This window comes from Globicephala melas, chromosome 20, assembly GCF_963455315.2.
Source record: "Globicephala melas chromosome 20, mGloMel1.2, whole genome shotgun sequence".
Classification (NCBI taxonomy): Eukaryota; Metazoa; Chordata; class Mammalia; order Artiodactyla; family Delphinidae; genus Globicephala; species Globicephala melas.
In genome coordinates, this window is record NC_083333.1 from 755,828 (window position 1) to 1,039,591 (window position 283,764).

At 45.6% G+C, this 283,764-nt stretch overlaps 10 protein-coding genes, 2 long non-coding RNA genes, 2 other non-coding genes and 10 pseudogenes across 16 annotated transcripts in view; 8 read left to right on the forward strand and 16 right to left on the reverse strand.

The window, feature by feature from the left end:
* Positions 1-3,163: 3,163 nt before the first annotated feature.
* On the reverse strand, positions 3,164-9,145 carry LOC115850534 (fibroblast growth factor 11-like). Its single transcript, XM_060291155.1, has 6 exons — positions 9,043-9,145; positions 8,047-8,212; positions 7,739-7,842; positions 6,918-7,116; positions 4,978-6,014; positions 3,164-3,306 (listed from the first exon to the last, which is right to left on the reverse strand). Exons 2-5 carry the CDS (start codon positions 8,171-8,173, stop codon positions 5,995-5,997), a joined length of 450 nt encoding a protein of 149 aa, XP_060147138.1. The 5' UTR covers positions 8,174-8,212; positions 9,043-9,145; the 3' UTR covers positions 3,164-3,306; positions 4,978-5,994.
* Positions 9,038-11,795, reverse strand: LOC138842475 (collagen alpha-1(I) chain-like; annotated as a pseudogene).
* Positions 11,795-14,139, reverse strand: LOC132594301 (transmembrane protein 102-like; annotated as a pseudogene).
* Positions 14,140-18,189: 4,050 nt separating this feature from the next.
* LOC132594181 (spermatid maturation protein 1-like) lies at positions 18,190-22,750 on the reverse strand (annotated as a pseudogene).
* LOC132594183 (neuroligin-2-like) lies at positions 22,148-26,605 on the reverse strand (the record flags this gene model as incomplete). Its single annotated transcript, XM_060290742.1, is given in 9 exon segments — positions 22,148-23,222; positions 23,224-23,396; positions 23,399-23,435; positions 23,438-23,656; positions 23,658-23,970; positions 24,771-25,367; positions 25,733-25,925; positions 26,048-26,233; positions 26,407-26,605. Coding segments are annotated over 9 exon segments (2,073 nt in total), but the record flags the coding sequence as incomplete, so codon positions are not given.
* Positions 26,606-35,306: 8,701 nt separating this feature from the next.
* On the forward strand, positions 35,307-38,085 carry LOC132594307 (uncharacterized). Its single transcript, XR_009560488.1, has 2 exons — positions 35,307-35,766; positions 37,559-38,085. It is a non-coding gene; the product is annotated as an uncharacterized lncRNA (long non-coding RNA).
* On the forward strand, positions 37,346-37,438 carry LOC132594358 (Z30 small nucleolar RNA). The gene has a single exon (XR_009560511.1). It is a non-coding gene; the product is annotated as a Z30 small nucleolar RNA (small nucleolar RNA).
* Positions 38,086-38,611: 526 nt separating the features above from the next.
* On the reverse strand, positions 38,612-42,310 carry LOC132594304 (peroxisome assembly protein 12-like; annotated as a pseudogene).
* A 59-nt stretch (positions 42,311-42,369) lies between these two features.
* On the forward strand, positions 42,370-101,795 carry LOC132594184 (AP-2 complex subunit beta-like). The gene is made up of 15 exons (XM_070044497.1): positions 42,370-42,442; positions 54,212-54,271; positions 58,411-58,516; positions 61,659-61,794; positions 73,611-73,801; positions 74,567-74,775; positions 75,616-75,631; positions 76,068-76,289; positions 76,805-76,922; positions 77,055-77,150; positions 85,879-86,044; positions 87,574-87,672; positions 89,561-89,768; positions 97,421-97,565; positions 100,626-101,795. Exons 2-11 carry the CDS (start codon positions 54,235-54,237, stop codon positions 85,882-85,884), a joined length of 1,137 nt encoding a protein of 378 aa, XP_069900598.1. The 5' UTR covers positions 42,370-42,442; positions 54,212-54,234; the 3' UTR covers positions 85,885-86,044; positions 87,574-87,672; positions 89,561-89,768; positions 97,421-97,565; positions 100,626-101,795.
* Positions 101,796-104,901: 3,106 nt separating this feature from the next.
* On the reverse strand, positions 104,902-119,597 carry LOC132594185 (glutathione-specific gamma-glutamylcyclotransferase 1-like; annotated as a pseudogene).
* A 4,356-nt stretch (positions 119,598-123,953) lies between these two features.
* On the reverse strand, positions 123,954-125,724 carry LOC115850972 (transmembrane protein 102-like). Its single transcript, XM_060290401.1, has 2 exons — positions 125,509-125,724; positions 123,954-125,407 (listed from the first exon to the last, which is right to left on the reverse strand). Exons 1-2 carry the CDS (start codon positions 125,720-125,722, stop codon positions 124,065-124,067), a joined length of 1,557 nt encoding a protein of 518 aa, XP_060146384.1. The 5' UTR covers positions 125,723-125,724; the 3' UTR covers positions 123,954-124,064.
* Positions 125,725-128,026: 2,302 nt separating this feature from the next.
* LOC115850590 (uncharacterized protein SPEM2-like) lies at positions 128,027-133,691 on the reverse strand. The gene is made up of 6 exons (XM_070044562.1): positions 133,596-133,691; positions 133,376-133,433; positions 132,356-133,245; positions 130,903-130,960; positions 130,474-130,783; positions 128,027-129,340 (listed from the first exon to the last, which is right to left on the reverse strand). The coding sequence occupies exons 3-6, from the start codon at positions 133,151-133,153 to the stop codon at positions 128,920-128,922; spliced, it is 1,587 nt and encodes a 528-aa protein (XP_069900663.1). The 5' UTR covers positions 133,154-133,245; positions 133,376-133,433; positions 133,596-133,691; the 3' UTR covers positions 128,027-128,919.
* Positions 133,692-135,036: 1,345 nt separating this feature from the next.
* LOC115850578 (acetylcholine receptor subunit beta) lies at positions 135,037-142,975 on the reverse strand. Its single transcript, XM_060290744.2, is given in 12 exon segments — positions 135,037-135,179; positions 135,484-135,631; positions 135,986-136,169; positions 136,515-136,596; positions 136,660-136,883; positions 139,778-139,987; positions 140,451-140,598; positions 140,964-141,072; positions 141,177-141,286; positions 141,827-141,871; positions 142,483-142,622; positions 142,708-142,975. Coding segments are annotated over 12 exon segments (1,638 nt in total). The 5' UTR covers positions 142,805-142,975; the 3' UTR covers positions 135,037-135,038.
* Positions 142,967-146,139, reverse strand: LOC132594300 (fibroblast growth factor 11-like). The gene is made up of 4 exons (XM_060291154.2): positions 146,013-146,139; positions 145,705-145,808; positions 144,884-145,082; positions 142,967-144,616 (listed from the first exon to the last, which is right to left on the reverse strand). The coding sequence occupies exons 1-4, from the start codon at positions 146,137-146,139 to the stop codon at positions 144,438-144,440; spliced, it is 609 nt and encodes a 202-aa protein (XP_060147137.1). The 3' UTR covers positions 142,967-144,437.
* Positions 146,140-150,107: 3,968 nt separating this feature from the next.
* LOC132594302 (transmembrane protein 102-like) lies at positions 150,108-151,902 on the reverse strand (annotated as a pseudogene).
* A 4,253-nt stretch (positions 151,903-156,155) lies between these two features.
* On the reverse strand, positions 156,156-160,730 carry LOC132594187 (spermatid maturation protein 1-like; annotated as a pseudogene).
* On the reverse strand, positions 160,562-164,658 carry LOC132593284 (neuroligin-2-like; annotated as a pseudogene).
* Positions 164,659-172,621: 7,963 nt separating this feature from the next.
* LOC132594306 (uncharacterized) lies at positions 172,622-175,169 on the forward strand. Of its 2 annotated transcripts, XR_009560487.1 has the most exons (3): positions 172,622-172,884; positions 172,993-173,084; positions 174,870-175,169. It is a non-coding gene; the product is annotated as an uncharacterized lncRNA (long non-coding RNA). The 2 variants fall into 2 exon arrangements; XR_009560486.1 differs by having other exon boundaries at positions 172,622-173,084.
* On the forward strand, positions 174,657-174,749 carry LOC132594359 (Z30 small nucleolar RNA). Its single transcript, XR_009560512.1, has one exon. It is a non-coding gene; the product is annotated as a Z30 small nucleolar RNA (small nucleolar RNA).
* A 739-nt stretch (positions 175,170-175,908) lies between the features above and the next one.
* On the reverse strand, positions 175,909-179,603 carry LOC132594303 (peroxisome assembly protein 12-like; annotated as a pseudogene).
* A 73-nt stretch (positions 179,604-179,676) lies between these two features.
* LOC115850676 (AP-2 complex subunit beta-like) lies at positions 179,677-255,879 on the forward strand. The gene is given in 15 exon segments (XM_060290040.2): positions 179,677-179,740; positions 190,734-190,793; positions 194,930-195,035; positions 198,182-198,317; positions 210,071-210,261; positions 212,525-212,746; positions 213,264-213,381; positions 213,514-213,609; positions 220,177-220,255; positions 220,258-220,282; positions 222,343-222,508; positions 224,051-224,149; positions 231,985-232,244; positions 255,224-255,384; positions 255,748-255,879. Coding segments are annotated over 14 exon segments (1,725 nt in total). The 5' UTR covers positions 179,677-179,740; positions 190,734-190,756; the 3' UTR covers positions 255,777-255,879.
* On the forward strand, positions 255,750-264,847 carry CCL1 (C-C motif chemokine ligand 1). 2 transcript variants are annotated; one of them, XM_060290041.2, is made up of 4 exons: positions 255,750-255,881; positions 259,745-259,901; positions 261,061-261,175; positions 262,277-264,847. In XM_060290041.2, exons 2-4 carry the CDS (start codon positions 259,826-259,828, stop codon positions 262,365-262,367), a joined length of 282 nt encoding a protein of 93 aa, XP_060146024.1. In that variant the 5' UTR covers positions 255,750-255,881; positions 259,745-259,825; the 3' UTR covers positions 262,368-264,847. The 2 variants fall into 2 exon arrangements, with proteins under 2 accessions (XP_060146024.1, XP_030707972.1); XM_030852112.3 differs by lacking the exon at positions 255,750-255,881 and adding an exon at positions 259,422-259,612.
* Positions 264,848-265,402: 555 nt separating this feature from the next.
* On the reverse strand, positions 265,403-271,346 carry LOC138842476 (C-C motif chemokine 13-like; annotated as a pseudogene).
* An 11,900-nt stretch (positions 271,347-283,246) lies between these two features.
* Positions 283,247-283,764, forward strand: part of LOC132594188 (endogenous retrovirus group K member 8 Gag polyprotein-like) — a 1,824-nt gene continuing 1,306 nt past the window's right edge. Inside the window, exon 1 of the mRNA XM_060290745.1 lies at positions 283,247-283,764. This exon is cut by the window's right edge and continues 1,306 nt beyond it. Within this exon, the coding sequence (XP_060146728.1) occupies positions 283,247-283,764 (518 nt within the window).

Here is a 283,764-nt window from a genome sequence, read left to right on the forward strand (position 1 = left end):
AGGCAGAGCCATGACTCAAACCCATGTCTGGTGGACTCCAGATCCCAGGTTCTTAAACACACTGTCCTGTGCGATATTTGGTCCTGAAGCAGAGGGAAAGACAGACAAGAGTCCTTCTTGCTGGGAGAATTTGAATACCCCATCACACACTCAACTTTGGGGGAAAATGTGGCTCCTGGGCACCCACTTAGAAGTCAAAAGTTGCCCTGGGATTTCCCAGAGACCAAAGAAGGCCACCATGTGTGGGAGGGAGGAAGTGTGAATTTCCAGGGGCCGGAGGGGTTCTCAGTGCTTGGAGTCCAGTGGTGCTGGGCTGTCCAGTGGTACTTTCCTGTAATCTAAGATCCTTCCTTCGTAGAGGGGTGGTTCTCATCTCCTCGGAGGTCTGGGTTACTTGAACTGGGCTGTTCATTCCCTAGCAGACCTTCACAGAGGGCCCTGTGTGTACTCACACTCTACCACCAAGGCTCTCTGGGTAGTAAAAGAGGCAGAAGTGGCAACAAGTATTGGCATGGCTGGTGACAAGGGCTATGGTGGAAGCAGGCAAAGAAGGAAGGCTTTGAGGAAGGCTCTGAAGAAGGGCAAGGACCCACTCTCCCCAAGGTCTCGTGTAGAGTGATGGAAGGTCAGAGAGTGCTGGGTTCAAATCCAGGCTCTGACGCTTCTGACCTAGGGGATCTCCAGCAGATTTTCTCTGAGCTTCAGTTTTGCCATCATGAAATGGGGATAATCCTGTCTACGTCACTGGAGTGTAGTGCCTGGTAAATAAGGCGGTTTTTTTTTTTTTTTTGATTGATTGATTTTGGGCTGCGTTGGGTCTTCATTGCTGCATGCGAGCGGGGTCTACACTTCGTTGTGTTGCGTGGGCTTCTTATTGCGGTGGCTTCTCTCGTTGCAGAGCATGGGCTCTAGGCGCATGGGCTTCAGTAGTTGCAGCACGTGGGCTCAGCAGTTTTGGCTCGCGGGCTCTAGAGCATAGGCTCAGTAGTTGTGGTGCACGGGCTTAGTTGCTCCGCAGCATGTGGGATCTTCCCGGACCAGGGCTCGAACCCATGTCCCCTACATTGGCAGGCGGATTCTTAACCACTGTGCCACCAGGGGAGTCCAATAAGGCGGGTTTTAAAGCCCTGAGAGGTATCAGATGCTACTTTCTGTTTCCGTTCCCACCTTGTCCTGTCATCAAAAAATACTTGCAGGAACAATCTTCCCAGCAGCCATGGTTGCTGTCAAAGTCAATGGCTTGATCCTCAAGTTAGACAGTAACTCTGAGCTCTACTCTTTTGGCCTGATCACAGAGGGTTTTAGATAAGAGATTGAGGTGAATTGAGGGTCACTCCCATACCTCTTCTTAAAAACAAAGCAAAAGAAAACAAAACAAGCAAACAAAAAAAACCACAAAACTAAAAATGGTGTTACAATGTCAATTGATGGGGAATTGGGAACTTTAACTCACAAAGATGCTACTTAACCCTCAAAACTGGGAGGCTTTACAGGCTGCGTTAAGAACCCAGATTCGAGACCCAGACTATCTAGGTTTGCTTCTTGGCTCCATGATGTTCAAGCTGAATGAACTTGGACACTTTTCTTATAATGCCCAGTATCCTTGCATCGGGCCTTATCTTTCTCAGCTGAGAATGGGGATCCTAAGAGTACTTACTACTAGGGTCTTCCTCCTGGAGAACATGTGAGGCCAAAATAAGATAGCATGTGTCAGGAGCTAAGCACAGAACCTGGAGTATAGGAAGCTCTCAGAAAACATTAGCCGGTCTGTTACTGCTTGGAAACTGCGGTTTAGCCTTAGAGAGTCGCAGTGCTGGCCGGGACTCTGGGGTTATCTAGAGGCATGGTTTTCACCTGGGGGTCTCCATGGTGTGTGGACGTGCCACAGGAGCCCCTCGTCAGATTCCAGAGAGGAGTAGGCAGGCCCACCTATCCTCTGCCTCTGCCCCTGCCCCCTGCCATAGCTTGGGGTTCCCCATAAAAGTTGTTTGGATAAAAGTGTGTGTGTGTGTTGACAGGGTTGGGGGTGGGTGGTTCTATTGGTTTTTTTTAGAAGTTTGAAATCTACAGATTTGTGTCAGTGATTTCCAGCTCCCTCTACCCCATGAGGACCTTTGACTATCTTTTCATCATAAACCCCATGGTTTGAAGAGTGTGGTCTACCTCCAAACTACATGTATTTAGCAATGACATGTAAGATTTTTAGCTCTGGTTAAGGTATTTTGGGAAGACCTTTGGCAACACTTACAATTAGGAATCGTCATTGTCTATTTCAGAGTCTGAGAAGAGACTGGGGCCCTAGGCCTGGGACTTGGGTCCCCTCTACTCCTTTTCCTACAGGGGACCATGTCTTCTGAGCACCTTCTATGAGCATCGTCTTATTTAACTTTCACAAGCATCCTTTGCTCCGATCTTCATTTTAGACTCAGAGAACAGAGCACGGAGGCATGGGCGGGGGTTGTTGGTGGTGGTATGTATCACTGCCCAGTATCACTCATTTGATAAATGGTTTTCAAAGTCCCAGCCCACTGAAGCTTTATTTATTTTCTGCATGAAAACTAGAGGCTTGTAGGAGCTGTCCACTTTTTTCCAAATCGTCCCAACTCTTCTAAACATTTCACTGTTATTTGGAATTCATTAATTGGTTCCCTATGTTAGCAGAGCTATGCGGGAAGGTACAGATGAGAGAACTGTGTTAAGCCACAAGTGGTCTGTGTTTGATTTCATTACTTGCATCTTCTCCACGATTCCACGCTACAATTTATTCACACATACACATGAGCATACTCCAAGGAATACATGCTCAGAAACAAGGTCCGCAGCAGAACCCCAGACATATACAGTCCACAACACGTCTGTTCTTTGAGGCATAAACATGGAAGCGGATGCACACACAGAGACGGTCAAGATACTCGGACTCTTATATGTATCCAGATACAAAGAACCATAGCTACACAGCATGCACACACATACACGTACACCCTAACTGAAATGAGTTCTCTCTGAAGCCCGTTTGACCAGATGTCTTTGGAAGAAGGGATATAGGATTTACAGAAATGAAAATTGCAACGATAACAGGGTAAACTTACATGCTCACTAAACTGGCAAAAAAAAAAAAAAAAAGTTGGAGAGGAGTTGAATAATGACACCCAATGCTGAGGACTACTTTTTATAAAACAAATGTCTTTATACATTGCCACTAACAAAGAAATGGTCGCTTTTTTTTGGAAACATCTTTCTTATCGCTCCAGTAGTCAGATGTGTTTATACTCTCTTTTGCTGTAATTCCACTTCTAGGAAGTTAATCTAAAGAAAAACATCAACAAGAAGAAAATTTGACTTATAGAAAAGTAGCCACAACACTGTTACTTAGGAAATAGTGGTAGCCAGATAAATAACTACAATTAAATCCCGTTATCTCAGTTTGAGGCAATCTTTTCCAGCCACATCACAATGACAATTATGAAGACTAGGGAACATCACAGAAAATATTTATGATAAAGTCAGTGAAAAAGAAGAGCACAAAACTGGGAGTTCACTGTGGATGGGATGAGATGAAAATTTGTCTACAAAGAGCTAAACAATGGAAAGTGAGAAACGAACAGTTCTTTGAGAGAGATATGACTATTATTGATTTGGTTTTTTGTTTGTTTACTTTAATGTTGTTATAATAAAGATTTCTGTTCCCAAAGCTATCTGTAATATAAAAAACCCAATGTAAGCCAGCCTGACAACTGCAGTAAAGATTTAACCCACTCGCGGATAATGGACCCTTAGCAACTCCTATGTTCAAGGGGCTGTATACACAGATATGTGCATCTCTAAGAATGCCATGTGTACATTGGACTTGGTCAGCCTCCCAGCCTCAACCTACAAGAGTCTTAAATGACAAGCTAAGAATTGTCCATGGTGCTTCACAGGCCTAAGGCTCACCTCTGTTATTCTTCCAATCCCTAAACTTGAATATTTTCAGGTGATCTATTTAATACAAATATCTGACCTTGCAGCTCTTGATCCTTGGAGATAAGACTCCAGTTGGTGAAAAAAGTTATTCGGTAGGGCCAGAGACCAAGTAAGGTCTAGGCTTTCCATGAACTAGCTCTGTGACCTTTGACCAAACTTGTTAGCATTCACTGAAAATTGACCGCTTTGGGTGCTGTGGTGGATGCCCTACACCAGAGGTCCTCAACCTTCAGGAGCGCCAGAATCACCTGGAGGGGGTTTCTTGCTGATACAGAGGTTACTGGGCCTCACACCCTGTGATAAGACTCAGTAGGACTGGAGTGGGGCCCAGGAATTTGCATTCTAACAAGCTGCCAAGTGATGTTGAAGCTGCTGACCCAGTGTGGAGGGCCACTTGCTCTACATAGATTTTGCTCAAAATAACCTTGCAAATGAAGTGCCTTAAATATTACTCCCATGAACTAAGAGGATAGAGAACTTGAGTGACTTGGAAAGTCATTTAATCTTCTTGGTAATAAGATTACCTCCTGCTCTTTCAAGAACTGAAGTATGGAATTGATGAGACAATCCAGATACTAGTCATTTGCTCTGATGTGAATACCAACACACACACAGACACACACACACACACACACACACACATCTTCCCCTCTATTATGGAGACCCACTGCCAGCCTGCCTTCTTTTTCAATATGAACTATCTCCAGGGGTCAGTTTCCTGTTTGTTTTTTGCTTTGTTTTTCAGTCAATGAGAATGAAATGAATTAGATGGTCAACTTAGAAACATGCATGGTTTCTGCTGTCACCAGGGATCCTCAGCAAAGTGACAGCATGCACTGCTAGTGACTCCGCAGATGACCCAGGCTTTGTGGTCTCAGGCTTATCAGTGTACCCACTGGGCTGCCTGGGTGAGCTGGGTGCTGGGGACATGCAGAAGAGCTACTGCTTTGCAGCTGTGTGCCAGCAGTCCATCTCTGTGCATCTCAGCTGTAGTATGAGGAAAATAACACTGACCTTCATCAGGTAGTGGTGAGGGTTCAATGAGCTGCACGTGTAAAGAGCACAGACTGGTACCCAACAGAGATTTTCCTGTAACTTGATGAAATGGCTCCAAACTTGGCATAAAAGAGTAAGAGGGTGAAAACAGCCAGAACACTCCTGGATGAAACACAAAAAAACAAACAAAAAAAGAGAGGGGAGCCTTTCTTAACCAGATACCATGGCTCATTATGGTCAATGCAGTGATAAAGTAGGTGACCAATAAAAAGAAAGTCCATAAACAGAACCACGTATGTAGGATGCTATGGTACGTGATATGGCTTGTATGTCACATCAATTCAAAAATTAGGCCTGGAAAAACGGCAGTCCATATGGAAGAGAAGATTAAATTGGATCCTTACGTTACACCATATGCAAAAATCAACTGCAGATGGTTAAATGTTAAAAATACGCCCCTGGGGCTTCCCTGGTGGCACAGTGGTTGAGAGTCAGCCTGCTAATGCAGGGGACACGGGTTCGAGCCCTGGTCTGGGAGGATCCCACGTGCCGCGGAGCAACTAGGCCCGTGAGCCACAACTACTGAGCCTGCGCGTCTGGAGCCTGTGCTCCGCAACAAGAGAGGCCGCGACAGTGAGAGGCCCGCGCACCGTGGTGAAGATGGCCCCCACTTGCCACAACTAGAGAAAGCCCTCACACAGAAACAAAGACCCAACACAGCCAAAATAAATTAATTAATTAATAAACTCCTACCCCCAACATCTTCTTAAAAAAAAATACGCCCCTGAAAATTTTAATAGAAAACTTTAATAGAAATATCTTTTGAACTTTGGGGAAGGGAAAGATTTCTTAAACAAGATACAAAAATGTTGACTCTAAAAGAAAAGAATGATACATTTTCTGTATTACAATTAAGAGTTTTCTTTCTTAAAAAGACAACTTGAAAATAAGCTACAGGTACTTCCCTGGTGGTTCAGTGGTTAAGACTCCACGCTCCCAGTGCAGGGGGCCTGGGTTCGATCCCTGGTCAGGGAACTAGATCCTGCATGCTGCAACTAAGACCGGCGCAGCCAAATAAAGAAAGAAAGAAAGAAAAAAGAAAATAAGCTACAAATCGTAGACTATATGGCAATCCACATCCTAACAAAGGATTATATAAGAATGTATCAAGAGCTCCTTGACATCTGTGAGAGACTCTATTCTTGTTTAAAATGATTCAGAATATATTGTCCTACATCATTGGCTTTGTGCTTGGCCATGTAACCTCCTTGAGCCAACAGAATGTGAGCAGATAGGACATGTGTCATAGCTTAGCAGAAGCTTTAAAAGCATTGCAAGTTTCTTTTTCCTGGATCCTCTGCCAGGAGAATGACATATCCTAAACAGAGCTGTTCCTTTAGCCTGAGCCCAGGAGTGGGAAGACGTGGGGCAAGGAGCTGACCCACAGGTTGAAGCAGAGATGCAACTGACCTGCAGACTTGAGAGCAAAAAGGAATGTTTCTTGTTAGAAGCCACCGATTTGGGGGATGAGGTGGGGGGGGGGTTGTTATGGTAGTGAAAGCTGACCAATATGGAAACTAGTACCTAGCAGTGGGGTGCTGTGCTACCCAAAGAATAAAATGTGTGGTTTTGGCTTTGGGGCTGAGTGGCAGGCAGGGAAGTAACTACTATAGGGGGCTGGAAAACCAGCAAGCTATGTAATGTAATAGTTAACCATTTGGAAAAACTGTCACATGTGATCATTCGGAAGGGCTCCCTTCCCCTACACTGCTCCTCTGGGAACCCACAGAAGGAGAGCTTCCCAAACCTCCAAAGGCCAAAGCCTTCCTGGCTTGATCTGTCATAGCATGTGTCCTCTTAAAACACTTACAGCCCCTTAGCTGTGTGTCACTAAATGTCCATGTCAAGGTCAATACCGTCCCATGTGGTCCACCTCTTCCCTGGGGGTCCATACTCACCCTCCAGGAGCTTGGGCACAAAGTGGGCGGCTGCCTTGGTCTTCTTGACTCGATTTCCCTTCATGACTCGGCCCTCCTTGTCCAGGCCCAGGTACCAGGCCCGGCCAGAACGACGCTGGTGATAGAGAGCAGAGGCGTACAGGACATAGTAATTCTCAAAGACGCACTCCTTAAAGCGACACTCAGCTGTGAAATGTGGCTGAGGAGACAAAGACCCAGAAAGGCACACACAGACAGAAACACAAAAAGACACATCACTGAACAGAAGGGAGCCCTGGGAAGAACAAGGCAGGATATAATCCATATGTTTGAGACTGGCAGAGCCAACTTCTGAGTCCACACAGGAACTGGGAGAAAGGGAGGATGAGGAAGAGTCTGGTGGCCCCCCGAGGGCCAGGAACTAGACTTCTGGGGGCCTGGGATAAGAAGATAACTTCTCTCTGCTCTACTCCCAACCTCTCACCATCCAGGGCACCTGGAGGGAATTTCTGCTTGGAGGAGTTCCTGAATCCTTCCCCAGCATCCTGAATGACTCTGGGGAAGTGAGTAATAATGAGGTCTAGAGGAAGTTGGAGAAGACACAGGGGTCCTAAAAGGTTGAAAGAGTTGGACATTCAAAGAGCCTGGGGGTATTTAGGAGGCTATTGGAGGAGAAGGGATTGGAGGGAGGCTACAGGAGGTGCTTGGGAGCGGGCAGTGAGGACAGGGTGTCGGCAAGAGCTGGAGGGAGAGGAATCCCTGAGTTGCAAAATATCTGTAGCTGGGAAGGCTGTAGCTAGGGGAGTCCCCTGACTCCAGGCCACTCTGCCCCCTTGTCTCACCGAGCTGTAGAGCAGCCCCTCAGCGTTCATGGCCACGTAGTGACCCAGCTTGGCACTCTGGATGGTGACTACACAGAGCCCCACAGGGATCAGGTTGAAGTGGGCTGGGGGTGGAGAGAAGGGGTAGCGGTACCCCAAGCCTCCAATTCCCATCTGAGCCCCCCCTCAATTATGGTCCTAGTTCTACTTCTTCCTTTGCGGGGTCAAAGAGCCAGACTGAAAACAACAGAACCTGAAGCCACAATAGGACTGTCATCTCCTGTGCCTGTGCTCCCCTTTCCCACCCAGCAGCTGGCTTCCCCTCTCACTGAAAGAGCTGGTGTCCTCTGGGGTGCCCTGGATGCTCCCATCGGGATTCGCCTGGAGGTAGAAACGCTGGCGGCAGAACAGTTTGGTGACGATGCCTTTGAGCTGAGTCTCTGGAGAGAGAGACATTCATCTTGGAACATGACATCTCTGTTCCCAGAAACATTGCTACACTTGGCGGGATCAGAGGAGAGAAAGAAAGGAGGATGGAGGGAAGGAAGAGGGTCCCAGGGCCCCAGCTCCCTGACCCTCTAAGCAAGCTCTCTCCCACCTCTCTTTGACTCCAGAGGAAGCTGGGGTGTGGGTCCCTTCTGCCTCCTCTAACCAGCTTTCAGTTTAATTGATTGAAATTTATTTAAAGGCTTAATTCCTACTCTACAGCTCAACCAGAATGGGGGGAGGGGAGAAGAAGGAAGAGGAAGGGGAGAGATATATGGAAACGCAGAGGACAGAGGGAGACAGGCAGAGCTGCTGAAGGGGCAGTGTGTTTGCGAATGTGGGGGGCATTAAGGTGACCCCAGGGTAGGGGCGCCCCCTCAGGGGTGGGGGTGGGACTGGGCCTGACGCTGACTCAGCACCTTCTGCTGCAGCTGCCGCTCGCTTCGCGCGGGCCTCGCCTTGGCCCAGCGCCGGACTGTCTGACACTGACCCATCTGTCTGTCTGTCTGTCTGCTGGCTCGCGGGGGTCCCAGCCGTCCCTGAGGCTCAGCCTCTCCCCTTCAGCCAGGTAACCCGCCTGGGATGGGGGATATTCGGTACCAAACCAAGGAAATAGGGGAGGGGGCCAGGGAGCTGGTGAGGCAGGCTGACTCATGTGGGGGCTGGGTCCCACACAAAGGGTGGGCTGCTGACCTACCACTGCGGAGGGCCGGCGGCGGGGGGAGGAGGACGCCAGCGGCGGGGTGGGAGGGTCTCCCCCTAGGGGAGCTGAGAGCGGACGGGAGCGAGGCCAGAGGGACTTCCCGCCTGTCGCACCGGGACGGGGACCACAGGCTAACCTTCACAACTCTCTTTGCCTGGCGCTTGCGGCCGAGTTCCCGGTACCCCCTCGTAGGTGGTACGACCGCCAGTCTCCGTGCGGGTATCCAGCCGTGTAGTGTGTCTGACTTCCTCGCGGCACAGGGTCTCCTGAGCCCGTGGGGCCCGATTTCTGAGCCGCGTAGGCGGTCATTGGGGAGTGCCCAGCTTCCTTCTTGAAGTGCACGTCACGGGAGAAGGGCGCACAGAGGGGCGGACTCGCGAGGTAGCTGCAAGGACATCCGGGGGAGAGCTGGGGAGATTGGTACCGAGCCAGGCAAGCTCGGCGAGGAGGAACGGAGCCAAGGCTCGGAGGAGCGGGGGAACCGGGGCGGGGGCGGGCTTCCCAGGCTTCCGGAACCCCCAGGCCCCTCCGCTCGGCATTGAAAGAATCTCTCATTGAGAGAGAGGGCACGTAGTCAGAGGATGGTGGGGGTGGGGACTCCTGTGTTGGGGGGGGGGCGAGCGGGAGCTTCCAGGCTTCGGGGCACCAGGCTTAGCCCCTCAAGCCTTCCCCTTGCCCTCAAAAGCGAGGAGACTCGGGGTTATGGACGCGAGACAACGGAAACTGAGGCATCGTCTGGCCGAGGGTTTGTGGTCCAGGCCCACCTCCTTTCACTTTCGGGCAGTCCCTGTCAGTCGGGCCCCGCTTTTCCGAGTCCCTGGCCTCACCTTCCCAGGCAGAGAGACCGCCGGCCCGGAGACCCCGCCCCAGCCACTCACCCGGTTAGCGGTCCGGTCGCGCGGGCCGCCCCCCCGCACAGTCGCACCTTGGACAGCAGGATGAGGAGCTGCTTCTGGCAAAGGGACTTGGTGCCGTGGGGACACACGCGCCGCTGCACCGACACGGGCCGGCTGCCCCCGGGCCCGTGGACCTCCCGCTTCTGCCGGATCAGGCTGCTGGCCCGTGCCGCCATGGCACCACGGGAGGAGACACCCCCAAACCGGCAGGCTCCTGGAGCGCGCTGGGCCTCCCTGGAGAAGCCCGCTAGCTCACCAGGACATGCTGTTGACTCTCCGGTCCGACTCGCCGCCTCACCCACGGGACCTGAGGATAAGCCCTAGACGACCCCCACCCCAGGCACCAGCTCCCACCCTTGGGCCTCGTGCTAGCTTCGCCAGACCCAGCAGCCTATGTACCTGTCAGTTGACCCCACCCTCGACCTTTGCCCCCCGCAGAAAACTCCCCCTTCTCTGATCTCCAGTGTCCCTGTCCCCCACTAACACTATCCCAAAGCCAAGACCCTCAAATTTTCCAGGATGTGGTTCCAATATCCCCAGGCACCTTTCCACCCTATTTCCGGGCCCTGCACTCCTGCCAAAGCCACTCTTGTAATTTTAAGGGTGTGGGTCCTTAGCTTTGGGGATATTAGCTCACCCCACCCCTGCTGGGGTGCTGCCAGTGTCTAGGAAGAACCCAACCTTGGGGTCTTTTCTTTTGCCACCCTCTAATTGAAGAATCCCCCACTTTTTTTCACTGAAATCCCCAAAAAAGTATGCCTTGAAATATCCAGACTGTCGCCAATCAGCAAGAAGAGGTTCCCAGACCCTGTCTCTGGACGATACCGCTTTTTACCAAGTCACCCCCATTTCTAGTGGCACAGCATTCCAGCTGCTGAGCCCCTTTCCTCACCTTGTTACCATCCACTCCTTTTGAAGTCACCTCCAAATCCGCCCTTCCTAGTGGTTACACCAGGTGGTTGTCTGGAGGGCCCCGTGTCACCTCGGAATAAGGAGCATAGGTTTTTGGCTTTTTCTTTTTTTCTGGCAGCCCCTAATTTCCTCGGGGACAGCTGGTGCTGTTTAGATCCCACGCCCTCCAATCCAACCAGCCCCCCGAGAGAGGAGTGCACCCACGTTGTCACGGGTCCCCAAATGTGAACAGACGCGCTATAAGTCAGAGCGCATCAGAGCTTTCTGCGACAGGGCTTCCTTGTCCTCCCCGGGACTGCCTATAGCGCCCCCTCTTCCTTCCCCGACGCCCCTCAACCTGTCCTCTCTTGTCGATCCGGGGACGGCTGGCGCTGGCTCCGGTTCCAGGCTCCTCCCTCCCTGTACCCCACAAGCGGAGCTTCCCCCCACGCCCAGCTAGACGTCCCGGACCCCAGGAAGGAGTGAGAGTGTCTCCGCAGAGAGCCCTGGTCTGGCGAAGTGAGCACTGGGCCTGGCGGCTGGACCAAGCGGAGCGGCGGCAGCGGCGGCAGCGGTAGCGGCTGTGGGAAGCTGAGGCGGCGGCGCGACAGCGGCTTCCCCTCCCCCGAGAGCCGGTCCGGGGGCGGGGCAGGAGGCGGAGACGCCGGGAAAGAGGGGGAGGTGAAGCTGGGCAGGCGGAACCCCGGGGTTCCTTGGAGGCAGGGAGTGGCGACGGTCTTAGAGACAGGCGGAGCCGAGGCAAGGCCGCATGTCTCCCATGTCTCCGGGTTCAGAGGAGGAGGGACAAGGAGGCGACTTCACTGAATGGAACTCTGGATGGGGGGAGAGGTTGGGCTTAGATAGATGGAATGGCGGATGCCCCGAGAATGGAGAAAGGGACCCTATTGCCCGGGATGGAGGACAGAACTGGATGAGGAAGGTGGGGGGAATAACTGAAGAGTTAGCGGTGGTGGTGAGGTCTAGCCTGGGGTGAAATCCGGCCTCCTTAATGTCTCTGCTTTTGTGTGAGACAAATTGGTCAGTCCCTGGTGTCCATACCTTTCTCCTTTACACGTTTTTTCAGCAAATATATTACCCCCATCCCTATTGACCCCTAAGCGAAAAGACCATAACAACTGGCGGGAGGTGGATGCCAGAGGCTGCACCGGAGTGGGCGGGGTGCTGGCCACAGATTTGGAAAGTGGAGAGGCCAGAATGGAACGACCTGTGCCAGGGATGGGGCGGGAGGAGGGTGGGAGGAAGCGGAGGAACCGGCGAGGAGGCCTTCTAGAACGGGCTCTTCAGGCCCAAAGGGCTCAGCCTGTCTCCCAGGTGAGGGGAGAGCAGCCCCTTCCACATCCCGCTGGCCAACAGAAGCACATTCCAGGTTAGTAGGAACAGCGTCTTTAATGGGCCCCGCCTCCCACGCCGGCTAAGCCGCCCCCCTTGCGTGCAGCCTTGGCCTCTTCCACAGCGGCGCGCAGGGCGCTGGCAGGGTCCCTGCGAAGCAGGGCCAACGCCCCGAGCAGCGAAGCGGCGCCGTCCCCCCACGGAGCTTTTGGCCACTCAGAAAATAGTGGGGCAGCGTCCCGGCCTCGAGCACCCGGCCCAGCTCATCCAGCAGCCCGAGGCAGCAGGCGCCCGCATTCTCGGGTCGCGCCAGACAGGGCGCGGGCAGCCGCTCACACGCCCAGTAGAGCAACGTCCGCAGGAGGTAGGGCGCCGCGACCCTAGTCCTGGCCACCAGACGGCGCAGCAGCGCCTGAGCCGCCGCGTGCGCTTGCAGCAGGGGAACGGATATGCGCGTCTTGAGCGCCAGCTCTTGGGCGGCGAAGCAGAGCTGCCAGCCGGAGGCGTCCGGCCGCTCTGTGCCGCCGCCGCCGCCGCCGCCGGGCACCAGGTAGAAGGAAGACGACTCCGAGGCCAGCGGGCCGGCCCACGAGTGGCTCCGAGGCCCCTGGGGCCAGCCGGCCACGGACACCACGGCGATCAAGTCGAAAAGCAGGAGGCGGCGCGGGGGCCCGGGTGTAGCCAGGAGGATGGTGGTGAGCCCCGCGTGGCGGGCTGCGTGGACCAAGCGCGGGGCACCCGGAACCGGAAACGGGGACTCAGTGACCGCAGCCAGCGAAACAGAGAACCAGGCACCACCTGGGCGGGGCACAATGTGGGCCATGCCTCCGGAGCCTCCAACGTCTGTGGCACTGGGCTAACGTCGGTTGCTTTGGTGACGTCACCATCCGTTTTTTTCCGTGGTGAGGGAAAGCCAACATCGGTTACGTTTGGTGAGGCAATTCTGGCACTGAAACATTACTAGGTGAGTTTTCCAAAGACTCGTGTGCCTCAGGCTCAGTGACGTGTAGCTGGTCCACGGAGATTTGCGGATCCTTGGGAGTTTCTTTGCTTCGAGCTGGGTGGATCGAATCACGTCCTCCTGGGAGTGGGGGTCCTAGGCAATCCTGCCATGCCTCCCGGACCGAGGTTCCGCGTAGCTGCTCTGGGAGGAAGAGCCATGTGTAACACGATCCCACGTCCGGTTGCAGCTCCTGCCCAGTGCCATCTAGCGAAAGCACGGGCACCAGGAGTGTGAAGCTGGCGTCGTAGTGAGGTCCCCGAGCGTAGGGACCTAGAGGCGCAGGCCCCAGATCCAGGGAGCCCTCGCGAATCCCGCAACGAAGCAGCAGGAGCTCTGCCTGAGGAGGAAAGCGAGGGTCCCGGCGGTGAACGAGACCTAAGGAAAGAGAAGGGATCATAAAGTCGTGATCCAGAGCCGGGGCGGGGTGAGGCGGAGCTGAGAGCTGTAAGTTCCCGAAGGCTGGGAGGGTTACTTAGCAAGCAAAGAGAAAACAAAGTCCTTGGCCTGGAGGAGATCTGGTCCTGGCTTGGGACCTTCACTCCAGCTCGCCTGCACACCCAGCTCCTGGATCAGCTGGGTTAGTTCTTTCAGCTGCGCCCCAGAGCAGAAGTCGATGTCCGTGAGCAGCCGGGCTGGGGCTGGGGGCGGTGGGCCCCACCAGGGAGCACTCCCCCAGACCGCGGAAGCCATATGGCTCTGTCGTTTGGGGGCTAGGAAATACACAGACGGGAGGAAGCCCAGACGGGCCGTACCTTTTGCTGCGGAAAACTGGCCCCCGTTCTTGGCTCTTCCAGAGGCCAAGAGGGTTCCCAAGACACGGTCCGCCAATGGGTCTGCAGACGAAGGGCCCTAAATTTAGTCTTGAAAGAGAACAAATAAATACCTCCTCCGTCCTTGCCCTTTTCTCATATGCTGGTCCCCGCCCCCATGGAACGGTTCACCTGATTCAGCAGGTAGAAAGTAGCTGTTTGGCCCCTCCTAAGGTATGCAATAGCCTCCTTCGCTGCCCCTTGTCTACGTCCCCTTACCTCTTTTTCAGAAGAGGCTAGTGGTTTGCAGCTTCCCTCTTAGGGTTAGCTACAAAGGCTGGGAAGAGAATGGATAGGAAGATTCAACAGGTAACTTCTTCCTGCTGCCTGTAAGGCCACGCCCTTAAATTATAACCACGCCCCTTTCTGGAGACTGTCGGGGTGGTGCCGGACCAGCCCGGCCTCCAGTCAGAGTTCAGTCACTCCTTTCGCTCTGCAGAGATCTCGCGGCTATCCTGGGAGTTGTAGTTTGTCTTCAAAGCTACCAGGGCGTTGGGGGCCACGCCCCCACATCCTTTCCTGTTCCGTTGAAGTAGTGCCTGATGGAAGTTGTAGTTTCTATGGAGGTAAGCTATTCTGTGTCTTTATGATAAACTATTCTGTGTCTTTATGATAAACTATTCTGTGTCTTTACAAGGCCAGGTGAAGCGCACAAACACTCCTTGGGGTTAGAACAGAGGCCTAATAGGATGGATCTGAATAGCAAACAGTAATGAGGGACATACACTAGGGAATGCAGAGAAATAGGGGACTCTACATCTCACTTGGGAGTAGAGGAGCCCTGGTCATTTAAATCTAGAAGGGTTCTTGCATGCAATTATAACTTCAGTTTAGAGATCAGACTGCAAGCCTAGAAAGGTTGCACATGACTTGTCCAAGTTCAGAGCTCAGCCAGAGAGCTGTTGGAAATGGGCTCTCCAGCTGGGACGTATCTCCTTGGAATCGGTGGTGGTAACGTTAGACAAGAACACACCGATAGTGTGCATGTAGTGACCCAGGGATGGACATCTGACTCAGGGAAGGGACATATTAGTGTTGCCCACCTCAGACACACAAGTGGTGTCAGGAAAAACACTTTGGAATCTCGCAGTTTATGTGTGTATACAGAAGAGTTATCAGGACTGAAAATCAAGTCCAGAGGAAACTCCAGCTGGGCTAGGGGAGGGCAATGAAAAATTATCAGGGGAAGGAAATGGCTTTCAGCGACCAGTGCTATCATGGACACAGCTTAAGTCCAGGATGAACCTAGGAGTCAGAATAATAGGACAGAAAGATAGGACACCAGAGACACGCGCACAGATTAGATCAATGCATACTGGACCAGGAATTCTAACATTCCTTTTTCCTAGGGGTCTGTCTCCCCAGTGAACTAGGCCTAAGTCCATGGGCAAGAAAATTAAGTGGAGACACCTCGAAATATCTAGAGGCCTATGAAGGAGGGGACCCTCAATATCCAGCGCTCAATTTGGGAAGCCTAGAACACAAGGTTTCCTAGTCACTGACAAAGAGAGGTCTTCTCCCTCAGTAACCAAGAGCCCCAAACACAGCCCAGAACGGGGGAGGCAAGTTTCCGTACATCTGGTCATGAGCCAAGAGACCAGATGAGGAAAACTGAAGCCTGGGCTCTTCTCACAGTCTGGGGAAATCAGGCACTGGGTGTCCATCCCCACATCTTACCTCCTCCCCAGAGGGTGGCTTCTGAACCACCCTAAAAAGAGCTAAGTTCTCTGGGCTCTGGGGGAGCTTTAAGATGCTGGGGGTGGGTGACAGGGAAAGCAAAATCGCTCTAAACTCTAAAGCACTGCTCTCCAATAGCATTTTCCATGATGATGCAAATGTTCTAAACCTGTGCCGTCCAGTGCAGTAGCCACTAGCTCCATGTGCCTACTGAGCCCTTAGAAGGTCATGGCACTGAGGAACAGAATTTTTTTTTTTTTTGGCCAAGCCATGAAGCTTGCGGGGTCTGAGTTCCCCGACCAGGGATTGAACCCCAGCCACAGCAGGCAAAGCGCCAAGTCCCAACAACTGGACCACCAGGGAACAGAATTGGATGCCAGGGAAATTCTGTTCCCTGAGGAAGAGAATTTTTAACATTTTAACTTAATTTTTAACAGAATTAATTTTCCTTAATTTTAACTAATTTACATTCCAACAGGCATTTGGCTAGTGGCTACTGTAATTGACAGTGCAGCTCTAGGGCCTTGGGGATAACGGATTTAGCTAGACAGCGATGGAGGGAAAGCGGGGATACTTTAGGTCCTCATCAGGTCCTGTGGAATTGGGCTGGGGTGGATGTCCTCAACCACCCACAGAACACTTCTCTTGTCTCTTTACTCCTCATGCATATCTGTCCCTCTTTTTCTAAGTTGCTCTGAGCACACTGATATCCCCACTCCTTGATGGTCTCTGGTGAGTTGTTGGATGTCTCTCGGTGAAGGCGCCTGGGAGACAGAGCTTCGCACTTGTCCCTGCCTGCTCTGAACTGTCTCTGGCGGGCGTCAAAGACCACATGTCCTAGCCGGGTGCCTGACCCAGGACAGTAGGGCTTCCAGCTGGTTTTGGGAGGCGTAGACATCTGGCGATAGTTCTGGCAGGCTGGAGGAACTGAAGTACACCCAGTCTTGGCTGCCTGCTCGCCGGGAGGGTGATTGGAGCTCAATCAGTACAGGTACTTCTGAGAAGATCTGCAGGTCATTGTAGGCCACCTGAGCCCTGGGAGAGCAGGAGTTCTGACTGGGTGGGACAGAAGTCCATGGTATGTGCTGCCCAGCATCCTCCTTTCGAGGAACTGCCTCAGATATAAATGACTTTCGGGTCTGATGTGGGCCCAAAACTTGGACAGAGTCAGTTCCAGATGGTTCTTGTGGAGGCCAGGGTTTGGGATAAGGCATGAGTTGTTATGGAGGCCTGATCTCTTGGATAAGCCAGAGTCTTGAGTAAGAGCTGGACCCTTATGGGGGCCAGCATCGCGATTAATTCCCGAGTACTTGTGGAAGTTAGGGTCATGGGTATGTTCTGAGCTCCTGTAATTTCCAGCATCTTGGGTAAGGCCACATCTCCTTTTGACTTCAGTGGCTTGGGTAAAGCCTGGATACTTACGGAGGTCAGAATCTTGAGTAAGGCCTTGGCTCCTGCAGACTCCAGAATCTTGGGTAAGACCTGGATTCTTGTAGTCTCCTGAGTCTCGGGTAAGGCTTGAGCCCTTATGGAGGCGAGGGGTTTCCACAAGGCCTGGGCTCTTCAGATTCCTGGCAAAGGCCTGAGCTCTTGATGACTCCAGAGTCTTAGGCAAGGTGTGGACGCTTCTCTGGCCCAGAATCTTGGGTAAAGTCTGGACTCCTAGAGACTCCTGCATCTTGGGCATTACCTGTACTCTTGTCATATCCAGAATGTTGAGAAGGGTGTGGGCTATTATGGAAGCCAGTTTTTAGGGAGAGCTCTTGACTTTTATAGAATACAGTCTCTTGCTTTCTTTCTAGATTCCTATAGACTCCAGAATCGTGCATAAAGCCTGAGCTCCTCTGAATGTCAGAAGTTTGGAGAAATGGTGTGTTCTTGTGGAGACCAGAGGGCTGGGTGAGATATGGACGTTTAAAGAAACGTCTGTCTCGAGTAGAACCTAAGCTCTTCTGGGTGCTAGAATCTTGGGTAATGACTGGATTCTTCTGAAAGTCAGAGTCATGGGAAAGGCTTGGATTCTTGCAGAGGTAAGGGTCTTGGGTAAGGCCTGGAAGCTTGTGGAGGCCTGGATCTTGAGCAAGGCCTGGGTTCTTGGGGAGACCTGGGTCTCGGGCAAGGCCTGAGTTCTTGTGGAGGCAGTCCTGGGATCATTGCTGGGGTTCATTGCTGGGGTCTGTGAAAGTGGTACCTGGTGAACCTCAAGTCATTTTGTTTGCACAATGAACATCTCAACAGATATAGAGGAATATAGACCTCACCTTCCATACCAGATGGGTTCCTGGAATGTGAGCAGATAGGCCTTTTATGAATCACCCTGCTTCTCTGTTCATTTTCATTTGACTAACGTTATCGATCATTTTAAGCTGATTCCATTAAGTGGGTCTATATTGAGCACCTGCTGTGTGTTTGCAGTCTTGACGGAAAATGCCCGCTAGCTGTTTCTCTTTCTTTCTCTCTTTTTTTTTCTTTTTGGCCATGCAGTGTGGTTTGCAGGATCTTAGTTCCCCGACCAGGGATTGAACTGGGGCCGTCAGCAATGAAAGCGTGTAGTCCTAATCACTGGGCATCCCGGGAATTCCCTGTGGTTGTGTGGGCCCTGGCACCCCCCAAACCACCACAAACCACCTCCTCTCTTCTTTTTATTCTTCTCCCAGTCACCTCTCTGTCAGGGAACGGTATACCTAGGCCTTTCCCGTCCCCTCAGCCATGCTGGATCCAGAGACCGGGGGGTAACAGTGGGAGAGGGCCTCCACCTCCCTGGTCAGCTCCCACAGCTGCCGCCTCACGTCTCTGGCATTATAGGCTATGCGCCCTGGGGAGTGGCGCCGGGGGATGTCTGCGACGTGGGCTGGGCCCAGGATGGGTGGCTGGGCTGGCGAGCACTGCTCCTGTTCTGCTTGGGGCACCCCCCAACCGTTCTTGTGGCTCAGGGCCTGAGGGCTGTGGGGCGGGGGTTCACAGGGTACGCGTAGGCCTGTAGGCCCAGCTCTGACTGCCTCTCTTTTGAGCGGCCTTCCCGCTACAGTTTGCTGGAAGCAGATGGTCTGGGTAGGTGGCTCCACAGCATCCTGGGCCCAGGGAGTCCAGAACCCCTGGGTGGACTGAAAGCCTTCCCAGTCCTTGGGGCAATTCCAGTTGTGGGGGCAGATTGTTGTGTGCTGACGTGGGGGCTTCTCGTCATCGCTGTCAGTTGTCAGGGGCCCAGGCTATGGGGCAGTGGGTGCGGCGTGCTGAAGAGTCTCGACGGCGATAGCGGCGAGTGGGTGGGGGGGACACGATCATTTTCACAGGGTCCATGGTGCACCGAAGGCAGACTGCAGGGGCGCTCTGCTTCGGGGGCTGGGTCTGCTTCCCAGGTGAGCATAACTTAGAAGCTTCTGTGGATCGGGGACAGGTGAGAGGCTGGTGGGGAGCCTGGCTCCTCCAGGAATGGAGAGGCAGGTTGCAGGAAGAAAAGCTGCATAGTTATGGTGTCTGAGCAGGGAGAGCGGGAGGGGAAGGGGTCCACTTAAGGTCAGGTCTAGAACACCTGGTTTCTGCCTTTCCTATTCCCCAACCTCCCCATCCTCCACTTACCTTTCTCACAAATAACACGAAACACTTGGTGTAAGAAGCCATGGAGTCTGCGCCAGAGCTAGGTGGGGGAGGACACAGTTGACTGAGTGGCCGTGGCCATGGGGGTCCCTAGGGCCCCAACCTACTGTGCCCACAGTACTACCGGCCGCCTTCCTGTCCCAGAGGCTCCTGGGGGTAAGTGCGTCACAACGATGTGGGGCTCTCCCTCACAGTGTGCCAAGAGGGAGAGTCCTGGGCCTGTGTTTGACCCTCCAGCCTGGGCCAGGGCTTAGCAGAGGCCAAACCCTTCACCTTGCATGTCTCTCCTGTAGCCAGCCACCTGCACCAGCCCATAGGCCCTCTGGCCTGTTTGGTGTCTGTCCCCATCAGCCCCTGCCTGGTCCTCTACACCAGGCTCTGACCTCTGCACAAACACTGGTCCTGATCTTAACTCCCTGAACAACCCCATTACCAATGACCACCTCACCCCAGCACTCACTCCCCCTTTCTCTCTGACCTCAGAGCTGTTCATTGGAAAGGGCTGTGGGCTCGGACCCCTCCTCCTCCCTCACTGGCAGAGTCACTTCTCCAGGGTTTGTCTCTTCAGAGCCCCACCCCTACCTCCCAACATAACAGCAGGCAAAACCAACAGTTAAACTTTTATATTTACAATATTCCATCCTGGAGTCCCTGCGCCGTGACAAAGTCATGATGCAATCAAAGGCAGGACTGCAAAGCAGCACTGTGCCAGGACGGTGGACTACATCTCTATTGATTTGTTTGGTTGTGTTAAGCTCATCTATGGAAACAGCACAAGGGGGATTTGCGCCCAGGGTTAGGAAAATGAGAAAAATTACTACCCCCCCCCCACTATTGTTATTACAAAATGGAAAGTACCTATTTCAGCCCCAGGAAACTGCGAACGCAATACACAAATGGAAATATAGGGATGTTCCTATGGAAAACACCCCCAATTGAACAACAGTGGCCCTACGAAGGGGCTGTTGATGATTTTGCTTTCATATGGGTCCACTATAAAGAAAGGTTAATACTCTGGCAACAATTGCCAGGTGATAAACAGGAGCATAGGAGGTATTGTAAGTGCTACTAGTGGAGTCAGGTACACAGGAACTGTAGGATATATTGTAAATATTTTTAAGGCACTATTCAAAAAACTTGCCCATGCATTTAAGAAAAAAAGTGTCATGAAGAACCTAGGGGTAAGAGAGGAATAAAGACACAGACCTGCTGGAGAACGGACTTGAGGATATGGGGAGAGGGAAGGGTGAGCTGTGACAAAGCGAGAGAGAGGCACGGACATATATACACTACCAAACGTAAGGTAGATGGCTAGTGGGAAGCAGCCGCATAGCACAGGGAGATCAGCTCGGTGCTTTGTGACCGCCTGGAGGGGTGGGATAGGGAGGGAGACGCAAGAGGGAAGAGATATGGGAACATATGTATATGTATAACTGATTCACTTTGTTATAAAGCAGAAACTAACACACCATTGTAAAGCAATTATACCCCAATAAAGATGTTTAAAAAAAAAAAACTTGCCCATGCAGAAAGAACACGAAGATTGCACTTCTGTATTAAAGACTTTCATAATAGCTTGGCTTAACTATTAGAAAATAACCTGCAACTAATGAGAACTTGGGGAATTATCTTGTTAGTACATCTAGAAACTGGGGACATTTTCAGAAAACTGACAAAAATATTTTGAGGTTAGAACATGTTGAGATGTTTTGATTTTGTACATGATGATGAAACCTGCCTATATATAAATACTTGCTCTGAAAAATAAATTTGTACTTGACGTGCTGACATCTACAAAGGGTGTCAGGTCTTGTTTCCTTCGCCGACGCCGTCCATCCCTCAGGTTTACCTGGACTCGTTGGAGCTGGACTCCGACAATTTACAATATTCTCTTCATCTTTTGCCAGGTTTAAAAATGTGTACAGAGCCGCGAAGGGTTGGGGTGGGGACATGGGATTGTCAAGGAGTTGTTCTGGGGGCAGGGGCTGGGCATTGGAGTCCGTGGCTGAATCATGGGGTCCCCCAGCCCCCCTCCCATGCCCCAGTTTGGGGGGCATCTGTCTACAGGGTTCAGGGCCCAGGTCCCTAGCATTTAGAAGGCAGGGCTGTTTGGAAAGGAGCTAGACCAGGCAGGGGAAGGGGTAGGAAAAGAACTAAGTTTCCATGGGTGGAGGTGGGGGCAGAAGGGACAGTCAGGAGGCAAAGTTCTGGGGAGCCAAGACCAGGGATTTGGGGGTCAGTGGAAGACAGCACTCCACCCCCTATTCAAATTTGGCACCAATGAACCCACAAAATGCCAGCAGACAAGGATTGGCTCCTTCTCCGCTGGTGTCCCTTGAAACACTTCCCGACATTGTTCCTTTCCCCAGAGGCCCAAACCGTTTCTCTTTGGGCAGTCACCTTACACACATCCTTCCAAATCAAATTCTTCCTGCTGGTGTCTGCCCAAGCGCTGTCCCCCACTGCCCCCTCCATCTGTTCCTCAGTACAGCTGACCCCGTTCTCTCCCCCAACCTGTCCGGGGAAGACTTTCTCCCCTGCTCTCCTCCCCTCCCCCCTCCACTGCTCCTTTCCTTCAGCCCTGGAGGCCCAGGGGAGAGGGGGCAGGTCAAAGGAGGGGGTGGGCAGCTGAGGGGAGAAGCTGGCTTGAGACCAGGAAGGGATGTCTTCAGAGGGGGACGGCGAAGGGGGGAGGGAAAACAGGGGCAGAGAGGGAGGGATGAGACATGGCGAGAAGAGGGACGCAGGCGGGACCCCTTTAGCTGCCACCTCCCCCTCTCCTGTATCCTACCTGCCCTGGCCCAGGGCTGAGGAATCCTTGGCAAGTTTTGGGGGGTCTTCGCCCCTCAAACCCACCTCAGCAGTTTGGCACGGATGAGCGACGGTCTGAGGACTGAGGGAAGAAGCGCTGCCCTCAGACCGCGGTGAGGGCTTTGGTCAAACATGCACGGCCTCTGTGGGTGGCAGGTGCCACGCAGCCCCCCACCCCACCCCACCCCCGGAACTCTAGGGGAAGGAAGGGCAGAGCTTAGGGTCTGTTCATCTCCTCAGGGTTTGTCCCTCCCCCTCAGCTTCTGTCAGTTTGAAGTCCTTTCACACCTGCTGTGTGAGAAGTTAAGTGCTGGGCCTGAGGCCCTAAGATGCAGGGAAGTGCTGGAGAGAAAGGGGTCGTCTGCATGGGAAAACGTACATCCACATGCAAGAACATGTTTCCACTCAGAAATGCATCCTGGACCCAGGGGAAGACAAGTTCCCAGGCAGCACAGGGATGCAAGGTCTCCTCTCTTCCCCGTGGCAGGGAATGTGTGTCTGTCATCTGTGGCAGGCGAGGCCTGCCCGGGGGAGACCGTGCTTCACCTCACTTGTGCCACGGGGGATACACATGCTTCGCTGGGGCGGGAGGGCTGGGGGCAGGGCAGGGGGGCTGTGATTTCCTCGCTACTTCCCAGGCACCACCCTGCGTCGTCCGGTGGCCAAGGGTCGCTGTTTGTGAACACACCACTTCCAGGGTCTCCAGGGGGGTGGGAGGAGGGAGGAGGTGGGGGCACAAATCCCCACAGAAATTCTTTGAGGGAGCCAACATGTGTCCAGGGCGGCAAAAAAAACCCTCACCCTGCACATGGTTTCTCACCCCCTCGTGAGAAAGCACACCTCCACGTGGGAAAATACTTCCACGTCTCCACACACCGAAGACGGGTGTCCAGACGACGGAGGGGAAAAAACACCCCCCCACTTGTTCAAAGGCCCACGTCCGGAGAAGAGAACGGGCCACTCCGCGCGGGAGAAGCGCACACATCCCGGCGAGGAAACCCATGTCCACCTAAAGCTCCTCGATGTGTCACAGCTCCACACGACAAAAGCCTGTCCGCCAAGTCCTCCTCCCTGCCTTCTGAGCTGGCCGGGAGGGCCGGGGAGGGGGGCCTCCCCGAGCCGCCCCCTATACCCGAGTGGTGGAGTGGGGATGGGGGAGCGTGTTGTTGTAGCTGGTAGAGGTGGGGGGAGGCGGGGGGAAGGGCCCAAAGGGATGGAGGGAGGGGGGCGGCGGGGGAGGGGGTGGCCCCAGGCCGCTGGGCAGCAGGGTCAGGGCCCCGGGGGGCCAACAGTGGCAAATCGTCCGGCGCCCGGCGCAGGGCCAGGGTGTAGTCGGGCGGGCAGGCGGGGCGCAGGGCCTCCGCAGGTTCCGCCCCGACGCCCCCGCCCCGCTTCAGCTGCAGCGACACCAGCTTCTCCTCGGGTGGCAGCTCACGGCCGGCAGCAGGGAGCAGAGTGCCCCGCCGAGCACGCCGGTGCCCGAGCCGCCGGGGCGGGGTTGGGGGGAAGGCTGAGCCGCCTGCACCGCAGCTCCTGCCGCCGGTCCCGCTTGTAGTAGAGAGCGGCGAAGGCAAGGATGTTGAGGAAGAGGAGGGAGGCGCCCATGGCCACGGTGACGCTGAGCTCCGTGGAGTAGTCTCGGGAGTCCCCGGGGAAGCGGTCGTAGGCCTGGGGGCCCGGCTCGGGCTCGGGCGGCAGGGTGGCCGGAGGCGGGGGTGGGGGGCGGGGGGAGGCGGGGGCGGCGAGTGCCGGGGGCACCAGGGGGCGGGCGCGGCGGCCAGCGCGTGGCGTAGGGAGGGAGGCGCGTGGTGGTGGTGAAGAGCTCCGTGTGCAGGTTGTGCAGGTGCGGCACGAGCTTCAGCCAGAAGGCCACCTTGTTGGCGCGGTAGTTGGCGCGCACGCGCGGCTTCAAGCCGATGTGCAGGTACTGCTTCTCCTTGCTGTTGAACTTGCTCCACACCACCTCCTCGAAGCGGTTGCGCTTGGTGTGGATGAACTTGGTGTTCTGTGGCACCGGCTGGTTGGGGTCGCTGTGGACACAGCGGGGCAGGGAAAGGAGGAGTAAGGGTGAGGCTCCCATGAAAGGCAGGGGTGGGGGCGTGCTATGGGACGAATGGGGAGAGAAATGGACAGAGATGCAGAGAGCTGGGGAGACGGGAAGAGAGACAGAGACGGATACGAAGAGACAGAGAAACTGCCAGAGACGAACGGACAGACAGACAAATAGGGATGGAGCCAGACTGCCAGAGACAGTCTGAGATGAGGGCAGAGGGGCAGAGAGGGCAGAGACAGACCACCAGTGACAGAGGCAGAGTCTGAGAATGAATGAGATAGAGACATATGGAAACAGAGACACAAAAGGACATGAGAGACAGCCAGGGGGAAACCAGCGAGTACAGAGTAACTAGATCAAAGCAAGCAGAGATATCAATAGATTTCAAGAGAGAGAGGCAGAGACAGCAATAGACAGACAGACACAAACCCTCACACACACTCAGATACACAGATGGGAGCACTCAGACAGCGGGCAGAGCTCTGGGAGGAGAAGGAGAGAGCTGGGTGGGCAAGGGAGGGAAGGAGAGACAGACACGGAGCCAAAGGCACCAAGTGAGCCCACCCCCCAGAAAAGACAGGGACCTCTCTGTCCAACTCTTCTGAGTCTTCAACACACACAGAAGAGCTGTCCGGCAGGTGTCTGAGTCGAGAAGGCAAGAGTGCCTTGATGGAGGAATGATGGCCGTGTGAAGGAGAGGGAGAGAAGGGGCTGAGGATGGAGGCGGTGTGTGCCCTGACCTGCAGGGATGCCCGACCCAGCCCCTCTGGCCCTCACCCGGTCTTGGCGAAGTTGGTCCAGTAGGTCATGAACACGGCGCTGAGCATGACATCATTCTTGGAGAAGTTGCAGGGGAAGAGGTCGGTGGCACCCACCGTGGGCACACCAAAGACATATGGTAGCTCATCCCCGTGTGCTGCATCTGCCCACTCGGGCCGGCCCTCAGCCTGGCAGTGGTGGTAGAAGGTGTAAAAGTAGACAGGGGACTGGTAGTCAGCGTGCAACTTGGCGGTGGCCACAGCCGGTGCCACCCACTGGTGGCCGGTAAAGAGCACCAGCAGGGTCTTGCGCCACATCTCACCATTGTCCCTGTCAGCCCAGTCCGTGTACATAAACTTGATGGTCTGCCGCAGCACATCCTTGCCCTCCGGGTAGCCATACAGGTTGTCCACAAAGTTGGAGATGGTGAAGTCGAAGGCTCTGGCGGACACGCCGTCCTCGCTCTCCGCCGAGTCCTCCACGAACTTGAGGCCCTCTCCCTGGTTGACACTGATGAGCATGTCATAGTTGAGGAATTCTCCCTGCTGCATGAGGATCTCAGGGTCATCGGGGACCACGTCACCGTCCACCACGGGCCCAAAGGCGATATGGTAGCTGGGGAGAAGGGGTCAAGGTCGCATCACCTGTTCACCGGCCTCCTCTCAGCTCACAGCCTGCTGAGTCCTGTGCTCAGAAGACCCCTTTCCCCTAGCTAAAACCTTCTGAGCCCTTCAGGGTACTTGACCTCTCGGGAAGTCCTCCCTCAAGCACTTCATGGAGCCTCGTGCACACTGGCTCTGTTTAGGCACCTCTGCCTAGGGAAGGCTTCTGGGAGAAGGCAGGGCCCTGGGAGGGCCTTGAAGTCCATATCTCCTGGCTAAATGGAATGCTTGTGGCCTGCGGGCACCTCTCACCCTCAACCTCCTTGGAACCAGCAAGGAGAATGGAGGCCTGGACCTGGCCCTCTCCCACCCCCATACCGGGCGGGCTGTACGTCCTGGTCCACCAGCTCCCGAGAAGGCTTCCGGCACAGACACTCCACAGCCTCGGCGCTGTCCTCCCGGTCACAGCCCACCTTGGCCGCCAGCAGCCGCATGTACTTGAGCAGCTGATAGTTGACAGACCAGCTAGAAATAGCAGTGCCACTCTGGGCGATGGCCTTCTGGAACAGCCCTGGTGGGACAGGCAGGCTTTAGGCTGGGCTGTATCAGCCCGAGGGAGGAGAAGGGGGACCTGGTGGGGTTGGGGGTGTGAGAAAGGGGACAAGAGGGACAGGCTGAGGAGGTGGCTGGTACCTTCCGAATGGTGGGAGAGGATCAGAAGGTTGACACAGGAGGCCCCTGCCCAAGATCCGAAGATGGTGATGCGCTCAGGGTCGCCGCCAAAGTGGGCAATGTTCTCACTGAGCCAGCACAGGGCCTGGATCTGGTCCACGAGCCCGTAGTTGCCTTTTGCAGTCTGGTCCCCAGTGCTGAGAAAACCTGGGGGTAGAGGAAGAAAGGGGGCTTCCTGGGGGTGTCACAGCACGCTTTCCCTCTTTCTGGGCAGCTCAGTCCAACCCAGAAGCCATTCTGCTTCTGCTGGGTTTAGAGGAACCCTGCCAGCAGGTCCTCCTCCCAGACTCCAGGCCCTAGAGTTGGCTGCCCACCCTCACCAGGCACCCCAAGCCGGTAGTTGAGTGTGGCTACAATGACGTTGCCGTAGGTGGCCAGGACAGAGCCATCCAACATGTTCCCGGTGCCTTCCATGTAGGACCCACCATGCAGAAACAGCATCACCGGGTTCTTCCCGGGGTCCCAGATATCTGCGTGGGGAGGGGGCGGGTAGGTGGGCGGGTAGGTAGGTGGGGGACAAGGACACAGTCAGACCAGAAGCAGCACCGCCCAGCTCCCAGGCCTGCTGAATTCCAGCCCAGAGCTCAGGGGACATGTCACTCCCATCCCTGGGGGGCAAGACCGGATTCTCCTCCCTCCCTCTCCAGCTAACCCTGGCAGAAGATCCCTCCCCACCTCCTGCCGGTGTGCCCTACAGCACTTCTCCCCATGCCTGGCAGACCTTCCAAGAAGCCTAGCAGAGGCAGGGCTGGGGGCTGGCCCTCCTCAGGGCATCTGCTGGACCAAGAGGAACCCCTCGCCACACACACACAGCAAATCTCCTTCCTGCTTCTAGGAAGAGCGAGCTCCCAAGGCTGCCACTGAGCTAGAGATCCTGGGAGGGTCCAGGCGTTTCCTTCGACTCAGGCCGTGGGCCTCAGCTCCACATGGTAGCCTGGTCTGTGGGTGAGGGGGTACCAGGCCCTAGGGTCCCTAGGGGCTTGGTCTCCTCCCCAGTTACCATGGCAACCCCCAGCTTAATTACTGTGGCCAGAGGCGGCAGGGTGGGAAACAGCCTGCCTAATGAAGCCAGGGTGCAGCTCTCCCCCAAACTGGCCTAAGTCCTGAGCTCTGGACCCTTCTCTTGCCATGTCCCCAAAGGATCCCATGATCACTCCCATATGTAGAAGGCCCCTTGAGGGGTAACTACTTCCGGAAGAGGGTGGGAGTCTGAGAGGGCTGGCCAGGGTCCCTGCCCCTGCAGCTCCTCCACGATGCAGCCACAGTGCCTGTGCTGGCGTCACCCCTGGCCTCCAGGCCCTCCTCTTTCTTGACACCTGCAATCTCTGACCAGCCTGGGCACTCAGGCAAATAAGATCCAGGCCTGGGCCTCCACAGCTGGTCCCCAGTGCCTTTGCCCACCTCCCTCATGCCGCTAGGAACTTCCCTCCTGGCAGAAGGTCAACCAACAGGTCCCTGAGACACTCCCCTCCAACCCCTCACAGACAGCTTCCTGCCTCCTGTCTCTTAGGACCTTCTATGACACCTCCTTCCACCTGACTTTGACCAGGAGCTCCTAGGTGGGCAGTGCCCTCTCTGTGTCCTCCCTCAATCCTGTTCTTCCCTTTGTTCCTGAACCTCCAGTGGCCTTCCAACAGTTCAGGCTGGTCTCCTTCCCTCCGAGGTCCTGTCCTAAATGTCCTCACCCCTCCCCGCTCCTCCCCACCCATCACCTCCACTCCCAGCGAGGGGGGACGGGGAGTCAGAAAGGGGAGGAACAGGAAGGGGGGCTGGGGCAACAAGAATTCAAAACCAACAACAAAAAAGAGGATCAAGAAAGAAGAAAGAAAAAAACAACAACCAAAAAACAAGAAGCTCTCCGGGCAGATTCAACAAGAAAAGAAAAAAAACAAGAAACCAAAAAGATCCGCTTCTGGAAAAAAAGAAAAAAGTTCTTTGCACTTTTTCAAAATTTTGTGGTGAAACTTCAAGATATTGGGCCCTGTTTTCAAAAATGTCCAAATTCTTTAATTTGCTTCAAATGTGCGTTTTCTGCATCGGACAGGCTTTGTTTTGGAAACTGTAGCAGGTTTCTGCTGTTTCGATTGTGGCATCCATTTGCCAACTTAAACTTGTTTTTTTTCAAATGTTATTTTGCTCCAAATTAAAATTGTTTTTTCAAATGTTATATTTCCCAAGTTTAAAAACAGTCCAAATGTCTTGGGCCTCCCTGGTGGCGCAGTGGCTGAGAGTCCGCCTGCCGATGCAGGGGACACGGGTTCGTGCCCTGGTCCGGGAAGATCCCACATGCCGCGGAGAGGCTGGGCCCATGAGCCATGGCCACTGAGCCTGCGTGTCTGGAGCCTGTGCTTCACAACGGGAGAGGCCACAACAGTGAGAGGCCCACGTACCGCAAAGAAGAAAAAAGTAAATAAATAAACAAATTTGTTTTAAATACAATTTATTGAACTGTAACTTTATAAAACTTAATTTTTAGTAATGACTGTTTAACAACTGGCTCAAAACATTCCTGAAAAGTTAACAAATGCCTCTTGAGCCAGTAAGAGCCAGTTCCAATACATCACTGTAAGGCAATCATCCCCAGACAATTTTCTTTTCATCTGATGTGGGAAATTGCCTTTTATAAGATACTTCATTTGGGCTTCTCATCACCCAACAAAATTTTCTCATGTATGGAAAGTAGGATACTTGAAGATTCAAAAAACACAGAATTTAGTGTGTATGAGAAGTTCAAAGTCATAGGAAACATGGGAGACCTGTTTAATATACAGGTTCCAAAGAGGTAGAAAGGACAGGGAGGGAGTTTTCTCCATCTTACCTGGATCTGTGTCCATCACCATGTCTACCCATTCCTGAGTTGTCAGTTTGCAAATATCCTTGTCCTTCACCATCCAGGAACAGGGAGCTTCTGAGAAAAGTGCACCACAGAATGGCTTCACTCTGATCACACAAGCATAGCCATATAGCTCTCCCCCAGCTAACACATCCAAGAGTTTGACTGTGAAATCTATCTGGCATTGAGACTGGCAAAAATGGACACAAGGTAATTTGTATATTGTGTTTTCTATTTTCTTTTTCAAAGAATCACGTTCAACCTTTTTTCTTTAGCACATCCCAGAACTTTCTTACTCCTATCATCCACTCCAATAAAAAGATAGCCTCGGGCTTCCCGGGTGGCGCAGTGGTTGAGAGTCCGCCTGCCGATGCAGGGGATGCCCCGGTCCGGGAAGATCCCACATGCCGCAGGGCGGCTAGGCCCGTGAGCCATGGCCGCTGGGCCTGCGCATCCGGAGCCTGTGCTCCGCAACGGGAGGGGCCACAGCAGTGAGAGGCCCGCGTACCGCAAAAAGAAAAAAAAAGAAAAGAAACGAAATAGCTTCCTTATTTTCAGCTATAATTTGTCTCCCTATAACTTCCACCTGCTGGGACTCACAAATAAATCTAATTGCTTTTGAACTAGCAGAACTATACTCTCATGACTCCCAAGGCTCATTGATGTTACTTGGTTGCTGATGACAACCATGATAGATACAAAGTTTTCTGAGAGTCTAGCTCCATATGAACATCTGCTCCACATTTCCCCAAACTTCTCACTCATTCTCCTTTACAAGTTGCTCCTGAGCTATGATTTTACTAAGCTCTTCATGCTCTCAGACATAAACTGAGAGGAATGAGATTTAAAAAAACATTTTTTTTTTTTTACCTGATGCTCTTGCTTTTCCTCTTGTTGCTTCAGTTCCACATCTGGCTTTGGTCTGAATGTTTGCCTTCTGTCACAGCCCCTGTTGCCCTTTGATATCAGCCTGGGAGGAGCAGGAACTCTGCCAGACTCCCCTAGTCTTCATAACATTGACCCCTGAGGAAGGCTGATAAAGACTCAAGAAAAGCCTATGACAGGGCAGATTGGCAGGCCAGGGTCTGACCTCTGGGAGAGAATGAAGTATTAGTGGGGAAATTCAGGGGTTTTCAAGTGAGGGGCCAAAGCTAAAACGTCCCTCCTCTAAAGGGCTGAGTGTTATTTCTATACATCATACAAGCATCTCCTGTCATGGTTAATTTCACTTCAAAGCTCTACATTTATTTTAGATTAAGCTGTCCTGTACATATCTATTATGAACAATATTAACCTATTCTATCACCTTCCAAATCGTTTGTCCTATTCTATTCACTTTTATTCTCTTTTTCCTACTTTTCCTCTTTGTTGGACACAAGACCCAGCCTAGAAAAATACTCTTTGGTGAAGGTCTGGCTACCCCTGGGTGAGAGGATTACAGATGATTTTTCACTGAATTTCTTTTCCCATCCTTTTTTTCTTTAACTTTTCTGTATTTTCTAAATGGTCTACAATGAACATCAATTGTTTGCGTAATTAAAAAAAACAATTAAGTGAAAAAAATAAACAGGTAAGAGACAGTTATCTCTTTTGGGGATGCTGGTTAAACTGGAACAAGTGAATATTGCCAGCAATTATTGATGATGATGATGATGATGAACCTATTAACGTTAACTTACAAGGACAAAGGGTCTTTACATATGTGATTAAGAAAGGATGTTGAGATGAGGAAATTATTCTGGATTATCCATGTGGGCCCTAAATCCAATCACAAGTGTTCTCATAAGAATTCAGTAGAGGGACTTCCCTGGCGGTCCAGTGGTTAAGACTTCGCCTTCCAGTGCAGGGGGTGTGGGTTCGATCCCTGGTCAGGGAGCTAAGACCCCACATGCCTTGTGGCCAAAAAACCAAAAACATAAAACAGAAGCAATATTGTAACAAATTCAATAAAGATTTGAAAAAGTGGTCCACATCAAAAAAAATCTTAAAAAAAAAAAGAATGAGGTAGAGAGAGATTTGATACCTACAAAAGAGGAGGGGGCAATGTGACCACAGAGGCAGAGATCGGAGTGATGTGGCCGCAAGTGAGGGAATGCCGGCAGGCACAGGAAGCTGGAAGAGGCACAAAATGGATTCTCCCCTGGAGCGTCTGAGGGGAGCACAGCCCATGCTGACACCTTGATTTCTGCCCTGGTATGTCAAACTTCTGGCTGTGAGAGAATAAACTGTTATTGTTTTAAACAACCAAAGTTGTGGCAATTTGTTACTGCAGCCACAGGAAACTAACATACTTCTCTCTGCATAAGTCAAACCATCAAACAACTCTTTGTTTCTACTCCAATTTGCTTATGCTGAAATGGCATTCTGAAATAGGTTTCTGAATACCCCCTCGGGTTTTTTTTTTTTTTTAACTGAGGTTACTCTTCCTATGGAGTTCTGCTTTGTTGGCATGACACTTTGTACCTGTCTGGCTCAAAAGTTATTTCCAGGATAGGAGGCAGAATACATACTATGACGAATAAATCAGCACAGCAACATAGTAAACTGCAGAGGTCTGCTCTCAGCTTCAACTTTCACCCTTTTTCACTCATGTCATTTCCAAATTCAGTCTCACTTTTATTTCATTTTAAAATTTATTATTATTATTTCTTGGCCATGCCACGCGGCATTTGGGATCCTAGTTCCCCAACCAGGGATCGAACCCGCGCCCCATGCAGTGGAAGCACAGAGTCTCAACTACTGGACCGCCAGGGAAGTCCCCAGTCTCATTTTTAGTTCTACTACCTACCTTAATTCTCAGCTTCACTCTCACACTGAAATCCTTCTGATATCACTTACTTTTAGAAAGATAAAAAGGACCATCATTTACTGGACATATGCATTTGGGCACAAGGGACCAAGCTGGGAGTGTGGCACATGATACGGAACCTGAGATTACATGGCTAGTTAAGTGGAAGAGATGGCATGCACAGCCAGGTCTGTTTAATACAAATGCCCCTACTCCTTCCACTGACTTTCAAGTTTGGGATTCTGGATTGCTCTGCAGTCTTCAAAATCTGAAATCTACCTAAGTACCTCCTTTTTCCTTCCCAATCAACAGGAAGGACATTTTTGGGGCAGAAGAACTAGGAACTGTATTGTTTTCTCCTTCTTATTCTTTAATGCACTATTAGGGACCAAATCAGGAGAAGGAAGGATAATGTGAAAGATGAGCAAAGAGGGTTTCTCTTCCTTCTTCAGAGTTCCTTAGTTAAGTCCTCTGGCTATGAATAGTACGTTATCAGGCCAGCGAGGAGCTCACATTCTGGCTCTGATACCTCAAAGCAAATGTTCATGATACAAAGCAACTTGAAATCAGTAGCTTGTACAGTGGTTTTTTTCTAGGTCTTGGGAAAATGATCTGGCCACACTGCTGACAGTTGGCGAAGAACTAGAGCTCCCAATTTATTTGTGTTTATTCACCGAGCACTTCAATTTATCAGCCGAGATAGGTATAGCACAGTTTTCCTGGTCAGTAGACACAAACTACCAAATACCAGCGTCCATCTCACTCTCAATTCATTTGTCAAGATGATTCGGCTAGAATAGCAGACTAGATAGCATGGTGACCAAGAGTAACAGTGCTGGTTCTACCACGCCACCACCTGACTCTGGGTAAGTCTCCTTTCATTCATTCTCTCATTCAGTCAGCTGTTTTTTAAAGCACCAAGGGCCTTGAAATCCTAGCTCTAGCACTTTTTGGCTCAGAAAGCTTCGTTAAGATAATCCAAATCTCACATTCCTTCTTTGTAAAGTGGCGATAATAATAGTGCCTTCTCCATATGGTTCTTGGGAGAATGAAGTGCGATGATGTATATAAAAATGTTAGCATGGTGCCTGGCATATAACATCAGCTTTTCATTCGATAATCACTTACTAAGCATTTACTGTGTTCTGAACATGGTACTATGTCCTGGGGCCACCCATCATTTGCACCATTTAGCGACTGCCTTCTTTGGGCCAGATCTGCAACTTTGATGATCTCAAATTGTCCTCGTAACAACTTATAAGACATGCATTATTTTCACTATCTTATAAATGAAGAAACTGAGTTCAGGGAAGTAAAGTTGAAGATTACACACCTAGTACGTAGCAGAGCTGGGATTTTGACTCCTATCTATCTGATTCCAAAACCCATTTACTATCATTCTGCCATGCAGCCTCTACTGTTAGCAAGAAGAATAAGACACATGTCCTGTTCACAATCTAGAGGGGGAACACATATATTAAAGAACTCATTGCAATACAACATATGTGATAACACCAGGTGTTATCGCATTGTTCTCATTCAGTTCTCGTAACAGCTCTGTGAGGTAGGTACTGTCATTATTCCCTTTTCACAGATGGGGAAACTGAGGAACAGAGAGTTTATGGTGCTTGCAAATACTATAGTCCATATACATGATCACTACACTCTAGTGCCATTCTGGAGAGCTAGAAACATATGAACATTGTGCTTGGGGTGTTCTAAGGAGTGACAGTGACTATGCTTGTGCCTGTGCACCTAGAGCCCGTGCTCCACAACAAGAGAAGCCACCGCAATGAGAAGCCCGCGCACCGCAACGAAGAGTAGCCCCCACTCGTCACAACTAGAAAGGCTGCGCACGGCAACGCAGCCAAAAATAATATAAATAGAAAACATAAAAAATGACTAACCTCATTTCCATAAAGACAAGCAAAAAACTTACCTTAAAAAAACAAAAAAGGAGGGCTTCCCTGGTGGCGCAGTGGTTGAGAGTCCACCTGCCGATGCAGGGGACACGGGTTCGTGCCCCGGTCCGGGAAGATCCCACATGCCGCGGAGCGGCTGGGCCCGTGAGCCATGGCCGCTGAGCCTGCGCGTCCGGAGCCTGTGCTCCGCAACGGGAGAGGCCACAGCAGTGAGAGGCCCGTGTGCCGGGAAAAAAATAATAATAATAAAAAAAAAAAATAAAAGAATGCACCAGGTTGAGAAAGGACGTTGGAGAAGGAAGGGGAAAACCAGGCAGAGGAAACAGCACTTGCAAAGGCCCATTCTCTTCACTGTCTAAAGTCTATCCTTAAAGTACAATGGAGGTCCTTCATAGGTCTGGTACAGAGGACATTCCATTTTTCTCCATTTATTTCCTCATATCTTTCTCCCCATCCCTATCTGACACTCATCACATTCCTCCTGCTGTCCTTCATATGCCACCTCTCCATTTCTTACTAGCTCTCACCTGGACCATTGCAATCACTTGGCAATAGCTTCCCCTTCTTTCACTCTGCCTTCCTTCAATCTATTTTTAAAACACAGTTGCATATTGAGTTTTCAGCTGTGATCACCCATCTCCTCAGACTCTGAAATCTTTAAATCTCCCACTTTCTCCAGAGTAGTCTAAACTACACAGCCAGCAAGCCACTATCTTTAACAAAGTCTTGCCCTGTCTTTCAAATCTCTTATCACCCCCTTTCTTTACGTTAACACTGGTCCTGAAACTTTGGTGTGAATCAGAATCTCCCCTGGGGTACTTATTAAAAATATACACGCCTGGGTTCCAACTCCAGATTCAAGCTTAATGATTCTGTAAGTCTGGATTGCGGGAGTTTGTCGTTTGGTTTTGATGCTGGGGGACATCTATGTTGTTAAGTTTCCTCCTGGTATTTCCAACTCACTGAATTTTGGAAAACACTACACCAGTTTCAACTTTACCTAAATTTGGTAAGCTCCCGTATGCTTTCTCATTTAATTCGGGAGTTAAATTATTTTCTCCCAGAATCTCCAAATCCAACGCATCTTTCAAGACCCAGATCAAATGCCACCTCTCCCAGGAAGTCTTTCTTGCTCTCTTTCGCAGTCCTTTGATATTTAGTGGCACCTCTTGCTTATTCAGGAAGCGTCCAAGCCCCTGACAAGCCAATGAGTTTCTCCTGGTCGGGGAGAGAGGGACACATTCATCAAAGTCCACCCCAACCCCTAGCCCTCAGGCGGGAATTCGGCGCAAGCACGATACTGTCGGAACACTGAATCGATAGTTCTTCCTGGAAAGCCAGGGCACACACACCCTCTACGGCCCGCCTCAGATGCCCTTCCCCAGTTGTGAAACGAGGCACCAGCAAAACCACTCCGGATGTCAGTCTCCCCAAGGTCGGAGATCAGGGAATTGGAGGGCGGGCGGGGACTACTCAGGGTCTTGCTTTCAACTTTGAGCATGTAGCCCGCCACGCCAAGAAGAGACTGCAAAGACGCCTGCGCCTTCCGGCCCTCCCTCCCCACCCCAACCCCGGCGTTCGCCTAGCCCTCCGATTGGCTGCTCCTCGCACCAGCCGAGCCTCAGGGCTGCGGCCCACGTGGTCCACTGGCCGTCGCGGGATTGGTTGTCCGGATCGGGCTGCTGCGGCAGCCGGCGGGGTAGCGAGGTGGAGCAGTGTGGGAAGCCCCAAGCCCGTACCTCTGGGACTGAACGGCGGCGGGTGGGCTGAGGTCAGCCTCTGCAGGCCTGGGCAGGCCTCCTGAGAGTTTAGGGCGTAAGAGTTTTGGGGGGTTCCCAAATCGGGCTGTGGACCCTCTGCCTGACGCTTTGGTTTGAGCCCTGGATCCGGACTTGTGTTTCCCCGGAAGGATGGCGTCTCAGTCTTTCCTGAAGTTGGTGGGGTTTGGATGTTATTATTATTATTATCAGCAGCAGTATTATTATTGTTGTTATTATTATCGTTTTGAGGATACACCGTGTATAAGAATCGGTGGTCCTGTGCAGGGTGCCATGCAGAATGCCATGAGTTAGAAGTTGGAGGACGGAGGGCTTAGAGATACTTGAGGGACGTCCTTAACCTATGTGAAATGTTGGAGGTAAGTCGGCTTTATAAACCGTGCTGATGCTTGTATAATCCAGGCGGTTAGGGTTTAGTAGGGAGGGTCGTTCACTGACTGAATTAAACTGTCGCTTATTGAGCCGCCTTCTGTGTCCCAGGCATCATTCTGAGTGTAATGGATGCAAAGGCCAGTAAGAGGAAGCCCTGGTTCTTTAGGAGCTCTGCGTAATGGGGCTGGTGGGAGAGACGGGAGGTGGGGGACGTGAATGGGTGAATAATTGGCGTGTGATGCGTACTGTGGTGGGAAAAAGTGCTGTGGGAGTCAGAGGAGGCGATGACTGAGGGAGTTAGGGACCACTTAACAGAGAAGGTGACGTTTGAACAAGGTTTTAGAACTACAGACTTTCTCCAGATTGAAAGGGGTAGAGAAGGCGCTCCAGACAGAGGAAAGCGTACTGAGGAAGAGAACTAGGAAAGTGTGCCCTCTGTGTGTGGCTGGAGCACACTTGGAGCTCTGCTCACAAGTTTCATGCTTTTAGACAAGGTTATTTAAGTTCTCTTAGCCTGTTTGCTTTTTGTAACGTGTACTTACTTCTGCACAGGTTGATGAGATACAGGTTCAAGTCTCTAAACAGGCACTTTACTAGTTTCCCTCTCTTTGTGGAATTCAGTTGCTGAATGGAGAACACAGGCCATAGCTGTACGTTTTTAACTATGGAGTATCAAGCTATTGACATTTATAAATGGCTGAAGGAGGCATGTTGTGTCTCCAGAATTGTTATTTAGATACAATGCTGAAAAGCTGGAGAGGTTGACATTGTTTGTGATCCTAGTACTTTAGCATAGCATGTCAGCGATAGTAAACTACGAGGTGTCATTTAGAATAAAATGCAGGCAGCTTTCTCATTCAGAAATTGATCATCCATGTTGTGAATTACCCAGGCTTTGCATTGTTTCCTTTATCTTGCCCATGGCCTGGAGAAAAATGAAATTAAACCTTGTATTTAGCTGGTAGTGGAAAAATATAAATCTGGTAATCAGACCTCAGTTTCTCTTTCCAGCATTGCTGTTATTTTGCTATGGACCTTTGTCAAATCCTAGCCTCCCTGGGTCTTGGACTCTTTAGCAGACTCTTGTATAAAATTTTTTATGACTATACTTTTCATCTTTGTTGGCAGCAGAATTGTAAATCAAATTGTATGTTAAATGAACTGGAGTTTACTTTATAAAGGATTTTAGGAGAAAATCTTTTCTAAAGATTTTGCTTTAGAACTAGATTATAAATCCCTTCACAGACATCCCTGAGATTTTATCATGCATGGTGTTTGGACTCACTAAAACAAGAAATGTTTTTCTGAACTGTAAATGCTTCTCCAGTCTACTCTGTATTACAAAAATTTTTAAAAAGCACCTCCAAAACAAAACTTGTTCAAGTTTGCATTTTTGTACAGCAGAGTTGCTTGAGGTGAATAGTAGAAGATCAAATATTGAAAGCCCATGGTTGCAACTTATCTAAAAAGAAGTCTTTTTTTCTCATGGGTAAACCTAAGTTTTCTTGGATGTGAAAATCGGGTGTTGGGCTGCTCTTAGATAATACAAGGAGGTGAAAAGCAATGATGCAATGATGAGTGAAGTATAGTCTGACCTGGCATTGCCATTGCTTCAGTGTTGGCATTGACCAGGGCATGACCCCTTAATCTTCTGAGCTGATTCTGGTTGTGGTTTTTCCACACTGATATGTTCTAGCCTATTTGGATACTGGTTTTATTATGTGTAAGAGTGTTTAATATTCTTTTGAATTACTGATACTTTCCTGTTTTTCTTTGTAGGTTGAGGTGAAAAATATGGCTTTGATGTCTTCATGGAAAACTGCATTATTTCAGTCCTGAATCTGGTTTGGTTCCCTTATTGACTCATTACTATATTAAAAATGTTTATTTAGCAGTGATTGTAAAATGAAAGTAATTAACATGTACATGTTTTTTGGGGGGAGACTAAGGGGAAACACGTGTTCAGCCTAGAAAAACATTTCTCATTGGATGTCCTGTGAAGTCAGTGTGTCTTGGGTTTAACTTTGAAACAATTAAAAAAATTTTAAATTAAAAAAAAGTTTACTTAACTATGGTATTTGTTCTGGTAAAACCTTGTGGTTTAATAAGAATTTTTGCAAATATCCATTATACTCTTCTCATGGTACATAAAAGTGTTAATATTTTAAAATCTATAGAATATTCTATTTCAAAATTTAGTTCTATTATCTTAGTGCTATCAGAAAATGTGCTTTGAATTGCTGAAATGAATTGTATTGGACAACACCTGTCTCAGCAGAGGCACTTAAAAATAATTTTCATCCTTCCTCTTGTAGTAATGATTTTTTTTTTTAACCCGTATGTTTTTAACCTGTATGTTTAACCCTGCCAATCCGGTGGCAACTGAAGTGTTTGTGCAATATTTCACTTGAGAAATAAGGTATTTCACTCAAGATTGAATTCTTGCTGTTGGAGGATTTCTCTCCAATATTGGATTAGCAAAAAAAGCAAAATGTTAATACAGAATGCCTCAAAAAATCAAAGGTAGGGACTTCCCTGGTGGCGCAGTGGTTGAGAGTCCGCCTGCCGATGCAGGGGACACGGGTTCGTGCCCCGGTCCGGGAAAATCCCACATGCCGCGGAGCGGCTGGGCCCGTGAGCCATGGCCGCTGAGCCTGCGCGTCCGGAGCCTGTTATCTGCAACGGGAGAGGCCACAACAGTGAGAGGCCCGCGTACCGCAAAAAAAAACCAAAAAAACAAAAAAACGCAAAGGTGGCCTGAATGAAAAATTTACTCTAAATACCTCGACTAATCTTTCAGTTTCCACATAATCATGACATGGAACAGCTCTTTGCCAAAAAACATTTATTCTTAAAATTTACTTAAGCGTTTTGTAGAAACTTTAGTAATAGCCAGAATAATTCATGTCAGCTTAGCAAACTCTTAACAGCAAGCACAAAGACCTTATGAAAAGATCCTGTCTTTACACAGTCATAGTTAGGGCAGTATTTTACTTCATCTCTTCATTAATAGCTTTGCTTTCACACTGAAGTCTTCAGACTATTCTGTATATACATTCAACCCCTATTTTCCTGTAACCAGTTTCCCAAGGAAGGTATGTGTGGTTCACAAAGGGATCTTTAAAAGGTGATAGACTATAGCAAATGTTACTTAACAAATGAGTCTCAGCATATGGAAGGAGAAAGTGTTTCTAAGAATTTCTATAAAAAGCATGTCCGTGGTGGCGGGGGATGAACTGGGAGACTGGGATTGACATGTATACACTGATGTGTGTAAAAGTGATAATTAATAAGAACCTGCTGTATTAAAAAAATAAATAAAATAAAATTTAAAAAAGCAGGTCCATATTTCATACTGTTTGCAAACCGATAAAACCTATTCCTAATAGGCAGATAAATGCTTTCCTTTCTCAAAAGGCCTGCTTCCCCTTCACTACCCACTCTACGAGGTCTAACTTGGGTTTTTCCTGAGAGCTTCTATACCTCTTGTCCTTTAAGGAAGGGGACAGGAAAAGCTTCTGTGCCGAGTACCCTCTTTGATCCCCTTCTCTATGCTGATCCTCACATCCCCTGCCAGTCCTGATTCTCTCACTCTGACCAGCTCGGTCAACTCTAAGTAGAGGTGTCTAGGGAGCAAGCTAAAAGGTTAAGATCAACGAGTACATCCTTTTAAAGAAATCCATGTGGCTGTTTAAAGTTCATACAATTATTAATTGAGGATGATTAAACAATGCTATTTACTGTGTGGAAAACCAGCCCTCTGGCCTTATAGCGCAGTCATTTCGTTGTGAGACAAGGTGCTAATCCCCTTCAGTTCTCAGGGGAGTACAGTTTAATCAGATGCTGTACTTGTGTTGGATAACCTGTGATGGGACAAGCTCGGTGACTCTTCACGTAATTAAACACACAGCGATAACAAAACACATAGCCAGAGGTGGCGAGAACGGTGTCATTCACCCGGTTTTTACGACACAGTGGGCACACAGTCTTCATTTGGGGCAACAGGGGAGAATCAGAATTGTAGTCTAGATGTACCGGTGGTGGTGGAGTAGGCAAGGCAGTCAATGACTTGATGGTTTCTTGGTTTCCGGATGAATACCACCACTCAAGGAACTGCAGGAAGAATACACCCACCGAAAGGCCAGTAGAGAGGCATGAGGCGGCACCTCCCATGGCTTGCTTCAGAGCTGACTTTATCTTCTCGCCAACGCTGTTTGGAGAACAGAACAGGGAGGCAAAAGGAGAAACTGTTTATTTAGGTACAATCACAGAACAACTAATACACATGCAATTCTTACACTTTTCATTAGAATCGTTGATTCAGCTTGGGGATTGAATAGTTGCTGGACTGGCGTTTTCTCTTGTAAGTGTCTATTTGAAACAATTCCCTCTTTCTGACCTACCGTAGTTTAGGAGTTCTAGGAGCTAAGCTTTGTTTTTAATGACTAGGGCTTTGTTTGCTTTGTGTTTTGAGAAAGAAATTAATGAGCCATTGATTATATAGACCTTTATGGGGGTGGAAGATAGTATATCCAGAAAAAGAAATAACTCACTTAAAAAACAACTCAGCAGTACTGAGGAATATATTTGAACTTGTCAGAGAACACAGACACTAGGAGCAGGATAGCACCACGGTTAAGAGCAGTCTTTAGAATTGTACTGATCTGGCTTGAATCTCAGCTCTGCCGCCTATTAGCTGTGTGGCCTTGGCAAGGTACTCAAATGTTAGAACTTTCCTCAACTGTTAAGTGGTGCTAATGCATTTATTTCATTGAGCTGTGATGAGGATTCAGATAATATACGTAAACACCTAGCAAAGAGCCTGGTACATAGCAAGTGTGTGCAAAAATGTAGCCATTATGATGAGGAAGGTTACCAGGATGGCAATCCTTGTTTTATGGACACAAGAATTTTTCGATGATTTTATGAAATACCCCAAAGTGGACTGAGGTGGGTAAATTTCATAAAATTGGGATAAGATTTTAGGATTTATTAATCAAATATGTTGGGGAAATGTTAAGGCCTTACCTCCCAGCTGGTTGCTGCATCATGCTGGCTCCGGCTGGTTTGTGCTCCAGAGCTTGTATATCCTGAACTGTAAGTCGATCTAGCCGAACCCCAGCCAGACTCAGCAGGGGTGAGTGATGCTCAGGCCTTTCCTAGGATGTATCGAAGCTGCTGTACAAGAAACCAGCCTTCCCAGGCCATGTTAACAAATGGGTAGGCTGCCAAAAAGGCTCTGTAAAATCGTTTCCAGCGGGAAGTAGGGGGTGGATGGAATATTCATCCTCTTCTCTCAGGCTAGAAATCAGCTTCACTTTCAGACTGGGAAGAAGAACCAGGAAAATAACTGACTTCCAAAGCTGCTTCTTTGGGAGACCAGCACTGGCCAATCTCTGAAGCTTGTGTGTGTCTCCCATTACGATCCTCTTTAAGCCATAAAAGTTTTCAGAAAACGAGGCGCTGGTTTTAGACAGATAATGTTGCTGGAGCAGAAGACCTAGCAGGGTGATTTCATCAAACCACTTCCACAAGAAGCCGTAGCGGGCAGGATTTGATTCTGCAAGAACCGAAAGCAAAATAAATAAATGAAATTCATTCCATTACACAGCTACTATGCCTTGTATTTATATTTCCTTTTTTTCCCTCTGAATTTCCACACTTTTCTTTCTGGGTCTACCTTAACCTCCCTGAAGTGCTGGGTATTCAGTACACATAACAAGAGACTCCATAACCATTAAATCATATGAGGTGCATTATATGCTAATTGGTTATTTCAAAACTTAGGCCAACAAATAAATTCAGATTATTGGCTTGGTTTTTACCCGGACGTTCCTAAAACTTTTCAGAGAATTAAATCCTTACCTTGACCACATGCTGAAGAGCAGGTCTCACTGCTGTCATTAAACTGTCCTGTGCTACCACCTCAAAGATGGATGGCTGGCTGGTCATCCACCGCAGAAGCAGTTGTGCTGTGAGCCCCGTGCTCAGCCATAGTTTCGTGTGTGCACTGGGTTTTACTTTGCCCACAAACTCTCTAGTAAGCATGAACTTTCTGGGGGTGCCAGATGGGTGCTATTTTACAGGAACTGGGCAAAAAAGACCTCTTCCGGAGGCAGAGGGGAGGGGTCTCAAGGGAAGGTGAAGAATGAAGTCAACGCGGACACCCACGTTAAGGAAGTAGTGTGTGGGAGAGGTGAGTTGATTAATGCTGCACCTCACAGGGAAAAGCGTGACTATGGGGGGACAGGTACGGCGAAGGAGCGCTGGCCTCTCGAGCGGCAGTCCTGGAGGCGGCCAATCACGGACTCCCAATCCGGAGGGCTCAAAAGCCAGGCGGCTCTGAGGGATCGAAGGTGCCAGTGCAGGCCGGCCCCAACGGCCTGGCTCAGCTGTGGGCTGTGCAATCCCCCCGCCCGAGCCACTCCTTGCGAGCTGACCCCAGGCGAGGAGCGAGGAACCCGCGACGCCGCGTTTAAAAGGGGGTCTCGGCTTTCTGTCAGAAGCCGCAACCGGAAATAGAAGCCGCTTGGAGCCCGCCGGCCGTGGAGAGGCGCTCTAGCCCCGAACGCGGCTCCGCGACCGGAACTAGAGAACTCTATGATCTCAAGGCACTTCCGCTTCCGCCCCCAGCGGACTCGGTTGGAGAGGAGTTTTCCGCTGGTAGGTTTTACTTTTCTTAGCTGGTTTTGCATCGCTGTGTTGTTGGAAAGCCACGGCTCTGATATCTCTCTACAGAGTCTTTTTGGCAAGGTGTTGGGTCGCCGAACTGACGTCTGGCGCCCGGAGCCAGAGCTCGGCCTGTTGCTGAGGCCTTTGTTCCCTGGGGCGATAGAGAGAGGCGAGGGACCCAAGGGAATGTGGAGATGGAAGGCTCACTTTGCTTGCGGCGGGGGTGGTGGCTCACTATTTTTGCCGCCTTCGGGAAGGATTTGAAGCGACAAAGCCGAGATAGAAGGCTTAGCCTTATGGCTGCCAATTATTAACAACAAAAAAAATTTCCTGCTGTTGTTCAGAATTTGGGACGATTATTTTTCATTCAAGCTGGTACCTTAATTGTCTTCTAGGTTAGGTTACGTTCAAGCAGAACTCTGGGCACTTGCTACACTAAATGAAAATGGTTCCTGCCCTCGAACACGGTAGGATGCGTCACATTAGCGATATGAATACAGTGCTAAAACGGAGTGATGCTGTTGAATTCTAACTAGCATGAATTGGGGAGGCTTGGCAGAGAAGGTACTTTTCATTGTATACCAAAGTTAATGTAATTAACCTGACCTTTTGCAAACTGCTTTTACATCGTATGCAATTGCATTGAGTAGCTGCAGGTTTACTGAATTTGGATAATAAAGTTCATCTCCTCTCTCTCCAACCTCTCCCCTCAACCCCTGGGCTAAATAGCTAGAAATAGAAGTTTGCTTACTTTATACCATAGAAGACGTTATGGTATAAAGATAGTTAATTGTTTCACATAATGAGAACGCTGGAACAAGGTTTGGGTTTAGTTGTTTCAATAGGATAAATAAAATCTTGCAAATTAACCTTAATTGTGGTTCCAAAAAGTGTTTCAGGGAATTCCCTGGCGGTCCAGTGGTTAGGACACTGTGCTTCCACTGCAGGATGCATGGCTTGGATCCCTGGCCAGGGGAACTATGATCCTGCATGCAGCGTGGCCAAAAAAAAAAAAAAAAAGTGTTTTATAGTCTGATTGGATACCTGCTGGAGAAAGTCACATTGATGGAAGATTTTATCTTACAGAGTTTTAAGGAGTAGAGATAATGTATCTATATAAAACACCTAGCTTTATGTTCTTGGTCAGTGGTAGCTCTTACAGAGGCTTTTCTTAAGTGAACAGCAAAAAGACAAAGTTGAGAAATAGCATCACCTAAGACGAGTGGGAAGTTAGTTAAACATTGGTATCAGTTAGGGTTCTTTGGTTACAAGCAACAGAAAACAGGCTAATTTAAACTAAAAAATTTATTAGAAGAATATGGAGTAGCTAACAAAATAAGGAAAACCAACTCTGAGGGAACAGGAATTACACAGTCCTACTGGATGTTTCTAGCAAGAATTAGCAAAGGGTCATACAGGCATCGCTGTTGCAGTGAACGAGCTTCAACAAATTTCTGTCACTGTACTTACGATTCAGATCCCTATTGACTGACCTTGGTTCAGATTTCATCTCCACTCGCTGTTTCACTCTTAGCCAGAAGAGTGCAAGACACCTTAATAGTCCTTTGAGAATATTGCAAAAGTAAACTGATGTTGTTATGTGAGAAAAAAGGCAGTCAAAAATAACAATGTCAATTATTACAGCCAATAAATAATAAACACCTCATCACAAATCCCACTCCCAGGTTTATGGTGTAATAAGCAAGACACAGAAATTGATTGCACTTATGTTAAAAGGTGTGAAGAGCCATCAGATAGGTTAATATGGTGAGTTTAGAGGAAGAGACAATAAGAGCTGGGAGAAATGAGGCCGTTCAAACTAGCTTAAACAGAAGCTATATTGGCCTTTGTAACCAAGGGGAAGATCGTTTCTAACCTCACGTTTTATCTCAGCTTCTTTCTGCCAGTTGCTTTCTAATACAGCGATGTAACCTGGTATCTCCTGCATCTTATATCAGGACCAGATGTCCACTGAGAAAGTTTTGTGGATTAGGTGGACCTCAAAAGATGAGTACATTTGGAGAAAGTCACAGTCATGGTGACAGGGTTTTCCAGGCTAAGGGAGCAGCGTGGATTGTATTTGAGGAGGAAATTGTTTGCTTTAAATATAGAGAGGAAAATAGACCAATAATACATAGTCTATACTGTTGACCATAATATAGAGGCTCTTAAATGCTAGTTTTAGTACTTTGCTTGTGGACATTCATTCATTTATTCCTGAATAATTTACTTATTCATTTATTACTGAATACATGCTGTGCGCCAAGCATTATGCTAGGTGCTGGGTAGACAGTAGTAATAAAAACAGACTTGGTATCTGCCCTCATGGAATTTACAGTCTAGTTGGGGAGAGAAATAATAAACAAGTAAAGAGACGAATATATAATTTACAAATGGAATAAGAGGGCTATGATGGGGGTGGCAGTGGGGCCTGGAAGAGAAGAACCTTTTAGACTGGGTAATCAGGGAGTGCCTTTATGAGATTACAATTAAAGTGAGACCTAAATTATAAGCCAGCCAGGCCTGTGTGGAGTTGGGGAAAACGAATATTAGGTAGGAGGAGCGGTAGTTGTGAAGGCCCTAGGATGGGAAAGAGCTTGGCCTATTTGAGAGCTGCAAAAGCTAACAAGAGGTGAAATGAAGAGGAAATGAGGAGTGACTGAAAAGGATAAAATGATATTAAGAGAGGTAGACAGGAGCCTAACCACTCATAGGCCATGGGAAGGAAACTGGATTTTAGTCAAAGTATAATGGGAGGTCATTGAAGGATTTATACACCGGAGTCATGACCAGGTTTATATTTTTAAGATGACCCCTTAGTGGTTATGTGGTTACATTTACTTTGTGAAAATTCATCAAGCTCTATATTTTTGATGTGCACTTTTTGGAATGTTCGTTTATACTTCAAAAAAAAGAGAAACAAAAATCTGGCTGCTGTATGAATAATGGTTGGGAGGAGAGTTGAGGTTTCTAGTAGTTGAGGCAAGAGGCGATGGTGGCTTGGAATAATGAGGTGAATAGAAGGGATTGGATGAATTTGAAATATATTTTGAAGGTAGGATTGACAACTTGGAGATGGAATGAATGTGGCAGTTAAGAGAGAGAGAAATCAAGAATGACCCCCAGATTTCTGGCTAGTAATTTCTGGCAGTGTAATTTGTTCAAATAATTGCAATCATAGCAAATATTTACATAGTCCATACTGTATGCAGGCATAGTTCTAAGTGCTTTACATACACTAATTCATTTCATCCTTGTAATAATATTATGATTGGATATTAGTATTTCTCCCATTTTGTAGATGAGAAAACTAAAGAGCAAAGAAATGAGGAAAACTGGGAGAAGGATAGGTTCTGTACAAATTAGGAAATGAGGAGCTGTTGAAAGTTTTTGAACCGGGGAGAGGTATGAATCAAAGATTTTTCTGGTGGCATCTCTTTACAAAATCCACCTCTGTCTTCTGTGAGTTGTACCTGGAACCACAGTTTTTAAACACCCCCCCCAATACTCTTATGATTTGCTTAATTTGGGTGGGCCATATGTGCAGCCTTAACGATCAGTGCGGTTAGCAATTTGGTGGTGAAGTTTGGGGACTAGGTCAAGGTTAGAGATAGATATTTTGGAGTCATATGGGTAGGAAAAATGATTGAACCCATGGTATTGCTAAAGGGTTAGTGTAAAGAAAATGTATGAATATAGAACTTAAAAATAAACTGCTTGCTACTTTCTCCCTCAGACACCATCCTGTATCTCTTCTCTTTCAGCCATACTTTCTTATGGAGTTATCTGTTTTCATTTCCTTACCTCCCATTTATCTTCAAACTTCTTCAGCATGGCTTTTGCCTTCATTATCTCTGCTGATGGTCTCAGCAGTGACATCGAAGACCTTAGTGCTGCTAAATCCTTGGACACTTTTTGGCCCTTCCTCCTTTTCCCTCTAGCAACTGTTGTTGTTGACCACTCACTCATACATTTATCCATTCAACAAATTTTGGGGAGGGGGCGGCTAGGCCTCAGAGATATATAGTTCCTATACTTTCATAGAACTCTAAAAACGTCCTAAATGATTATGACCACCTGCTTTTCCTTCTACCTCTCTACTTCTCAGTCCCCTTTGCACTTTGGTTTCCCAACTTCTGCCTCAGGCTCTCATTCTTCACATTCCTCTTCTTCTTTTTTTGGTTAAAGACTTTATTATTACTTAGAGCAGTTTTAAGTGGGAAGTTTTCGTTTTGAGGGGAAGGTACAGAGATATCTAGGTCTTGGTTTCTGAAAGGAACTTACTTTTGTGTAAGCACGCCTGTTACATGCTGGGCGCCTTACCTACTTCAAGCTTCACAAGCTGGAGAGAGTTATATCACTGGATTTATTTCACAAGTAAGACTAAGGTTGAGGAGACGTTAAGTAACTTTGCTAATCACATTCAGGACAGGGATTCGATCTCAGATGGATTCAAACTCAGATCTGAGGCCATGTCAACCGTTTTTCCTTGCACCACTCTCCTCCAGTCCCACTGCCCTTGCATGGTCTTGGGCTGGATCACCATCGTCCACATTCCTGAACTGGCCAGGGAAATTAGCTGGGTTTTTTTTTTTTTTTAAGAAAACAGGATGTTTCACTATCCCTATGTGTAAGTTTTTAGAGAACTCCTGTGCGAGGAAACAAATCCAGGGAATGTCAGCTTGTTTAATAGATCCGTTCCGATAGTCAGTGAACTTCCTAGGAGGCCCGGACCTCAGGTCGCTTCCCGACTGCACAAAATTTTTCCGTCTCCAAGGCGACCGAGAGGACCGCCTTTCTGGTTCTCCCTGGATGACGTCACACGGCGAGGCTGTCTGACGTCAGAGTTTCCTGTCCACCATGTTTGTCCCTGGCCAAGTGGGTTTTGCGCAGTGGCTTAGACCTGGAGAAGGAGTCGTGGCGTGCAGGAAACCATTACAGCACCGCTCGGGCCGTGCTCTCTGGCTGCTGCTGCCACCCCTGCCCTTGCCTCCGGTGAGTTCAGGGCGGCTAACTTTGGGGTGTGTCCCTCTTTTGGGGAAGGGGGCCAGGCTTGGTTGGAGACGGGCGGAGGAGAGCAATCTTAGGAGCGTGACCATTGAAGATGGAGTGAGCCGTCAGGTGTGACCGTTGTGAGGAAGAGGGTTGGAGAAAGGGACTCCACCGCTGGAGTGGGGTGAGGGAATCCGCGGGGTGGCAACTGGGAGTTGTGGGGCACTGGGGAAAAGATATGTTCGAAGTGGGGGATTAGGAGGGCCAGAGGCCAGGGGTGTGGCCGGTAGAGACTGGAGGCCGAGGGGAGAACCTTCTTCGCGGTTTGGCGTCGTTCACTGAGAGGCTGGGACGTGTCCAGGTACCAGAAGGGGAAAGGAGTTCCCCCAGAGTTTTGCTCATAGATGGGCAGACCTCACCCGTCTTCTGTAATTTGAGGCTGAGACACCTCTCCTCCCTCACCTCGTAATGGAGGAACATATCCCTAGAATCTTGACCACCTGGGGAAAGAAGAGGAATTCCTGACATTGGAGAAAGGGAAGAGAAACCTCCAGAATTGACCCGATGTGAGAGAGGGGGAAGCAGGTGGGAGTAAATCTTAGCCCGGAGTTTTTTCTTTCTGGTCTTAGAAGGAGCGGTCTGGTTTGAGGAAAGACTGTAGATTAAGACAGAGGTAAAGAAACTGGAACTTCCTGTTATTCCATATTCTTTGAATCCAAAGAATTGATCATGCTCTTTGTTTTCAGAGCACTGAAAACAGTGCCCATTTGCGGGGCAGACTTTTTTTCAACTCACCTGGCTGCTTCATTATGAAGCAGTGTGAATAAAGTGTGAATGCTTCATTAAACTTTGACTTTTAAGAAGTGTTTTTTAAATGCCAAACACTGGTATAATCATGTGGTTTAAAAGAGAAAGTAAAGAAAACTCAGTAAGTTTAGAAAAGGAAGAATGACAAAGGAAGTGGTCTCAGTGAGGAACAATTTAAATTATTAATCACCTCCCTGGTATAATTCTGTTGCTTAGCCTCAGGGTACACTTACAGAGTCATAATAGAAAGCAGCAGATTAAGGAGATGCAGCTGTACAAGAAAACGTGTAACACATTCCAATGATGACTAAGCGTGGTGGTAAGATGAGAACTGTTTGCAGGTATCTTAGTAGTTTTAAACTCCCAAAGAAGCAGAAAGTATAGTGTGTTCTGCAAATAGCCTCACTGAAAATTGGGTGGTAAAGGTAATACAAAGCTAACATTCTGTGACTTAAGAGACTCAAGAAAGCCCAGTTCTTCCATCTTTTCTTTTTCTTCTTTGACACACCCGTATTTTAAAATATTACGAACCAAGCTGAACAGGGAACGAATCAGGCAGGACGCATTTTCCTTTCTTCCTTCTTTTCTCTCCTTCCAGGCGTAAGTTTTCCAGAGTTTATTTCAGTTAAGAATTGGATGTAAAACTTTTGAGCTTTTTTCTTACCGGATAATATTAACAAATTATTTTGTGGCCATTTTTAAATGGAAATTGCAGGTGTGTCTGTTGTAATGAGTTGTCTGCTGTCATTTCTTAGGCAATAAATGATACCTGAAGATGCCATTGTCTTTGCATTATTGAAATATCTGATTAGCACCTCTCACCCTTGTAATGAAAGATTGCTGAGATGACCTTTCTGCTTTATAATTTGGTCAACTGTTCACTTTTTCCCTACTAGCACCAACTGTGTAAAGTCCTACTTTATGCGAAGAGGGGATTTAGTGGCCTCGCCAACTCTAATTTAGCTGCCATTTCCCAGAGAGCCATTTGAAATTAAGACCCTCTTAATTTTCTTCTGGCCTTATTCTCTTTACGGGCACCGGAAGGAGGGAGGAATAGTTGAGAAGGGACTTTTACAACGTATATTTATTAGAAACTAGGTTATGTTAAATCTAGATGTATAATCCTGTACAGGGAGACCTTTTCTGAAATGCAGTGACATCATACTCTGGGCTAGGAAAGTTAGAGTGATTGTGCTTTTGACTGTGGCAGCATTATTATTATTTTTTTAACAATGTCCTGAGGTCATACCTCAGGTCCTCAGAACAGCCGGTGACTTCTCTAGTTTGATCTGCTAAAAAGGTAGTGTGAATTCCAGCTCCATGATGGCTTGGCTTTGCCCTGGGACTCTCCTGAGGAATAAATTCCCCCCCAGCTCCCAGAAGGAACTTGATTTTTGAGGCTCTTCAGCAAATACTTGACTTATTCTTTGAACTCTATCTTGGCTGCTTTTTCTTTGGCTTCTAAAGCAGACAACAGGTTTTTTTTTGTTTGTTTTTGTTTTTTTGCGGTACACGGACCTCTCACTGCTGTGGCCTCTCCCGTTGCAGAGCACAGGCTCCGGATGCGCGGGCTCAGCGGCCATGGCTCACGGGCCCAGCCACTCCGCGGCATGTGGGATCCTCCCGGACCGGGGCACGAACCCGTGTCCCCTGCATCGACAGGCAGACTCTCAACCACTGCGCCACCAGGGAAGTCCCAGACAACAGTTTTCACCACCCTGTGTTTTAGAGAATCTGACCATATTCATCTCTGGTGTGTGATTAAGAGTGTCTCATTCAAAAACAACAACAACAAAAACAAAGAAACAATGTCTCATTTAAAAATATATACAGGGACTTCCTGGTGGTGCAGTGGTTAAGAATCCGCCTGCCAATGCAGGGGACATGGGGTTTGATCCCTGGTCTGGGAAGATTCCACATGCCACGGAGCAACTAAGCCCGTGCGCCACAACTACTGGCCCCACGCGTTGCAGCTGTTGAAGCCCATGCGCTCTGGGACCCATGTGCTGCAACTGCTGAGCCTGCATCCTGCAACTAATGAAGCCCGCGCACAGCAACGCAGAGTAGCCCCTGCTCGCCACAACTGGAGAAAGCCCACGTGCAGCAACGAAGACTCAACGCAGCCAAAAAATGCATACATATGCAATTTTTTGAGGTGAAATTCACATAACATAAAATTAACCATTTTAGAGTGAGCAGTTTGGTGGCATTTGGTACATTCACAGTGTTGTGCAACACCGACTCTTCTCATTTGTTTTTGTTTAGGCTGGTTTACTTTTATTTTGGGGGAGTTTCTGTTGGCTTAAGTCAGGAACTGACATGATAAAATGTTGCTCTGCCAATATGTGTAAGGGATATTTCATTACTGTTGTGTAGGACAGTGCGAGATAAGAGAGTGGTGTGTTTCTCCTTTCTCTTGAAAAGCAGGGGTTCTTAATTTAGGGTCTAAGATCATGTACTTGATTCTCTCCTCTTCCCTGAAATTTTGTGGGCTGGTACATTATTCTCTAGTTAAGAACTTAGTGCTCACAATGTAAAAGGACAGAAATCTATTCCTCGATGATGAAATTTGTTAGGGAAAGTAATGTAATGTGTGGGTCACTAATAAAGGTACGATTTAAGACAAGGTTAATTTAATGTTTAACAGATTGTGCTGAAATTTTCTGTTAAAAATTTAATATATGTGAATGTGTATGAGAGCTTTAGAAAACAGAACGATTTGGGGGCCCTTTTTCAAAGAAACAGAAATTCCAAGCAGCTTTTGTCTTTAAATGTTAAGCAAGTTTTAACTTTTGATGATCCCAAAGGATTAGAGTGGTGTAACAACATCCTGGATAGACCATAATGGCCTTGAGCTGTGGCCCTCCTGTCAGGCTCTAGTACTGTAATCATTTCTGTATACTGGTTTTCCTCTTTGTATATATAAGTTCTTAGATGATAACTTCACATTTATTCCAGGTCTTTTTTTTATTAATTAATTAATTAATTTATGGCTGTGTTGGGTCTTCCTTGTTGTGCGTGGGCTTTCTCTAGTTGCGGTGTGTGTGGGCTTCTCATCGCAGGGGCTTCTCTTGTTGCGGAGCACGGGCTCTAGGCTTGTGGGCTTCAGTAGTTGTGGCATGTGGGCTCAGTAGTTGTGGCTCACAGGCTCAGTAGTTGTGGCACACGGGCTTAATTGCTCTGTGGCATGTGGAATCTTCCTGGACCAAACCCACATCCCCTGCATTGGCAGGCGGATCCTTAACCACTGCACCACCAGGGAAGTCCCTATTCCAGGTCTTTTATGTGAAGGACTCCTTTCTTCAGTTTGCCTACTTCACATTTAGTTTACACTGTGAATGGATTAAGTGATTAAATGGATTAAAAGATTATAATTCTTTGAATTTTAGCTAGAAAAGACATTATGAAAATACTACATAAGACAAGCCTCTGTTACAGGCTCACTTTAAGTTATAACAAATAGTGTCATATCAGAAATTTCTGTATTCTGCAATGATTTGTGTGCGTTCTAGCTCACTTCTTTTAACAAGGTAAATTCAGTGAAATTCTTGTACAACCTAAAAGCACTATTGTATAAGGATCAGTACTATAAACATTAAGTAGCTCCTTGGAAAGATAACAGATGAGTCTAATTTCCCTTAAATAGTCCAAGTAGTACATTTTAGAGAACAAATTTGAGCCAACCTTTTTGCATTATTTTATGATTTTCTGGCTTTTTTCCTTAATTGCATTGATTTGTTGAGTGCTTAGGTCTTTTTTCTCAGATCCATAATTACCATTGTTTGTGGAGGTATTATCGCTCAAGTTTGCCAAATATATTATCACTCATGTTGTTTTGACCAGAAAATAATGAGTAGGTGCCAGGGCATCTGTCCAAAATTTGGTGATAAGTATTATTAATGATGGTGGTCAGTAAGAAGATAATCATTTTTTTAAAAATTTATTTATTTGGTTGTGTCGGGTCTTAGTTGTGGCAGGCGGGCTCCTTAGTTGAGGCTCGTTGGCTCCTTAGTTGTGTCATGCGAACTCTTAGTTGCGGCACGCATGTGGGATCTGGTCGTACCAGGGATCGAGCATGGGCCACCTGCTTTGGGAGCACAGAGTCTTAACCACTGTGCCACCAGGGAAGTCCCAGAAGATACTCATTTTTGAGTGCAGCAGGAATATTATTAAAAGAAAGTTTTAATGTATTTAAAGAAGTCAAGTACATTGGACAAAATCTTAGGGTTTCTCAAATCAGAAAACATTGTCTCATTATTTGGGGAGAAATGTGATCAGTCCATGCTGTTTTCGTTTTACTAATGGAGTCTTATGTCAACTGGATTAATTCTGGAAATTGGAACAGAAAAGTTAAATTGAAGCTGGGATCCATGTTCTTTTAAGTTTTAACACCAGTTCTGATCCTCTTTAGCACTCAGTGTGACTGAACAAATATCTCAGTTTTTTGCATTGTTTTTAACTGTAAACTGATATTTTTTATTTGGGGGAATACTTGGGGGAATTGTAGGTTGTTGGAAATATGAAAACCATAATTTAAAAAAAAATCCATGCATAACACCTCTCTACATGTTTGCCTCTCTAGGTGTTTGTCGTGAAAGAGTATTGTCCTACTAATCTAGACTTCTCTCTTTTTTCTGAAAGAAATTCCTTTTATTGACAGTTGCATGTAATGGTGAAGAGGTTGATAAAATTTTTTTCTCTTTCAGTTTTACTCTGTTTCAGAATATGTGTCTTAGAGTGACTCCATCTTGAGGCAGGGAAGTAAATCAGATTTGCTTTAACGGAAAGTAATGGGGAGATCTTTTGAAACAAACTTTTCCTTATTTTAAATATTGGAGTGACTAACTGAAGACGTATTTGTAAAAAGATGTAGCTTTAGGTCTTGGAGGCTCTGAGGAGATAATTGTGGATAAAATCATAAAACTCTGATAGGTTCAGATTATCACTCTATTCCATTAGGCCTTTGGATTTTGTTCCAATTAGCTTTTGAGGCAAGGATTACATTCTTTTTTTTTTTTTTTTTTTTTTTTTTTTTTTTTTTGCGGTATGCGGGCCTCTCACTGCTGTGGCCTCTCCCACCGCGGAGCACAGGCTCCGGACGCACAGGCCCAGCGGCCATGGCTCACGGGCCCAACCGCTCCGTGGCATGTGGGATCCTCCCGGACCGGGGCACGAACCTGCGTCCCCTGCATCGGCAGGCGGACTCTCAACCACTGTGCCACCAGGGAAGCCCAAGGATTACATTCTTAATTATCCTTGCATCCCTTTGGATCACGAGTGATGGTGGTAAGGATGAAGATACTTTCTGAATGCAGAACTTCTTTTTTTTTTTTTTTAAATTATTTATTTTGGTTGCATTGGGTCTTCGCTGCTGCGTGCAGGCTTTCTCTAGTTACATTGAGTAGGGGCTACTCTTCATTGTGGTGCACGGTCTTCTCATCGCAGTGGCTTCTCTTGTTGCGGAGCACAGGCTCTAGGCACACGGGCTTCAGTAGTTGTGGCACGCAGGCTCAGCAGTTGTGGCACACGGGCTTAGTTGCTCCGTGGCATGTGGGATCTTCCCAGACCAGGGAATCGAACCCATGTCCCCTGCATTGGCAGGCGGATTCTTAACCACTGCGCCACCAAGGAAGTCCCAAAATCATAGGTTCCTTTTTTTTTTTTTTTTTTTTTTGCGGTACGCGGGCCTCTCACTGCTGTGGCCTCTCCCGTTGCGGAGCACAGGCTCCGGACGCGCAGGCTCAGCGGCCATGGCTCACGGGCCCAGCCGCTCCGCGGCATGTGGGATCTTCCCGGACCGGGGCACGAACCCGTGTCCCCTGCATCGGCAGGCGGACTCTCAACCACTGCGCCACCGGGAAGCCCATCAGAACTTCTTGTATATAAATGATCTTAAAATTAGTTGAATGCCTTGCTGGACATAAATAACTTGGTTAAAGGAATTCTCTTCTCTTGCTGTAGGTGCACATTAAAGATCCACAACCATGACTGACTTCAAGTACTTCACAACCAATAAAAAAGGTAAGTATGAGAACCTGATCACAGCCTTTTTTGAAGATTCTTCAAAAGTTGTGGTGTAAGATTGTTCCAAGTAGAATGCTCCTGACCTCTTCAGACATGTATGTCTTGGACCATCTCACTGGGGATATCCTACAGAAAAATGTATTGAGTAAATTATTAAAGTATGGGTTTTTAAAGATACGGCTGTGGTGCACATCATTTTGACTTGAAGGTTTTAGTGAAAGGAAGAGATCCAAGATTGATCCATTGAAGATTGATAGATCTGAGGAGGGTAAAAGGAAGAAGCACATTTATTTTCTCTTTTTTAAAAAAATCGAGTGTAATTGGTTTACAATGTTGTGTTCGTTTCTGGTGCACAGCAAAGTGATTCAGGTGTGTGTGTGTGTGTATGTATATATATATATATTCTTTTTCAGATTCTTTCCCGTCATAGGTTATTACAAGATATTGAATATAGTTCCCTGTGCTATACAGTAGGACCTTGTCGTTTATTTAATGCATACTAGTTTGTATCTGCTAATCCCAAGGTCCTGATTTATCCCTTCCTCCCCTCCTGTTTGGTAACCAGAAGTTTATTTTCTGTGTCTGTGAGTGTTTCTGTTTTGTAAATAAGTCCATTTGTATCATTTTTTAGATTCCACGTGTAAGTGATACCATATATTTGTCTTTCTTTGTCTGACTTACTTCACTTAGTATGGTAATCTCTGGGTCCATCCATGTTCCTGAAAATGGCAGTATTTCATTCTTTTTTATGGCTGAATAATACTCCATAGTATATATAAACCATATCTTCTTTATCCATTCATCTGTGGATGGATGGACACTTAGGTTGCTTCCATGTCCTGACTATTGTAAATAGTGCTGCCGTGAACGTTGGGGTGCACGTATCTTTTCGAATTAAAATTTTCTCTGGATATATACCCACGAGCGGGTTTGTTGGATCATATGGTAACTCTAGTTTTTTAAGGAACCTCCATAGTGTTTTCCATAGTGGTTGCACCAAATTCTTTTAATTGTTTACTTGGAAATAAACATTTTATTACAAGGAGTACTACTAAAGCAATACAGCAATAAAAAGTAAAAATGAAAGTTCCCTCCCTCCCTATTCTTGTTCCTGGTGGGAACTCGGTATGTATCCTCAGTCTTTTCTATGCATGTATTTTTTTTTTTAATGCATGTATTAATACATATGATTTTTAAAATTTTTAACAAAAAATGATTATGCAAAACAATGCATGGAAATTTGATATTTTCTTATCCTTCCACAGATGATGATTTCATATCATCATTTCTGAATTATGGCTGCCAAAAGGCATAATCTCAGTGTAATCATGAGGGAACACCTATGACAGCTGAGGGTGTTCTAGAAAATGACTGGCCTGTACTTTTTTAAAATGTCATTATCATGAAAGACAAAGGCTGACCAGCTGTTTCAGATTAAAGGAGACTAAAGAGACATGACAGTGAGTGTAGTGCATGATCCTGCATTGGATCCTGGCCCAAGCAGGATGGGGGTAAAATTACTATAAAAGACTTTATCAAGATCTTTGAATAAGGTTTATAGATTAGATAATGACAGTATATCACTGTTAAACTTCCTGATTTTCATCATTGTATTATAGCTATGTAACATAATTCCTTGTTCTTAGAAGTTATACACTGACATATTTAGAGCTAAAGAGACATGATGTCTACAGTTTACTTCTTCAATGAATCAGAAAAAAATGTATAAATATATAAAAAGTATGATAAAGCAAATGTGGCATAATGTTAGCAGATGGAGAATTTTGCAACTTTTCTTTAAGATTAAAATGATTTCAAAAGAAAAAGAAAATGGGAGGGCACACATAGTGGCCTGGAGCACCAGAAAATTTTCTAGAAAGCACAAGCATATTTCTGTTGTTTGGAGTTATTTAAGGGTAAACTTCTATTATAATAACAGAAAACACCATAGAGAGTTGCTTAATTACATTAGCTACTAGTCCATGGCTTTCAGCCTTGCCTGCACATTGGAATTGCCCAGTGAAGTAAAAGTCAATAGGTGATGTCCAGTCCTACCCCTGCAGATATCCTGATTTCTTTGGTGTGGGATATGGCCTAGACGTGGGTTTTTTTTAAAAGCTCCCCAGAATTTTCTGATGTGTAGCCGAGATTGAGAACTGTTGCTAGCTGCTAGCAATGCTTGGTAGATTTGATTCAGGGGAAAAGGAGGGGGGAAGATAAGAATTTAATAAAGCTGCAGTATGTATGAGATACCTTGCCTCCGTGCTCCTCCTTGGCTCCACCCAACTTCTTGCTGTTTTTACTGCTTATAGCGTACAAAAGCATTTAGCCCCTTGTCATTCATTTTCAGCTTTTTTTCTTATTCTCTTATCATTCTGAAATGTATTTATTTCTTCTGTTAACATTTTGTGTGCTTTGATGACCAAGATGTTTCTATAATAACACAAAAAGATGTAATTTTAAAACTCACCTGATTTTTCAAACCTTCACTTATAATGGGTCCTGGTAACCTTTTTTTAATTCAGGGATTTTTATAAAGGTTTGAGACTTACAGATGAATCATGGCTGGGTAAATACCACATTTTAAAAAATGCATAGACTGTGTTCCTTTTACTTCCTGTAACACCCACCAGAACTGCCACTGGCGCATATTCTTTAAATTTATGCTGTTGGAGTTGGAATAATTTCAGTTATATCCTGTTTTGATCTTCAGCTCCTGCTGCTATTCACAATTCAGATTTTCTGAAACCGTGCTGCTTGTCCTTTACTGTTTTCAGAAGTAAATGATGGGAACCCTAAGAGCTGGATTTGGCAGCAGAGGACTTGGAGAAGAGGAGAGTGACTCTTTAAAGGGCCCAGCTTTTCTGTCTGTGCTATTTTTGCAGCTGTCAAATAAAAGGGTGATTTTTGTAACAGTTTGTTTGCTTTGTTAGCGATGGATTTTGATGTAACAGGCTTTTTTAGTGCTCAACTTCTGTGCTTCTTGCCAGTTCATCCTTCCCATTTAGAGGCTTCAGCAGATCACCTAGTTTGCTGCCCCCACTATTTCTGTACTGGTGAACGAGGTTAAAGTGAACATCAAGAACAGTCATAAAGGTGGAAGAAAATGAGGCAATTCTGTGGATTGAAAGTTGACGTGACAATAGTCAACTTCTTTTTCGTGGTCTTATAGTATATTTTCTTCTTTCTTTTAAAACCAGTTGAGGGTGGTTAACCTTTTTTCTTATTTCAGCTCCAGCTTTCTGAAGATAGGTGAGCCTGGGCCTTAAAATAGTGGTGACAGTCCTGGCATTTCACGGTGCAGCGCCTGAGCAGTCAGTCATTTAAGATTATATCTTTAGAAATGACTCTGGTTTGTACCATTCTTGAAGCTTCAGGATTATTATTTCTGTTCTTAGATTGATTGAACAGGATAGGGCCTTAAAGCCCATTATCATCTTAAAGTACTAATTAGAGCAGTGATTCTCAACCTTGATTATACATTAGAATCACTTGAGGAAACTTTAAAAAATATGAACGTAGGAGTTCTACTCCTTGACATTCTGATTTATTTGGTCCAGAGTGGAGCCTGAGCATTGGCATTTCTAGATACTTCCCGGGTAATAGTGTGTAGCCAACGTTGAGAAACACTGGATTAAAGAGTCGGGAGAAACAGTTCTAAGGCCAGCTCTGTCACTCGCTCACTTAGTGACCTTTGAGCCTCAGTTGTTTGTGGAGTTGAGAGTAGGTGAATGAGGAGTCTCTTCTGGTTTGAAAACATTGATTTGTGAACCTGTTTCCTGCCTGCATTTATTTTTTTCCCAGGACTTTGAAATTCTGACAGGAGATCATCCCTCAGATGCCGTTCTCTCCCCATCGTAGTAAGATATCATGAGATATCTTTCCTTTTTCCCACTTCTGTGCTTCCTGAGATCTGGCTTACACCTTCCTCTCTGGCGATAACCCCAAAATAGCATCCTTATCAATGGGTTGGTTAATATTCTAGGGATTTGAACTGTACCTATCCTATAATTTTTAAATAATCTTATTTCAGTTGCAGCCCTGCCACTGGTCATCTGTTGTGTTACTTGCTGTATAGTACAGTGTTCTGCTCTAGTTCTCTGATCCTGGGACCTCACCCGTTTGTTGTCTTTTAGGAGAAGTCTTTGAATTAAAGGCTGAACTCAACAGTGAAAAGAAAGAAAAGAAGAAGGAGGCTGTGAAGAAAGTGATTGCTGCTATGACTGTGGGGAAAGATGTGAGGTAAGGGTAATCTCTTCTGCTTTGCTCATTTTAGACTCTTACTCTATGGCTTTTACTGCCTTTTTTTTTTTTTTTTTTTTTTTTTTTTAAGCAGAGGTCTTCTTAGAAGCCCACATGATTTAAATCTATTTATTTATGGCTTTGTTGGGTCTTCGTTTTTGTGCGAGGGCTTTCTCTAGTTGTGGCAAGCGGGGGCCACTCTTCACTGCGGTGCGCGGGCCTCTCCCTCTCGCAGCCTCTCTTGTTGCGGAGCACAGGCTCCAGACGCGCAGGCTCAGTAGTTGAGTAGTTGTGACGCATGGGCCCAGTTGCTCCGCGACATGTGGGATCTTCCCAGACCAGGGCTCGAACCCGTGTCCCCTGCCTTGGCAGGCAGATTCTCAACCACTGCACCACCAGGGAAGCCCTACTGCTTTTTATTTAAAGCTATTACAGTCAGAACGTATAAGAATGAGTTTGTCCCACTGGGAACATCAGGAAGTGTAGTTGCTTTTATATTAACTCTGTGACTTAGTTTTTTTTTTTTGAGTGAAACGAGTTTGATTTCACTTGCGTACAGATCTAGCATAAAACCTCCTGAGAGCTGACACAGTTACAAATCTGTTGCTGAGGTAGTTTTAGAAGATGATAAAAATACACTGAGAAGCAGAAGCCCATGTGTACTTTAATTGGCTCAAGCCAGTGCCCTCAACTTTACAACTCTGCCTTTAATTGCCGAATTCAAGATGAAAATCAGTGGTAACAAAATCCAAAGGGTCTTTTTTGTTTTTCCTCCCTTTTGTCCTGTAATAGGAAGGCCATTTGGAAATAAATAAGGATTGTCTGCAGGCCCCTGAGGATTCCCGAGATCCTTTCCATGAAATCCATGAAGTCAAAGCTATTCTTGTAATAATACTTAGGTGTTATTTACCCTTTTCACTGTGTTGACGTTTGCATGGCTGGTGCCTTAGTGTGAATTAAGGCAGTGGTGCCAAACTGTAAAAGTAGTCATTGTATTCTTCACCATCATGTGCTTGCAGGAAAAAGGGCAGTTTCACTTAGGACTGTCCTGCATGAAGCACTAAAAATTTATTTCAGTAAACCTTGAACCTTGAGTTCAGGTCTTTTTAATATTCTGTGTGATGAAATAGGAATTAGGCATAAGGTACTTCTACTGCATAGCAAAGTGTGACGGTTGACTTGAAAAAAAGCCCTTGCACAATTGTTTGACTTGGGAACACCATTTCTTTGTGAAAGAAAGATTGACAGACAGAACTATAGTTAATCAGACTTCAGTATTTGGGAGACATTTTATAAAAAATGAACAAAGTGAACCTGTCACTTCAAGGGAAAAAATTTGACAGTAGATAAATTTCGACTTTAAAGTAAAAATTAGAGTGTTGGAAAACTTGTATCTCCCATCGTGAGCTTGATAGCTTCCCAATACTTAGAGATTTTTCTGATGAGATTGGTGGTGAAATTAATGACTGTGATTATTTGCTGCTGTATAATGAAATATGCCACCATAGAGAAGATCTGCATAACTCATTGAACCAATATTTTCCAAATGACCAGTGCATACATCACAAAATTATGCATGGGTAAAATATCCATTCAAAATAAGTGATAAATGAATGGATTTTAATGCAACCAAGTACAGAAAGTTTATTGATATGGGTTCAGATTCCATATTGTACCTAACTTTTAAGAAACTACCATTTGTGGACTAAAAACAAAAAGAAAAACAACCATTTGTCTAGCTTTAATGTATCAAAGGAGAACATCCAGTTATATGAAAAAGCTATTAAAATACTCTTCCATTTTCCAATTTATGTACGTGTATGCAAATGGATTTTCTTCTTACACTTCAGCTAAACAACATTCTACAACAGGTTGAATGCAGGAGCATGTGTGAGAATCCAGCTGTTTTTGTTTAAAGTAGACATTAAAGAGATTGGCAAAAATTAAAACAATGTCATCTTAATTTAAAAAAATAAGTAAAATAGGTAGATTTTTACTTTAAAATATTTATGTTAATATGAAATGCATTGATCTTCCTTTTATTAGTTGGGTCAAATGCTGCTGATAAGAAATGGATGAGTGCAAGAATGCCAAGTAAATTGCAGCATCTAGTGGTGGATGTGAGGTGTAGTAACTCAAACATCTGAGAAGGTCCTAAGGCTAATGATGACCTTCCTAATGTCATTAAGAAAAGGGAAGTTTAAATTTAAGTGCATTCTGTGTCAGGCACAGGGACAGATGCTTTTACTTACAATGTTTTTTATAGTCCTCATGTCTTCTGAACTAGAGGTTCTTCTGAATCAGAAGTTATTCCATGTTAGAGATCAAGCAGTGTATACTTGGAGAGGCTAAAGAATAATCCCAAAGTCATACAGCTAGTGGTAATGTAGCCAGGATTCTAATCTAGGGTCTGAGTCCCAATACCTGTTACTGGTCACTTCCTTCATGGGTGTATATATACAATAGAATCTAAATGTGTACATGGCACACACGTTTAGAACTGTTTCATGTTCTGAAAATGGTTAAAATTTTGAACAAAGGTCCTAATTATCTGAGAACTGTTTTAATAAGGAAACTAATCAAATAAGTTCCCACTGGTCAGGGATGGAAGAATATGTGCATTAAAAAGCATAACAGCTGTAGTGCTTTGAACTGCAAAGAATTGATATGAAAAATTATGGTTAATTTTTTTGTGTGACATAGTGATTTTTTTAAAAAGTTTGTAAAGATATACACTAAAATATTATATGAAATGTATGTGCAGGATTTGTTTAGAAATTGTTTAGAGCAACTAGATGGGGTAGGGACTGGGAGAAGGCAAGTGGATTGAGGTTGTGTATGAAACAAGATCGGGTATGTATCAATATTTGTTTGCAGCTGGGTGATGGATACATGGGTTCATTAAACTGCTGTCTCTAATCTGAAAATTTTCATAGTAAAAAGTTTTTTAAAAATCTATTTTTAGACATCTTCTTGGGACCATTATTATAAATTCTTTAGTAATTCATTTCTGTGGTAAGTATTATCACTAGTGGACATTTGTCCTCACATCAAATCACTTTTTAAATTAAGGCTGTTTCTTTGTGTTCTGTCCAACAGCCTGGCACCAACATCTGTTCGCTTTCCCTTCCTCTTTTCTCAGCTGTCTCTTTCCAAATGTAGTGAATTGTATGCAGACTGACAACCTGGGACTAAAGAAGCTCGTGTATCTCTACTTGATGAACTATGCCAAGAGTCAGCCAGACATGGCCATCATGGCTGTCAACAGCTTTGTGAAGGTAACTTTTTCCCAGGGACTCAAGAACAGTCTCTTCTACCTCAGAAAACCTTTTCAGAAGTGTCTCTTGATATGGTTAGTGTCTGCATTGCAAATAAGCAACCTCTGTTCCAAAAGAGGGCCTCTAGAGAAGTATTGGCCATTGAGTAGGAATATTCATGATTTAAGCATTCTGTATGCCAGAGTTTGTCTTCCAGTTCAGACCATATGGTGAGCCTTCTGTCAGCTGGGCTTGGTGCATCCTTGCCAGGTGGGAGAAGAAAGCCAGGTGAAACCTCACTGTTTTATCTTCCAAGGCTGACAAATGTTGGGCATATCATTGTAGTGTCAGTAACCTGGGGTTTTACCTATTTTATCTTTGTAGAAATTATGCTTATGGTTCAGACGTAGTGGAAACTACAGGAGCTGCCTTTTAATTTTGTTTTATTGAATAGGTCTTACAGTAGTTGATTAACTTTTTTGTTATTGTGGAAATTTTCAAACATACTCAGGTTGAGGGAATAGTATAATAAATTCCTAAATATCTACCTTGTAGTTTCAGTAGTTACCAACCTATGGCCAGTTTTGTTTAATTTAACTCTCCATACATGCTTTCCTGACCCCCACCTCCTCTCCTACTGGATGATTTTAAAGCAAATCCCAAACATCTTAAGAATGAAAAACTCATTTAATCAGCTGATCATTAAAGAAAGTCCTTAATATTATTGGATATCCAGTCAGAATTCTCCTGTCATTAGATTTGATGAACACAGTAATAAGGTTGTTCTTATTAGGGTTTTTGTTTTGTTTTGTTTTGTTTACTTCCTTTTCCTCTGCCTGGAATTTAGTCTACATTAAAAGCAAAAATCAGACAGCATTTCTAAAATTAGCTTCTATTAAATTGTTTTGGAAAATAAACATGCTTTCTTCCTCCTCATGGAATTTTTGTTCTTTTTCTGTGTTTAGCTACAATGTACAGGATCATTGTAACATTTCATTCTTTCTGTCTGGTGATTCATAGATGGATGATATCATTGGAAAGAATTTAGTTTACATTTTTTGGAAGTTAGCATGTGTATAGGTTTATAATGTTTAAAGAAATTTTTTAATATAGGGCAATTTAAGGGGTGTTCCTTCTTGGTAAGTGTTCTACTTGTACTGTGTTTGGAGGCGCTTGCTAGGAAAGGAGAATGTATGTTAATCAGGATTTCAGAGGACCCTCTCTGCTGCTTCGCGCAAGGAACTTATGTTGGGCACAAACCAGCTTCTAGATTCTCCTTTGCTTTCTTGGCTGTAGGCCCCAGATATCCAGCCCTCTTTTCTCCCTGCTTAATATTTGTGGAGTGGGACATATCTTTCCAATTCCTGATTTTTTTTGTTTTTGTTGTTTTTGCGGTACGCGGGCCTCTCATCGCTGTGGCCTCTCCCGTTGCGGAGCACAGGCTCCGGACGCGCAGGCTCAGCGGCCATGGCTCACGGGCCCAGCCGCTCCGCGGCATGTGGGATCTTCCCGGACCGGGGCACGAACCCGTGTCCCCTGCCTTGGCAGGCGGACTCTCAACCACTGCGCCACCAGGGAAGCCCAATATTTTTATGTTTCATTAAAAATTTTTTTAAAGTCTTTTTCCTTATAGGCTATTATAAAATATTGAGTATAGTTCTCTGTGCTATACAGTAGGTCCTTGTTGGTTATCTCTCTTATATATAGTAGTGTGTATATGTTAACTTTAGTTAAAACTGACTCTCCGTGAAATACTATTTGAAAGAGAAAAGATAGTTTGATGTAAAAAAATTCTCACTGTTAAGTCCTAGGTTAACCTCCCTGAGTCTGTTTCCTCTTCTGTAGAGTGAGAGGTACCAACTTAGAGAGTCGTTAGGAGTATTAATTGAGCTCTTGCATAAAAAGCATCTGTGAAAGTGCCTGGCTTATGAGAGTTCATGAAGTGATGGCTGCTGCTGCCATGGTTATGAAGTAGACATTAGGCAAAGGTTAACATTATTGCTACAATATTAATTTAAAGGGTTCTGACCCCTTTGATAGCTATACAGGTTCATATGGTAAAATCTTTCTGAGGGAATGAAAGCTAAACTTATTTCCAGACACAGATTTATTAGTCCATTATTTTGAAAGTAAACGTATTCAGAATGAGGAAGCACTTTGGCACGAGAGGAAAATAGCTATGATTTCTTCACAAATAATCAGAGTTTTGAAAATTCTGTCTCACTAAATTGATATTTGCGAGAAAGATACACTTTTGGGTGATAGTGATAATTCTCTAGCTTTTGCCCATGCATTAGGATTTTCCCTCCTTACTGCAGTTTTCCTTTTCTCTCTTAGAGGCATTTTGAGGTATTCCAACTTCAGTTAATGTTTACCCCAGAATCTGCCACTCCAGAGACTCTCTTGACAGCCCCACCACATCTACTTTGCTTTTTGTTTGTGAGCTCAGGTCTCCTAAATCCTTTGGCTCAGCGCCTTAGCCCCTTTGATCTTGTCTTCTAAGCCTTCTGAGTTCTACCATCTCTCTGAGAACTGCCCCTGGGAATGCCCTTCTTCCATTGCTCTGTCCTGTCTGCCAAAGCACAGACTACTGAATTAGTTAAAAAAACAAAACCAAAAAAACTCCAGAAACATATTTTCGTTTGTTGAGGGTTTTTCTGCACAAGCAGCATGCTCTCAGAACTTGGCCCGGTATGGCCTTTAGCAACGGTTCTAGTTAAACTGCCAGCTTCTTTTAATATGAACTTATTTTGGAAAGCTGTTTTATGAAAAGTAACATTTTTTTTTCTCAGAAAAAGTATGTATTTTAACCATGTGCTAGCCAGCATGTAGAAGCCACATGAGATTATGTGACAGTGGTTCTCAACTGGGGGCGATTTTGCTTCCTGGGAGACAGTTGGCATTGTCAGGAAACACTTTTGCTTGTCACAACTGATGGGAAGGTTGCTACTGGCATCTAGTAGGTAGAGTTCAAGGATACTTTAAACATCCTGCAGTGCACAGGGAGCCCCCTACAACAACATGAAGGACTAATTTGTTTTAAAAACTGAAGTAATGCCTGACATATAGTAAATGCTCAATAAATGACAGCTATTGAGAAACAGATCTAACGTGACGTACTTTCTGATTATTGTAATTTCTGTTTAGGCTTTAGAAGGTTTGTGGTGGTTTGCTGTCAGTCTGAGATGCTAAATGCTGAAAAACTGAAGTCTCTCTAGATCACTTTGTAAATTTGAGAAGGATTTTTGTCAGAATATGTTTGTTGTCCTCGTGGGCAACGTTAAATCATCTCTTAATGACCTCATTTAATTTAGTACTTTATATGAATTCTGTTATCCCTAAACATATATCAATAAATAGAAGAAGAGTTATAAAATTAAAATATTATACAGAAGCGAAATTAGAAATGCGTGATGCTCTTCATGCCCAGCGTCCATAAAGGAGTACCAGAGCTGGTAGAATTTTAGGCATGTGTGAGAGTGTCAGTATGTGGTAGGCACTGGGTAAGAATGATGTAGGAGGTAACATGTTCACTCAGTCTGTGTCTGGATGCCCCAAGTAAGTAATGTTGTATTTGGTACTAAAAGATGAGTTGCTGGTAATTTCTGCAGGATCAGAGTGTTGAGTAAGTGGAATCATTGGAGGCTGCTCTGTTATAAGGGCAAGTGCCCGTCTCAGTGCTTTTCGGTTTTTAAATTCTTGCAGAGGAAGGAAACAATTTTTGTTTTCCTTTATGATAAACTTTGTGGAGATCTTTTTATGTGTATTCTCACCTTAGGAATTTTAATCATCAGTTTTCATTTTATCAGTTATTACTAACTTAGGTTTTTTTTTTTTTAAATCTCATTTTGGGGGCGGGTTTTTAGATTTAGAGAAAAGTTGCAAAGACCATACAGAAAGTTCTCATATACCTATCTTCACACAGTTTTACTTAATGTTAACATCTTACATAACCATGGTACCTTTGTCAAAACTAAGAAATTGGCATTGGTACATCACTATAAACTGAAGTACAGACTTTATTTCACCTGTTTCAACACAAATATCCTTTTGCTATTCCAGGATTCAGTCCAGCATACCAAATTGCATTTAATCACTTCCTTTTATAAAGAGTTGACTCACTCTTTATGAAAGTATCTCAAAAACAGAAAAGTGCTTTGTAACTGTGAACTTTTTTTTTTTTTTTCGCTCCAGTACTAACACATGAGGGTTAAAACTCAGGCTCTGAAACCAACCAGACTTGGATGTGTATCCTGGTCTGCCATTCTTAGCTTGGTGGTCTCCCTAAACATCTCAGTATCCTCGTCTACAAAATGGAGATTATAAACAGTGCCTCTATCATTGGAACGTTGTGAAAAATAAAAGAGGGCTTGCAAAGCACTTAATAGTGAACCTGGTATAGAGTAAGCCCTTAATAATAACAAAGGTTTCTTTATTGTATAGTGATCGTGGTGCTGGTTATTAATGATTTTAGAAGGGTTAATATTTCAACGGCAAATTTATTTTTTAAAGGTATTTAATTCTTTTTTTAACTAAAGCTGTTTTTAGTATTTTTTATAATTTTATTTATTTATTTTTCACTGTGTTGTGTCTTCGTTGCTGTGTGCGGGCTTTCTCTAGTTGCGGTGAGCAGGGGCTACTCTTCCTTGCGGTGTGCGGGTTTCTCATTGCATTGGCTTCTCTTGTTGCAGAGCCCGGGCTCTGGTCTCACGGGTTTCAGTAGTTATGGCACGCAGGCTCTAGAGCGTAGGCTCAGTAGTTGTGTCACACAGGCTTAGCTGCTACACGGCATGTGGGACCTTCCCGGACCAGGGGTCAAACCCATGTCCCCTGCATTGGCAGGCGGATTCTTAACCACTGTGTCACCAGGGAAGTCCCAAAGATATTTAATTCTTTTGTATACATTATTTAAAGCCAGACATTATTTTTTAGGGTGATTCTGAGGGCAGCTTATCTACAAATGAAGTAAATCTATTTACAGTATTACTTAACACATCATTGCAGGATTACTTTTAAAAGATAATTGTTCAAGGATATGCCTAAAGCAGTTTTCGTAGGCAGCTTCCTGAAAACTGGATCTGTTGTACATAGTAATTCAGTAGTGTACCGAAAGATCATGGCTTATTCATTTCTCAAGACTCTAATTTGTCAGGGGATTACTTACTCAAGACTCTAATTTGGCAGGGGATCTCAAGACTCTAATTTGGCAGGGGATTACTTACTCTCAAAAGGGAGATAATGGTGTAATAATAAATTTTTTGTTTTGTTCATTTTGCAGCATGCTTTTGTGTGATTTTAGGGCTGGTGGGCCAAGTAACTCTTGGCTTCTTAGGAGTGCCTTTTGTCCATTTGTAGATATTTATTTGTAGTGTTTTAGCTTTGTGAATATTCGCATTTCATCAAAACACATCTTAAGCTACTTATGTAAGCCCCTTAACTAAGTAATGAGTTTTATTGAGTCTAATTTTTAAATCTTACTTGTTACCAGATATTCAGACTCTCTTGCTGTTAACGGTATGTGTTGACTTCACTAGGTAGATGTGTTCACTTAGCTTCCTCATTCTGGGAAAGAAGATGGGGAAAAAAACGGAACATTGCAGAATGTCATATGTAGTCAGCATATTATTAGTTGGCAGTCTGGACAGTGTCTTGGATTAAAGCATGACTGTAAAATTAACTGGTACAGTATAGTCATTGTATTCTTTTTTTTTTAACAATGCATTTTAAAGTTTTTATTTATATATTTATATTGGCTGCGTTAGGTCTTCGTTGCTGCACGCAGGCTTTCTCTAGTTGCGGCGAGCGGGGGCTACTCTTTGTTGCAGTGCGTGGGCTTCGCATTGCGGTGGCTTCTCTTTTTTTTTTTAATTAATTAATTTATTTTTGCTGTGTTGGGTCTTTGTTTCTGTGCGAGGGCTTTCTCTAGTTGTGGCAAGTGGGGGCCACTCTTCATCGCGGTGCACGGGCCTCTCACCATTGTGGCCTCTCCTGTTGCAGAGCACAAGCTCCAGAGGTGCAGGCTCAGTAGTTGTGGTTCATGGGCCCAGTTGCCCCGCGGCATGTGGGATCCTCCCAGACCAGGGCTCGAACCCGTGTCCCCTGCATTAGCAGGCAGACTCCCAACCACTGCGCCACCAGGGAAGCCCGCGGTGGCTTCTCTTGTTGCGGAGCATGGGCTCTAGGCACGGGGGCTTCAGCAGTTGTGGCATGTGGGCTCAGTAGTTGCGGTGCGTGGGCTTCAGTAGTGGCAGCACACGGGCTCAATAGTTGTGGCTCGAGGGCTCTAGAGCACATGCTCAGTAGTTGTGGCGCATGGGCTTAGTTGCTCCGCGGCATGTGGGGTCTTCCCGGACCAGGGATCGAACCCGTGTCCCCTGCATTGGCAGGCGGATTCTTAACCACTGCGCCACCAGGGAAGTCCAGTCATTTTGTTCTTAAGGAGATGATAATGACTGAAACATGCTTAGAATAAATGCCCTGTGCTTTAACGTGTTATTTGAGGCAACTCCATAAAGAAGAAAGTGAGATTCTGAACTGTTGCTGATTTTCAAGAGGATAAAAGTATGCAAATCACCTTTATTTTCCATTATAATAGTTTTGGTCAGTTATTCTACTGCGTTCAATTTATTCAAGTCTTCAGGGGCAGCAGCCAAAAGGATTGTAAATTGAGCGGGAAAATTGAAGTGTTTGTTCAGAGTGTTTGACCTTGAAGGTCATTGCTAGAAATGAAAGTCTTCTAAATATAGTTAATAGGAGGAAGTCACTATATTGGGAAGTGCTATCTTTCTTGGGTTCTGAGGCTATGAAAATGAGTGAAATTAGAGAGGTCATTCAAAGGAACAGGGAAATGTGTGAGAGATTTCTCCTAAAGGAGCTTCTGTCTGTGATACTCCACTCCCAACGTATATCTGGATTTCCTTCTAGAGTTCTTTTTTTACAAGATCATTTTTATTTTAATCATACCCACCACTCCAGCTTGCTCCTTAAAAAAGAAAAATGAGGTCTGGGACTTCCCCTGGTGGTCCAGTGGTTAAGACTCCACTTTCAGGGAAGAAGATCCCGCAAGCCACAGAGCGCAGCCAAAAAATAAAAATAAAAAAGTAATGTCAAATTTATGTCCTCAGAATTGCTGCATATGAGACAGGGGTAGCTTATAAATCAGATTTTGTAGCTGGATAGTAAGTCTTCCCTCTTTGAAGTGCTGCTAGGAGGTGATTATCTCTGAACTATATAAAGTAGGAGAATACAGTTTTCTCCTTGTATAAATCTGCCTGGAAATAATGTTTTGATTATAGTATTCTCCCCAGCTCCGATTTTTCTTTCCCTTTCCCTTTCCCCCATTTGATGTTCACAACTCTTGGAACTTCTATAAATGCAGGCGGCAGAGTGATTAGTACTCAGACACTAGAATCAGATACAGGCCTTGAGTTTGTTTTTTTGTTTTTTTTTTGTTTTTTTTTTGCGGTACGCAGACCTCTCACTGTTGTGGCCTCTCCCGTTGCGGTCCCGTTGCAGAGCACAGGATCCGGACATGCAGGCCCAGCGGCCATGGCTCACTGGCCCAGCCGCTCTGCGGCATGTGGGATCCTCCCGGACCGGGGCACGAACCCGTGTCCCCTGCATCGGCAGGCGGACTCCCAACCACTGCGCCACCAGGGAAGCCCCAGGCCTTGAGTTTGTATTCAAGCATTTTCCCTTTCCAGCTTTGTTGGCTAAGCAAGTCACTGAATTTCTCTAATCCTATTTATAAATTCATTTTTAAAGCCTATTTCCTTATCTGTAATAGGTGGATTTTGATAGCAACTACCTTAGAGTTGCTGGGAAGGTAAATGGCATAGTAAGTGTTCAGTAAGTTTTAGCTATTATTGTCTTTTATCTCTTTGTCCAATTCTATTAGGTAAAGTATAAAGTAAGTCAAAACAAATTGCTTACGTTAAAAAAAAATTCAGCAGACTCCAAGGGTCCACAGTGAACTGTCAAATTGAAGGGAAGTCTGTAGTTAAGGCAGAGAAAAATTTGTCTAGTATTGAGTGTGATTTTACACACACATGCACGTGCACGCATACTTCTGTATGTATGTATATGTTTGTGTTTAATATCTGTATCTGTAAAGTATACATATTATATTAGGTCTACAGGGGGTAGGGGTGGGATGGGGGAGGAGGAATGTTTTATTGCAGTCTTCCAAAGAACAGAACTTACCATAATTGGGAGGCAAGATGAATTAAAAAAAATTTCTTTTGATGCTATGGGACATGTTCCTTTGTAGCCTAGATGCCAGCTCTTTGTAAGTCAACCAATGTGCTGAGAAAACTCACTAAAACCCTATTTATAAATCCATTTTTAAAGCAAAACTTCCTTTAGAAACCCCTTTCTTTCTTGGGAACTCCAGTTTTTCTGAGATTATAATTAAAGGCCATTGTTCTTTTCATGGCAGTGTTTCCTAAAAGAACTGCCAGTTTTCTGGGGGGAAAATGTTATGCATGTTAGTCTTAGTTCACATTCAAAGTAATGGTACAAGAGAAAGAGACATAACCTTTGTTTTAATACACTAGTAAACCAGGGCAGTTACTGCAAGAGTCAGATTTTTTCTTTTGATAATGAATTATTGTTTGGAGAAGGCTCTCTGGGAAGAGGAAGTAAATCATGTTTCAATCCATTATTTTTAAAGTTTATTTTTACAAACAGATAATATATGTACTACATTCTATACAAAATTCCAAAGAAACACAGAGACAGGTGAGTTGTCCTGTATACCCCAGCTACCCAGCTGCTGTCTTGAAGTCAGTCTTTGCCTGCTTGAGATTCGATGCTCATTTTAAGTTTCCATTAGAGTGAGAGAAGCATGGCTTACTGACCAGGAGAACTCTAAGCAGCTCTTTATGGGCCCACCTCTGTATATTTCTGAAAACTTAGCAGTATGAATGTGAAGATTAGGAGATGAAAGTGGAAAGGTAGAATAGAAGGAATTTTAGAGGAATAGCAGTAGAGTTTTGTTATTGGGGGTGTATCTCCTCTGGTCAGTCATTGGCTCAGTGACCATTTGGCAGTGATCTTTTTTCCCCATGCAGACTTTTCTAAACATAATCATATAATCTGATCTCTCTGGATCTTTTAATTAGATTTACTTTTCCCTGTTTCTTTTCTTGTTTTAATGTGATAATAAGTAAAAATTGCCTGTTTTACCACCAGAACATATACGTCATTAGCTGCATTATATACTTCGTTTAATTTCTAGTTACCTGTGATGGTAGCAGAGGAGTTCTAATTGTTCATTCTGTTCATTTCCTGTTAACAGACCTCATATTTAATTTTTTTTAACATTAAAAAGATTTGAGTGGCAGAAATGGTAAGTTGTGACAGGACATTTGTTTTGGACGAACTGGTGACCAAGACTGGGCATGTGTTGGCAGCAAGAGAGGAAAACAGGCATTTGTTCTTCCAGTGTGACATTTTGATCCTTTATCCTGTAATCCAGTGTATTAAGTGTATTATACAGGGGAAACACAGTACCTTTTCCCTGCATGTAAAGCACTGAGATGATGGAGATTATTGTTTCACTTTTCATGCTTTTAATTTTTACTAAAGGCCATGCTTGATGGTGTGGTTGGCAAAGAAAAATTAAGTCAGGAAAGAACCTCATGCATGCTATCATGTGATAGGTGAACTAGATAATCCTTCTCGATTTGTGTTAATAACAATAAAATATTATATCCATAATCATACTTACCAAGTGAACCTTTGATTTTTTTTCATCTTGGAATTTTTTGTCCTGACCACTAAGTTATAACTGAAGGTGATTCCATTTGTGGCATCATTATCTTAGTTAATGGATACTGTCATGAATGTATTATTTGATTTAAAAAGCCATATTCTCTAGAATTTATCTTCTAGGTAAAATCATATACTGGGATAATCTGCAGAGTACCCAAGTGATATGGATATTAAAATCAATAGCTAAACTGTAACCATTATGTTTCTTCTCTTGCTAGCAAAAGGATAATCATACAACTCTTAGTTTCTCAAGCTTTTAACAGGGACTTCAGTCAGAACTAAAAATGAGTTGACATTTTTGAGAATCTTTTCAATATACATAATTAATGAAGCTGCTACCTATTGCATCTCACTTATGCTTACAGAATATTTATATATGGCCTTACTGTGCTAATATTTAGCGACAGCTGAGAGCCTCACTGCAAAATGTTGTTGTAAATTCATTTTTACAGAGCTATAGTTTTTTGTCTGTTTTATTTTGGGGTGTTTTTATAATCTTAAAATTACTTTAAACATTCATTGGTTGTAGATTTCTTAGTTAAATTAGACATAATCTGTAATTTTGATAAAGTGTCCACTGTTTTTTCTTGCAACTAGTATGGATTTCTGGGTCTGTTAAGTCAGGATACAAGTGTACTTTCTTAAATTTATTTATTTTATTTAGGGCTGCATTGGGTCTTCGTTGCGGTGCGGGCTTCTCATTGTGGTGGCTTCTCCTGCTGCGGAGCATGGGCTCTAGGCGCACGGGCTTCCGTAGTTGTGACACACGGGCTCAGTAGTTGTGTCTTGAGGACTCTAGAGCGCAGGCTCAGTAGTTGTGGCGCACGGGCCTAGCTGCTCCGTGGCATGTGGGATCCTACCGGTCCAGGGCTCAAACCCACGTTCCCTGCATTTATAGGCGGATTCCTAACCGCTGTGCCACCCGGGAAGCCCTCAACAGAATTTTCTTTTTTTTTTTTTTTTTTTTTTTTTTGCGCGCGGGCCTCTCACTGTTGTGGCCTCTCCCATTGCAGAGCACAGGCTCCGGACGCAACAAGTGTACTTTCTTATATTTGGTAGCAATTTTTCATTTATCATACTGCCAGAGTTAAGGATACATTTGAGGTACCATATTTCATTGATTCTAAGATGCATTATTATTTCCTGTATTACGTAGAAAGAAAAATACCTCCTGTTAAACTGACATGCCGTTGATTATTAAATATATCCCAACTTCAGAGATGTTAATATGAAAAACTGCAACTTAGTCTTGATGAATTATGGTAATATTGCCACCTTAACTTTGTATAAGGCTTTGTAGAAAGCACTTATACATAAGTCATCTGATTTTATCCTCAAACTAAAGCTAATCTGTGAGGTGGATTAAATTATCCCATTTTCAGATGAGGAAATTGAATTTCATGGAGATTATGTGCTTTCCCAACATCATGTTACAGTGAACTATGGTTTCAGGGTCACATTTTCTTACTCTGAGACTTAAGGTGTGATTGACACCTGAAGTATCACCTCCCCACCCCCCAGTACATGCACGCCCATACACCTATAAAATTGTTTAGCCTAGATTTTTCTTTCCATTGCCTAATGTACATGTTTCATATTTAAACTTCACTGTTTTGTGTTTTTTGTTTTGTTTTGGCTGCGAGGCATGTGGGATCTTAGTGCTCCAACCAGGGATCGAACCCATGTCCCCCTGCAGTGGAAGCATGAGTCTTAACCACTGGACCGCCAGGGAAGTCCCTAACCTTCACTTCTTTTACAGCTGTTCATGTGTCTTAATTCTACTGATAGTGTTGACTACTATTAAAATTATTATTGTTTTAATAGTAAATCATGAGGGACTCTCTGCTAATATGTGAATTGTTTTAATTCTGTGTTGCTTGACCATGAGGAAGCTATATATGCCATCATTGGTGGTTTATTATACATTTTGAAAGCAGTGTATCTCTTTCTAGCTGACTGCGTAAAATGTTCAGGAACGGTTATGGGTTGAGATCTATGAAGTGATCCAGAGAAATAGTTGTACTGTTCTTGACAAATCAAGGTCATATCTGCTTCTTTCCCAGGTGGTGGCTAATGCTGTAGCAGCATTATCTGAAATCAGTGAATCTCACCCAAACAGCAACTTACTCGATCTGAATCCACAGAACATTAATAAGCTACTGACAGCCCTGAATGAGTGTACCGAACGGGGCCAGATTTTCATTCTGGACTGCCTGTCTAATTACAACCCTAAAGATGACCAGGAGGCTCAGAGGTCAGTCTGTTTTTCTGGATAGTATCTAGGAGTCTTGCCCGGTTCAATAATTTCTAGTAAGTCTGTATTAGAATAAGGGTCTGTTACGTTGGGAAAAGCAGTGGCTTATGGGATATATATTGCTATCCTGTGGTATTTTCTCAATGTATTTAGGAACATTTTAGGTGGTAGAGTAAACCATGCAAAAAATAGCTCTTCCTAAGAGGAGATGTGTATTTTTCATTTCTTCTTTGAACAGTATAGTTACAACCCTCTGAAAAACTCTCCCTCATCATGGTCTCACATCTCCCATACAGCAATTCCTAGCCATTTGGCAAACAAAGGTTTTTTGAGTGTCTCTCACTGTAGTAACAAAATTTTCGTTCTTTTAGATACATAGTAAGTGGCTTGATACTAGTTATTGAGCTGCCTTATACCTATAATTAGTACTAGAGAAACTGTGTTGGAGCCAGCAAAATGTATGATGTCTTCCGTTAGATATAGGAATCTCATCAGTCTGAATTTGGAGAAGATTTTGGAAGGCACACCTGCACTGTTCTGCTCAGCTCTACCACTTTAGTGTTGCAGATTTTCTTTGACTATCAGATACTGACTACTAAATTTCATATACACATACATACATTTTAGTTTACAGAATTGGAGGTATCATCAGTTTTTATTGAGCATTTTGTGTATATAGGCACTGTACTAGGCAAAATAATTCTGAAGAATTGTTGGCTCTTCATTTTATTTTATTTTATTTATTATTATTATTTTCTTTTGCAGTACGTGGGCCTCTCATTGCTGTGGCCTCTCCCGTTGCGGAGCACAGGCTCCGGACACGCAGGCTCAGCGGCCATGGCTCACGGACCCAGCCGCTCCGCGGCATGTGGGATCTTCCCAGACCAGGGCACAAACCCGTGTCCCCTGCATCGGTAGGCGGACTCTCAACCACTGCGCCACCAGGGAAACCCTGGCTCTTCATTTTAATTATGGTAGATAGGAACCTTCCTTGCCCGGCTAAAGCTCGAGCTACTATAATGTAAGTGCTCTTCACTTGTCTGGGAAATTGTTCCTTCTGGATTTAACCAAAGCTCACCCTGATAGTTTCTTTCCATCACTGAAAGTACAAATATCTTCTGGAAAGAACTTTACATACAATTTTATTTTCTCTTGGTCATTGACATCTCACACTTACTCATTCACTCAGCAAATATTTATTGAGCCTGTGCTGTATGCCAGGCATTGTTCTAGGCTCTGAGGATATAGCAGTGGACAGACAAAAATCATAGCTCTTATGGAACACTTATTCTGAGGGATAGGGCAGAAGTATATATAATATGTATACGTAATACAGCATATAATAGGTCAGATGATGATAAGTGCTAACAAGAAAGATAAAGTAAGGAGGAGATCTAACAAATGCTGGGTGGTCAGGAAAGGTCTCCCTGAGAAGGTAGCATTTGTATAAACACCTAAAGGAGGTCAGGGAGTCAGCCAAGTAGATACAGGAGGAAGGGAGAAATACACAGCTTACTTACCTTGTGTCCTTAACTGAGTCAGCTAGCCACTCACGTTGCCTAAGAGCTATCAAAATTAGGTTAATTTCTGAAGAACCCTCAATGGATAACTAAATATTCTGTATTTTATGAGACATTTAAGTGTAGGTGGCAGGGACTAGGAGAAGGGGATGAGGTTGAGAGAGTATTGCAGTGGTGTTGTGTTGTTAAAAACAAACAAACAAACAAACACCCTTCCCGAGATTCCCTTATTATGCTGGATGCAAGAGGTTGGGTGGTTTTCCCTGTCACCCCATCTCCTTCTGCATCTTACAGTGAAACTTCAGCCACAGTTGGTTGATATCTCTCACTATGAAATAACTCTCAGAATGCTTAATTTGACTTCCTATAGGCTGAGGAGAAATGGGCTGTGAGGCAGGGAGCCCTTACATAATATGGGGAGACAGAGAGGACTATAAAATAGGAAGGTAAATGGTGTGAGCTTCAGGTGTTTGGGGTATTGGCTAGTTCCCTTCCAGTTTGAACATCCCTTATTGCTGGTTTCCTAAAGTCTTCTGATATCCCTGCTCTGTTTGTAGTTTGCTAGGATTGAGGCGTCCGCAGTGTTGGATCCCAAATTTACCTATGTATGGAGTTTTGACTTTTCTAACTGATTTTCTAATTTCTTTATACCTGGGCCATGGGAACCTCTGACAACATTACCTTATAGATTGGATTGAGCAAAGAAATTATAATTTAAGGTACTAATTTGCATTTTCTGTCCTCAGTATCTGTGAGCGGGTAACTCCTTGGCTATCTCACGCCAACTCAGCAGTGGTGCTTTCAGCAGTAAAAGTCCTAATGAAATTTCTAGAGTTGTTACCCAAGGACTCCGACTACTACAATATGCTGCTGAAGAAGTTGGCCCTTCCACTTGTCACTTTGCTGTCTGGGGAGCCAGAGGTGCAGTACGTCGCCCTGAGGAACATCAACCTGATCATCCAGAAAAGGTTGGGAAAAAATGAATTGGTGATTAAAGTGTTTGTAATTTTGAATTAAACTGAATAACATCATTATTAAAGAGGACTGTGTTAAAACTCTGTTTAATGTATGGAAATGAAAATACTGTATGGTAGAGCAACTTGCCCAGGGTCAGGAGGCTAACAGTTGATTTTAGAGTGTTCTTACAATGAATGCCTGGTGTTGCTCTACAATTTAGTTTCTTTTCTGAAGGAACTCTTAGTTGTATGATAGCTAGTGTCTGCTTAATATGGTTCAGGCTGTAATGTAGATCAGGTTGTTGTTCTTCCAGTGGTTCTTCTTGGCAATATATACTTTACTCCTTAAAAATAGTCTGCCAGATGGATCTGGTTAGAGGGATGTAGAGGAAGTTTGTGAGTTTTTTTCCCTGGAGTGGAGTGTGTGAATGGAGAGCAGAGAAGCACAGGTTAGGTATTAATGCAGACTCAGAAGGAATATCAATATATGCCTCATCTTCCTTATCTTGTGTTTCTGTGTACCACAGGCCTGAAATCTTGAAGCAGATCAAAGTTTTCTTTGTGACGTACAATGATCCCATCTATGTGAAACTAGAGAAATTGGACATCATGCTTCGTTTGGCATCCCAAGCCAACATTGCTCAGGTCAGACTTAAAGTAGATTCAAGTTAAGATCTAATAACTTAGATCTTAAGATACGGCCTTCAGAAAAACTTAGGCCATGAAATTGCTGTTGGAGAATCGTTAATGATTATTCACTTCATGGATTTTTAACAGGTTCTGGCAGAACTGAAGGAATATGCCACAGAGGTGGATGTCGACTTTGTGCGCACACTTTTGCGGGCCATTGGACGGTGTGCCATCAAGGTGGAGGCAAGTGTCCCGTGGTAGTTGTGATCACGTTGTGGGACTCTGGGTATTCTCTTCACCTCTTTCCTTACATTTTTAAGTTTATCAAAATAATAAAGCACATTGTTAAAATATTAAAGAATTTTTAATGAAAAACAGCTGTCCCTGGTCCCTCTCTTTCCCGAGGGAATCATGTTTAACTCTGTTCCTAGTTTTAGTTATTTTGATTACTTCCATATCTCTAATATCCTTATGCTACTATATATTGATTTACCAATTGTAGACATTGTCTATTAACTTTCCGCTATGAGAGAAGCAACTTGGTTCATATACTCCATCACTTCTACTTCTACCGTTCTGTATAGATCCCCTGTATAGTTATATCATGAGGTTTTTGTTCCTATATTATCTTTGTAAAATGAGATAATATACCTTTGTTTCTTGTTCTATCAACTAGAGTCTTGCAAAGCTTGCTGTGCGTATTATGCCTGTAAATATGTAGAGCCTACACAATCAAATGATTGCGTTTTCTTTCTTATAAAGGCTTTTGTTTTTTCTGTAGTTTATAATGACCTTTGTCTTTTTTTTTTAACTTCATTGTGCCTTCATTGCACTCCTATCTTCTTCCAGCTTTTCAAGCATAATATCAAATTAATAAAACTTTTCTTTTGTTCTAGACCCTTCTCTCTTCCAGTCCTCTGTCCTTCCAGTCCTTACTCCAGTCTGGGTGGTTGCTTTCTTGTGTTCTGCACAGCCGTCTTTCCATACAGCCTCCCTTCATTGCTGTTTCTTGTTATGGGTACTTTTTCATAGCATTCCTTTTTTTGTGGTTGCAATAGTTTCTTAAATCTCTTGTGATGTGAATTACAGTTTTTGGTTTTGTTTCTGCAGTTTGAATTTAATTATCTGGAGTATTTTATGGTGATGGTTGCATGTCTATGATTTTTTAATTGAAGTGTATACCATACTTACAGTAAATTCTTGCCTATTTGTGTTAAAAATGAGATGACAGAAAAGTTGTCAGGACTTCTGTGCACATAGGCAGGACTATTGACTAGCAGGTTTCTGCTTTAGGGAAGGGAGTTGATCTTTACTTGGAAGTCCTCTTGTAGAGCTTCTCTGTGGTCTTAGAGGGCAGATTGGTTCTAGCTTGGTTGCAGCCTTCCAGTAGGTATTAAGGGCTACAACTTACAATGCACTGCTTCATCAGTCACCAAGCCTCTGTTGTTTTTCCTCATTCAGAAGTTTGTTGCAATTAATGATGGCTTCTGTGCACAACGATACTGTGGATTCAGAGCTCCATATTTGTTCTTACTACTTGACTACGTGCAATTCTGCTTTTTTTTTCTTTTGACATTTTATTTAATTAATTATTTATTTATTGGCTGCGTTGGGTCTTCATTGCCGCGCGTGGGCTTTCTCTAGTCGCAGTGAGTGAGGGCTACTCTTCGTTGAGGTGCATGGGGGCTTCTCATTTCGGTGGTTTCTCTTGTGGCAGAGCACGGACTCTAGGTGCACGGGCCTCAGTAGTTGTGGCTTGTGGGCTCTAGAGCACAGGCTCAGTAGTTGTGGTGCACAGGCTTATTTGCTTCGGCGTATGTGGGATCTTCCTGGACCAGGGCTCCGACCCGTGTCCCCTGCATTGGCAGGCGGATTCTTAACCACTGCACCACCAGGGAAGTCCCTACGGTTCTACTTTGAGTCAGATTGGGCCATATGATTTCACAAGGATAGTTACTAAAATAATTTGTACAGTATGACCAGTGCTTCACAGGAACAGAAGGAAACAGATGCTGTGTCAGAGAAGTGCCTCTGAAAGCCAAATTCCTAATTGGCCTTCCTTGTTTTTATTTACTGAATGCTGCTTCATATGGTTACCACTGATAAATCGTTTAGTAGACTAGTTGTTATAGCAAGAAGTCAATTAATCCTGGTTTCTACTTCTGGTTCTGCCAGCTCAGTTGCTTCACATACTTAATATATACTTCTGTTGCTCCATTTGAGAAATGGGAAAATCTGTTTATTGGATCTTGATGTATTACATCTTTTTTTTTTTTACTCCCACACTTCTTAACTTACCACCACTACTTAACTTTTTTCTTTTTCTTTTCTCATTGTGGAATAGCCACCTGCTAATGGTATTAATGCAGACAATTTTCAGAGCTATTTTGGTAGCAGAAGAGTCATTTTGTGCTTTTCACTGCCAGAATGTCATTGTCTTACTAACCTCTCTGACAGTGCTCTTGCAAAGAGTCTCATTCCAAAGTTAAAGAGCTTTTTCTATCCCTGGAATTACTAGAAAGTGTTCTCAAAGCATCTAGATTCCTAGTGGCTGTTAGTACCGTCTATTGTGACTAAATGGAAAAGTTATCCATCATCTTCTGGAAGAGATGAACTTCTGGTGGCTCTCACTTCTTCCTTTGATTCAGGGTGCCCTGGTGGGAATATGAGTGTGTGAGGAATGAACTTCCTTTGGAAGCTTAAGATCAGCCTTCAAGAATCCTGCCTTTTAGATAGTGTTCTCTTATTTCCAGTTACCTGGATTTGCCTAAGAACTTTTCTTAGAACTGGTTAAATCATGAAAGTTATTAGTTGGAAAGAGTTGCCTAGTCCAGACACAGTTATTGGGGCAGGAGAGACAGTGATTGCCTGTTTTTTACCTAACCTATCCATGGGACAAGGGCAAGAACCAGCGAGGGAATTGTAATAGCCTTTCTCTGTAGCTTCCAGACTGAGCTGCTGCTGTTCTCTCAGGGCACCTGACCCTTTTTTAATGTGTAGTTGGTTTCAAAGATATGACAGATGAGAAAAAAAGAATTTTAGTTTAATGCTTAGCTAAGATAACAGGGCCTATTGTAAAATTTGGGTGTTAAGAGTTGGAGTTGTTTTTTATCATGACTGTAAGTACAGGTGTTTCCTTGTTGCTTTAAGTACCCTGAGGTGAAAAAAATGTATAATTTTATCATATTAAGTTGGTTAGGTTAAAGATTAAGCATAAGCCATTGAGTCAATAAATAACACTGAAAAAGCAATTTCATGGTACTGTTTTTTCAGTAACTTTTGCCTGTTCTTTTTTGTTTGGTTGTTTTTTTAAATAGATTTTACTCTCCACCCCACCTCCAGCTTTATTGAGGTATGATTGACAGATTTAAAGCTGTATATATTACAGTGTATACCTGTTTCTTTAAGGAGGAAATAAACCCCTGCCCTCCTTTTCTTACAAATAAAATGATTTTGTTTGTGAGATTTATTTATATGTTTGGTTTTGTTTGAGAGAGATTAAGTCACTAAGTTAAGGTATTCCTCACTTCCCACTCTTCTGTTCTTTGGTGTTTACCATTTCTCATTTTTGTAGCTCAAGATAAGGTACTGACTTATGTCTTATGCAAACAAAAAGCATATGTATTTACTACATGAAATCATTTTAAAAAGACAAGTTAAAAGTAGAACACTCTGCTTTCTCCTACCCCTGTTCTACCCTTCCAGAGATGATGTGGACATGATTTTAAGTCTTTGCTTACATAGTCCTCCATAAACAGGTGTGCTTTTTACAAAAATGAGATCATTCTACAAATGCTATTTATTTATGTTTTTGTAGTCTACTTTTTTTGCTTATTATACATGGACATTTTCCCATGTTACTGATAATATTTTACATCATTTTTAGTGGTTTGTAGATATACTGGGTGATTGCTTCATAATTATTTAGCCTTTCCCTTCCTGTATGGACCTTAAAGTTGTTTCTGCTCTTTTTCCAAATAATGGTTATAAGGAGGATCCTTTTAGCTAAATCTTTGATCTCTAGTTGAGGTGACATTTTTCTCATTATGCTTAGCCATTTGGAATTGCTTTTTCATGGCATGTGTATCTTGTTTCAATGTGTTATCTTTTCCACATTGATTTTTTAAAGTTTTTTATAATTAATTAAAGGTATTAATTCATTTAATACCCCTGCATTTCATTAATAGTTATTTTCCCAATTATTTTCCTTTTGATTTCATTTGACTTCTTGATGCATAGGAGTTCACATTTCCTTATGTAGTGAGTTCTATCTATTTTCTCTCAATGGTATCTTTTTTTAAAAATAATAAATTTATTTATTTATTTATTTTGGGCTGCATTGGATCTTCGTTGCTGTGTGTGGGCTTTCTCTAGTTGCAGAGAGTGGGGGCTACTCTTCGTCGTGGTGCACGGGCTTCTTCTTGCGGTGGCTTCTCTTGTTGCAGAGCATAGTCTCTAGGTGCTCGGGCTTCAGTAGTTGTGGCATGCAGGCTCAGTAGTTTTGGCTCGTGGGCTCTAGAGCACAGGCTCAGTAGTTGTGGTCACGGGCTTAGTTGCTCTGTGGCATGTGGTATCTTCCTGGACCAGAGCTCGAACCCGTGTCCCCTGCATTGGCAGGCGGATTCTTAACCACTGAGCCACCAGGGAAGTCCCTCTCCCAATGATATCTTTAGTGGACCACCTAGAAAATTGTGCTTCACTTCAAAATTATATAAAATTCACTTTTATTTTCTACTTTAATGGCAATGGTTTGGTTAAAGATAAGAGTGTGGGGATCAAACACAAGAACAATTCATCCTTTCCTTACTGTTATGAAATGTTGCCTTTATCATATACTAAATTTTATATGTCTGTATGCCTTTCTCTGTTTCTGGACTTACTTTGTATATACAATGATTGGATATTTACTTTTGTTCCTCTGCCATACTGCTTTAATGGTGTTTTTAAAATTTAATCAAAAGCAATATAGGTGAGATGACAATTTGCTTGAAAATTACTATCCTAGACTTAATTGTTTTTGAATATTGATGCATCATGGGAGATGACCTTTTGTTTATCTTTATTATAATAATGAAACTAAGGATTCAGTAAATGTTAGCTTTCTATCAAGCCTTATGCTGAGTACTTTATTTGTACTGTGTAATTTGATAATTTAACCCTTACATGCTTTATAATTTATCATAACTTTTATATTTAAAATTTCCCAACTGTTTTGCTGTTGTAATAACAGCACAGGAAATAACTAGTTGAAAATGAATAAAATAGAATTCAAAAATGGGAAAACTACAATAATAAAAGAGAACAGAATCATATATGACCTCATATAAATAACCTCAAGATGCAATTTTGTTTTCGTTATATTGCTTGGAATGGTTTAAATTACAGTACCTTTAAAAGATTTTATTACAGAAATTTTTAGGTATACACTAAGGTAAAATTGATTAATGAGCTCTCATATACCCACCATCCATCTTGAACAAATATCAACACATTGCTGTTCCCATTTGATCTTCTCCCTCTCCCTCCCCCTTCAAGGGAGTGGGTTACTGTTATATTTTAATGCAGATCTCAGATATGATCTTATTAGAGTAGTCCAATGTGTATATCTAATAGATAAGGTCCTCTAAAAAAAAAATTGTCATGATATCGTTACCGTACTCAACAAACAGTAACTCTTAATCTCATTAAATACCTAGTCCATGTTCAGTTTTCCCTAATTGTGTCTAAATGTCTTCTTACAGTTGCCTTGTTCAAATCAAAATCTAAATGAGCGCTAGCTATACATTGCATTTGGTTAATACGTCTCTTAAGTCTTTATTTATTTATTTGGGTGCCATTTGTTGAAAGGACTAGATCATTAGGCTTGTAGAATTTTCCAGAGTCTAGATTTGGCTGATAGTATTTTAGTGATGTTGTTTATCTCATTCCTTCATCCCCTTTAGAAAATTAAATCTAGAGGCTTGGTAATATTCATATTCAGTGTTTTTGGCAAGAATACCTCTTAGATGCTGCTGTGAATTTCCTATTGCATCTTATCGGGAGGCATATAATGGAATGACCCATCATAATACATTGTAATGTATGATAAGTCAGTTCTTGGTTTTTAGGATCTCTCTTCTGGAACCTTCCTTTAAAAACTGTGACTTATTGTTTCAATACATTAGTTTTGTCACTTGTATTCTTCCATATTCCCTTCATTAATAAAAGACTAATAGATTAAATTCTATTTTATAGATGAGCCATAGGCTGTGGAAAGTTGCAGTTTATCTAAGGCCATAGACTTGCAGTTATATAGCCCAGAAGATGGCAAATTTTTCTTAGAGTTTTTTGAGTCACAGAGAACTTTGAAAATATAATGAAAACTGTAAACCTCCCAGGAAAATATGCTTGTGTGCACAAATGAAATTTGGCAGTTACATTTCAAGAGGTTTAAAGATGCCTTCTGTCTGTGCTCATTCATGAACTGCAGATAAAGACCTCTTCGCTTGGCTTATTCTTTCATTCTTATTCTTTCCTTCTACCTTGACTTATGCTTTCTTCTCATTTCTGTCATCCTGGCTATCCAAGATGATTTTTTTCACTTGAACTGTTTCTTGTAATGAGTAAAATTTGGAGTATATCTAGAACTTCTGTATATCTCCATCAGATAACCCAGCCTCTAGTATAGTGTGGTCAAATTAAGTGCCTCATCTTTTAGTCTAGTTTAGTTGATAACACCTGAGTGTTCCAAAAAAATATTTTTTATGTTGAGGTTGTGTTATTGGATGGATCATCTGACTTCTCATTATGTTCCTCTTAGCAGCAATCTGCAAAGCGCTGTGTAAGCACATTGCTTGATCTCATCCAAACCAAAGTAAATTATGTGGTCCAAGAGGCGATTGTTATATCTTCCGCAAATACCCCAACAAGTACGTCCAGATACTTCTGCCCCTCTTCCTCAGATCATTTAGGAAATGTTTAAGTAAGGCACTTTGAGGTTGGCTAGGTAAGAATTAGTCTTTGTAAAGTAACTGGTCATAATTGAATACTTTATTAAAAATCAGAAACATATAAGTTGGTTAGCACAAGGATTAAAATCTGATTTTTCACTCTGCTTTATCACTTTTAGAAGAATTGAAGCTCTGTCTGAATATGCATTGTCAATTGACATATATTAAAGTTAGCCAGATTCTTTGGTGATAAAGTTACTATTAAATAAGGATACCCATATATTCCACGTTGTCTGGGCATAATCCATTTTATGCCTCTTACCAGGCATAATTAATAATTGTGCCCCTTTTCACTCTCAGAAACGTCTCAGTTTGAATAATAAATTATATGGTCACCTTATTGTAAAAGCCAGGGAGGTGACAGCTTCACTATTCACTTAGTATGTTACCTAGTACTTGTAGAAAATTATAGAACACGCAACATTGAACTGTCAGAGTTTCAGGCCTTTTCTGAAGTATTGTAGCTGCTTCCATTAAGATATACAAAATCTACATTTTCACTCCACAAAAATTTTCACATTGAGGCCTCTTAGTTATGAAACAAAAATACTTTTTCAGATTTGCTTTTGAAGGCAAACAATTAAGGAACCTGAAAAGAGTGAAATAAGAGCAGATCTTATAAGCATCCTAAATCTCATTTTACCTTATAATCATAGAGATGAACTGTGCTAAGGCTTCTGATTATCGTTAAAGATAATGTGAAATGAAGTGACTTACAGTTAGTTAGCTTAGTGGTGGACTCAGAATTAGAAGAAATATTTTAATAAGGTAGTGGGTTATTAAGCATTATGTGTACTCTCTCTCTCTCTCTCTCTCTCTCTCTCTCTCTCTATATATATATATATATATATATATTTTTAATTCTAGAAATGGTATATTTGGAAAAAGGATCATATACTTTTACCACTCTCCCAGGAAAGAGGAGGGTTGGGTTTCTAAACTTCTTGATTAAGTGGGGAGGTGTATATCTTAATATGCTTGGTAAAGAAATGTGTCCATTTCTGGTCTGTATTACTGAGGGATTATGATAGTTTAAGTTTAAGAAAGCATTATCGAGGACCTGGTTTAATCAGTGGAAATAGGGCAAACAATTAAGTGTATTATTCAGTTGTCCATATCTCATTTATTATACAATTTCATTCTGATGTTTAAAACTACATTAGCCGGGCTTCCCTGGTGGGGCAGTGGTTGAGAGTCCGCCTGCCGATGCAGGGGACACGGGTTTGTGCCCCGGTCTGGGAAGATCCCACATGCCGTGGAGCGGCTGGGCCTGTGAGCCATGGCCCCTGAGCCTGCGCGTCTGGAGCCTGTGCTCCGCAACGGGAGCGGCCTGCATACTGCAAAAAAAAAAAAAGCAAAAAAAAAAACACATTAGCCAAGGAGATGGATTTAACATGGTAAAGAATGAGAGCTATAGACCTGTGAAAATAAATACTTGAATTGCTTATTTCTTTAGAAAAACAGGTCATTAGTGTGGGTGCCTTGGGAGGAAAGAACATAAAGATCTCTATAGAAAGCAGAGATAGTGGATAAGAGACAAAATTACTGTTTCTGGATGCTATTGCTGTCTGACTCCATTTTCCTAATAGTAAAGTGGAATTTCTGTTCCTCTACGATGAAGGTAAAACGAAGTAATAGGAAATTTCTCTGATCTAGTTATGAGAAAGACTGTGAGAAATGTAAGGTAGTGGTATTATCTTAAACCATAGGTTAGTTTTTCCTTGTGAAAAGAATATCTGATAAGCTTTTATAAAGATTTATGGTCTAGTTATTAAGGAATAACTAGAAGGAAAATTGAAGGAAAATTGAAGACGTTTATAATTTTCTGGCTTTAAAGCCTGTACATTCTCTTGGCTAAAAGTCTTTGTAGTTTGGTGGTGGTTTAGGGTACCTTGTCCATGGTTTTTTGCTTTGTAGGCTTCATTGTTAAATACACTTCTCAGTTTTGCCTTCAGTAACCATAGTCCATTTTGTTATATCAGATATGAAAGTATCATTGCCACTTTGTGTGAGAACTTAGACTCACTGGATGAGCCAGACACTCCAGCAGCTATGATTTGGATTGTGGGAGAATATGCTGAAAGAATTGACAATGCAGATGAGTTACTAGAGAGGTTCCTGGAAGGTTTTCATGATGAAAGCACCCAGGTAAGTTCCCATCTATATCTTAATGTATTAGATGTTTTGGGGACGACTTCAGGAAAGGTAAAGGTTAGGCAGTTTCATGTGTGCGAATTTATATACACATATAGTATGTTCATTTTTCTCCCAAAAGGGGTGACCTTTTTCAGTTGTGCTAACTTCTGTTGGAACAAGCCTGCCTAATTTAGACAGTGGTTCTCAAACTTTAATGAGCCTAGAAGCACCTAAGCACTGGTGTTTAACCTGTGTTAAAGGACAGGTTGCTGGGCCCCACCCCTAGAGTTTCTGAGTCAGTAGGTCTGAGATGGGCCTAAGCATGTTCATTTCTTACAAGGTTGAGGGTGGTGATGCTATTGCTGCTGCTGGTCCAGAACCACACTTTGACAACTACTGACTTAGAGCAGTAGTTATTACTTTTTAATTTTCTGTCACCTAAAGATGATTACCCATTGCTGTTAGTAATGGTTGTGGCTCAGTTGCAGCTGGGGTTTCTGTCTGGGGTGAAGGCTGGCATGTGCAGTTTGAAAAGATTCTTTGTGGATGGTTAGACTCCTTCCCATCTTCTGTCTGTCTTCTACCAAAACTGAGAGACCTTCGAGTCAAAGGCCCAGAGAAGCAGATAAATTATTAAAGCTTTTTCCCCGGCATCTGTACTCACTGCAAATTGAAGTTCATGTGTGTAATCTATCATAGTAATTTTAATAGGCCCTACAAGGAACATATACCAGCCAGTAGTCTCGTGGTTCGGCAGGCAACTCTTTTTTTTTTAATTATTATTTTTAAAATTTTATTCTTTTTTTTTTAAATAGATTTGTTTCATTTATTTATTTTTGGCTGCATTGGGTCTTCTATTGCTGTGCGCAGGCTTTCTCTAGTTGCCGCGAGCGGGGGCCACTCTTCATTGAGGTGCGAGGGCTTCTCATTGTGGTGGCTTCTCTTGTTGCAGAGCACAGGCTCTAGGCGCGCAGGCTTCAGTTGTGGTGCATGGGCTTAGTTGCTCTGCGGCACGTGGGATCTTCCTGGACCAGGGCTCAAACCCGTGTCCCCTGCATTGGCAGGTGGATTCTTAACCACTGCGCCACCAGGGAAGCCCTAGCATGCCACTCTTAATTGGTTGTGATCTGGCACAATTCTACTGTCTTGGCTCTTGCCTCAGTATGATAAATGATTCCCTAATTCCCTGGAAGTTGTAGCTTTTGGTGGAAGTAAAAAAGGATTTGGTCAGGAACCAGTTTTATTGCCATCAGTATGTTAGCGTGTACTTTAAGAAATACAGGTGATTATCTGGGCCAGAAACAAACCGGCAGTTTTTGATGCCAAAAAATGCAATTTGGAGATAGGAGGCTAGTGAGTTTTCAGTTGATGAAAACCTTTGACTGCTATTGTGGATATTGGCTGAGTTTTAACCTTTGTTTCTTAATCAAAATCAGAAAGACCTCATAGTAAGTCATATTTGGGAAAATATCACTTTGGAATTCATGGTGTGGAATAATGCAAATGCCTTTCACTTTACCTATTAAATTACATTTGCTTAGGTACAGCTCACTCTGCTTACTGCCATAGTGAAGCTGTTTCTCAGGAAACCATCAGAAACGCAGGAGCTGGTACAGCAGGTCTTGAGTTTGGCAGCACAGGTAAGAAGTCTGAAAAAAGCATGGAGTTGATTTGTCTTGTTTTAAATTCTAGGAAATTGTGAAACTTCTTCCAAGAAGGTTCATTTGCAGAGATTTTAAACGGAAGGAGTGCAGTCTTTAGATTCTGTTATAAAAATAAAAACAGTGCCTCTTTTACATATTCTGCTGAATTAGAACTTGTTGTATGGCTTCTAAATGAATCGACTGACTCCAGTTTTAATGATAATTCATGAAAATTGAACTTAGACTCTTTAGTGTTAATGAAGGACATGACTTTGTGAAAATGACATTGAGTCTCACAGTATCTCCTTCTGGGGGACTTAATTTCAGCTTTCAAATGAAAGTACCCTGTAGAGATGGTAAATGCTTTGACAAATATCTCGTGTGCTGTTCTACCTTCTAGATAAGTTGTGTTTCTCTTTAAGTACTTTTAAAGTGCTGATGCTGCTTCCTTAATTATTTAGTATTTTTGGTCCTTTTAGGGAGGGTTCTGATTTCAGGAATGTGGCAACCAGCTGAATACACAGAAATCAAAGTAATTACTTTTTCTGACGTAACTAGTATAATGATCAGTCCATCATGATCCAGTAATGTTCTTAATTGAATTTGAGAACAGGCTGGCTTTAGCAGGCTGTCAAGAGTTATGATGTGTGTTTACACATGGAATCTGATTCAGATATTCAATTTACCATTTTCCTCTTTCATCTCTTTATAGTTGTATATTAACAGCATTTGATCTCTTTTATAGTTCTTTAACCTAGTTCTGAGCTGTCATCTTTCCTTTTTTTTTTTTTTTTTGCTCTGGGGAGCTTTATTTCATATCAATAATGAACACAATTGGAGGACTAAATATGGTAAATCCTGAAATTAATTAATACGGTTGGGATGTGCACTTAGTACACTTCTTGAAACCCAGTTCCAAACTGAGACCACAAATGGGAACCTTGAATAGTTGCCAATACATCATCTGTTAAGTGGTCAAAGCGCATCATTTGGTACCTGATAAATGCAAAGTTCTTCTTTCCTCTGACAGTATTTAATTTTAGAAATGCCAGGAATCCATTTTAAGGAAAAGAAGTTCGACGGGCAGATAAGGCATTTGAATACTTAATGGAATACTATAAAGCAGCCAACATTATTAAATAAGTTGTTTATAGAATATGCTATACAACTCTGAAAAAAATACAGCCAAGAAAACTGCTAGAGTCAAAGGCTACTTTCTGACACTTGATTCCAGTACAGATGTTTTACAATCAATGAACTCAAATGTGAAGAAGACCTGAACTAAAAATTAAGATAATTGTCGTGTCTGATTACTGATGCACGTAAATATTACTGAGAATTATCACTTGATTATCTTTTTAGGAGCAGTTGACCAACAGTTGAGTTAAAGGATGTCAGAAAATTCACTTCACAGAAAATAGAGGTGTCCCACTCCACCCCTTGTACCTCTCAGTTTTCTCCATTTCTCCAACAAATTATGAATGAACTTTTTAATGTGCTATTTCCCCAAGTCTCTAAACCTTCACTTGACCCCATTATGGTTAGTGTGAAGACGCATCCATATGAGTATGTGGAGTCAAGGGCAGGCCATGGCTCACCATCTGTCCATGAAAAGTGGACTGGGAGGTTGTCCATCACTGATGAGGCATGTCTTGACACTAAGAGCAGAAATTGGTCATCTTCTGAATCAAAGTAGTTTAGGTTAGACATTAATTTTCACGTTAGTGTTTAATAGGTCATCTACAGGGGGCCATTTTGAATAGAAATTGCCCCTTCTTAATCATGTAGTGCTTATTACAGACTCTGTAGGGTGATTGCCATTAAATTAGCCATGTATTTGACTTCACCTTAGGGCCTTGAAGTTCATTTCTGTCTTTTGCTACAGGCCCTGGAGCCTCTCTCCTTTGTATGAAAGAAAGAGCTCTGGGGGGTGCTGGGAAGATGGCGGAAGAGTAAGACGCGGAGATTGACTTCCTCCCCACAGATACACCAGAAATGCATCTACACGTGGAGCAACTCCTACAGAACACCTACTGAATGCTGGCAGAAGACCTCAGTCCTCCCAAAAGGCACGAAACTCCCCACGTACCTGGGTACGGCAAAAGAAATAAAGAAAAAACTGAGACAAAAGAATAGGGACGGCACCTGCACCAGTGGGAGGGAGCTGTGAAGGAGGAAAAGTTTCCACACTCTAGGAAGCCCCTTCGCTGGCGGAGACTGCGGGAGGCGGAGGGGGGAGCTTCGGAGCCACAGAGGAGAGCACAACAACAGGGGTGCGGCGGGCAAAGCAGGGAGATTCCCACACAGAGGATCGTTGCCGACCAGCACTCACCAGCCCAAGAGGCTTGTCTGCTCACCCGCCGGGTCGGGCGGGCGGGGCTGCGAGCTGAGGCTCGGGTTTCAGTCGGAGCGCAGGGAGAGGACTGGGGTTGGCGGCTTGAACATAGCCTGAAGGGGTTAGTGCACCACGGCTAGGCTAGCCGGTAGGGAGTCCGGGGAAAAGTCTGCACCTGCCTAAGAGGCAAGAGACTTTTTCTTCCCTTTTTGTTTCCTGGTGCGTGAGGAGAGGGGTTTAAGAGCACTGCTTAAAGGAACTCCAGAGATGGGCGTGAGCCGTGGCTAAAAGCGCGAACTCCAGAGACGGGCGCGAGCTGCGGCTAAAAGCGCGGACCCCAGAGACGGGAGCGAGCCACGGCTAAAAGCGCGGATCTCAGAGACGGGCGCGAGCCGCGGCTAAAATCACGGACCTCAGAGACGGGCGGGAGACGCTAAGGCTGCTGCTGCTGCCACCAAGGGGCCTGTGTGCGAATACAGGTCACTATCCACACCCCTCTTCCGGGGAGCCTGTGCAGCCCGCCACTGCCAGGTTCCCGGGATCCGGGGACAACTTCCCAGGGAGAACGCACGGCGGGCCTCAGGCTGGTGCAACGTCACGCCGGCCTCTGCCGCCGCAGGCCCGCCCCGCACGCAGTGCCCCTCCCTCCCCCCCCACCCCCGGCCTGAGTGCGCCAGAGCCCCCGAATCAGCGGCTCCTTTAACCCCGTCCTGTCTGAGCAAAAAACAGTCGCCCTCCAGCGACCTACACACAGAGGCAGGGCCAAATCCAAAGCTGAGCCCCTGTGAGCTGTGAGAACAAAGAAGAGAAAGGGAAATCTCTCCCAGCAGCCTCAGAAACAGCGGATTAAAGCTCCACAATCAACTTGATGTACCTGCATCTGTGGAATACATGAATAGACAACGAATCATCCCAAATTGAGGAGGTGGACTTCGAGAGCAATGTCTATGATTTTTTACCCTTTTCCTCTTTTTGTGAATGTGTATGCTTCTGTGTGAGATCTTGTCTGTATAGCTTTGCTTTCACCATTTGTCCTAGGGTTCTATCCGTCCATTGTTTTTTTTTAAAATTTTCTTTCTTAATAATTTTAATTTTAATAACTTTATTATACTTTACCTCCTTCCTTCCTTCCTTCCTTCCTTCCTTCCTTCCTTCCTTCCTTCCTTCCTCCCTTCCTCCCTTCCTCCCTTCCTCCCTTCCTTCCTTCCTTCCTTCCCTCCCTCCCCCCCCCTCCCTCCCTCCCTCCCTCCTTTAGACAACGAATTATCCCAAATTGAGGAGGTGGATTTTGAGAGCAAGATTTATGATTTTTTCCCCTTTACCTCTTTTTGTGAGGGTGTATGTGTATGCTTCTGTGTAAGATTTTGTCTGTATAGTTTTGCTTCCAACATTTGTCCTAAGGTTCTATCCATCCCTTTTTTTAGTCTAAATAATTATTTTTTATTCAATAACTTTATTATACTTCATTTTATTTTATGTATCTTCTTTCTTTCTGTCTTTTTTCCTTCCTTCCCTCCTTCCTTCCTTCCTCCCTCCCTCCGTTCTTTCCTTCTTGCCTTCTTTCCTTCTTTTCTTCTTTCTTTCTTCCTTCCTTCCTTCCTTCCCTTCTTTCTTGCTTTCTTTCTTTCCTTCTTTCTTCAAACTTCTACTAATTCTCTCTACTTTTTCTCCCTTTTATTCTGAGCCATGTGGATGAAAGGCTCTTGGTGCTCCAGCCAGGAGTCAGGGCTCTGCTTCTGAGGTGGGAGAGCCAACTTCAGGACACTGGTCAACAAGAGACCTCCCAGCTCCACATAATATCAAATGCCAAAAATCTCCCAGAGACCTCCATCTTAACACCAGCACCCAGCTTCACTCAGTGACCAGCAACCTACGGTGCTGGACAACCTACGCCAAACAACTAGCAAAACAGGGACACAACCCCATCCATTAGCCTAAAATCATAATAAGTCCACAGACAACCCAAAACACGCCACCAGACGTGGACCTGCCCACTAGAGAGACAAGATCCAGCCTCATCCACCACAACACAGGCACTAGTCCCCTCCACCAGGAAGCCTACACAACCCACTGAACCAACCTTAGCCGCTGGAGACAGATATCAAAAACAACGGGAACTACGAACCTGCAGCCTGCAAAAAGGAGACCCCAAACACAGTAAGATAAGCAAAATGAGAAGACAGAAATACACACAGCAGATGAAGGAGCAAGATAAAAATGCACCAGACCTAACAAATGAAGAGGAAATAGGCAGTCTACCTGAAAAAGAATTCAGAATAATGATAGTAAGGATGATCCAAAATCTTGGAAATAGAATGGACAAAATGCAAGAAATATTTAACAAGGACCTAGAAGAAATAAAGATGAAACAAGCAACGATGAACAACACGATAAATGAAATTAAAAGTACTCTAGATGGGATCAATAGCAGAATAACTGAGGCAGAAGAACGGTTAAGTGACCTGGAAGATAAAATAGTGGAAATAACTACTGGAGAGCAGAATAAAGAAAAAAGAATGAAAAGAACTGAGGACAGTCTCAGAGACCTCTGGGACAACATTAAATGCACCAACATTCGAATTATAGGGGTTCCAGAAGAAGAAGAGAAAAAGAAAGGGACTGAGAAAATATTTGAAGAGATTATAGTTGAAAACTTCCCTAATATGGGAAAGGAAATAGTTAATCAAGTCCAGGAAGCACAGAGAGTCCCATACAGGATAAATACAAGGAGAAATACGCCAAGACACATATTAATCAAACTGTCAAAAATTAAATACAAAGCATATTAAAAGCAGCAAGGGAAAAACAACAAATAACACACAAGGGAATCCCCATAAGGTTAACAGCTGATCTCTCAGCAGAAACCCTGCAAGCCAGAGGGAGTGGCAGGACATACTGAAAGTGATGAAGGAGAAGAACCTGCAACCAAGATTACTCTACCCAGCAAGGATCTCATTCAGATTTGATGGAGAAATTAAAACCTTTACAGACAAGCAAAAGCTGAGAGAGTTCAGCACCACCAAACCAGCTTTACAACAAATGCTAAAGGAACTTCTCTAGACAAGAAACACAAGAGAAGGAAAAGACCTATAATAACGAACCCAAAACAATTTAGAAAATGGGAATAGGAGCATACATATCGATAATTACCTTAAATGTGAATGGACTAAATGCTCCCACCAAAAGACACAGATTGGCTGAATGGATACAAAAATAAGACCCTTATATATGCTGTCTACAAGAGACCCACTTCACACCTAGAGACACATACAGACTGAAAGTAAGAGGATGTAAAAAGATATTCCATGCAAATGGAAACCAAAAGAAAGCTGGAGTAGCAATTCTCATATCAGACAAAATAGACTTTAAAATAAGGACTATTAAAAGAGACAAAGAAGGACACTACATAATGATCAAGGGATCGATCCAAGAAGAAGATATAACAATTGTAAATATTTATGCACCTAACATAGGAGCACCTCAATACATAAGGCAAATACTAACAGCCATAAAAGAGGAAATTGACAGTAACACATTCATAGTAGGGGACTTTAACACCCCACTTTCACCAATGGACAGATCATCCAAAATGAAAATAAGGAAGCACAAGCTTTAAATGATACATTAAACAAGATGGACTTAATTGATATTTATAGGACACTCCATCCAAAAACAACAGAATACACGTTTCTCAAGTGCTCATGGAACATTCTCCAGGATAGATCATATCTTGGGTCACAAATCAAGCCTTGGTAAATTTAAGAAAATTGAAATTGTATCAAGTATCTTTTCTGACCACAACGCCATGAGACTAGATATCAATTACAGGAAAAGATCTGTAAAAAGTACAAACACATGGAGGCTAAACAATACACTACTTAAAATGAAGTGATCACTGAAGAAATCAAAGAGGAAATAAAAATTACCTAGAAACAAATGACAATGGAGACAAACGACCCAAAACCTATGGGATGCAGCAAAAGCAGTTCTAAGGGGGAAGTTTATAGCAATACAAGCCCAGCTTAAGAAGCAGGAAACATCTCGAATAAACAACCTAACCTTGCACCTCAAGCAATTAGAGAAAGAAGAACAAAAAAACCCAAAGCTAGCAGAAGGAAGGAAATCATAAAAATCAGATCAGAAATAAAGGAAAAAGAAATGAAGGAAACAATAGCAAAGATCAATAAAACTAAAAGCTGGTTCTTTGAGAAGATAAACAAAATAGATAAACCACTAGCCAGACTCATCATTATTTAGCATCTGACATTTGTGTTACTCTCACTGATAATAAATCCCAGGTTGGGGCTCTTTTTCTAGAGGATTTACGAGGAGGATGAAAGGCGGCCTTAAACCTAGCTATAAGAAGCACCATAGCATCCTTATTAACCATTTGTATAATTAGACTTAAAATTGGAAATACTAAGCAGTTAGTATTTGTTCTCTAGTTTAGAAATATTGCCTAGCTTGTCAACACTGAAGTCAGTCTAGTGTAGATGTGATATACAGAGCAACAGCAGGAGGAGAAAGACATAATAGAGAAGTAACATTTTACTTTGCATTCTTTCCACTCCTTTTTCCATTGGTACTGCATATGGATTCTAGAGTGCCATTGCCGAGATTTGGTTTCCATGCATTTTACTACACCTTTTTAGAGTTTTGATTTAGGTTAGTGTCATTGGTGTCCCTCTAGTCTCAGCCACACTTGATGTCATGCTCAGATTGAAATTCAAAAGGGGAAGGGGAAACTCCCTGTAAATGAAGCATATTTCGGCCCTTGGGAATAGTGCCTTCCAGGCTAAGCTAGGATTATTTTAATTTTGCCTTTCTGAGGGGCAGCACGCCTGGTTGCTTTCTGAACTCTCTGCCTGCTCTGAATTCTCTGCCTGCTCATCCAGCTCAGTGTGGGGGATCCCTGCTGCAGATAGTAAACCAGTTGTCCTTCGCAGGAGTCTTGTCTTTGTGTACACACCCATTATATAGAGTAACCAGAAATATGATTCAAAACTGAGCTATAGTGTTTTGGCACAACTTAGTAGCTTTGTTGTAAGGTTACTCCATTGGATATTATCCCCACAGACTTTTAATTGATTAAGAGATTATGTAACGTACTTGTTTACTAACATTACAGTAATACCTAGAAATGACAAATTTAAATAATGTAGAAAGATCAGGTGGAAAATTAAGTTTCCCTGTCCCCACTTCCCCATAAGTAGCCACTATTAACTTTTTCTGTGTCCTCTCAGAAGAAAAAAAGATCGTGCATATACCTGTATGTTTGTATCCTTTAAATACTGTCAGTGGGATATACTGTTTTGCACCTTGTTTTTTCTCTACCACAGTCTTTTGAATGGCTGTATCCACTTTATTGATGTGTGCCACAAAGTATTTTATCTTCCTCCTGGTGATGGACATTTAGATTATTCATCTAGTCCTATCCCCGCCCCCGTTTTTGTTATTATGATGTTACCATGAACATTCTTGTTTATGTGTATCATGGTATATTTTTGTAAGCATATCTATAGGATAAACTTGGAATGTGCTTGATCATTTAAGCATTTAAAAATAGACATTACAGGGGCTTCCCTGGTGGAGCAGTGGTTGAGAGTCCGCCTGCCGATGCAGGGGACACGGGTTCATGCCCCGGTCCGGGGGGATCCCACATGCCGTGGAGCCACTAGGCCCGTGAGCCATGGCCTCTGAGCCTGCGCATCCGGAGCCTGTGCTCCACAGCGGGAGAGGTCACAGCAGTGAGAGGCCCGCGTACCACACACACAAAAAAAAGACATTACAGGGACTTCCCCGTGGTCCAGTGGTAAAGAATTCGCCTTCCAATGCAGGGGTCGTAGGTTCGATCCTTGGTTGGGGAACTAAGATCCCATATGCCACCGGGCAACTAATCCCACACACCACAGCTACTGAGCCTGCATGCAACAACTACTGAGCCTGCGCACCTCAACTAGAGAGCCCATGTGCCACAAACTACAGAGCCCATGCTCTCTGGAGCCTGTGCTCCACAACGAGAGAGAGAAGTCAACACACCACAACTAGACAGAAGCCCACGTGCCACAGCGAAGAGCCTGCACAGCAACAAAAAGATCCTGCTTGCCGCAATGAAGATCCTTTGTGCTGCAACTAAGACCCAACGCAGACAAAAATAAAACAATAAATTATTTTTTTTAAATAAGACATTACCGGGGCTTTCCCGGTGGTGCAGTGGTTGAGAGTCCGCCTGCCGATGCAGGGGACGCGGGTTCGTGCCGCGGTCCAGGAAGATCCCACATGCCGCGGAGCGGCTGGGCCCATGAGCCATGGCCGCTGAGCCTGCGTGTCCAGAGCCTGTGCTCCGCAATGGGAGAGGCCACAACAGTGAGAGGCCCGCATACCGTAAAAATAAATAAATAAATAAATAAATAAATAAGACATTACCAACTTACCCTCCAAAAAGGTGACATCAAATTATGTTCTCCAAAGCAGAATGTAATAGTGCCAGATTCCTTATATTCTCCTTCACTGAGCATTACTGACTTTTTGAATTTTTGACCCTCTGATAGATGAAAAATAGTATTTTGTACTATTAAATAGTGTCATTTTCTTCTTTTCTTTTTCGTTTTTTTCCTGTAATGTGGTTGAGTATATTCTCATGTTTACTAGCCACCCACTGACTAATGGGTATTCTGTCTTTAGTCAGGACAGTTCATGAATTCCTGTTGGTTTTTTATATGTGTGTGTGCGTGTGTGTGTGTGTGTGTGTGTGTGTGTAAACTGGTACACTCCAGGAATATCACAGATTCTGGGGCCAGAGGGGGTCACGAATGAATCATATAGAGAAAATAGGCATTCAGATTACTTAAATGACATCTGAATACTTACTATTTCCCAGAGACTATAACGAGAGTTAAAAATATACATAAGACATGGTCCTTGCCCTTAACACATTACTGATAAGGAATTTGGTAATGATTTTTAAAAGTCTTCAAATATTGTAAACATGCGATTTTCATTAGATCAGTTTTTTCCCCTTTTAAGCCTTTTACCAAAGCTACTAACCACAGAAACCCCATGTTATGCTCATTGGAATTTCTCCTTTCGCCATGGCTACCCATAGACTATTTTGGGGCTTGTTTTTCTTGTTTTGTTTGTTTTTGGCTTTGGTTTTGGGTTGGGTTTTTGTTTTGTTTGGTTGGGGGTTTTTTGTTTGTTTTTTGATTTTTGGTGTGTTCGTTTTGGTTCTTAAATAGTTGAGAATGATCTCAAAATTCAGCAAATATGACTTTATCCGGAGCCTTTTGCATTTGGCTTGGTATTTATGGTATAAAAATCACCTTAGTTGCCTAAGGAAGTGAAATCTTAATTTCATCTTTATTCAGAAGCGTCCTGTCTGGTTTCATTGGGCTTTATACTGTGTTTCAGGTCTGGCTGCCTGCAGTAAAGGCTAAGGGCCTGGAGATTCTGGGAATATTTACTCACCGCCAAGGGCACATCTATATGGAAATGAACTTCACCAACAAAGCTCTGCAGCACATGACAGACTTTGCATTCAGTTTAACAAGAATAGGTAAGAAATCTGAGTTCCCCAGCTCGATCCTGACACAGCAGTGTACTTTGTGTCCAACAAGAGAGTGTTCTATTTAGCAGTGGGTAAAAACTCTCGTGTTGGCAGATGTTTGATGTAGAGTGAGTGGAGGCTGTTGCACATCTGTTCAGTGGTCAGCTTCAACACTGGAGGCCCTAGGGAATTTTGCTGGGAAAACTCATCCATATGGAATAAGAAAACTGTCTTTGCCATTATAATCATAGCTTTTCTATAATGTTTTGTAAATGAAATCACGTAGTATGGAGTCTTTAGCATTTGGTTTCTTTCACTTAGCATAACGCTTTGAGATGTCTCAGCAGTCTGTTCTGTTTTACTGAGTAGGACTCCATCGATGCTTATACCGTGATTTGTTTACACTTTCACCAGTTGGTGGAACTGGGGGTTGTTTGCAGTTTTATCTTTTATGACTAAAGCGCCTGTGAATATTCACGTACAGGTCTTTGTGTGGATATATGTTTTCATTTTTCCTGGATAAATACCTAGCAGTGGTATTGCTGGGTCATATGGTAATAAGTGTGAATGTTCCAGCTGTTCCATACTCTTACCAATGCCAGCCATGCTTATACATGTATAGTAATATCCCATTTTAACTTGAATTTCCCTAATGACTAGTGATATTGAACATTCTTTTCATAATCTTATTGACCATTCTTATATCTTCTTTGGTGAAGTATCTGCTCAAATCGTTCCTTTTTCTTTTTTTCTTTTTAATTGATTTATTATCAAGTAATAAATTTCTTTATATACTCTGGATACAAGTCCTTTGTCAGATATGTCTTGCAAATATTTTCTCCCAGTCTGTGGCTTGCCTTATTTTCTTAACAGTGTTTTTCAAAGAACAAGTTTTTTATTTTTTGTTTTATTTATTTATTTTTTTAAGGGAGATTGCGATTGGCACATATACACTGTTTTGTTTTGTTTTGCTTTTTTTGGCTACGTGGGGTCTTCGTTGCTGCGTGCCGGATTTCTCTAGTTGCCGTGAGCAGAGGCTACTACCTTCGTTGAGGTGTGCGGGCTTCTCATTGCAGTGGCTTCTCTTGTTGTGGAGCACGGGCTCTAGGAATGCGGGCTTCAGTAGTTGTGGCATGTGGGCTCAGTAGTTGTGGCTCTCAGGCTCTAGAGTGCAGGCTCAGTAGTTGTGGCTCACGGGCTTAGTTGCTCTGCAGCATGTGGGATCTTCCTGGACCAGGGATTGAACCTGTGTCCCCTGCATTGGCAGGAGGATTCTTAACCACTGCGCCACCAGGGAAGCCCAAGTTTTTTATTTAAATAAAGTTTACTTTACAATTTTTTCCTTTTTATGTCTTTTGCTTTTTGTGTTCTGTTTAACAAATCTTTGCCTAACCCACAGTTACAATTTTTTTTAATGTTTTTAATAGAAGTGTTAATAGATTTAGCTCCTACCTTTACCTTTTAGAATTCATTTTGAGGTACTTTTGGTGAGATAATATGTGTAAAGTAAGAGTCAAAGTAAACTTTTTTTCCGTAGTTAGTCTTGAAGTCAGATAGTATAAACCCTCCTACTATGTATGTTCTTTTTCAAAAATTGTTTTGGCAATTCTAGGTCTTTTGCCTGCTGGAATTTTGCTTGAGAGTGCAGTGAATGTGCAGATCAGTTTGAGGAAGAATTGGCATCAAACAATATTGAGTCTTCTAATCCATTAGCATAGCATGTCTCCCCATTTATCTAGGTCATCCTTAACTTCTCTCTGCAGTGTTTTATAGTTTTTCGTGTACAGATCTTGCACATCTTTTGTCACATTTAAGTGCTTTATAGTTTTGATGTTATAGTAAGAAGCATATTTTAGTTTTTGGTTGTTGCTAGTATATAGAAATACAACTGATTTTTGTACATTGAACTTGTATCTTGAAACTTCATTAAACTTACTGATTAGTTCTAGTAGCCTTTTTTTAGATTACTTATGGTTTTCCACATAGATAAATAATGAGAGCAAGATCAAAAGGGCAAAAGGGTTTTTTGACCCATAAGTGTTGATACCAAAATGAGTGATGTGTCTACTCAAAACCATTTCTTTATTGCATTTGGGACTCTAAAGTGTAGTTTATCTACAAAAAGGAAAATGTTTCTTCTGCTAGTCTTTGACTCTTGAAATTGATACTACCTATATAAACTCAATAATTATTTTATAAATATTAAAATCCCATCTTCCTTCCTGAGGCTCATTAGAACATAAATTCATTATAAATTTATATCATTGTTTATTTGTTACACCTATGGGCCTACCTTTCCTTTCTGCTCCATCTTTTTAAAATTGTATTCTTATGTTCCTGAGACGTAGGACATGTCTGTCTTCCCTCATATATTTTTGGGTTTTTTGTAACTTCAGACTCAGGCTTTTCCCATCTCTTTACTATTCTTGTATTATTATTAGGCAGGCTTCTCTGAGAAGTCAAACTTGTGGGTACTCACTGCCTGCCTTAGGCGAAGAAAGTGGCCAGATTTGAGTCTACAACTTATCCTTTGGGGGGTTGTTTGGAATGTTTAAGCCAATCAACTCTGCTTTACTTAGACTGGCTCTTTCCCGATGATTGTATCCTGTGTAAGTAAGTAAAGAAGAAAGAAAATGAGAGTTACCAGTAAATCACCCTCTGGTCTGATCAGGCAGGTTATCAAGCAAGTGAAATAATATCATTATACTTTACAGGGTGGGTATTCTTAAGTGTTCTTTCTCCCAAAGATTATCTAAAGGAAGATGTAAAAGAAAAAGATGCTTATCAAACCTGTCCCTCTAGTGGCATGATAAACATAAGAAACTTTCAGAATCAGAGCATTAGCAAACCAGTTCTCTGCTTATGAATGTTTTCTCCTTCCTCAAATCTTCTTAATGGAAAAAAGAGGTTATGTTGTAACTAGTGTTACAGCAAATTAGAATTGGGCACTTTAGTGCCTGCTATTCCTTATGTTTCCTTCAAATGGAGTAAAAAGCCATTGAAACCTAAAGACGTGACTAAATCCTGCCTCCTGATTAACCTCTGGGATTTCTTCATCCTCTCTCCTAGCTTTGGTGTCATCCCCAGCACTCCTCTGGACATCCATACACCACTGATGCCAAACCAGAGCATTGATGTCTCCCTGCCTCTCAACACCTTGGGCCCAGTCATGAAGATGGAGCCTCTGAACAACCTGCAGGTTAGACTTTTACTTCACTCAGGGGGTACAGGTTTATGTCTTGCCAATGTTATCTGTAAAGCAACCCCTCTCTTTCTTATATTAGATTTGGTCATGGAATAGGGTTTGAAATAAATCTGTGGAGAAGACTTTTATTTTTCATTAAAAATACACACAGAAGTCACGCCTTGACACAAAGTTACTTTCTTTTTACTCAACAAACAAACGTTTCAAGGTGTTATGTGCAAACTTTTTTTTTTCCTAAGACTTTCATAGGGAATTTGAATGTCACAAGAATAGATTTCAGTAGAGCTGTGTGGAGGTCATCTTTGAATACACAGCCATAAGTAGTTGAGTTTTCTGGATTTAAATATGATAAGTGTGTGGTAAGTGTAGCGGCATCTTAGAGGAGCTCAGAACTTTATGAAGTTTATAAGAGCCTCTCCATCTTGAAAATATTGACTTTTTAGAATGCTTAAGGTCCTAGCTTAGAGTATCATTTCGTTTTCACCACTTTGAATTTCTCTTTGAAATATAAGCCTTCTGGGGTTTGAGCAACATGAAGGCAGAGTAGTAAGCATGTAAGCTGAAGCTGTAGCAACCCTCAAGGGATAAAATACAGATATAAGCCCAAGAAGTTGAGGGTTTTAATGCTCACAAGGACAGAAGAGACCACCTTGGGCTGACCTGAGATGGGGAATTGTAACTGATCCCTGCACAAAGCTGAGAGCCTGGAAGGGCAAGTCCCTCAATGAAAGGGGAACTAGAAAAAGATTTCCACAGGGGCAAGTGATGAGAGAGTTCTCTTTGACCTGGGTTCTGGGCGACCTCTTGTGAGAAATCCAGGGCCCGAATTTATACTGTGTACATGAAGAATTCTCCAAACCAGTAAATTAATGTAAAATTGGACCAGAACTGGTGAAACCCAGGGTAACTGGCGGAAGCAAATGCAGAACGGCCTTTATGCAATGGTTTTGAACTTTAAGGCCATCAGGACTCCCATCTGAGAAGAAAGTCTCTACTGAAAGTCAGCTCACAATTTAACCAAAAAAAAAAAACAAGAGGGAAAGGTGCACTGTGACTGACAGTCAGAAGATGCGACAAAGAGGATTGCTATCCCCTTCTATCAGAACTTGAAATGATAGAATAGTATGAATGAGACTATAAAATATGTTTTAAATGATGAGCAAAAAATTTCAACCTTCCACTTTCCAATCAAGACAGGTGGGATCCCATTGCTCAATCTCCTGGAAATACCAGTGTGGGATGCTAGTACTTATGGTGAGACATCAGCAATAAAATTACTTAGAGTTGAAAGTAACATTCTCCAATAGCTTAAGTGCCAGTGCACCAAGCCTGCTTGCCAGTTGACTAACTACCTTGCTGCCTCAGCAGTTGACTGCTTCTTTCTCAGAAAAGGGTGTAATGATTTAGAGTGACAATGAGTGAGTCACAATATAACTTGGCTCAGTCTAGAAGAACAAAACAAGGATTTCTGTGCAGAAGGAATTGGCTCTCTTGCTATAATGAGACTAATGTGTTAAGGGGCTTTTCCAGCACAGAATCCTAAAAGAAACTAACTAACTCAAATTTACATCTCCTCTCTTTTCATTGAAGTCTAACCTCCTGTTGGCCCACAGAGCCTCAAGCCAAATATTTGAGGACAGTCAGCATGGGTGCGAGAATGCTTTACTTTAGAATTAGAAAAGGGAATTTGGGTCACAGAAATGAGGGCAAATTTCCTACTCTTAAAACCAAAAGGAAACAGTAAATAAATAAATGTCAGTTTACTTCCCTATTTGCATTTCCATTTCACATTCAGTGAAATGAACATCCCAAATAGGAACCCTCATAAAAGAAATTGAATCTTACTCCAAACCCCTCCTTCAAAAGTATTGTTATGATATTAGGACTAGCGAGTTTTCATTTTCACAAACGTGACATTATAAAAACAATCTTAAAAATTTTCTATCTAAGCACAATATAATAAAGCAGCTTCCATCTGTAGTCAACTATCGATTCTCCATGTTTTCCCCATGGATTCTTTTCTTGCAGGGATGTCATAATAATGGGTATTTTCTCATTAATTGGTATTGCCCAATGGAGAAGATAAGCAAAAACTTGCAAAGAGGTGAAGTTTCTTTCCCCGCTGTGAGCAGCTCTATTTAATGTCTGCTAGTGCAAGGTGAAGCTAATGACTAGCTTAAAGTGCTGGGCTGCTTTAGATTTCAGCTTCCATTCTGCTCTTGTCCTAGTATGAACAAAAAGAATCAGATCTTAACTTCAACAAGCTTAGACCATAAAGATGCAGATAAAGCCAGGTAAAGGTTGATTGGCATTTAAATGTTATGCGAACATAATGTTTAAATTCAAGAGCTCATGCAGGAAAAATTAGTACTTTTCTAGTACTCCAGACCATAAAATCAGGAAAGAAAAAATGGGGGTTTAGGAAATGAAATTTTGAAAGCAGTGTGAGTTTTAGCTATTTTGGCTAATCTGATATCAACGTAGGACAGATAAATCAAACCTAGTCGCCAAAACTGTAATGTAACATTTAGTACAAAAACTTTTCATTAAAAACATCGTCAAACTACTTATTGGCTTATAGTCTTTTTGAAAGATTATTGAAAGACACTGTTCCCTCTTAAAATGTAAAATAAGTTATAACTTAGGTGCCTACTAGAAGTTTGAACCTAGAAAATTTTTTCAGCTGTACTAATAATGTTGGTTGTAAAAGCCTTTGTGAATTCAACTTATCAATATTACACAAAGTAAAGCTTAGCTTGCCCCCGTTGGGAGCTTCTCTTGAGTTTATTTATATCATATAATTATATTCCTTAAAAAGAAAAGCGAATTGATCCCCTCTATTTAAATAAAACAAAAACCTTAACAAATGTCTAAATGAATTTTCTCTGAGTTTTCTCTGACTTTGAGATCCTTGTTTTTCATTTCCTCTGTGTCAGTTGCTTAGAAACATTTTCCCAATATACTCCTTCAAACTTGATACCTGGCAGCTGACTGCTTCTTCAAGTCAGTGTCTGCAAAAAGACAGTAGAACAATGATATAACACATGTTCAACCCAATCTTTGTATAGATGCTGTAGTGTTCTCACAGCTGCTTGGCCTCCTTTTTCACCAGGCTGTAAACTCTTGTGAGAACATGGATAGCACCATTCTTTCAAATTTTAATTTTATCGGGATTGTAAAACTACAATTTAGAGTCAACTAGTTCTGTAGTTAGCTAAGAAAAACCCAGTCCCCAGCCTTCTGTCACCACTTATGGCCGTCGTCTACATACATATTTCCAATCCTCCTGTTTTCCTGATAGAGCTGTCTTAGAATTTGCTTTCATCAGTGTTCATTGTTTATGTTATTATGATTATATATACTCCTCATAGCTGAGCTATATAGTGTGATTTTTTTTCTCCATAAAATTTTTATAAGTAATTAGATATTTACACATTAATACCTGTCTTTTTGTTTAATTTTTTTTTTTAATGAGATCAGCTTATGTATTATAGTATGGGACGGACTGGGAAGGTGCCAGGACCTATAGTGATGAGCTTCCGAGGAATAGACCAACAAACAGACAGGAGTAGCACAGACAGACAGACAGACAGAAGGACAGGGAAACAAAGCCAAATGGGTAAGAGGCCTAGGCCCAGCCTCAGCAGCTGTGTCTGGCCTCCAGATCCAGCTCTACCCTGGGGACCTGGGGGATGAGCACAGCTGGCAGGGGCCTCAGTTCTTGTAGGGTCCCCTCTCTTCACTCTCTCCTACCCTCACCAGCAGGCTGGGACCTTTGACGGGTGTTGTTTCTGGGGCTAGGGAATGGTTGGTCTGGAGTCATGGGCAGAGGGGTCAAGGCTCTTGGAGGCTCCCTGGGGAGGTGGAGGCCTGGGTAGTATGGGGATAGCAGCAGCACTGGGGGGAATCTGATCAGGCAACAGGTGCCTGGGGTGGGGCACTGCTCAGCAGGGTCCCTATATCTAGGGCAGGCCCCCCACCCTGCCCACCACACCAACATGGTGCAATAAATAGAGTTTCAAGTAGTAAGTCAGTGTCAGGTAGGAGATCTGGGGGCTGGCAGACAGGCAGGGGCTTGAGAGAGGCCCCAGTCGGCCCACCAAGTGTTCTCAGTGGGCTCCAGCTATATCAAGTCTGTCTGTGTGCACTGGAGTAGGGACCTGGCCCCTGTGTCCACGTAGGGGCTCAGCCCCTCAGACCAGTGCCAAAGCCTGCTCAGTGGGGCAGAAGCAGGGCAGCATGGTGCCTACAGCATCCACGATGGCTGCTAGGTGCTCGTCCTGTGCCTGGGGCCCACAGAGCTGCCTGAAGTCTGCCAGGCGCAGCAAGTACTCAAGGCTGTGGCCAGAGAAGCCTCGGCAGGCCAGGATCTGCATAGCGATGGCCCCTCAGGCGCAGGGCCCAGGTAACCAGGGTTCTGCGGGGTGGCCACGTAGGCCAGTGCCTTGAGTGGTTGGTCAGGGGCATCTTGAGGGCAGAAGGTGACCTCCTTGGTATCATAGCTTCCAAGCACTGCCTCCCACACGTTCAAGTACTTCAGGGCCTCATTGACCTGCTCACCTTGCACCTGGTACGCCACACCCCAAGTGCAGCCCTCACGATCTTCAGGGAGGGTCACCACACGACCAGGCATCTTGTCGCTGCCCTGATGGAAGATGTCTCCCTGTCAGAGGCGGCCGCTGTAGCAGTGCACGAAGCCCACACGGCTGTCGCTGTAGGCGAAGTCAGGCCTCCACACCAGGGAGCCGTACCCGGAAATCCACAGCGCTTGGGGGCCGCCGTCGTCCTGGGGGTGGGGTGTTCTGGGCTGCCAACTCCTGCTTCATGGTGCCAGCCACAGGACGGGCCCGGGCCGCCTCCAGGGCTGGTCTCCGGTGCAGGCATGGCAAGACAGACAGACGTACCCACCTGGCCTGGCACTGCTTGGCCGCTCCTGTTTGTTTAATTTTTTGTGTAACTGTAATTCATTCCCAAATTGCAGTGAGATCAGACTCTTCAAGATAGTCTTAATCGGTTTCACTTTCTTATAGTCTCCTTTTGGAGTCTTTTGACTGTGTCAGTCTGAACAGACTTCCTTCAACACCTGGAACTGTCATCCTGGGATCTCCCTTCATAATATCCCTGGGGATTCATTCCCTTCACCTGTCTGGTATGTTGGGTCTCCTATTGTATTTTTCTTTCCTTGGTTTACTCCTTCATTTTGATGAAAAACATCCTCTAGTAGCTTCCTAAGAATAAGTATGTAGAGAATAAAGTTTTTGAGACTTCACATGTTTTAAAATGTCTTTTTTATCTTCACACTTGTCTGATGGTTTCTGTATATCATTCTCGGTTAGGAAAATAATTTGCTTCCTAGTCTGAAGCCATTCTGATTGTTGATCCTTTTCTGTGCCGTGTTCTTTCTCAGTGAAAGCTTGTACGATCCTTTCTTTATCCTCCATGTTCTGAAGTTTCACAGTGATGTGCCTTGGTGTGTGTGTGTCTCTTTTCATCCATTTTACTAGGTACTTTTTGGGCTCTTTCAATGTAGAAACTTGTATCCTTCAGTTCTGGGAGTTTTTCTTTTTTATACATCTCCCTCCATTTTCGCTGTCTCTCTTATTGGAAGTTTTGCTATTTGAATGTTGACCCTCCTGGACCAGTCTCCCTTTCTTTCTTTTTTTTTTTTTTTTTGTCCTATTTTCCATCTCTTTCTCCTTTTGCTCTACATTCTAAAAACATTTTATGAAAATTTTTTTTAATCTTTTTTTATAGTGCATGGTTAAATTACTTTTTTTTTTTTAACATCTTTATTGGGGTACAATTGCTTTACAATGGTGTGTTAGTTTCTGCTTTATAACAAAGTGAATCAGTTATACATATACATATGTTCCCATATCTCTTCCCTCTTGCGTCTCCCTCCCTCCCACCCTCCCTATCCCACCCCTCCAGGCAGTCACAAAGCACCAAGCCAATATCCCTGTGCCATGCGGCTGCTTCCCACTAGCTATCTACCTTACTACGTTTGTTAGTGTGTATATGTCCATGACTCTCTCTCGCCCTGTCACAGCTCACCCTTCCCCCCCCCATAACCTCAAGTCCGTTCTCTAGGAGGTCTGCGTCTTTATTCCTGCCTTACCCCTAGGTTCTTCATGACATTTTTTTTTCCCTTAAATTCCATATATATGTGTTAGCATACGGTATTTGTCTTTTTCTTTCTGACTTACTTCACTCTGTATGACAGACTCTAGGTCTATCCACCTCATTACAAATAGCTCAATTTCGTTTCTTTTTATGGCTGAGTAATATTCCATTGTATATATGTGCCACATCTTCTTTATCCATTCATCCGATGATGGGCACTTAGGTTGTTTCCATCTCCGGGCTATTGTAAATAGAGCTGCAATGAACATTTTGGTACATGACTCTTTTTGAATTTTGGTTTTCTCAGGGTATATGCCCAGTAGTGGGATTGCTGGGTCATATGGTAGTTCTATTTGTAGTTTTTTAAGGAACCTCCATACTGTTCTCCATAGTGGCTGAACCAATTCACATTCCCACCAGCAGTGCAAGAGTGTTCCCTTTTCTCCACACCCTCTCCAGCATTTATTGTTTCTAGATTTTTTGATGATAGCCATTCTGACTGGTGTGAGATGATATCTCATTGTAGTTTTGATTTGCATTTCTCTAATGATTAATGATGTTGAGCATTCTTTCATGTGTTTGTTGGCAGTCTGTATATCTTCTTTGGAGAAATGTCTATTTAGGTCTTCTGCCCACTTTTGGATTGGGTTGTTTGTTTTTTTGTTATTGAGCTGCATGAGCTGCTTGTAAATTTTGGAGATTAATCCTTTGTCGGTTGCTTCATTTGCAAATATTTTCTCCCATTCTGAGGGTTGTCTTTTGGTCTTGTTTATGGTTTCCTTTGCTGTGCAAAAGCTTTGAAGTTTCATTAGGTTCCATTTGTTTATTTTTGTTTTTATTTCCATTACTCTAGGAGGTGGGTCAGAAAGGATCTTGCTGTGATTTATGCCATAGAGTGTTCTGCCTATGTTTTCCTCTAAGAGTTTGATAGTTTCTGGCCTTACATTTAGGTCTTTAATCCATTTTGAGCTTATTTTTGTGTATGGTGTTAGGGAGTGATCTAATCTCATACTTTTACATGTAGCTGTCCAGTTTTCCCAGCACCACTTATTGAAGAGGCTGTCCTTTCTCCACTGTACATTCCTGCCACCTTTATCAAAGATAAGGTGTCCATATGTGCATGGGTTTATCTCTGGGCTTTCTATCCTGTTCCATTGATCTATCTTTCTGTTTTTGTGCCAGTACCATACCGTCTTGATAACTGTAGCTTTGTAGTATAGTCTGAAGTCAGGGAGCCTGATTCCTCCAGTTCCTTCTTTCGTTCTCAAGATTGCTTTGGCTATTCGGGGTCCTTTGTGTTTCCATACAAATTGCAAAATTTTTTGTTCTAGTTCTGTGAAAAATGCCAGTGGTAGTTTGATAGGGATTGCATTGAATCTATAGATTGCTTTGGGTAGTAGAGTCATTTTCACAATGTTGATTCTTCCAATCCAAGAACATGGTATATCTCTCCATCTATTTGTATCATCTTTAATTTCTTTCTTCAGTGTCTTATAATTTTCTGCATACAGGTCTTTTGTCTCCTTAGGTAGGTTTATTCCTAGATATTTTATTCTTTTTGTTGCAATGGTAAATGGGAGTGTTTTCTTGATTTCACTTTCAGATTTTTCATCATTAGTATATAGGGATGCCAGAGATTTCTGTGCATTAATTTTGTATCCTGCCACTTTACCAAATTCATTGATTAGCTCTAGTAGTTTTCTGGTAGCATCTTTAGGGTTCTCTATGTATAGGATCATGTCATCTGCAAACAGTGACAGCTTTACTTCTTCTTTTCCGATTTGGATTCCTTTTATTTACTTTTCTTCTCTGATTGCTGTGGCTAAAACTTCCAAAACTATGTTGAATAAGAGTGGTGAGAGTGGGCAACCTTGTCTTGTTCCTGATCTTAGTGGAAATGCTTTCAGTTTTTCACCATTGAGGATGATGTTTGCTGTGGGCTTGTCATATATGGCCTTTATTATGTTGAGGAAAGTGCCCTCTATGCCTACTTTCTGCAGGGTTTTTATCATAAATGGGTGTTGAATTTTGTCAAAAGCTTTCTCTGCATCTATTGAGATGATCATATGGTTTTTCTCCTTCAGTTTATTAATATGGTTTATCACATTGATAGATTTGCGTATATTGAAGAATCCTTGCATTCCTGGAATAAACCCCACTTGATCATGGTGTATGATCCTTTTAATGTGCTGTTGGATTCTGTTTGCTAGTATTTTGTTGAGGATTTTTGCATCTATGTTCATCAGTGATATTGGCCTGTAGTTTTCTTTCTTTGTGACATCCTTGTCTGGTTTTGGTATCAAGGTGATGGTGGCCTCGTAGAAGGAGTTTGGGAGTGTTCCTCCCTCTGCTATATTTTGGAAGAGTTTGAGAAGGATAGGTGTTAGCTCTTCTCTAAATGTTTGATAGAATTCACCTGTGAAGCCATCTGGTCCTGGGCTTTTCTTTGTTGGAAGATTTTTAATCACAGTTTCAATTTCAGTGCTTGTGATTGGTCTGTTCATATTTTCTATTTCTTCCTGATTCAGTCTTGGCAGGTTGTGCATTTCTAAGAATTTGTCCATTTCTTCCAGATTGTCCATTTTATTGGCATAGAGTTGCTTGTAGTAATCTCTCATGATCTCTTTTATTTCTGCAGTGTCAGTTGTTACCTCTCCTTTTTCATTTCTAATTCTATTGATTTGAGTCTTCTCCCTTTTTTTCTGATGAGTCTGGCTAGTAGTTTATCTATTTTGTTTATCTTCTCAAAGAACCAGCTTTTAGTTTTATTGATCTTTGCTATTGTTTCCTTCATTTCTTTTTCATTTATTTCTGATCTGATTTTTATGATTTCTTTCCTTCTGCTAGCTTTGGGGTTTTTTTGTTCTTCTTTCTCTAATTGCTTGAGGTGCAAGGTTAGGTTGTTTATTCGAGATGTTTCCTGCTTCTTAAGCTGGGCTTGTATTGCTATAAACTTCCCCCTTAGAACTGCTTTTGCTGCATCCCACAGGTTTTGGGTCGTTGTGTCTCCATTGTCATTTGTTTCTAGGTATTTTTTGATTTCCTCTTTGATTTCTTCAGTGATCACTTCATTATTAAGTAGTGTATTGTTTAGCCTCCATGTGTTTGTATTTTTTACAGATCTTTTCCTGTAATTGATATCTAGTCTCATGGCGTTGTGGTCAGAAAAGATACTTGATACAATTTCTATTTTCTTAAATTTACCAAGGCTTGATTTGTGACCTAAGATATGATCTATCCTGGAGAATGTTCCATGAGCACTTGAGAAACGTGTATTCTGTTGTTTTGGGATGGAGTATCCTATAAATATCAATTAAGTCCATCTTGTTTAATGTATCATTTAAAGCTTGTGTTTCCTTATTTATTTTCATTTTGGATGATCTGTCCATGGGTGAAAGTGGGGTGTTAAAGTCCCCTACTATGAATGTGTTACTCTCGATTTCCCCTTTTATGGCTGTTAGTATTTGCCTTATGTATTGAGGTGCTCCTATGTTGGGTGCATAAATATTTACAATTGTTATATCTTCTTCTTGGATCGATCCCTTGATCATTATGTAGTGTCCTTCTTTGTCTCTTTTAATAGTCCTTATTTTAAAGTCTATTTTGTCTGATATGAGAATTGCTACTCCAGCTTTCTTTTGGTTTCCATTTGCATGGAATATCTTTTTACATCCTCTTACTTTCAGTCTGTATGTGTCTCTAGGTCTGAAGTGGGTCTCTTGTAGACAGCATATATAAGGGTCTTGTTTTTGTATCCATTCAGCTAATCTGTGTCTTTTGGTGGGAGCATTTAGTCCATTTACATTTAAGGTAATTATCGATATGTATGTTCCTATTCCCATTTTCTAAATTGTTTTGGGTTCGTTATTATAGGTCTTTTCCTTCTCTTGTGTTTCTTGCCTAGAGAAGATCCTTTAGCATTTGTTGTAAAGCTGGTTTGGTGGTGCTGAACTCTCTCAGCTTTTGCTTGTCTGTAAAGGTTTTAATTTCTCCATCAAATCTGAATGAGATCCTTGCTGGGTAGAGTAGTCTTGGTTGCAGGTTTTTCTCCTTCATCACTTTCAGTATGTCCTGCCACTCCCTTCTGGCTTGTAGGGTTTCTGCTGAGAGATCAGCTGTTAACCTTATGGGGATTCCCTTATGTGTTATTTGTTGTTTTTCCCTTGCTGCTTTTAATATGCTTTCTTTGTATTTAATTTTTGACAGTTTGATTAATATGTGTCTTGGCGTATTTCTCCTTGTATTTATCCTGTATGGGACTCTCTGTGCTTCCTGGACTTGATTAACTATTTCCTTTCCCATATTAGGGAAGTTTTCAACTATAATCTCTTCAAATATTTTCTCAGTCCCTTTCTTTTTCTCTTCTTCTTCTGGAACCCCTATAATTCGAATGTTGGTGCGTTTAATGTTGTCCCAGAGGTCTCTGAGACTGTCCTCAGTTCTTTTCATTCTTTTTTCTTTATTCTGCTCTCCAGTAGTTATCTCCACTATTTTATCTTCCAGGTCACTTATCCATTCTTCTGCCTCAGTTATTCTGCTATTGATCCCATCTAGAGTACTTTTAATTTCATTTATTGTGTTGTTCATCATTGCTTGTTTCATCTTTAGTTCTTCTAGGTCCTTGTTAACTGATTCTTGCATTTTGTCCATTCTATTGTCCATTCTATCTCCAAGATTTCGGATCAACCTTACTATCATTATTCTGAATTCTTTTTCAGGTAGACTGCCTATTTCCTCTTCATTTGTTAGGTCTGGTGCATTTTTATCTTGCTCCTTTATCTGCTGTGTGTTTTTCTGTCTTCTCATTTTGGTTATCTTACTGTGTTTGGGGTCTCCTTTTTGCAGGCTGCAGGTTCGTAGTTCCTCCTGTTTTTGATGTCTGTCTCCAGTGGCTAAGGTTGGTTCAGTGGGTTGTGTAGGCTTCCTGGTGGAGGGGACTAGTGCCTGTGTTGTGGTGGATGAGGCTGGATCTTGTCTCTCTAGTGGGCAGGTTCACGTCTGGTGGTGTGTTTTGGGGTGTCTGTGGCCTTATTATGATTTTAGGCAGCCTCTCTGCTAATGGGTGGGGTTGTGTTCCTGTTTTGCTAGTTGTTTGGCATAGGTTTTCCAGCACTGTGGCTTGCTGGTCGTTGAGTGAAGCTGGGTGCTGGTGTTAAGATGGAGGTCTTTGGGAGATTTTCGCCGTTTGATATTATGTGGAGCTGGGAGGTCTCTTGTTGACCAGTGTCCTGAAGTTGGCTCTCCTACCTCAGAGGCAGAGCCCTGCCTCCTGGCTGGAGCACCAAGAGCTTTTCATCCACACGGCTCAGGATAAAAGGGAGAAAAAGTAGAGGGAATTAGTAGAAGTATGAGGAAAGAAAGAAGGAAAGGAGGGTAGGAAGGAAGGAAGAAAGAAAGAAAGAGGCAAAGAAGGAAAGAAAGGAGGGAGGGAGGGAGGGAGGAAGGAAGGAAGGAGGGAAAGAAGGAAAAAAGACAGAAAGAAAGAAGATACAGTAAAAATAAAATAAAGTATAATAAAGTTATTGAATTAAAAAATTCTTACTTAGAAAAAAAAAGGGGGGGACGGATAGAACCTTAGGACAAATGTTGGAAGCAAAGCTATACTGACAAAATCTTACACAGAAGCATACACATACACCCTCACTAAAAGAGGTAAATGGGGAAAAATCATAAATCTTGCTGTCAGAGACCACCTCCTCAATTTGGGATGATTTGTTGTCTAAAGGAGGGAAGAAAGGAAGGAAAGAAAGAAAGAAAGAAAGAAAGAAAGAAAGAAAGAAAGAAAGAAAGAACGAAGGTAAAGTATAATAACGGTATTAAAATTAATTATTAAGAAAAAAAATTTTTAAAAAAAAAAACAAGAAAACATGGATAGAACCCTAGGACAAATGGTGGAAGCAAGACTATACAGAGAAGGTCTCACACAGAAGCATACACATACACATTCACAAAAAGAGGAAAAGGGAAAAAATCATAGATCTTGCTCCTAAAGTCCACTTCCTTAATTTGGGATGATTGGTTGTCTATTCAGGTATTCCACAGATGCAGGGTATATCAAGTTGATTGTGGAGCTTTAATCCGCTGCTTCTGAGGCTGCTGGGAGAGATTTCCCTTTCTCTTCTTTGTTCTCACAGCTCACAGGGCACAGCTTTGGATTTGGCCCTGCCACTGCGTGTAGGTCGCTGGAGGGCGTCTGTTTTTTGCTCAGACAGGATGGGGTTAAAAGAGCGGCTGATTCGGGGGCTGTGGCGCACTCAGGCCGGCGGGGAGGGAGGGGCACGGAGTGCGGGGCGGGCCTGCGGTGGCAAAGGCCGGCGTGACTTTGCACCAGCCTGAGGCGCGCTGTGCGTTCTCCCTGGGAAGTTGTCCCTGGATCCCGGGAACCTGGCAGTGGCGGGCTGCACAGGCTCCACGGAAGAGGGGTGTGGAGAGTGACCTGTGCTCGCACACAGGCCCCTTGGTGGCGTCAGCAGCAGCCTTAACGTCTCCCGCCCGCCTCTGGGGTCCGCGCTTTCAGCCGCGGCTCGCGCCCGTCTCTGGGGTTCGCACTTTTAGCCACGGCTCGCGCCCGTCTCTGGAGTTCCTTTAAGCAGCGTTCTTAAACCCCTCTCCTCACGCCCCAGGAAACAAAGAGGGAAGGAAAAGTCTCCTGCCTCTTCGGCAGGTGCAGACTTTTCCCCGGACTCCCTCCCGGCTAGCTGTGGTGCACTAACCCCTTCAGGCTATGTTCAAGCCGCCAACCCCAGTCCTCTCCCTGCGCTCCGTCCGAAACCGAAACCGAGCCTCAGAGCCTCAGCTCGCAGCCCCGCCCGCCCCAGCGGGTGAGCAGACAAGCTTCTCGGGCTGGTGAGTGCCGGTCAGCACCGATCCTCTGTGTGGGAATCTCCCCGCTTTGCCCTCCGCACCCGTTGCTGTGCACTCCTCCGCGGCTTCGAAGCTCCCCGCTCCGCCTCCCGCAGTCTCCGCCCGCGAAGGGGCTTCCTAGTGTGTGGAAACTTTTCCTCCTTCACAGCTCCCTCCCACTAGTGCAGGTGCCGTCCCTATTCTTTTGTCTCTGTTTTTTCTTTTTTTCTTTTGCCCTACCCAGGTATGTGGAGAGTTTCTTGCCTTTTGGGAGGTCTGAGGTCTTCTGCCAGCCTTCAGCAGGTGTTCTGTAGGAGCTGTTCCACGTGTAGATGTATTTCTGGTGTATCTGTGGGGAGGAAGGTGATCTCCGCGTCTTACTCTTCCGCCATCTTCCGCCTTCTCTATGAAAAATTTTTAACTCTACAAAAGTAAACAAAATAGTGTAATGAGTCCCTGTGTGCCCATCATCTAGCTTCAATAATTATCAACCCATAGTTAATATTGTTTCATCTATACCCCTGTCCACAGCGTATTGTTTTGACGTGAATGTTAGGCATTTATATCATTTCATCTGTAAATATTTCAATATATATGTTTAAAACAGATGGTGTCTTATTAAAAACATAACCACAATAACTATGTGCACATTAAAAAATTAACAAGAATTCGTTAACATCAAATATCCAGTCAGTTCTCAAGTTTTTAATTATCTCCGTATCTTAAACTTTTTGTTTGTTTTTTTTATTACTGTTTGTTTGAATCAGTAAAGTGCACATATTATGATGGGTTGATATCTCATAAGGCTTCTTAGCTACACTGTTCAGTATGATAGCCACTAGCCACTTATGGCTATATAAATTGAAGTTAATTAAAATAACATAAAATTAAAAATTCACTTCCTCAGTTGCGTCAGCCACATTTCAGATGTTTACATGGCTGGTGGTTACTAGATTGGGCAGTGCAGAAGTAGAACATTTCCATCATTACAGAAAGTTCTGTTGGACAGTGCTGATCTATGGGCACCCTCTCTTTTTCTTTTATGTTTGGTTTTCAGCAGCTTGACTGTTATGGACCTAGGTGTTTTCATTGTATTTATCTGGCTTTCAGCTGCTTGACTGTTAAGTACCTAGGTGTTTTCATTGTATTTATCTGGCTTCGGGTTCACTGAGCTTGGATCTGTAAATTGATAGTTTCTGCCAAATTTGGGAAATTTTTTTCCATTATTTCTTTAAATTTTTTTCCGCCTCAGCATTCCTGTTCCCTCCTTTCAGACCTCCACTTACACATATGTGTAACCACTCGATATTGTCCCTCAGATCACTAAGGATGGTTTTTAGTTATTGTTTTCTTCCTTTGTGTTCTTCAGATGAGGTGATTCCTGTTGATCTGTCTTCAAGTATACAGACGCTCCTTTTATAGGCTACAGTGTTCTGTTACATCCATTCAGTATAACTTTCATTTCAGATATTGTACTTTTCAGGACTTCCCTGGCAGTCCAGTGGTTAAAACTCTGCACTTCCACTGCAGGGGGCACAGGTTCAGGCCCTGGTCTGGGAACTAAGATCCCACAGGCCACACGGCACGGCCAAAAATAAAAAATAAAAACAGCAACAGATACTGTACTTTTCAGTTCTAGGACTTCCATTTGGTTCTTTGCTAAAATTCCCCATCTGTTCACTCAGGAGTGCAACTGAAGAACCCTGTTTCACAGCCTACTCTTACTTTATTCAACTTCTACCCTTTGGACATCCCTTGGGCCTAAGAATATGCTTACTGACCCTCAGGAAAAGTGACCAGTAGAAGTATTTCAAGAAGGCCCTGGAAACAGTGTTAGGGCTTTTTAGCCAGGAAATTCTATGTGTTCTACCTGGGCATGTCTCTTTGGCCGTGTGGATTCTTCTATACAGGGGTTCCGAGGAGGCCAGAGGAAGATCAGAGTATGGCCCTCTAAACCATGAGGGCCAGGTTAGGAGCTCCAGTTACCCATCACCGAGGGTAGCTGGAATCCTCTGTGTCAGTACTTTCATGTCTTTCTTTAGGGGCTGGCTTAATTTTTCAAAAAATTATCCTTGCCTCTCCTGTTTAGAATATAAAGAGTTTCTAGCAGCCTCCTGGGAGCTAAATTGGGAAAGAGGGCTGGAGAGTCTCAGCATTCAGTATATGCATAAATTCACTTCCTTCACCACCCCTCAGCCATGCCTGGCATCCCCTTCAAAGTGCCATCTATCTTACTATTTTATTTATTTTATTTTTTATATATTTATTTATTTTTGGCTGCATTGGGTCTTCATTGCTGCGCACAGGCTTTCTCTAGTTGTGGTGAGCGGGGGCTACTCTTTGTTTGGGTGCACTGGCTTCTCATTGCGGTGGCTTCTCTTGTGGAGCACAGGCTCTAGGCGCACAGGCTTCAGTAGTTGTGGCACATGGGCTCAGTAGTTGTGGCGCACGGGCTTAGTTGCTCCTTGGCATGTGGGATCTTCCCAGACCAGGGCTCAAACCTGTGTCCCCTGTGTTGGCAGGTGGATTCTTAACCACTGCGCCACCAGGGAAGTCCCAAAGTGCCATCTATCTTATTTTCTCTGAAAGAATCAATCTTTCAGTTTTATTGAGGGGCTGAGGTAGCTTAGAATGGTGGGGGGATCTAGGGCTGTAACAGTTTCTTGATCCTCTTTCTTTTAACATCCCCTCCCCCCATTTCCCCTCCATACAGTTCCAGAGGCGCTACCAGTCCTAAGCCTTTGAGAATTCTGTGGTATTTTTGCTAACACCATTTGTTTCACAGTTACTGAGATTTTGTTGCAGTTGTATTTTCTCTTCCCCATCTCTATGAATTTATACCTTTAAATTTTTTCCCTTTAATTATGGCAGAATTTCTTCCAAGAGAAAGAAAATTTAAATGTGATTTTCAGTCTACTATCTTTACCTGAAAGCCTGATGGCCCCTTCATAAAAATTCTTCTTTCCTTCTATACTACTTTATGGTTAGAGGTTAACCTATGGATAAAGAATTGGTCCTTTAGTGTATATGGTTTTTATTATCTATCTTTGTATCCCCTTTATACCCCACATAAGTGTAGTTTAATAAGAGGATGGATATTAATTAGGGGAAAGCCATAATGTCTTGGTTTTTTCTTTAAATGTCTCTTCTAAAACAAGGCATTCATCTAAATACTAAATACTTCTAAATACTTCTAAAACAAGTATTCATCAACTGTGTTCATTTAACCTTTGAATGATTAGGGCAGGAAGTGCTGAGGATGCTAGCTGCAAAGGACACAGTCTTACAATCCCATTTATTCATATCTTTAAGATCTTTGTCAGCCAAAAGGTTTTTTTTGTTTGTTTTCTTTGGCTGCATCGGGTCTTAGTTGTGGCACCCGGGCGCTAGAGTGCGGGCTTAGTTGCCCCACAGCATGTGGGATCTTAGTTCCCTGACCACAGATCAAACCCGCATCCCCTGCATTGGAAGGCGGATTCTTAACCACTGGGCCATCAGGGAAGTCCCCAAAAGTTTTTTTTTTTTTTTTTTGCCAGTGTATGGCCCTGAGAAAAGTGTGTCCGTTGCTACTCCTATATTGCAGTCCCAGCCTGTGAGACAATCAGTTGCAGATGGTGCCTGTCCCTAATATTTCATGTTTTACATATGTCTGTTCACACTCAGAAAGCTCACAGCTGTAGCTATTGTACCAGAAAAACTGGTAAATGCCTCCAAACGGAAGACCTTTTCAGCAGCTTCCATCAAAGGAAGCAAACCAGCTTGGCATTCACTGACTTTTCTTGACTGTTGTGCAAGCCAAACAACCTCAATATTAAAGCCTCCTTTGGTCTTCCGGGATCCACAGTTGAGGACAGTGCACTCTGATTGCTTTTATGGAACCACATGCTGCTTGAATAGACGTTGAGTCCTTGAGGTGGTGGATCTTAGGAGAACTATAAGAGATTCCCAGGTCACAGATAGATCCAATGCTGAAAATAACCCCTGTAGACAGGACAGAATCTGAAATATTCCATTAGCAGTATGTAGGTAATGGTTATGAAAGATCTTGGTTATGAAAGATGAAAATATTTTACCACCAAAGAAAAAATTGTTTTTTCTGATTGTTGCTTCAAATTTGATATATTTTTCTTGTCACATCAGGACTATAAATGTTTCTTTTAATCTCATCTGAGAAATAGGGTATCTTATATACTAGATGTTCCTTTTTCACTAGGTTGGCCTTAGTAAGAACCCTCTTTATCCTTTTTGTCTGGATAATCAAGATTCTGCTAGACAGTATCTTTTGTCTTTCTATAACCAGAACTCAACTACTGGCTTCTGGGACTCTCTTTTAGGATATGTTTGTTTTTTAATTTTTTTTTTTTTTTTTTTTTTGCCGTACTCGGGCCTCTCACTTTTGTGGCCTCTCCCGTTGCGGAGCACAGGCTCCGGACGCGCAGGCTCAGCGGCCATGGCTCACGGGCCCAGCCGCTCCGCGGCATGTGAGATCTTCCCGGACCGGGGCACGAACCCGTGTCCCCTGCCTTGGCAGGCGGACTCTCAACCACTGCGCCACCAGGGAAGCCCTGTTTTTTAATTTTTATTTATTTTTTTATTTTGGCTGCGTTGGGTCTTCATTGCTGTGTGTGGGCTTTCTCTAGTTGTGGTGAGCGGGGGCTACTCTTCGTTGTAATGCACAGGTTTCTTCTTGCGGTGGCTTCTCTTTGTTGTGGAGCATGGGCTCTAGGCGCACGGGCTTCAGTAGTTGCGGCATGCAGACTCAGTAGTTGTGGCTTGCAGGCTGTAGAGCACGGGCTCAGTAGTGGCTCCTCAGCATGTGGGATCTTCCTGGACCAGGGATTGAACCTGTGTCCCCTGCGTTGGTAGGCGGATTGTTTTTCAGTGCGCCAGCAGGGAAAGTCCCAGGAATATGTTTGTTAATAGCGACGGCCCTGCTTGAATAACCACACATAAGCAGTAGATAAGAATTCTGTATTCTGAGGAACTTCCCTGGCAGTCCAGTGGTTAAGACTCTGTGCTTTCACTGCAGGGGCTGCGGGTTCGATGTCTGGTCGGGGAACTAAGGTCCCACATGCTGTGTGGCTCTGTCTCAGCAGAGGGCCACGCTGCTCCGCCTTCCCCGGGGGAACCTGCACAAACCTTGAACTTTTCCGGGGTTCAGAGTCTCCGATGTCTCCTCCTCCCCGCCGCCCCCGCCCTGCCCCCGGATGCCCGATGTCTCGGTGCAGCCTGGCATCTTCTCTCTCTCTCTCTCTCTCCCTCCCTCTCCCTCTCCCTCTCCCTCTCCCTCTCCCTCTCCCTCTCTCCTTCCCTCTCTCTCTCGGAGTCAGTTTGGGTGAGCGGAGCACCGCGCCTACTGGGCTGCGGGCGGCGAGACCCCGGCGCCACACCAGGGGCCGGGGCAGCGGGCGCCCGCGCAGCCTGCGGCCAGGGAGGCGGTAACTGGTGCCTACGGGGCCGAGTGGAGAGGAGGTGCCAGCGGCGGGGCCGGCTCCCCATGGACGAGTGTGAGGGGAGAACAAGAATCAAAGAGCAAAAAGGAAGAGGAGGTGGGGGGAGCCACAGTTGCACGAAGCCGCCGCCGCCGCCGCCTCCACCTCCTCGGCGATCACGCCGGCTGCTCCGCAGTAAATGACTCGAGAGAAACACACACACTCGCGCTCGCCCGCCCTCCTTCCTCGTCCGGGATTCAGCGCCCACCCCGGCAGTAGCGGGCGCGGAGCCTGGCGCGCTCGCTCCCTTCCCTCCCCTCCCCGATTCCCCGTGGTCACGTGGCCCCGGAGCGCGCGGCCCACGACTCGCGCGCCACGGAGACGCCCCCCAACCCCTGCCTCGCGCCCCAGCTTCTCCTCCCCTGTCCACGTGTCCATTCCGCATTCCCAGCCTGGGAGCGCGCGCGTCTCCTTAATGAGACTTGGGCAAGGGCCGACCTCACGATTCCGTAACCCCTGTTTCATGTTTTATTTTTCCTCCCCAGAGCAGGCTAGCGCTGGGGCCTCAGTGGGGCCGGCCGGCTGCGGCGGCCACATTTCCCCCCCGGGAAGACGCCACCGCAGCCACTGTTGTCCCTTTTCAAAGGACGCTGTCTCCTCGCCGGGCGCCAGAGGTGTTTTACGGCCTCTCGGACAGAGGCGCGCATAGAGGGTACCCTATCCCCACCGCCAGAGTCTGCATGGGGCTCTTCGGAGCCCTGGGTGGGAATCAGCCGCGCTGTCGCGCCCAGCCCCTCTCGGGCCGCGCCGGAGCTCGCCGGCTCAGCTCCGTTTGGGGATGGGTCCGGGACGCATGCAGCTCCAGGAAAATCTGTCCGCTGCTGGGGGTGAAGGGACACGAAAAGGAGGGGACATGCCTTCCTACAAGTTGTTTTGCCAGCCTTTAAAGGGACATGGGGGTGGGGGTGGGGAACTGTCCTCTTGCACACTCACCCAGGCACCTGCCGAGGGGGAGGGGTGGGTGGGATGGCGTTCTTTCCCACCGTCAGACCCGTTCCATTCGAGCGCAACCCAGATCAGACCAGACGAGTCAACCGTCCACTGTCAGCCAGGCATTGGATCAATAGAAATGATTTTATAGCATCGTTGGGTATCACGCCCCAACCCCCAAGGACCGGCTCTCAATCCCACTCTACTCTGGAGGAAGAGGGTCTTCAATCCTATGGACATAGCTCGTATGCCGGGTGTGTGTGTGTGGATCTTCAGGGTCACCCCCCCCCTGCCCCCCATATCTCTTCACTCAACCAGAGTGTGGGAAGAGGTAGGTCAGAGCAAGGCCAGCTGGGGCGCTTCGTCTCTGTCCCTCATCTGCCTGTCTCAGTCCTAGAACTCTCGACACTGTGAGTTTCCTTTTCATCTAGAAAAGTGACATTTTCTTTTTTGGAAAATGGGCTTGGAGCCTTCCCGGAAGCCTCCCTCCTCCCGGGCTGCTGGTGTTGCCGCCTCAGCTTGGCACAGGGGCCTGCGGAGAGCGGCTCTCGCCCCTCCCCATAGCCCACGTCTGTCTGGAGCTCGGAGGTGCAGTGTGGGGAGGGCTGACCGGGCTGTTGGCAGCCCTGGGGATGGAAGGTGCTGGAGTCGTCAAGGAAGATGATTCTCATTAGGCCCCTAATGTCTGATGGCAATTAGTGTCACCCAAGGGCTTATTCACCATCCCACTGAGAGGCGAGCCAGCCTCTGTGTGGGAGAAAGGGGGAAAGAAACCACCTCCTGAGACTGGCCTGGGGTGGGGGTGGGGGTCCAGGAGGAGGAGGACGGAAGCAGGGAGGTCCTCTACCTCTGCCCACCTCCCCACAAGGAAGGGGCACGGGGCTTGTAAAGAGTAAGTCCAGGGGACAGACACAAGTTTGCTTTTCTGAGCTGAGGATCCACTGCTCTGGTGATGTGGGTCAGCGATTTCAGTCCACTCTCCCAGCTTCCTCCGCAGACTGGGCACAGTGTTCCGGTTCTTCTCTCTAGCCCTGCTCCCGTAACCCAGAGCCCTTAGATAATAGGAATCCAATCTCCCTCTGCCCACTCAGTTTCCCCTCCTCCCTCCCTCCCTCTCTTCCCTCTTCCTCCCTTTCACAATATGGTGAAAATTTCTGATACCACAGCCACTGCTCACAACGGTGAGCAAGACCGACATAGCCTGTCCTCGTGGAACTTCCATTCTAGAGGAGAAGACAGACACTAAGCTTGTGATTGATTACAAGCTGTGATAAGTTGTGATAAGTATGTGGCATAAAAATGCAAGCATTTTTGCTCATCTTATGGAGAAGACTGAGACCCAGAGTCAGGAAGGGTTGGGGGGCAGGGGCAACCTGCTATCATTAGGGAATATGTAATTTCAGCCTCAGATTCTTCTGGTACCTTCTATGTGGATCCACCTTCATGAACCCTAGAACAACCCCAGCCTTCTGCCAGGCAGCCGGGCAGAAGTTGGGCCCATCAGGGACCCACACAAAAACTGCCTGACCTGCCACGACGGTGGACCTGGTGACATCTGCCCCTGTTTTTCAGGACCCCTGCCCACAGAAGAAGATAGGACAGGTCAATGTGGGCCTTCACTAAGGGGAGCTCACTGTTTGTGTGTGGGGGGGTGCACAGTCGCATCTTGGACAGCAGGATGAGGAGCTGCTTCTGGCAAAGGGACTTGGTGCCGTGGGGACACACCCGCAGCTGCGCCGACACGGGCCGGCTGCCCCCGGGCTCGTGGACCTCCCGTTTCTGCCGGATCAGGCTGCTGACCAGTGCCGCCATGGCACCCCGGGAGGAGACACCCCAAAACCGGCAGGCTCCCGGAGCGCGCTGGGCCCCCCCAGAGAAGCCCGCTAGCTCACCAGGACATGCTCTTGACTCTCCGGTCCGACTCGCCGCCTCACCCACGGGACCTGAGGATAAGCCCTAAACGACCCCCACCCCAGGCACCAGCTCCCACCCTTGGGCCTCGTGCTAGCTTCGCCAGACCCAGCAGCCTATGTACCTCTCAGTTGACCCCACCCTCGACCTTTGCCCCCCACACAGAAAACTCCCCCTTCTCTGATCTCCAGAGTCCCTGTCCCCCACTAACACTATCCCAAAGCCAAGACCCTCAAATTTTCCACGATGTGGTTCCAATATCCCCAGGCACCTTTCCACCCTATTTCCGGGCCCTGCACTCCTGCCAAAGCCACTCTTGTAATTTTAAGGGTGTGGGTCCTTAGCTTTGGGGATATTAGCTCACCCCACCCCTGCTGGGGTGCTGCCAGTGTCTAGGGAGAACCCAACCTTGGTGTCTTTTCCTTTGCCACCCACTAAGTGAAGAATCCCGCACTGTTTTTCACTGAAATCCCCCAAAAACTATGCCTTGGAATATCCAGACTGTCGCCAATCAGCAAGAAGAGGTTCCCAGACCCTGTCTCTGGACGATACCGCTTTTTACTAAGTCACCCCCATTTCTAGTGGCACAGCATTCCAGCTGCTGAGCCCCTTTCCTCACCTTGTTACCATCCACTCATTTTGAAGTCACCTCCAAATCCGCCCTTCCTAGTGGTTACAACAGGTGGTTGTCTGGAGGGCCCTGTGTCACCTCGGAATAAGGAGCATAGGTTTTTGGCTTTTTTTTTCTCGCAGCCCCTAATTTCCTCGGGGACAGCTGGTGCTGTGTAGATCCCACGCCCTCCAATCCAGCCAGCACCCCCGAGAGAGAAGTGCACCCACGTTGTCACGGGTCCCCAAATGTGAACACACCCACTATAAGTCAGAGCGCATCAGAGCTTTCTGTGACAGGGCTTCCTTGTCCTCCCCGAGACTGCCTATAGCGCCCCCTCTTCCTTCCCCGACGCCCCTCAACCTCTTCTGTCTTGTCGATCCTGTGACGGCTGGTGCTGGCTCGGTTTCCAGGATCCTCTCTCCCTGTACTCAGCAAGCGGAGCTTCCCCCCACGCCCGGCTAGGCGTCCCGGACCCCAGGAAGGAGTGAGGGTGTTTCCGCAGAGAGCCCTGGTCTGGCGAAGTGAGCACTGGGCCTGGCGGCTGGACCAAACCGAGCGGCGGCAGCGGCGGCAGCGGTAGCGGCTGTGGGAAGCTGAGGCGGCGGCGGCGACAGCGGCTTCCCCTCCCCCGAGAGCCGGTCCGGGGGCGGGGCAGGGGGCGGAGACGCCGGGAAAGAGGGGGAGGTGAAGCTGGGCAGGCGGAACCCCGGGGTTCCTTGGAGGCAGGGAGTAGCAACGGTCTTAGAGACAGGCGGAGCCGAGGCAAGGCCGCATGTCTCGCATGTCTCGGGATTCAGAGCAGGAGGGACAAGGAGGCGACTCCACTGAATGGAACTCTGGATGGGGGGAGAGGTTGGGCTTAGATAGATGGAATGGCAGATGCTCCGAGAACAGAGAAAGGGACCCTACTGCCCGGGATGGAGGACAGAACTGGATGAGGAAGGTGGCGGGAATAACTGAAGAGATAGCGGTGGTGGTGAGGTCTAGTCTGGGGTGAAATCCGGCCTCCTTAATGTCTCTGCTTTTGTGTGAGACAAATTGGTCAGTCCCTGGTCTCCATACCTTTCTCCTTTACACGTTTTTTCAGCAAATATATTACCCCCATCCCGATTGACTCCTAAGAGAAAAGACCATAAGAACTGGAGGAAGATGGATGCCAGAGGCTGCACCGGAGTGGGAGGGGTGCTGGCCACAGATTTGGAAAGTGGAGAGGCCAGAATGGAACGACCTGTGCCAGGGATGGGGCGGGAGGAGGGTGGGAGGAAGTGGAGGAACCGGCGAGGAGGCCTTCTAGAACGGGCTCTTCAGGCCCAAAGCGCTCAGCCTGTCTCCCAGGTGAGGGGAGAGCAGTCCCCTCCACATCCCGCTGGCCAGCAGAAGCACATTCCAGGTTAGTAGGAACAGCGTCTTTCATGGGCTCCGCCTCCCACGCCGGCTAAGCCACCCCCCTTGCCTGCAGCCTTGGCCTCTTCCACAGAGGGGTGCAGGGCGTAGGCAGGGTTCCTGCGAAGCAGGGCCAACGCCCCGAGCAGCGAAGCTGCGCCGTCCCCCGCACGGAGCTTTTGGCCACTCAGAAAATAGTGGGGCAGCGTCCCGGCCTTGAGCACCCGGCCGAGCTCATCCAGCAGCCCGAGGCAGCAGGCGCCCGCATTCTCGGGTCGCGCCAGAGAGGGCGCGGGCAGCCGCTCACACGCCCAGTAGAGCAACGTCCGCAGGACGTTGGGCGCCGCGACCCTCGTCCTGGCCACCAGACGGCGCAGCAGCGCCTGAGCCGCCGCGTGCGCTTGCAGCAAGGGAATGGATATGCGCGTCTTGAGCGCCAGCACTTGGCGGGCGAAGCAGAACTGCCAGCCAGAGTCGTCCGTCTGCTCTGTGACGCCGCCGCCGCCGCCGCCGGGCACCAGGTAGAAGGAAGACGACTCTGAGGCCAGCGGGCCGGCCCACGAGTGCCTCCGAGCCCTCTGGGGACATCCGGCCACGGACACCACGGGGATCAAGTCGAAAATCAGGAGGCGGCGCGGGGACCCGGGTGTAGCCAGGAGGATGGTGGTGAGCCCCGCGTGGCGGGCTGCGTGGACCAAGCGTGGGGCACCCGGAACCGGAAACGGGGACTCAACGACCGCAGCCAGAGAAACAAAGAACCAGGCAGCCACCTGGGAGGGGCACAATGTGGGCCATGCCTCCGGAGCCTCCAACGTCTGTGGCACTGGGCTAACGTCGGTTGCTTTGGTGACGTCACCATTCGTTTTTTTCAGTGGTGAGGGAAAGTCAACATCGGTTACGTCTTGTGGAGGCAACTCTGGCACTGAAACATTACTAGGTGCGTTTTCCAAAGACTCGTGTGCCTCAGGCTCAGTGACGTGTAGCTGGTCCACGGAGATTTGCGGATCCTTGGGAGTTTCTTTGCTTCGAGCTGGGTGGATCGAATCACCTCCTCCAGGGACTGGGGATCCTAGGCAATCCTGCCCTGCCTCCCGGACCGAGGTTCCGTGTACCTGCTCTGGGAGGAAGAGCCATGTGTAACACGATCCCACGTCCGGTTGCAGCTCCTGCCCAGTGTCATCTAGCGAAAGCACGGGCACCAGGAGTGTGAAGCCGGCGTCGTAGTGAGGTCCCCGAGCGTAGGGACCTAGAGGCACAGGCCCCAGATCCAGGGAGCCCTCGCGAATCCCGCAACGAAGCAGCAGGAGCTCTGCCTGAGGAGGAAAGCGAGGGTCCCGGCGGTGAACGAGACCTAAGGAAAGAGAAGGGATCGTAAAGTCGTGATCCAGAGCGTGGGCGGGGTGAGACGGAGCTGAGAGCTGCAAGTTCCCGAAGGCTGGGAGGGTTACTTACCAAGCAAAGAGAAAACAAAGTCCTTGGCCTGGAAGAGATCTGGTCCTGGCTTGGGACCTTCACTCCAGCTCGCCTGCACACCCAGCTCCTGGATCAGCTGGGTTAGTTCTTGCAGCTGCACCCCAGAGCAGAAGTTGATGTACGTGAGCAGCCGGGCTGGGGCTGGGGGCGGTGGGCCCCACCAGGGAGCACTCCCCCAGACCGCGGAAGCCATATGGCTCTGTCGTTTGGGGGCTAGGAAATACACAGACGGGAGGAAGCCCAGACGGGCCGTACCTTTTGTTGCGGAAAACTGGCCCCCGTTCTTTCCTCTTGCAGAGGCCAAGAGGGTTCCCAAGACTCAGTCCGCCAATGGGTCTGCAGACGAAGGGCCCTAAATTTAGTCTTGAAAGAGAACAAATAAATACCTCCTCCATCCTTGCCCTTTTCTCATATGCTGGTCCCCGCCCCCATGGAACGGTTCACCTGATTCAGCAGGTAGAAAGTAGCTGTTTGGCCCCTCCTAAGGAATGCAATAGCCTCCTTTTCTGCCCCTTGTCTACGTTCCCCTTACCTCTTTTTCAGAAGAGGCTAGTGGTTTGCGTTTTCCCTCTTAGGGTTAGCTACAAAGGCTGGGAAGAGAATGGATAGGAAGATTCCACAGGTAACTTCTTCCTGCTGCCTGTAAGGCCACGCCCTGAAATTATAACCACGCCCCTTTCTGGAGACTGTCGGGGTGGTTCCGGACCAGCCCGGCCTCCAGTCAGAGTTCAGTCACTCCTTTCGCTCTGCAGAGATCTCGCGGCTATCCAGGGAGTTGTAGTTTGTCTTCAAAGCTACCAGGGCATTGGGGCCACGCCCCCACATCCTTTCCTGTTCCGTTGAAGTAGTGCCTGATGGAAGTTGTAGTTTCTATGGAGGTAAGCTATTCTGTGTCTTTGCAAGGCCAGGTGAACCGCACAAACACCCCTTGCGGTCAGAACAGAGGCCTAATGGGATGAATCTGAATTGCAAACCATGATGAGGGCCATACACTAACGCATGCGGAGAAATAGGGGACTCTACATCTCACTTGGGAGTAGAGGAGCCCTGGTCATTTAAATCTAGAAGGGTTCTTGCATGCAATTATAACTTCATTATAGAGATGGGCCTGCAAGCCTAGAAAGGTTGCACATGACTTGTCCGAGGTCAGAGCTGAGCCAGAGAGGTGTTGGAAATGGGCTATCCAGCTGGGACGTATCTCCTTGGAATCGGTGATGGTAACGTTAGTCAAGAACACACCGATAATGTGCATGTAGTGACCCAGGGATGGACATCTCACTCAGGGAAGGGACATGTTAGTGTTGCCCACCTCAGACACACAAGTGGTGGCAGGGAAAACGCTTTGGAATCTCGCAGCTTATCTGTGTATACAGAAGAGTTATCAGGACTGAAAATCAAGTCCAGAGGAAACTCCAGCTGGGCTAGGGCAGGGCCATGAAAAATTATCAGGGGAAGGAAATGGTTTTCAGCAACCAGTGCTATCATGGACACAGCTTAAGTCCAGGATGAAACTAGGAGCCAGAATAATAGGACAGAAAGATAGGACACCAGAGACACGCTCACAGATTAGACCAATGCACACTGGACCAGAAATTCTTACATGCCTTTTTCCCAGGGGTCTGTCTCCACAGTGAACTAGGCCTAAGTCCATGGGCAAGAAAATTAAGTGGAGACACCTCGAAAAATTTAGAGGCCTATGAAGGAGGGGACCCTCAGAATCCAGAGCCTAAAACACAAGTTTTCCTAGTCACTGACAAAGAGAGGTCTTCTCCCTCAGTAACCAAGAGCCCCAAACACAGCCCAGAACGGGGGAGGCAAGTTTCCGTACATCTGGTCGTGACCCAAGAGACCAGATGAGGAAAACTGAAGCCTGGGCTCTTTCTCACAGTCTGGGGAAATCAGGCACTGGGTGTCCATCCCCACATCTTACCTCCTCCCCAGAGGGTGGCTTCTGAGCCACCCTAAAAAGAGCTAAGTTCTCTAGGCTCTGGGGGAGCTTTAAGATGCTGGGGGTGGGTGACAGGGAAAGCAAAATCGCTCTAAACTCTAAAGCACTGCTCTCCAATAGCATTTTCCATGATGATGCAAATGTTCTAAACCTGTGCCGTCCAATGCAGTAGCCACTAGCTCCATGTGCCTACTGAGCACTTAGAAGGTCATGGCACTGAGGAACAGAAATCTTTTTTTTTGGCCAAACCATGAAGCTTGTGGGGTCTGAGTTCCCTGACCAGGGATTGAACCCCAGCCACAGCAGTGAAAGCGCCAAGTCCCAACACCTGCACCGCCAGGGAACAGAATTGGATGCCAGGGAAATTCCGTTCCCTGAGGAAGAGAATTTATAATTTATAACTTAATTTTTAACAGAATTAATTTTCCTTAATTTTAACTAATTTACATTCTAATAGGCATTTGGCTAGTGGCTACTGTAATTGACAATGCAACTCTAGGGCCTTGGCGATAACGAATTCAGCTAGAAAGCGATGGAGGGAAAGCAGGGATAGTTTAGGTCCTCATCAAGCCCTGTGGGATGGGGCTGGGGTGGATGTCCTCAATAACCACAGATCACTTCTCTTGTCTCTTTATTCCTCGTGCATATCTGTCCCCTCTTTTTCTAAGTTGCTCATCACATACTGATATCCCCACTCCTTGATGGTCTCCGGTGAGTTGTTGGATGTCTCTCGGTGAAGGCGCCTGGGAGACAGAGCTTCGCACTTGTCCCTGCCTGTTCTGAACTGTCTCTGGTGGGCGTCAAAGACCACGTGCCCGAGCCGGGTGCCTGACCCAGGACAGTAGGGCTTCCAGCTGGTTTTGGGAGGCGTAGACATCTGGCGATAGTTCTGCAGGCTGGAGGAACTGTATCCATTGGGTGGTACACCCAGTCTTGGCTGCCTGCTCGCTGGGAGGGTGATTGCAGCTCAATCAGCCCAGGTACCTCTGAGAAGGCTTGCAGGTCATTGTAGGCTACCTGAGGCTTGGGAGAGCAGGAGTTCTGACTGGGTGGGATAGAAGTCCATGTTATGTGCTGCCCTGCATCCTCCTTTCGAGGAACTGCCTCAGATATAAATGACTGTCGGGTCTGATGTGGGCCCAAAACTTGGACAGAGTCAGTTCCTAGAGGGTTCTTATGGAGGCCAGGATTTGGGATAAGGCATGAGTTGTTATGGAGGCCTGATCTCTTGGATGAGCCAGAGTATTCAGTAAGGGCTGGACTCTTCTGGGGTCAGGATCTCGATGAATTCCACAGTACTTGTGTAAGCTAGGGTCATGGGTATGTTCTGAGCCCCTGTCAATTCCAGCATCTTGGGTAAAGCCTGGAAGCTTGTGGAGGCCTTGGTCTTGAGCAAGGCCTGGGTTCTTGGGGAGGTCTGGGTTTGTGGTTAGGCCTGGGTTTCAGGAAACTCTGCAGACTTTGGAAGGGCCTGGGGTCCTTTGGAGGACAGAGGCTTGGTTGAGGCCTTGACTCTCAGGAAGTTCACGGGGTTGGGCCTGGCTTGGGGTTTGGGAAGTAGTGGATAACTGGAGAGGGATGGGGCCCTGGGAAGAGAGGACAGACTGAGAAGACTTGGAGGTTGGGGGAAAGGTGGGGGGTTGCATTAAGGTGGAGGGCTTCTGGTGGTTTCTGTGTTGATGAAGGACCCAGGATCTGGGAGAAACAAGAGGCAGAGAAAGAGTGCATGGTGGAGGCATGGTGCATGGTGAGCTCTGGGCACTGTTTGGAGAATGGAAGCAAGGTTGAGAAGGTGCAGCATCCTTGGAGTACAGGAATTTGGGGTAGACTGGAGTCTGGGGGTCCGTGTTTCTCTTCTGAGACCTGCAAGGAAGGAAGCTGCAGTAAGGGAAGGTCTTGGACTGTACAAATTTGTCTTTGGAATCATTTGAGATCTTCCATTCCATATTCCCCAACTCCAGGTAACCCAGAATGGATCCTGTGGAGGGCTTAGCACTGTCCCCACTACATTGCTTGAGTGTTTGTTCAGCTGTACCAGAGCTCACCAGACCATGCCCCTCTTGGGGCCTGGAGAGGGTACCAAAATCCTTTCTGGAATACCCAGAGTTCTGAGGGGCACACACATGGAATAAGTTCTGCTTTACCCTACGGGCATCATAGACCACACGGCCGGAGGAGAGGACTTGGCTGAAGGCAGACAAGGTAGAGGGAATAGAATCTAGGATGGGGATAGGGGTGGTGGAAGGGACTGGAGTGTTCGTCAGGGCCATGCCCAGCGCTGGGACAGAGGTTGTGTCAGAAGTTGGGACAGGGGCTGGTGTAGGGGCTAGGGCAGGAGTAGTAGCAGGGGCAGAATTTGGGGGAGGGACTGGGGCAGAATTTGGGGGAGGGACCAGAGTGTATGCATGGGTATAGGTCAGATGAGCATGGGTCAGGGTGCAGAGAGAAGTGTGGCCCAGGGACTGGGCTGAGGCATGTGAGGGGGCCTGGGCTTGGGCCTGGGTTGTGGTATGGGGCTGTGGTATGCTCAGGGCCATGGACCTGGGCAGGGCTGTGCTCAGGGGTGAGGGCTGTGGAGGGGGTCTGGGCCTGGGGGGTGGTGTGCTCAGGGAGGTGGAATGTGGAGCAAGTCTCGGCCTGAGGTGGGGCGTGCTCAGTGGGATGGGTGGAGGAGAAGGTCTGGGCTTTGGCAGGAGTGTTCCCAGTGGGGTGCACTAGGGAGAAGGCCTGGGCCCAGGCGGAAGTGTGCTCATGGGCGTGGCCTCGGGAGCAGGTCTCAGACTGGGGGGTGGGTGTGCTCAGTGGGGTGGGCTGAGGAGAAGGTCTGGGCCTTGGCAGGAGCATGCACAGGGGGCTGAACTGGGGGGCGGGTCTGGGCCCAGGCTGGGGACTGGGCTGGGTCAGAGTCTGGGGTCTTAGTCTTGCTCTCTTGGGGCAGGTGGAGTGGAACCACGTCCACCTTGCTCATCCTGCGGAGCTTGGAAGATGTCTCTTACCTGGAGTAAAAGTTGGCTTGGGACTTTAAGACTGTGACCGGAGGGGCCTCCCCAGCTCTCACTACCCGCTCCTTCCACAGTGGAACCTCTGTGGAAGCCCCAGCCCGTCCACACTGAGGCGGCATCCAGCAGTACTTAGAAGCCTTCTCATCTTTTCTGTCTCGTATCCAGGAGTCAGGGTGGTTTGGGTGCCCGAGCAGGAAGCTTGGGCCATGGCGGAAGCAGGGAGAAACTCTTGAGCACAGGTTCTTGGGATCCATGGAGCAGCGCATGCGCATGTGACGGCTGCCTACACAGCTTGCTTGCTTGTCTGCAGGGAAAGGCGACGTGGGTCAGGGCCTGGGTTCCTGAGGGGCTGAGAATCAAGGCAGGGATAGAAGAAAGGGGACAGGCCCACATCCCCTGAACCCACGCCCGGCGCCCACTCACCTTTGGTGAAAAGACGTCTGAAAAGTGCCTGCAAGAATCTCTTCAGATGCCTCCAGAGCTGAGGGAAGAAGGGGAGGGGGGAGGCCGGGAGCAGGGTGAGCCCTGAAATCCAACCCTTGTCCGGCCACACCCCAGCAGCCCTCCCACCTCAGCCCCTTCAAGACCACAGGGCTCCCCCAACCCCGCTGCACAGATCCTGCCCTGACCATAACCACCATGTTGATCCCCACGTTGACGAAGATCAAGCTGACCAGGAGCAGGATTATTGCGTCTCCTTGCTCCTGGCATTTCCTGGGGATGGGGCCAGGGAACGGCTCAGCTCCACAGTAGGTTCGCTCACCCATGGCCATTGGTCCCAGGACTGCCTGGGCCCCCTGCCCTCCACTTTTAACTGGGTGTCAGACTGGGTCATAATGGGGCAGGTGGTGACATCACAGTGAGGGAGGGGGACGAAAAGGAGGGTCCAGGGTGGCATTGCCTGGTAACCAGGGTCAGGTAAGCTGAGCCTGGACAGTCAAACAGGGCCCGTAGGCCGGCACACCTCCCGAGCGGTCATTCATTCGCTCACCGCCCGCTCACTCACTTGTTCGAATGACACATTCCATCTCTTGGCCCCTCCTGAGACTAGGAAGACCTCAGCCTCAGAGGCCTCCTGAAGGCCTGGCTGGAGTCCAGAGCCTCAGCCTTTTTCATGCCCTTCACTGGGCCTGGAGCTGGACCTGCCCAGATGTGGAACCTCCCAGTTTGGAAGCAGCTTCTTGTATGAGGCTCTTTGGGGACGGGGACAGCTGAGACACAGAGGAGGTGCCCAGAGACCAGTGGTTTGGAGTCTGCAGCTGCAGATGTACTTAGTGCATGGTATAGGACCAGGAGGGGCCTGCTGTCAGGACTGTGGCCACTAAACCAAGGGGACCCTCAGGCCAAGAAGGGGACACTGGCTTCTTATTGCAGGAAGCCAAGGGCAGGGACCCAGGCTGGCAGAAGGAGTGGTGCTTCCAAGCCACAGACCACCAATGTTTCCTGGACTCTAGCACTCTTTATTCCTCTCTCCATGCCCTGATGGCCCCACCCCGCCCCCATTTGCAGCTGGTCAGTTCATTTTCCCAGTCTGTCTCCCATGCAGAGAGGGCCTTGAGGCCGATTTGGAAGGTAGCAGCGAGTTGGCCCGCGCTTGGCCCTCCTGCGGTTGCCACTTCAGCTCCAGGCTGTCATACATCTGGTAGTTGGCATTGCCCCCCGGGTTCCAGCTGAGTGGCATGAAGGTGGGTGGGGGTGGAGGGTGCTCGGTAGCCTGGACTTCGGGAAGGGGCTGGGAGGGGCGGAGGAGCAGCGCTGAGCTGGGAGCCGGGGCCCGCTGGTACGAGGCCTCGGCCAGCACCGTGAGGGAGGCGGAGGCGGCCAGAGGGCGCCGCACGGGCAGCATATCAGCCCATTCGGCCGCCCGGCGCCGCACCTTGTGGGGATCCCGGGAGTAGTTCAAGTGTCCCGTGGAGAGGTGTGGCCTGCGGTTGGGTTGGCTGTGAGCACAGCTGGGGAGGCTCCGTCCACTGCCCGGTGGGGAGTTGCGCTGCCAGGCTTCGGGCCGGCAGCCCCGAGGCACCAGAGCGGTTGGAGGCCCAGAGCCCTCCAGACCACGCCGCTGCTGATCCCAGGAGTCATACGGGAGCTGGCCCCTTGAGGGGTAAGTGCTGTGCCCCCCAGGGACCCACGAGGGGTTAGGGGGCAATCGTCGGGGAGGTGGTGGAGACGAGGTCCACCGGTCAGCCTCCACGTTGCCCCAGATGCGGGTTGGTGAGCAGGGGGACCCAAAGGACTGCAGCCTTAGCTCGGACTTGGCCTCCACACGCTTGGCCATGCAGCGCAGCTCGGGCGACAGGTAGAGACAGGGTGGTGGCAGGCTGGCCAGGATCCCACCCTGGCGGCCCCAGAGGCCCACGTTGGAGGGCAGGCCCATCTGCTGGTAGAGCCCTCCCCAGCACCCCCACGGGTACTTGGGTTGTGGGAAGGAAAGATCCTCCTCCTCCTCCAGGTAGGAGTCCGGGTCCTCGCAATCAAAGGAGGGCATCGGCCGCAGCTGTGACATCCCGTGGCTGCGATGCAGCCTACGGAAGCCTGAGCGGCTGTAGGGGAATTGTCTGCGGTTCTTCGGCCTCCGCTGGTGGCTGCCGGGGCGGCGGCTGCAGCTGCGTCTATGGTTGCAGAGATGATGGTAGGAGGACAGGGAGTAGCAAGCGGGCCGGGCCATCTTCATTTCCACAGGGTCCAGGGTGCAGTGGATGTGGACTTCATGGGCCTTGGCAGGAGGATGTTTGGGGGACCTTTCACAAGCCTGTGAGATTTCATCTGGGGGAAGCGAGAGTCCGTGAGGGCAGGGCAACTGTCAGAAGAGTTCAGGGTTGGGAATCTGGGGGCCTGGGTTTCTAGGGCCCAGGGAGTGGCGGGGGGGTGCCACTTACCTGTCTTCCGTACTTACTTTTCTGGTTAATCCAATAGATGGTCTTGTTTAAGGCATTCTGGAGCCCATGTCATACCTGGGGTTGGTGGGGTGGGGTGGGTGAAAATGAAGGCCAGGCTCTGTACCCTCACCCCCCCCTCCCAGCCAAGACCATTCCTGCAGATAGAGGTGCAGGCTGCAGCTGGTTCCCACCCTCAGCCCTCTTCACCCCTACTGGTGGTCCCCAACCATCTCTGACCATAGTTGCCATGCTGATCCCAATGCTGACAAGAACGACAAGGCCCAACAGCAGGAGTAGGAAGTCCTCCACATTCTGGGTTCTTTCTTGGTATTGATGGCAGCACCCCAGGTTGTCATACCAGAGCCGGTTTTCCATGGTGGGGGGGGGGTCCTAGAGCCACCTGGGCCACGGGCCGCCCCACCACCACCACCGGCCCTGACCCACAGTGCACTCATGCCAGGACCTGCGGACACCCACCAACAGGTGAGGGAGCATGGTCATAATGAGACACGTTGCAGGGAGTCACAATGCCGAGGTGGCCAATCTTTCATCCACTCAGCTGGCCCTTTATGTGGCCATCTCTGCCCTCGGCTCCCACTACATGGAGCCTAGTCCCCAGAGTTCAGTCTGTCCTTCTGTCTCCATGGGGCCTTGCTTAACTTGATTTGCAAGCATGGTTGCTACAGATGAGAGACCGTCTTCATAGGGACTGAATCATGCATAAAGGATTTCCTCCATTTCATTGTTCAAGACATTATGGCAGCTTATGTAGCCTGTTGGGATTCTTCGAACTAGCCTGTAGTTCTTAAAAAGTTTCAAGAGAAGCCAGAAATCCAAATTTCTCTGTGAAATATCCACATTTCAAAAGTAGCAAACCAATTCAAATTTTAAATTCTGCTGGCCAACAACATGGGCCAAACAAAACACACCAGTTTGTAACCTCTGATGTATACTGTATAATGCTTCTGTTCTCATCTTCTCATATGATCCTCAGACTAGGGAGCAGATACTATTATTAGCTTCATTTTACAGATGGGGAAACTGAGGCACAGGGCAGTTTAGTAGCTTGTCCAAAGTTTGAGCACCAAAGCTGGAACTTGAGGTTTTTACAGTGTGCTTTTTTATCCTCATCACAAATGCATCCTTTTAGAAATAACCTTTTTTTTTATCCTAAAGATATTACAAAATACAATAAACTACAGGAAGGTAAAAACAAAGAAAAAACGACCACTGGTCCCAACATGCAAACATAAACACTGTTACTTAGTGTATTTCCTTACAGAAAAAAAATTTCCCTGTTCATTCAACCAGAGGTACCAGCTGTATAGGTTAGGATCTGTGCTAGGTGCTGGGGATATTACAGTGAACAGACATAGTTCCTGCCCTCAGAAGGCTTACAATCTAGTTCTTGTTCTTTGTTCCATTCATTGCCAACCTAGATGTGAATATCCAATGGAGCTTCTTCAAGAAGCCAAAGAGTAAATAAGCGGATAGTGCATTTCAGGTGGGCCCAAGGCCCCCATCTGCCCAGTCCCACTTGGGCTTCCTCCCTAGAAATGAAATGATGAGAGGATTGGACTCCTAGTGAAGGAGTTAAGATGCAGAAAGGGATAGGACTTGAGAGTCCTACCAAACTCTCAATTCAACTGGCCGAGGACCTCGGTCTCGGCCCTCTCGTCCTCAAGGAAAGGGGTCGGGAGGGGCCAAGTGGTACGTGGCGTCCTGAAAGATGACGAGGGTCCCGACGCTCGTGAAGATGATGAAGGTCCACAGGAAGAGGCAGTCCACCACCATGACCACAAACTGCCAGTCCTCCTTCAGCTGGGGGTAGGAAGAGGAAACTGTTCCTGAGCTCCAGACCCCCAGGGAAGGCGGCCCCAAGGCCCTGTACCGCACCCAGGTGCTCTTACCACGGCTTTGAGACAAGGGCGGGCCCGCAGAATAGCAGAGAGCGAAACTGCGGGCGACCGAGGTGAGTAAAGAACAAGTCGGAAACCAGGAGGCGGGACCAAGTGAGGCAAACTTCCAATCAGAAATAAAATCGAGTGCTGGGGGCGGAGCCTAAGTTTGTGGGTGGAGCCAAGGCCACCCAGGCCTTGCCTTGGCCCACCCTCTTTGGATTCACCGCGTCGTGGTCCTCCTGTTCCTGCAGCTGTTGAGCGATGTAGCTGATTGAGGAAACGACCTCCCGTAGCTCGGGAGGCAGGCCCACAGCCCGGTGTGGACCATCGGTAAATCGCCGCAGGGCCGGGGCAGACAGTTCAGGCTGGAACCTGGAAGAGGCGAGTCTGTTTGGCCACGACCGGGGCACAAAGACGGCCTGCGCGGCTGCTCTAGGCCCCGCCCCAACTCCCTCCTCCAACGCCCATCCAGGTTTCAAAACGCGAGAGAGCACTTCAGGTTCTCTCCGACAGCGGCGACCTCTCTAGCCTTCCGCAATTCCTCCTATTCCCTTACGCTTTACTTCCCACCTCCCCGCAAAGTGGGCAACAGAAGGGATACTACAAGTCCCATGATGCTCAACCACGACAACCTCCGGGAGCTTAGGACGCCTGCCTCCGCACAGTCTCCTGGGAACTGTAGTTCTCCCTCTCCCTTCTACATGGGCGATGGGGAGTAGATACTACCTGTTGGGTTTGGGGAAGAGAAAATCATTTGGTGGCTTGCGGATGAAATATTCATCTGTTCCCCGACCCCAGCCACTTCCTGGAGAATCCCTGAGAGGTATAGGAGGTGGCTCCGGTTTCTGGTCTCTCTCAGGTTTGGGTCTCTTCAGACCCAGATACGGAGGGAGTTTGTGGATAAGATCTGCTGAGTAGAAGAAGAGGCGTATTGGAGGGGGCTCTTATGCTCTCAGACCAGAAGGGAAGCCGCCAACCACCCCCACGGCATGTGCCCATTCCTGTGCATGCGTGCATGCGTCCCACAGATGAAATGCAACTACACAGCCCAAGAGTTCTTAAGTGGGTTAGGAGGCATCCTGACTGGAAAGAAAAGTTATGAGGGCTTCCACCCTGATAGTACCTAACCCTTAGAATGCTTCCTTGGGACCCACGATGGGCAGTATTGATGAAGATAGTCTGGGATCTACGCAGCGTCAATGATGGGAGGATAAAATTAATTGGGCAACATTTCAACACCCAAAGACCTTGGCACTTTGACACTCTACCAGGAGTTGTAGTTCTCCCTCAGGTCTGTGAAAGGGAAGGTTGAAGTTGGTGGGAGGGAGGAGCGATACCTGGACAAAAAGCCAAATACTAGGATTGAGAGTTAACACAGGTTGGAGAGGAGATCTTCTTACCTGACGGACCTAAAGGGGCATTTGGTGGGTGTGGGGTGAGCGATGGTGCAGGTTGAGGTCTACGATGCTAAGGATGACTGAGAAGGTGACGAGGACCATGGTAAACATGAGGTATTTGATAATCATGGGGACAGACGGGGAGGTCTCAGGCACTTTGTCTGCCGGCAGCAGCAGGAACACAGGAAGGGTCAGCAGGGCAAAGGTCGAGAGCCCCATCTTCTCTCCTTGGGGGACAGAGCAGAAGGCGGAAGGATTAGGCTTTGCCAGAAAGCAATCTCCCCGGCATAATCAGTGACCGTGTTTCCAGCCCACTCAAGGACAGGCTTTTGGAAGGGTCAACTGCATGTAACTAACTCCTACATTTATACCTCCAACCTGGACTGATTCCCCTAAATTCCACACTTGTATCCACCTGCCTACTTAACCTCTCAATTTGGGTGTCCACTAGACATCTCGAACTTCACATGTCCAAAACTTAATTCCCTCACCACCGACTCCCGCCATAGTCTTCCTCAGTTCACAAATGACAACTCGATCTTTCCTGTGGCTCAGGCCAAATCCCTTTGAGTCATTCTCAGCTCTCCTCTCTCTCATCCCATATCCAATCCATACCAAACCCTGTTGGCTCTACCTTCAAAATATATCCTGAAACTGATGACTTATCACATCTACCACTACCATCCTGGCACAAGCCACCATTACCTCAGATCTGAGTTATTATAAAGGCCTCCTCTTTGCTTCATCCTTTGCCCCCCTGCTGACTGTTCTCAACAGAGCAGCCAGATTGACCCCGTTAAAATGTGAACCAGATCATACCACTCCAGTGGCTTCCCATCGCCTTTAGCATAAAAGTCCATACTGAAGTCTACAAGGCCTTCCCATTAGTTCTCTGACTACATCTCATACTGTTTTCTCTCTTGCTTACTTCATTCAGTTATTACTTCATTGGCTATTTCTTGAATATGCAAGGCACACGCCCACCTCAGAGCTTTTTGCACTCACTGTTAACTCCTCCTGCTAATTTCTTCCCCCAGATATCTACCAGGGTCATTCTCTCACTTCCTTCAAGTCTTTGTTCAACTATTGATCAAACATTCCCTTTTTAGTGAGGCATTCACTGACCATCCTATTTTTAAATTGCAACCCCTGTGATGAACCATAGCGGAAAAGAATATGAAAAATATATATATATCTATAAATGAGTCACTTTGCTGTACAGCAGAAATGAAACACAACATTGTAAATCAACTATATTTCAATAAAATTGTTTAAATAAATAAATAAATTGCAACCCATACCCCCATTCGCATCCTCCCCAAACCCTTTTCCCATTTTTCCTTCTTAGGAATTGACCTCTCCTAATATACTATCTAGGAATTCCCTGGTGGCACAGTGGTTAGGAATCCACCTGCCAATGCAGGGGACGCGGGTTCGAGCCCTGGTCAGGGAAGATCCCACATACCGCGGAGCAACTGAGCCCGTGCGCCACAACTACTGAGCCTGTGCTCTAGAGCCCGCCAGCCACAACTACTGAGCCCACGTGCCACAACTACTGAAGCCCGTGCGCCTAGATTCTGTGTTCCACAACAAGAGGACCCACCGCAGTGAGTAACCCGTGCACTGCAACGAAAGTAGCCCCTGTTCACCACAACTAGAGAAAGCTCCCGCGCAGCAACGAAGACCCAACGCAGCCTAAATTAATTAATTAAAAAAATAATAATACACTATTCAATGGGTTTATTATGTTTGCTGACTGTCTCCCCACTAGAATATAAACTCCATGAGAGCAGGGATTTTTGTCTGTTTTATTCACTGATGTATTCCCAGCGCCTTGCACATTACAGATGTTCAACAAATATTGTTAAATGAGTGAGTGGACCAACCCCTGTAGCAGGAACTATATAGCAAATCGAAGGATCTAAAAATGAAACCAAGTATATAAGAATATGCCAGGTGACTGGTTATTACTGTGGCATACAACAGGCGCTGCAAACTTCATGGAAGCTATTGCAATAAGTAACTATTATGGTCTGTTCTACTTTAGTCCTGTAATATTGGGTTCCAAGATTTGCCTTGCTCCAGGAAGAAGGAGAAGTTACATGTGGAAGTGTGTTCTAGAGATGCATCACTCTCCTTCCCTAGACTGAGAGAGGGCTTGATTACAGAGAGAAGGAAAGCGTGTGTTTTTTGTTTGTTTTGTTTTGTTTTTCAGGCCACAGCAGTGAAAGCCCAGAATCCTAACCACTAGGCTACCAGAGAACTCCCAGTAAAGCATCTTTGAATATGAGAGTTTAGGATATCAGTCTCTGGATCAGACTAGTACTAAGCAGGGTTGGAACAGCAATACTGCCTCTCTCTGTGTAATGTCAGGTGAATGACTTAAACTCATTTAGCCTCTGTGAAACGGGCAGACAATTCAGTACTTACCTCACAGAGTTGTGAAGATTAGAACTGAGTTAATATATGTAACACATTATTTGTATTATCTTATAGCAAGTGCTCCAAATTAGAAAAGACTATACCTACACGTACACAAAGCTTACAGAGTACCAGGCATAGTTCTATTAACTCAGTTAATCCTCAAAATAGTCCTATGTGGGAGGGACAAAGACTGTCCTATTTCCAGATCAGGACACTAAGAGATTAAGGAATTTGCCCAAGGTTACTCTGTTAGCATATTGTGCTGTCTCCCAGAGAAATGTTGGCTATTATTTCCAAGGGACATAGGAGGTTAAGGGACTAGTAGGCGGCATTTGACAAGTGGGGGAGGGAGGATGCCAGGAATGGGGAAAGGGAAAGGAAGCGTTAGCTGAGCCTGGGAGTTTGTTGGTCAGAGGAGTGGCAGTTCCAAGGATGAGATCCTAGGATTCTGAAGGGAAGAGTTCAGAAGTTACTGGGTGCAGAGAAGTGAGCAGCAGAGGGGAGGTAGAGCTTGAGGTTGGAGGGGAAATCTGGATGCAGAGGCAAAGGCTCTTCCTGAAAGGAAAACCTGGGTGAGATTGCTGAAGCACAGTTCATGAAGGCTTGAGTTGGCAGGAAAACCTTCCCTGTATTATGGGTGAAGAGCAAGAACCTGAGCTATTGGTAAGAAGGAGTGCTGGGCCCCTTCCCCTCTTACCTGCATCTGGTGGCAGGTAGAAGACGAAGATGGCCAGAAGAGTGATGAGGATGCATGGGGCAATGACGGTGACCAGGTAAAAGAGAGGCTTCCGGCAAATGATGAGGTACAAGGTGACTTCTTCACGCCGCCTTTCCCCCCCTCCCCTATGATCCACTGGAGGCTGGATTAGCCGAGAAGGCTTGTGAATAATCTCCCATTGACCATTCTCTTGGGGAGAGTGGGGGGAGAAGAGAAGGTGACACAGATGTGGAACCTGTCTTTGTTGGTGCCAGATACGGCTTTCTTTTCTTTTCTTTTCTTTTTTTCTTTTTTTTTTTTTGCCTCACTGCGTTGGGGATCTTAGTTCCCCAACGCGGGATTGAACCCGGGCCCTCAGCAGTGAAAGTTTGGAGTCCTAACCACTGGACCGCCAGGGAATTCCCAGATATGGCTTTCTCTGCCACATCCTAGAGCAGTGGGCACTGATGTAATAAGGGGCTAGCTATGGTCCCTGGGCTGGACAGCCCATCTCTAATAAATTTGAGCAAGTCTCAACTTCCATAACCACAAAATATAGACAGTTATACCTATCTTGCTGAACCCACAGTGACTCACTGAGGGAATATATTTATCAGCCTGTCAGAAACTGGAAATCGTAAAGCCCATGGACATGGGAGCCAAGCCGACTCACCAATAAAGTTGCCTTCATGAATATGCACTTCCTGCCGCTCCTGCCCATCGGGACCCAAGCCGGTCTGCAGACTGACTTCTGAGCTGTCATAGCTATAGGAACTGAACACCATGGTGCAGTTCTGCCAGTCAAAGGGGAAGTAGGTGACCTGGATGGAGTGGAGAGTCACTAGAGCTGCCAGAGAGCTGGTCAGGGCTGGGGGAGTTGGGGAGGTCACAGGGCAGACAGGGGTCAGAGGATATGGTGCACCAGGGAGATAGGGATCACCAGGGGGAGATCGCAGAGAAGTGGAGTCACAGAGGAATAAGAAGGTTATGCGGGGAGGTCATGGACAATGGAGGGCGGCGGTCACTGAGGAAGACTGGAAGTCAATGAAAGTGGACAGAGAAGATGAAACTCAATGGAAAATCAGAAGGGTAAGAGAGACGTGAGGGTCATGGGGATTATGGAGGAGGGATATCTGAGTGAGGGTTTCTAGGAGCGCCTTGAGCTTCCCAGGTGGGGCCCGGACACCTGGATGCTGCAGCTGCTGCGATAGATGCCCGGGGGCTGCCAGCGCACGGAGCCGTCGGACGACACCATGACGCTGATGTCCAGAGCAACATCAAAATTTCCGTCGTTGCTGCCCGGAAAGAATCTTCTCATCTGGGTTCAGGTCCCTCCCTCCGGAGGCCGCGCCCCTCCAGAGGCCCTGCCCCACCTCCCAGACACTGGGAACATCCTTACTTGTTTAGGAGCACCACGTCTGGTAGCCACACGGATTCGGCAGTGATGCGGAGTGAATCGATGCCCTCTTGCTCCTCAGGGTCCCAGCTCAGCCTGTAGTCAGTCCACTCCTAGGGAAGCAGAGGCTGAGGGGCCGTCTCCGGCTGGAGGTTGGAAGGAGTCTTGGGATGTGCGAAGGAAGCCCGGGCAGGGAATGCAAGGGAGGAGAGCCGCGCAGGCATGGTCTGTGGTTCTGGAGGCCGGGGCCCTGTTTAAGACTCCACCTGCACTCTTTGGGACCCTATTAACTGATTTCCCCTTCTCTCTCATCGGGCCCCAATTTCTTCTTTCTGTAAAAAAGAGGGAGTTGCACGCTAGCCTCTAAAACAGTGGTTTTCAAACTGTAGTTAACGACCCTTTTCATAGGTCCGGAATCAAATGAGTGGCCCCAAACCAGTGTTAAAAATAATTTAGAATGAAAAATGCATGGAATGCAGCTCCCATAGTAAAGATAGGTATTGTTTCCTGAAGCTTCTGTTTCAGTTATAAATGTGTTTTCTGAGGTCGTGATGCAAAAAAGAAAAAAACAAATCTTACCAGGCGGAACATTCGAGGAAATTGTAAAGGCAGCGGCATGCCCGCCCTTTCCCACCGTGCGGGGTTCTCCGTACCAGGTCTAAGCAGACCTTTGTGCTCATCTCCTCATCCTTCTCGTACTAGAAGGGAAAAGTTTAAAGGGTAGATATGATGTCAGTGTAGAGAAATGAGGGGCTCGGTGGGTAAACTCTCCCTGGAAACTCCCCTCTTTTTCTGAGTCGCACCCTCTTGGGTTCAAAGCCCACCTCCTATAAACTGCGTTGGCTTAAGCTCCGCCTCTATCTCGTAAACTTCCTGCTGGCCGTACAGCCAGCCAGTTCATTTACCAGTCCTGGCCCCGGCCGGAGTGAATCTCTGCCCGCTGTTGTTTATTGACCCTGTCCGGCACCAAGGTCCGCCCCAGCCTGTGACCCCGCCTCAAGTTCCGATCTCCGGCCTGTCCATCGAGGTCCGCTCTCCGACCTGTCCATCGGTCCCAGCTCCACTTTGAGATCCGCCAACAGGCAATTTCATCATCCTGCCCGGCTCAATACTGGCCCTTCCAGCAGCCACGCCCACAGCTTGTCCATTGGTCCGATTTCGACCCAATCTCTACTAACGGCCAGTCAGTCACCCAGCCTGGCCTCGCCCCGGACCCCGTCCCCGGTGGTCCCTGGGTTCCGCCCTGCCTAAAGCAACGCCCCCCAGCCAGCTAGTGGGCCAGACCTCAACTCCCCGCGTGTGCCCTCACCAGGCTGATTAATTGCGCTAGGCTGAGACCAATGCTGACCCCGACGCAGTCTCGCACCTCCCACGACGGCCTCACCGAGCTATCATAGCCCGAGCAAAGTTTCTCGTGGAGTCGGCCCTCCGCCTCTGAGCCGCGGGCGCCTGGAGGAGGAGAGAACTGAGTGAAGCCGTGGTGCCCGGCCACGACCTCTGGCCCTGTTACTGCCCCTTTGACGCTCAGACTTACCCGGGGCGAACGGCGCCCCCAACGCCCCCAGCAGCAGCAGCAGCAGCAGCAGCAGCAGCAGCAGCAGCAGCAGCAGTAGCAGTGCCCCTGGGATCATAGCCCGCCCGCGTCGCTCAGTGAGTCCGCTTGGGTGAGCCGCCAGGACAGCCAGCGCAGGGGAAGTGACGAGGCGCCCAGGAATGTGCACCTGTTATTGGGGGGCAGCCGCCAGCCTACCCGCCCCGCCCCTGGGACTTGACCCCTCCCCGAGCGGCTGCCAAAGCCTGCTACCCACAGATGGCAGACAACACTTCAATTGTATAAATCGTCTTTAATTGAAAAAGCATGGAGTGGAGACTGGTCCCCTGGGAGCAGAGCCTTTTTGGGTACCTAACACCCAGCTGAGGTAAAGCAAGTTTTATTCAGTTAGAAGCTGGAGGGGTGTATGAGGTCTAGAGACCAAGAGGCCCTCACCGTCCTTGGCCTGACCTGTAGGGGAGAAGGGTGGGACTTATTGCTGAATTGGTGTCTCCTCATTTGAGGGGCGTCAAAACTATATCCCATTTGTCTTTTTTATTCTAGACCCACTACCCTAAAGACCTCAGCTTTAAAGGGGGCCTGGAAGGAATTCCTGCTAAGGTAGCTAAGTGTTCATGTCCCCCCAACCCAGGCACAGGTCCAGTCATGGCATGGTTCTGGCCACTTTCCCATCCTAGCTGCCCTTCTATGAGCCAGGGATTCCTTCCAAAACTCCTCTGCCCTTCCTCAGCCTCTGTTCCCTGGCAGGACCCCAGCTGAGTTGCAGGAGCTAGAAAATGCATGTAAAAAATAAGGTTAGCATTCAATAGGAAGAATAAGATTTTTGGAAAAGTGTCTAGGGAAAACAAGAAGTTCTGGATGATCCATCCAGAACTTAGTTCTTTGTGAATCATAGCTGGGTCCTTTCCAGAGCTCCTGCTTAACAGGTATCACGAGAGAAGGTGGGAGCGTGGGTCTAGAACTCTTACTCTAGACCAATAACATGCCTATATAGGCTCTAGTTCCATCCTAGAGGGAAGGGCTGAGAGTCGGGGTCTATGTCCTAGAGCTGAGATTCAGAAGGAAGTATGGCTCCGTATGTGTCTAGAACACCACGCTCTAGAACCGGGTGTCTCTGGGGGAAGAAAGTTAAACCTGTGGTGATCTGAGACTGGCCCAATTCAGGCCAAGACCAAAAGCTGGACAGGGCTCAAATCCAGCCTCTCTCTAGATGGAAACCAGGGGTCCATCTGGGTGAAGGACAGAAGCCTGATGGATCCAGAACAGAGCCTGGCAGCATGCCTGTGTTCCAGCACAGACCCTGGGTGCAGAAATGGCCCTGGCTGGGGTGCCTGGTGTTCCAGAACCTGTCTGGAACAAGGCAAAAGGTGGAGTAGCGAAAGAAGGAAACTGATCCTGAGCTGCAGTGGACCTATAAGTCTACGGCTTGGTAGTCATGAAAAGGGCAAAGGGCTCCAGGAACTGGCTGAGCCTGGGGTGGGGAAGATTTATGCCCTGGTTTTGTCAGTTTTGGAACACACGCGCCATCTCGGGAAAAGGCTTTGGAGGGTGTGAGTGTGGAAGGAAAGAAGTGATCAGCCAGGACCATTTTGAGACTTCCTCCTCTCTGACCCCTTTCCCAGGCCCAAGGATCTAAGGGTCTCAGCAGCCCCGGAAGTCATGGCCGGCCCCTAGGCTCCCTCAGGGTAGGGCACCTGGTGGGACGTGGCTGCTCAGGGCATGAGTGTGGCAGCAGGGGTGAGAGCAGGGCCAGAAGCAGGGCTGGGAGACAGGCTGTGGTGGTGGCTAGAGCAGGGAGCCTCCAGTCCGGGGACTACATGGCAAGGGGCAGGTTGACTGGAAGGGGAGGTCTCAGGGACACTGTGGAGAGAAGGCTCCTGGTACACAGCCACTGTGAAGGGGAGAGAGAGGAGCAGGAAGGAGAGTTAGGCACCAAGAGAACTCTGAAAGGGCTCCCTTCCCCTACACTGCTCCTCTGGGAACGCACAGAAGGAGAGCTTCCCAAACCTCCAAAGGCCAAAGCCTTCCTGGCTTGACCTGTCATAGCATGTGTCCTCTTAAAACACTTACAGCCCCTTAGCTGTGTGTCATTAAATGTCCATGTCAAGGTCAATACCGTCCCATGTGGTCCACCTCTTCCCTGGGGGTCCATACTCACCCTCCAGGAGCTTGGGCACAAAGTGGGTGGCTGCCTTGGTCTTCTTGACTCGATTTCCCTTCATGACTCGGCCCTCCTTGTCCAGGCCCATGTACCATGCCTGGCCAGAACGACGCTGGTGATAGAGAGCAGAGGCGTACAGGACATAGTAATTCTCAAAGACGCACTCCTTAAAGCGACACTCAGCTGTGAAATGTGGCTGAGGAGACAAAGACCCAGAAAGGCACACACAGACAGAAAGACAAAAAGACACATCACTGAACAGAAGGGAGCCCTGGGAAGAACAAGGCAGGATATAATCCATACGTTTGAGACTGGGAGAGCCAACTTCTGAGTCCACACAGGAACTGGGAGAAAGGGAGGATGAGGAAGAGTCTGGTGGCCCCCCGAGGGCCAGGAACTAGACTTCTGGGGGCCTGGGATAAGAAGATAACTTCTCTCTGCTCTACTCCCAACCTCTCACCATCCAGGGCACCTGGAGGGAATTTCTGCTTGGAGGAGTTCCTGAATCCTTCCCCAGCATCCTGAATGACTCCTGGGAAGTGAGTAATAATGAGGTCTAGAGGAGGTTGGAGAAGACACAGGGGTCCTAAAAGGTTGAAAGAGTTGGACATTCAAAGAGCCTGGGGGTATTTAGGAGGCTATTGGAGGAGAAGGGATTGGAGGGAGGCTACAGGAGGTGCTTGGGAGCGGGCAGTGAGGACAGGGTGTCGGCAAGAGCTGGAGGGAGAGGAAGCCCTGAGCTGCAAAATATCTGTAGTTGGGAAGGCTGTAGCTAGGGGAGTCCCCTGACTCCAGGCCACTCTGCCCCCTTGTCTCACCGAGCTGTAGAGCAGCCCCTCAGCGTTCATGGCCACGTAGTTTCCCAAGTTGGCACTCTGGGTGGTGACTACACAGAGCTCCGCAGGGATCAGGTTGAAGTGGGCTGGGGGTGGAGAGAAGGGGTATCAGTACCCCAAGCCTCCAGTCCCCATCTGAGCCCCCCCCCAATTCTGGTCCCAGTTCTACTTTTTCGTTTGTGGGGTCAAAGGGCCAGACTGAAAACCACAGAACATGAAGCCACAATACGACTGTCATCTCCTGTGCCTGCGCTCCCCATTCCCACCCAGCATCTGGATTCCCCTCTCACTGAAAGAGCTGGTGTCCTCTGGGGTGCCCTGGATGCTCCCATCAGGATTCGCCTGGAGGTAGAAACGCTGGCGGCAGAACAGTTTGGTGACGATGCCTTTGAGCTGAGTCTCTGGAGAGAGAGACATTCATCTCAGAACATGACATCTCTGTTCCCAGAAACATTGCTACACTTGGCGGGATCAGAGGAGAGAAAAGAAAGGAGGATGGAGGGAAGGAAGAGGGTCCCAGGGCCCCAGCTCCCTGACCCTCTAAGCAAGCTCTCTCCCACCTCTCTTTGACTCCAGAGGAAGCTGGGGTGTGGGTCCCTTCTGCCTCCTCTAACCAGCTTTCAGTTTAATTGATTGAAATTTATTTAAAGGCTTAATTCCTACTCTACAGCTCAACCAGAATGGGGGGAGGGGAGAAGAAGGAAGAGGAAGGGGAGAGATATATGGAAACGCAGAGGACAAAGGGAGACAGGCAGAGCTGCTGAAGGGGCAGTGTGTTTGCGAATATGGGGGGCATTAAGGTGACCCCAGGGTAGGGGCGCCCCCTCAGGGGTGGGGGTGGGACTGGGCCTGACGCTGACTCAGCACCTGCTGCTGCAGCTGCCGCTCGCTTCGCGCGGGCCTCGCCTTGGCCCAGCGCCAGCCTGTCTGACACTGACCCATCTGTCTGTCTGTCTGTCTGTCTGTCAGTCTGCTGGCTCGCGGGGGCCCAGCCCTCCCTTAGGCTCAGCCTCTCCCCTTCAGCCAGGTAACCCGCCTGGGATGGAGGATATTCGGTACCAAACCAAGGAAATGGGGGAGGGGGCCAGGGAGCTGGTGAGGCAGGCTGACTCACGTGGGGGCTGGGTCCCACTCAAAGGGTGGGCTGCTGACCTACCACTGCGGAGGGCCGGCGGCGGGGGGAGGAGGACGGCAGCGGGGTGGTGGGGGGTCTCCCCCTAGGGGAGCTGCGAGCGGACGGGAGCGAGGCCTGAGGGACTTCCCGCCTGTCGCACCGGGACGGGGACCACAGGCTAACCTTCACAACTCTCTTTGCCTGGCGCTTGCGGCCGAGTTCCCGGTACCCCTTCGCAGATGGTACGACCCCCAGTCTCCGTGCGGGTATCCAGCCGTGTAGTGTGTCTGACTTCCTCGCGGCACAGGGTCTCCTGAGCCCGTGGGGCCCGATTTCTGAGCCGTGTAGGCGGTCGTGGGGGAGTGCCCAGCTCCCTTCTTGAAGTGCAGGTCACGGGAGGAGGGCGCACAGAGGGCCGGACTGGCGAGGTAGCTGCAAGGACACCCGGGGGAGAGCTGGGGAGATTGGTACCGAGCCAGGCAAGCTCGACGAGGAGGAACGGAGCCAAGGCTCGGAGGAGCGGGAGAACGAGGACGGGGCTACCGGAGCCGCAGAAACCCTCGGGGTGACCCAGGCGTCTGGAACCCCCAGGCCCCTCCACTCGGCATTGAAAGAATCGCGAGAGACGGCACGTAGGCAGAGGATGGTGGGGGTGGGGGACTCCTGTGTTGGGAGCGGGGGCGAGCGGGAGCTTCCAGGCTTCGGGGCACCAGGCTTAGCCGCTCAAGCCTTCCCCTTGCCCTCGAAAGCGAGGAGACTCGGGTTTATGGGCGCGAGAGAAGGAAAACTGAGGCATCGTTTGGCCGAGAGTTTGTGGTCCAGGCCCACCTCCTTTCACTTTCGGGGAGTCCCCGTCAGTCGGGCCCCGCTCTTCCGAGTCCCTGGCCTCCACCTCCCAGGCGGAGAGACCCCTGGCCCGGAGACCCCTCCCTAGCCACTCGCACGGGCAGCGGTCCGGTCGCGCGGGCCGCCCCCCCCCACCCCCCCGCACAGTCGCACCTTGGACAGCAGGATGAGGAGCTGCTTCTGGCAAAGGGACTTGGTGCCGTGGGGACACACCCGCAGCTGCGCCGACACGGGCCGGCTGCCCCCGGGCTCGTGGACCTCCCGCTTCTGCCGGATCAGGCTGCTGACCAGTGCCGCCATGGCACCCCGGGAGGAGACACCCCAAAACCGGCAGGCTCCCGGAGCGCGCTGGGCCCCCCCAGAGAAGCCCGCTAGCTCACCAGGACATGCTCTTGACTCTCCGGTCCGACTCGCCGCCTCACCCACGGGACCTGAGGATAAGCCCTAGACGACCCCCACCCCAGGCACCAGCTCCCACCCTTGGGCCTCGTGCTAGCTTCGCCAGACCCAGCAGCCTATGTACCTCTCAGTTGACCCCACCCTCAACCTTGCCCCCCACACAGAAAACTCCCCCTTCTCTGATCTCCAGTGTCCCTGTCCCCCACTAACACTATCCCAAAGCCAAGACCCTCAAATTTTCCAGGATGTGGTTCCAATATCCCCAGGCACCTTTCCACCCTATTTCCGGGCCCTGCACTCCTGCCAAAGCCACTCTTGTAATTTTAAGGGTGTGGGTCCTTAGCTTTGGGGATATTAGCTCACCCCACCCCTGCTGGGGTGCTGCCAGTGTCTAGGAAGAACCCAACCTTGGTGTCTTTTCCTTTGCCACCCACTAAGTGAAGAATCCCCCACTTTTTTTCACTGAAATCCCCCAAAAACTATGCCTTGAAATATCCAGACTGTCGCCAATCAGCAAGAAGAGGTTCCCAGACCCTGTCTCTGGACGATACCGCTTTTTACCAAGTCACCCCCATTTCTAGTGGCACAGCATTCCAGCTGCTGAGCCCCTTTCCTCACCTTGTTACCATCCACTCCTTTTGAAGTCACCTCCAAATCCGCCCTTCCTAGTGGTTACAGCAGCTGGTTGTCTGGAGGGCCCTGTGTCACCTCGGAATAAGGAGCACAGGTTTTTGGCTTTTTTCTTTTTTTCTGGCAGCCCCTAATTTCCTCGGGGACAGCTGGTGCTGTTTAGATTCCACGCCCTCCAATCCAACCAGCCCCCCGAGGGAGGAGTGCACCCACGTTGTCACAGGTCCCCAAATGTGAACAGACCCGCTATAAGTCAGAGCGCATCAGAGCTTTCTGTGACAGGGCTTCCTTGTCCTCCCCGGGACTGCCTATAGCGCCCCCTCTTCCTTCCCTGATGCCCCTCAACCAGTCCTGTCTTGTCAAACCGGTGACAGCTTGCGCTGGCTCCAGTTGCATGTTCCTCCCTCCGTGTACCCAGCAAGCGGAGATTCCCCCCACGCCCGGTTAGGCGTCCTGGACCCCAGGAAGGAGTGAGGGTGTTTCCGCAGAGTGCCCTGGTCTGGCGAAGTGAGCACTGGGCCTGGCGGCTGGACCAAACCGAGCGGCGGCAACGGCGGCAGCGGTAGCGGCTGTGGGAAGCTGAGGCGGCGGCGGCGACAGTGGCTTCCCCCTCCTCCGAGAGCCGGTCCGGGGGCGGGGCAGGGGGCGGAGACCCCGGGAAAGAGCGGGAGGTGAAGCTGGGCCGGCGGAAACCCGGGGTTCCTTGGAGGCAGGGAGTGGCGACGGTCTTAGAGACAGGCTGAGCCGAGGCAAGGCCGCATATCTCGCATGACTCGGGATTCAGAGCAGGAGGGACAAGGAGGCGACTCCACTGAATGGAACTCTGGATGGGGGGAGAGGTTGGGCTTAGATAGATGGAATGGCAGATGCCCCGAGAACGGAGAAAGGGACCCTACTGCCCGGGATGGAGGACAGAACTGGATGAGGAAGGTGGCGGGAATAACTGAAGAGATAGCGGTGGTGGTGAGGTCTAGTCTGGGGTGAAATCCGGCCTCCTTAATGTCTCTGCTTTTGTGTGAGACAAATTGGTCAGTCCCTGGTCTCCATACCTTTCTCCTTTACACGTTTTTTCAGCAAATATATTACCCCCATCCCGATTGACTCCTAAGAGAAAAGACCATAAGAACTGGAGGGAGATGGATGCCAGAGGCTGCACCGGAGTGGGAGGGGTGCTGGCCACAGATTTGGAAAGTGGAGAGGCCAGAATGGAACGACCTGTGCCAGGGATGGGGCGGGAGGAGGGTGGGAGGAAGCGGAGGAACCGGCGAGGAGGCCTTCTAGAACGGGCTCTTCGGGCCCAAAGCGCTCAGCCTGTCTCCCAGGTGAGGGGAGAGCAGTCCCCTCCACATCCCGCTGGCCAACAGAAGCACATTCCAGGTTAGTAGGAACAGCGTCTTTAATGGGCTCCGCCTCCCACGCCGGCTAAGCCACCCCCCTTGCCTGCAGCCTTGGCCTCTTCCACAGAGGGGTGCAGGGCGCAGGCAGGGTCCCTGCGAAGCAGGGCCAACGCCCCGAGCAGCGAAGCTGCGCCGTCCCCCGCACGGAGCTTTTGGCCACTCAGAAAATAGTGGGGCAGCGTCCCGGCCTTGAGCACCCGGCCGAGCTCATCCAGCAGCCCGAGGCAGCAGGCGCCCGCATTCTCGGGTCGCGCCAGAGAGGGCGCGGGCAGCCGCTCACACGCCCAGTAGAGCAACGTCCGCAGGACGTTGGGCGCCGCGACCCTCGTCCTGGCCACCAGAGGGCGCGGTAGCGCGTGGGCCGTCGCGTGCGCTTGCAGCAAGGGAATGGGTATGCGCATCTTGAGAGCCAGCTCTTGGCGGGCGAAGCAGAACTGCCAGCCAGAGTCGTCCGGCTCGCTCTGTGCCGCCGCCGCCGCCGCCGGGCACCAGGTAGAAGGAAGACGACTCTGAGGCCAGCGGGCCGGCCCACGAGTGCCTCCGAGCCCCCTGGGGACATCCGGCCACAGACACCACGGGGATCAAGTCGAAAATCAGGAGGCGGCGCCGGGGCCCGGGCATAACCAGGATGATGGTGGTGAGCCCCGCGTGGCAGGCTGCGTGGACCAAGCGCGGGGCACCCGGAACCGGAAACGGGGACTCAGCGACCGCAGCCAGCGAAACAAAGAACCAGGCAGCTACCTGGGCGAGGCACAATACGGGCCATGCCTCCGAAGCCTCCAACGGCTGTGGCACTGGGCTAACGTCGGTTGCTTTGGTGACGTCACCATTCGTTTTTTTCAGTGGTGAGGGAAAGTCAACATCGGTTACGTCTTGTTGAGGCAACCCTGGCACTGAAACATTACTAGGTGAGTTTTCCAAAGACTCGTGTGCCTCAGGCTCAGTGACGTGTAGCTGGTCCACGGAGATTTGTGGATCCTTGGGAGTTTCTTTGCTTCGGGCTGGGTGGATCGAATCACGTCCTCCTGGGACTGGGGGTCCTAGGCAATCCTGCCCTGCCTCCCGGACCAAGGTTCCACGTAGCTGCTCTGGGAGGAAGAGCCATGTGTAACAGGATTCCACGTCTGGTTGCAGCTCCTGCCCATCTAGAGAAAGCACGGGCACCAGGAGTGTGAAGCTGGCGTCGTAGTGAGGTCCCCGAGCATAGGGACCTAGAGGCGCAGGCCCCAGATCCAGGGAACCCTCGCGAAGCCCACAACGAACCAGCAGGAGCTCTGCCTGAGGAGGAAAGCGAGGGTCCCGGCGGTGAACGAGACCTAAGGAAAGAGAAGGGATCATAAAGTCGTGATCCAGAGCGTGGGCGGGGTGAGACGGAGCTGAGAGCTGCAAGTTCCCGAAGGCTGGGAGGGTTACTTACCAAGCAAAGAGAAAACAAAGTCCTTGGCCTGGAAGAGATCTGGTCCTGGCTTGGGACCTTCACTCCAGCTCGCCTGCACACCCAGCTCCTGGATCAGCAGGGTTAGTTCTTGCAGCTGCGCCCCAGAGCAGAAGTCGATGTCCGTGAGCGGCCGGGCTGGGGCTGGGGGTGGTGGGCCCCACCAGGGAGCACTCCCCCAGACCGCGGAAGCCATATGGCTCTGTCGTTTGGGGGCTAGGAAATACACAGACGGGAGGAAGCCCAGACGGGCCGTACCTTTTGCTGCGGAAAACTGGCCCCAGTTCTTTTCTCTTCCAGAGGCCAAGAGGGTTCCCAAGACACAGTCCGCCAATGGGTCTGCAGACGAAGGGCCCTAAATTTAGTCTTGAAAGAGAACAAATAGATACCTCCTCCGTCCTTGCCCTTTTCTCATATGCTGGTCCCTGCCCCCATGGAACGGTTCACCTGATTCAGCAGGTAGAAAGTAGCTGTTTGGCCCCTCCTAAGGAATGCAATAGCCTCCTTCGCTGCCCCTTGACTACGTTCCCCTTACCTCTTTTTCAGAAGAGGCTAGTGGTTTGCAGCTTCCCTTTTAGGGTTAGCTACAAAGGTTGGGAAGAGAATGGATAGGAAGATTCCACAGGTAACTTCTTCCTGCTGCCTGTAAGGCCACGCCCTGAAATTATAACCGCGCCCCTTTCTGGAGACTGTCGGGGTGGTTCCCGACCAGCCCGGCCTCCAGTCAGAGTTCAGTCACTCCTTTCGCTCTGCAGAGATCTCGCGGCTATCCTGGGAGTTGTAGTTTGTCTTCAAAGCTACCAGGGCGTTGGGGCCACGCCCCCACATCCTTTCCTGTTCCGTTGAAGTAGTGCCTGATGGAAGTTGTAGTTTCTATGGAGATACGCTAGTCTGTGTCTTTATGATAAACTATTCTGTGTATTTACAAGGCCAGGTGAACCGCACAAACACTCCTTGGGGTTAGAACACAGGCCTAATAGGATGGATCTGAATAGCAAACCATACTGAGGGACATACACTAGGGCATGCGGAGAAATAAGGGACTCTATATCTCACTTGGGAGTAGAGGAGCCCTGGTCCTTTAAATCTAGAATGGTTCTTGCATGCAATTATAACTTCACTTTACAGATGAGACCGCAAGGCTAGAAAGATTGCACATGACTTGTCCAAGGTCAGAGCTCAGCCAGAGAGCTGTTGGAAATGGGCTCTCCAGCTGGGACATATCTCCTTGGAATCGGTGGTGGTAACGTTAGACAAGAACACACCGATAGTGTGCATGTAGTGACCCAGGGATGGACATCTCACTCAGGGAAGGGACATGTTAGTGTTGCCCACCTCAGACACACAAGTGGTGGCAGGGAAAACACTTTGGAATCTCACAGCTTATGTGTGTATACAGAAGAGTTATCAGGACTGAAAATCAAGTCCAGAGGAAACACCAGCTGGGCTAGGGCAGGGCCATGAAAAATTATCAGGGGAAGGAAATGGCTTTCAGCAACCAGTGCTATCATGGACACAGCTTAAGTCCAGGATGAAACTAGGAGCCAGAATAATAGGACAGAAAGATAGGACACCAGAGACACGCTCACAGATTAGACCAATGCATACTGGACCAGGAATTCTAACATTCCTTTTTCCTAGGGGTCTGTCTCCCCAGTGAACTAGGCCTAAGTCCATGGGCAAGAAAATTAAGTGGAGACACCTCGAAAAATTTAGAGGCATATGAAGGAGGGGACCCTCAGAATCCAGAGCCTAAAACACAAGGTTTCCTAGTCACTGACAAAGAGAGGTCTTCTCCCTCAGTAACCAAGAGCCCCAAACACAGCCCAGAACGGGGGAGGCAAGTTTCCATACATCTGGTCGTGACCCAAGAGACCAGATGAGGAAAACTGAAGCCTGGGCTCTTTCTCACAGTCTGGGGAAATCAGGCATTGGCTGTCCATCCCCACATCTTACCTCCTCCCCAGAGGATGGCTTCTGAGCCACCCTAAAAAGAGCTAAGTTCTCTGGGCTCTGGGGGAGCTTTAAGATGCTGGGGGTGGGTGACAGGGAAAGCAAAATCGCTCTAAACTCTAAAGCACTGCTCTCCAATAGCATTTTCCATGATGATGCAAATGTTCTAAACCTGTGCCGTCCAATGCAGTAGCCGCTAGCTCCATGCGCCTACTGAGCACTTAGAAGGTCATGGCACTGAGGAACAGAATTTTTTTTTTTTTTTTTGGCCAAACCATGAAGCTTGTGGGGTCTGAGTTCCCCGACCAGGGATTGAACCCCAGCCACAGCAGTGAAAGCGCCAGGTCCCAACACCTGGACCACCAGGGAACAGAATTGGATGCCAGGGAAATTCCGTTCCCTGAGGAAGAGAATTTATAATTTATAACTTAATTTTTAACAGAATTAATTTTCCTTAATTTTAACTAATTTACATTCTAATAGGCATTTGGCTAGTGGCTACTGTAATTGACAATGCAGCTCTAGGGCCTTGGGGATAACGGATTTAGCTAGACAGCAATGGAGGGAAAGCAGGGATAATTTATGTCCTCATCAGGCCCCGTGGGATGGGGCTGGGGTGGATGTCCTCAAGCAACCACAGAACTCTTCTCTTGTCTCTTTACTCCTCATGCATATCTGTCCCCTCTTTTTCTAAGTTGCTCATCACACACTGATATCCCCACTCCTTGATGGTCTCCGGTGAGTTGTTGGATGTCTCTCGGTGAAGGCGCCTGGGAGACAGAGCTTCGCACTTGTCCCTGCCTGCTCTGAACTGTCTCTGGTGGGCGCCAAAGACCACATGCCCTAGCCGGGTGCCTGACCCAGGACAGTAGGGCTTCCAGCTGGTTTTGGGAGGCGTAGACATCTGGCAATAGTTCTGCAGGCTGGAGGAACTGTATCCATTGGGTGGTACACCCAGTCTTGGCTGCCTGCTCACCGGGAGGATGATTGCAGCTCAATTAGTACAGGTACCTCTGAGAAGATTTGCAGGTCATTGTAGGCCACCTGAGCCCTGGGAGAGCAGGAGTTCTGACTGGGTGGGACAGAAGTCCATGGTATGTGCTGCCCAGCATCCTCCTTTCGAGGAACTGCTTCAGATATAAATGACTTTTGGGTCTGATGTGGGCCCAAAACTTGGACAGAGTCAGTTCCTAGATGGTTCTTGTGGAGGCCAGGGTTTGGGATAAGGCATGAGTTGTTATGGAGGCCTGATCTCTTGGTTAAGCCAGAGTCTTGAGTAAGGGCTGGACACTTATGGGGGCCAGGATCTCGATTAATTCTTGAGTATTTGTGGAAGTTAGGGTCATGGGTATGTTCTGAGCTCCTGTAATTTCCAGCATCTTGGGTAAGGCCACATCTCCTTTTGACTTCAGTGGCTTGGGTAAGGCCTGGATACTTATGGAGGTCAGAATCTTGAGCAAGGCCTTGGCTCCTGCAGACTCAAGAATCTTGGGTAAGACCTGGATTCTTGTAGTCTCCTGAGTCTCGGGTAAGGCTTGAGCCCTTATGGAGGTGAGGGGTTTGCACAAGGCCTGGGCTCTTCAGATTCCTGGCAAAGGCCTGAGCTCTTGTTGGCTCCAGAGTCTTGGGCAAGGTATGGATACTTCTCTGGCCCGGAATCTTGGGTAAAGTCTGGACTCCTAGACACTCCTGAATCTTGGGCATTACCTGTACTCTTGTCACATCCAGAATGTTGAGAAGGGTGTGGGCTATTATGGAAGCCAGTTTTTTGGGAGAGCTCTTGACTTTTATACAGTACAGTCTTTTGCTTTCGTTCTAGATTCCTATAGACTCCAGAATCATGCATAAAGCCTGAGCTCCCCTGAATGTCAGAAGTTTGGAGAAATGGTGTGTTCTTGTGGAGACCAGAGGGCTGGGTGAGATATGGGCATTTAAAGAAACGTCTATCTCGAGTAGAACCTAAGCTCTTCTGGGTGCTAGAATCTTGGGTAATGACTGGATTCTTCTGAAAGTCAGAGTCATGGGAAAGGCTTGGATTCTTGCAGAGGTAAGGGTCTTGGGTAAGGCCTGGAAGCTTGTGGAGGCCTGGATCTTGAGCAAGGCCCGGGTTCTTGGGGAGGCCTGGGTCTCGGGTAAGGCCTGGGTTCTTGTGGAGGCAGTCCTGGGATCATTGCTGGGGTTCATTGCTGGGGTCTGTGAAAGCGGTACCTGGTGAACCTCAAGTCATTTTGTTTGCACAATGAACATCTCAACAGATATAGAGGAATATAGACCTCACCTTCCATACCAGATGGGTTCCTGGAATGTGAGCAGATAGGCCTTTTATGAATCACCCTGCTTCTCTGTTCATTTTCATTTGACTAACGTTATCGATCATTTTAAGCTGATTCCATCAAGTGGGTCTATATTGAGCACCTGCTGTGTGTTTGGAGTCTTGATGGAAAATGCCCACTGGCTATTTCTCTTTCTTTCTCTCTTTTTTTTTCTTTTTGGCCATGCAGTGTGGTTTGCAGGATCTTAGTTCCCCGACCAGGGATTGAACTGGGGCCGTCAGCAATGAAAGCGTGTAGTCCTAATCACTGGACATCCCGGGAATTCCCTGTGGTTGTGTGGGCCCTGGCACCCCCCAAACCACCACAAACCACCTCCTCTCTTCTTTTTATTCTTCTCCCAGTCGCCTCTCTGTCAGGGAACGGTATACCTAGGCCTTTCCCGTCCCCTCAGCCGTGCTGGACCCAGAGAACGGGGGGTAACAGTGGGACAGGGCCTCCACCTCCCTGATCAGCTCCCGCAGCTGCCGCCTCACGTCTCTGGCATTATAGGCTATGCGCTCTGAGGAGTGGCGCCGGGGGATGTCTGCGACGTGGGCTGGGCCCAGGATGGGTAGCTGGGCTGGCGAGCACTGCTCCTGTTCTGCCTGGGGCACCCCCCAACCGTTCTTGTGGCTCAGGGCCTGAGGGCTGTGGGGCGGGGGTTCACAGGGTACGCGTAGGCCTGTAGGCCCAGCTCTGACTGCCTCTCTTTTGAGCGGCCTTCCCTCTACAGTTTGCTGGAAGCGGATGGTCTGGGTAGGTGGCTCCACAGCATCCTGGGCCCAGGGAGTCCAGAACCCCTGGGTGGACTGAAAGCCTTCCCAGTCCTTGGGGCAATTCCAGTTGTGGGGGCAGATTGTTGTGTGCTGACGTGGGGGCTTCTCGTCATCGCTGTCAGTTGTCAGGGGCCCAGGCTACGGGGCGGTGGGCGTGGCGTGCTGAAGAGTCGCGACGGCGATGGCGGCGAGTGGCTGGGGGGGACACGATCATTTTCACAGGGTCCATGGTGCACCGAAGGCAGACTGCAGGGGCGCTCTGCTTCGGGGGCTGGGTCTGCTTCCCAGGTGAGCATAACTTAGAAGCTTCTGTGGATCGGGGACAGGTGAGAGGCTGGTGGGGAGCCTGGCTCCTCCAGGGATGGAGAGGCAGGTTGCAGGAAGAAAAGCTGCATAGTTATGGTGTCTGAGCAGGGAGAGCGGGAGGGGAAGGGGCCCACTTAAGGTCAGGGCTAGAACACCTGGTTTCTGCCTTTCCTATTCCCCAACCTCCCCATCCTCCACTTACCTTTCTCACAAATAACACGAAACACTTGGTGTAAGAAACCACGGAGTCTGCGCCAGAGCTAGGTGGGGGAGGACACAGTGACTGAGTGGCCGTGGCCATGGGGGTCCCTAGGGCCCCAACCTACTGTGCCCACAGTACTACCGGCCGCCTTCCTGTCCCAGAGGCTCCTGGGGGTAAGCGGGTCACAACGATGTGGGGCTCTCCCTCACAGTGTGCCAAGAGGGAGAGTCCTGGGCCTGTGTTTGACCCTCCAGCCTGGGCCAGGGCTTAGCAGAGGCCAAACCCTTCACCTTGCATGTCTCTCCTGTAGCCAGCCACCTGCACCAGCCCATAGGCCCTCTGGCCTGTTTGGTGTCTGTCCCCATCAGCCCCTGCCTGGTCCTCTACACCAGGCTCTGACCTCTGCACAAACACTGGTCCTGATCTTAACTCCCCGAACAACCCCATTACCAATGACCACCTCACCCCAGCACTCACTCCCCCTTTCTCTCTGACCTCAGAGCTGTTCATTGGAAAGGGCTGTGGGCTCGGACCCCCTCCTCCTCCCTCACTGGCAGAGTCACTTCTCCAGGGTTTGTCTCTTCAGAGCCCCACCCCTACCTCCCAACATAACAGCAGGCAAAACCAACAGTTAAACTTTTATATTTACAATATTCCATCCTGGAGTCCCTGCGCCGTGACAAAGTCATGATGCAATCAAAGGCAGGACTGCAAAGCAGCACTGTGCCAGGACGGTGGACTACATCTCTATTGATTTGTTTGGTTGTGTTAAGCTCATCTATGGAAACAGCACAAGGGGGATTTGCGCCCAGGGTTAGGAAAATGAGAAAAACTACTACCCCCCCCCCCACTATTATTATTACAAAATGGAAAGTACCTATTTCAGCCCCAGGAAACTGCGAACGCAATACACAAATGGAAATATAGGGATGTTCCTATGGAAAACACCCCCAATTGAACAACAGTGGCCCTACGAAGGGGCTGTTGATGATTTTGCTTTCATATGGGTCCACTATAAAGAAAGGTTAATACTCTGGCAACAATTGCCAGGTGATAAACAGGAGCATAGGAGGTATTGTAAGTGCTACTAGTGGAGTCAGGTACACAGGAACTGTAGGATATATTGTAAATATTTTTAAGGCACTATTCAAAAAACTTGCCCATGCATTTAAGAAAAAAAGTGTCATGAAGAACCTAGGGGTAAGAGAGGAATAAAGACACAGACCTGCTGGAGAACGGACTTGAGGATATGGGGAGAGGGAAGGGTGAGCTGTGACAAAGCGAGAGAGAGGCACGGACATATATACACTACCAAACGTAAGGTAGATGGCTAGTGGGAAGCAGCCGCATAGCACAGGGAGATCAGCTCGGTGCTTTGTGACCGCCTGGAGGGGTGGGATAGGGAGGGAGACGCAAGAGGGAAGAGATATGGGAACATATGTATATGTATAACTGATTCACTTTGTTATAAAGCAGAAACTAACACACCATTGTAAAGCAATTATACCCCAATAAAGATGTTTAAAAAAAAAAAACTTGCCCATGCAGAAAGAACACGAAGATTGCACTTCTGTATTAAAGACTTTCATAATAGCTTGGCTTAACTATTAGAAAATAACCTGCAACTAATGAGAACTTGGGGAATTATCTTGTTAGTACATCTAGAAACTGGGGACATTTTCAGAAAACTGACAAAAATATTTTGAGGTTAGAACATGTTGAGATGTTTTGATTTTGTACATGATGATGAAACCTGCCTATATATAAATACTTGCTCTGAAAAATAAATTTGTGCTTGACGTGCTGACATCTACAAAGGGTGTCAGGTCTTGTTTCCTTCGCCGACGCCGTCCATCCCTCAGGTTTACCTGGACTCGTTGGAGCTGGACTCCGACAATTTACAATATTCTCTTCATCTTTTGCCAGGTTTAAAAATGTGTACAGAGCCGCAAAGGGTTGGGGTGGGGACATGGGATTGTCAAGGAGTTGTTCTGGGGGCAGGGGCTGGGCATTGGAGTCCGTGGCTGAATCATGGGGTCCCCCAGCCCCCCTCCCATGCCCCAGTTTGGGGGGCATCTGTCTACAGGGTTCAGGGCCCAGGTCCCTAGCATTTAGAAGGCAGGGCTGTTTGGAAAGGAGCTAGACCAGGCAGGGGAAGGGGTAGGAAAAGAACTAAGTTTCCATGGGTGGAGGTGGGGGCAGAAGGGACAGTCAGGAGGCAAAGTTCTGGGGAGCCAAGACCAGGGATTTGGGGGTCAGTGGAAGACAGCACTCCACCCCCTATTCAAATTTGGCACCAATGAACCCACAAAATGCCAGCAGACAAGGATTGGCTCCTTCTCCGCTGGTGTCCCTTGAAACACTTCCCGACATTGTTCCTTTCCCCAGAGGCCCAAACCGTTTCTCTTTGGGCAGTCACCTTACACACATCCTTCCAAATCAAATTCTTCCTGCTGGTGTCTGCCCAAGCGCTGTCCCCCACTGCCCCCTCCATCTGTTCCTCAGTACAGCTGACCCCGTTCTCTCCCCCAACCTGTCCGGGGAAGTCTTTCTCCCCTGCTCTCCTCCCCTCCCCCCTCCACTGCTCCTTTCCTTCAGCCCCGGGGGCCCAGGGGAGAGGGGGCAGGTCAAAGGAGGGGGTGGGCAGCTGAGGGGAGAAGCTGGCTTGAGACCAGGAAGGGATGTCTTCAGAGGGGGACGGCAAAGGGGGGAGGGAAAACAGGGGCAGAGAGGGAGGGATGAGACATGGCGAGAAGAAGGATGCAGGCGGGACCCCTTTAGCTGCCACCTCCCCCTCTCCTGTATCCTACCTGCCCTGGCCCAGGGCTGAGGAATCCTTGGCAAGTTTTGGGGGGTCTTCGCCCCTCAAACCCACCTCAGCAGTTTGGCACGGATGAGCGACGGTCTGAGGACTGAGGGAAGAAGGGCTGCCCTCAGACCGCGGTGAGGGCTTTGGTCAAACATGCACGGCCTCTGTGGGTGGCAGGTGCCACGCAGGCCCCACCCCACCCCACCCCCCGAACTCTAGGGGAAGGAAGGGCAGAGCTTAGGGTCTGTTCATCTCCTCAGGGTTTGTCCCTCCCCCTCAGCTTCTGTCAGTTTGAAGTCCTTTCACACCTGCTGTGTGAGAAGTTAAGTGCTGGGCCTGAGGCCCTAAGATGCAGGGAAGTGCTGGAGAGAAAGGGGCTGTCTGCATGGGAAAACGTACATCCACATGCAAGAACATGTTTCCACTCAGAAATGCATCCTGGACCCAGGGGAAGACAAGTTCCCAGGCAGCACAGGGATGCAAGGTCTCCTCTCTTCCCCGTGGCAGGGAATGTGTGTCTGTCATCTGTGGCAGGCGAGGCCTGCCCGGGGGAGACCGTGCTTCACCTCACTTGTGCCACGGGGGATACACATGCTTCGCTGGGGCGGGAGGGCTGGGGGCAGGGCAGGGGGGCTGTGATTTCCTCGCTACTTCCCAGGCACCACCTTGCGTCGTCCGGTGGCCAAGGGTCGCTGTTTGTGAACACACCACTTCCAGGGTCTCCAGGGGGTGGGAGGAGGGAGGAGGTGGGGGCACAAATCCCCACAGAAATTCTTTGAGGGAGCCAACATGTGTCCAGGGCGGCAAAAAAAACCCTCACCCTGCACATGGTTTCTCACCCCCTCGTGAGAAAGCACACCTCCACGTGGGAAAATACTTCCACGTCTCCACACACCGAAGACGGGTGTCCAGACGACGGAGGGGAAAAAACACCCCCCCAGTTGTTCAAAGGCCCACGTCCGGAGAAGAGAACGGGCCACTCCGCGCGGGAGAAGCGCACACATCCCGGCGAGGAAACCCATGTCCACCTAAAGCTCCTCGATGTGTCACAGCTCCACACGACAAAAGCCTGTCGCCAAGTCCTCCTCCCTGCCTTCTGAGCTGGCCGGGAGGGCCGGGGAGGGGGGCCTCCCCGAGCCGCCCCCTATACCCGAGTGGTGGAGTGGGGATGGGGGAGCGTGTTGTTGTGGTTGGTAGCGGTGGGGGGAGGTGGGGGGAAGGGCCCAAAGGGATGGAGGGAGGGGGGCGGCGGGGGAGGGGGTGGCCCCAGGCCGCTGGGCAGCAGGGTCAGGGCCCCGGGGGGCCAACAGTGGCAAATCGTCCGGCGCCCGGCGCAGGGCCAGGGTGTAGTCGGGCGGGCAGGCGGGGCGCAGGGCCTCCGCAGGTTCCGCCCCGACGCCCCCCCCCCCGCTTCAGCTGCAGCGTCACCAGCTTCTCCTCGGGTGGCAGCTCACGGCCGGCAGCAGGGAGCAGAGTGCCCCGCCGAGCACGCCGGTGCCCGAGCCGCCGGGGCGGGGTTGGGGGGAAGGCTGAGCCGCCTGCACCGCAGCTCCTGCCGCCGGTCCCGCTTGTAGTAGAGAGCGGCGAAGGCAAGGATGTTGAGGAAGAGGGGGGAGCGCCCACGGCCACGGTGACGCTGAGCTCCGTGGAGTAGTCTCGGGAGTCCCTGGGGAAGCGGTCGTAGGCCCGGGGACCCGGCTCGGGCTTGGGCTCGGGCGGCAGGGTGGCCGGAGGCGGGGGTGGGGGGCGGGGGGAGGCGGGGGCGGCGAGTGCCGGGGGCACCAGGGGGCGGGCGCGGCGGCCAGCGCGTGGCGTAGGGAGGGAGGCGCGTGGTGGTGGTGAAGAGCTCCGTGTGCAGGTTGTGCAGGTGCGGCACGAGCTCCAGCCAGAAGGTCACCTTGTTGGCGCGGTAGTTGGCGCGCACGCGCGGCTTCAAGCCGATGTGCAGGTACTGCTTCTCCTTGCTGTTGAACTTGCTCCACACCACCTCCTCGAAGCGGTTGCGCTTGGTGTGGATGAACTTGGTGTCCTGTGGCACCGGCTGGTTGGGGTCGCTGTGGACACAGCGGGGCAGGGAAAGGAGGAGTAAGGGTGAGGCTCCCATGAAAGGCAGGGGTGTGGGCGTGCTATGGGAGGAATGGGGAGAGAGATGGACAGAGATGCAGAGAGCTGGGGAGACGGGAAGAGAGACAGAGACGGATACGAAGAGACAGAGAAACTGCCAGAGACGGACAGACAGACAGACAAATAGGGATGGAGCCAGACTGCCAGAGACAGTCTGAGATGAGGGCAGAGGGGCAGAGAGGGCAGAGACAGACCACCAGTGACAGAGGCAGAGTCTGAGAATGAATGAGATAGAGACATATGGAAACAGAGACACAAAAGGACATGAGAGACAGCCAGGGGGAAACCAGCGAGTACAGAGTAACCAGATCAAAGCAAGCAGAGATATCAATAGATTTCAAGAGAGAGAGGCAGAGACAGCAATAGACAGACACAAACCCTCACACACACTCAGATACACAGATGGGAGCACTCAGACAGCAGGCCGAGCTCTGGGAGGAGAAGGAGAGAGCTGGGTGGGCAACGGAGGGAAGGAGAGACAGACACGGAGCCGAAGGCACCAAGTGAGCCCACCCCCCAGAAAAGACAGGGACCTCTCTGTCCAACTCTTCTGAGTCTTCAACACACACAGAAGAGCTGTCCGGCAGGTGTCTGAGTCGAGAAGGCAAGAGTGCCTTGATGGAGGAATGATGGCCGTGTGAAGGAGAGGGAGAGAAGGGGCTGAGGATGGAGGCGGTGTGTGCCCTGATCTACAGGGATGCCCGACCCAGCCCCTCTGGCCCTCACCCGGTCTTGGCGAAGTTGGTCCAGTAGGTCATGACCACGGCGCTGAGCATGACATCATTCTTGGAGAAGTTGCAGGGGAAGAGGTCGGTGTCACCCACCATGGGCACACCAAAGACGTAGGGTAGCTCATTCCCGTGCGCTGCATCTGCCCACTCGGGCCGGCCCTCAGCCTGGCAGTGGTGGTAGAAGGTGTAAAAGTAGACAGGGGACTGGTAGTCAGCGTGCAACTTGGCGGTGGCCACAGCCGGTGCCACCCACTGGTGGCTGGTAAAGAGCGCCAGCAGGGTCTTGTGCCACATCTCGCCATTGTCCCTGTCGGCCCAGTCTGTGTACATAAACTTGATGGTCTCCCGCAGCACATCCTTGCCCTCCGGGTAGCCATATAGGTTGTCCACAAAGTTGGAGACGGTGAAGTCGAAGGCGCTGGCGGACATGCCGTCCTCGCTCTCCGCCGAGTCCTCCACGAACTTGAGGCCCACTCCCTGGTTGACACCGATGAGCATGTCATAGTTGAGGAATTCTCCCTGCTGCATGAGGATCTCAGGGTCATTGGGGACCATGTCACCGTCCACCACGGGCCCAAAGGCGATATGGTAGCTGGGGAGAAGGGGTCAAGGTCGCATCACCTGTTCACCGGCCTCCTCTCAGCTCACAGCCTGCTGAGTCCTCTGCTCAGAAGACTCCTCTCCCCTAGTTAAAACCTTCTGAGCCCTTCAGGGTACTTGACCTCTCGGGAAGTCCTCCCTCAAGCACTTCATGGAGCCTCGTGCACACTGGCTCTGTTTAGGCACCTCCGCCTAGGGAAGGCTTCTGGGAGAAGGCAGGGCCCCGGGAGGGCCTTGAAGTCCCCCACTCCTGGCTAAATGGAATGCTTGTGGCCTGTGGGCACCTCTCACCCTCAACCTCCTTGGAACCAGCAAGGAGAATGGAGGCCTGGACCTGGCCCTCTCCCACCCCCATACCGGGCGGGCTGTACGTCCTGGTCCACCAGCTCCCGAGAAGGCTTCCGGCACAGACAATCCACGGCCTTGGCGCTGTCCTCCCGGTCACAGCCCACCTTGGCCGCCAGCAGCCGCGTGTACTTGAGAGGCTGGTAGTTGACAGACCAGCTAGAGATAGCAGTGCCACTCTGGGCGATGGCCTTCTGGAACAGCCCTGGTGGGACAGGCAGGCTTTAGGCTGGGCTGTATCAGCCTGAGGGAGGAGAAGGGGGACCTGCTGAGGTTGAGGGTGTGAGAAAGGGGACAAGAGGGACAGGCTGAGGAGGTGGCTGGTACCTTCCGAATGGTGGGAGAGGATCAGAAGGTTGACACAGGAGGCCCCTGCCCCAGATCCGAAGACGGTGATGTGCTCGGGGTCGCCCCCAAAGTGGGCAATGTTCTCACTGAGCCAGCACAGGGCCTGGATCTGGTCCACGAGCCCGTAGTTGCCTTTTGCAGCCTGGTCCCCAGTGCTGAGAAAACCTGGGGGTAGAGGAAGAAAGGGGGCTTCCTGGGGGTGTCACAGCACGCTTTCCCTCTTTCTGGGCAGCTCAGTCCAACCCAGAAGCCATTCTGCTTCTGCTGGGTTTAGAGGAACCCTGCCAGCAGGCCCTCCTCCCAGACTCCAGCCCCTAGAGTTGGCTGCCCACCCTCACCAGGCACCCCAAGCCGGTAGTTGAGTGTGGATACAATGACGTTGCCGTAGGTGGCCAGGACAGAGCCATCCAACATGTTCCCGGTGCCCTCCACGTAGGAGCCTCCATGCAGAAACAGCATCACCGGCTTCTTCCCGGAGTCCCGGATATCTGCGTGGGGAGGGGGCGGGTAGGTGGGCCGGGGGGTGGGGGACAAGGACACAGTCAGACCAGAAGCAGCACCGCCCAGCTCCCAGGCCTGCTGAGTTCCAGCCCAGAGCTCAGGGGACATGTCACTCCCATCCCTGGGGGGCAAGAACGGATTCTCCTCCCTCCCTCCCCAGCTAACCCTGGCAGAAGATCCCTCCCCACCTCCTGCCGGTGTGCCCTACAGCACTTCTCCCCATGCCTGGCAGACCTTCCAAGAAGCCTAGCAGAGGCAGGGCTGGGGGCTGGCCCTCCTCAGGGCATCTGGTGGACCCAGGGGAACCCCTTCCCCCACACACACAGCAAATCTCCTTCCTGCTCCTAGGAAGAGCGAGCTCTCAAGGCTGCCACTGGAGCTAGAGATCCTGGGAGGGTCCAGGCGTTTCCTTCGACTCAGGCCGTGGGCCTCAGCTCCACATGGTAGCCTGTTCTGTGGGTGAGGGGGTGGCAGGCCCTAGGGTCCCTGGGGGCTTGGTCTCATCCCCAGTTACCATGGCAACCCCCAGCTTAATTACTGTGGCCAGAGGCGGCAGGGTGGGAAACAGCCTGCCTAATGAAGCCAGGGTGCAGCTCTCCCCCAAACTGGCCTAAGTCCTGAGCTCTGGACCCTTCTCTTGCCATGTCCCCAAAGGATCCCATGATCACTCCCATGTGTAGAAGGCCCCTTGAGGGGTAACTAATTCTGGAAGAGGGTGGGAGTCTGCGAGGGCTTGCCAGGGTCCCTGCCCCCGCAGCTCCTCCACGATGCAGCCACAGTGCCTGTGCTGGCGTCACCCCTGGCCTCCAGGCCCTCCTCTTTCTTGACACCTGCAATCTCTGACCAGCCTGGGCACTCAGGCAAATAAGATCCAGGCCTGGGCCTCCACAGCTGGTCCCTAGTGCCTCTGCCCGCCTCCCTCATGCCGCTAGGAACTTCCCTCCTGGCAGAAGGTCAACCAACAGGTCACTGAGACACTCCCCTCCATCCCCCCACAGACAGCTTCCTGCCTCCTGTCTCTTAGGACCTTCTATGACAACTCCTTCCACCTGACTTTGGCCAGGAGCTCCTAGGTGGGCAGTGCCCTCTCTGTGTCCTCCCCCAATCCTATTCTTCCCTTTGTTCCTGAACCCCCAGTGGCCTTCCAACAGTTCAGGCTTGTCTCCTTCCCTCCGAGGTCCTGTCCTAAATGTCTTCACTCCTCCCCGCTCCTCCCCACCCAGCACCTCCACTCCCAGCGAGGGGGGACGGGGAGTCAGAAAGGGGAGGAGCAGGAAGGGGGGCTGGGGCAACAAGAATTCAAAACCAACAACAAAAAAGAGGATCAAGAAAGAAGAAAGAAAAAAACAACAACCAAAAAACAAGAAGCTCTCGGGGCAGATTCAACAAGAAAAGAAAAAAAACCCAAAAAAACAAGAAACCAAAAAGATCCGTTTTTGGAGAAAAAGAAAAAAAGAAAAAAGTTCTTTGCACTTTTTCAAAATTTTGTGGTGTAACTTCAAGATATTGGGCCCTGCTTTCAAAAATGTCCAAATTCTTTAATTTGCTTCAAATGTGCGTTTTTTGCATCGGACAGGCTTTTTTTTGGAAACTGTAGCAGGTTTCTGCTGTCTCGATTGTGTCATCAATTTGCCAACTTAAACTTGTTTTTTTCAAATGTTATTTTGCTCCAGATTAAAATTGTTTTTTCAAATGTTATACTACCCAAGTTTCAAAACAGTCCAAATGTCTTGGGCTTCCCTGGTGGCACAGTGGTTGAGAGTCCGCCTGCCGATGCAGAGAACTCGGGTTCGTGCCCGGTCCGGGAAGATCCCACATGCCGCAGAGCGGCTGGGCCCGTGAGCCATGGCCGCTGGGCCTGCGTGTCCGGAGCCTGTGCTCCGCAACAGGATTGCGGGGCCACAGCAGTGAGAGGCCGGTGTACCGCAAAAAAAAAAAAAAAAAGAAAGAAAGAAAGAAATAGCTTCCTTATTTTCAGCTATAATTTGACTCCCTATAACTTCCACCTGCTGGGACTCACAAACAAATCTAATTGCTTTTGAACTAGCAGAACTATACTCTCATGACTCCCAAGGCTCATTGATGTTACTTGGTTGCTGATGACAACCATGATAGATACAAAGTTTTCTGAGAGTCTAGCTCCATATGAACATCTGCTCCACATTTCCCCAAACTTCTCACTCATTCTCCTTTACAAGTTGCTCCTGAGCTATGATTTTACTAAGCTCTTCATGCTCTCAGACATAAACTGAGAGGAATGAGATTTAAAAAAACATTTTTTTTTTTTTACCTGATGCTCTTGCTTTTCCTCTTGTTGCTTCAGTTCCACATCTGGCTTTGGTCTGAATGTTTGCCTTCTGTCACAGCCCCTGTTGCCCTTTGATATCAGCCTGGGAGGAGCAGGAACTCTGCCAGACTCCCCTAGTCTTCATAACATTGACCCCTGAGGAAGGCTGATAAAGACTCAAGAAAAGCCTATGACAGGGCAGATTGGCAGGCCAGGGTCTGACCTCTGGGAGAGAATGAAGTATTAGTGGGGAAATTCAGGGGTTTTCAAGTGAGAGGCCAAAGCTAACACGTCCCTCCTCTAAAGGGCTGAGTGTTACTTCTATACATCATACAAGCATCTCCTGTCATGGTTAATTTCACTTCAAAGCTCTACATTTATTTTAGATTAAGCTGCCCTGTACATATCTATTATGAACAATATTAACCTATTCTATCACCTTCCAAATCATTTGTCCTATTCTATTCACTTTTATTCTCTTTTTCCTACTTTTCCTCTTTGTTGGACACAAGACCCAGCCTAGAAAAATACTCTTTGGTGAAGGTTTGGCTACCCCTGGGTGAGAGGATTACAGATGATTTTTCATTGAATTTCTTTTCCTTTCCTTTTTTTCTTTAACTTTTCTGTATTTTCTAAATGACCTACAATGAACATCAATTGTTTGCGTAATTAAAAGAAAACAATTAAGTGAAAAAAAATAAACAGGTAAGAGACAGTTATCTCTTTTGGGGATGCTGGTTAAACTGGAACAAGTGAATATTGGCCAGCAATTATTGATGATGATGATGATGATGAACCTATTAACGTTAACTTACAAGGACAAAGGGTCTTTGCAGATGTGATTAAGAAAGGATGTTGAGATGAGGAAATTATTCTGGATTATCCATGTGGGCCCTAAATCCAATCACAAGTGTTCTCATAAGAATTCAGTAGAGGGACTTCCCTGGCAGTCCAGTGGTTAAGACTTCGCCTTCCAATGCAGGGGGTGTGGGTTTGATCCCTGGTCAGGGAGCTAAGACCCCACATGCCTCGCGGCCAAAAAACCAAAAACATAACAGAAGCAATATTGTAACAAATTCAATAAAGACTTGAAAAAGTGGTCCACATCAAAAAAAATCTTAAAAAAAAAAAGAATGAGGTAGAGAGAGATTTGATACCTACAAAAGAGGAGGGGGCAATGTGACCACAGAGGCAGAGATCGGAGTGATGTGGCCGCAAGTGAGGGAATGCCGGCAGGCACAGGAAGCTGGAAGAGGCACAAAATGGATTCTCCCCTGGAGCGTCTGAGGGGAGCACAGCCCATGCTGACACCTTGATTTCTGCCCTCGTATGTCAAACTTCTGGCTGTGAGAGAATAAAGTGTTATTGTTTTAAACAACCAAGGTTGTGGCAATTTGTTACTGCAGCCACAGGAAACTAACATACTTCTCTCCGTGTAAGTCAAACCATCAAACAACTCTTTGTTTCTACTCCAATTTGCTTATGCTGAAATGGCATTCTGAAATAGGTTTCTGAATACCCCCTCGGGTTTTTTTTTTTTTAACTGAGGTTACTCTTCCTATGGAGTTCTGCTTTGTTGGCATGACACTTTGTACCTGTCTGGCTCAAAAGTTATTTCCAGGATAGGAGGCAGAATACATACTATGACGAATAAATCAGCACAGCAACATAGTAAACTGCAGAGGTCTGCTCTCAGCTTCAACTTTCACCCTTTTTCACTCACGTCATTTCCAAATTCAGTCTCACTTTTATTTCATTTTAAAATTTATTATTATTATTTCTTGGCCGTGCCACGCGGCATTTGGGATCCTAGTTCCCCAACCAGGGATCGAACCCGTGCCCCCTGCAGTGGAAGCACAGAGTCTCAACTACTGGACCGCCAGGGAAGTCCCCAGTCTCATTTTTAGTTCTACTACCTACCTTAATTCTCAGCTTCACTCTCACACTGAAATCCTTCTGATATCACTTACTTTTAGAAAGATAAAAAGGACCGTCATTTACTGGACATATGCATTTGGGCACAAGGGACCAAGCTGGGAGTGTGGCACATGATACGGAACCTGAGACTACATGGCCAGTTAAGTGGAAGAGCTGGCATGCAAAGCCAGGTCTGTTTAATACAAATGCCCCTACTCCTTCCACTGCCTTTCAAGTTTGGGATTCTGGATTGCTTTGGAGTCTTCAAAATCTGAAATCTACCTAAGTACCTCCTTTTTCCTTCCCAATCAACAGGAAGGACATTTTTTGGGCAGAAGAGCTAGGAACTGTATTGTTTTCTCCTTCTTATTCTTTAATGCACTATTAGGGACCAAATCAGGAGAAGGAAGGATACTGTGAAAGATGAGCAAAGAGGGTTTCTCTTCCTTCTTCAGAGTTCCTTAGTTAAGTCCTCTGGCTATGAATAGTACGTTATCAGGCCAGCGAGGAGCTCACATTCTGGCTCTGATACCTCAAAGCAAATGTTCATGATACAAAGCAACTTGAAATCAGTAGCTTGTACAGTGGTTTTTTTCTAGGTCTTGGGAAAATGATCTGGTCACACTGCTGACAGTTGGCCTAGAACTAGAGCTCCCAATTTATTTGTGTTTATTCACCAAGCATTTCAATTTATCAGCCGAGATAGGTATAGCACAGTTTTCCTGGTCAGTAGACACAAACTGCCAAATACCAGCATCCATCTCACTCTCAATTCATTTGTCAAGATGATTCGGCTAGAATAGCAGACTAGATAGCATGGTGACCAAGAGTAACAGTGCTGGTTCTACCACGCCACCACCTGACTCTGGATAAGTCTCCTTTCATTCATTCTCTCATTCAGTCAGCTGTTTTTTAAAGCACCAAGGGCCTTGAAATCCTAGCTCTAGCACTTTTTGGCTTAGAAAGCTTCGTTAAGATAATCCAAATCTCACATTCCTTCTTTGTAAAGTGGAGATAATAATAGTGTCTTCTCCATACGGTTCTTGTGAGAATGAAGTGCGATGATGTATATAAAAAGGTTAGCATGGTGCCTGGCATATAACGTCAGCTTTTCATTCGATAATCAGTTACTAAGCATTTACTGTGTTCTGAACATGGTACTATGTCCTGGGGCCACCCATCATTTGCACCATTTAGTGACTGCCTTCTTTGGGCCAGATCTGCAACTTTGATGATCTCAAATTGTCCTTGTAACAACTTATAAGACATGCATTATTTTCACTATCTTATAAATGAAGAAACTGAGTTCAGGGAAGTAAAGTTGAAGATTACACACCTAGTACGTAGCAGAGCTGGGATTTGGACTCCTATCTATCTGATTCCAAAACCCATTTACTATCATTCTGCCATGCAGCCTTTACTGTTAGCAAGAAGAATAAGACACATGTCCTGTTCACAATCTAGAGGGGGAAAACATATATTAAAGAACTCATTGCAATACAACATATGTGATAACACCAGGTGTTATCGCATTGTTCTCGTTCAGTTCTCATAACAGCTCTGTGAGGTAGGTACTGTCATTATTCCCTTTTCACAGATGGGGAAACTGAGGAACAGAGAGTTTATGGTGCTTGCAAATACTATAGTCCATATACATGACCACTACACTCTAGTGCCATTCTGGAGAGCTAGAAACATATGAACAGTGTGCTTGGGGTGTTCTAAGGAGTGACAGTGACTATGCTTGTGAGAACAAGATAAGATTTCATAAATGAGATGGTATGTGAGCTGAAACCTGCAAGTAATACACCAAGTTGAGGGCTTCCGTGGTGGCTCAGTGGTTAAGAATACGCCTGCCAATGCAGGGGACATGGGTTCAAGCCCTGGTCCGGGAAGATCCCACATGCCGCGGAGCAACTAAGCCCGTGTGCCACGATTACTGAGCCTGCGCTCTAGAGCACGCAAGCCACAACTATTGAGCCCGCGTGCTGCAACTACTGAAGCCTGCGCGCCTAGAGCCCATGCTCCACAACAAGAGAAGCCACCGCAATGAGAAGCCCGCGCACCGCAACGAAGAGTAGCCCCCACTCGTCGCAACTAGAAAGGCCGCGCACGGTAACGCAGCCAAAAATAAAATAAATAAAAAACATAAAAAAGGACTAACCTCATTTCCATAAAGACAAGCAAAAAAACTTACCTTAAAAAAAAAAAGAGGGCTTCCCTGGTGGCACAGTGGTTGAGAGTCCGCCTGCCGATGCAGGGGACAGGGGTTCATACCCCAGTCCGGGAAGATCCCACATGCCGCGGAGCGGCTGGGCCCGTGAGCCATGGCCGCTGAGCCTGCGCGTCCGGAGCCTGTGCTCCGCAACGGGAGAGGCCACAGCAGTGAGAGGCCCGCGTGCCGGAAAAAAAAAAAAAAAAGAATGCACCAGGTTGAGAAAGGGCGATGGAGAAGAAAGGGGAAAACCAGGCAGAGGAAAACAGCACTTGTAAAGGCCCATTCTCTTCACTGTCTAAAATCTATCCTTAAAGTACAATGGAGGTCCTATCCTTAAAGTACAATGGAGGTCCTTCATAGGTCTGGTACAGAGGACATTCCATTTTTCTCCATTTATTTCCTCATATCTTTCTCCCCATCCCTATCTGACACTCATCACATTCCTCCTGCTGTCCTTTATATGCCACCTCTCCATTTCTTACTAGCTCTTACCTGGACCATTGCAATCACTTGGCAATAACTTCCCCTTCTTTCACTCTGCCTTCCTTCAATCTATTTTTATTTTTTTTTATTTATTTATTTTTGCGGTACGCGGGCCTGTGTGATCACCCATCTCCTCAGACTCTGAAATCTTTAAATCTCCCACTTTCTCCAGAGTAGTCTAAACTACACAGCCAGCAAGCCACTATCTTTAACAAAGTCTTGCCCTATCTTTCAAATCTCTTATCACCCCCTTTCTTTACGTTAACACTGGTCCTGAAACTTTGGTGTGAATCAGAATCTCCCCTGGGGTACTTATTAAAAATATACACGCCTGGGTTCCAACTCCAGATTCAAGCTTAATGATTCTGTACGTCTGGATTGTGGGAGTTTGTCGTTTGGTTTTGATGCTGGGGGACATCTATGTTGTTAAATTTCCTCCTGGTATTTCCAACTCACTGAATTTTGGAAAACACTACACGAGTTTCCACTTTACCTAAATTTGGTAAGCTCCCCTATGCTTTCTCATTTAATTCGGGAGTTAAATTATTTTCTCCCAGAATCTCCAAATCCAACGCATCTTTCAAGACCCAGATCAAATGCCACCTCTCCCAGGAAGTCTTTCTTGCTCTCTTTCGCAGTCCTTTGATATTTAGTGGCACCTCTTGCTTATTCAGGAAGCGTCCAAGCCCCTGACAAGCCAATGAGTTTCTCCTGGTCGGGGAGAGAGGGACACATTCATCAAAGTCCACCCCAACCCCTAGCCCTCAGGCGGGAATTCGGCGCAAGCACGATACTGTCGGAACACTGAATCGATAGTTCTTCCTGGAAAGCCAGGGCACACACACCCTCTACGGCCCGCCTCAGATGCCCTTCCCCAGTTGTGAAACGAGGCACCAGCAAAACCACTCCGGATGTCAGTCTCCGCAAGGTCGGAGATCAGGGAATTGGAGGGCGGGCGGGGACTACTCAGGGTCTTGCTTTCAACTTTGAGCATGTAGCCCGCCACGCCAAGAAGAGACTGCAAAGACGCCTGCGCCTTCACGCCCGCTCTCCCCACCCCAACCCCGGCGTTCGCCTAGCCCTCCGATTGGCTGCTCCTCGCACCAGCCGAGCCTCAGGGCAGCGGCCCACGTGGTCCACTGGCCGTCGCGGGATTGGTTGTCCGGATCGGGCTGCTGCGGCAGCCGGCGGGGTAGCGAGGTGGAGCAGTGTGGGAAGCCCCAAGCCCGTACCTCTGGGACTGAACGGCGGCGGGTGGGCTGAGGTCAGCCTCTGCAGGCCTGGGCAGGCCTCCTGAGAGTCTAGGGCGTAAGAGTTTTGGGGGTTCCCAAAGTGGGCTGCGGATCCCCTGCCTGAGGCTTTGGTTTGAGCCCGGGATCCGGCCTTGTGTTTCCCCGGAAGGATGGCGTCTCAGTCTTTCCTGAAGTTGGTGCGGTTTGGATGTTATTATTATTATTATCAGCAGTAGTATTATTATTGTTGTTATTATTATCGTTTTGAGGATACACCGTGTATAAGAATTGGTGGTCCTGCGCAGGGTGCCATGCAGAATGCCATGAGTTACAAGTTGGAGGACGGAGGGCTTAGAGATGCTTGAGGGACGTCCTTAACCTACGTGAAATGTTGGAGGTAAGTCGGCTTTATAAACTGTGCTGATGCTTGTATAATCCAGGCGGTTAGGGTTTAGTAGGGAGGGTCGTTCACCGACTGAATTAAACCGTCGCTTATTGAGCCGCCTTCTGTGTCCCAGGCATCATTCTGAGTGTAATGGATGCAAAGGCCAGTAAGAGGAAGTCCTGGTTCTTTAGGAGCTCTGCGTAATGGGGCTGGTGGGAGAGACGGGAGGTGGGGGACGTGAATGGGTGAATTATTGGCGTGTGATGCGTACTGTGGTGGGAAAAAGTGCTGTGGGAGTCAGAGGAGGGGATGACTGAGGGAGTTAGGGACCACTTAACAGAGAAGGTGACGTTTGAACAAGGTTTTAGAACTACAGACTTTCTCCAGATTGAAAGGGGTAGGGAAGGCGCTCCAGACAGAGGAAAGCGTACTGAGGAAGAGAACTAGGAAAGTGTGCCCTCTGTGTGTGGCTGGAGCACACTTGGAGCTCTGCTCACAAGTTTCATGCTTTTAGACAAGGTTATTTAAGTTCTCTTAGCCTGTTTGCTTTTTGTAACGTGTACTTACTTCTGCACAGGTTGATGAGATAAAGCTTCGAGCCTCTAAACAGGCACTTTACTAGTTTCCCTCTCTTTGTGGAATTCAGTTGCTGAATGGAGAACACAGACCATAGCTGTACGTTTTTAACTATGGAGTATCAAGCTATTGACATTTATAAATGGCTGAAGGAGGCATGTTGTGTCTCCAGAATTGTTATTTAGATACAATGCTGAAAAGCTGGAGAGGTTGACATTGTTTGTGATCCTAGTACTTTAGCATAGCATGTCAGCGATAGTAAACTACGAGGTGTCACTTAGAATAAAATGCAGGCAGCTTTCTCATTCAGAAATTGATCATCCATGTTGTGAATTACCCAGGCTTTGCATTGTTTCCTTTATCTTGCCCATGGCCTGGAGAAAAATGAAATTAAACCTTGTATTTAGCTGGTAGTGGAAAAATATAAATCTGGTAATCAGACCTCAGTTTCTCTTTCCAGCATTGCTGTTATTTTGCTATGGACCTTTGTCAAATCCTAGCCTCCCTGGGTCTTGGACTCTTTAGCAGACTCTTGTATAAAATTTTTTATGACTATACTTTTCATCTTTGTTGGCAGCAGAATTGTAAATCAAACTGTATGTCAAATGAACTGGAGTTTACTTTATAAAGGATTTTAGGAGAAAATCTTTTCTAAAGATTTTGCTTTAGAACTAGATTATAAATCCCTTCACAGACATCCCTGAGATTTTATCATGCATGGTGTTTGGACTCACTAAAACAAGAAATGTTTTTGAACTGTAAACGCTTCTCCACTCTACTCTGTATTACAAAAATTTTTTAAAAGCACCTCCAAAACAAAACTTGTTCAAGTTTGCATTTTTGTACAGCAGAGTTGCTTGAGGTGAATAGTAGAAGATCAAATATTGAAAGCCCACGGTTGCAACTTATCTGAAGTCTTTTCTTCTCATGGGTAAACCTAAGTTTTCTTGGATGTGAAAATAGGGTGTTGGGCTGCTCTTAGATAATACAAGGAGGTGAAAAGCAATGATGCAATGATGAGTGAAGTATAGTCTGACCTGGCATTGCCATTGCTTCAGTGTTGGCATTGACCAGGGCATGACCCCTTAATCTTCTGAGCTGATTCTGGTTGTGGTTTTTCCACATTGGTATGTTCTAGCCTATTTGGATACTGGTTTTATTATGTGTAAGAGTGTTTAATATTCTTTTGAATTACTGATACTTTCCTGTTTTTCTTTGTAGGTTGAGGTGAAAAATATGGCTTTGATATCTTCATGGAAAACTGCATTATTTCAGTCCTGAATCTGGTTTGGTTCCCTTATTGACTCATTACTATATTAAAAATGTTTATTTAGCAGTGATTGTAAAATGAAAGTAATTAACATGTACATGTTTTTTGGGGGGAGACTAAGGGGAAACACGTGTTCAGCCTAGAAAAACATTTCTCATTGGATTTCCTGTGAAGTCAGTGTGTCTTGGGTTTAACTTTGAAACAAATTTAAAAATTTTTAAATTAAAAAAAAAGTTTACTTAACTATGGTATTTGTTCTGGTAAAACCTTGTGGTTTAATAAGAATTTTTGCAAATATCCATTATACTCTTCTCATGGTACATAAAGTGTTAATATTTTAAAATCTATAGGATATTGTATTTCAAAATTTAGTTCTATTATCTTAGTGCTATCAGAAAATGTGCTTTGAATTGCTGAAATGAGTTGTATTGGACAACACCTGTCTCAGTAGAGGCACTTAAAAATAATTTTCATCCTTCCTCTTGTAGTAATGATTTTTTTTTTAACCCGTATGTTTTTAACCTGTATGTTTAACCCTGCCAATCCGGTGGCAACTTAAGTGTTTGTGCAGTATTTCACTTGAGAAATAAGGTATTTCACTCAAGATTGAATTCTTGCTGTTGGAGGAGAGGATTTCTCTCCAATATTGGATTAGCAAAAAAAGCAAAATGTTAATACAGAATGCCTCAAAAAATCAAAGGTAGGGACTTCCCTGGTGGCGCAGTGGTTGAGAGTCCGCCTGCCGATGCAGGGGACACGGCTTCGTGCCCCGGTCCAGGAAGATCCCACATGCCGCGGAGCGGCTGGGCCCGTGAGCCATGGCCGCTGAGCCTGCGCGTCCGGAGCCTGTTATCTGCAACGGGAGAGGCCACAACAGTGAGAGGCCCGCGTACCGCAAAAAAAAAAAAAAAAAAAAAAAAAACCGCAAAGGTGGCCTGAATGAAAAATTTACTCTAAATACCTCGACTAATCTTTCAGTTTCCACACAGCTCTTTGCCAAAAAACATTTATTCTTAAAATTTACTTAAGCGTTTCATAGAAACTTTAGTAATAGCCAGAATAATTCATGTCAGCTTAGCAAACTCTTAACAGCAAGCAGAAAGAGCTTATGCAAAGATCCTGTCTTTACACAGTCATAGTTAGGGCAGTATTTTACTTCATCTCTTCACTAATAGCTTTGCTTTCACACTGAAGTCTTCAGACTATTCTGTATATACATTCAACCCCTATTTTCCTGTAACCAGTTTCCCAAGGAAGGTATGTGTGGTTCACAAAGGGATCTTTAAAAGGTGATAGACTATAGCAAATGTTACTTAACAAATGAGTCTCAGCATATGGAAGGAGAAAGTGTTTCTAAGTATTTCTATAAAAAGCATGTCCGTGGTGGCGGGGGATGAACTGGGAGACTGGGATTGACATGTATACACTGATGTGTGTAAAAGTGATAATTAATAAGAACCTGCTGTATTAAAAAAATAAATAAAATAAAATTTAAAAAAGCAGGTTCATATTTCATACTGTTTGCAAACCGATAAAACCTATTCCTCATAGGCAGATAAATGCTTTCCTTTCTCAAAAGGCCTGCTTCCCCTTCACTACCCACTCTACGAGGTCTAACTTGGGTTTTTCCTGAGAGCTTCTATACCTCTTGTCCTTTAAGGAAGGGGACAGGAAAAGCTTCTGTGCCGAGTACCCTCTTTGATCACCTTCTCTATGCTGACCCTCACATCCCCTGCCAGTCCTGATTCTCTCACTCTGACCAGCTCGGTCAACTCTAAGTAGAGGTGTCTACGGAGCAAGCTAAAAGGTTAAGATCAACGAGTACATCCTTTTAAAGAAATCCATGTGGCTGTTTAAAGTTAATACAATTATTAATTGAGGATGATTAAACAATGCTATTTACTGTGCGGAAAACCAGCCCTCTGGCCTTATAGCGCAGTCATTTCGTTGTGAGACAAGGTGCTAATCCCTTTCAGTTCTCAGGGGAGTACAGTTTAATCAGATGCTGTACTTGTGTTGGATAACCTGTGATGGGACAAGCTCGGTGACTCTTCACGTAATTAAACACACAGTGATAACAAAACACATAGCCAGAGGTGGCGAGAACGGTGTCATTCACCCGGTTTTTACGACACAGTGGGCACACAGTCTTCATTTGGGGCAACAGGGGAGAATCAGAATTGTAGTCTAGATGTACCGGTGGTGGTGGAGTAGGCAGGGCAGTCAATGACTTGATGGTTTCTTCGTTTCCGGATGAATACCACCACTCAAGGAACTGCAGGAAGAATACACCCACCGAAAGGCCAGTAGAGAGGCATGAGGCGGCACCTCCCATGGCTTGCTTCAGAGCTGACTTTACCTTCTCGCCAACGCCGTTTGGAGAACAGAACAAGGAGGCAAAAGCAGAAACTGTTTATTTAGGTACAATCACAGAACAACTAATACACATGCAATTCTTACACTTTTCATTAGAATCGTTGATTCAGCTTGGGGATTGAATAGTTGCTGGACTGGCGTTTTCTCTTGTAAGTGTCTATTTGAAACAATTCCCTCTTTCTGACCTACCGTAGTTTAGGAGTTCTAGGAGCTAAGCTTTGTTTTTAATGACTAGGGCTTTGTTTGCTTTGTGTTTTGAGAAAGAAATTAATGAGCCATTGATTATATAGACCTTTATGGGGGTGGAAGATAGTATATCCAGAAAAAGAAATAACTCACTTAAAAAACAACTCAGCAGTACTGAGGAATATATTTGAACTTGTCAGAGAACACAGACACTAGGAGCGGGACAGCACCATGGTTAAGAGCAGTCTTTAGAATTGTACTGATCTGGCTTGAATCTCAGCTCTGCCGCCTATTAGCTGTGTGGCCTTGGCAAGGTACTCAAATGTTAGAACTTTCCTCAACTGTTAAGTGGTGCTAATGCATTTATTTCATTGAGCTGTGATGAGGATTCAGATAATATACGTAAACACCTAGCAAAGAGCCTGGTACATAGCAAGTGTGTGCAAAAATGTAGCCATTATGATGAGGAAGGTTACCAGGATGGCAATCCTTGTTTTATGGACACAAGAATTTTTCGATGATTTTATGAAATACCCCAAAATGGACTGAGGTGGGTAAATTTCATAAAATTGGGATAAGATTTTAGGATTTATTAATCAAATATGTTGGGGAAATGTTAAGGCCTTACCTCCCAGCTGGTTGCTGCATCATGCTGGCTCCGGCTGGTTTGTGCTCCAGAGCTTGTATATCCTGAACTGTAAGTCGACCTAGCCGAACCCCAGCCAGACTCAGCAGGGGTGAGTGATGCTCAGGCCTTTCCTAGGATGTATCGAAGCTGCTGTACAAGAAACCAGCCTTCCCAGGCCATGTTAACAAATGGGTAGGCTGCCAAAAAGGCTCTGTAAAATCGTTTCCAGCGGGAAGTAGGGGGATGGATGGAATATTCATCCTCTTCTCTCAGGCTAGAAATCAGCTTCACTTTCAGACTGGGAAGAAGAACCAGGAAAATAACTGACTTCCAAAGCTGCTTCTTTGGGAGACCAGCACTGGCCAATCTCTGAAGCTTGTGTGTGTCTCCCATTACGATCCTCTTTAAGCCATAAAAGTTTCAGAAAACGAGGCGCTGGTTTTAGACAGATAATGTTGCTGGAGCAGAAGACCTAGCAGGGTGATTTCATCAAACCACTTCCACAAGAAGCCCTAGCGGGCAGGATTTGATTCTGCAAGAACCTAAAGCAAAATAAATAAATGAAATTCATTCCATTACACAGCTACTATGCCTTGTATTTATATTTCCTTTTTTTCCCTCTGAATTTCCACACTTTTCTTTCTGGGTCTACCTTAACCTCCCTTTAGTGCTGGGTATTCAGTACACATAACAAGAGACTCCATAACCATTAAATCATGTGATGTGCATTATATGCTAATTGGTTATTTCAAAACTTAGGCCAACAAATAAATTCAGATTATTGGCTTGGTTTTTACCCGGACGTTCCTAAAACTTTTCAGAGAATTAAATCCTTACCTTGACCACATGCTGAAGAGCAGGTCTCACTGCTGTCATTAAACTGTCCTGTGCTACCACCTCAAAGATGGATGGCTGGCTGGTCATCCACCGCAGAAGCAGTTGTGATGTGAGCCCCGTGCTCAGCCATAGTTTCGTGTGTGCACTGGGTTTTACTTTGCCCACAAACTCTCTAGTAAGCATGAACTTTCTGGGGGTGCCAGATGGGTGCTATTTTACAGGAACTGGGCAAAAAAGACCTCTTCCGGAGGCAGAGGGGAGGGGTCTCAAGGGAAGGTGAAGAATGAAGTCAACGCGGACACCCACGTTAGGGAAGTAGTGTGTGGGAGAGGTGAGTTGATTAATGCTGCACCTCACAGGGAAAAGCGTGACTATGGGGGGACAGGTACGGCGAAGGAGCGCTGGCCTCTCGAGCGGCAGTCCTGGAGGCGGCCAATCACGGACTCCCAATCCGGAGGGCTCAAAAGCCAGGCGGCTCTGAGGGATCGAAGGTGCCAGTGCAGGCCGGCCCCAGCGGCCTGGCTCAGCTGTGGGCTGTGCAATCCCCCCGCCCGCGCCAGTCCTTGCGAGCTGACCCCACGCGAGGGGCGAGGAACCCGTGACGCCGCGTTTAAAAGGAGGTCTCGGCTTTCTGTCAGAAGCCGCAACCGGAAATAGAAGCCGCTTGGAGCCCGCCGGCCGTGGAGAGGCGCTCTAGCCCCGAACGCGGCTCCGCGACCGGAACTAGAGAACTCTATGATCTCAAGGCACTTCCGCTTCCGCCCCCAGCGGGCTCGGTTGGTTAGTTTTCCGCTGGTAGGTTTTACTTTTCTTAGCTGGTTTTGCATCGCTGTGTTGTTGGAAAGCCACGGCTCTGATATCTCCCTATAGAGTCTTTTTGGCAAGGTGTTGGGTCGCCGCACTGACGTCTGGCGCCCGGAGTCAGAGCTCGGCCTGTTGCTGAGGCCTTTGTTCCCTGGGGCGATAGAGAGAGGCGAGGGACCTAAGGGAATGTGGAGATGGAAGACTCACTTTGCTTGCGGCGGGGGTGGTGGCTCACTATTTTTGCCGCCTTCGGGAAGGATTTGAAGCGACAAAGCCGAGATAGAAGGCTTAGCCTTATGGCTGCCAATTATTAACAACAAAAAAAATTTCTTGTTGTTCAGAATTTGGGACGATTATTTTTCATTCAAGCTGGTACTTTAATTGTCTTCTAGGTTAGGTTACGTTCAAGCAGAACTCTGGGCACTTGCTACACTAAATGAAAATGGTTCCTGCCCTCGAACACGGTAGGATGCGTCACATTAGCGATATGAATACAGTGCTAAAACGGAGTGATGCTGTTGAATTCTAACTAGCATGAGTTGGGGAGGCTTGGCAGACAAGGTACTTTTCATTGTATACCAAAGTTAATGTAATTAACCTGACCTTTTGCAAACTGCTTTTACATCGTATGCAATTGCCTTGAGTAGCTGCAGGTTTACTGAATTTGGATAATAAAGTTCATCTCCTCTCTCTCCAACCTCTCCCCTCAACCCCTGGGCTAAATAGCTAGAAATAGAAGTTTGCTTACTTTATACCATAGAGGACGTTATGGTATAAAGATAGTTAATTGTTTCACATAATGAGAACGCTGGAACAAGGTTTGGGTTTAGTTATTTCAATAGGAGAAATAAAATCTTGCAAATTAACCTTAATTGTGGTTCCAAAAAGTGTTTCAGGGAATTCCCTGGCGGTCCAGTGGTTAGGACACTGTGTTTCCACTGCAGGATGCATGGCTTGGATCCCTGGCCAGGGGAACTAAGATCCTGTATGCAGCGTGGCCAAAAAAAAAAGTGTTTTATAGTCTGATTGGATACCTGCTGGAGAAAGTCACATTGATGGAAGATTTTACCTTACAGAGTTTTAAGGAGTAGAGATAATGTATCTATATAAAACACCTAGCTTTAGGTTCTTGGTCAGTGGTAGCTCTTACAGAGAGGCTTTTCTTAAGTGAACAGCAAAAAGACAAAGTTGAGAAATAGCATCACCTAAGACGAGTGGGAAGTTAGTTAAACATTGGTATCAGTTAGGGTTCTTTGGTTACAAGCAACAGAAAACAGGCTAATTTAAACTAAAAAAATTATTAGAAGAATATGGAGTAGCTAACAAAATAAGGAAAACCAGCTCTGAGGGAACAAGAATTACACAGTCCTACTGGATGTTTCTAGCAAGAATTAGCAAAATGTCATACAGGCATCATTGTTGCAGTGAACGAGCTTCAACAAATTTCTGTCACTGTACTTATGATTCAGATCCCTATTGACTGACCTTGGTTCAGATTTCATCTCCACTCACTGTTTCACTCTTAGCCAGAAGAGTGCAAGACACCTTAATAGTCCTTTGAGAATATTGCAAAAGTAAACTGATGTTGTTATGTGAGAAAAAAGGCAGTCAAAAATAACAATGTCAATTATTACAGCCAATAAATAATAAACACCTCATCACAAATCCCACTCCCAGGTTTATGGTGTAATAAGCAAGACACAGAAATTGATTGCACTTATGTTAAAAGGTGTGAAGAGCCATCAGATAGGTTAATATGGTGAGTTTAGAGGAAGAGACAATAAGAGCTGGGAGAAATGAGGCCGTTCAAACTAGCTTAAACAGAAGCTATATTGGCCTTTGTAACCAAGGGGAAGATCGTTTCTAACCTCACGTTTTATCTCAGCTTCTTTCTGCCAGTTGCTTTCTAATACAGCGATGTAACCTGGTATCTCCTGCATCTTATATCAGGACCAGATGTCCACTGAGAAAGTTTTGTGGATTAGGTGGATCTCAAAAGATGAGTACATTTGGAGAAAGTCACAGTCATGGTGACAGGGTTTTCCAGGCTAAGGGAGCAGCGTGGATTGTATTTGAGGAGGAAATTGTTTGCTTTAAATATAGAGAGGAAAATAGACCAATAATACATAGTCTATACTGTTGACCATAATATAGAGGCTCTTAAATGCTAGTTTTAGTACTTTGCTTGTGGACATTCATTCATTTATTCCTGAATAATTTACTTATTCATTTATTACTGAATACATGCTGTGTGCCAAGCATTATGTTAGGTGCTGGGTAGACAGTAGTAATAAAAACAGACTTGGTATCTGCCCTCATGGAATTTACAGTCTAGTTGGGGAGAGAAATAATAAACAAGTAAAGAGACGAATATATAATTTACAAATGGAATAAGAGGGCTATGATGGGGGTGGCAGTGGGGCCTGGAAGAGAAGAACCTTTTAGACTGGGTAATCAGGGAGTGCCTTTATGAGATTACAATTAAAGTGAGACCTAAATTATAAGCCAGCCAGGCCTGTGTGGAGTTGGGGAAAACGAATATTAGGTAGGAGGAGCGGTAGTTGTGAAGGCCCTAGGATGGGAAAGAGCTTGGCCTATTTGAGAGCTGCAAAAGCTAACAAGAGGTGAAATGAAGAGGAAATGAGGAGTGACTGAAAAGGATAAAATGATATTAAGAGAGGTAGACAGGAGCCTAACCACTCATAGGCCATGGGAAGGAAACTGGATTTTAGTCAAAGTATAATGGGAGGTCATTGAAGGATTTATACACCGGAGTCATGACCAGGTTTATATTTTTAAGATGACCCCGTAATGGTTATGTGGTTACATTTACTTTGTGAAAATTCATCAAGCTCTATATTTTTGATGTGCACTTTTTGGAATGTTCGTTTATACTTCAAAAAAAAGTGAAACAAAAATCTGGCTGCTGTATGAATAATGGTTGGGAGGAGAGTTGAGGTTTCTAGTAGTTGAGGCAAGAGGCGATGGTGGCTTGGAATAATGAGGTGAATAGAAGGGATTGGATGAATTTGAAATATATTTTGAAGGTAGGATTGACAACTTGGAGATGGAATGAATGTGGCAGTTAAGAGAGAGAGAAATCAAGAATGACCCCCAGATTTCTGGCTAGTAATTTCTGGCAGTGTAATTTGTTCAAATAATTGCAATCATAGCAAATATTTACATAGTCCATACTGTATGCAGGCATAGTTCTAAGTGCTTTACGTACACTAATTCATTTCATCCTTGTAATAATATTATGATTGGATATTAGTATTTCTCCCATTTTGTAGATGAGAAAACTAAAGAGCAAAGAAATGAGGAAAACTGGGAGAAGGATAGGTTCTGTACAAATTAGGAAATGAGGAGCTGTTGAAAGTTTTTGAACCGGGGAGAGGTATGAATCAAAGATTTTTCTGGTGGCATCTCTTTACAAAATCCACCTCTGTCTTCTGTGAGTTGTACCTGGAACCACAGTTTTTAAACACCCCCCCCAATACTCTTATGATTTGCTTAATTTGGGTGGGCCATATGTGCAGCCTTAACGATCAGTGCGGTTAGCAATTTGGTGGTGAAGTTTGGGGACTAGGTCAAGGTTAGAGATAGATATTTTGGAGTCATATGGGTAGGAAAAATGATTGAACCCATGGTATTGCTAAAGGGTTAGTGTAAAGAAAATGTATGAATATAGAACTTAAAAATAAAATGCTTGCTACTTTCTCCCTCAGACACCATCCTATATCTCTTCTCTTTCAGCCATACTTTCTTATGGAGTTATCTGTTTTCATTTCCTTACCTCCCATTTATCTTCAAACTTCTTCAGCATGGCTTTTGCCTTCATTATCTCTGCTGATGGTCTCAGCAGTGACATCGAAGACCTTAGTGCTGCTAAATCCTTGGACACTTTTTGGCCCTTCCTCCTTTTCTCTCTAGCAACTGTTGTTGTTGACCACTCACTCATACATTTATCCATTCAACAAATTTTGGGGAGGGGGCGGCTAGGCCTCAGAGATATATAGTTCCTATACTTTCATAGAACTCTAAAAACGTCCTAAATGATTATGACCACCTGCTTTTCCTTCTACCTCTCTACTTCTCAGTCCCCTTTGCACTTTGGTTTCCCAACTTCTGCCTCAGGCTCTCATTCTTCACATTCCTCTTCTTCTTTTTTTGGTTAAAGACTTTATTATTACTTTGAGCAGTTTTAAGTGGGAAGTTTTCGTTTTGAGGGGAAGGTACAGAGATATCTAGGTCTTGGTTTCTGAAAGGAACTTACTTTTGTGTAAGCACGCCTGTTACATGCTGGGCGCCTTACCTACTTCAAGCTTCACAAGCTGGAGAGAGTTATATCACTGGATTTATTTCACAAGACTAAGGTTGAGGAGACGTTAAGTAACTTTGCTAATCACATTCAGGACAGGGATTCGATCTCAGATGGATTCAAACTCAGATCTGAGGCCATGTCAACCGTTTTTCCTTGCACCACTCTCCTCCAGTCCCACTGCCCTTGCATGGTCTTGGGCTGGATCACCATCGTCCACATTCCTGAACTGGCCAGGGAAATTAGCTGGGTTTTTTTTTTTTTTTTAAGAAAACAGGATGTTTCACTATCCCTATGTGTAAGTTTTTAGAGAACTCCTGTGCGAGGAAACAAATCCAGGGAATGTCAGCTTGTTTAATAGATCCGTTCCGATAGTCAGTGAACTTCCTAGGAGGCCCGGACCTCAGGTCGCTTCCCGACTGCACAAAATTTTTCCGTCTCCAAGGCGACCGAGAGGACCGCCTTTCTGGTTCTCCCTGGATGACGTCACACGGCGAGGCTGTCTGACGTCAGAGTTTCCTGTCCACCATGTTTGTCCCTGGCCAAGTGGGTTTTGCGCAGTGGCTTAGACCTGGAGAAGGAGTCGTGGCGTGCAGGAAACCATTACAGCACCGCTCGGGCCGTGCTCTCTGGCTGCTGCTGCCACCCCTGCCCTTGCCTCCGGTGAGTTCAGGGCGGCTAACTTTGGGGTGTGTCCCTCTTTTGGGGAAGGGGGCCAGGCTTGGTTGGAGACGGGCGGAGGAGAGCAATCTTAGGAGCGTGACCATTGAAGATGGAGTGAGCCGTCAGGTGTGACCGTTGTGAGGAAGAGGGTTGGAGAAAGGGACTCCACCGCTGGAGTGGGGTGAGGGAATCCGCGGGGTGGCAACTGGGAGTTGTGGGGCACTGGGGAAAAGATATGTTCGAAGTGGGGGATTAGGAGGGCCAGAGGCCAGGGGTGTGGCCGGTAGAGACTGGAGGCCGAGGGGAGAACCTTCTTCGCGGTTTGGCGTCGTTCACTGAGAGGCTGGGACGTGTCCAGGTACCAGAAGGGGAAAGGAGTTCCCCCAGAGTTTTGCTCATAGATGGGCAGACCTCACCCGTCTTCTGTAATTTGAGGCTGAGACACCTCTCCTCCCTCACCTCGTAATGGAGGAACATATCCCTAGAATCTTGACCACCTGGGGAAAGAAGAGGAATTCCTGACATTGGAGAAAGGGAAGAGAAACCTCCAGAATTGACCCGATGTGAGAGAGGGGGAAGCAGGTGGGAGTAAATCTTAGCCCGGAGTTTTTTCTTTCTGGTCTTAGAAGGAGCGGTCTGGTTTGAGGAAAGACTGTAGATTAAGACAGAGGTAAAGAAACTGGAACTTCCTGTTATTCCATATTCTTTGAATCCAAAGAATTGATCATGCTCTTTGTTTTCAGAGCACTGAAAACAGTGCCCATTTGCGGGGCAGACTTTTTTTCAACTCACCTGGCTGCTTCATTATGAAGCAGTGTGAATAAAGTGTGAATGCTTCATTAAACTTTGACTTTTAAGAAGTGTTTTTTAAATGCCAAACACTGGTATAATCATGTGGTTTAAAAGAGAAAGTAAAGAAAACTCAGTAAGTTTAGAAAAGGAAGAATGACAAAGGAAGTGGTCTCAGTGAGGAACAATTTAAATTATTAATCACCTCCCTGGTATAATTCTGTTGCTTAGCCTCAGGGTACACTTACAGAGTCATAATAGAAAGCAGCAGATTAAGGAGATGCAGCTGTACAAGAAAACGTGTAACACATTCCAATGATGACTAAGCGTGGTGGTAAGATGAGAACTGTTTGCAGGTATCTTAGTAGTTTTAAACTCCCAAAGAAGCAGAAAGTATAGTGTGTTCTGCAAATAGCCTCACTGAAAATTGGGTGGTAAAGGTAATACAAAGCTAACATTCTGTGACTTAAGAGACTCAAGAAAGCCCAGTTCTTCCATCTTTTCTTTTTCTTCTTTGACACACCCGTATTTTAAAATATTACGAACCAAGCTGAACAGGGAACGAATCAGGCAGGACGCATTTTCCTTTCTTCCTTCTTTTCTCTCCTTCCAGGCGTAAGTTTTCCAGAGTTTATTTCAGTTAAGAATTGGATGTAAAACTTTTGAGCTTTTTTCTTACCGGATAATATTAACAAATTATTTTGTGGCCATTTTTAAATGGAAATTGCAGGTGTGTCTGTTGTAATGAGTTGTCTGCTGTCATTTCTTAGGCAATAAATGATACCTGAAGATGCCATTGTCTTTGCATTATTGAAATATCTGATTAGCACCTCTCACCCTTGTAATGAAAGATTGCTGAGATGACCTTTCTGCTTTATAATTTGGTCAACTGTTCACTTTTTCCCTACTAGCACCAACTGTGTAAAGTCCTACTTTATGCGAAGAGGGGATTTAGTGGCCTCGCCAACTCTAATTTAGCTGCCATTTCCCAGAGAGCCATTTGAAATTAAGACCCTCTTAATTTTCTTCTGGCCTTATTCTCTTTACGGGCACCGGAAGGAGGGAGGAATAGTTGAGAAGGGACTTTTACAACGTATATTTAGTAGAAACTAGGTTATGTTAAATCTAGATGTATAATCCTGTACAGGGAGACCTTTTCTGAAATGCAGTGACATCATACTCTGGGCTAGGAAAGTTAGAGTGATTGTGCTTTTGACTGTGGCAGCATTATTATTATTTTTTTAACAATGTCCTGAGGTCATACCTCAGGTCCTCAGAACAGCCGGTGACTTCTCTAGTTTGATCTGCTAAAGAGGTAGTGTGAATTCCAGCTCCATGATGGCTTGGCTTTGCCCTGGGACTCTCCTGAGGAATAAATTCCCCCCCAGCTCCCAGAAGGAACTTGATTTTTGAGGCTCTTCAGCAAATACTTGACTTATTCTTTGAACTCTATCTTGGCTGCTTTTTCTTTGGCTTCTAAAGCAGACAACAGTTTTTTTTTGTTGTTGTTGTTGTTTTGCGGTACACAGACCTCTCACTGCTGTGGCCTCTCCCGTTGCGGAGCGCAGGCTCCGGGTGCGCAGGCTCAGCGGCCATGGCTCACGGGCCCAGCCGCTCCGCGGCATGTGGGATCCTCCCAGACCGGGGCACGAACCCATGTCCCCTGCATCGACAGGCGGACTCTCAACCACTGCGCCACCAGGGAAGCCCCAGACAACAGTTTTCACCATCCTGTGTTTTAGAGAATCTGACCATATTCATCTCTGGTGTGTGATTAAGAGTGTCTCATTAAAAAACAACAACAACAAAAACAAAGAAACAGTGTCTCATTTAAAGATATATACAGGGACTTCCCTGGTGGTGCAGTGGTTAAGAATCCGCCTGCCAATGCAGGGGACATGGGGTTTGATCCCTGGTCTGGGAAGATTCCACATGCCACGGAGCAACTAAGCCCGTGTGCCACAACTACTGACCCCACGCATTGCAGCTGTTGAAGCCCACGCGCTCTGGGACCCATGTGCTGCAACTGCTGAGCCTGCATCCTGCAACTAATGAAGCCCGCGCACAGCAACGCAGAGTAGCCCCTGCTCGCCACAACTGGAGAAAGCCCACGTGCAGCAACGAAGACTCAACGCAGCCAAAAAATGCATACATATGCAATTTTTTGAGGTAAAATTCACATAACATAAAATTAACCATTTTAGAGTGAGCAGTTTGGTGGCATTTGGTACATTCACAGTGTTGTGCAACCCCAACTCTTCTCATTTGTTTTTGTTTAGGCTGGTTTATTTTTATTTTGGGGGAGTTTCTTTTGGCTTAAGTCAGGAACTGACATGACAAAATGTTGCTCTGCCAATATGTGTAAGGGATATTTCATTACTGTTGTGTAGGACAGTGCGATATAAGAGAGTGGTGTGTTTCTCCTTTCTCTTGAAAAGCAGGGGTTCCTAATTTAGGGTCTAAGATCATGTACTTGATTCTCTCCTCTTCCCTGAAATTTTGTGGGCTGGTACATTATTCTCTAGTTAAGAACTTAGTGCTCACAATGTAATAGGACAGAAATCTATTCCTCGATGATGAAATTTGTTAGGGGAAGTAATGAAATGTGTGGGTCACTAATAAAGGTACGATTTAAGACAAGGTTAATTTAATGTTTAACAGATTGTGCTGAAATTTTCTGTTAAAAATTTAATATATGTGAATGTGTATGAGAGCTTTAGAAAACAGAACGATTTGGGGGCCCTTTTTCAAAGAAACAGAAATTCCAAGCAGCTTTTGTCTTTAAATGTTAAGCAAGTTTTAACTTTTGATGATCCCAAAGGATTAGAGTGGTGTAACAACATCCTGGATAGACCATAATGGCCTTGAGCTGTGGCCCTCCTGTCGGGCTCTAGTACTGTAATCATTTCTGTATACTGGTTTTCCTCTTTGTATATATAAGTTCTTAGATGATAACTTCACATTTATTCCAGGTCTTTTTTTATTAATTAATTAATTTATTTATGGCTGTGTTGGGTCTTCGTTGTTGCGCGTGGGCTTTCTCTAGTTGCGGTGTGTGTGGGCCTCTCATCGCAGGGGCTTCTCTTGTTGCGGAGCACGGGCTCTAGGCTTGTGGGCTTCAGTAGTTGTGGCATGTGGGCTCAGTAGTTGTGGCTCACAGGCTCAGTAGTTGTGGCACACGGGCTTAATTGCTCTGTGGCATGTGGAATCTTCCTGGACCAGGGCTCAAACCCACATCCCCTGCATTGGCAGGCGGATCCTTAACCACTGCACCACCAGGGAAGCCCCTATTCCAGGTCTTTTATGTGAAGGACTCCTTTCTTCAGTTTGCCTACTTCACATTTAGTTTACACTGTGAATGGATTAAGTGATTAAATGTATTAAAAGAGTATAATTCTTTGAATTTTAGCTAGAAAAGACATTATGAAAATACTACATAAGACAAGCCTCTGTTACAGGCTCACTTTAAGTTATAACAAATAGTGTCAAATCAGAAATTTCTGTATTCTGCAATGATTTGTGTGCGTTCTAGCTCACTTCTTTTAACAAGGTAAATTCAGTGAAATTCTTGTACAACCTAAAAGCACTATTGTATAAGAATCAGTACTATAAACATTAAGTAGCTCCTTGGAAAGATAACAGATGAATCTAATTTCCCTTAAATAGTCCAAGTAGTACATTTTAGAGAACAAATTTGAGCCAACCTTTTTTCATTATTTTATGATTTTCTGGCTTTTTTCCTTAATTGCATTGATTTGTTGAGTGCTTAGGTCTTTTTTCTCAGATCCATAATTACCATTGTTTGTGGAGGTTTTATCGCTCAAGTTTGCCAAATATATTATCACTCAAGTTTGCCAAATATATTATCACTCATGTGGTTTTGACCAGAAAATAATGAGTAGGTGCCAGGGCATCTGTCCAAAATTTGGTGATAAGTATTATTAATGATGGTGGTCAGTAAGAAGATAATCATTTTTTTAAAAATTTATTTATTTGGTTGTGTCGGGTCTTAGTTGTGGCAGGCGGGCTCCTTAGTTGAGGCTCGCTGGCTCCTTAGTTGTGTCATGCGAACTCTTAGTTGCGGCACGCATGTGGGATCTGGTCGTACCAGGGATCGAACCTGGGCCACCTGCTTTGGGAGCGCAGAGTCTTAACCACTGTGCCACCAGGGAAATCCCAGAAGATACTCATTTTTGAGTGCAGCAGGAATATTATTAAAAGAAAGTTTTAATGTATTTAAAGAAGTCAAGTACATTGGACAAAATCTTAGGGTTTCTCAAATCAGAAAACATTGTCTCATTATTTGGGGAGAAATGTGATCAGTCCATGCTGTTTTCGTTTTACCAATGGAGCCTTATGTCAACTGGATTAATTCTGGAAATTGGAACAGAAAAGTTAAATTGAAGCTGGGATCCATGTTCTTTTAAGTTTTAACACCAGTTCTGATCCTCTTTAGCACTCAGTGTGACTGAACAAATATCTCAGTTTTTTGCATTGTTTTTAACTGTAAACTGATATTTTTTATTTGGGGGAATACTTGGGGGAATTGTAGGTTGTTGGAAATATGAAAACCATAATTAAAAAAAAAATCCATGCATAACACCTCTCTAGATGTTTGCCTCTCTAGGTGTTTGTAATGAAAGAGTATTGTCCTACTAATCTAGGCTTTTCTTTTTTTTCTGAAAGAAATTCCTTTTATTGACAGTTGCATGTAATGGTGAAGAGGTTGATAAAATTTTTTTCTCTTTCAGTTTTACTCTGTTTCAGAATATGTGTCTTAGAGTGACTCCATCTTGAGGCAGGGAAGTAAATCAGATTTGCTTTAACGGAAAGTAATGGGGAGATCTTTTGAAACAAACTTTTCCTTATTTTAAATATTGGAGTGACTAACTGAAGACGTATTTGTAAAAAGATGTAGCTTTAGGTCTTGGAGGCTCTGAGGAGATAATTGTGGATAAAATCATAAAACTCTGATAGGTTCAGATTACCACTTTATTCCATTAGGCCTTTGGATTTTGTTCCAATTAGCTTTTGAGGCAAGGATTACATTCTTAATTATCCTTGCATCCCTTTGGATCACGAGTGATGGTGGTAAGGATGAAGATACTTTCTGAATGCAGAACTTCCTGTATATAAATGATCTTAAAATTAGTTGAATGCCTTGCTGGACATAAATAACTTGGTTAAAGGAATTCTCTTCTCTTGCTGTAGGTGCACATTAAAGATCCACAACCATGACTGCCTCCAAATACGTCACAACCAATAAAAAAGGTAAGTATGAGAACCTGATCACAACCTTTTTTGAAGATTCTTCAAAAGTTGTGGTGTAAGATTGTTCCAAGTAGAATGCTCCTGACCTCTTCAGACATGTATGTCTTGGACCATCTCACTGGGGATATCCTACAGAAAAATGTATTGAGTAAATTATTAAAGTATGGGTTTTTAAAGATACGGCTGTGGTGCACATCATTTTGACTTGAAGGTTTTAGTGAAAGGAAGAGATCCAAGATTGATCCATTGAAGATTGATAGATCTGAGGAGGGTAAAAGGAAGAAGCACATTTATTTTCTCTTTTTTAAAAAAATCGAGTGTAATTGGTTTACAATGTTGTGTTCGTTTCTGGTGCACAGCAAAGTGATTCAGGTGTGTGTGTGTGTGTATGTATATATATATATATTCTTTTTCAGATTCTTTCCCGTCATAGGTTATTACAAGATATTGAATATAGTTCCCTGTGCCATACAGTAGGACCTTGTCGTTTATTTAATGCATACTAGTTTGTATCTGCTAATCCCAAGGTCCTGATTTATCCCTTCCTCCCCTCCTGTTTGGTAACCAGAAGTTTATTTTCTGTGTCTGTGAGTGTTTCTGTTTTGTAAATAAGTCCATTTGTATCTTTTTTTAGATTCCACGTGTAAGTGATACCATATATTTGTCTTTCTTTGTCTGACTTACTTCACTTAGTATGGTAATCTCTGGGTCCATCCATGTTCCTGAAAATGGCAGTATTTCATTCTTTTTATGGCTGAATAATACTCCATAATATATATAAACCATATCTTCTTTATCCATTCATCTGTGGATGGATGGACACTTAGGTTGCTTCCATGTCCTGACTATTGTAAATAGTGCTGCCGTGAACGTTGGGGTGCACGTATCTTTTCGAATTAAAATTTTCTCTGGATATATACCCACGAGCGGGTTTGTTGGATCATATGGTAACTCTAGTTTTTTAAGGAACCTCCATAGTGTTTTCCATAGTGGTTGCACCAAATTCTTTTAATTGTTTACTTGGAAATAAACATTTTATTACAAGGAGTACTACTAAAGCAATACAGCAATAAAAAGTAAAAATGAAAGTTCCCTCCCTCCCTATTCCTGTTCCTGGTGGGAACTCGGTATGTATCCTCAGTCTTTTCTATGCATGTATTTTTTTTTTTAATGCATGTATTAATACATATGATTTTTAAAATTTTTAACAAAAAATGATTATGCAAAACAATGCATGGAAATTTGATATTTTCTTATCCTTCCACAGATGATGATTTCATATCATCATTTCTGAATTATGGCTGCCAAAAGGCATAATCTCAGTGTAATCATGAGGGAACACCTATGACAGCTGAGGGTGTTCTAGAAAATGACTGGCCTGTACTTTTTTAAAATGTCATTATCATGAAAGACAAAGGCTGACCAGCTGTTTCAGATTAAAGGAGACTAAAGAGACATGACAGTAAGTGTAGTGCATGATCCTGCATTGGATCCTGGCCCAAGGAGGATGGGGGTAAAATTACTATAAAAGACTTTATCAAGATCTTTGAATAAGGTTTATAGATTAGATAATGACAGTATATCACTGTTAAACTTCCTGATTTTCATCATTGTGTTATAGCTATGTAACATAATTCCTTGTTCTTAGAAGTTATACACTGACATATTTAGAGCTAAAGAGACATGATGTCTACAGTTTACTTCTTCAATGAATCAGAAAAAAATGTATAAATATATAAAAATTATGATAAAGCAAATGTGGCATAATGTTAGCAGATGGAGAATTTTGCAACTTTTCTTTAAGATTAAAATGATTTCAAAAGGAAAAAAAAATGGGAGGGCACACATAGTGGCCTGGAGCACCAGAAAATTTTCTAGAAAGCACAAGCATATTTCTGTCGTTTGGAGTTATTTAAGGGTAAACTTCTATTATAATACAGAAAACACCATAGAGAGTTGCTTAATTACATTAGCTACTAGTCCATGGCTTTCAGCCTTGCCTGCACATTGGAATTGCCCAGTGAAGTAAAAGACAATAGGTGATATCCAGTCCTACCCCTGCAGATATCCTGATTTCTTTGGTGTGGGATATGGCCTAGACGTGGGTTTTTTTTAAAAGCTCCCCAGAATTTTCTGATGTGTAGCCGAGATTGAGAACTGTTGCTAGCTGCTAGCAATGCTTGGTAGATTTGATTCAGGGGAAAAGGAGGGGGGAAGATAAGAATTTAATAAAGCTGCAGTATGTATGAGATACCTTGCCTCCGTGCTCCTCCTTGGCTCCACCCAACTTCTTGCTGTTTTTACTGCTTATAGCGTACAAAAGCATTTAGCCCCTTGTCATTCATTTTCAGCTTTTTTTCTTATTCTCTTATCATTCTGAAATGTATTTATTTCTTCTGTTAACGTTTTGTGTGCTTTGATGACCAAGATGTTTCTATAATAACACAAAAAGATGTAATTTTAAAACTCACCTGATTTTTCAAACCTTCACTTATAATGGGTCCTGGTAACCTTTTTTTAATTCAGGGATTTTTATAAAGGTTTGAGACTTACAGATGAATCATGGCTGGGTAAATACCACATTTTAAAAAATGCATAGACTGTGTTCCTTTTACTTCCTGTAACACCCACCAGAACTGCCACTGGCGCATATTCTTTAAATTTATGCTGTTGGAGTTGGAATAATTTCAGTTATATCCTGTTTTGATCTTCAGCTCCTGCTGCTATTCACAATTCAGATTTTCTGAAACCGTGCTGCTTGTCCTTTACCGTTCTCAGAAGTAAATGATGGGAACCCTAAGAGCTGGATTTGGCAGCAGAGGACTTGGAGAAGAGGAGAGTGACTCTTTAAAGGGCCCAGCTTTTCTGTCTGTGCTATTTTTGCAGCTGTCAAATAAAAGGGTGATTTTTGTAACAGTTTGTTTGCTTTGTTAGCGATGGATTTTGATGTAACAGGCTTTTTTAGTGCTCAACTTCTGTGCTTCTTGCCAGTTCATCCTTCCCATTTAGAGGCTTCAGCAGATCACCTAGTTTGCTGCCCCCACTATTTCTGTACTGGTGAACGAGGTTAAAGTGAACATCAAGAACAGTCATAAAGGTGGAAGAAAATGAGGCAATTCTGTGGATTGAAAGTTGACGTGACAATAGTCAACTTCTTTTTCGTGGTCTTATAGTATATTTTCTTCTTTCTTTTAAAACCAGTTGAGGGTGGTTAACCTTTTTTCTTATTTCAGCTCCAGCTTTCTGAAGATAGGTGAGCCTGGGCCTTAAAATAGTGGTGACAGTCCTGGCATTTCACGGTGCAGCGCCTGAGCAGTCAGTCATTTAAGATTATATCTTTAGAAATGACTCTGGTTTGTACCATTCTTGAAGCTTCAGGATTATTATTTCTGTTCTTAGATTGATTGAACAGGATAGGGCCTTAAAGCCCATTATCATCTTAAAGTACTAATTAGAGCAGTGATTCTCAACCTTGATTATACATTAGAATCACTTGAGGAAACTTTAAAAAATATGAACGTAGGAGTTCTACTCCTTGACATTCTGATTTATTTGGTCCAGAGTGGAGCCTGAGCATTGGCATTTCTAGATACTTCCCGGGTAATAGTGTGTAGCCAACGTTGAGAAACACTGGATTAAAGAGTCGGGAGAAACAGTTCTAAGGCCAGCTCTGTCACTCGCTCACTTAGTGACCTTTGAGCCTAGTTGTTTGTGGAGTTGAGAGTAGGTGAATGAGAAGTCTCTTCTGGTTTGAAAACATTGATTTGTGAACCTGTTTCCTGCCTGCATTTATTTTTTTCCCAGGACTTTGAAATTCTGACAGGAGATCATCCCTCAGATGCCGTTCTCTCCCCATCGTAGTAAGATATCATGAGATATCTTTCCTTTTTCCCACTTCTGTGCTTCCTGAGATCTGGCTTACACCTTCCTCTCTGGCGATAACCCCAAAATAGCATCCTTATCAATGGGTTGGTTAATATTCTAGGGATTTGAACTGTACCTATCCTATAATTTTTAAATAATCTTATTTCAGTTGCAGCCCTGCCACTGGTCATCTGTTGTGTTACTTGCTGTATAGTACAGTGTTCTGCTCTAGTTCTCTGATCCTGGGACCTCACCCGTTTGTTGTCTTTTAGGAGAAGTCTTTGAATTAAAGGCTGAACTCAACAGTGAAAAGAAAGAAAAGAAGAAGGAGGCTGTGAAGAAAGTGATTGCTGCTATGACTGTGGGGAAAGATGTGAGGTAAGGGTAATCTCTTCTGCTTTGCTCATTTTAGACTCTTACTCTATGGCTTTTAGTGCCTTTTTTTTTTTAAGCAGAGGTCTTCTTAGAAGCCCACATGATTTAAATCTATTTATTTATTTATTTATTTATGGCTTTGTTGGGTCTTCGTTTCTGTGCGAGGGCTTTCTCTAGTTGTGGCAAGCGGGGGCCACTCTTCACTGCGGTGCGCGGGCCTCTCCCTCTCGCAGCCTCTCTTGTTGCGGAGCACAGGCTCCAGATGCGCAGGCTCAGTAGTTGAGTAGTTGTGACGCATGGGCCCAGTTGCTCCGCGACATGTGGGATCTTCCCAGACCAGGGCTCGAACCCGTGTCCCCTGCCTTGGCAGGCAGATTCTCAACCACTGCACCACCAGGGAAGCCCTACTGCTTTTTATTTAAAGCTATTACAGTCAGAACGTATAAGAATGAGTTTGTCCCACTGGGAACATCAGGAAGTGTAGTTGCTTTTATATAAACTCTGTGACTTAGTTTTTTTTTTTTTTTTTTTTGAGTGAAACGAGTTTGATTTCACTTGCGTACAGATCTAGCATAAAACCTCCTGAGAGCTGACACAGTTACAAATCTGTTGCTGAGGTAGTTTTAGAAGATGATAAAAATACACTGAGAAGCAGAAGCCCATGTGTACTTTAATTGGCTCAAGCCAGTGCCCTCAACTTTACAACTCTGCCTTTAATTGCCGAATTCAAGATGAAAATCAGTGGTAACAAAATCCAAAGGGTCTTTTTTGTTTTTCCTCCCTTTTGTCCTGTAATTTAGGAAGGCCATTTGGAAATAAATAAGGATTGTCTGCAGGCCCCTGAGGATTCCCGAGATCCTTTCCATGAAATCCATGAAGTCAAAGCTATTCTTGTAATAATACTTAGGTGTTATTTACCCTTTTCACTGTGTTGACGTTTGCATGGCTGGTGCCTTAGTGTGAATTAAGGCAGTGGTGCCAAACTGTAAAAGTAGTCATTGTATTCTTCACCATCATGTGCTTGCAGGAAAAAGGGCAGTTTCACTTAGGACTGTCCTGCATGAAGCACTAAAAATTTATTTCAGTAAACCTTGAACCTTGAGTTCAGGTCTTTTTAATATTCTGTGTGATGAAATAGGAATTAGGCATAAGGTACTTCTACTGCATAGCAAAGTGTGACAGTTGACTTGAAAAAAAGCCCTTGCACAATTGTTTGACTTGGGAACACCATTTCTTTGTGAAAGAAAGATTGACAGACAGAACTATAGTTAATCAGACTTCAGTATTTGGGAGACATTTTATAAAAAATGAGCAAAGTGAACCTGTCACTTCAAGGGAAAAAATTTGACAGTAGATAAATTTCGACTTTAAAGTAAAAATTAGAGTGTTGGAAAACTTGTATCTCCCATCGTGAGCTTGATAGCTTCCCAATACTTAGAGATTTTTCTGATGAGATTGGTGGTGAAATTAATGACTGTGATTATTTGCTGCTGTATAATGAAATATGCCACCATAGAGAAGATCTGCATAACTCATTGAACCAATATTTTCCAAATGACCAGTGCATACATCACAAAATTATGCATGGGTAAAATATCCATTCAAAATAAGTGATAAATGAATGGATTTTAATGCAACCAAGTACAGAAAGTTTATTGATATGGTTTCAGATTCCATATTGTACCTAACTTTTAAGAAACTACCATTTGTGGACTAAAAACAAAAAGAAAAACAACCATTTGTCTAGCTTTAATGTATCAAAGGAGAACATCCAGTTATATGAAAAAGCTATTAAAATACTCCTCCATTTTCCAATTTATGTACGTGTATGCAAATGGATTTTCTTCTTACACTTCAGCTAAACAACATTCTACAACAGGTTGAATGCAGGAGCATGTGTGAGAATCCAGCTGTTTTTGTTTACAGTAGACATTAAAGAGATTGGCAAAAATTAAAACAATGTCATCTTAATTTAAAAAAATAAGTAAAATAGGTAGATTTTTACTTTAAAATATTTATGTTAATATGAAATGCATTGATCTTCCTTTTATTAGTTGGGTCAAATGCTGCTGATAAGAAATGGATGAGTGCAAGAATGCCAAGTAAATTGCAGCATCTAGTGGTGGATGTGAGGTGTAGTAACTCAAACATCTGAGAAGGTCCTAAGGCTAATGATGACCTTCCTAATGTCATTAAGAAAAGGGAAGTTTAAATTTAAGTGCATTCTGTGTCAGGCACAGGGACAGATGCTTTTACTTACAATGTTTTTTATAGTCCTCATGTCTTCTGAACTAGAGGTTCTTCTGAATCAGAAGTTATTCCATGTTAGAGATCAAGCAGTGTATACTTGGAGAGGCTAAAGAATAATCCCAAAGTCATACAGCTAGTGGTAATGTAGCCAGGATTCTAATCTAGGGTCTGAGTCCCAATACCTGTTACTGGTCACTTCCTTCATGGGTGTATATATACAATAGAATCTAAATGTGTACATGGCACACACGTTTAGAACTGTTTCATGTTCTGAAAATGGTTAAAATTTTGAACAAAGGTCCTAATTATCTGAGAACTGTTTTAATAAGGAAACTAATCAAATAAGTTCCCACTGGTCAGAGATGGAAGAATATGTGCATTAAAAAGCATAACAACTGTAGTGCTTTGAACTGCAAAGAATTGATATGAAAAATTATGGTTAATTTTTTTGTGTGACATAGTGATTTTTTTAAAAAGTTTGTAAAGATATACACTAAAATATTATATGAAATGTATGTGCAGGATTTGTTTAGAAATTGTTTAGAGCAACTAGATGGGGTAGGGACTGGGAGAAGGCAAGTGGATTGAGGTTGTGTATGAAACAAGATCGGGTATGTATCAATATTTGTTTGCAGCTGGGTGATGGATACATGGGTTCATTAAACTGCTGTCTCTAATCTGAAAATTTTCATAGTAAAAAGTTTTTAAAAAATCTATTTTTAGACATCTTCTTGGGACCATTATTATAAATTCTTTAGTAATTCATTTCTGTGGTAAGTATTATCACTAGTGGACATTTGTCCTCACATCAAATCACTTTTTAAATTAAGGCTGTTTCTTTGTGTTCTGTCCAACAGCCTGGCAGCAACACTGTTCGCTTTCCCTTCCTCTTTTCTCAGCTCTCTCTTTCCAGATGTAGTGAAGTGTATGCAGACTGACAACCTGGGACTAAAGAAGCTCGTGTATCTCTACTTGATGAACTATGCCAAGAGTCAGCCAGACATGGCCATCATGGCTGTCAACAGCTTTGTGAAGGTAACTTTTTCCCAGGGACTCAAGAACAGTCTCTTCTACCTCAGAAAACCTTTTCAGAAGTGTCTCTTGATATGGTTAGTGTCTGCATTGCAAATAAGCAACCTCTGTTCCAAAAGAGGGCCTCTAGAGAAGTATTGGCCATTGAGTAGGAATATTCATGATTTAAGCATTCTGTATGCCAGAGTTTGTCTTCCAGTTCAGACCATATGGTGAGCCTTCTGTCAGCTGGGCTTGGTGCATCCTTGCCAGGTGGGAGAAGAAAGCCAGGTGAAACCTCACTGTTTTATCTTCCAAGGCTGACAAAGGTTGGGCATATCATTGTAGTGTCAGTAACCTGGGGTTTTACCTATTTTATCTTTGTAGAAATTATGCTTATGGTTCAGACGTTGTGGAAACTACAGGAGCTACCTTTTAATTTTGTTTTATTGAATAGGTCTTACAATAGTTGATTAACTTTTTTGTTATTGTGGAAATTTTCAAACATACTCAGGTTGAGGGAATAGTATAATAAATTCCTAAATATCTACCTTGTAGTTTCATAGTTACCAACCTATGGCCAGTTTTGTTTAATTTAACTCTCCATACATGCTTTCCTGACCCCCACCTCCTCTCCTACTGGATGATTTTAAAGCAAATCCCAAACATCTTAAGAATGAAAAACTCATTTAATCAGCTGATCATTAAAGAAAGTCCTTAATATTATTGGATATCCAGTCAGAATTCTCCTGTCATTAGATTTGATGAACACAGTAATAAGGTTGTTCTTATTAGGATTTTTGTTTTTTGTTTTGTTTACTTCCTTTTCCTCTGCCTGGAATTTAGTCTACATTAAAAGCAAAAATCAGACAGCATTTCTAAAATTAGCTTCTATTAAATTGTTTTGGAAAATAAACATGCTTTCTTCCTCCTCATGGAATTTTTATTCTTTTTCTGTGTTTAGCTACAATGTACAGGATCATTGTAACATTACATTCTTTCTGTCTGGTGATTCATAGATGGATGATATCATTGGAAAGAATTTAGTTTACATTTTTTGGAAGTTAGCATGTGTATAGGTTTATAATGTTTAAAGAAATTTTTTAATATAGGGCAATTTAAGGGGTGTTCCTTCTTGGTAAGTGTTCTACTTGTACTGTGTTTGGAGGCACTTGCTAGGAAAGGAGAATGTATGTTAATCAGGATTTCAGAGGGCCCTCTCTGCTGCTTCGCGCAAAGAACTTATGTTGGGCACAAACCAGCTTCTAGATTCTCCTTTGCTTTCTTGGCTGTAGGCCCCAGATATCCAGCCCTCTTTTCTCCCTGCTTAATATTTGTGGAGTGGGACATATCTTTCCAATTCCTGATTTTTTGTTGTTGTTTTTTTTGCGGTACGCGGGCCTCTCATCGCTGTGGCCTCTCCCGTTGCGGAGCACAGGCTCCGGACGCGCAGGCTCAGCGGCCATGGCTCACGGGCCCAGCCGCTCTGCGGCATGTGGGATCTTCCCGGACCGGGGCACGAACCCGTGTCCCCTGCATCGGCAAGCGGACTCTCAACCACTGTGCCACCAGGGAAGCCCAGTATTTTTATTTTTTATTAACAATTTTTTTAAAGTCTTTTTCCTTATAGGCTATTATAAAATATTGAGTATAGTTCTCTGTGCTATACAGTAGGTCCTTGTTGGTTATCTCTCTTATATATAGTAGTGTGTGTATGTTAACTTTAGTTAAAACTGACTCTCCGTGAAATACATTTGAAAGAGAAAAGATAGTTTGAAGTAAAAAAATTCTCACTGTTAAGTCCTAGGTTAACCTCCCTGAGTCTGTTTCCTCTTCTGTAGAGTGAGAGGTACCAACTTAGAGAGTCGTTAGGAGTATTAATTGAGCTCTTGCATAAAAAGCATCTGTGAAAGTGCCTGGCTTATGAGAGTTCATGAAGTGATGGCTGCTGCTGCCATGGTTATGAAGTAGACATTAGGCAAAGGTTAACATTATTGCTACAATATTAATTTAAAGGGTTCTGACCCCTTTGATAGCTATACAGGTTCATATGGTAAAATCTTTCTGAGGGAATTAAAGCTAAACTTATTTCCAGACACAGATTTATTAGTCCATTATTTTGAAAGTAAACGTATTCAGAATGAGGGAGCACTTTGACACGAGAGGAAAATAGCTCCTATGATTTCTTCACAAATAATCAGAGTTTTGAAAATTCTGTCTCACTAAATTGATATTTGCAAGAAAGATACACTTTTGGGTGATAGTGATAATTCTCTAGCTTTTGCCCATGCATTAGGATTTTCCCTCCTTACTGCAGTTTTCCCTTTCTCTCTTAGAGGCATTTTGAAGTATTCCAACTTCAGTTAATGTTTACCCCAGAATCTGCCACTCCAGAGACTCTCTTGACAGCCCCACCACATGTACTTTGCTTTTTGTTTGTGAGCTCAGGTCTCCTAAATCCTTTGGCTCAGCGCCTTAGCCCCTTTGATCTTGTCTTCTAAGCCTTCTGAGTTCTACCATCTCTCTGAGAACTGCCCCTGGGAATGCCCTTCTTCCATTGCTCTGTCCTGTCTGCCAAGCACAGACTACTGAATTAGTTAAAAAAAACAAAACAAAAACAACCCCAGAAACATATTTTCGTTTGTTGAGGGTTTTTCTGCACAAGCAGCATGCTCTCAGAACTTGGCCCGGTATGGCCTTTAGCAACGGTTCTAGTTAAACTGCCAGCTTCTTTTAATATGAACTTATTTTGGAAAGCTGTTTTATGAAAAGTAACATTTTTTTCTCAGAAAAAGTATGTATTTTATCCATGTGCTAGCCAGCATGTAGAAGCCACAGTGGTTCTCAACTGGGGGCGATTTTGCTTCCTGGGAGACAGTTGGCATTGTCAGGAAACACTTTTGCTTGTCACAACTGATGGGAAGGTTGCTACTGGCATCTAGTAGGTAGAATTCAAGGATACTTTAAACATCCTGCAGTGCACAGGGAGCCCCCTACAACAACATGAAGGACTAATTTGTTTTAAAAACTGAAGTAATGCCTGACATATAGTAAATGCTCAATAAATGACAGCTATTGAGAAACAGATCTAACGTGACGTACTTTCTGATTATTGTAATTTCTGTTTAGGCTTTAGAAGGTTTGTGGTGGTTTGCTGTCAGTGTGAGATGCTAAATGCTGAAAAACTGAAGTCTCTCTAGATCACTTTGTAAATTTGAGAAGGATTTTTGTCAGAATATGTTTGTTGTCCTCGTGGGCAACGTTAAATCATCTCTTAATGACCTCATTTAATTTAGTACTTTAATTATATGAATTCTGTTATCCCTAAACATATATCAATAAATAGAAGAAGAGTTATAAAATTAAAATATTATACAGAAGCGAAATTAGAAATGCGTGATGCTCTTCATGCCCAGCGTCCATAAAGGAGTACCAGAGCTGGTAGAATTTTAGGCATGTGTGAGAGTGTCAGTATGTGGTAGGCACTGGGTAAGAATGATGTAGGAGGTAACATGTTCACTCAGTCTGTGTCTGGATGCCCCAAGTAAGTAATGTTGTATTTGGTACTAAAAGATGAGTTGCTGGTAATTTCTGCAGGATCAGAGTGTTGAGTAAGTGGAATCATTGGAGGCTGCTCTGTTATAAGGGCAAGTGCCCATCTCAGTGCTTTTTGGTTTTTAAATTCTTGCAGAGGAAGGAAACAATTTTTGTTTTCCTTTATGATAAACTTTGTGGAGATCTTTTTATATGTATTCTCACCTTAGGAATTTTAATCATCAGTTTTCATTTTATCAGTTATTACTAACTTAGGTTTTTTTTTTTTTTAATCTCATTTTGGGGGCAGGTTTTTAGATTTAGAGAAAAGTTGCAAAGACCATACAGAAAGTTCTCATATACCTATCTTCACACAGTTTTACTTAATGTTAACATCTTACATAACCATGGTACCTTTGTCAAAACTAAGAAATTGGCATTGGTACATCACTATAAACTGAAGTACAGACTTTATTTCACCTGTTTCAACACAAATATCCTTTTGCTATTCCAGGATTCAATCCAGCATACCAAATTGCATTTAATCACTTCCTTTTATAAAGAGTTGACTCACTCTTTATGAAAGTATCTCAAAAACAGAAAAGTGTTTTGTAACTGTGAACTTTTTTTTTTTTTCGCTCCAGTACTAACACATGAGGGTTAAAACTCAGGCTCTGAAACCAACCAGACTTGGATTTGTATCCTGGTCTGCCATTCTTAGCTTGGTGGTCTCCCTAAACATCTCAGTATCCTCGTCTACAAAATGGAGATTATAAACAGTGCCTCTATCATTGGAACGTTTTGAAAAATAAAAGAGGGCTTGCAAAGCACTTAATAGTGAACCTGGTATAGAGTAAGCCCTTAATAATAACAAAGGTCTCTTTATTGTATAGTGATCGTGGTGCTGGTTATTAATGATTTTAGAAGGGTTAATATTTCAATGGCAAATTTATTTTTTAAAGGTATTTAATTCTTTTTTTTAAATAAAACTGTTTTTATTATTTTTTATAATTTTATTTATTTATTTTTTACTGTGTTGTGTCTTCGTTGCTATGTGCGGGCTTTCTCTAGTTGTGGTGAGCAGGGGCTACTCTTCCTTGCGGTGTGCGGGTTTCTCATTGCATTGGCTTCTCTTGTTGCAGAGCCCGGGCTCTGGTCTCACGGGTTTCAGTAGTTATGGCACGCAGGCTCTAGAGCGTAGGCTCAGTAGTTGTGTCACACAGGCTTAGTTGTTCCGCGGCATGTGGGACCTTCCCGGACCAGGGGTCAAACCCGTGTCCCCTGCATTGGCAGACGGATTCTTAACCACTGTGTCACCAGGGAAGTTCCAAAGATATTTAATTCTTTTGTATACATTATTTAAAGCCAGACATTATTTTTTAGGGTGATTCTGAGGGCAGCTTATCTACAAATGAAGTAAATCTATTTACAGTATTACTTAACACATCATTGCAGGATTACTTTTAAAAGATAATTGTTCAAGGATATGCCTAAAGCAGTTTTCGTAGGCAGCTTCCTGAAAACTGGATCTGTTGTACATAGTAATTCAGTAGTGTACCGAAAGATCACGGCTTATTCATTTCTTAGTGTCCCTTTTAAAATGATCTCAAGGCTCTAATTTGGCAGGGGATTACTTACTCTCAAAAGGGAGATAATGGTATAATAATAAATTTTTTGTTTTGTTCATTTTGCAGCATGCTTTTGTGTGATTTTAGGGCTGGTGGGCCAAGTAACTCTTGGCTTCTTAGGAGTGCCTTTTGTCCATTTGTAGATATTTATTTGTAGTGTTTTAGCTTTGTGAATATTCGCATTTCATCAAAACACATCTTAAGCTACTTATGTAAGCCCCTTAACTAAGTAATGAGTTTTATTGAGTCTAATTTTTAAATCTTACTTGTTACCAGATATTCAGACTCTCTTGCTGTTAACGGTATGTGTTGACTCCACTAGGTAGATGTGTTCACTTAGCTTCCTCATTCTGGGAAAGAAGATGGGGAAGAAAACGGAACATTGCAGAATATCATATGTAGTCAGCATATTATTAGTTGGCAGTCTGGACAGTGTCTTGGATTAAAGCATGACTGTAAAATTAACTGATACCGTATAGTCATTGTATTCTTTTTTTTTTTTAACAATGCATTTTAAAGTTTTTATTTATATATTTATGTTGGCTGCGTTAGGTCTTCGTTGCTGCACGCAGGCTTTCTCTAGTTGCGGCGAGCGGGGGCTACTCTTTGTTGCAGTGCGTGGGCTTCTCATTGCGGTGGCTTCTCTTTTTTTTTTTTATTAATTTATTTTTGCTGTGTTGGATCTTTGTTTCTGTGCGAGGGCTTTCTCTAGCTGTGGCAAGTGGGGGCCACTCTTCATCGCGGTGCGCGGGCCTCTCACCATTGTGGCCTCTCCTGTTGCAGAGCACAAGCTCCAGAGGTGCAGGCTCAGTAGTTGTGGTTCACGGGCCCAGTTGCCCCGCAGCATGTGGGATCCTCCCAGACCAGGGCTCGAACCCGTGTCCCCTGCATTAGCAGGCAGACTCCCAACCACTGCGCCACCAGGGAAGCCCGCGGTGGCTTCTCTTGTTGCGGAGCATGGGCTCTAGGCACGGGGGCTTCAGCAGTTGTGGCATGTGGGCTCAGTAGTTGCGGTGCGTGGGCTTCAGTAGTTGCAGCACACGGGCTCAATAGTTGTGGCTCGAGGGCTCTAGAGCACATGCTCAGTAGTTGTGGCGCATGGGCTTAGTTGCTCCGCGGCATGTGGGGTCTTCCCGGACCAGGGATCGAACCCGTGTCCCCTGCATTGGCAGGCGGATTCTTAACCACTGCGCCACCAGGGAAGTCCAGTCATTTTGTTCTTAAGGAGATGATAATGACTGAAACATGCTTAGAATAAATGCCCTGTGCTTTAACGTGTTATTTGAGGCAACTCCATAAAGAAGAAAGTGAGATTCTGAACTGTTGCTGATTTTCAAGAGGATAAAAGTATGCAAATCACCTTTATTTTCCATTATAATAGTTTTGGTCAGTTATTCTACTGCGTTCAATTTATTCAAGTCTTCAGGGGCAGCAGCCAAAAGGAAATTGAGCGGGAAAATTGAAGTGTTTGTTCAGAGTGTTTGACCTTGAAGGTCATTGCTAGAAATGAAAGTCTTCTAAATATAGTTAATAGGAGGAAGTCACTATATTGGGAAGTGCTATCTTTCTTGGGTTCTGAGGCTATGAAAATGAGTGAAATTAGAGAGGTCATTCAAAGGAACAGGGAAATGTGTGAGAGATTTCTCCTAAAGGAGCTTCTGTCTGTGATACTCCACTCCCAACGTATATCTGGATTTCCTTCTAGAGTTCCTTTTTTACAGGATCATTTTTATTTTAATCATACCCACCACTCCAGCTTGCTCCTTAAAAGAAAAAAAAAAAAAAAAAGAGGTCTGGGACGTCCCTGGTGGTCCAGTGGTTAAGACTCCACTTGCAGGGAAGAAGATCCCGCAAGCCACAGGGCGCAGCCAAAAAATAAAAATAAAAAAGTAATGTCAAATTTATGTCCTCAGAATTGCTGCATATGAGACAGGGGTAGCTTATAAATCAGATTTTGTAGCTGGATAGTAAATCTTCCCTCTTTGAAGTGCTGCTAGGATGTGATTATCTCTGAAATAGATAAAGTAGGAGAATACATTTTTCTCCTTGTATAAATCTGCCTGGAAATAATGTTTTGATTATAGTATTCTCCCCAGCTCCGATTTTTCTTTCCCTTTCCCCCATTTGATGTTCACAACTCTTGGAACTTCTATAAATGCAGGCGGCAGAGTGATTAGTACTCAGACACTAGAATCAGATACAGGCCTTGAGTTTTTTTTTTTTGTTTTTTTTTTTGCGGTACGCAGACCTCTCACTGTTGTGGCCTCTCCCGTTGCGGTCCCGTTGCAGAGCACAGGCTCCGGACGTGCAGGCCCAGCGGCCATGGCTCACTGGCCCAGCCACTGTGCGGCATGTGGGATCCTCCCGGACCGGGGCACGAACCCGTGTCCCCTGCATCGGCAGGCGGACTCCCAACCGCTGCGCCACAAGGGAAGCCCCAGGCCTTGAGTTTGTATTCAAGCATTTTCCCTTTCCAGCTTTGTTGGCTAAGCAAGTCACTGAATTTCTCTAATCCTATTTATAAATTCATTTTTAAAGCCTATTTCCTTATCTGCATTAGGTAGATTTTGATAGCAACTACCTTAGAGTTGCTGGGAAGGTAAATGGCATGGTAAGTGCTCAGTAAGTTTTAGCTATTATTGTCTTTTATCTCTTTGTCCAATTCTATTAGGTATAGTATAAAGTAAGTCAAAACACAAATTGCTTACGTTAAAAAAAAATTCAGCAGACTCCAAGGGTCCACAATGAACTGTCAGATTGAAGGGAAGTCTGTAGTTAAAGCAGAGAAAAATTTGTCTAGTATTGAGTGTGATTTTACACACACATGCACGTGCACGCATACTTCTGTATGTATGTATATGTTTGTGTTTAATACCTGTATCTGTAAAGTATACATATGATATTAGGTCTACAGGGGGTAGGGGTGGGATGGGGGAGGAGGAATGTTTTATTGCAGTCTTCCAAAGAACAGAATTTACCATAATTGGGAGGCAAGATGAATTAAAAAAAATTTCTTTTGATGCTATGGGACATGTTCCTTTGTAGCCTAGATGCCAGCTCTTTGTAAGTCAACCAGTGTGCTGAGAAAACTCACTAAAACCCTATTTATAAATCATTTTTAAAGCAAAACTTCCTTTAGAAACCCCTTTCTTGGGAACTCCAGTTTTTCTGAGATTATAATTAAAGGCCATTGTTCTTTTCATGGCAGTGTTTCCTAAAAGAACTGCCAGTTTTCTAGGGGGGAAAATGTTATGCATGTTAGTCTTAGTTCACATTCAAAGTAATGGTACAAGAGAAAGAGACATAACCTTTGTTTTAATACACTAGTAAACCAGGGCAGTTACTGCAAGAGTCATATTTTTTCTTTTGATAATGAATTATTGTTTGGAGAAGGCTCTCTGGGAAGAGGAAGTAAATCATGTTTCAATCCATTATTTTTAAAGTTTATTTTTACAAACAGATAATATATGTACTACATTCTATACAAAATTCCAAAGAAACACAGAGACAGGTGAGTTGTCCTGTATACCCCAGCTACCCAGCTGCTGTCTTGAAGTCAGTCTTTGCCTGCTTGAGATTCGATGCTCATTTTAAGTTTCCATTAGAGTGAGAGAAGCATGGCTTACTGACCAGGAGAACTCTAAGCAGCTCTTTATGGGCCCACCTCAGTATATTTCTGAAAACTTAGCAGTATGAATGTGAAGATTAGGAGATGAAAGTGGAAAGGTAGAATAGAAGGAATTTTAGAGGAATAGCAGTAGAGTTTTGTTACTGGGGGTGTATCTCATCTGGTCAGTCATTGGCTCAGTGACCATTTGGCAGTGATCTTTTTTCCCCATGCAGACTTTTCTAAACATAATCATATAATCTGATCTCTCTGGATCTTTTAATTAGATTTACTTTTCCCTCTTTCTTTTCTTGTTTTAATGTGATAATAAGTGAAAATTGCCTGTTTTACCACCAGAACATATACTTCATTAGCTGCATTATATACTTGGTTTAATTTCCAGTTACCTGTGATGGTAGCAGAGGAGTTCTAATTGTTCATTCTGTTCATTTCCTGTTAACAGACCTCACATTTAGTTTTTTTAAACATTAAAAAACTTTGACTGGCAGAAATGGTAAGTTGTGACAGGACATTTGTTTTGGACGAACTGGTAACCAAGACTGGGCATGTGTTGGCAGCAAGAAAGGAAAACAGGCATTTGTTCTTCCAGTGTGACATTTTGATCCTTTATCCTGTAATCCAGTGTATTAAGTGTATTATACAGGGGAAACACAGTACCTTTTCCCTGCATGTAAAGCACTGAGATGATGGAGATTATTGTTTCACTTTTCATGCTTTTAATTTTTACTAAAGGCCATGCTTGATGGTGTGGTTGGCAAAGAAAAATTAAGTCAGGAAAGAACCTCATGGATGCTATCATGTGATAGGTGAACTAGATAATCCTTCTCGATTTGTGTTAATAACAATAAAATATTATATCCATAATCATACTTACCAAGTGAACCTTTGATTTTTTTTCATCTTGGAATTTTTTGTCCTGATCACTAAGTTATAACTGAAAGTGATTCCATTTGTGGCATCATTATCTTAGTTAATGAATACTGTCATGAATGTATTATTTGATTTAAAAAGCCATATTCTCTAGAATTTATCTTCTAGGTAAAATCATATACTGGGATAATCTGCAGAGTACCCAAGTGATATGGATATTAAAATCAATAGCTAAACTGTAACCATTATGTTTCTTCTCTTGCTAGCAAAAGGATAATCATACAGCTCTTAGTTTCTCAAGCTTTTAACAGGGACTTCAGTCAGAACTAAAAATGAGTTGACATTTTTGAGAATCTTTTCAATATACATAATTAATGAAGCTGCTACCTATTGCATCTCATTTATGCTTACAGAATATTTATATATAGCCTTACTGTGCTAATATTTAGCGACAGCTGAGAGCCTCACTGCAAAATGTTGTTTTAAATTCATTTTTACAGAGCTATAGTTTTTTGTCTGTTTTGTTTATTTTTCTGTGTTTTTATAATCTTAAAATTACTTTAAACATTCATTGGTTGTAGATTTCTTAGTTAAATTAGACATAATCTGTAATTTTGATAAAGTGTCCACTGTTTTTTCTTGCAGCTAGTATGGATTTCTGGGTCTGTTAAGTCAGGACACAAGTGTACTTTCTTAAATTTATTTATTTTATTTAGGGCTGCATTGGGTCTTCGTTGCGGTGCGGGCTTCTCATTGTGGTGGCTTCTCCTGCTGCGGAGCACGGGCTCTAGGCGCACGGGCTTCCGTAGTTGTGACACACGGGCTCAGTAGTTGTGTCTTGAGGACTCTAGAGCGCAGGCTCAGTAGTTGTGGCGCACGGGCCTAGCTGCTCCGTGGCATGTGGGATCCTACCGGTCCAGGGCTCGAACCCGTGTTCCCTGCATTTACAGGCAGATTCCTAACCGCTGCGCCACCCGGGAAGCCCTCAACAGAATTTTTTTTTTTTTTTTTTTTTTTTTTTTTTGCGCGCGGGCCTCTCACTGTTGTGGCCTCTCCCATTGCAGAGCACAGGCTCCGGACGCAACAAGTGTACTTTCTTATATTTGGTAGCAATTTTTCATTTATCATACTGCCAGAGTTAAGGATACATTTGAGGTACCATATTTCATTGATTCTAACATGCATTATTATTTCCTGTATTACGTAGAAAGAAAAATACCTCCTATTAAACTGACATGCCGTTGATTATTAAATATATCCCAACTTCAGAGATGTTAATATGAAAAACTGTGCAACTTAGTCTTGATGAATTATGGTAATATTGCCACCTTAACTTTGTATAAGGCTTTGTAGAAAGCACTTATACATAAGTCATCTGATTTTATCCTCAAACTAAAGCTAATCTGTGAGGTGGATTAAATTATCCCATTTTCAGATGAGGAAATTGAATTTCATGGAGATTATGTGCTTTCCCAACATCATGTTACAGTGAACTATGGTTTCAGGGTCACATTTTCTTACTCTGAGACTTAAGGTGTGATTGACACCTGAAGTATCACCTCCCCACCCCCCCAGTACATGCACGCCCATACACCTATAAAATTGTTTAGCCTAGATTTTTCTTTCCATTGCCTAATGTACATGTTTCATATTTAAACTTCACTGTTTTGTGTTTTTTGTTTTGTTTTGGCTGCGAGGCATGTGGGATCTTAGTTCTCCAACCAGGGATCGAACCCATGTTCCCCTGCAGTGGAAGCATGAGTCTTAACCACTGGACCACCAGGGAAGACCCTAACCTTCACTTCTTTTACAGCTGTTCATGTGTCTTAATTCTACTGATAGTGTTGACTACTATTAAAATTATTATTGTTTTAATAGTAAATCATGAGGGACTCTCTGCTAATATGTGAATTGTTTTAATTCTGTGTTGCCTGACCATGAGGAAGCTATATATGCCATCATTGGTGGTTTATTATACATTTTGAAAGCAGTGTATCTCTTTCTAGCTGACTGCGTAAAATGTTCAGGAACGGTTATGGGTTGAGATCTATGAAGTGATCCAGAGAAATAGTTGTACTGTTCTTGACAAATCAAGGTCTTATCTGCTTCTTTCCCAGGTGGTGGCTAATGCTGTAGCAGCATTATCTGAAATCAGTGAATCTCACCCAAACAGCAACTTACTCGATCTGAATCCACAGAACATTAATAAGCTACTGACAGCCCTGAATGAGTGTACCGAGCGGGTCCAGATTTTCATCCTGGACTGCCTGTCTAATTACAACCCTAAAGATGACCGGGAGGCTCAGAGGTCAGTCTGTTTTTCTGGATAGTATCTAGGAGTCTTGCCCGGTTCAATAATTTCTAGTAAGTCTGTATTAGAATAAGGGTCTGTTACGTTGAGAAAATCAGTGGCTTATGGGATATATATTGCTATCCTGTGGTATTTTCTCAATGTATTTAGGAACATTTTAGGTGGTAGAGTAAACCATGCAAAAAATAGCTCTTCCTAAGAGGAGATGTGTATTTTTCATTTCTTCTTTGAACAGTATAGTTACAACCCTCTGAAAAACTCCCTCATCATGGTCTCACATCTCCCATACAGCAATTCCTAGCCATTTGGCAAACAAAGGTTTTTTGAGTGTCTCTCACTGTAGTAACAAAATTTTCGTTCTTTTAGATACATAGTAAGTGGCTTGATACTAGTTATTGAGCTGCCTTATACCTATAATTAGTACTAGAGAAACTGTGTTGGAGCCAGCAAAATGTATGATGTCTTCCGTTAGATATAGGAATCTCATCAGTCTGAATTTGGAGAAGATTTTGGAAGGCACACCTGGATTGTTCTGCTCAGCTCTCTACCACTTTAGTGTTACAGGTTTTCTTTGACTATCAGATACTGACTACTAAATTTCATATACACATACATACATTTTAGTTTACAGAATTGGAGGTATCATCAGTTTTTATTGAGCATTTTGTGTATATAGGCACTGTACTAGGCAAAATAATTCTGAAGAATTGTTGGCTCTTCATTTTATTTTATTTTATTTATTATTATTATTTTCTTTTGCGGTACGTGGGCCTCTCATCGCTGTGGCCTCTCCCGTTGCGGAGCACAGGCTCCGGACGCGCAGGCTCAGCGGCCATGGCTCACAGACCCAGCCGCTCCGCGGCATGTGGGATCTTTCCGGACAAGGGCACGAACCCGTGTCCCCTGCATCGGTAGGCGGACTCTCAACCACTGCGCCACCAGGGAAGCCCTGGCTCTTCATTTTAATTATGGTGGATAGGAACCTTCCTTGCCCGGCTAAAGCTCGAGCTACTATAATGTAAGTGCTCTTTACTTGTCTGGGAAATTGTTCCTTCTGGATTTAACCAAAGCTCACCCTGATAGTTTCTTTCCATCACTGAAAGTACAAATATCTTCTGGAAAGAACTTTACATACAATTTTATTTTCTCTTGGTCATTGACATCTCACACTTACTCATTCACTCAGCAAATATTTATTGAGCCTGTGCTGTATGCCAGGCATTGTTCTAGGCTCTGAGGATATAGCAGTGGACAGACAAAAATCATAGCTCTTATGGAACACTTATTCTGAGGGATAGGGCAGAAGTATATATAATATGTATACGTAATACAGCATATAATAGGTCAGATGGTGATAAGTGCTAACAAGAAAGATAAAGTAAGGAGGAGATCTAACAAATGCTGGGTGGTCAGGAAAGGTCTCCCTGAGAAGGTAGCATTTGTATAAACACCTAAAGGAGGTCAGGGAGTCAGCCAAGTAGATACAGGAGGAAGGGAGAAATACACAGCTTACTTACCTTGTGTCCTTAACTGAGTCAGCTAGCCACTCACGTTGCCTAAGAGCTATCAAAATTAGGTTAATTTCTGAAGAACCCTCAATGGATAACTAAATATTCTGTATTTTATGAGACATTTAAGTGTAGGTGGCAGGGACTAGGAGAAGGGGATGAGGTTGAGAGAGTATTGCAGTGGTGTTGTGTTGTTAAAAACAAACAAACAAACAAACACCCTTCCCGAGATTCCCTTATTATGCTGAATGCAAGAGGTTGGGTGGTTTTCCCTGTCACCCCATCTCCTTCTGCATCTTACAGTGAAACTTCAGCCACAGTTGGTTGATATCTCTGACTATGAAATAACTCTCAGAATGCTTAATTTGACTTCCTATAGGCTGAGGAGAAATGGGCTGTGAGGCAGGGAGCCCTTACATAATATGGCGAGATAGAGAGGACTATAAAATAGGAAGGTAAATGGTGTGAGCTTCAGGTGTTTGGGGTATTGGCTAGTTCCCTTCCAGTTTGAACATCCCTTATTGCTGGTTTCCTAAAGTCTTCTGATATCCCTGCTCTGTTTGTAGTTTGCTAGGATTGAGGCGTCCGCAGTGTTGGATCCCAAATTTACCTATGTATGGAGTTTTGACTTTTCTAACTGATTTTCTAATTTCTTTATACCTGGGCCATGGGAACCTCTGACATTACCTTATAGATTGGATTGAGCAAAGAAATTATAATTTAAGGTACTAATTTGCATTTTCTGTCCTCAGTATCTGTGAGCGGGTAACTCCTTGGCTCTCTCACGCCAACTCAGCAGTGGTGCTTTCAGCAGTAAAAGTCCTAATGAAATTTCTAGAGTTGTTACCCAAGGACTCTGACTACTACAATATGCTGCTGAAGAAGTTGGCCCCTCCACTTGTCACTTTGCTGTCTGGGGAGCCAGAGGTGCAGTACGTCGCCCTGAGGAACATCAACCTGATCGTCCAGAAAAGGTTGGGAAAAAATGAATTGGTGATTAAAGTGTTTGTAATTTTGAATTAAACTTAATAACATCATTATTAAAGAGGACTGTGTTAAAACTCTGTTTAATGTATGGAAATGAAAATACTGTATGGTAGAGCAACTTGCCCAGGGTCAGGAGGCTAACAGTTGATTTTAGAGTGTTCCTACAATGAATGCCTGGTGTTGCTCTACAATTTAGTTTCTTTTCTGAAGGAACTCTTAGTTGTATGATAGCTAGTGTCTGCTTAATATGGTTCAGGCTGTAATGTAGATCAGGTTGTTGTTCTTCCAGTGGTTCTTCTTGGCAATATATACTTTACTCCTTAAAAATAGTCTGCCAGATGGATCTGGTTAGAGGGATGTAGAGGAAGTTTGTGAGTTTTTTTTCCCTGGAGTGGAGTGTGTGAATGGAGAGCAGAGAAGCACAGGTTAGGTATTAATGCAGACTCAGAAGGATATATCAATATATGCCTCACCTTCCTTATCTTGTGTTTCTGTGTACCACAGGCCTGAAATCTTGAAGCAGATCAAAGTTTTCTTTGTGACGTACAATGATCCCATCTATGTGAAACTAGAGAAATTGGACATCATGATTCGTTTGGCATCCCAAGCCAACATTGCTCAGGTCAGACTTAAAGTATATTCAAGTTAAGATCTAATAACTTAGATCTTAAGATCTGGCCTTCAGAAAAACCTAGGCCATGAAATTGCTGTTGGAGAATCCTTAATGATTATTCACTTCATGGATTTTTAACAGGTTCTGGCAGAACTGAGGGAATATGCCACAGAGGTGGATGTCGACTTTGTGCGCACACTTTTGCGGGCCATTGGACGGTGTGCCATCAAGGTGGAGGCAAGTGTCCCGTGGTAGTTTTGATCACGTTGTGGGACTCTAGGTATTCTCTTCACCTCTTTCCTTACATTTTTAAGTTTATCAAAATAATAAAGCACATTGTTAAAATATTAAAGAATTTTTAATGAAAAACAGCTGTCTCTGGTCCCTCTCTTTCCCGAGGGAATCATGTTTAACTCTGTTCCTAGTTTTAGTTATTTTGATTACTTCCATATCTCTAATATCCTTATGCTACTATTTATTGATTTACCAATTGTAGACATCGCTTATTAACTTTCCGCTATGAGAGAAGCAACTTGGTTCATATACTCCATCACTCCTACTTCTACCGTTCTGTATAGATCCCCTGTATAGTTATATCATGAGGTTTTTTTTCCTGTATTATCTTTGTAAATTGAGATAATATTACCTTTGTTTCTTGTTCTATCAACTAGAGTCTTGCAAAGCTTGCTGTGCGTATTATGCCTGTAAATATGTAGAGCCTACACAATCAAATGATTGCGTTTTCTTTCTTATAAAGGCTTTTGTTTTTTCTGTAGTTTTTAATGGCCTTTGTCTTTTTTTTTTAAATTTCATTGTGCCTTCATTGCACTCCTATCTTCTTCCAGCTTTTCAAGCATAATATCAAATTAATAAAACTTTTCTTTTGTTCTAGACCCTTCTCTTTTCCAGTCCTCTGTCCTTCCAGTCCTTACTCCAGTCTGGGTGGTTGCTTTCTTGTCTTCTGCACAGCCGTCTTTCCATACAGCCTCCCTTCATTGCTGCTTCTTGTTATGGGTACTTTTTCATAGCATTCCTTTTTTTGTGGTTGCAATAGTTTCTTAAATCTCTTGTGATGTGAATTACAGTTTTTGGTTTTGTTTCTGCAGTTTGAATTTAATTATCTGGAGTATTTTATGGTGATGGTTGCATGTCTATATATGATTTTTTAATTGAAGTGTATACCATACTTACAGTAAATTCCTGCCTATTTGTGTTAAAAATGAGATGACAGAAAACTTGTCAGGATTTCTGTGCACATAGGCAGGACTGTTGACTAGCAGGTTTCTGCTTTAGGGAAGGGAGTTGATCTTTACTTGGAAGTCCTCTTGTAGAGCTTCTCTGTGGTCTTAGAGGGCAGATTGGTTCTAGCTTGGTTGCAGCCTTCCAGTAGGTATTAAGGGCTACAACTTACAATGCACTGCTTCATCAGTCACCAAGCCTCAGTTGTTTCTCCTCATTCAGAAGTTTGTTGCAATTAATGATGGCTTCTGTGCACAACGATATTGTGGATTCAGAGCTCCATATTTGTTCTTACAACTTGACTATGTGCAATTCTGCTTTTTTTTCTTTTGACATTTTATTTAATTATTTATTTATTTATTGGCTGCGTTGGGTCTTCATTGCCGCGCGTGGGCTTTCTCTAGTCGTGGTGAGTGGGGGCTACTCTTCGTTGAGGTGCATTGGGGCTTCTCATTTCGGTGGTTTCTCTTGTGGCAGAGCACGGACTCTAGGTGCACGGGCCTCAGTAGTTGTGGCTTGTGGGCTCTAGAGCACAGGCTCAGTAGTTGTGGTGCACAGGCTTATTTGCTTCGGCGTATGTGGGATCTTCCTGGACCAGGGCTCCGACCCGTGTCCCCTGCATTGGCAGGCGGATTCTTAACCACTGCACCACCAGGGAAATCCCTACAGTTCTACTTTGAGTCAGATTGGGCCATATGATTTCACAAGGATAGTTACTAAAATAATTTGTACAGTATGACCAGTGCTTCACAGGAACAGAAGGAAACAGATGCTGTGTCAGAGAAGTGCCTCTGAAAGCCAAATTCCTAATTGGCCTTCCTTGTTTTTATTTACTGAATGCTGCTTCATATGGTTACCACTGATAAATCGTTTAGTAGACTAGTTGTTATAGCAAGAAGTCAATTAATCCTGGTTTCTACTTCTGGTTCTGCCAGCTCAGTTGCTTCACATACTTAATATATACTTCTGTTGCTCCATTTGAGAAATGGGAAAATCTGTTTATTGGATCTTGATGTGTTACATCTTTTTTTTTTTTACTCCCACACTTCTTAACTTACCACCACTACTTAACTTTTTTCTTTTTCTTTTCTCATTGTGGAATAGCCACCTGCTAATGGTATTAATGCAGACAATTTTCAGAGCTATTTTGGTAGCAGAAGAGTCATTTTGTGCTTTTCACTGCCAGAATGTCATTGTCTTACTAACCTCTCTGACAGTGCTCTTGCAAAGAGTCTCATTCCAAAGTTAAAGAGCTTTTTCTATCCCTGGAATTACTAGAAAGTGTTCTCAAAGCATCTAGATTCCTAGCGGCTGTTAGTACCGTCTGTTGTGACTAAATGGAAAAGTTATCCATCATCTTCTGGAAGAGATGAACTTCTGGTGGCTCTCACTTCTTCCTTTGATTCAGGGTGCCCTGGTGGGAATATGAGTGTGTGAGGAATGAACTTCCTTTGGAAGCTTAAGATCAGCCTTCAAGAATCCTGCCTTTTAGATAGTGTTCTCTTATTTCCAGTTACCTGGATTTGCCTAAGAACTTTTCTTAGAACTGGTTAAATCATGAAAGTTATTAGTTGGAAAGAGTTGCCTAGTCCAGACACAGTTATTGGGGCAGGAGAGACAGTGATTGCCTGTTTTTAACTAACCTATCCATGGGACAAGGGCAAGAACCAGTGAGGGAATTGTAATAGCCTTTCTCTGTAGCTTCCAGACTGAGCTGCTGCTGTTCTCTCAGGGCACCTGACCCTTTTTTAATGTGTAGTTGGTTTCAAAGATATGACAGATGAGAAAAAAAGAATTTTAGTTTAGTGCTTAGCTAAGATAACAGGGCCTATTGTAAAATTTGGGTGTTAAGAGTTGGAGTTGTTTTTTATCATGACTGTAAGTACAGGTGTTTCCTTGTTGCTTTAAGTACCCTGAGGTGAAAAAAATGTATAATTTTATCATATTAAGTTGGTTAGGTTAAAGATTAAGCATAAGCCATTGAGTCAATAAGTAACACTGGAAAAGCAATTTCATGGTACTGTTTTTTCAGTAACTTTTGCCTGTTCTTTTTTGTTTGGTTGTTTTTTTAAATAGATTTTACTCTCCACCCCACCTCCAGCTTTATTGAGGTATGATTGACAGATTTAAAGCTGTATATCTTACAGTGTATACCTGTTTCTTTAAGGAGGAAATAAACCTCTGCCCTCCTTTTCTTACAAATAAAATGATTTTGTTTGCGAGATTTATTTATATGTTTGGTTTTGTTTGAGAGAGATTAAGTCACTAAGTTAAGGTATTCCTCACTTCCCACTCTTCTGTTCTTTGGTGTTTACCATTTCTTATTTTTGTAGCTCAAGATAAGGTACTGACTTATGTCTTATGCAAACAAAAAGCATATGTATTTACTACATGAAATCATTTTAAAAAGACAAGTTAAAAGTGGAACACTCTGCTTTCTCCTACCCCTGTTCTACCCTTCCAGAGATGATGTGGACATGATTTTAAGTCTTTGTTTACATAATCCTCCATAAACAGGTGTGTTTTTTATAAAAACGAGATCATTCTACAAGTGCTATTTACTTATGTTTTGTAGTCTGCTTTTTTTGCTTATTATACATGGACATTTTCCCATGTTACTGATAATATTTTACATCATTTTTAGTGGTTTGTAGATATACTGGGTGATTGCTTCATAATTATTTAGCCTTTCCCTTCCTGTATGGACCTTAAAGTTGTTTCTGCTCTTTTTCCAAATAATGGTTATAAGGAGGATCCTTTTAGCTAAATCTTTGATCTCTACTTGAGGTGACATTTTCTTCATTATGCTTAGCCATTTGGAATTGCTTTTTCATACCATGTGTATCTTTTTTCAATGTGTTATCTTTTCCACATTGATTTTTTAAAGTTTTTTATAATTAATTAAGGGTATTAATTCATTTAATACCCCTTCATTTCATTAATAGTTATTTTCCCAATTATTTTCCTTTTGATTTCATTTGACTTCTTGATGCATAGGAGTTCACATTTCCTTATGTAGTGAGTTCTATCCATTTTCTCTCAATGGTATCTTTTTTTAAAAATAATAAATTTATTTATTTATTTATTTTGGGCTGCATTGGATCGTCGTTGCTGTGTGTGGGCTTTCTCTAGTTGCAGAGAGTGGGGGCTACTCTTCTTCGCGGTGCACGGGCTTCTTCTTGCGGTGGCTTCTCTTGTTGCAGAGCATAGTCTCTAGGTGCTCGGGCTTCAGTAGTTGTGGCATGCAGGCTCAGTAGTTTTGGCTCGTGGGCTCTAGAGCACAGGCTCAGTAGTTGTGGTCACGGGCTTAGTTGCTCTGTGGCATGTGGTATCTTCCTGGACCAGAGCTCGAACCCGTGTCCCCTGCATTGGCAGGCGGATTCTTAACCACTGAGCCACCAGGGAAGTCCCTCTCCCAATGATATCTTTAGTGGACCACCTAGAAAATTGTGCTTCACTTCAAAATTATATAAAATTCACTTTTATTTTCTACTTTAATGGCAATGGTTTGGTTAAAGATAAGAGTGTGGGGATCAAACACAAGAACAATTCATCCTTTCCTTACTGTTATGAAATGTTGCCTTTATCATATACTAAATTTTATATGTCTGTATGCCTTTCTCTGTTTCTGGACTTACTTTGTATATACAATGATTGGATATTTACTTTTGTTCCTCTGCCATACTGCTTTAATGGTGTTTTTAAAATTTAATCAAAAGCAATATAGGTGAGATGACAATTTGCTTGAAAATTACTATCCTAGACTTAATTGTTTTTGAATATTGATGCATCATGGGAGATGGCCTTTTGTTTATCTTTATTATAATAATGAAACTAAGGGTTCAGTAAATGTTAGCTTTCTATCAAGCCTTATGCTGAGTACGTTATTTGTACTATCTAATTTGATAATTTAACCCTTACATGCTTTATAATTTATCATAACTTTTATATTTAAAATTTCCCAACTGTTTTGCTGTTGTAATAACAGCACAGGAAATAACTAGTTGAAAATGAATAAAATAGAATTCAAAAACGGGAAAACTACAATAATAAAAGAGAACAGAATCATCATATATATGACCTCATATAAATAACCTCAAGATGCAATTTTGTTTTCGTTATATTGCTTGGAATGGTTTAAATTACAGTACCTTTAAAAGATTTTATTACAGAAATTTTTAGGTATACACTAAGGTAAAATTGATTAATGAGCTCTCATATACCCACCATCCATCTTGAACAAATATCAACACATTGCTGTTCCCATTTGATCTTCTCCCTCTCCCTCCCCCTTCAAGGGAGTGGGTTACTGTTATATTTTAATGCAGATCTCAGATATGATCTTATTAGAGTAGTCCAATGTGTATATCTAATAGATAAGGTCCTCTAAAAAAAAAATTGTCATGATATCGTTACCATACTCAACAAACAGTAACTCTTAATCTCATTAAATACCTAGTCCATGTTCAGTTTTCCCTAATTGTGTCTAAATGTCTTCTTACAGTTGCCTTGTTCAAATCAAAATCTAAACGAGAGCTAGGTATACATTGCATTTGGTTAATATGTCTCTTAAGTCTTTACTTATTTATTTGGGTGCCATTTGTTGAAAGGACTAGATCATTAGGCTTGTAGAATTTTCCAGAGTCTAGATTTGGCTGATAGTATTTTAGTGATGTTGTTTATCTCATTCCTTCATCCCCTTTAGAAAATTAAATCTAGAGGCTTGGTAATATTCATATTCAGTGTTTTTGGCAAGAATACCTCTTAGATGCTGCTGTGAATTTCCTATTGCATCTTATCAGGAGGCATATAATGGAATGACCCATCATAATACATTGTAATATATGATAAATCAGTCCTTGGTTTTTAGGCTCTCTCTTCTGGAACCTTCTTTTAAAAACTATGACTTATTGTTTCAATACATTAGTTTTGTCACTTGTATTTTTCCATATTCCCTTCATTAATAAAAGACTAATAGATTAAATTCTATTTTATAGATGAGCCATAGGCTGTGGAAAGTTGCAGTTTATCTAAGGCCATAGACTTGCAGTTATATAGCCCAGAAGATGGCAAATTTTTCTTAGAGTTTTTTGAGTCAGAACTTTGAAAATATAATGAAAACTGTAAACCTTCTCCCAGGAAAATATGCTTGTGTGCACAAATGAAATTTGGCAGTTTCATTTCAAGAGGTTTAAAGATGCCTTCTGTCTGTGCTCATTCATGAACTGCAGATAAAGACCTCTTCGCTTGGCTTATTCTTTCATTCTTATTCTTTCCTTCTACCTTGACTTATGCTTTCTTCTCATTTCTGTCATCCTGGCTATCCAAGATGATTTTTTTCACTTGAACTGTTTCTTGTAATGAGTAAAATTTGGAGTATATCTAGAACTTCTGTATATCTCCATCAGATAACCCAGCCTCTAGTATAGTGTGGTCAAATTAAGTGCCTCATCTTTTAGTCTAGTTTAGTTGATAACACCTGAATGTTCGAAAAAAAATATTTTTTATGTTGAGGTTGTGTTATTGGATAGATCATCTGACTTCTCAATATGTTCCTCTTTGCAGCAATCTGCAGAGCGCTGTGTAAGCACATTGCTTGATCTCATCCAAACCAAAGTAAATTATGTGGTCCAAGAGGCGATTGTTATATCTTCCGCAAATACCCCAACAAGTACGTCCAGATACTTCTGCCCCTCTTCCTCAGATCATTTAGGAAATGTTTAAGTAAGGCACTTTGAGGTTGGCTAGGTAAGAATTAGTCTTTGTAAAGTAACTGGTCATAATTGAATACTTTATTAAAAATCAGAAACATATAAGTTGGTTAGCACAAGGATTAAAATCTGATTTTTCACTCTGCTTTATCACTTTTAGAAGAATTGAAGCTCTGTCTGAAGATGCATTGTCAATTGACATATATTAAAGTTAGCCAGATTCTTTGGTGATGAAGTTACTATTAAATAAGGATACCCATATATTCCACGTTGTCTGGGCATAATCCATTTTATGCCTCTTACCAGGCATAATTAATAATTGTGCCCCTTTTCACTCTCAGAAACGTCTCAGTTTGAATAATAAATTATATGGTCACCTTATTGTAAAAGCCAGGGAGGTGACAGCTTCACTATTCACTTAGTATGTTACCTAGTACTTGTAGAAAATTATAGAACACGCAACAGTGAACTGTCAGAGTTTCAGGCCTTTTCTGAAGTATTGTAGCTGCTTCCATTAAGATATACAAAATCTACATTTTCACTCCACAAAAATTTTCACATTGAGGCCTCTTAGTTATGAAACAAAAATACTTTTTCAGATTTGCTTTTGAAGGCAAACAATTAAGGAACCTGAAAAGAGTGAAATAAGAGCAGATCTTATAAGCATCCTAAATCTCATTTTACCTTATAATCATAGAGATGAACTGTGCTAAGGCTTCTGATTATCGTTAAAGATAATGTGAAATGAAGTGACTTACAGTTAGTTAGCTTAGTGGTGGACTCAGAATTAGAAGAAATATTTTAATAAGGTAGTGGGTTATTAAGCATTATGTGTACTCTCTCTCTCTCTCTCTCTCTCTCTCTCTCTCTCTATATATATATATATATATATATTTTTAATTCTAGAAATGGTATATTTGGAAAAAGGATCATATACTTTTACCACTCTCCCAGGAAAGAGGAGGGTTGGGTTTCTAAACTTCTTGATTAAGTGGGGAGGTGTATATCTTAATATGCTTGGTAAAGAAATGTGTCCATTTCTGGTCTGTATTACTGAGGGATTATGATAGTTTAAGTTTAAGAAAGCATTATCGAGGACCTGGTTTAATCAGTGGAAATAGGGCAAACAATTAAGTGTATTATTCAGTTGTCCATATCTCATTTATTATACAATTTCATTCTGATGTTTAAAACTACATTAGCCGGGCTTCCCTGGTGGGGCAGTGGTTGAGAGTCCGCCTGCCGATGCAGGGGACACGGGTTTGTGCCCCGGTCTGGGAAGATCCCACATGCCGTGGAGCGGCTGGGCCTGTGAGCCATGGCCCCTGAGCCTGCGCGTCTGGAGCCTGTGCTCCGCAACGGGAGCGGCCTGCATACTGCAAAAAAAAAAAAAGCAAAAAAAAAACACATTAGCCAAGGAGATGGATTTAACATGGTAAAGAATGAGAGCTATAGACCTGTGAAAATAAATACTTGAATTGCTTATTTCTTTAGAAAAACAGGTCATTAGTGTGGGTGCCTTGGGAGGAAAGAACATAAAGATCTCTATAGAAAGCAGAGATAGTGGATAAGAGACAAAATTACTGTTTCTGGATGCTATTGTTGTCTGACTCCATTTTCCTAATAGTAAAGTGGAATTTCTGTTCCTCTACGATGAAGGTAAAACGAAGTAATAGGAAATTTCTCTGATCTAGTTATGAGAAAGACTGTGAGAAATGTAAGGTAGTGGTATTATCTTAAACCATAGGTTAGTTTTTCCTTGTGAAAAGAATATCTGATAAGCTTTTATAAAGATTTATGGTCTAGTTATTAAGGAATAACTAGAAGGAAAATTGAAGGAAAATTGAAGACGTTTATAATTTTCTGGCTTTAAAGCCTGTACATTCTCTTGGCTAAAAGTCTTTGTAGTTTGGTGGTGGTTTAGGGTACCTTGTCCATGGTTTTTTGCTTTGTAGGCTTCATTGTTAAATACACTTCTCAGTTTTGCCTTCAGTAACCATAGTCCATTTTGTTATATCAGATATGAAAGTATCATTGCCACTTTGTGTGAGAACTTAGACTCACTGGATGAGCCAGACACTCCAGCAGCTATGATTTGGATTGTGGGAGAATATGCTGAAAGAATTGACAATGCAGATGAGTTACTAGAGAGGTTCCTGGAAGGTTTTCATGATGAAAGCACCCAGGTAAGTTCCCATCTATATCTTAATGTATTAGATGTTTTGGGGACGACTTCAGGAAAGGTAAAGGTTAGGCAGTTTCATGTGTGCGAATTTATATACACATATAGTATGTTCATTTTTCTCCCAAAAGGGGTGACCTTTTTCAGTTGTGCTAACTTCTGTTGGAACAAGCCTGCCTAATTTAGACAGTGGTTCTCAAACTTTAATGAGCCTAGAAGCACCTAAGCACTGGTGTTTAACCTGTGTTAAAGGACAGGTTGCTGGGCCCCACCCCTAGAGTTTCTGAGTCAGTAGGTCTGAGATGGGCCTAAGCATGTTCATTTCTTACAAGGTTGAGGGTGGTGATGCTATTGCTGCTGCTGGTCCAGAACCACACTTTGACAACTACTGACTTAGAGCAGTAGTTATTACTTTTTAATTTTCTGTCACCTAAAGATGATTACCCATTGCTGTTAGTAATGGTTGTGGCTCAGTTGCAGCTGGGGTTTCTGTCTGGGGTGAAGGCTGGCATGTGCAGTTTGAAAAGATTCTTTGTGGATGGTTAGACTCCTTCCCATCTTCTGTCTGTCTTCTACCAAAACTGAGAGACCTTCGAGTCAAAGGCCCAGAGAAGCAGATAAATTATTAAAGCTTTTTCCCCGGCATTTGTACTCACTGCAAATTGAAGTTCATGTGTGTAATCTATCATAGTAATTTTAATAGGCCCTACAAGGAACATATACCAGCCAGTAGTCTCATGGTTTGGCAGGCAACTTTTTTTTTATTATTATTATTTTTAAAATTTTATTCTTTTTTTTGTTTTGTTTTTAATAGATTTGTTTCATTTATTTATTTTTGGCTGCATTGGGTCTTCCATTGCTGTGCGCAGGCTTTCTCTAGTTGCTGCGAGCGGGGGCCACTCTTCATTGCAGTGCGAGGGCTTCTCATTGTGGTGGCTTCTCTTGTTGCGGAGCACAGACTCTAGGCGCGCAGGCTTCAGTAGTTGTGGCGCATGGGCTTAGTTGCTCTGCGGCACGTGGGATCTTCCTGGACCAGGGCTCAAACCCGTGTCCCCTTTATTGCAGGCGGATTCTTAACCACTGCGCCACCAGGGAAGCCCTAGCATGCCACTCTTAATTGGTTGTGATCTGGCACAATTCTACTGTCTTGGCTCTTGCCTCAGTATGATAAATGATTCCCTAATTCCCTGGAAGTTGTAGCTTTTGGTGGAAGTAAATAATAAAGAATTTGGTCAGGAACCAGTTTTATTGCCATCAGTATGTTAGCATGTACTTTAAGAAATACAGGTGATTATCTGGGCCAGAAACAAACCGGCAGTTTTTGATGCCAAAATATGCAATTTGGAGATAGGAGGCTAGTGAGTTTTCAGTTGATGAAAACCTTTGACTGCTATTGTGGATATTGGCTGAGTTTTAACCTTTGTTTCTTAATCAAAATCAGAAAGACCTCATGGTAAGTCATATTTGGGAAAATATCAGTTTGGAATTCATGGTGTGGAATAATGCAAATGCCTTTCACTTTACCTATTAAATTACATTTGCTTAGGTACAGCTCACTCAGCTTACTGCCATAGTGAAGCTGTTTCTTAAGAAACCATCAGAAACGCAGGAGCTGGTACAGCAGGTCTTGAGTTTGGCAACACAGGTAAGAAGTCTGAAAAAAGCATGGAGTTGATTTGTCTTGTTTTAAATTCTAGGAAATTGTGAAACTTCTTCCAAGAAGGTTCATTTGCAGAGATTTTAAACGGAAGGAGTGCAGTCTTTAGATTCTGTTAAAAAAATAAAAACAGTGTCTCTTTTACATATTCTGCTGAATTAGAACTGGTTGTATGGCTTCTAAATGAATTGACTGACTCCAGTTTTAATGATAATTCATGAAAATTGAACTTAGACTCTTTAGTGTTAATGAAGGACATGACTTTGTGAAAATGACATTGAGTCTCACAGTATCTCCTTCTGGGGGACTTAATTTCAGCTTTCAAATGAAAGTACCCTGTAGAGATGGTAAATGCTTTGACAAATATCTCGTGTGCTGTTCTACCTTCTAGATAAGTTGCCTTTCTCTTTAAGTAATTTTAAAGTGCTAATGCTGCTTCCTTAATTATTTAGTAGTTTTGGTCCTTTTAGGGAGGGTTCTGATTTCAGGAATGTGGCAACCAGCTGGATACACAGAAATCAAAGTAATTACTTTTTCTGACGTAACTAGTATAATGATCAGTCCATCATGATCCAGTAATGTTCTTAATTGAATTTGAGAACAGGCTGGCTTTAGCAGGCTGTCAAGAGTTATGATGTGTGTTTACACATGGAATCTGATTCAGATATTCAATTTACCATTTTCCTCTTTCATCTCTTTATAGTTGTATATTAACAGCATTTGATCTCTTTTATAGTTCTTTAACCTAATTCTGAGCTGTCATCTTTCCTTTTTTTTTTTTTTTTTTGCTCTGGGGAGCTTTATTTCATATCAATAATGAACACAATTGGAGGACTAAATATGGTAAATCCTGAAATTAATTAATACGGTTGGGATGTGCACTTAGTACACTTCTTGAAACCCAGTTCCAAACTGAGACCACAAATGGGAACCTTGAATAGTTGCCAATACATCATCTGTTAAGTGGTCAAAGCGCATCATTTGGTACCTGATAAATGCAAAGTTCTTCTTTCCTCTGACAGTATTTAATTTTAGAAATGCCAGGAATCCATTTTAAGGAAAAGAAGTTCGACGGGCAGATAAGGCATTTGAATACTTAATGGAATACTATAAAGCAGCCAACATTATTAAATAAGTTGTTTATAGAATATGCTATACAACTCTGAAAAAAATACAGCCAAGAAAACTGCTAGAGTCAAAGGCTACTTTCTGACACTTGATTCCAGTACAGATGTTTTACAATCAATGAACTCAAATGTGAAGAAGACCTGAACTAAAAATTAAGATAATTGTCGTGTCTGATTACTGATGCACGTAAACATTACTGAGAATTATCGCTTGATTATCTTTTAAGGAGCAGTTGACCAACAGTAGTTGAGTTAAAGGATGTCAGAAAATTCACTTCACAGAAAATAGAGGTGTCCCACTCCACCCCTTGTACCTCTCAGTTTTCTCCATTTCTCCAACAAATTATGAATGAACCTTTTAATGTGCTATTTCCCCAAGTCTCTAAACCTTCACTTGACCCCATTATGGTTAGTGTGAAGAAGCATCCATATGAGTATGTGGAGTCAAGGGCAGGCCATGGCTCACCATCTGTCCATGAAAAGTGGACTGGGAGGTTGTCCATCACTGACGAGGCGTGTCTTGACACTAAGAGCAGAAATTGGTCATCTTCTGAATCAAAGTAGTTTAGGTTAGACATTAATTTTCACGTTAGTGTTTAATAGGTCATCTACGGGGGGCCATTTTGAATAGAAATTGCCCCTTCTTAATCATGTAGTGCTTATTACAGACTCTGTAGGGTGATTGCCATTAAATTAGCCATGTATTTGACTTCATCTTAGGGCCTTGAAGTTCATTTCTGTCTTTTGCTACAGGCCCTGGAGCCTCTCTCCTTTGTACGAAAGAAAGAGCTCTGTATAAATTAACCAGATTCAAAGAAGTCTTGTGTTTATTCTAGATGGTAATATAGTAAACTTGACTTTAATGAGGCCTATGTACTAACACTTCAGAAAACTCCCTAAACACAGATAAATACATATTTATACAGTCTCTTAGCTTTCTCAGAAGTCTCATTTTCTTCAAGAACCATGGGATTTCTGTTTATTAAAGTATTTCAAGTTTTAACTCTCCCCTGATGGCCACATTTCAAAGCATCAGCAATATCTGGCTCTCCATGAAAGTTACCACAAGAAGTAGAAAATAAGGAAAGGGAAAATGTAGGCCACTTGACATTCATCCACATTGGAAAACAGATACACCTTTCCTATTATTAATTTTACATCTTTTAAAATTTATTTGTTAGAGCTCTTTGAAGTGTTTTTTCTAAAACTTCCTTTTGCCTGAAGCAAAGCGATTTCCATAACCATCAAGGCAATGGTTATTTAATATTATCTGTGTTGAGCATTCTATGTTTCCTAGTCTAGACCCTTTATTACCCATTTGTATCTCTGTTAAGATGGAGTTAGAACAATTTTCTAAAAAGAATTTTGGCTTTGCTCCTTGTCTACTCACTTTTTAAATTTAATTATTTATTTACTTTTGGCTGCACCCGGGCTTTTTCTAGCTGCAGCGAGTAGGGGCTACTCTTCGTTGTGGTACGCAGGCTTCTCATTGCAGTGGCTTCTCTTGTTGCGGAGCATGGACTCCAGTACTTGTGGCACGTGGGCTTCAGTAATTGTGGCACACGGGCTTAGTTGCTCCGTGGCATGTGGGATTTTCCCAGACCAGGGCTCGAACCTGTGTCCCCTGCATTGGCAGGCAGATTCTTAACCACTGTGCCACCAGGGAAATCCTGTCTACTCACTTCTGAATAGATAAGGCTAGCCTCATAATCAAGTGAGTGTCTTGGTAGATTCTATTGTATTCACAAGTTCTGAACCCTGCCTTCACCTCCATTTCTCTTAAGGCCTCTGTATCTGTATTTAACAGGCAGCATAGGAGAGCTGTGTTTTAGGTTCTTGTCAGAGTTCAAACTCACTCTTATTACAGTATTTGCCTGAGATAAAGTGTTTAGGGAGGATTCCCTATGTTCTTATAGATGTTGAAATTTACCACTGAATCAAGCCAGATTAGTAGAGAGCTGGGGATCTAGACTGCATTGTATTTGACCCTTATTAGAATTGTTTTTACTGAATTACACTAATATCATCATCCTGTAGTAAGGGTTGTCATGAGAAACTATCCTCTTTAGATCTGTTATCAAAGTATTTATTCCATTATATATTTTTTTCTCTATGAAACCCCATAAAAAAATTCCTAACCAGTTTTGGATTCTCTTATGCATTAGTATGTAATTAACTGCCCCTCTGAATGGCTTATCTGACTAGACTTGTTTTCCATGTCAGATGTTTGAAACCTTAGAATCAAATTTAAGAATCTCCCGTAGAAAATGTGTGGGTCATCGTGGCTTGCGTTTTTCTGCCTTTGCTTCTAATTTATGTTCTCTAGCTTTAGATGTATTTTTATAAGCTTTGCTAAATCCTTTTCTAGAACACGGCAGGGTATAAATAAACCATCAGACGTTCCTAATTCTAGATTTTCTTTACAAGGACTAGTAGAGAATCTTAGTAACAACAGTCATCTGTATAGTGCTTACTATGTGCCAGGCTTTCAGTAAGGGTTAATACTGTTACTCTTCCCATTTCATAGGTGAGGAAACTGAGACATAGAGAGGCCGGCCCAGTTAGTATGGGGTGGAACTAGGACTCAAACCCAAGTAGCCTGGCTCCAGAGTCTTTGCCCTTTTCTACTCTGTTCATGCTGCTTCTCAAGTCTGAAAGTTAAGAATGACTTTTGAGAATACGCATTTCCTGTCTCCCTGCCTGAAGCATTGTTGTGCATAAGCCAGTATAAATAAGTGAACTTAGAGGTTTTAAGATTATTGTGGATGATTATTTCATATTTGGCTATAAATAATTAATACAGTTTCTCTAGACTTGCCTTTTCTGTCCAATTAATGAAATCTGAGGCATTAGCATAATAGAATAAGCACATTTATATAAGTCTTTTCCACTGGAATTTTCCTCTGGAATTTTTTTCTCAAGTTCGTGAAATAAGAACCTAATTTAATATTTATGTTACCAGCCATAAATTTTTAAGTTGAGGGCAGCATGATCTGCTGAGTTACGTTAATTTGAATTGGGTGGTGGGGTTCTGTTTCTGCTACATCCACTGGTTCAGGACGTGACTGGGCAAATTTCTCTGTCATACTACTGTTCTGTCTTTATAGTAGACTTAATCGTGTTGTTTATCTGTGCTGAGGATTCAGTGAAGTATATGTGAAATCTTTGTGCTTCTAATTTTAAATAAAATGGTGGTATGATTAGAAATATTATGGGACTTCCCTGGTGGTGCAGTGGACGAGAGTCCGCCTGCCAATGCAGGGCACACAGGTTTGAGCCCTGGTCCGGGAGGATCCCACATGCCACGGAGCAACTAAGCCCGTGTGCCACAGCTGCTGAGTGCTCTGAAGCCCGTGGGCCACAACTACTGAGCCCACGTGCCACAACTACTGAGCCCACATGCCACAACTACTGAGCCCACGTGCCACAACTACTGAAGCCTGTGCACCTAGAGCCCAAGCTCTGCAACGGGAGAAGCCACGGCAATGAGAAGCCCACGCACCGCAACGAAGAGTAGCCCCCACTCGCGGCAACTAGAGAAAGCCCACGCACAGCAATGAAGACCCAACAACGAAGACTCAATGCATCAAAAAATAAATAAATTTATAAAAACAACAGCAATAAAGAAAAAAGAATAAAAGGGGAGCAGAGAACAGATAAGACAAATAAAAAAGAAATGACAACAGTTCCAAACCTAACCATATCAATAAGTACATTAAATGTGTCTGAACACCCCAGTTAAATGATAGAGATCAACAGGTTAGAAAAAAAAAAAAATATATATATATATATAAAAAATTAGGGGAAAAGAAAACCAACCCTTGAATCCATGGCTTTATTTCAAAGATTTGTCTTTTCGCTTTGATAGTTTTAGAGGAATTAGTAAAGAATACTCATAGAAGTGTCCAAACTTTAGTAATTACTATTTTTAGTACGTGGAAAAGAAGTCTTCACCTTAGTTTTTCCATCTGTGAACAAGAGACCATCATCATCAAAATCACCTGTGCTGCTTGTTAAAAATAAAAGTTCCTGGGCCCCACTTCTGACATAATGAATCAGAAAGTCTGGAATCTGCACTTTCAGTGGCTTTCCTGGTGTGTTAAAATGTTGATGCACATTACAGTTTAAGAATTACTGTTTCAGAGCTTGCCTGGTAAGAATTGTTTTGGAAGCTCTCAAATTTTGGGAAATACACTATTTTCTTGAGATCCTTACGGGGGCCTATAAGACTAGCAGTACAGTAGATCCGAAACCAAATTTTCTGAGTCACCAAACACATAATGGCACCTTAAAATCATAAAAAGTTTCTATTTTCTTGTCATTAGCTTTGACTGGGCCTGATTTATCGTGGTCTCCATGTGAATTAGTGAGGAAGTGAAGGCCAGCTGATAGTAGTCCTAACAGATCACCCCTCAGGATAACTGAGTTTGGACAGTGGAGATCCTTGCCCACTCTTCACTTCTAGTCCTGGAAAATTTGCACTCATTTTCTCATTTCTCATAGGACTAAATTTTTCTGTTAAGATTTACAGTACGTATACCCTTTGATCCAGTGATTCTGTCTCCAGAAGTTTGTCCTGTTGCAGTGTTTTGAATTTGTGGGGGGACTCAAGCTATTTTCACAGAAGTATATATTTTGCGAATCTCGACAGGAATTTTTTTTTTTTTTGCCATTTGGTTAAATATGTACCAGCTATATGAGAGAAATAGTTTGAAGTAAAAAAAAAATATTTTGATAAGTATATTATTAAGCTGTATTATGTAGTTTATTTTAATATGTTTAACAACTTTACTACTATATAACGGCAAATTAAGTTTTCCCAGTTAAGTGATGTGTAGTGTTCATTGTGTAATAAAAAGCATAGTCTACAAATTTTAAATGACATGCTTTGGGGACTGAATATACAGATTAAAATTTAACTTTTAATTTAAATATCATAAAAGCTGGGCAGGGGATTGCTTTCCTGATGTGATACTTGGAGAAAGTTGTATTCTGCTCTTTTAAAAAATCAACTTGTTTATGTTTCATAATATTCACGCTTTGTTTCCAAATGAAAATCTAAGTGAGGAGGTTTCAGGCTGCTATTTATAAACACTTCCTCAGGAGCAAATTAGCCCCCCTCCCAACAAGCAACAAAACAAACTCATTTAAATTGGATAGTATCACTGTTTCCTTTTTTTAACCCTGGCATTTCAAATGCTACAAACATTTTGATATGAATAATACATGTATATATGTGCATTTCTATTAGAATAATGCAACCTATGAATGTGATAAAGATTACCTTGAGGTAAAATTTACCATTTTTATACTGTATTAACTTGTATCTCAGTATTCTTTATGCTTTTTTGTTTTTAACCAGCACTCCATTTTGAGTGCAAATTAAATAATACATGATTAAGAAAATCTATATAAAACCATCAGGGTCACTTCTGGTGTTGAGCTGAATGATACGTGCCTTAAATGGCTAAATTATAAACCAGTTCATCTGCTTATGTAGAAACTCATGGGAAAAACCCTGGCCTAGTTTAAAGAAAATATTTTTGTATGTGTTTTAAATACAGAAATTGAAATGGGACTGATTGTTGCCTTTAATAACATGATACCACTGGAACAATTCATGCGTAAATGAATGCCACTATATAGACATTCTGAGAGGTGGATACCAGGATATTTATTGCCACTTTATAATGATTGCAAAAATAAATAGTAGGAAGGAGGGAGAAAGAGGCAACAGCCTAAATGTTCATCAATAGGACACTAGTAAATAATGATGCAGTGCTGCATATACAGTGGAAAATGGCAGCTGTATGTGCCAATATGGAAAGCAGCTTGAGGAGCAGTATATATACTATGAAACTGGTTTTGTATAAAATAAATATATATGTGTGGGAGCTCTCTGGTAAGATATATAGTGCACTGTTAATATGGCTATTTTGGGGATGGGGAGTTAAGGTGGGGTAGGGTTGGATGATAGGGGGAGACTTATTTTTATATTATACATTTCTAAATTGTGATGTGTCATTGATAATAAATTTTTCTTAGCCATGACCATGTATAAAATTATTTTTAAACAGCCACAAAAAAAAAACGAGACCACTAAATTCAAGTGTCACCCCTTTTAGAAGCACTTCGTTATGTTCTCTCTTGAACAGTTTTTTTTATTATTTAGGTAATAGTACCTCTCATACTATATTGTAATAATTAATATTCTTTGAGCTCATTGAAGTCAGGCACTGTGTTGTTGTCTCTTTGTTTCCAGGGCCTGACCAGTGTCTCCATAGGAGATAGTTAATAAATATTTGAATGAAGAAAGAAGGTATGGGTGAAATATATGTAAGCTGTGTTTCATGAATAATCCTGCTAATATTAAAGCAGTTAAAAACATTATTTTTACGTCCTGAGGCCATCGTAAGCAGTTGATTTTTACTGGCTTAAACTTTATTTTCCTTTTCCCAACTTCATTTTGAATTTGAGTCTTAGAACTAACCCACTTCAATTTATATTTAAATTCTTGGAAACATTAGAGATTACAGAATTATGGCTCTATTAACAATATATTGAGTCTAAATATCTTCTTAACGGCCAACTCTGCGTAAATCACTTAAGCATTGCCTTGATAATAAATCCAGCAGTTTGGCTTTCTGTATGGAGAAAGGTTACATTTAAACCTTCTTGCCATTGCCTTTTCATTAGGATTCTGATAATCCTGACCTTCGAGACCGGGGCTCTATTTATTGGCGCCTTCTCTCAACTGATCCTGTCACAGCCAAAGAAGTAGTCTTGTCTGAGAAGCCACTGATCTCTGAGGAGACAGCTCTTATTGAGCCAACTCTGTTGGATGAGCTCATCTGCCACATTGGTTCTTTGGCCTCAGTGTACCATAAGCCGCCCAATGCTTCTGTGGAAGGAAGTCATGGAATCCATCGCAAACACTTGCCAGTACATCATGGGAGGTAAGCAGGTAAACTAGGTTTGAGTGAGAAGTGATTCTCTGTTTAGACGAAGTTGGTCTTCCTCAAGCTTTTATAGCCTAGAAAAATTTGCTATGCATTTGGCAAACCTACTCTACTGCCCTGGAGGCTTCATCTGAATACTAGTGACCACACACAAACAATGGGTTAAAAGGCCCCTCTGTGTTCTAACCTCAGGGTAGGTAAGGTTGTGCCTTTAGAAAATTGTGAAGATTTTCTAAATGGATAAAGTTTGAAAGTTGCTTAAGTCTCCAGAAAGGTGAGGCTAGAAATTTTCCCAGAGTTGAAAACTTGGTAAAAAGCCTGTACAGGTGTACCACAGAGATAGTGCACTTCAGTTCCAGACCACTGCGATGAAGTGTCATGAATTATTTTGTTGTTGTGTTTTCAGTGCATATAAAAGTTATATCTATACTATACTGTAGTCTATTAAATGTGCAATAGTATTATGTCTAAAAAAATAGTCTACATACCTTAATTTAAAAATACTGTATTGCTGGGGCTTCCCTGGTGGTGCAGTGGTTGAGAGTCCGCCTGCTGATGCAGGGGACGTGGGCTCGTGCCCCGGTCCGGGAGGATCCCACATGCCGCGGAGCTGCTGGGCCCGTGAGCCATGGCCGCTGAGCCTGCGTGTCCGGAGCCTGTGCTCAACAATGGGAGAGGCCACAGCAGTGAGAGGCCTGCGTACTGCAAAAATAAATTAAAAAATAAAAATAAAAATACTGTATTGCTAAAAAATGCTTATCATCATCTGACAATGCAGGGTTGCCACAAACTTTGAATTTGTAAAGACTGCAATATCTGCAAAGTGCAATAAAATGAGGTCCGCCCATGTATACATTTAGCTATTTTTATCCTTTACTGTAACTTTGGTTCAAGCTTATGGATGAAGTTAGCAGATACTGCTTCTCTTATGCTGTAAAGCTAGCTGTTAATGAAATAATGTTTGCAGGATTGTTTTATAAGAGCAGCCTAGATTCTGTGTAGACATAGTTGTTCAGTTGCCTGTACCTTTTTTACCAAAATAAATTGCTCCATATCAGTAAGGAAATGCTATTATGAACAGACTGTCAGGTAACATGGAACTCTTGCTTTATAGATAACCTTAAAACTTTAATTTGGGAACGGCAGTACTCTAATAAACTCTTATAATGGGTATCTTGGAATCTTTTCAGAATCTCCCTTCATTAATTATAATAAACCTCAAATCTAAGTAGAATTTGATCTCTGAGTGGTTAGAGTATCTGCACTTGCACCGTTTCTGAGTGTCTCGTATTGTCTAATATAGGTGTTTCAGTGGTTCATGAATAGCCAGAGCGTAGGATTTATTTCTTTACAAATTAGTGTAGTCAACGTTTACAATACTGTAGCTCTGTTTTAACAGACTATGGGCACAGATAAACAAAAAGAAAAGGGCAGTACCCAAGAAAATGATTATTAATCTTTCATTAGCCCTTGCATTGAATCTTTGGTTTTAGGGCAGTGCTGTGATTTTCACCCAAAGGAAACTTGTGGTTTCATGAAGATCAGGCCTCGTTACAGGGTGTTTGACCTCGTAGGCAAGCATATTTAACATTCGCTAGATATGCCCATTTAACTTCTAAGTACATCTCCCAGTCTGTGCTTCAAGTTTTAATAAATAGATACGGACTTTCTGTTGTTTGCCATTTAAATTACCTTTCTCCTGATAACTTTGACCCTCAAATGGGATGGGGAAAGTGAATGAAACAAATCAACAAACAAAAGCAACTCTTCCTAGAACACAAAGAGAGAACCAATATGTAAAAAGAAGCACAGTCTCTTACATAAGGTCTTTATCAGATAAATAGCCTTCAATTTGTCACCTTCACAATCCCTTATGTGGTTCCTTTTTGGATGACCTTTTTGTCCATTTGTGCTTGTTTTGTGTTGTTGTTTTTTTTTTGCGCTACGCGGGCCTCTCACTGTTGTGGCCTCTCCCGTTGCGGAGCACAGGCTCCGGACGTGCAGGCTCAGCGGCCATGGCTCACGGGTCCAGCTGCTCCGCGGCACATGGGATCTTCCCGGACCGGGGCACGAACCCGCGTCCCCTGCATCGGCAGGCAGACTCTCAACCACTGCGCCACCAGGGAAGCCCTGTTTTGTGTTTTTAAAAAAGAAACACAAGTGCAGAAAAATCCCCTTTGAAATAAATATGGGTATGTTGCTGCAAATGGCATGTCTGTAAGAGTACTGACATCACCTAGCTTTCTTCTGCGTCCTAAGGGTAATAAGTGATATGCCTCTGACGTGAAATACATTTGCACCATAAAACCTTAGAGGCTTAAACATGCTTACTTCGTGAGGTCTTTTAAAATCACTTGGGAAAGGGAAAAGTGCTTTTTAGTTGAGTATTGCTTACTATACTTTTCAGCTGCTCTGTGGGCCTGAGATGGTAAATAGTTGTCTAACTTGGAAATATCTCACCTTTTAAATATCTCACCCTTGCCGATGCAAGGGACACGGGTTCGTGTCCCGGTCCGGGAAGATCCCACATGCCACAGAGCACCTAGGCCCGTGAGCCATGCCCACTGAGCCTGCGTGTCCAGAGCCTGTGCTCCGCAACGGGAGAGGCCACAACAGTGAGAGGCCCGCGTACCACAAAAAAAGAAATTATTTTCCAGCCTCCCACTGGAGGCTGTAAAGTGATGTGTCATGTGACAGCCTCCAGGAACCCTTGTTAAAAGGCAAGGTCTGCCCCCTCTTCTTCTTCATCCTGCCCTGCTGCCTGGAGTGCAGGTGCCCTCACTCGAGGCTGTAGGACCAAGGCCATAACTTAGGGATGGAAAGAGGGTGCTGGAGTGAGCCTGGGTCCCTGGCAACCTTGTGGATTAGAGCTTTCTTATAGCCTGGACCTCAGGCCTCCAGACTTTCACCTGAGAGATTAAAAACTAGGGTGCAAAAGCTCGGAATGTTTTGGGTTTCTTTGTGCAGCTGAATTGAATCTTACCTGAAGCTGAAGGCCATGGTTGAGTATGTTGAGTACTTACGGTTCTGACAATGGATTTGTCCTGGGCTACCTGAGCTCCGTTTGCTAGATCATCTGTCAGCCTTGGTCAGGGGTGTAAATGGAACCATGATAGTGCTGGGGACGGGCCTGAGGAGTCAGGATACCTAGGTCCTCAGCTGGCTCTGCTGATGCCAGTACGTTACATGACTTCATGCAAAGAATTCCTTTTCCCCGGGTCTCAGTTTCCTGATCTGGAAACTGAGACGTTTGAATCAGAAAACCTCTAAGGTCCTTTCCAACTGTGATGCTCATAGCTCTGGCTCAGATGGTTGACTTGGATCTCTCTCCCTTCCCAGCTCTGTCCTCTGAACTCCTCATGGCATTTCACTGGTCTCGCCCTTGGACCATGGTCAGGTTTTGCCTTGCATCTCTCTTCTACTTGAAGTTCCCTGAGGTCAGGTCCTTGGGCTTCTTCCTGTCATACCCTTGTCTAGCTTTTAGAATAGTGACTTGGGTATAAAGAGTATTCAGTACACCTTTGTCAAATAGACGATCTCACACAGACACAGCTGGAATATGATCCTGGATCTTTCATGCCCTACTCCCCCGGCCCGCCCCCCAACCCCAGCCCATGCTGGTTCCACTTTCACCCTGTGGAAGCTGGGAGGGAACAGCAGTCCACACCCACCTTCCCCTGCTGGAGCTTTGCCTCCCTCAGAGCTGCACCCACACAGGGTTTCCCTGCCCCAACTTGTTGCTAATTTTGGTCTCTGTGGCTTGGTCCTCCTCTGCCACACCTTCCTGTGATGTCCTCAGGCCGCCATCTCCCAGCCAGGGACCGAAGGAAGGGAGATACCACTGAATGCCCTGGCGGGGGGGCGGGGGTAGGGGTTCTTTGCTAAGGTTTTCTACGTCTTTCCTTTCCAGTAGTTTATTCCTCCTCATTCTCATCCCTCCCAATCACGAGCTTTGTGAACATCATTCTCCTAGCGCAGACACCAAAAAGAGAAGGAACAGAGTGGGTGAGCAACTTCCCCTGGGTTGCACAGCGGGAAGGTCTCTGTGGACAGTAAGTTTCTTGGTGGCCACCTTCAGCAGAAGATGACAGAAAAGGGTAAAGACCCTAGTCCTGTAATGTTCCCATCCATCTTTGCTCCGTGAATATCATAATCTCTCTCTGTGGCTGGGAAATGCCCACCTTGGTTTGGCAGTAGGGTTTGGATCTTTTTGGGCATCTGAACCTTCCTCCACGCCCCTTCCCCTCTCTTTCTTACTGCCCACAGCTCATCAGTCTCCACCACAGGGCAATTCCAGTCCCTGCCTCCTGGTCTCTGCTCTCCTCTGGACCGTGCTAGGGGCTGTCACCTACCCGGCGTGACACCATTACCCTACACAGTTGGTAGCCTCACTATCCTCATTCTAGAGGTGAGGACACTGAAGTTCAGAGACGTCCAGTGACTTGTCCAAGGTAACACCCCAGGTAACGTGTAGGGCTGGGCTCTGAAATCATGTCCTTAGCCCCCAAGCCCAGGGCTCTCTCCTTTGCAGCCTACATGGGGTGGGGGCAGCCGTGCTTTCTTCCACTGTCCTGGGGAGTGGCTTTATTGGAGAAGAGCACAAACTCCACAGTCGACATAAATGGAGCACTGACTCTGTACCAGGCTTGGCTTGAACTCCTTCAATCCTCACCACACCCTATGCAGTGGGTACCACTACTCTTTGGTTTATAGCCAGGGAAACTGAGGCCCAGAGAGATGAGTGACTGATCCGAGTTAACATATCTAGTGGTTGACAGAAGTGTCAACTTGAACCCAGGACCGACAGCTTCAGTGCTGAAGAATGGTGCTGCCTTTCTGAAAGGAAAAGCACAGGTTTGAGAGAGCCATATAGGTCTGGGTTTGAAGCCCCGCTTTGCCACGTCTAGCTGGTGCCGTCTCTCTCACCTGGGCCCCTAGATATGCAACGGGGGTGCTGCCCTGCAGTGTTGGGTTGTGTGGACACAAGAGAGGCATCTAGAGATAAAGCTCATTATAAAGTTCTGGCCCTGGGCGCAGGGTAGGGGCTCAGTCAACCCGAGTTCCTTTCTTCTCTTTCTAGGCTTCAGCTAAGGTTCTCCGGTCTCAGCCCACGAAGGAAGGATCTTAGATTACAGGAAAGAGGGTGTTCTACTGAAGTTGGAGCCGGCTTCTTCCTGGTCCCAGGCAGCTTGCCCTTTTCATCTTCCTGGACCTCGCTCCGAGGGGCTGTGGGAGAGACTGTGCCCTGTGTCTCCCTCTCTGTTTTACAGCCTGAAGTTTAATCTTCTCCCCTCCCTGCCCACCCTGGTGTCCCCTTTCCACCTCCCTAGCACACTGCCCGTGGGTTTCTACCATGGAAAGGCCCTACTGCCTGAACTCCTATCTGCTTCCTGTGGTTAATATTGGGACAGGTTCTTTGAGTGGGAACATCTGTCTGAGTCACTGTGCCCTCCGCAGCTCCCACTGACTCAGCATTGGGCTTCCCTTCCTGTCCCCATCCCCCCCTCCCACAGGTGAGCTTCTCCCTGCTCCACTCTGACCACCGGCTCCTCCTTTACCAGCCGCTCAGAGCCTCTGAGAGAGGGCAGGGCTCAATTTCAAGGCTCCACTCCTTTTGAGCACCTGCTCTGAACCAGGCCCTGTGCTAAGCATTTTCTGTGCATTATCTTATTTGAGTCTCAAAACGTCACTGTGTGGTCACGGTTAGTTACTAACTGTTTCCTCTTGGAGGCTCAGGGAGGTTAAGGAGGTTAATTTACCCCAAATCGCAGAGCTAGGCAGAGCCATGACTCAAACCCATGTCTGGTGGACTCCAGATCCCAGGTTCTTAAACACACTGTCCTGTGCGATATTTGGTCCTGAAGCAGAGGGAAAGACAGACGAGAGTCCTTCTAGGTGGGAGAATTTGAATACCCCATCACACACTCAACTTTGGGGGAAAATGTGGCTCCTGGGCACCCACTTAGAAGTCAGAAGTTGCCCTGGGATTTCCCAGAGACCAAAGAAGGCCACCATGTGTGGGAGGGAGGAAGTGTGAATTTCCAGGGGCCGGAGGGGTTCTCAGTGCTTGGAGTCCAGTGGTGCTGGGCTGTCCAGTGGTACTTTCCTGTAATCTAAGATCCTTCCTTCGTAGAGGGGTGGTTCTCATCTCCTCGGAGGTCTGGGTTACTTGAACTGGGCTGTTCATTCCCTAGCAGACCTTCACAGAGGGCCCTGTGTGTACTCACACTCTACCACCAAGGCTCTCTGGGTAGTAAAAGAGGCAGAAGTGGCAACAAGTATTGGCATGGCTGGTGACAAGGGCTATGGTGGAAGCAGGCAAAGAAGGAAGGCTTTGAGGAAGGCTCTGAAGAAGGGCAAGGACCCACTCTCCCCAAGGTCTCGTGTAGAGTGATGGAAGGTCAGAGAGTGCTGGGTTCAAATCCAGGCTCTGACGCTTCTGACCTAGGGGATCTCCAGCAGATTTTCTCTGAGCTTCAGTTTTGCCATCATGAAATGGGGATAATCCTGTCTACGTCACTGGAGTGTAGTGCCTGGTAAATAAGGCGGTTTTTTTTTTTTTTTTTTTTTGATTGATTGATTTTGGGCTGCGTTGGGTCTTCATTGCTGCATGCGAGCAGGGGCTACACTTCGTTGTGTTGCGTGGGCTTCTTATTGCGGTGGCTTCTCTCGTTGCAGAGCATGGGCTCTAGGCGCATGGGCTTCAGTAGTTGCAGCACGTGGGCTCAGCAGTTTTGGCTCGCGGGCTCTAGAGCGTAGGCTCAGTAGTTGTGGTGCACGGGCTTAGTTGCTCCGCAGCATGTGGGATCTTCCCGGACCAGGGCTCGATCCCGTGTCCCCTACATTGGCAGGCGGATTCTTAACCACTGTGCCACCAGGGGAGTCGAATAAAGCGGGTTTTAAAGCCCTGAGAGGTATCGGATGCTACTCTCTGTTTCCGTTCCCACCTTGTCCTGTCATCAAAAAATACTTGCAGGAACAATCTTCCCAGCAGCCATGGTTGCTGTCAAAGTCAATGGCTTGATCCTCAAGTTAGACAGTAACTCTGAGCTCTACTCCTTTGGCCTGATCACAGAGGGTTTTAGATAAGAGATTGAGGTGAATTGAGGGTCACTCCCATACCTCTTCTTAAAAACAAAGCAAAAGAAAACAAAACAAGCAAACAAAAAAAACCCAAAACTAAAAATGGTGTTACAATGTCAATTGATGGGGAATTGGGAACTTTAACTTGCAAAGATGCTGCTTAACCCTCAAAACTGGGAGGCTTTACAGGCTGGGTTAAGAACACAGATTTGAGACCCAGACTATCTAGGTTTGCTTCTTGGCTCCATGATGTTCAAGCTGAATGAACTTGGACACTTTTCTTATAATGCCCAGTATCCTTGCATTGGGCCTTATCTTTTTCAGCTGAGAATGGGGATCCTAAGAGTACTTACTACTAGGGTCTTCCTCCTGGAGAACATGTGAGGCCAAAATAAGATAGCATGTGTCAGGAGCTAAGCACAGAACCTGGAGTATAGGAAGCTCTCAGAAAACATTAGCCGGTCTGTTACTGCTTGGAAACTGCGGTTTAGCCTTAGAGAGTCGCAGTGCTGGCCGGGACTCTGGGGTTATCTAGAGGCATGGTTTTCACCTGGGGGTCTCCATGGTGTGTGGACGTGCCACAGGAGCCCCTCGTCAGATTCCAGAGAGGAGTAGGCAGGCCCACCTATCCTCTGCCTCTGCCCCTGCCCCCATCTGTTTCATAGCTTGGGGTTCCCTGTAAAAGTTGTTTGGATAAAAGTGTGTGTGTGTGTTGACAGGGTTGGGGGTGGGTGGTTCTATTGTTTTTTTTTAGAAGTTTGAAATCTACAGATTTGTGTCAGTGATTTCCAGCTCCCTCTACCCCATGAGGACCTTTGACTATCTTTTCATCATAAACCCCATGGTTTGAAGAGTGTGGTCTACCTCCAAACTACATGTATTTAGCAATGACGTGTAAGATTTTTAGCTCTGGTTAAGGTATTTTGGGAAGACCTTTGGCAACACTTACAATTAGGAATCGTCATTGTCTATTTCAGAGTCTGAGAAGAGACTGGGGCCCTAGGCCTGGGACTTGGATCCCCTCTACTCCTTTTCCTACAGGGGACCACGTCTTATGAGCACCTTCTATGAGCATCATCTTATTTAACTTTCACAAGCATCCTTTGCTCCAATCTTCATTTTAGACTCAGAGAACAGAGCATGGAGGCATGGGCGGGGGTTGTTGGTGGTGGTATGTATCACTGCCCAGTATCACTCATTTGATAAATGGTTTTCAAAGTCCCAGCCCACTGAAGCTTTATTTATTTTCTGCATGAAAACTAGAGGCTTGTAGGAGCTGTCCACTTTTTTCCAAATCATCCCAACTCTTCTAAACATTTCACTGTTATTTGGAATTCATTAATTGGTTCCCTCTGTTAGCAGAGCTATGCAGGAAGGTACAGATGAGAGAACTGTGTTAAGCCACAAGTGGTCTGTGTTTGATTTCATTACTTGCATCTCCTCCACAATTCCACGCTACAATTTATTCACACATACACATGAGCATAGTCTAAGGAATACATGCTCAGAAACAAGGTCCGCAGCAGAACCCCAGACATATACACTCCACAACACGTCTGTTCTTTGAGGCATAAACATGGAAGCGGATGCACACACAGAGACGGTCAGATACTCGGACTCTTATATGTATCCAGATACAAAGAACCATAGCTACACAGCATGCACACACATACACGTACACCCTAATTGAAATGAGTTCTCTCTGAAGCCCGTTTGACCAGATGTCTTTGGAAGGAAGAAGGGATATAGGATTTACAGAAATGAAAATTGCAACGATAACAGGGTAAACTTACATGCTCACTAAACTGGCAAAAAAAAAAAAAAAAGTTGGAGAGGAGTTGAATAATGACACCCAATGCTGAGGACTACTTTTTATAAAACAAGTGTTTTTATACATTGCCACTAACAAAGAAATGGTCGCTTTTTTTCGGAAACATCTTTCTTATCGCTCCAGTAGTCAGATGTGTTTATACTCTCTTTTGTTGTAATTCCACTTCTAGGAAGTTAATCTAAAGAAGAACATCGACAAGAAGAAAATTTGACTTATAGAAAAGTAGCCACAACACTGTTACTTAGGAAATAGTGGTAGCCAGATAAATATCTACAATTAAATCCTGTCATCTCAGTTTGAGGCAGTCTTTTCCAGCCACATCACAATGACAATTATGAAGACTAGGGAACATCACAGAAAATATTTATGATAAAGTCAGTGAAAAAGAAGAGCACAAAACTGGGAGTTCACTGTGGATGGGATGAGATGAAGATTTGTCTACAAAGAGCTAAACAATGGAAAGTGAGAAACGAACAGCTCTTTGAGAGAGATATGACTATTATTGATTTGGTTTTTTGTTTGTTTACTTTAATGTTGTTATAATAAAGATTTCTGTTCCCAAAGCTATCTGTAATATAAAAAACCCAATGTAAGCCAGCCTGACAACTGCAGTAAAGATTTAACCCACTCGCGGATAATGGACCCTTAGCAACTCCTATGTTCGAGGGGCTGTATACACAGACATGTACATCTCTAAGAATGTCTTTGTGTACACTGGACTTGGTCAGCCTCCCAGCCTCAACCTACAAGAGTCTTAAATGACAAGCTAAGAATTGTCCATGGTGCTTCACAGGCCTAAGGCTCACCTCTGTTATTCTTCCAATCCCTAAACTTGAATATTTTCAGGTGATCTATTTAATACAAATGTCTGACCTTGCAGCTCTTGATCCTTGGAGATAAGACTCCAGTTGGTGAAAAAAGTTATTCAGTAGGGCCAGAGACCAAGTAAGGTCTAGGCTTTCCATGAACTAGCTCTGTGACCTTTGACCAAACTTGTTAGCATTCACTGAAAATTGACCGCTTTGGGTGCTGTGGTGGATGCCCTACACCAGAGGTCCTCAACCTTCAGGAGCGCCAGAATCACCTGGAGGGGGTTTCTTGCTGATACAGAGGTTACTGGGCCTCACACCCTGTGATAAGACTCAGTAGGACTGGAGTGGGGCCCAGGAATTTGCATTCTAACAAGCTGCCAAGTGATGTTGAAGCTGCTGACCCAGTGTGGAGGGCCACTTGCTCTACATAGATTTTGCTCAAAATAACCTTGCAAATGAAGTGCCTTAAATATTACTCGCATGAACTAAGAGGATAGAGAACTTGAGTGACTTGGAAAGTCATTTAATCTTCTTGGTAATAAGATTACCTCCTGCTCTTTCAAGAACTGAAATATGGAATTGATGAGACAATCCAGATACTAGTCATTTGCTCTGATGTGAATACCAACACACACACAGACACACACACACATACACACACACACACACACACATCTTCCCCTCTATTATGGAGACCCACTGCCAGCCTGCCTTCTTTTTCAATATGAACTATCTCCAGGGGTCAGTTTCCTGTTTGTTTTTTGTTTTGTTTTTCAGTCAGTGAGAATGAACTGACTTAGATGGTCAACTTAGAAACCTGCATGGTTTCTGCTGTCACCAGGGATCCTCAGCAAAGTGACAGCATGCACTGCTAGTGACTCCGCAGATGACCCAGACTTTGTGGTCTCAGGCTTATCAGTGTATCCACTGTGCTGCCTGGGTGAGCTGGGTGCTGGGAGCATGCAGAGGAGCTACTGCTTTGCAGCTGTGTGCCAGCAGTCCATCTCTGTGCATCTCAGCTGTAGTATGAGGAAAATAACACTGACCTTCATCAGGTAGTGGTGAGGGTTCAATGAGCTGCACGTGTAAAGAGCACAGACTGGTACCCAACAGAGATTTTCCTGTAACTTGATGAAATGGCTCCAAACTTGGCATAAAAGAGTAAGAGGGTGAAAACAGCCAGAACACTCCTGGATGAAACACAAAAAAACAAACAAAAAAAGAGAGGGGAGCCTTTCTTAACCAGATACCATGGCTCATTATGGTCAATGCAGTGATAAAGTAGGTGACCAATAAAAAGAAAGTCCATAAACAGAACCACGTATGTAGGATGCTATGGTACGTGATATGGCTTGTATGTCACATCAATTCAAAAATTAGGCCTGGAAAAACGGCAGTCCATATGGAAGAGAAGATTAAATTGGATCCTTACGTTACACCATATGCAAAAATCAACTGCAGATGGTTAAATGTTAAAAATACGCCCCTGGGGCTTCCCTGGTGGCACAGTGGTTGAGAATCTGCCTGCTAATGCAGGGGACACGGGTTCGAGCCCTGGTCTGGGAGGATCCCACGTGCCGCGGAGCAACTAGGCCCGTGAGCCACAACCACTGAGCCTGCGCGTCTGGAGCCTGTGCTCCGCAACAAGAGAGGCCGCGACAGTGAGAGGCCCACGCACCGCGGTGAAGAGTGGCCCCTGCTTGCCACAACTAGAGAAAGCGCTCGCACAGAAACGAAGACCCAACACAGCCCAAATTACTTAATTAATTAATAAACTACCCCCAACATCTTCTTTAAAAAAAGATACGCCCCTATAAATTTTAATAGAAAACCTTAATAGAAATATCTTTTGAACTTTGGAGAAGGGAAAGATTTCTTAAGATACGAAAATGTTGACTCTAAAAGAAAAGAATGATACATTTTCTGTATTACAATTAAGAGTTTTCTTTCTTAAAAAGACAACTTGAAAATAAGCTACAGGTACTTCCCTGGTGGTTCAGTGGTTAAGACTCCACGCTCCCAGTGCAGGGGGCCTGGGTTCGATCCCTGGTCAGGGAACTAGATCCTGCATGCTGCAACTAAGACCGGCGCAGCCAAATAAAGAAAGAAAGAAAAAAGAAAATAAGCTACAAATCGTAGAGTATATGGCAATCCACATCCTAACAAAGGATTATATAAGAATATATCAAGAGCTCCTTGACATCTGTGAGAGACTCTATTCTTGTTTAAAATGATTCAGAATATATTGTCCTACATCATTGGCTTTGTGCTTGGCCATGTAACCTCCTTGAGCCAACAGAATGTGAGCAGATAGGACATGTGTCATAGCTTAGCAGAAGCTTTAAAAGCATTGCAAGTTTCTTTTTCCTGGATCCTCTGCTAGGAGAATGACATATCCTAAACAAGAGCTGTTCCTTTAGCCTGAGCCCAGGAGTGGAAAGACGTGAGGCAAGGAGCTGACCCACAGGTTGGAGCAGAGATGCAACTGACCTGCAGACTTGAGAGCAAAAAGGAATGTTTCTTGTTATAAGCCACCGATTTGGGGGATGAGGTGGGGGGGGGGTTGTTATGGTAGCGAAAGCTGACCAATATGGAAACTAGTACCTAGCAGTGGGGTGCTGTGCTACCCAAAGAATAAAATGTGTGGTTTTGGCTTTGGGACTGAGTGGCAGGCAGGGAAGTAACTACTATAGGGGGCTGGAAAACCAGCAAGCTATGTAATGTAATAGTTAAACATTTGGAAAAACTGTCACGTGATCATTCGGAAGGCAGAAAGTATACCTACCGAATTTATGGCTTTGGGAGAAGAAGTTTTGGGACAGAATGTTGTTGGTGTGAGTTACTTGTTAGTAAGTACATTTCATCAGATACAAGAAAGAGGTGACAGCAGATAAGACTGGCTCATTTTCAAGCAGAATTGAAAGAGAACATAGGAAGTGTAGAAATTGTAGAGTTTGAATGATGGAAAGGTGCAATCATCTGTTATGTCAACCTCTGCAGCCTGCAAAATATTCTCAAAATAGAAACTAGCTTTAGGGGCAATATCAAAACAAAGGCATGACCTGGGGTCAAGACCAAAATCAAGAACATGACTGTTACTCCCTTTGTTAAGACCTCTGAGGAGATTTAGATAGTCCCAGGGAATCCTGCCAGTTGGACAACATCACTTCTTAGAAAAGAAACTGAATCTCATTAATCCTGATAGCGTCCAAATACTTGGAGTTATATCTAGAGAAGGACGGAGAGGCATGTCTCAAAGCGCATGTTGTGGCCACTGACACTTGAAGTGGCTACTGACCTTTCACAAAAAGTTTTTGAGAGTTCCATCACCGAAAGTGCTGCTGGTCTGGATTGAATAAGACTGACGCTTTAGGACATAAAAGGGTCTTGAGGGCTTCCCTGGTGGCGCAGTGGTTGAGAGTCCGCCTGCCGATGCAGGGGACGCGGGTTCGTGCCCCGGTCCGGGAAGATCCCACATGCTGCGGAGCGGCTGTGCCCGTGAGCCATGGCCGCTGAGCCTGCGCGTCCGTAGCCTGTGCTCCGCAACGGGAGAGGCCACAGCAGTGAGAGGCCCGCGTACCGCAAAAAAAAAAAAAAAAAAAAAAAGGGTCTTGAGCCCCAGACTTTACAGGCAGGAAGCAGACTGATGATATTGATAAGAAAAACACAGACACCCAGAAGAAAAATGATGAAAAACAGGAACAGATATTTCACAGAAGAGGACACACTTAATGATTGATGTGATGGACAAGCGAAGAAATGTTTAACCTCATTACTGTTCAGGGCAATGCAAACCCAGACAAGAAAGAGATCTCAATTCAAAGTGATTTGACTAGCAAAAACGGGAAACTCTGATGATATCAAGTGTTGGAGAGAACATGGATCTACATGATCTCTTACACATGGCTGGTATCTTCAGGCAGCTACTTTAGAAAATGATTGAAACTGTACTCAAAACAGTGACTATCCTAAACCAGCAATTGCGCTTTTTCATATAGACATAGTAGAAGTCTTGCTCGTACAAAAATGTTCATAGCTGCACTGTTTACAATGGCGACAATCTGGGAAAAACCTCAAATGCCCACCAAGAGAGAGTGGATGAATAAATAGGAGCATACTTAACCAATGGAATATTATACAGCAGTTAAAATGAACTGCATTGGCACAGTCTGTAAGAATACTACTGGCCAAAAAGTAAGTCCCTACAATTATAAACACTATGATACTCTTTATAAAGTAAAAATATGTATACTTTTAGAAACACACAGATTAAGAAAAGCAAGGGAATTTGGGTTGTTGGTTACCTTGAGTTGAAGGAGTCAGGAAAAATAATATAGAGGGAAAATATGATTAGAAGCAGGTTATTGTCAAGGTTCTAGCTTTTGTTTGGAGTGGTGGTTCACATGGGTTTGTGGCATTATTAAGAAGAGCTAGAACTTTAAAAAAGAGGGATTGTTTTGATTGCTTTTTTAAACATTTATTTATTTATTTAATTTCTTTGGCTGTGTCAGGTCTTAGTTGCGGCATGCGGGATCTTCATTGTGGCATGAGGGATCTTTTGTTGTGGCATATGGGCTCTTCATTGCAGTTCACGGGCTTCTCTCTAGTTGTTTTGCATGGGCTCCAGAACACGTGGGCTCAGTAGTTGCGATACATGGGCTTAGTTGCCCCGTGGCAAGTGGGATCTTAGTTCCCCGTCCAGGGATTGAACCTGCATTCCCTGCACTGGAAGACGGATTCTTAACTACTGGCCCACCAGGGAAGTCCCTTGATTGCTTTTTTATATTTTATTTTGTTTTTAATTGAAGTATAGTTGATTTATAATGTTGTGTTAGTTTCAAGTGTACAGGAAAGTGATTCAGTTATACATTTATATAAATGTGTGTGTATGTATATATGATTGTTTTTATTTAAGTCATAGACTATTAGAGTTAAAAGCATCCTTAGAAGTCAGTTAGTTCTACTTCCTTATTTCCCAAATGAGAAAACTGAGGACCAGATTGGAGAAGTGACTGACCCAAGTTACACAATTCCTGAGCGATGCAACCCAGCCTGCTCCTCTTGTAATCCTCCTACCTCAGTACTGACACGCTCAAGCCAAGGCTTCATCCTCTTTTACTCTGCCCCACATCTAACCCATCCATCAGTTCTGCTCCGCTCTGACACACCTGGGTCCATCTGCTTTGCACAGTGCCCACCCCACCCCACCCCCAGGAGCCAAAGCCAGCCTCATCTCCCACCTGGACTTCAGCCAGTGCCTCCTGACTGATCCTCCTACATTCTCTCTTACTCTCCAAAACACCTGTTTCCTGTACAACTGAGAGAGGAATCTTCTTTTTTTAAAAAAAAAAAAAAAAAAAAGTCAGTTCTTATCTCTGAATTTCTCAGCTGTCTTCCCAAAGCACTTAGAATAAAATTCAGACTCATCATGGCCTCCCAGGCTTCACCTGAGCTGGTCCCTGCCTTCCTCTCAGGCTTCATTTCCTACCATTGCACCCCAAGTTTAATATGCCACTCTCACTGACTTTCTTTCTGGAATATTCCAGGCTGGTCTCTGCATGTAGCAGATGCTGCCAGTAGCCAGCTCACATGCCTTAGCTAGGCCTTCCGTCTCAGTGCACATAAGCTGCCTTCAGCCATGGAAGATCACTCTGTCCATGAGCAGGACAGGACAGAAGTGCCAGGGAGCAGGCCTCACCAGTGAGAGACAGGAAGTAGAGTATAAATACCCAAACTCCCTTGCTCCTAGGTGAGATAACTCAGCTGTGTCTCAGCTGTGTGCTCTGTACTGTTTCCCAAAGTGTCCCTGGGGAGCCGGCCCCACGACTCACAAAGGAGCTGGCCTGATAACAGGTTCTTTATCAAGTCCTTCTTTTGCTCTCCTGTTCCCTTACTCATCTTTCCTGCACCTCCCAAATAGATTACTTTCTTTAAATCTTTGTCTTGGGTCTTATTCAGAGGTTAGTGTTAAGATACCACATTAAGCCTTTGCACTCACCATTCTCTCTGCCTAGAATATTCTACCCCTCCAGGTGTCAGCTCAAATGCCAACTCTTTAATCTCCCTTCTGGTCATATCCCATTGTTATATGTCTTCATTGACTTATCCTATTAGAAATTATCTTGTTTATATAATTAACTGAAAAATTATGTCTCTCCCAGGGGGTTAGCTCTACAAGGCAAATGCCTTGTGTATCTTGGTTCCCAGCACATGGGAGAGTGATTGGCACATAGTAGGCACCCTTTAAATATCTGTTGACTTAGTTAATGAGTATTTTTTGCCGGGAGGGATGTCAAATACTGCATCAAGAGTAAGATTTACAGTAGCTGTTTGAATTTATGCATTTCTAATTGGCAGACAAATTGCTGGCATGTAAATGGATACTGCAATTGTGTTTTTGAGTGGTTGATTCTCTTTAGTGAGTTACCCTGTTTCCAACTACTTTAAAGTGCTCTCAGTTGTTGTGCTAATTACAAATCCTGATAAACTCTCCATTAACGTGTACCTTCGAAGTACCTTCAACGCGATAATACTGTTAGAAGGATTTATATATGGTTGGAAGTAAGAGAACCACATTTATTTAATAACAGTCTTAAATTCATCTTGCCTTTCCACTGATGTACCTGAATAAGTGAAACTGGACTACATTTACCTGCTTGCTTATTTACACAGGTGGGATGTTGGCAGAGGCTTGCCCTGGGGAAGTAGAGATGTGGAGGCCAGAAAGAAATTCCATACACAGTCTTGGAGAAAACTCATTTCTTATGTGGCCTTGGCCCATCTCATGCTCACCTGGCATAAACCTGCTTCAGCATGGGACAAGCAGTCTTTGGACCCATAGGGCCCAACCCTTTCCTGGGGGCATTTGGGTGGAGGGTGTGTGTGTGTGTGTGTGTGTGTGTGTGTGTGTGTGTGTAGTATTAATTTCTATGCACCTTGATTTCCTCATTTGTCAAATATATAGATTTATAGCAACTAGTCCATACCTTGTTGTGAAGCTTAAATGAACACATGGGTGTAAGGGACCAAAGAAGCCACAAATAGCTGTGAACACATAAGGGGCTATTTTGGTAACTATTGTTGGAGACAGTCCTGTCTATGTGGGACATGACTCAGTAGTCAAGTTGTAGCTGCTAGGCCCCATGAAATGGCCTGAACATTATGGAAGAATGCAAAACTCAGTCTCAGAGTTGGGATGAGACCTTGTGGAAAGGCAGGATTTTCAGACTCCTGGAAGGTTGTACAGTTAGGAAAATGGCCTGAGGGGGCTGGGACTGCCTAAGGGAACTTCTGAGCCTGGGAATGTGTGTGTGTGTGTGTGTGTGTGTGTGTGTGTGTGTGTGTGTGTGTGTGTGTGTGTGTGTGTGTGTGTGTGTGTGTGTGTATCATTGTATGCACATGACAGCGTGTGTGGATCTGAATGTGAAGGCTTAGATTTTAGGTAAAAACACAGGGTAGATGAGGTTAAAGTCTCAGGATAAAGAAGCAGGACCCGATGGGGCCTTCCTGGGACAGACCTCCCCATGTCCTGGCCTGCCTCTTGTTTGTGGAAGAGCTTTCGTCTCCCAGGCCTCTGTTGGTCACAACAGGGTGGCTCAAGAGTTAATGATTGGACGAATGTGAACATGTATAACAAAAGACAGCAGTTGGGTCAGGAGAACAGGTAATAATTTAAACAATAGATCAGCCATACAGTAGAGTCACAGAATCTTTAGTTCTTCCCTGAAGAACATAAATGACAGTACCTGACACACATTCCTGAGCTGTTTCACAGATACTAAAACCCCCACCAGATGGAAGGAGTTAACTGCATGATGACCATGTACATGTAGCCCCCAGACCAGTTGGAACCAGAAGGTGGATGATGTTGACTCCAGAATGCATTACCACCAATCAATCAGAAGAATGTCTATGAGCTGATCAAGTACCTCACAACTCTCTCCATTACCCTGTCTTTGGAAACCTTTCCCCAAAAGCCAGTGGGGACTTCAGGCCTTTTGAGCATTAGCCGCCCATACTCTTTGCTTGGCCTTGCAATAAATGCTGCACTGTCCTTCACCACAACCCAGCATCAATAGATTGGCTTTACTGCATTTGGATGAATGGACCCAAGTTTGTTTCGGTAGCATCAGGTTCCACTGAGACATGGGCCAGCTCATTAGTTCACCTACACATTCTTCAGCAGGATCATATGCCTGTGTTAAACCAGGAACTCAGAGTCTAGACAGGAAGGCAGTCTCAGGAACAGACAAATTACATTATAAGGCAGTCTGTGCAAGCACAGAGGGAAAAGCACGGTGCCTGGGGTCCAGGGAAGACGGAGGATTGGGAGAAACAAGAGAAGGGTTCACAGAGGAGGTGGTTTTGAACAAGAGTGGAACTTACCACGTGAAAAAACAGTTGAAGTTTATTCCCCTTAAAGAAAGGAGCATGTGCAAAGACCAGGGTGTGTCTGGCAGAAGGGTGTGGAATCCAGTCTAGGGGCACAGAGTGTATATATGGGGTTACAGGTGGTGTAGGTTGTGGCCAGATTAGGAGGCAGATTGCAGGACAAGCTAAGATGTTGGGCAGCACCCAGGGGTGAGTCTCTACCAAGAGGTGGTGCAGAGTACTGTTTCAGGATTGAAGCCAGACTGTCTGCATTGGAATCCCACCTTCCCAGCCAGTAGCTGAGTAATCTTGGACAACTTCTCTGTGCCTTGGTTTCCTCATCTGTACAATGGGTGTTAATAATAATGACTACTTCCAGGACCATGAGGAAGACTAGACAGCTGAACACACATGAAGTGCTTAGAGTAGCTTGACACACGTGAAGTGCACAACATAATGTTAGCTAATAACCGCTGTTATTCCACGGAGGGCCAGGGGAACATCAAGATTAAGGGAGGAACAGAGGACCAGGAACCTCTAACCAAGTCTAGGAGTAACAGCAGAGTGGTTGGAGGAAAACCATGAGGGCCACCTGTCATAGAAGCCATGGCAAGAGGATGTTTCCAGAAGGAAGGGTCAACAGGGTCAAGGGTGCCGAGATGTCAGGCAAGATGACAGCCAAGGGTGCCATGGATTTAGCAACAAGGAGGTCACCGTTGACTTTAGCCATTGCAGTTTTGGTGACGTGGTAGAGACAGAGGCCAGTTTGCAGTATGTTGAACACATGGGTTGGGAGGAACGGGGGAGAGTGGCGCCAACTCTTCCAGCTGTTTGGCTGGGAAGGGACGCAAGTGAGAGGCAGCAGAGGTAGAGGGACGGTGAGGTCGATAACCATGTGCTTTGCCAAATACCCACTGCATCCCGCCATTGTCTCCTATGAGGTTCACAATCTCCGGTCAGCTAAGCAGGAGAAAGAGCAGAAAATATAAGTCATAAATGAGGACACGTGTATAGACAGATCAAGAATGGCAGAGCTGGGAGAAAGGCCGGCTACCCATTTCCTCTTCCTTTTCATGATGTGATTGTGGGCAAGGGGGGACTGGGCAAGAGGGTGGAGGATGCTCAGTGCCGTCTACCTGCTTTACCACACCTGGATGTAAAGGACCTATCTCTTGAAGGTGGATGGAGGAGGTGGCAGAAAAGGCTGGTGACAGATTCCTTTAAACTAACATACGCTGGGTGCCCAATATGTCCCATCCTACTGAGTCACATCATATCCAGGTGGTGGGAGGAATATTTGGTTGAAATTGGTTCCAGCTAGAAACGGGAGGCAAGATGGCTCCCACATCAGCAGAGGCAACACTGTCTATTTTTCACTCCTGCCCCTCTCTGCAATCCCTTCTCTGACACTTTAGATAGGTCTGGTCTTTCTTTGGCTCTGCAGCTGGGGAGTTGCGGGTGGGAGTGGCTTGGAGGTTGATGTGTCACTTAAAGCAGCAATGATTGTGGAAAGTAAAATGCATCCTTCTGATTTGTTTGGGAAACGTCTTTATGTCAAGGACTTTGGAACGATAAAAGCATAATGGTGGGATTTTGGAAAATCATTTTCCAAACCAGGGCACAGGAGACCCAAAGTGGGATATTTCAAGGAGAAAACCAATGGATGCCTGTCCAACATGAAGCAGAAACATGGCAGGAGGGCTGAGAGGGGCAGGGCAGCCTTCATGGCATATGACTTGTGCAGACTCTGCTGTTGCATGCTTGAAATTTTTAGTTTTTAAACAAGACCCCTCATTTTATTTTGCACTGGATCCTGCAAATTATGTGAACCTCCTGGTCAGGGCCGCAGGCTTGGTGGAACACATGGACTGCAGACTTCAGCTAGGTCTGGCAGGCAGCAGCCCTGACTTCAGATGCTCCCCGCGTGAACCTGGCTCCTGAAACTCACCCACCCTTGGGAAAGCTGGGCCAGCCAGCGGGAGTTGAGAAAGAACCTGGCCAATTTGCAGTCAGCTCTTAAGAGCAGCTGTAAAGATGCGTCAGACAAACCGAGCAGGGAGGGAGGAAACACAGAACAGTCCTGGAAACCACGATAATGAGCAGGGCTCTGTGCTGCAAGCCTTCTGACACATTTCCATATTTAGTCCTCACAATGGTCCTAATACAGAGGCACTGGGATCCCAGTTTTAGGGATAATGACCCAGAGGTTCAGGAAGATGATCAGAATTGATGGTGCTGGTAAGCGGTGACCTGGATTAAAATACAGGTGTCTGGATCCCAAGTTCAGTGCTTTTCCTATTACACTAGAGGATAGAGGTGAAGGCCAGGGAACCCGGATGTCCAAGCTGTGCTGGCTAGCACATCCCAGGCCCGGCTCCAGTTCTGAGCTAAATGCACTCTCTGTGACCAGTTCAGCTCACTCCAGAGCCCATGAAGCCAGACCTGGCAGTGGAGGTGTCTCTTTGGGTGGCCAGCTCTAAGCTGAGCCTGAGAGCCTGGCCTAAAGGGCAATGAAGGAAGAGCATCCCTGCTCAGGCTCCCCTGGGCTCCCAGAGCTGTGGCCCCAAGATGAACTGGGAAGTTGGTGGTGAGCAGAGGTGGGACCCAGGCGTCCACCTACTACCTCAGGGGAAGAGGGCTCCTCAGGGGACTTTCCTAGCAGCATGTGGGCGTGTTTGCTGAATCATGGGTGACCTTGTTGGTGTTGGCGGGTATATTTTGGGGTCAAACTGTTGCCACTTCCTGCCCCTGCGTCCTTGCTCTGTTGGGTGGAAAAGCTGGGGCTTTTTTCTTCTACCATTCCCTGCAAAGTTGGCATCATGCCCTGGCCTCCAGGTGGGCTGCAGGAACACTGCAGGGCTTTCCAGCATCCCAGGGGCCCCGATCATGCCCAGCTTCTCTCTCTCACCACAGCCCAGCTCTCTGGTCCTGAGCATAAAGCCAGAAAACCACAGAGAAGGAGCCTGTCTGGGAGTTGAGGTGGGTTATCTTCAGGGCTCTGTCACGGGGTCCCCATGTGACAACTCGCTTTTCCTTTCTGGGCTTCCGGCTCCTCAGCTGTAACGTGAGATGGCCCACCCCAATTGTCCTGAGTGTCCTGCTGAGCGCTGGGGGGATGTGGCACACACCTGACCCACGCTGACCCCCGAATACACCCACAGAGACTTGGCAATGTGGCTATTTTTGGTCCAGGGCCGAATGGCTCAAGAACCACAAAACTGAGGCTACAAAACATTCTGAATCTAAGCCTATGTGTTGCCTATCGGGCTTCTTTGAGTTTCTGGCTTCCTGGGAGCTTTCTAAGTTTCAGATGACCGTGGCTCCTCGGGTGGGTGGGATCTAAATGCCTCAGGGACTTGGATCAGCCCTTATTAGGCTCTTTGCCCTCTATCCTCATCAGAAAGGGCAGGGAGCCCTCCCCAGCAGGCTCTCAGTACAACAGGCCTGATCCGAAAGGCCAGATCCACCTCGGATGGACGAGGGGGCTGTTTAGGGTGTAGATTGTGGGCAGGGCTCTATCTGCCCTTAGGGACCCAGAATATCATTTCATGCCAAACCAGAGAAGGTCTCAGTAGCCATCCAGGCTAGAGGGAAGTGGTGGGATTGGATTATCTGGGGAGCCCTTTGGAGATACTCCAACTACCTTGAACTCAGAATACAAAGGTCCGCAGTGAGGTTCAAGCACGTGTCTTTGGATAAAAGCTTCCCAATGATCCTAATATGAATCCCATTTCCGGGTAAAGAGTCACTGATTTAGGCCAACTTGCCCACGTTTTGGGTGGGAGAACTGATGCCCAGAGGCAGGAAGTAACCTGCTCAAGGTCCCACAGAAAATGAGCGGCAGAGCTCAGAAATCCTAATTTTTCACCCTCTTTATACAGAACCCCACCTCCGTCACCTCTCCTGGATTCCTTCAAACTTCCCAGTCTGACTGCCTGCTTCCAGTCACTGTGTCCTGCAGCCTCTAGCACAAGCCCTCAGCACAAACCACACATCTGGCCGCACCCCTGTCGCAAGCAAAAGATTACTTAAGGCCTTCCCTCCACTGACAGCAAGCTTAGGTCCCAAGGTCTGAGCCCAGAAGCAGGATCTTGTGAAACCCAGCCCAGGTCCTCCTGGCTCCATTTCCAGCCCCTCTCTGCAGGCCTTCCTCACCCCCGCATGCCCTGAAGACATCAGCCTCCACACCAGCTATTAGCATGCCATCAAACAATTGTTTGATTCTCCTTAAGAGATACAGCACGTTTCGTTTTCACACAAGCCTATGAGTGGGTATCATTATTATCCCTGTTTGGAGATGAGGCTGGGAGGTTCAGAAAGGGAAAGAAGTCCCGCCAGTGGTGTACAGAGGAGCTGGGCCTGGGGGCCAGGCAGAGCCCACCCTTATAACCACACACAATGTACCATCCAGGCCCCTGCCCAGGGGAAATTCCACCTTCATCCTTCCAGGCCCAGCCAGTATTCCACATTGCACCCCAGTGAGCTCTCCGCTCCCCTAGAGGGGGCGTGTGCAGAGTCTAGTCTGCATATTATAGCAGCCTTGACCATCTGTGCCCGCTTACTGGTTTGCGTATCTGTTTCCCTCTGGAGGCCCTGACTCTGTGGTCAGCTCTCCTCTCTCACCTGACTGCCCATGCACAAAGTGGGCCCTCAGAAGATGTTTCCTGAATGAATGAGTGAAGGAAGGAATGAATGACCACATCAGGAACTGAGACCTGTCACCAGCATCCTGTGTGTGGAATGGTGCCCATCAGCACAGTCGGAAAATGGTCCATCCATGTTAGAGGGTCCAGGGGGGTATAAACAAGCCCAGGGTTTGGGCCAGAGCTTCTCATCCTAATTCTGTCACTTGCTACTTGTATGACTCCTGTCACCTCCAGGACTTCTGTTTCTCATCTGCGGCTGGGGGATGACGAGAATGATGTGAAGACCTCTCCTTCCGCCTGCTTTAGCAACAGTCACTACGCACCCACCCTGGGTGGGGCGCTGGGGCATGAAGTGAGGACCACGACAGGGACTGCTGCTCCCCGGGAGCTTCCAGGTGAGGGAGGGGTGTGGACCACCAGGCAGTCACAAGATTGGCTTTGCTGCTGTGGGGAGTGAGCCTGCTTCATGCTGGGAGCTCAGAGGGGGCAGCCTGCAGGAGGTCTTCCAGATAAACCTGGAGCAGGCGTCCCAGGCAGAAGGGGCAGTGACGCCCCAGCACAGGTGCGCAGAGCAGTAACAGTGCGTGCGGCTAGAGCTCTGTGGGCCACATTGTGCGGGACTACGTGAGCCGAGCCGAGACGTTTGTACTTCACCTCCGAACAGCAGGCTGAGTTGTCACTCTGGAGCTCCACGGCTGTGGACGGGAATTGAAACACTGGTGACTGTCACTGCTGTGACATTCTTTGGGCACTCCCAGGGTCTGCTGTTGCTACAAGAGATGCTTGATGCCTCGTTCACTTTGTTGCTGAGAGCTGGATCACAGAGGCCTCCTGAAAAGAGCAAAAGGTGCCGAATGTTGGAAGACAGTGTACAAGGGAACCCAGGCGGAGGGTAAGAGTCACTGGAAAACAAAAGAAACGGTTTTTAATTCAAAGATGTTTGGGTGCTGGAGGCACTGTGCCTGGACTTGCACTTATAGGAGGCAGCTGGGGACGGGTGCGGAGGTGGGGATGGCAGAGAACACTGTGCTTCTGTGGGTGACAACGGAAAGCCTGGCCTGGGCGTTGGGCAGCACAGGATTAGAGAGGAAAGAGACCAGGAAGGGGGTACCGGCTAGGGAGGTGGCAGCACTGCCTGGTTCCTGTGATGAAGCCTCAGATGGTCCAGGATTAATGGGTAGAGGGGGAAGGGGTGCAGTTTTATTGAGCACCTACTATGTGCCAGGCCTCATGGTAAGCGCTTCCGTATACTCTGCAGCTCATAGGACACGAGGTCTCTTCTCGAGCACTAAACACAGTTCCCAGTACCTGCCTTCTGCGGCGAGCTGTAAGCCCCACAGGGGCAGGACCAGTGTCTGTCTTGTGTCTGCTGTGTCCTCAGGACCTGTCATATTTTAGGTGCTCCACAATGATTTTGAATGATCCAACTTTCTTTTCCTCTCCCTCCTTCCTGCCCTCTTTCGTTTTCTCCCTCCCTTCCCTTCCTCTTCCCTTGTTCCAAGATAAGGTGAGACATCTCATTTAATCCTTCAAATAGCCCAAAGTTAGGCTGTGGTTTGAGGAGTTTATTTTGAAAACATTGGGGAGAGTTTTACCAGATCCAGTCGGTAGTGGATTTTACAACGAAGGAACTAAAGTTCAGAAGTGTTAAGTTACTTGCCTAAGGTCACACAGCTAAAAAGTAGTGGGGCTGAAATCTGACCCAGTTACCTCTGAGGGCAAACACGCTTCCTCCCTAAGTGAGGGAACTAAGAAAACTTGGCCCCAGAGATGGACAAAGCGAGGCCAGTATTGCTGCAGCTGTGCGATGCCAGGAAAATGACTCCTCCCTCCACCCGCATGGGTTTCTGTGTCCTGGTCTGAAGAATCAGGCTGAGATGTTACTGGAGGGGAAGCAGGCAGGACCAGGCTCCAGGACCCCCAGGCCAGCAGGGCTGAGGCAAGAATCTGGGGCCACTCCAGGAGGAGATGATCTTAAGATGAACCCGCACCAGTTGAGCTCTGTCTGACCTCTACCCATCCGCAGTAAATTGGTCCCTACTTCACAAAAGGTGACTAATAAGAAAACCTCTCGAGGGGTGGGATAGGGAGGGTGGGAGGGAGGGAGACGCAAGAGGGAAGAGATATGGGAACATATGTACATGTATAACTGATTCACTTTGTTATAAAGCAGAAACTAACACACCATTGTAAAGCAATTATACTCCAATAAAGATGTAAAAAAAATTAAAAAAGAAAGAAAACCTCTCTACAGGCACATACTGGTTTTCAAACTTCTAACTAAGAAAAGGGTAGTTCACATGAGAAACTGGTTCAGTGTCGATGCTGGGAGCTTTTCTTACCTTTCCCTCAACTATGCAGTTCTGATCCATCACATTCAAGGCCATGGAGATTTTATTGAGTTATTACTTGGCCCGTGCTTTGCGCCAGGCTTAGAGAAGAAGAGATGGAGTGGGGCTGGGGGCGGGACCCTGTGGGACGCTAGGTTTCCATGCAATTGGAGCCTCTGGCCAGTTCCTTCTGGGGCTGCGGGAGCTGGGAAGGGGGAGGCATGACTAAGTCTTTCTGTCACCTCTTTTCCTGTCCTGGGCTCATGGTAGCTGCAGTGAGGGGGAGCATGGGAAGTGAGCAGCTGGAGGGGCAGCCCTGTCCTGGTCTCGAGTGGGCCGAGCAGCATCCCCGGGAGGAGGGGAGAGCAAAGTATTTCCTGGGTGGCGACCTGGCCCCTCTCTGTGTCCCAAGTAAGTCTAAAGGATCTAAGGTGACATTTGACCAACTAGCCACATCCCTTTAATCTCCTTCCTCTTTGAGACCCCACTAAAACGACAACCAAGGAATAAAAAGTATCAGTCTGCGAGGACAAAGAAAATAGGAGAGTGACGACAGTGTCTTAGTGATTTCAACTGCTTTAAGTACTTTTTGGGCAGCAGGAAGCAGCTGGCCAGGTGAAGGAATTGATGGAGCAGGTCCTTACTGAAAGTGTGTGGTCCTTACTGACAGTGTGTTCCCAGAGGTGGCCGCACGTGGTGGTCAGATGACCAGATGCTTTGGCATCCACTGTTCCATCTGTGCAACGAAGTCTCGGTATGACCTTGGCAAAGTCAGTTTCTGCTTTCTGAGGCTCGTTTGTACCCCATCTGTAATAGAAAGAGACCGTACTAGATTCTTATCTGCTGGTGCCTGAATTACCTGGAGTTTTCCTCCCCTGCCCCTCAACACGTATAGGCACATGTGTCTTGATGTTGCTTCAGAAACGGGGCGAAGGTATTTTTGCATTTTTTGCTCTCCCAGGACACTTCAGAGCCACTGCTGCAGATGGTCTCCAAGGGAGTTTTCAACTCTGACACGCCAGGACTCCCACGCAGGTGTTAGGATGGAGAATACATGGAATGGAGGGGTTGTAAGGATGTAAGACCTTCATGTGGGAGATCCAGGCACAGAGGGGCTTCAAAGGAGGCTGAAGGCCTATCTGTGGGGACAGCAGAAGGGCCTTTACAGAGACAACGACATTTGCAATGGATGGAATTCACAGAGGGAGACAAGGAGGAGGGCCCTGCAGGTGGAGGTTACGATGGCAGCAAATCCCGGAGATAAGAAAGCATGTGACCTGTTCAGAGACTTGCAAATATTGCAACGTGCGGGAATCCATGGAGACATCACATGGACCACGAATGGCCAGGTCAGCAGCTTGCACTTCATCCCATTGACCATGGGAAGCTATCACGTTGACCTTGTGATTTTAACACACGGATATGGCCCAGCTACTTTTTCTTGAGCACCTGCTAGTGTTACTTACTCCACGCACTGCACACCATGTCTTCCTGACCTGGCCACTTGGTCGCTGGACAGTCACACATCTCTCCAGCCATTTCCTCATTCCGGGCACTGTCCTCCACGCTTCGCTGTCCTTACACAAGCTCCTTCCTCTGTGGAGAGGCCGCCTTCCACTTCAGCCTTCCTGCGGGAGACTCTGCTTGAAGAACATTCCCCTGGGAGGCCTCTCCCCTGTGGGCAGCTCCCAGCCTGCCCTGCGCCCTCCACATGGCACATCCACTGCTGTCCTTACACCAACTGGCTTTTCCTTATTTAGCTGTGATGCAATGGCTTGCATGTCGTCGGTAGCTGTCTTCCCTGGGGCTCACCAAGGACCAAGAATAGGGCAAGTGATTGAAAAGTGTTGAGTGATTGAAAAAATAGAAATTGCAACTATCTGGGCCAGGCCCTTGACAGAATGGATCTTATTGAATGCTCCTTGGTCACCTGTGAGATACGAGTTACTCTTTCCATCTTGCACAGGAGATGTGACTCGGCCGAGTTTATGTATCCGCTGATTTGCAGAACTGGGATTCAAACCCATGTGTGTCTCAGTGCTGGTGCAGAGCTCTTCTGCTCTACCATGTTCCTGGGACAGTAGCTCCATCCCTGGATGGAAAGACGTGACATCAGAGGAGCCACAGGCCACTTCTTCTCATTCACCTTTTTCCACGTCCCATTCAGCTTCTTCTCATTCACCTTTTTCCACGTCCCATTCAGCTGGGACAGCTTCTACTCAGCCTCTCAAGATCCGTATCTGTTCCTGCGCTTAGGGAAGTTTCCCTACACCTCTCACACCACCCAGGGGAGGTAAGGAAAGGAGTTTTCCATGTGGTCACTGGACGTGAGTAACCACCTCTTCTTCCTGTGACTTCCCCACCTCTGCACTGGGGCTTGGAAAACCCCACCCATGTCTTCTAATAAAAGCTCTGGGTACTGCAGGATGGGCCAGAGGACAGCTCTTCACTCCACCAGACTCCTTGAGGGACTCCTTCCAGGGAGGCCTGAGCTGGACGTCCCGAGATGAAGGTCATCACCGCCGCTCTGGTGTGCCTGCTGCTGGCCGGGGCATGGCTACAGGATGTGGATGCCAAGAGCAGTGAGTTTGGCTGGAGTCACTTTGCTCCTCCTTGGGGAGGGCGGAGACGCAGGCAGGTGCTCTGGGGCTGGGGGCAGGCTCACCCCTTCATCTCCACTCCTCCAGAAAGAATTCTCCCTGAAGAGGAGGAAGGGAGGACTTACTCGGGGGCAGGGGGACAGCAGGAGATCCATAAGCCTGGGGCCAACACAGACCGCTGAGCAGCTGGCTTCAGCCAAAGGAGGCCAGCCTCGTCCAGACCCTGCGGACTGATGGAGGGCAGCTGTGAGGTCATTGAGGCCAAGCTGGAGGCCTGAGGTCCAGAGGAGGGACTGACTGGGGTCTCGCCTCCACTGTGTAACAGATAACGGGCAGAGTCTGAGGTCAGGATCTGGGGCTTTAACAGTTGGCTAACCTTGGGCAAGTTACTATACCTCCCAAACTCTGGTTTCGCTATCAGTAAGATGGGTTTGATCATGCCTACCCTCTAAGGCTGATGAGAGAATACTGACCTAACAGCAGACATATGGAAAGGGCTTTGCAAACGGTCAAACTAGGAGGAAGGAGCCAGGATTGAAATGCAAGTCTTTTGAAGGTGGGGTGTGTGTAGGGGGGGTTACAAACCGGCAGAGTGGGAGTTGTGGGTCAGAGCTGAGAGGACCAGGGTGGAGGGTGAGGTTGGGATTGCGTGGAGCTGATCAGTTCCTGGAACCTCTTGCCTGGTCATTTCATCAGTCTGAGCTCCTAAAACAGTCCCTAATCCTGCCCCAGACAGTGGACTGCTGTTGAATCAGACTCACAGGGTCTCGGGGCCCTTGAACCCAAATGTAAGGGCAGAACCATACCCTAGTGGTGGGATGTCAGAACTAGAATAGCCTTTCGAAATCAGTCTAAAGAGTCTTGCTTTTCAGCTGGGAAGTCTGGGGCCCAGGGGAGGGCTCATCTTGACCAAAGCCACACAGCTGTTTTGTGGGGAGCTGGGATCTGAACCCCAGTGTCCTGACTGCCTAAATACAGAACTGGGTGGCTGATGAGACACTAGTGCCCTTTGGATGTGATCCCAAAGCCTGAGCCTGTTCTGGAAGGGTTTTTTGTTCTTGCTTTTTTCCCCATCCTGGATGAGAGGAACTCAGTCCAGCTTGAGAAATGGATGCAAACCATTTTTGCGCTTCTCTTCTAGTGCATGTGTCATCCTCCAAGTGTTGTTTCACACTGGTGAAGAGAAAGATGTCCCTGCAGAGAATCCAGTGTTACAAGAACACCAGCTCCACCTGCTCCTACAAAAACCATCTAATGTGAGTGGTTGTATCCTCTTCCATCCTTGACTCCCTTCTCCAGAGGACAGAAAGCGGCCACCCTGGAATTAGAATAGCAGACGCTAGATGGCGATGTTCCACCGGATTAAGGTTTTTTAACCAAACTAGCGAGGAGGCCAAAACCTGGGCGCAGAGCTGAGAGTGGGCGCTAGGACGAACACCTGTGTTCCTGCAGTGACATGGGTTTCTTGGAGCTGCAAGGCGCCAAGTGTTATATCTTAATATTTTATGCCCAGAGCTTAAAAGCTCCAGGTACTACTGGGTGATGGTAAGAGTGAGGGGCTCTCAGATAGTTCCTGCTTCTGGATTTGCCAACCTATAGTCTTGAGTGACTCTGGACAGGTAAGTCTTCTGAACTTCCTTATCTGTAGCCCCTCTGCAGTCCTGACCTGTGAAGTGGCGTAAACACGATAGCTGCATCACAGGGTCGTTATGAAGCTCCAGGGAGGTAGCTTACACTTGCCACTCAGTGTCTATAAGGCACTTTCATGTATATTACTATCTCATCTAACTCTCTTGGTCCACACATTTTCATTATCGTGAAAACTGAGGTTCAGGGAATTGGAGAGATTTGTCTAGGGTCTTGCAGATAATTAAAGGCAGAATTGACCTACGGTTTTGGACAATAGCCAAGTTTGGGAGGTGGGTAGATCAGAGAAGAAACACACGTGCGCGCGCACACACACACACACATACATCCAAGGCAATGACTAGGGGTCCCGGATGGACACAGACACATGAAAAGATGGAGCAGGTGGGCCCTCAGAGATGTTCTAGGAGGGGAATTTTCCATGTTAGCAGATCCTCAGAATGTCGGCAGCCTTCGCTCTACCCTGATACAATGAATCTGCAAAAGGGGTCCACGAAATGAAATTTTTAAAGCCCCCCATCCCTTGCCCCTGAAGTTTGGGTGTTCCTCCCAGCGTACAAACTGTAGGTCTTACGCAACGACTTCATTTTATAGGCCCCGGGAGAAAAGCTTAGGGGCACCCAGGAGCAATGAGGGGGTGAGGGGACTTGTGTGTGGCAGCCGGGGGGTGGCTCAGGTGACTTAGCCCTTCCTTTGTTCTCTGCCTACAGATTGAAGCTGAACGGAGGCCGAGAGGCCTGTGTCTCACAGACAAAATCGTGGGTTCGGGCTTATTTAAAAAGGATAAACCCCTGCCAGTGAAAGGAAATATGAGCTGATTCTTTTCCATCCTGGACTCTGGATACCGTGTGGCTTTACCTGTCCCCTCAACGCCCAACCCTACACCAGTCCTTCTGCCCCAACTTTGCCGGGTCACGCCAGAGGGTCTGCTGGGTCCTGATAAGATATGTTGTCGCACTTTATATAGTTAAATTCTAGAATCTTCAACTTCTGCCTCCCTGTGCCTCTTGGACCCCACAGGGATTTCAGGGTGCAAAGCTGATTGACATTGAGGGGCTGGGGTCAGGGGCCGGAGAAAAGGAAACATGTTGGACCAGGTGCCAGGAGAACTGACTTCTCATCATAGAAGCCAATAAATGACTTACATCTCTCAGCTGACTGCCTTGTCCTGGGGGATAAGCGTCAACTCTGGGTTGTGATGTAGATTCCCTGTGGGGCTGGGTCCCCATTTGGATGCAGGATGTTCTCCATCACCCCCGCCCACTCTGCGCTGCCCAGAGGGTTCAGAGGCTGATAATATCCAAAAGCTGCCCTAGCTGGAAGGGATCTTGGGCATCATGTGCCTGTAAGACGATGCTAGCCCATTGTATAGATGAGGTGACTGAGGGCTGGAGAGGGACACCCACAGGCCTGAGGACACGCAGAAAGTCAGGATTAGATCTGGCATTAGAGCCCAGGGTTCCCGCTGCTCGGCTGCTTACAAAACCAAGCTCACAAGTGTTGCTAGAAAGGAAAGTTGCCGTTAATCAGAATGCTGGCAATCTGGGGAGATGGTGGACTCAGTGTCCCCCCAAAGCCACCTCCGAAGATTCTGCTCGGCCATGAAAGTTTTTTTTTTTTTGTTTTTTTTTTTTTTGCAGTACATGGGCCTCTCCTGTTGCAGACACGCAGGCTCAGCAGCCATGGCTCACGGACCCAGCCGCTCCGCGGCATGTGGGATCCTCCCGGACCGGGGCACGAACCCGTGTCCCCTGCATCGGCAGGCGGACTCTCAACCACTGCGCCACCAAGGAAGCCCTTTTTTTTTTTTTTAATTAATTTAGTTAGTTAGTTAGTTTTGGCTGCGTTGGGTCTTTGTTGCTGCTCGCGGGCTTTCTCTAGTTGAGGCGAATGGCGGCTGCTCTTCGTTGCAGTGCACAGGCTTCTCATTGCGGTGGCTTCTCTTTTTGTGGAGCACGGGCTGCAGGGTGCTCGAGCTTCAGTAGTTGTAGCACGTGGGCTCAGTAGTTGTGGCGCACAGGCTTCGTTGCTCCGCAGCATGTGGGATCTTCCCGGACCAGGGCTCGAACCCGTGCCCCCTGCAGTGGCAGGCGGATTCTTAAGCACTGCACCACCAGGGAAGTCCGGCCATGGAACGTTTTTAAGGGGAAACGGGGAAGTAATCTCAGTTAATCACTGAAATAGGGGGTCAGAGTCATCACCATCCCCCACTGTGCAGGCTTGTGGACTCCTTGTGATCTTTTTTTAGATGCTCTCTTGCTAGCAGTTTTTTCGAGAGATTCCTGAAGGGGAGGCTGGGGAAGAGATCTGGTACTCCGTTAATTACTTACTCTTCATTTCTGCTGCTTTGATCTATGTAAAGAACCAACAAGTTAGGCAAAGTATTGTGTGATCAAAAGGTTTGAAAAGCCTGCTAGGGCCAGAGAGGAGTAGAGCATGGGGGTGCCTGGTTTAAGTTTAGCAACAAGACAAAAGGGACCTCCTGCAGAGAGCGCTTTCCTGCCCAAAGCTGCTTACAATGCCTCCCAGGGTAGAACTCTTCCCCTAGTCCCCAGATGCCACGTGACTGTGTGGTACAGCATGATACCCGGACCCTTTCTCAACCGGAAGGAGCCTGCAGAGTTGGTTAGCAGGGCCTTCTCCTGGGAAGGGCCCTGGAGAGGGTCCAGGCATCGGTGGGTCCACGTCTGATGAAGATGCCAACACAAGTCATCCAGAGGAGGGAGGCAGTCTCGGGAAGAACAGGGGGCCCCTCAGGGGATAGAGAGGAAGAGGAGGTCCTGTCCCTTTAAGAGGGACAATCACAAGCTCCAAGTTGTGTGACCTGAGACTCTAGGGAGACTAGCAAAGGAGGGCAGTGAATTCTGGGTCTCAGGGTTTGGTGGCTTTAGGGGAGGCAGTCTCCTGTCCTGTGTCTCAGGGCTTTTCCCTCTTTTCCCGGCATTCAACACGCAGCGCATCTGGCTCATTCTTCTTAGGGCATCTCTTCCATCCGCCCCCATGACTGCCCTGCTTCTCTGGCTACCCCTCACCTGGACCACTGCAGTAGGCTGTTCTCCGTGCCCCCCTGCCAACCCCATCCTGCCCTCGGCCCCGATCCCAGGCTACTCTTCCTGGCACCCCACACCCTGCCCTTCCTATCACTCCAAAGACTTCAGAGCTGACTCCAAACTCCCACCTTGATATTCCGATTCCTCTATAACCATGCCTCAACTTTCCTTTCCAAAGGTCTCTGGCTTTTCCATTCTGGATCCCTTACTCTGACTATTTGGGGATATTCCCTGCAGGCCCTCTCCCCTCTTTTCCATCCTGCATCTCCTCCAGGAGAGTCTTTGCTGTGACGGTGCTACACCATCTGTCCAAGTCCCATCTTTGCTGTCAAGTCTGATGCTAATCAGGACGGGGCCACCTGATTCCTCCCCCTCCCCCGCCCCCACCAGCAGGAGTGTCAAGTGCACTTACTGGCTGTATTACTCCAGGGTGGAGGACGAGGGCAAGGAGACCCACTGGAAGCTAATGCTGGGGACTGGAGCCATCGTTCTAGAATATCCTGGGCTGATGATCCAGGCCCTCCCTGACACTCAGATGGGCCCAGGTTAGCCACACAGCCAGGCCCTGGCTACATCCACATTCCTCTAGCACCCTCTGCCATCCACCTGCACCTGAGAGCACCCCCTACTGGTTGGGAGTTACCCCTGAAGAAAACACCATTACTGTATTAGAGATTTTAAACAAAATGTATTTTCTGCAAAAAGTCAGCCATCCTACAGTTGCATTCATGTTTCCATAATAACACATTTCGCAACACCTCCCATTCACCAGGCGCTGTCCTCCCTAGATTGCAGTAGCCCTTCATCGCCATGGCTCTCATAGGCACGCTCATCACCCCTGGGGAGTTGGGCAGGAGAAAGACCCACTGCCCACAGCTTACAGGAGAGGGAACTGGGGCTCATGACGGGAACCAAGTGGCTCAAGGCCTTGCTTTAAAAAAAGAGATCACCAATATTCAAAATAACTCCCCAACCAGCCACAATTCAAATAATAGACTAAATATTACGTAAGACATAGTACATTTTGCATCAGGAAACAGAAAGCACTCTATTTGAAAATTCAGGTCAATTTAGTCCAGGATAGAGACAGGAAGCCTGGGGGAGAAGAATCATTTCTCAGCCTCTGGCTTGGTCTTAGTGTGGCCGAAAGAGTCCAAGTCTTCAGGGTGTGAGGTTTCTGACCCAGGTGTTTCATGTAATTCCAGACCCATTTCTCCTTTGGGTCGGCACCGATGTCCTTGGCCAGTTTGGTTCTGAAGCTGTGGATGAAGGTGGGCTGGCAGGGTTAGGTGAAATGTTGGAGGGTTTTATCCAAGGGATGACTCATTAGGGATGACCAGGCCCATCTGCTACAGGTGAGGGGCTGCCCTGGGACAGGAAGTCAGAGGGGTGTGGAAAGGAGAGGCCCTCTGGGGGTAGTTGCTGTTCTTGCTGCGCCCTGGGAGAAGCTGGCCTGGCATCCAGCAAAGCAACCACCCGAGTGTGAGCTGGTACCCATTCAGCAAGGAGGGTGTGGGATGTTACCGGCCCTCTCTGGGCCTGTCCCTGATGTAATAATAGGAAGCTTTGGATTACATAGTCTGGTTGGATCTTATCCCCTGAGTAGGACATCTCAAATTAGTCTATGTCTGTCTTGTGGGGCAGAACTTAGGATGGGGGGGATGGAAGAAAGGGAAGGGGTGAGATGAGGTGGGGGGCTGGAGGGGAGCAGGGTTTTCCTAGCTACAGGACAGCTGCCTGCGGACACTGGTGATTCCATAGCTCTTCAGCCTCTGCAAGGGGATCTTCTTATGGTTAAATGTGAAACAGCAGTTGAACAGGTCGCGGAGTGCATCTAGAAATAAAGTCACGGAGAAAAAGCATCTGAGATGTCAGGCTTTTCTCAGCTTGAACGCAGCAGGGGAAGGAAAGCTAAGAGGTAGAAGTGTGTCTTCTCCACGCAGGTCCAGTGCTCCTGCCGGCCGCCCCGAGAGAGGGTGGAACCAGGAACATGTGGCTCAAGATTTTGAAGTTGATTCTGCATGGTGGGGACACATCTTTGCTGACTGAGGGAGGCCAGTGTGACATGTCCTGGATATGGCCCCCCAACCTGCAGGGTTTGAGGCGATCATCTGGGGTCAAAGAAAAGGCCCTGAATTTTCAGTAGAGTTTAGGCTTTATTCTGGCTCTGCGGTGTCCTGGAGGCGGGAGGGGCAGGTAGGATGCCTGCTGTCCCCAACCTGGGCTTCTGCCTTCTGTCTCCAAAATTAGATGTTAAAACTCCAAGGACCCCAGGTGCTCTGAGAGTCTCCGAAGTGGGTCACTTTGGCTTAGCCCTTCCTAGAAGATGAGAAACAGAGGGAAGGAGAGAGAGGAAGGGAAGGGGGAGAAAGATTGAATTTCCTTGGCTGAGTGAGCACCTGGGTGCTGCTGGCAGCTGCTGTGAGCAGCAGACACAGAGGCGCTGTGGACACCTTCCTGTTGGAGGGGGAAGATGTGAGCTTCAGCCTAAGAGCTGTTGGTTCCTGGGTTTATCTCAGCCTCTTGGCAGCTCTGGCTGCCCCGCCTGCCTTTGTAGAGAGGCAGAGAGGATGGGGGCCCCCAGAGGGATCATTGCCTGGCCAGGGTACAGTCAAGTCAAGATGAATCTACTAAGATTCTGAATTCTTACCGTGTATCCTGAATCTACTAAGCTGGAGGCTGGGTTGCCGAAGAGTTTTCCAGGAAATGCAAGGCAAAAGCTGTGGCCTGTAGCAGGGTAGGCACCGTTTCCCTCCAGCCGCCCAGACCACAGAGATGGAGACAGAACACAGATGGCTGGCACGCACCCTAGTGAGTGATCCGAGGAGCTGCTTTCTCCAAAATGAAAAAGAAACCATAGAAAAGAACTGCTATGCTAAGGACTTTCCCCTATTACATATTTAGTCCTGACAAGGTAAGCGCTATTATTATCATGCCCATTTACAGATGGGGACACCGAGGGGCAGAGAGATTAAATAACTTGCCCAACGTCTCATGAGGAGTGAGGGGTGACACTGGGAGAAAAAGCCAGTCTGTTTACATATAATCACCAAGAGTGTTTCATGTAGGTGATGTCTTTTTCCAAGGCAAGTTTTAGGTGGAAGTCTCATACTGGAGACAAATTAAAGCCAGGCTCTTCCCATCACATCTAGGTGCTCCCTTCTGCTACTCAGGCCCAGAGGGATACGGTTTGAAAACCACTGATTTGTCTAAGCCCCTTGTTTTCAGGAAGGATCATTGATAGGACGGGGTGGGGAACAGAGCAATGAAGTGGGCTCTTTGTTCCTGAACCTGGCTCCCTCCTGCAAGGGGTCTGAGCTAGGAGCTTGGGGTGGGGGGAGTGCCAATGAGCACGGTGGCAAGGAGGGGACAGCTTGGACTATGATAGAATACCTGGCAAGGCCCTTGGCCTGAGTGTTCCTATCCCCATGCTCATTCTTGGCTCCCAGACTTTGCTTACTTTTTGCACCTGCTTGGAATATTCTCCTGTCCACTTTCCATCCTTGCAAGTTTTTCTACTCTAGCAAAACAAGCCCAGTGATAATAAAAGAAATGAAATAAAGAGCTATGTTTTGTGAAATAGAAAAGAATATATAGACAAAGGGCTAAAGAAGCTCAAATTTTGTTCTTTGACAAGCCTACAAAGAAGCTGAAACTCTCCTGAACTGACCATGAAAAAAGGAAAAAAGGCACCAGTAGGGAACATCACTACAGAGCCTGCAGACACCAAGAAGAAAATAAGAACCTTATGCCAGCAACTTTAATTTAGAAGAAGTGGACGGATTTCTTAAAATCTAACTTACCACATTGCAAGAAAAAAATTTTTTAAATCCTCAAACTATTTAAAAATTTGAGTCAGTAATGGAAAACCTTCCCACAAAACATCCTCCAGTCTCCAGAAGCTTTAACAGCTCTTCCTCCAAGCATTCCAAGAACAAATAATTCTGATCTTACACAGTCGCTTCCAGGGAATATCAAAAGTGTTCACTCTTCGACTCATTTTATAAGTTTTTGACATAAAAACTTCTCAGGAACCACAAAAGAAAAGATTTCAAGCTTGTCCCTGCAGACACACATGCCATTCTTTTGTGGATCACATCAATGAGATTGCAGGTCTTCTGGCTTTGGGTTGGGTATGGACATGGGGGAACCCTGCAGGGTGTTGGAAAGAGGGAGTAGTTAGGGTGAAGTACTGATTTCTCTGTTGCCTCCTTATACCTCTGCCTGGATGCAGCCCTCAACCAATGGTTTTCACTTCCTTTCCAGGTGGCCCTCTCCATGACTCTCTCCGTCCAGTTTTGGGGAACCACACTCTGTCCTTGCTCCTTCGGGTCCAAGGGTGGTCACCATGCTGTCACTAGCCTCAGAGTACCAAAGCAGCCCTATGGTTTCTCCACACCCAGCCCACATCTTGGTAAATAGCATTTTTATTCAACCCTCCTCAAATCATTCCAATTTCAGTGTCATCTATTTCTTCCTCACTGACATAGGTTTAGGTACCAGAAGTGGCTTCTGGTAATAGACCTTCCAAATGGGATTCTGGAATTGGGTTGCTCATATATTTTAGGAGCATAATAATGGCAGCTGCTGGCATCATGATTACTTAAATTGTCACCAATAGTAGGATGGCAGACTGTGTTGTATCAAGCCCTCCAGGTGATTCTTAATGGGCACTAAAATTGAGAACCGCGGGATTCCAGCATATCCCGTGGCCATCTCTGATCTGTAGTGAATAGCCACCAGAGAGCTCTTAAGGACGCTGCCCTCCTCTCACGGCCCCATCAAAGCATGCCGTGGTAAAGGAAGTGTCCTCTGGCCTTGCCCGGGAGTGCAGTTAGGGATGGCTAGGCAGCTTGCACATAATAGATCCTTTTCAATAGACCCACTTCCCTGAGCCTTTAGACACTTTCCTAATGTCCCAGGGGAGTTCTGGCATTTCAACTTCATCAACTGCAGGCCTGTTTTAAAGCCTAGATGCCAATCAGCCAATCAGCCAATCTAGCTAAATATTCATCATCCCCAAGTACTTGTGCTAGTGCATTGAATCCTGAATTCTGGATAAGCACATTCATGCCATGAATTTAACCAACTGAGTCTTGTATGCTATTATCCTCTTACAGTCCACTCCTACACATGCACCCCAAACTCTTCTCCAAATTGAGTGAGTGGGGGGACATTCAAACACTTCCAGCTGAAGGGACTCCTGTCTGTCCTTCCCTCTGCTTCAGGACCTATTATCTTGTAAGAAAATATGTTTAGGAGCCTGGGGTCTGGAGTCAACCAGACATGGATTTAAGTCCTGTATTTGCCATTTACTGGTTATATGATTTGGAGCAAATTGCTTACCTCTCTGAGCCTCTAAGAAGAACTGATTGCTAATTATTACCTCATTGTGATGTTCTGAGAACCTAATAAGATAATGAGTGCATGCAAAGTGCTCAGTCCTGTGCCAATAATTTCAATTTTGAAAAAATTTTATGTTCATTGAAGTATAGTTAATTTACAGTGTTGTGTTAGTTTCTGGTATATAGCAAAGTGATTCAGTTTTATATATATGTGTTATTTTTCATATTCTTTCCCGTTACGGTTTATTACAGGATATTGAATATAATTCCTTGTGCTGTACAGTAGGACCTTGTTTATTTATTTTACATATAGTAGTTTGTATCTGCTAATCCCAAACTCCTAATTTATCCTTCCCCCAACCCCTTTCCCCTTTAGTAACAATGTTTGTTTTCTATGTCTGAGTCTGTTTCTGTTCTGTAAATAAGTTCATTTGTATCATATTTTAGATTCTACGTATAAGTGATATCATATGGTATTTGTCTTTCTCTTTCTGACTTACTTCACTTAGTATAATCTCTAGGCTCGTCCATGTTGCTGCAAATGGCATTATTTCGTTGTTTTTTATGGCTGAGTAAAATATATATATATATATATATATATATATATATATATATATATATATAAAGGAGGAAGAGAGCAAGCAAATCAATAAAGAAATCTACCAATGATAATAAACTCTAAATACTAAACTAACTTAAACATAAAACCAGAAACAAATTAGATGCAGAAAGCAAACCCCAAGTCTACAGTTGCTCCCAAAGTCCACCGCCTCAATTTTGGGGTGATTCGTTGTCTATTCATGTATTCCACAGATGCAGGGTACATCAAGTTGATTGTGGAGCTTTAATGCGCTGCTCCTGAGGCTGCTGGGAGACATTTCCCTTTCTCTCCTTCGCTTGCACAGCTCCCGGGGCTCAGCTTTGGATTTGGCCCCGCCTCTGCGTGTAGGTCGCCTGAGGGCAACTGATCTTCGCTGAGACAGGACGGGGTTAAAGGAGCAGCTGATTAGGGGGGCTCTGGCTCTCTCAGTTCGGGGGTAGGGAGGGGCACGGAGTGCGGGGCGAGCCTGCGGCGGCAGAGGCCGGCGTGACGTTGCACCAGCCTGAGGCGCGCCGTGGGTTCTCCCGGGGAAGTTGTCGCTGGATCCCGGGACCCTGGCAGTGGCGGGCTGCACAGGCTCCCCTGAAGGGGGGTGTGGAGAGTGACCTGTGCTCGCACACAGGCTTCTTGGTGGCTGCAGGAGCAGCCTTAACGTCTCATGCTCGTCTCCGGGGTCCGCGCTGATAGCCGCGGCTCGCGCCCGTCTCTGGAGCTCGTTTAGGCGGTGCTCTGAATCCCCTCTCCTCGCGCTCTCCAAGACAATGATCTCTTGCCTCTTCGGCATCTCCAGACTTTTCCCGGACTCCCTCCCGGCTAGCTGTGGCGCACTAGTCCCTTCAGGCAGTGTTCACGCAGCCAACCCCAGTCCTCTCCCGGCGCTCTGACCGAAGCCCGAGCCTCAGCTCCCAGCCCCGCCCGCCCCGGCGGGTGAGCAGACAAGCCTCTCGGGCTGGTGAGTGCCGGTCGGCACCGATCCTCTGTGCGGGAATCTCTCCGCTTTGTCCTCTGCACCCCTGTGGCTGCGCTGTCCTCCGCGGACCCGAAGCCTCCGCCACCAGCAGTCTCCGCCCGCGAAGGGGCTTCTAGTGTGTGGAAACTTTTCCTCCTTCACAGCTCCCTCCCACTGGTGCAGGTCCCGTCCCTATTCTTTGTCTCTGTTTTTTCTTTTTTCTTTTGCCCTACCCAGGTACGTGGGGAGTTTCTTGCCTTTTGGGAGGTCTGAGGTCTTCTGCCAGCATTCAGTAGGTGTTCTGTAGGAGGTGTTCCACGTGTAGATGTATTTCTGATGTATCTGTGGGGAGGAAGGTGATCTCCACGTCTTACTCTTCCGCCATCTTAAAGGTCATATATATATATACACACACACACACCACATCTTCTTTATCTCTTCATCTGTTGATGGACATTTATGTTGCTTCCGTATCTTGGCTATTGTAAATGGTGCTGCTTATGAGCATTGGGGTACATGTATCTTTTCGAATTGGAGTTTCTTTCCAGATATATGCCCAGGAGTGGGATTGCTGGATCATATGGCAACTGTATTTTTAGATTTTTAAGGAATCTCCATACTGTTCTCCATAGTGGCTTTTCTCCACACCCTCCTCAGTATTTGTTATTTGTAGACTTTTAAACTATGGCCGTTCTCACCAGTGTGAGGTGATACCTCACTGTGGTTTTGATTTGCATTTCTCTGATAATTAGCGCTGTTGAGCATCTTTTCATGTGCCTATTGGCCACCTGGATAACCTATCTGGAGAAATGTCTATTTAGGTCTTCCACCCATCGTTTTTTTTTGTTGTTTTGTTTTTTTGTTTTTTGTTTTTTTTTTTTTTTGAGCTCTATCCCTTGATCTGTATTCTGAGGTTGCACTATTTTACAAGAATGTTTATTTCAGGGCTTCCCTGGTGGCGCAGTGGTTGGGAGTCCGCCTGCCGATGCAGGGGATACAGGTTCGTGCCCCAGTCCGGGAGGATGCCACATGCCGCGGGAAAAAAAAAAAAGAAAGAAAGAAAGAAAGAAAAAGAATGTTTATTTCAAATAGGATAAAAAGAAACACCCAGAGAGCTGAAGGAGTGTGAATGCCTGATTACAGTCTTCTTTGGATAAAACAGAAACTTTGCTTCTGTGGTATGTGTGTTTAGGCAGATTAAATTCATGTTTGATTACAAACTCCAGGGTAGAAGGAAAATATATATGTTCTTGAAGACTAGGAGTTCCCAATGGGAGGAAGAGAAAAAAAAATCATTAGCTAATACCCTGAGGGCTGCCGTCTCTAGGAAAGTCTAAATAGATCTCATCATGGTACCCCTGTGCTCAGAGACCCTCTGTGGATGGCTCCCCATCTCCCCAGAATATCCATGCTCCCTAGCATGGCACTCACGACCCTCTTATCTGAATCCAAAATATTTTCTCTTCCTCCTTCTCCTCTTGTACCCTCCCCTAAGTCACACAGCAGAGGGCTTAGTCCCAACACCTTCTGAGCTTTGCTGCCTGAGGGCCTTCATCCCTCCCCTTCTTTACCTGTTGGAAAATGCTAATCAATCTTTAAAGCCCAATTGAAATGGCTAAATGCCCTCTAAGCCCTTTCCTAGCACCTTGCTTCTGCCCCCTTCCACCCCCCCTGTCCCCCGGTACGAGGGCCTCTCACTGCTGTGGCCTCTCCCGTTGCGTTGCGGAGCACAGGCTCCAGATGCGCAGGCTCAGCGGCCATGGCTCACGGGCCCAGCCGCTCCACAGCATGTGGGATCCTCCCGGACTGGGGCACGAACCCGTGTCCCCCGCATCGGCAGGTGGACTCTCAACCACTGCGCCACCAGGGAAGCCCAGCCCTGGACATTCTTAATGCCTTACCATCTAAGATCCTAACAGTGGAGTTAATTTCACTCTGCAATGTTGTGGTTTTCAGAGGTGTGTTTACCTGCTGATGTCTATTCTCCAGGAATAACTTACTGGGAAGCCTGATATGTACCCGATGAAAACTACAACTGCTCAAGGAAGCAGAGCTGGGGAACCCTGTACTCAAGACTTCTCTGTCCAATTTCTTTCACTGTTTAAGCCTCTAAGGAATATTGAGACAGTGCAACGTTTCCATTTTATAGAACAGGTATCTGGCTACTGGGGTGACTAATGAAAAGAGGAGGGAGACACGCTAGCTGGCATTCTCTGCCCCTCAGACTGGGTCTCTCCAGAGAAAGGCAAGCCTGCAGAGAGAGAGAATATTTCCATGTGACGGTGGAGGAGGGAAGCCCATCCACCACTACTGAACACCGTGCAAGACCACTTGCCTCATTTCTTCCTTCACATCACCTTCTTTCTTATCTCTGTCTTTGCTTATAATATCCCATCCATTACAACATTCATCTTTCCATCTGGCCCATACAGGAATTATGTGAGGTCTGGCTTACATTGGGTCTGGCTTCACAGATTTCATAGGGAACCAAACTTGCTCTGAAATGGATGGCTGATGACCTTCCAGCTCAAACCCTCCTACTTCTACTCTAGAAAACAGATTCATCTTTCTGGTCACGCTCTGGACCAGCATATAGTAAAAAATGAATACTTACCAATGATTCAAGGAGCCTAAAAAGACATAAGGGTTCTCCTCTGTGGGAAGATTATCACGTAATTGATTTTCCAAGCCAGACAGGGGTGAGGCAGAATTGTCCTGGGCAAACTGAGGTGTGCAGTCTCCCTACCCACTGGGGTCTTAGCATTTTGCCTGTTGTTGCATTGCTAATTCAGGTGTTTATAGTTTTTAGTTTCTGCTGTCCTGTCTTTGGGGGAGACTCCCAGGATGAATGCCTGAGGCTGCCCCTTCCCACGACTAAATAAAAAATGCAGGCAGAAAAAGCTTTGTATTTGGCACACCCTGGTGCAGTGGCCAAAGAAACGGAAGTTCTGTCCACAGGCGAGTGGACCCAAATTTGATTCGGTAACAGATTTTCCTCCTAATTCAATGTAATCCCAATTAAAATCCAAGCCAGAATTTTGTGGAGATTGATAAGCTGATTCCTTTTAAAGGAGAAATAAGAAACCTAAAATAGTTAAGACAACTTTTAAAGAAGAACAAAGTTGTAGGATTTACACTCCCAGATGATAACACTTTTTAGAAAGCAGTAGTCATTATGACATGGTGCCGTTGTTCCAAGAGTGGATGATATGCCAGGGAACAGATTAAAGAGTGCAGAAATAGAACCATACATATATTGATATTGGATATAACCTAAGTTTGCACTGTGGACTAGTTAAGAAAAAGTACTCTTTTGAATAATTGATGCTGAATCAATTGGATATTTATATGGAAAAATAAAATCTTGATCGCTAACTTTCAGCATACCCAAAAATCAAGTTAAGGTGGATTGTAGTTCTAAATGTGAACAACAAAAAATAACGCTTTTTGAAGATAATGTAAGAGCATAACTTTGTGACATCTGGTTAAAAAAAGTTTTCTTTAACAGAAAACAAAAGCACTAACCATAAAGGAACATATTGATAAATGGACTATTTTAAAATTAGGAAGCTGTATTTCCTGTTAGGAAAGTCAACAAGACGGGGGTTCCCCATCCTAGCCTCTCCCTATCCACATACACAATGCAAAGCCTGAAACTAACTCTAGCCACTGAGGTCTCTTTGCCATTCCCCAATCCCTCTGGACTTTTCCTTATTTGAGGCCTTTGCTCTAAGTATCGCCCTCCTTGGATGCTCTTAACCCCACCTCTCTCTGGTAAATCATCAAAGGCCTATCTTGGGCCAACTATCCTGTGGCCTCTGCCCAGTGATACTCATTAGTGCATGATGAGGAAGTCCTGATGGGGGTGCCGAGTCTCTTTTACCACCGTAATGGCACCCTCAACAGTGCCAGCATTGCACCAAGCACACAGTGGCACTCAGTAGAAGATGCTGAATTGAAATACATTTCTCTCCCAAGAGATATATACAGAGAAGCTCCAACTCAATGGGGTTAAAAACTAGGCTCTGATCTACTTACTCGCTGAAGAGTGAGACAGAAATTTCTCTTAGGCCAATTAATTACATTTGAACCTGTTGCCTAAGAACAATTCAACACATGTGTACAGCACCCTGATCCTGTATCTCTCTAGTTACCTACATCTTGGTCTTTGTAAGCCCTTCCATGGAAATAAATAAATAAATCAAATCAAATCAAATCAGGAAGCTGTATCATCAAAAGGCAAAACAGGAGTGAAAAATAAAATAACAGATTATGAGAAGATATTTCAATTCACATGTCTGTCAAAAGATTCCTATTCAGAATATAGAAAATACTTCTACAAATTCATAATAAAAAGACAGGCAATCTAAAAATAGACAAGATCCAAATCTAAACAATCTAAAAATGGGCAAAGGATATGAAGTGGACCTTCATAAAAGAAGATATCTAATAAACATTTAAATAGATGTTCAACCTCATCTGTCAGAGTAAAATGCAAATTTAAACCATAAGTATGTGGAATTATACACAAAATCATTATGGCTAACTTAAAAAGAATGACAGTACCAAGTGTTGAAATACCAAATATGGAATAACTCAAACTCCCATACATTGCTGGTAGGAGTGAGTGTAAACTGGTGACATAACTCTGGAAAATATTTAACCATATCTGGAAAGGTGTTTGGTGGTTGAGTATATGCTTAATATATACATGTCCTGTCATCCATGTGTGTATATCTATCTATCTATCTATCTCTATCAATCTATCCATCTATCTTTATCTGTCTGTCTATCTATCTATCTATCTATCTATCTATATGTACCATCTACCTGTAAAACCTCAAGTTCACACTGATACCTCCAATTGCAGTCCAACACCACAGGGTTTTTCTAGCTTCCAACATTCCATATTTTTCTATGGAAGCTTCTCCAACAGTAAGGGAGATGGCTTCCATTATCTTCAATACATTTACTTATTTGCTAAATCCTTCCTTAGGTCACCATTCTCCTAGCTACGTGGCTAACTCAGTCCTCGTCCGGTTGACCCTGACTTGTGGGCTGACCTCTTGAACCCAGTTCTACCAAACATGCTGGTTGAGTCCACAGTCTTGGCCCCAGCCCTGGTCCCAAAGAACATATTGGGTGAGTCCCTGATCTTGACCCCAGCCCCAGCCTTGGTAAACACACCAAACAAATGTCCAGCTAAATCCCTGGCCCTGAGCCAGCAAACTTGCCTGTTGAAATCCAGGCATTGGCTGGGAGAAGGAGAACAAATATTGACTGCATAAAACAATGAATCAATAAGGCAGAGCCTGAGATGAGAACTTCTCTCATACATAGCTCCTTTGGGAAGTGACCCCAGAGATCATGACTGAGAGGCAGCCGAGTGAGATGGAAAAGGAGGAGGCTCGAACAGAAGCATGCAGAATAAGGTCGGTATAGTGGGCGATGGGGGTAGCTTCTCCCGAACTGACTGACATGCCTGCAGAATGGCTCCCAGAATCAGCCGCTGGAAGGAAGGGTGGCAGAAGCATTTAAACATCTGCCTTCCACCCTGCATTGGTGGAAAGTTGTCACCCAGAGTGTTCACTGCCCTGCACTTGTGAGCCTCAGGCAAATGTGCAGGCTGAGCCAACCCCTGACCTGAGATGACACCCAAGGAGGAGCCTGTGTGCAGAAAGCAAGAAGTGAGGAGACACAGAGCAGTTGTTGAGAGAGTGAAATGAGTCCAAGCCCGCAGCAAGCTCCCTGCCTGAGCCCAGGGTGAAATCAGAGGAGAGCCCAAGAGGATGCTTGTCAGCTTCAAGTGACCTCACCAGTTCTTTGCCCCCAGTTGACAAGGGAATGAATTGTGCTCACAGATACGAACCCATTAGTGGAAGGATGTGTTTTTCTTTTTAAAAAAAAAACTTTTAAATTTATATTGGGGTATAGCCAATTAACAATATTGTGATAATTTCAGGGGCACAGCAAAGCGACTCAGCCATACATATACATGTAACCATTCTCCCCAAACTCCCCTGCCATCCAGGCTGCCACATAACATTGAGCAGAGTTCCCTGTGCTATACAGTAGGTCCTTGTTGGTTATCCATTTTAAATGTAGCAGTGTGTACATGTCAGTCCCAAACTCCCTAACTATCCTTTCTGCCCCACCCTTCCCTCTGGTAACCATAAGTTCATTCTCTAAGGTCTGTGAGTCTGTTTCTGTTTTGTAAATACGTTCATTTGTATCATTTCTTTTTAGATTCTGCACACAAGGCATACCATACGATATTTCTCTTTCTCTGCCTAACTTACTTCACTCAGTATGACAATCTCTAGGTCTATCCATGTTGCTGCAGATGGCATTGTTTCATTCTTTTTAGTGGCTGAGTGATATTCCATTGTATATATGTACCACATCTTCTTCATCCATTCCTTTGTCAATGGACATTTAGGTCGCTTCCGTGTCTTGGCTTGTAAACAGTGCTGGGGTGCATGTATCCTTTCAGACAATGTTTTTCTCTGGATATACGCCCAGGAGTGGGATTGCAAGGTCATATGCTAGCTCTATTTTTATGGGGATTTTCAAAATATTAATATTCAAGTTAAGGCACATAAAACATCAACAACTTAAATAAGATGACATATCACTTAACACATTTATGTTTAATGTCATTAATAAAGTTCATTGTGATTTGAAATACAACGACATAATCCCAGAGTGCCTCTGGGTAATGCTCGGGGAAAACAAATGGATTGTGTCTTGTGCTGTGCCCTGGTGCCAGTTTAGGGTGAGTCTCTTGCCTTTGGAATTTAGGATTTGTGTCTAGGTAGTTCATGAAACCCTGGGCCCAGATCTCTGGAGCCAGCTTGACCTTGAGGCTGTGGAAGAGAGTGGTTAGAACTGGATGGAGCCTACTGTGGTTGGAAAGCACTCCTTTTGCCCAGCTGACATTTAGGTGCCTTATTTAGATGCCTGGGGTTTAGGTGTGCTACCTTGGACTTCAATGGAAAGCTCATCTTCAGACAGGTTATATACCTGACTTGCAGGTGTTTGTCATTAGGCTGGGCTCCTGGCTGGCTCAGTGGTTTTAATTCTAGGCACTTTCTTCCTGGCCCTACCCTAGCCAACAGATGTGGCCAAGTTCCTAGGAGACATGGCTCCTAGAGCAGGAGAGAGTTTATGAGGTTGTCCGCCAGATCCTCTCACTTCCTGACTGTGACACAGAACAACTTCCACTTTTGTATGGGGCATCTTAATGCCAGAGAGAGAAATTGACTTGCTATAAGTGACTCAGAGAGTCAGGATCAGTTCTGGGATCAGAGCCCAGAAACATTGCCTTGCTATGTTTCCGTGTTTGTACTGGAATCATGGTATTTCTCCAACCAATGACAGCCCCCCTGGACTTGGGTCAGCAGGACAATAATCTTCTTTCCCTTAATGAGGGGTCTGGTCTTTGTGCCTTGGTGCTGTGGGTCTCCTGTCTGAAAAAGGAGCCAGCTATGCTCACGAAGTACAAGAGAATCTTGACCTTAAGAGGCTATTAAGGAAAGGAGATTCCATGCCTTCAAATGGATTTTGCAAATTCTTGAGATTGGGGGCTGAGGGTATAGTGACAGAGATGAATTCATTCTGTGTCTCAAGGGTGCAAGCCCTGTAGATATTGGTTTGCAAGATTATAAGAGAAGGGTCTGTGTCTTGGTCAATTATTCTCAACCTTCTACAACATTTAACCTATCACTCTTTCTGGCCCATTCTTCCTCACTTCATCTCCACTCCCACCCTGTACCATTTATGTCCCCATCATTTCCCCTGCACCATGGCAGCAGCCTGCTCTCAGGCCTCTATCTCTCACACTCCATCCTGTACTCAGATACTAGGTTATTCTTCCTGATGCTCGCCTCTGAATGTGATATCCTCCTTCTCTCCTATTTCAAACCTTTCGGTGCATCTCTATTACCTGCTGACTTCCCAATCTGAAATTCAAGAGCCCCTACAACCTGGCTCCAACCTGCATTTCTAAAACTCTGACTCCTCTTTCTTCCCAGAGCCCAGCCAGATGTGATTCTTTCCTCTGGCCCCCTCCCCTCATCTCCCTCCTGTATCAGTTCTGAAGAATCCTTTCATTTCCCATCATATTCCAATCTCTCAAGACCGGTCCTGTTGAAGGCTCATCTCCAGTAAAGAACCTTAAGTGGACCTCTAAGTTATAGACATCTAGTTTCCTGTTAGACTCAGTTTCATTTCTGGGACATTACTCTGGGTTTGAGAATTAATTAGATGGAGAAAACCTGGGCCTATGGAGAAAAGTTTGCAGACTGTTTTAAGAGATCAAGAGAGAGACCAGGCAAAGGTAAGTGTGGAGAGAAAAGCAATAGGAATCTAGATTCTATTAAATGAGGGCAGGTGATTTAGGGACTGGAGCCACAGGGTTGGAACAGTCTGGTCTGGTCCTTCTAGGTTCTCCGTAATCCTCAGCTGAGTCCAAAAGACTCAATTTAGAGGATGATCCTCACACCCCCAATTGTCACTCATTGCTGCCATTTTCTCCCTTCCTGCCAAATGTTACCCCATGAAAAATAAGACCAAGTAGTTTAAAATTATATAGATTTTTTCTTTGAAAATACCATAGTCATTTAATAACATTAATTTCCATCACAGTACTACATAGCACACATCGACTTACAGGAGCACTGATTTCCTAAGAATCCAAAGGTGTTTCACTCTGATGATCAGTGGAAGGACCTCAGGATACTACAGGCAGGTAGGAGGGAGAACAGTGCCATCTTACCATGAGCTTAATGGAGCTCACAAAGGAAAACTCGTCACCAGATGTTGTGTTTTTACATTCATTAGGATTTATGGCAGATAAAGTTAAAACATCAGTAACTTAAATATAATTATTGTTTAAGAAACTATGTGTTTTAAATTATTAAACAAAGAACCTCTTTTTGGACATTATAATAAAATAATACAGCTGGGGAAGGGTGGGGGGAAATAAATAAGATTTTCCAGGGCTCTGACTGTCTCTCAGTCCAGGTACAAAGGTTCAAGCCTTCAGGGCTTGGGGCTTTCGATCCAGGAGCTCTATGGAATTCTGGACCCACTTCTGCTTGGGGTCAGCACAGACCTCCTTGCCCTCTTTGGTCTTGAAGCTGTGGGGAAAAGAGGGCACAGTTAAATGGAGTGTCTTGAGGATTTTGCCCAGGAGCTTGGCCCGTTGGCCCCTGGACATGATTAGCCCTTGCTCCCTGGGTGAGGAGCCTGGATGGGGACAGGAAGAAGGGGAAAAGGGAGGAAGAGGCCTCTCTTCCAGAGAGGAAGTTCTGTTGCTACTGCTCCAGGGGAAGCCTTCCTTTAGCTCCTGGCTAAAGGAACTTGGATGATCTGACCAAGCTTCCAGAAGAGCCTGGAGTGAGTTTGGATTCCTTCTCATGGGCTTCATTTGTCTATGGGGTAAAGGGTCCTTTGGATTAGATGGCATATTTATCTGACTCATTTGGAAGTATAGAACTCAGATAGAATGTTTGGCTGACGGTGCCCGGGCATGGTCCACTCACATCACAGCTTCCTGGGGACACCGGCTGTTGGTGATTCTTGTGTAGCTGTCCAGCTTCTTGAAGGGGATCTTCTTACTGATCACAATAAAGCAGCAAGTGATTCGGTTGGAAACTGAATCTGAAAAACATTTTGCAAAGCATCAGAGAGTTATAATGTATTGTGAGCCTGCATTTGTAAGAGAAGAAGGAGAAGGTAGAAGACAAAGCAAATACACAAGTTCTAACTAAGACCTACCATTCCCTAGTTCGGAGCTTTAGTCCAGATCCCATAGATAAAATGTTATCTGTGAGTCAGTTTCCTCTGCTGAACTATGGAGCCCCTCATTGTTGACTGCAGATGGCAAAATCTTGAGTAACAAGATTAATCCTTGTAGCGTGATTCGGAGGGTCTACAGATCCAAAACCTCTGACCCTGGGAAGGTAAGTTCTAAGACCTTGCTTCCCAGCTATCTGTCCCCATGGGCTTAGAGCCAACCTAAGTCACATGCTGAGATGCCTCTGGGTCCTTATCCTCCTTACACAGCCACCCTTCTGGGAGCTACCCTGGACTGTAATCCAACATTTGAAACCTCCAGCAAGAGTTTCTTCCTCTCTACTACTGCCCTAAATGTCCTTCCTATCCACAATGAGAAATGGTTCTTCCTTCTGTGCCACATCTCCAAACAAGGTGAGGATTGTTGAGATAACAGCTGCATTTAATGTCCCAAAGCTGGTGTCGAGAAAGATCGTGGAGCCTGGCTCCAGTGGCCTGGGTTTCTAGTTCTGGTTCTGCCTCTGACCAGTTGTGACATGCCAGCTCTTCTTAATTCCCCTCTGGATTTCATTCTCTCCATCTTTTTAATGTAGGCTATGCAGCAAGCATGGGATGACTCATGCCAGGTGTTAGTACCTGGGGTAGTTAAAATGTTAAGACTTAAGAAGAGAGGAGGCTTACCTGGCTGAGCCAGCACCTGGGTGCTGAAGGCAGCTGCTGTGAGTAGCAGACACAGAAGTGCTGCGGAGACCTTCATACCGGAGGGTGAGCAAGGGAGCTTCAGCCTGAGAACTGGAGGTTTCTGAGTTGGTATCAGCTTCTCTGCAACTCTGGCTCCTCTGGCTGATCTGCCTGCCTTTTATAGGGAGCAGAGCACATGGGCAGGGTCATGTTTAAGGAAGGATAAAATAGGCCCCTAAATGTGGTGAGTAGGTACCAGATCCTGGTGGTGATTTCCAAACACCGAGAAAAGGAAGTCGTGCAGTTTCCATCATTTGTTTAGATGGTGGGGCAGTGGTGGAAGGGTATGTGGTTATGCCCAGTAAAGTGTAGGAAGTGACCTTATTGGCCCATTAAGGGCTCTGATTTCTTTGAAATGGAACATGATCTGTTGGAAAGGAAGAGTAGAAGCTGAGTTCCTAACAGAGTGAAGAGAACCAAGTGCCTGACCCTCCCCATGTCCCGGGAGGTCTGGGTTGGGGCCCTAAGGCTTTGCCTGGTCTCTTTATCAGATTCGTGTCCCGGCCATCCTAAATCAGTCAGGCTCCTTTAGAACCTCATACAGGTAGCTTGATAGAGCCTTAGCAGAATGATAGAATCCAGGAATCTTCAAGTCTTAATGCCCTGGAATGTTCTGTTGTGGAGCCTAAGAACTGGGCGGCAAATACCGATATTTTAGGCTGGTGATTTCCAAATATTTTATCTAGACACTTGTGGGACGCCGCCAGGAAGGAGCTGGATTCTTGGTCCAGAGGAAGGCGAAATTACATTGTTGCATCTTGCTTGCACTACCCGGGAGTGCCGCGTAAGGCGCCACGCGTGCATCCCGTGGATTGTAGGCGTAGCAATATATTGTCACATGTACTGACACACACCAATCCAGGGCTGTTGTGTGGACCTTCTGGCCAGTATAAAGCCTGCCATATTCTGCTGCGTAGGGTCTTCCTTCCATCTTTCTTCAACCAAGCTGTGCTCCAATAAAGTGTGATACGAGAAGAATCTTGCGTGTGGCGGCTCGTTATTCTGCTGGTCGGAAACGGCCCGCTGCAAGTGGTGCCGAAACCCGGGATCTTCGCGCCTTGCATGGAGGACCGATTCAGAACTCGACACACGGAGTGAACCGGTAATTTTGCCGGTACGTAGCTTTTGTGCCTTGCACTGTCTTGTTGTGTGTGTAATGGTGTAAATCTTTTAGTGAAAGTCAGTAAAAGTACATAATGGGGAATACTCATGTTAACCCCACGGCAAATTTTTATGAGCCGATACAGGCACTTTTACGGGATCGGGGGTTGATGTTATCTCACAAGACTATTGGCCGTTTACTGAATGATATAGATCAAGCAGCGCCATGGTTTGGAGTTTCGGGTACTTTGACTATCCCTTCATGGGAGAAATTAGGAAAGGATTTGCACCGTTTTCATGAGGAGGGTAAGCTGTGCTGTGGGACTTTCCCTTTGTGGAATTTAGTTCGATCTTGTCTTAAGGAGGGAAAGTGTACAGACATAGTGAAACAAGCGACGCAAGTTTTGCGGTCATATCAAGATAGTGCTTCCGAAGCAGGCAGTCATAAGGCTACAGATGATAGGCCTACAAAAGAAGAATTAGTAGATAATAAGGTTAAGAAAAAGTTAAAATCTAAACAACCAGACGCCCAAGAGACTGGGCGAGAACCAATGTATCTGCTATTGTCTGGCTTGCAAGCCATGTATTTATCAGATGATGAGGAGCTAGATCC

Bases quoted from the DNA above. Each gene is read 5' to 3' on its own strand.
- CCL1 (XM_060290041.2), top strand. From the start codon at position 259,826: ATGAAGGTCATCACCGCCGCTCTGGTGTGCCTGCTGCTGGCCGGGGCA. The intron at 259,902-261,060 runs GTGAGTTTGGCT...CTTCTCTTCTAG, and splicing joins GGATGTGGATGCCAAGAGCA to TGCATGTGTCATCCTCCAAG. The intron at 261,176-262,276 runs GTGAGTGGTTGT...CTCTGCCTACAG, and splicing joins TCCTACAAAAACCATCTAAT to ATTGAAGCTGAACGGAGGCC.
- LOC115850590 (XM_070044562.1), bottom strand. From the start codon at position 133,153: ATGAAGATGGCCCGGCCCGCTTGCTACTCCCTGTCCTCCTACCATCAT. The intron at 130,784-130,902 runs GTGAGTGGGCGC...CTTTCCCTGCAG, and splicing joins CAGACGTCTTTTCACCAAAG to ACAAGCAAGCAAGCTGTGTA. The intron at 129,341-130,473 runs GTAAGAGACATC...CCTTCCTTGCAG, and splicing joins CAAGCCAACTTTTACTCCAG to GTCTCAGAAGAGAAACACGG.
- LOC132594300 (XM_060291154.2), bottom strand. From the start codon at position 146,139: ATGTCTCTCTCTCCAGAGACTCAGCTCAAAGGCATCGTCACCAAACTG. The intron at 145,083-145,704 runs GTGAGACAAGGG...TTGTCTCCTCAG, and splicing joins AGGGGCTGCTCTACAGCTCG to CCACATTTCACAGCTGAGTG. The intron at 144,617-144,883 runs GTGAGTATGGAC...TCCCCTTCACAG, and splicing joins TGTGCCCAAGCTCCTGGAGG to TGGCTGTGTACCAGGAGCCT.
- LOC115850534 (XM_060291155.1), bottom strand. From the start codon at position 8,173: ATGTCTCTCTCTCCAGAGACTCAGCTCAAAGGCATCGTCACCAAACTG. The intron at 7,843-8,046 runs GTGAGAGGGGAA...CTCCACCCCCAG, and splicing joins AGAGGACACCAGCTCTTTCA to CCCACTTCAACCTGATCCCT. The intron at 6,015-6,917 runs GTGAGTATGGAC...CGCCGGTCTTAG, and splicing joins TGTGCCCAAGCTCCTGGAGG to TTGCAGCATGCAGGATCTAG.
- LOC115850972 (XM_060290401.1), bottom strand. From the start codon at position 125,722: ATGGCTTCCGCGGTCTGGGGGAGTGCTCCCTGGTGGGGCCCACCGCCC. The intron at 125,408-125,508 runs GTAAGTAACCCT...CTCTTTCCTTAG, and splicing joins CTTTGTTTTCTCTTTGCTTG to GTCTCGTTCACCGCCGGGAC.
- LOC132594184 (XM_070044497.1), top strand. From the start codon at position 54,235: ATGACTGACTTCAAGTACTTCACAACCAATAAAAAAG. The intron at 73,802-74,566 runs GTCAGTCTGTTT...TTTCTTTTGCAG, and splicing joins GATGACCAGGAGGCTCAGAG to TACGTGGGCCTCTCATTGCT. The intron at 76,923-77,054 runs GTCAGACTTAAA...GATTTTTAACAG, and splicing joins CCCAAGCCAACATTGCTCAG to GTTCTGGCAGAACTGAAGGA.